Below are 288,358 nucleotides of genomic sequence, written 5' to 3'. Positions count from 1 at the left end.
ATGTATGGCATTGTTCGCTTATGGCAACAAATTATATAAAAACTATACGGTTTTTTGTTCACAACTCTTGCTGTTGGTCCTCAAACAATATTCCGTCGAAATATACAACGTTTATTTGCAATTATCTATATATATAAAAGAGCTCAGTGAGTGAGTGAGTGAGTGAGTGAGTGACTGACATATCATCGCCCAGACGAAACCGCTGAAGCTAGAAAGCTGAAATTTTGACTGCGGGTTGCTGTCGGTGTGTAGGGGTGAGATAAGGCTGGGTTTTTGGAAATTCGACCTAGAAGAGTACGAAAAGTACTAAAAGGTACTAAATATGGTACCCTTTGTATTAGGCAAACGGGAAGAGCTAGAATTCTGAAATTTGGAATGAGGGTAACTGATGGAGAGTTAGAAAGATGTACCAAAGGGTTTTTGAAAATTCGACCTATAAGTGTACGAAAAGTTACTAAATTTGGTACCAATTGTATATTTTGATCAGATATAGCTACAATCTTTATATTTGGTATGGGAATCAAGGTTGGGAAGTGGCGTTAATATAAGGAAATGATTTTGGTAGTTCGTACTTATGTGTACGAGTAATACTAAATGGTACTAAATTTGGTACAATTCGGATTTGGGTGACCGGATAGAGCTGAAAACCTGAAATTTGGAATTTAGATTACCGTTGAAGCGTGCGATTGAGATATGGGTATACTTTTGGAAATTCATACTTATGTGTACGAAAAGTACTAAATGGTACCAAATTTGGTACAATTTGGATTTAGATAGACATAGAAACCTGAAATTTGGAATTATGATTACTGATGGAGTGAAGGATTGAGGTAGTTTTGGAAATTCTTACTTATGGGTACGAAAAGTTGTAAACGGTACTAAATTTGGTACAAATTGGATTTGGGTGAACGGATAGAGCTGGAATCCTGAAATTTGGAATTTAATTACTTTTGGAGTGTAGGATTGAGTTAGTCTTAGAAATTTATACTTATGGGTACGGAAAGTACTAAATGGTACTAAATTTGGTACAATTTAAATTTAGTTGAACGGATAGAGTTGGAATCCTGAAATTTCGAATTAAGGTTACTGATGGAGTGTAGGATTGAGGTAGTTTTGGAAATTCATACTTATGTGTACGAAAAGTACTAAATGGTACCAAATTTGGTACGATTTGGATTTAGATAGACATGGAAACCGGAAATTTCGAATTAAGGTTACTGATGGAGTGTAGGATTGAGGTAGTTTTGGAAATTCATACTTATGGGAACGGAAAGTACTAAATGTACTAAATTTGGTACAATTTATATTTGGGTGAACGGATAGAGCTGGAATCCAGAAATTTCGAATTAAATTGAAATTTCCGAAAATACTAAATTTGGTATAAATTGCATTTGTATTGAGAGATATCCCTGTAATCCGGAAATTATAATAAATAGTAAATAATAAATAATAAATAATAAATAATAAATAATAAATAATAAATAATAAATAATAAATAATAAATAATAAATAATAAATAATAAATAATAAATAATAAATAATAAATAATAAATAATAAATAATAAATAATAAATAATAAATAATAAATAATAAATAATAAATAATAAATAATAAATAATAAATAATAAATAATAAATAATAAATAATAAATAATAAATAATAAATAATAAATAATAAATAATAAATAATAAATAATAAATAATAAATAATAAATAATAAATAATAAATAATAAATAATAAATAATAAATAATAAATAATAAATAATAAATAATAAATAATAAATAATAAATAATAAATAATAAATAATAAATAATAAATAATAAATAATAAATAATAAATAATAAACAATAAATAATAAATAATAAATAATAAATAATAAATAATAAATAATAAATAATAAATAATAAATAATAAATAATAGATAATAAATAATAAATAATAAATAATAAATAATAAATAATAAATAATAAATAATAAATAATAAATAATAAATAATAAATAATAAATAATAAATAATAAATAATAAATAATAAATAATAAATAATAAATAATAAATAATAAATAATAAATAATAAATAATAAATAATAAATAATAAATAATAAATAATAAATAATAAATAATAAATAATAAATAATAAATAATAAATAATAAATAATAAATAATAAATAATAAATAATAAATAATAAATAATAAATAATAAATAATAAATAATAAATAATAAATAATAAATAATAAATAATAAATAATAAATAATAAATAATAAATAATAAATAATAAATAATAAATAATAAATAATAAATAATAAATAATAAATAATAAATAATAAATAATAAATAATAAATAATAAATAATAAATAATAAATAATAAATAATAAATAATAAATAATAAATAATAAATAATAAATAATAAATAATAAATAATAAATAATAAATAATAAATAATAAATAATAAATAATAAATAATAAATAATAAATAATAAATAATAAATAATAAATAATAAATAATAAATAATAAATAATAAATAATAAATAATAAATAATAAATAATAAATAATAAATAATAAATAATAAATAATAAATAATAAATAATAAATAATAAATAATAAATAATAAATAATAAATAATAAATAATAAATAATAAATAATAAATAATAAATAATAAATAATAAATAATAAATAATAAATAATAAATAATAAATAATAAATAATAAATAATAAATAATAAATAATAAATAATAAATAATAAATAATAAATAATAAATAATAAATAATAAATAATAAATAATAAATAATAAATAATAAATAATAAATAATAAATAATAAATAATAAATAATAAATAATAAATAATAAATAATAAATAATAAATAATAAATAATAAATAATAAATAATAAATAATAAATAATAAATAATAAATAATAAATAATAAATAATAAATAATAAATAATAAATAATAAATAATAAATAATAAATAATAAATAATAAATAATAAATAATAAATAATAAATAATAAATAATAAATAATTAATAATAAATAATCTATATATATAAAATAGAAAAATGTTTGTATGTTTGTTTGTTTGAAATTTATAGACTCAAAAACAGCTGAACCGATCTTGCTGAAATTTTCAGGGTATATTACTACATCGCCTGAAAGTAACATAGGCTATAAAAAGTTTCGAAATTCCCCTCTGATCCGGAGATATAGCATCAGAATCGGAGGTACCTCCAAAAAATTTAAATTTTGTATGCAAATATCTATAGAACGGTTACAGATACAGACTCCAAATTTGAAATGTGTGATGGATTTTAGCCTAAAAATAAATGTGCCAAAATATATCGAAATCGGTCCAGATTTGGATATAGCTTCCATATATATTTTCGTCCGATTTCAAGTATTTGATGTACCAAACACGCTATATATGTCCGATTTCCATGAAATTTGGAATGCGTGACGGAACGTGGCTTATAACAAAATGTGCCAAACTATATCGAAATCGGTTCAGATTCGGATATAGATCCCATATATATTTTCGTCCGATTTCAAGTATTTGATATACCAAACACGCTACATATGTCCGATTTCAATGAAATTTGGAATGTGTGACTAAATTTGTTGCAGAAATGAGTATGCCAAATTATGTTGAAATCGGTTCAGATTTGGATATAGCTCCTATATATATTTTCGGCCGATTTCATGTATTTGATGCACCCAACCCACTATGTATGTCCAATTTCAATGAAATTTGTCCCGTATGGGATGTTGTGGGACAATGTTTTGTTTTGTAACTAAATTTGTTTTAGAAATGAGTATGCAAAATTATATTGAAATCGGTTCAGATTTGGATATAGCTCCTATATATATTTTCGGCCGATTTCATGTATTTGATGCACCCAACCCACTATGTATGTCCAATTTCAATGAAATTTGGAATGTGTGACAAAATTTGTTGTAGAAATGAGTATGCCGAATTATATTGAAATCGGTTCAGATTTGGATATAGCTCCTATATATATTTTCGGCCGATTTCATGTATTTGATGCACCCAACCCACTATGTATGTCCAATTTCAATGAAATTAGGAATGTGTGACTAAATTTTTTGTAGAAATGAGTATGCCGAATTATATTGAAATCGGTTCAGATTTGGATATAGCTCCTATATATATTTTCGACCGATTTCATGTATTTGATGCACCCAACCCACTATGTATGTCCAATTTCAATGAAATTTGTCCCGTATGGGATGTTGTGGGACAATGTTTTGTTTTGTAACTAAATTTGTTTTAGAAATGAGTATGCAAAATTATATTGAAATCGGTTCAGATTTGGATATAGCTCCTATATATATTTTCGGCCGATTTCATGTATTTGATGCCCCAAACACGCTATGTATGTCCAATGTGTAACTAAATTTGGTGTAGAAATAAGTATTGAAATCGGTGTTGATTTGGCTATAGCTCCCATATTTATTTCAATGAAATTTATGCGGTATCTACGAGTATATCTATAACGGAGGAAAATGTTTGTACGTTTGTTTGTTTTAAGGTTTATGGACTCAAAAACCGCTGAACCGATCTTCCTGAAACTTTCAGAGTATATTACCACATGGCCTGAAAGTGTCACAGGCTATATAAATCTTAAAAATTCCGCCCCGATCTGGAGATATAGCCTCAGGATCGGAAGTACCTCCAAAAACTGTAGAATTTGTATGCTGATATCTAACGAACGATTATCGATACAGTCTTCAAATTTGGTATGTGTGACGGAGTTTGGTCTAAAAATAAATTTGCAAAAGTAATTTGAAATCGGCTCAGATTTGGATATATATTTTCGGCCGATTTAATGCATTTGATGCATAAAACACGTTTTGTATGCCCAATTCCAATGAAATTTGGAATGTGTGACGGATTTTGTTGCAGAAATAAATGTTCCAAACTATTTTGAAATCGGTTCAGATTGGGATATAGCTCCCATATATATTTTCGGCCGATTTCATGTATTTTCTACACCAAACACGCCATGTATGTTCAATTTTGACGAAATTTGGAATCTTTGATGGAATTGATCCTAGAAATTAGTTTACCAAATTATATTGAAATCGGATCAGATTTGGATATACCTCCAATATATATTTTTGGCCGATTTCATGTATTTTATGCAATAAATACCTTATGTTTGTCCAATTTCAATGAAATGTGAAATATGTGGCAGAAATTGATCTACAAAAAAATTTGTCACATATGATATTGAAATCGGTTCAGATTTACATATAGCTCCCATATATATTTTCGGCCGATTTCATGTATTTGATGCACCAAACACGCTATGTAATTCCAATTTCAATGAAATTTGAAATATGTGGCGGGAATTGGTCTACAAAACAAATTGGTAAATTATATTGAAAGAATTTCCGTCAATAGAATTTCAGGAAATGTACGAACGTACAAATCCATTGATACTGTGGCAACTGAAGACGACGCGGTTAACTATCCAGTTGAATTCCTAAGTTCGTTGGATCTTCAGGCTTTCCACCACATAATTTAGTGCTAAAAGTTGGTGTTCCTATTATTTTATTAAGAAGCATAGACCCACCTCGCCTTTGCAATGGTACAAGGTTAACAGTAAAAAACTACATAGCTATTTAATTGAGGCAACGATTATTACTGGGAAGTATATAGGATCAGATGTACTTCTACCTCGAATCCCTCTTATAGCAACAGAAACGCCCTTCAATTTTAAAAGATTGCAGTTTCCTGTACGTTTGGCATTTGCAATGACTATAAATAAATCCCAAGGACAGACTCTTCGTGTATGCGGCCTAAATTTAGCATGTTCTTGCTTTTCTCATGGTCAGCCCTACGTTGCATGTTCACGTGTTGGTAGACCGGCCGATTTGTTTGTTTACGCTCCTGAAGGAAAAACAAAAAACATTGTATATCCTAAAGCATTACAATAAATACTTTACTTTAAATTTTTGAATTTGATTTCTTTCTGATTTCAAAAATCCGTAAAATTTCAAATGCATATCAATCTAAAGGGGTAGCGAAGCGCACCGGGTTCAGCTAGTAATAAATATTTGAAATAAATAAATAATAAACCAGCTATTACTTTAAAAAACATACAATTTATTGGCCTGTTCCCGTACTTTATAAAGTGGTAAAAGTCGTAAACGATTTTCATATAAATTTTGTGTACCGGAACGCAATATGTGTAAAAGTGGTAAAAATTGTAAAAACTTTTTAGTTCTGGAACAGACCTTATATGAGAGCTGTTCACCACTTTTACCATTTTTGCCACTGTTAAGGCCAGAACAGAATCAATCGTCGTTTGCTTTGCTTGCTTTCCAAATGCCACATTATAAAACTATGCCAGAGCCTCCTAAAGGGGAACGCAGGCGGATTTGCAAAGAGGCTCTGGCATTCCTTTATAATTTGACATTTGGGGAAGCAAGCAAAGCAAGCGACGATTGATTCTGTTCTAGGCGTTTACACCAGACAGTTTGTCTTCAAATACAACTCTGATTTACTAACACATACATACATTTGTCGGCTGTCTTCCAGCTGTCCATCATTTTTTCAGAGACAGTCGGGTTAACACATTTTTGTAAAAATAAATGAGATAATGATTGAAATTTGTTGAAAACAAAAGAACTTGAACAAAAACAAAATATGTGAACAAACAACGAAAAGAAATCGATGATTTTCATTACTACTTTTACAACTGTTTTTGCAGTTGTCAGGACGCCTACGTTACACAGGTAAGTTTTGGGCTTTTGACAATCAATACATGAACTCAATTGTCCTGTCATGTATAAACGCAGGGTTACATTAGGCGAGTTCACTTGCGGCACGTCTCAGTTTGTAGGAGAGACACGTAAGGTGTATGGAAGTGAAAAAAAAAAATTGCTCGTACCGGCAATTTTCAGGCAATTCCTTTTATATTTTTCGTTTTTGACATTATTTCCAATGTTTTGAAAACAAAACTTGCCGAAGCAGTATTGTTTGTATAAACACAAGAGGAAAGTTTAATAGAGAACGACAAAACTTGCCGAAAGTAAACTCGCCTAATGTAAATCGGGACTTCATTTTTAAAGAATGCCGAAATTCAGTCGCCGCCGACAAAATTTGGTTCGCGCGCCGCCGTCGGTCTTGAAGGGTTGAGCCGCCGCCGCCGACAAAATCGATTCGCTTTGTTGTCTGTGCCAGATCAAAAACAGCAATGACTCCGTCAATAATCATTGGCCCCCGCCTCTGTAGTCTTTCTTGAGGACAGAAAAAAATCGTAGTCGGTTGATAATCTGCTAAAGAAAGTAGAAAGTAATAAAATAAATAATATAATTAATAATAATGATAAAAAGTGCAAAGTGAGAACGGGAGAGATGTATGTAAAATAATTTCTTTAAAATAAAAAGAAAAATTAGCAGAAAAATATAGTTTAATAAAAAGAAAAAAAATAATCTTCGTTCGTGCATAAAAAGTGTGAGTGGAAAAAAAGAATGTTCATTGGTGTGCGTTGTATCAGCGACAAGGAAAATTTTTGTTCAAGAAAAAAAGTGAAATATGATTAACTACAACTATAAATTACACAGAAGAAAAGTTTAAACAAATAATAAAGAGGAAATACTTCAAAAAATCAATTCAACACTGCTGATTCGGAGCAAGCAAGAGTGTCAAAGACAGGCAGGTGAAAAAGGAACCAACAGCTGAAAGGTAAAAAGAAGAAAAAGTGCAGGAAAGTAAGACGAAAGAATGAACAAAAAACAGCCGTCCAAAGCCGATAAATAACCAAACAAAATGCATTTGTTTGTTAATTTTTTTATATTTTGTTTACAACATTTTATGAATTATGCTTTGAGTTTTCCCCCATAACGCTGAACAAGAGTTTTTCGTGTTATATTTCGTCTTCAAATTCTTATTGGATTGGATATTTTTTCTGGTCACTTCTCTTGTTCTCTCCTCGGTACTCTTGCATTGTGGTTTGTTCGTTCTTGCTGTTGCCTGATTGAACAGCTGTCATCTGTGTTTTCTTTATGCTGGAAATGGATGATTTCGTTTAACTTCAATTTGTGGATAATTACATTGTGGATGCGCTTAAATCGCAATAATATAAGTTGTTATTTAAAGAGTAAAATCAAAATGAATTAAGTGAGAAAGTCATGGTGTACAAATACCAAAAGAAGTGTCAGTGATTTGTTAGAAAAAAAGAAAGTTCCTTCATTGTAAAGTTCATAAAACTGTGTATCCTTGCTGTGAATGTTGGTTCGTGTTATCAAATCGTCTACGTGGAGTTGAATATTTTGCATGTTTGTGGAAATTATAAAATGGTTGAAGTGACCACCATTAAACAAAATTAAAAGATAGGGGAAACTAGATGCCGGACTGTAGTTGCTTGAACACTAAAGTAAAGATACTATTTTTTCAAACATTTACAAAAAAAAAAAAATAGCTTTGTAATGAACGGACACATGGACGGGAGCTTTTATCAGGCTTTTTAGGTACGAAATATTAGGTTAAAATCAAATATTAAGTTGGACAGACAGTTAATAATGTGCAGGACTTCGCTCGGTTCTGTACCCCATGCTGGACAGATGTTTTTCATGGTATATATCAACAATCCTTGCACCAACCAGAACGAAGGTGAGCCAAAACTCTTTGGTTTGTTGTTGTTGTAACAGTGATTATTTATTATATGTTTGTATATTCCGCTTAATCTAACTCTGGGTCAATCTACAGTTCCAGGAACGTGACTTCTTCGATGGGATGTAACCACAGACCCGCTGGAGTAAGTTGAGTTGGTCTGGCGGGGCAGTTGAAAAGATGACGTGTCATGTGCGGGACAGTGCCGTCGATGCTTGCCAATAGGAGTTTAGACGGACCGCATTCACACTATAGCTGCTTTAGGCATCTGCAACTGCGTCCGTACGAATGCTATTCACTCTCGCTTAATGCGCATGTTGATCTAGGGGTTCTCTCTTCTAACGCGGGACTTCTTCTTTTAGATCGTGAAGATTCTCCTTGATCTGGTGATTAGGATGGCTCTCACGGTAACATCCGATCAAATACTGCAACGAAAGCATCTCATTGAGTTACGGTACTGGGAGAATCTTTGTCTCCTCATGTAGATGGTCCACTGAAGACATGAGGAGGCACAATGTTGCAGTGCTCGGGGCGGTATTTTTCCATCGCGTTGCTCTTATATTCGGTGACCATACTTGCGCCACATAGCTTACCACAGACCTACCTATCGCATCCCAGCAAAATTTGAAGGAATGGGTTCTTTGCGATGACGTGATTTCATGACATCTTTTGCATTGGTTCAAAGGAAGTCGTGAAAGATCCGATCTTTTCATTAGAATTTTAACCAATGCAAAGGAAGTCGTGAAAGATCCGATCTTTTCATCAGCATTTGTACCCATTCCATCGATCCAATAGATATGATGTTTGTGTTTTTATTTACACACCTGTTTATTTTCATTTTGGTATGTTCCAGTACTGCAAAAATCTACTAATTTTTACTATTTTTTCCGATAACATAAAGGAAAAATTGTTATCGTAGTAAAAATTAGTAGATTCTTGCAGGTTCTGGAACAGACCAAATTTGTTAGAACTGTCGTCGTGATGTTGTCTTACATTTCCTGCATATCAGACAACTAAAACTTCTAAACAATTGGTATTGTATGAAGCTCGAAATGTCTGCAATAAAAATGAAGTCCCAATCATCGAGCTAAAAATAGAATCGGACTGCACACATTGCTATTTTAAAAGTTCCCTTGTCTGTTCTAAATCTGACATAGAACGAAATCAATCAAATCTCGCTTCTTGGAATTTGAAAAAAAAAGTCCGAAACGAAAGGGAACAAGAATCTGAAAATAAAGAAGAAACGACTTTTGGAAAGAAACAATTAAAAATAAATTAATTAAGCATAAATGGTATTTTCCAGAAAAAGTCTCTCCCTTGTTGTAGATCCCTACATATTTTTGTCACTAAACAAAGTAATTTACGAAACAAAAATACTTAAAGGAGTGCATTTGGAGTCCATGTCGAAATCTGAACTGGTGATGGGAAGATAATAGAAAAAACCTTTTGTAAGATGAAAGAATATCTGTTGCGGAGAACGGAGGAAGTAATCTTTTGCGTTGCAGCGGTGGTGATTACATTGCAATTTTGGATGTAAACTTTTTGCTGATCAATTAATTGCAGTTATTTCGTGAATTGGTTTGAAATAATAAAGAGTTTTGTTTGTCCATATTTCAATAGAGCATTTCCATTTTCCAAACAAGACATGAAAATGTCATGGCAAGGGGTTGGTGAAAATAACATGTCAAAGCATTGGTTAAAATGACATGTCAAAGAATGGGTTAAAATGACATGCCAAAGCATTGGTGAAAATGACATGTCAATGCATTGGTTAAAATGAAATGCTTAGGATCCAAAAAAGAACGTCATCTTTTGGGGGTCACGCTCATATAAAATTCATGAGTGAAAATGACAAAAAGATGACATGCCAGGTCACTTGCACCATGATTCAACTCATGATTTTTCATCGAAGATTTTACTGGGATTATACCTGGTCAACAAGGTTTATTTATCTGCACGTCAGGTGCTGCCGGCTAGTGACTTGAGGACCTTTTTGCTACTTTTCAGCTTGTTGCAGATAACTGCGGCATGCGCGGACGATGAGAACGTGCTGTCAAATATGCCCCCTAGAATTTTAGGGTGTTTGTGGTCGAAATTTTGTTGCCGTAGATTTAGTGGCCGATATCTGCACATTCCTCGGGGGGAAAATGTGGTAACATCGGTCAAATAGGAGTTCAGTCTTTCACAAATGACATCAGGGAAGGTACCTGACACCAAAATCGTACAATCATCCGCATATGTAACGATCTCAATAAAATTTGGAGGAGGTGGAATACAGGAGATTTAGAGGTTAAACAGTTCCGATGATAACTCACCCCACCTTGGGGAACTACCTGTTTCACTCTACGGGGTATGGACTTCGTTTCTGAATTCCACATACGACTGTCGTCCACACATATAATTGATTATCCAACGTTTCAAGCTTGGCCGGAGGGTTGTCTGCTCAATGTCCCCAAACAGCGTGGAGTGCTTGACAGTATCAAAGACTTTTGATACATCACGCGCCACAATAACTGTTCTATCACACGGATTACTCTGGTTGAGTCCTCGACATATATTTGTGGAGATTGCGAGCAGCCCCGTTGTCGTGCTGTGCTGCTGACAGAATCAATGCTGATGATCGGCAACTGGATAGTTATTTCTGACGCTGAGGAGGACTAAAGCCTCAAGGGCGTTTGCTACGGGCGACAAAATCGGTCTGTACGATTCACCTTTGCTGGCATCCTTGCCTGGCTTCAGTAGCGGGACCACCTTGCCCATTTTTCAGACTTGGGGAACTATGAAGTTGTCTAGCGACAGGTTAAGAAATTTAATGAAATGCTCCACTACCGTCACATCCAGCTGTTTCAGAATGACCAAAGAGATTCCATTAGGACCCAACGCTTTCGAGGATTAGTGTTCCTAATGACATTTGCAACATCATCCATTGTAAATTGTGGATGTTCATTATCGGCACGAAAAAAATCTGATGCGACGTACTAATCTTCTCTTCGCCCTGTCACTCCCGAGGTGCTTGACAAACTGTCGAATAAAATAACTTACCCACCTCTTCGGGTGACGTCGCCAAACGTGACTTAGGTCCTATCTTCCTTCTTTCCCGGTGTTCAAGAGTGACTTAACCGTTGCCCACAATTCACATATTTCAGCTCCAATGTTGCAACTCTTCAGATGATTTAACTTCCAGTGTCAGCTCCCTGACCCTGGGGTAACTGTGGTTGGTTTGACCAAGTTCAGCCCGCTCATTTGCTAATCCCGTCTCCTAAGTGTGGTTTCACTTCGGATATTCCACCAGCAGGAATATAGCGTGCGGCTGCAGCAGTGTCGGTGTCTCAAAACGTTCTTTACGCTACCCGAACATCAGAATAATTGGGCAGATTTCTGAAGCGGTGATTAGTGAACTCTCCGAAACTCGGCCAATCAGCTTTCCCATGACTGACGAAAGCGCAGCGTTCAGAGATTATGAAATCGGGCGTTCTGCTAATGGAGACAATTATGGGGAGATGGTCTGATCAAAGAGAAATGACGGGTTGCCAGGTAACGTCATTTGTCAGACCAGGTGACACGATGGTTATGTCCGACAAACTGTAACACTCTCCACTAATTCAGGTTGGGGCGTTATCATTGTCCGTGCAATACGTAGAGCAATCAATCTGTTCAGCCATCAATCCTAAACTACTCTGGTTTGTTGTTGCAGCATAGGTTTGATGCTGGGTTGGCAGCCGCTGTCCGAAACGCATTTGGTTTCCAAAAGTCGCCCTGCTTAAGGGGCGAGCTAAGTGCAGTTCTAATGAATGTGCTGAAGAGTGTCTGGTTGTATTATTCAAAACTTCTACCATTCGTCTTTATTAGCAATATAGATACACCTTAATATTTAATAATCAGCCCACATAATTATAGAACGACCCCAGTTTTAATTGTCATAAAATAACTGATCATATGATTACGCATTTTATCAGACTACAACAACAACAAGAAACAAATCATTTCCATTCATAATATGCCTTTTATAGGTTTTCTAACATCCGTCCGTTTTCTTTCGTTTTCGCTTTGCTTTCTTTTTAAAAGTTTGAAAACAAAAATCAAAAGCCCACCATTCACATTGAAAAAGTATTATCAACAAAAGAGTAAAGAAGTAGCCCCTAACCTCCCTCCCGCCTTTCCCCAAACACTCACACACACTCACATTCGCTTACCAACTACACTTATCATTCCAGAAGGTGTATTAAGTTCCGGTAACATCATTCCATACCGTGACATAGACGACAAAAACCCAACGACATTCAAAAAGTAATAACAAACAAACAAACAGAAACACAGTAATGACTGACTAGCAACCAACACCAATCTCTACCAGCCAACTACAGAAACAACAACAACTACAACACAACAGTTTTCAGTTGCATTTATACGCAGAAATATTGTTGTATGACGCTGCTGCCAACGCTAGCTTAATGTATGTACTTATATTTTTGTGTTTGAATGGGTTCTTTTTAAGCCGCAAAAACTCTTTTTTTCTTCTTCTTCTTGCTTTTCCACATACCCACTATCATCGTCGTCGTATAGAGTCATGCAGTCCATATGATAAACAATTCTATTCTTCAATTTCAAAGGCGTGTCTGATATATGGGGTTTTTCTTCCTCTTCTTCTTACTTCTGGCGCAGAGGGGGGCATGCACGAATAAACCAGTAACGTTTGATGAGTAAGAAATTAGATTATTTTCATTTGAGAAATCGGAATGGGGTGGGCGGTAATTGTAAAGCAATTAACTTGTAAATTATTTATTGGCTTTAAGCGTCTCACATAATAAATAAACATAAGGTGTATTGAAGAGATTTTGTTATCGAGGTGAAGGATGTCTGAAAGTGGCCTTTGTAGACGAAGAATGTATGACCGGAAAGGAGTCTTTAATATACGATTGGAAGATGAGTCTTTATAGAAGAGATAAAATGAGTCTTTATGGGTGAGCTGAAGGGAGTCTTTATAGACGACCAAAAAGGTTCTCTTTATAGATGTGCTGAAAGGAGTCTTTATAGACTACCAGAAGGGAGTCTTTATAGACGAGCTGAAGGCAGACTTTATAGACGAGGTGAAGGGAGTCTTTATAGGCGAGCTGATGGGAGTCTTTATAGAAGACCTGGAGGGGGAGTCTTTATAGACGACCTAAAGGTGGAGTCTTCTTTATAGAAGACCTTCAGAGAAGTCTTTATAGACGAGCTTAAGGGAGTCCTTATAGACGAGCTGAGTCTTTATAGACTACCAGAAGGGAGTATTTATAGACGACATAAAGGGAGTCTTTACAGACGAGCTGAAGGGAGTCTTTATAGACGACCAGAAAGGTTCTCTTTATAGATATGTGGAGTCTTTATAGACTACCAGAAGGGAGTCTTTATAGATGAGCTGAAGGGAGTCTTTATAGAATACCAGAAGGGAGTCTTTATAGACGAGCTGAAGGGAGTCTATAGACGTGCTGAAGGAAGTCTTTATAGACGAGCCGAAAGGGAGTCTATTGACGAGCTGAAGGGAGTCTTTATAGACGAACTGAAGGGTGTGTTTATAGAAGACCTGCAGGGAAGTCTTTTTAGACGAGCTAAAGGGAGTCCTTATAGACGACCAGAAAGGTTCTCTTTATAGATGTGCTGGAAGGAGTCTTTATAGACGAGGTGAAGGGAGTCTTTGTAGGCGAGCTGAAGGGAGTCTTTATAGAATACCAGAAGGGAGTCTTTATAGACGAGCTGAAGGGAGTGTATAGACTAGCTGAAGGAAGTCTTTATAGACGAGCCGAAAGGGAGTCTATTGACGATCTGACGGGAGTCTTTATAGACGAGCTGAAGGGAGTCTTTATAGACTAGCTGAAGGGGGTCTTTATGGACGAGCTGAAGGGAGTCTTTATAGACGAGCTGAAGCGTGTTTTTATAGACGAGCTGAAGGTAGCCTTTATAGGCGAGCTGATGGTAGTCTTTATAGAAGACCTCGAGTGGGAGTCTTTATAGACGTTATAGAGTCTTTATAGACGAGCTGAAGGGAGTCTTTAAAGGGAGTCCTTATAGACGACCAGAAAGGTTCTCTTTATAGATGTGCTGAAAGGAGTCTTTATAGACTACCAGAAGGGAGTCTTTATAGACGAGGTGAAGGGAGTCTTTATAGACGAGCTGAAGGCAGACTTTATAGACGAGGTGAAGGGAGTCTTTATAGGCGAGCTGAAGGGAGTCTTTATAGAATACCAGAAGGGAGTCTTTATATACGAGCTGAAGGGAGTCTATAGACTAGCTGAAGGAAGCCTTTATAGACGAGCCGAAAGGGAGTCTATTGACGAGCTGACGGGAGTCTTTATAGACGAGCTGAAGGGAGTCTTTATAGACTAGCTGAAGGGAGTCTTTATGGACGAGCTGAAGGGAGTCTTTATAGACGAGCTGAAGCGTGTTTTTATAGGCGAGCTGAAGGTAGCCTTTATAGGCGAGCTGATGGTAGTCTTTATAGAAGACCTCGAGTGGGAGTCTTTATAGACGTTATAGAGTCTTTATAGACGAGCTGAAGGGATTCTTTAAAGGTGAAGAACTTTATAGAATAACAGAAAAGAGCCTTATAAACGAACTGGTGCTAGTTTTTATAGACGACATGAATCTTCCCTGAGTTCAATCCCACGCGGAACCAAACAACACCCGTGTTTCGGCCAGCGGCTGCCACCTCAGTATACACATGCTTTTATTTTGTATCGTTTTTCTGTTTTGGGGGCAGCATATCTCGGAATGCGTGCTCCGCATATTTTGGTCAGTGCTGGGACGGAGGAAAACCCACGACCAATATGAATGTGTTTAGTTTGTCTCATCCGCATCTTCACCCACATCCAAGCTTCGGTGAGATGTAATATATGGCGGGAGTGGGTGCATCTCAGGGGTTCTTCTAGACTCTTCCATGTGGAACATTTAACACCAGCCGTTATTGTTTCAATCCCTGAAAATGCTTTCTTTCTGTCATGTATACATACCGCAGATACATAGCTGTACTCCATGTTATAAGCTCAACATTAGTCCGCTTTTGGAAGGTCATATGCGTCTGGTCTTGAGAGGCTTTAATGCACATCATGAGTTGTGGGATTCGGTCTTCGGAGGGGTATAATGATGGCTGAGAAGATAAATAGCTCTACATTTGCTCGGTCAATGGGTACGCCCTTACCAGAAGTAGCGGAGAGTGTCACAGTTCGCTAGACATGAACATTGTGTCGTTTGCTTATCTTGGATCACACCATCTCCCCATAATTGTCTTCATCACCAGATCGCCCGATTTCATCCCCTCTGAAAGCTGCTCTTTCATCAATCATGGGATATCTAATTGGCCTAGTTTCAGAAAGTTCACTAAACACCGCTTCAGGGATGTGCCCAACTCTTCTGATGATCGGGCAGCAGATATGACGTTCCGAGAATACCCGAAGTGAGACCAAATTCCCCAGCACAGGCAACGGGATTAGCAAATGAGCGTGATAAGCTTCGTCGTGCCAACCTCAGAATCTGGGAGCTAAAACTAGAAGTTAACATGTTGGTCGATAAGCATATGCGGAACAAGTGCTTAAATAATATGTAGAGTATCAAAATTGTTGCCGGAATAAGTGAATTTTGGGTAATAGTTAAATCACTCTCGAACCCTGGGAAAAAGGAAGATAGGAAAATAGTCACATTTGGCGACGATAAGCTGACTGATCCAAAGAAGTTATTTTAATAGACAGTCTTCTATTCTATAGAAGACCCCTAACGAGGTCTTCTATTCTGTAGAAGACCCCTAACCAGGTCTTCTTCTATCCTATAGAAGATCCCTAACGGGGTCTTCTATTCTATAGAAGACCCCTAACGAGGTCATCTATTCTATAGAAGACCCCTAACGAGGTCATCTATTCTATAGAAGATCCCTAACGGGGTCTTCTATTCTATAGAAGACCCCTAACGAGGTCATCTATTCTATAGAAGACCCCTAACGAGGTCATCTATTCTATAGAAGACCCCTAACGAGGTCATCTATTCTATAGAAGACCCCTAACGAGGTCATCTATTCTATAGAAGACCCCTAACGAGGTCATCTATTCTATAGAAGACCCCTAACGAGGTCATCTATTCTATAGAAGACCCCTAACGAGGTCATCTATTCTATAGAAGACCCCTAACGAGGTCATCTATTCTATAGAAGACCCCTAACGAGGTCATCTATTCTATAGAAGACCCCTAACGAGGTCATCTATTCTATAGAAGACCCCTAACGAGGTCATCTATTCTATAGAAGACCCCTAACGAGGTCATCTATTCTATAGAAGACCCCTAACGAGGTCATCTATTCTATAGAAGACCCCTAACGAGGTCATCTATTCTATAGAAGACCCCTAACGAGGTCATCTATTCTATAGAAGACCACTAACGAGGTCTTCTATTCTATAGAAGACCCCTAACGAGGTCTTATATTCTATAGAAGACCACTAACGAGGTCTTCTATTTTATAGAAGACCCCTGACGAGGTCTTCTATTCTATAGAAGACCCCTAACGAGGTCTTCTATTCTATAGAAGACCCCTAACGAGGTCTTCTATTCTATAGAAGACCCCTAACGAGGTCTTCTATTCTATAGAAGACCCCTAACGAGGTCTTCTATTCTATAGAAGACCCCTAACGAGGTCTTCTATTCTATAGAAGACCCCTAACGAGGTCTTCTATTCTATAGAAGACCCCTAACGAGGTCATCTATTCTATAGAAGACCCCTAACGAGGTCATCTATTCTATAGAAGACCCCTAACGAGGTCATCTATTCTATAGAAGACCCCTAACGAGGTCATCTATTCTATAGAAGACCCCTAACGAGGTCATCTATTCTATAGAAGACCCCTAACGAGGTCATCTATTCTATAGAAGACCCCTAACGAGGTCATCTATTCTATAGAAGACCCCTAACGAGGTCATCTATTCTATAGAAGACCCCTAACGAGGTCATCTATTCTATAGAAGACCCCTAACGAGGTCATCTATTCTATAGAAGACCCCTAACGAGGTCATCTATTCTATAGAAGACCCCTAACGAGGTCATCTATTCTATAGAAGACCCCTAACGAGGTCATCTATTCTATAGAAGACCCCTAACGAGGTCATCTATTCTATAGAAGACCCCTAACGAGGTCATCTATTCTATAGAAGACCCCTAACGAGGTCATCTATTCTATAGAAGACCCCTAACGAGGTCATCTATTCTATAGAAGACCCCTAACGAGGTCATCTATTCTATAGAAGACCCCTAACGAGGTCATCTATTCTATAGAAGACCCCTAACGAGGTCATCTATTCTATAGAAGACCCCTAACGAGGTCATCTATTCTATAGAAGACCCCTAACGAGGTCATCTATTCTATAGAAGACCCCTAACGAGGTCATCTATTCTATAGAAGACCCCTAACGAGGTCATCTATTCTATAGAAGACCCCTAACGAAGTCTTCTATTCTATAGAAGACCCCTAACGAAGTCTTCTATTCTATAGAAGACCCCTAACGAGGTCTTCTATTCTATAGAAGACCCTTACGAGGTCTTCTCTTCTATATAAGAACCCTAACGAGGTCTTCTCTTCTATATAAGACCCCTAACGAGGTCTTCTATTCTGTAGAAGACCCCTAACGAGGTCATCTATTCTATAGAAGACCCCTAACGAGGTCTTCTTCTATTCTATAGAAGACCCCTAACGAGGTCTTCTTCTATTCTATAGAAGACCCCTAACGAGGTCTTCTTCTATTCTATAGAAGACCCCTAACGAGGTCATCTATTCTATAGAAGACCCCTAACGAGGTCTTCTATTCTATAGAAGACCCCTAACGAGGTCTTCTATTCTATAGAAGACCCCTAACGAGGTCTTCTATTCTATAGAAGACCCCTAACGAGGTCTTCTATTCTATAGAAGACCCCTAACGAGGTCTTCTATTCTATAGAAGACCCCTAACGAGGTCTTCTATTCTATAGAAGACCCCTAACGAGGTCTTCTATTCTATAGAAGACCCCTAACGAGGTCTTCTATTCTATAGAAGACCCCTAACGAGGTCTTCTATTCTATAGAAGACCCCTAACGAGGTCTTCTATTCTATAGAAGACCCCTAACGAGGTCTTCTATTCTATAGAAGACCCCTAACGAGGTCTTCTATTCTATAGAAGACCCCTAACGAGGTCTTCTATTCTATAGAAGACCCCTAACGAGGTCTTCTATTCTATAGAAGACGCCTAACGAGGTCTTCTATTCTATAGAAGACCCCTAACGAGGTCTTCTATTCTATAGAAGACCCCTAACGAGGTCTTCTATTCTATAGAAGACCCCTAACGAGGTCTTCTATTCTATAGAAGACCCCTAACGAGATCTTCTATTCTATAGAAGACCCCTAACGAGGTCTTCTATTCTATAGAGGAACCCTAACAAGGTATTCTATTCTATACAAGACCCTTACGAGGTCTTCTATTCTAAATAAGACCCCTAACGAGGTCTTCTATTCTATAGAAGACACCTAACGAGGTCTTCTATTCTATAGAGGAACCCTAACAAGGTATTCTATTCTATACAAGACCCTTACGAGGTCTTCTATTCTATAGAAGACCCCTAACGAGGTCTTCTATTCTATAGAAGACCCCTAACGAGTTCTTCTATTCTATAGAAGACCCCAAACGAGGTCTCCTATTCTATAGAAGACCCCTAACGAGGACGCACCTGCCGCTCTTGTTATTTATTTATTATATTTTTTGTTTCAGTTACATTACCTGCAGTATTTGTATGGCTAGTGTGTTTCCGCTAACTATGCCACACGTTGCACAATTCGAAAACAAACATATGCCAGCATACACACATACACAGGCAAACGTGTGGTGCAATAACAGGCCCTTAAAAATTCCACAACAATTTAAAAAATATAAACCTTTAAGTAGGCTGCTGAACACTTTATTCATAACAACAACGACAACAAACAACATTGCAACAATGTTTATTGTTGTTGCCACTACTTCTACCACTGGGCAATGTTGTTTTTTGCTGTTGTTGTTTTCATTTTCCATTCATTGGGTCTTCTTCTTTTTCAACAAATAATGAAACATACATTTGAAATGCAGTAACAACAACAGAAACACAAAAACACAAACAAAGCATTTGACTGTCTGGTAAACATTTTGCCCGGTACCTACTCCACCGCCCGCACCACCCACTAATGATGTGGCTACTAGCAATGGTCTGGCCCGAAAAATTACACGTGTGTCTAGCAGCGAATAGTTTCCAATGTGTGTGACGACTATCTCTTTTTCCATTTTGGATTCAGTTTTGCCTTCTGTGCCTTATAGCCCTTCCTGCAAAAGAAATGTGAACGACAAAGAAATAATACCAACAAAAAAGAAACCAAAATGGCAAAGAAGTAGTCTTGGATAAGCTCTCGCTGCTGCCTGCTGCAACCATAATTTCCACACAAAAAATGTATGTATGGTGGTGGTGGGCAATTTGTTGTAGTTGTTATTTTTGTTTGTTGTTATTCTATTTTTAAAAATATATTTTAATTGTTTTTTCTTGTTGTATTTGTTGTTGCTGCTACCGCACTTGTGCCATCGTCATCATCATCATCGTCGCTATCATTGTCGTCATGTGGTGGCTCTACTCTTTTGGTGTCTCCTCACATTTGTTTTTGTCTTTTTTATGTTGTTGACTGCCTTTGGAAAAAGTTTCTTCATACAAAACACGTATCAACAACTAACACTTTGTCTGGATGGCTGGCTGGTAGGCTGGATGCCTCACTTGACTGAGTTTGTCTGCTTACAACTAACTCCCTAGCTTGAAAAGAAGAAGAACTTAAAGGCGACAACAATTGTTGTAACATTAGCCCAAAACATTCTTCCAGCATTGACAACAATATCCACATTCATTGCTGCGATGAATGTTGCTGTGCTCTGCGAGTCGCACACAACAAACAAAAAACCCAGAAGTCTAAAGTTTTTATTTTGTTGTTGGCGACAACAATTGTTTTACGTTCCACACATTTTATTGTTGGACCTTTTTTGTTTTATGTTCTGTGGCATTGTTTGGTCTAAGTGCAGCCAGAAACTATTCCTTTGTCGCTTCTAAATTTGGCCAAAAAAGTGTGGAAATAGATGAATTGAATATCTTGGATTTTGGCAGGAGATACTTTTAACCAACATGGAATTGCAAAGAGGCTTTAAAATGGTGATCTAAAGGACTCTTTCTCTAATAAAGGGAGTTCTATAGAACACTTTTTTAATGAAAGGCTGCTCTGTAGAAAACCTTTTTCTAAGAAAGCCTTAAAACCTTTCTCAATGAAAGGGGACTCTAACGGACCCTTTCTCTAAAAAGGGTATTTATAGTACAATTTCTCTATGGAAGAGTGCTCTAAAGGACTATTTCTTTAAGAAACAGTGCTCCAAAGGACCCTTTCTCTAAGAAAGGATGCTCTATAGGAACCTTTCTGTGAGAAATGGTGCTCTATAGGAACCTTTCTCTAACAAAAGGGTACTCTATAGGACCATTTCTCTAAGAAAGGATACTCTATAGGATCCTTTCTCTAAGAAGGGGTGTTCTATTCGACCCTTTCTCTATGAAAGGGTGCTCTATAGGACCCTTCCTCCAAGAAAGGGTGCTCCATAGGACCCTTTCTCTAAGAAAGGGTGCTCTATAGGACTCTTCCTCTAAGAAAGGGTGCTCTATACGACCCTTTCTCCAAGAAACGGTGCTCTATAGGACCCTTTCTCTAAGAAATTGTGCTCTATAGGACCCTTTTTCTAAAAAAGGGTGTTCTATAGGAAACTTTCTCTGAGACAGGGTGCTCCATAGGACCCTTTCTCTAACAAAAGGGTGCTCTATAGGACCCTTTCCCCAACAAAAGGGTACTCTACAGGAACATTTCTCTATGAAAGGATGCTCTATAGGATCCTTTCTCCAAGAAAGGGTTCTCTATAGGACCCTTTCTCCAAGAAAGGGTGCTCTATAGGAACTTTTCTGTGAGAAAGGGTGCTCTGTAAGACCCTTTCTCGAACAAAGGGTGTTCTATAGGACCCTTTCTCTAAGAAAGGGTAGGACCCTTTCTCGAAGAAAGGGTGTTCTATAGGACCCTTTCTCTAAGAAAGGGTGTTCTATAGGACCCTTTCTCTAAGAAAGGGTGTTCTATAGGACCCTTCCTCTAAGAAAGGGTGCTCTATAGGACCCTTCCTCTAAGAAAGGGTGCTCTATAGGACCCTTCCTCTAAGAAAGGGTGCTCTATAGGACCCTTTATCTGAGAAAGGGTGCTCCATAGGAATGAAAGAATGCTCTATAGTACCCTTTCTCTAAGAAAGAACGCTATATAGGACCCTGTCTCTAAGAAAGTGTGCTCTATAGGACCAATTCTCTAAGAAAGGGTGCTCTATAGGACCCCTTCTCTAAGAAAGTGTGCTCTATAGGAACCTTTCTCTATGAAAGAACCTATAGAACCGTTTCTCTAAAAAAGGATGCTCTATAGGACCTTTTCTATAAAAAAGGGTACTCTTTAGGACCCTTTCTATAAGAATGGATGCCCTATAGGACCCTTTCTCTAAGAAATTGTGCTCCATAGGACCCTTCCTCTAAGAAAGGGTGCTCTATAGGACCCTTCCTCTAAGAAAGTGTGCTCTATAGGACCCTTTCTCTAAAAAAGGGTGCTCTATAGGACCCTTTCTATAAGAAAGAGTGTTCTGTAAGAGCTTTTCTCTAAGAAAGGGTGTTCTATAGGACCCTTTCTCTAAGAAAGGGTGCTCTATAGGACCCTGTCTCTAAGAAGGTTTTTCTGTAGGACCCTCTCTGTAAGAAAGGTTGCTATATAGGACCCTTTCTCTAAGAAAGGGTGCTCTATAGGACCCCTTCTCTAAGAAAGGGTGCTCTATAGGAACCTTTCTCTATGAAAGAACCTATAGAACCGTTTCTCTAAAAAAGGATGCTCTATAGGACCTTTTCTATAAAAAAGGGTGCTCTATAGGACCCTTCCTCTAAGAAAGGTTGCTCTATAGGACCCTTCCTCTAAGAAAGTGTGCTCTATAGGACCCTTTCTCTTAGAAAGGGTGCTCTATAGGAACCTTTCTCTGAGATAGGGTGCTCTATAGGAGCCTTTCTCTAAGATAGGGAGCTCTATAGGACCCTTTCTCTAAAAAAGGGTGCTCTATAGGACCCTTTCTATAAGAAAGAGAGTTCTGTAAGAGCTTTTCTCTAAGAAAGGGTGTTCTATAGGACCCTTTCTCTAAGAAAGGGTAGGACCCTTTCTCTATGAAAGGGTTTTCTATAGGACCCTTCTTTCTCTAAGATAGGGAGCTCTATAGGAACCTTTCTCGAAGAAAGGGTGTTCTATAGGACCCTTTCTCTAAGAAAGGGTGCTCTATAGGAACTTTTCTGTGAGAAAGGGTGCTATGTAGGACCCTTTCTCGAAGAAAGGGTGTTCTATAGGACCCTTTCTCGAAGAAAGGGTGTTCTATAGGACCCTTTCTCGAAGAAAGGGTGTTCTATAGGACCCTTTCTCGAAGAAAGGGTGTTCTATAGGACCCTTTCTCTAAGAAAGGGTGTTCTATAGGACCCTTCCTCTAAGAAAGGGTGCTCTATAGGACCCTTTCTCTAAGAAAGGGTGCTCTATAGGAAACTTTCTCTGAGATGGGGTGCTCTGCAGGAAAGAGTGCTCTATAGAACCCTTTCTCTAAGAAAGTGTGCTCTATAGGATCCTTTCTCTAAGAAAGGGTGCTCTATACTACCTTTTCTCTAAGAAATGGTGCTCCAAAAGACCCTTTCTTTAAGAAAGGGTGCTCTATTGGAACCTTTCTCTAAAAAAGGGTGCTCTATAGGACCCTTTCTCAAAAAAAGGATGCTCTTTAGGACACTTTCTATAAGAAAGGGTGCTCTATAGGACCCTTTCTCAAAAAAGGGATGCTCTTTAGGACACTTTCTATAAGAAAGGGTGCTCTATAGGACCCTTTCTCTAAGGTAGGGTGCTCTGTAGGAAAGAGTGCTCTTTAGAACTCTTTCCATAATAATATTTGCTCTATTGGTGCTCTATAAGACTTCCTTGCCTATCCCTGTACTGCATTAATATTTTCAGATTTGTGAAATATAGAATTTCCTTAGGGATAAAAAAAATATTCTCCTTTTGCATTAAAAACTCAATGATTCTGTTCTTTATCAGGTGCCTTATCTACAACACCAGCATCCTGCACGAATTCAATATACCTTCCACAATAATTTTAACAACCAATCACAAAACTTTTATCTTAAAATAAAATTTTTTTATCTTTATTCTTTCTGCTGTAAAGCATTAAATTTAAATAGGCCTTAATTTCTGTTGAAACCACACATTCACATACACACAGAGGAATAACACTGCTGCTGTCTTTTGCATATCTATTTCACATTATATGCAACTCATTCACCTTTTTAATTCTCTCCCTACGTGAGCGCCACATTCATACTATTGCTGAAGAAAACTGCTGCTTTGTACTATTGTGCCACATTTCCACACAACATTCACCACCACCACCATCCACACAACCTCCAGTGTGTTCTTTACAGAATAGAAAAGACAAGCAAACTGCAGCAGGCATCAACAACGAAACACCAGAAGAAGAATAACAAGAACAAAAACATACTTGACTCGCACTCTTAATGGTGAATAAGTATCGCCGTGTGTTATATATTTTTTATAGCTTGATTGCCTTCTTCTGATTCTTTGCTCCATAATGCGCTGCCACAAAACCACCATCACCATCGTCATCATCGCCATAATCATCATCCACATCATCATAGTAATATACACGTTCTGCACGTAGCGTCGTAGTACTGAGAGAAGTATCTGTTGGTCGTATGGAGATGGTTGGTTGTTGTTTGGTTTGTGCCTCCTGCCGCAATAGACATACAAACATATACATAGATATATCAGTAAAATAGCACCACTTGTGTTAAGAAAACGAGGGAGGGTGTAGGAAGTTGATCGATCTATTGTGGGTGATCGATTGGACTCTTTACTATCCGGATATAGAAGAAAGCCAAGCTCAACAACTGCAGTTTACAAAGCTGTGGTGGGTTACAACGTACTGAGGAAGGGATTAGCTTTCCTATTACATTTCCATTACATTATTTCTCCTGAGCCTGGCTCTAATGACCCGTGCGTGGAATGTATGGACATATCAGTCAGGAGTGGAACTGTCGAGGTAGAGTTGCCTAACATATTAAATACAACTGAAACTCCAGGTTATAGACCCAACATTAGCACGCTTTTGGAAGGTCATAATCGTCTGGTCCTGCGGGACTTTAATGCCCATCATGAGATGTGGCTTTCGGCCCTCGGAAACGACCAGAGAGGTACAGCGCTGGCTGAGCAGACAGCTATGTCAGAGTGTCACAGCCCGCCAGACATGACCATCGTGTCACCCGGTCTGACAAATGACATTACCTGGCAACCCGTAATTTCCCTTGGATCAGACCATCTCCCCATAATTGTCTCCATTAGCAGACCAACCGATTTCATTACCTCTGAACGCCGCACATTCGTCAATCATAAGAAAGCTGATTGGCCGGGTTTCAGAGAGTTCACCAATCACCGCTTCAGAGAATTGGCCAATCCTTCTGATGTTCGGGAAGCGGAAAGGACGTTCCGAGACATCACTGCTGCAGCCGCTCGCCATATCCCTGTTGGTCGAATACCCGAAGTAAGACCAAATTTCCCAGCAGAGGCGACGGGATTAGCAAATGAGCGTGATGAGCTTCGCCGAACCAACCCCAATGACCCCAGACTCAGGGAGCTGACACTGGAAGTTAACAGGCTGGTCGGCGAGCATAAGCGCAACAAATGGTTAAATCATCTGAAGAGTTGCAATATTGGAGCCAGTATAGGTGAATTGTGGGCAACGGTTAAGTCACTCTCGAACCCTGTAAGAAGGGTAGATAGGACCTTAGTCACGTTTGGCGACGTTACGTTGACTGACCCGAAGAGGTGCGCAAGTTATTTCAATCGACAGTTTGTCGAGCACCCCGAGAGTGACAGGGTGAAGAGAAGAGTATTACGTCGCATCAGATCTCTTCCTACCGAGGAGGAACCACCACAGTTTACAATGGATGATGTTGCCAATGCCATCAGAAAGCTAAATCATCCAAAGCGTTGGGCCCTGACGGAATCTCCATGGTAATGCTGAAGCAGCTGAATGAGCCGGGAGTGGAGTATCTCAACTTGTCGCTATCCACCCTCTTTTTTCCCGAGGTGTGGAAAATGGGCAGGGTGGTCCCACTACGGAAGCCAGGCAAGGATGCCAGCAAAAGCGAATCGTACAGACCGATTTCGCTTTTGTCGCCCGTAGCAAAGACACTTGAGGCCTTGCTCCTCCCCAGTATCAGAAATAGCTATCAAGTTGCCGATCATCAGCATGGTTTCCGTAAGCAGCACAGCACGACAACTGCGCTGCACGCCATTACCACACATATTTGTCAAGGACGCAATCAGAGAAGGCCGTACGATTGAACAGTGATGGTGGCGCTTGACTTATCAAAAACCTTTGATACAGTCAGGCACTCCACGCTGTTTGAGGACATTGAGCAGACAAGCCTCCGGCCAAGCTTGAAACGTTGGATAGTCAATTATATGTGTGGACGCCAGTCGTACGTGGAATTCAGGAACAAGAAGTCCAAACCCCGTAGAGTGAAACAGGGAGTTCCCCAAGGTGGGGTGATATCTCCGGAACTGTTTAACCTCTACCTCTCCTGTATTCCGCCCCCTCCAGATTGCACGATCCTGGCGTCGGGTACCTATCCTGATAACATCTGTGAGAGACTGAACAACTATTTAACCGATCTTACCACCTTTTTCCATTCGAGGAATATGCAGATTTCCGCCACAAAATCTACAGCCACTCTGTTCACCACATGGACAGCGCAGTTTTTAAGAGAATTGAATGTCATGGTCGACGGTAGCAGAATTCCGACCACAAACTGCCCCAAAATTTTAGGGGTCACATTGGACACTACTTTCACGTCGTGCGCGCACTCCACGGCTATCTGCGACAAACTGAAAAGTAGGAGCAAGGTCCTCAAGTCCCTAGCCGGCAGCACTTGGGGTGCAGATAAAGAAACCTTGTTGACCACATATAACGCGATAGGTCGGTCTGTTGTAAGCTATGCGGCGCCAGTCTGGTCCCTGAGATTATGTGATACGAATTGGAAAAAGATTCAAACTTGCCAGAATGCCGCCCTGAGAACAGCAACAGGGTGCCTCCTCAAATCTTCAGTGGACCATCTACATGAGGAGGCAAAGATTCTTCCAGTAAAGCAACACAATGAGATGCTTTCGTACCTGCTTGGATGTTACCGTGTGAGCCATCCCAATCACCATCTTGTGGGTGGGCCCGACACATACAGGCAGATCAGGGGCCTAATTATGTCAGTCGATTTGATCGAGAAATTACTCGTGAATTTGTTTTCGACACGACAAAGAAACGGCATTATAAGTCTCGATCGAAAACGTTTAAGCATTGTTATCGATTTTTTCGATAGTAACCGGTAATCGAACTGTGAAAACCGGTAATCGAACTGTGAAAGCCTATATTTTCTTTAATTAACATAATTATAGGTAGATGCCGAAAAAGTATTTATTTTAAAACAAAAACGAAAAAAAGCATTATTATGAATGAAAAAATTTAAATTTTTGTGAAATTTTTTGAAAAATACTTTGAATAATAATTTCGTGGTAAGAAAATAAGAACGTTATTAATGTTTGGAAATCCTTTTTTAAATTGTTGTGACATATTGCTAATGCATCTACCTTAATAAACGTACGGTTGTTTTGGCAGAATTATTAGAAACATTGGCGCAATTTTTATAAGAAATGAACATATAATAATAAAATGGATCCATCTGTGTTATTCTTGTTATCTTCTTCTGACGAAGAAGATGACAACATTAATTTAATTCGTAAACAAATTCGTTCACACAGTGAACCTTCATCTTTACCGTAAGCTGCGTGTTTTAAAGTATAAATCATAAATTGATCAATTTAAAATGTATATTATATTTCTTCGCAGATTTCTACAAAGATTCAGGCTGACAAAAGAGGCTTTCCGTTATGTACTTTCTTGTTTGGAATTTTCGTGCCAAAGTTCAAAATCTGTGCCCCCAATTTTGCAGTTGGCAGCAACGTTGTCCCTTTTGGGAAGTGGCGGTTTCCAATATACTGTACGGAATGATTTCCTTTTAGGTCTGTGTCAGAGTGTTACATCAAAATTTGTTAAACAATATTGTATTCTTAATTGGGGGCCCCGCGGTATTTAATTTAGATACAAGTTGCTCCCATAAACGATTTGAATATACCCGAGCTTCTGGACAACTAAATTTTCCTTTGGCCAAAGATGGGTGTTGGGACATGAATTCTGCCATAATCGCTTTTTGTTTAAAATTTATTCTGTTTACTTTTGTAGTCCTAAAAAATAAAAACTTCAATTTTGTTTTCATTGTTTTTCGCAGAAATACTTACATGTTCCTCTTATTTCCTTAAACGACTGCAAACACAAATTTTCCTAAATTGAATACGAAAATTATTTTTGTTTCAGTTTTGCTATTATTTCTCAACACAATTTTTTATTCTTACTTTGTTCAGAAATCTTCACATTTATTAACTAATTTATCTGTTTTTTGCATAAACGAAAGCAAGATTCAATTTGCACATTACTTTTCTTGCATTTACTTTCCTTTTGCTTGTTTACGATTGGTAATGTAGCAACGAGAAATGTCTCGCCGAAAATTGATCGATAACTCGATAATTTTACTCGATACCGAATGTTATCATACCAACTATGGGTACTCTGTTCGAAAAAACTCGATATCGACTCACATAATTAGGCCCCAGGAAGGATATCCATGCTCTAGAGGGAGAGGTCCAACGATACAGGAGAGAACCCATAGATCAACAAGCGTATCAAGCAGATTTAAATAGTATTCACACGGATGCAGTTGCCAAGGCCTTAAGTAATTATAGTGTGAATAAAGTCCTCGAAATACATCCCCCATCTATCGCAGCTGAGGAGCGTCAGCTGCCACGACAAACCAGTGTAGTTTTGGCTCAACTATGCCCAGTATGCGGCATGGGCCCGCACGACACACAACACCTTTTTAACTGCCCCGCCAAACCTACCCATCTAACTCCAGTGGATCTGTGGCTACATCCCATCGAAGCAGCCACTTTTCTAGAACTGGAGATAGACCCAGAGCCAGATTGAACAGAGGAACGAACAAATAAACATAACAAAAACACTATTACAACAACAACAACAACAGGATGGTCAGTGGGCATAAGCGGAATAGTTGCAATTTTGGGGGCCGGAAACCTGGAAAGAAGGCAGATAGGACCTCAGTCAGGTTTGGCGACGTTATGTTGACTGACCCGAAGACGTGGGCAATAGGGTGGTTTTAAAATGCGATGCCGGACTTTTTTATGTGTTTAGCTTTGCTAGATTGCCAAAGTTTGAATACAATCGGAATATGTTAACACGTGCCACTGGGACCTCAAAGTTTCCGAAACCCTCAGCATCCATACTATCCATACTTTTTAAAGTGTTGGATTTGAATAAGGTGGTCCAGTTACTAAAGCGACACAACTGAAGAGTACCTTACCAAAGCCCTAAACGTATTTGAACTCTTTAAGGATCACAGTATAACAACAGCACCACTTAACGTCATTTCCACATATTTCAATCAGTGCCTCACAGTGGACTATATCAATCCATTCTTTTGGGCAACTCCCCAGTAAAATATCAAATATTTCGGATTAAGTGCAGTTTAAGGTCCAGAATTATTATGGAATTTTTTCAGAATGTAGTTCTAGTGGTCCTGATTGCAATGATACAATTTTTTTCCTGTTCAAGTCCTTACCTCCTGAGATAATGACCCAAAAGCCTTGTCCCCCTCCAGGAGAGGGGGGATATTCGTAGGAAATATTTTTTCTTCTTTATAAAATATTGCATAGCATGCCCCTCTTTCTTTCTTCCTGCGTTAATTTTATGTCTTATTCCTAACCACAACCTTAAAAGACATTGCAGTTCATAATAGCTTTTGTTGCTGCGCTGCTGCTGATACTGACACAACTGCCTCTGTTTCTGATATGCTTTGCCTTTGTGGATTTCTCTTAATTTGTTTATGTTTTCCTATTATTGTTTCCTTAAGTGTGTTTATGGTCTTTTCTGTGTGTGTTTTTTATTCCAAAGTGTGCCTTCTTTTCTTTATGTTCTATTTTATTGTTTTTGTTGTTAAACGTCAAAAGTATCTGTCCCAGCATCAACTTTTTCGTAGTCTCCTTCCTGACGCACAGGTATCATCGTCATCATCATCAGCACCATCAACGGCACACACATTAGTTTTCTTTTAGGCGAAACCAATGCTACCTTCAATATGCCTTCATGCCTTCTCTGCAATTGGAGTTGTTGTAGAATTTCTTTTTTTCTTCTTCTCATTTGGCATCTATAATTTGTTTTTCTTTTGAAACTATTCGAAAGGTATAACAACAACTACAAAAATAAAGAATTATATTTTTGTCGCCGGTTTGCGGTTTCCCCCACATTGTGATTTTTTGTTATTTATTGTTGCTGTTTTTTTTTATTAATTTGCTTTTATGATGATTCGAAGTGCCACCACCCACCCACTTTTTATGTTATGTCTGGTCTGATCTATATTTTAATGGACTTTTTTTGATTTTTTACGATCTTCTATTTTAAGTCAATTTACTTTTTAACAAAACCTGAGGGCCATGGATTATACAATGACTTGTGGATTACCGCTAGGGTGGGAACATCTCTTTGTACATATTTCGAATTTTTCGAATAATTCGTATGAGATAAAACTATCCTGCTTGGTCGTCAAATTTTCACAAGAATGCTAATCTTTCAGGTACGATTTCGAAAAAGTTTGAATTTATTGGTTATTTTATTGCGGCTTTATTGTCGAGAAATGAGGGGGATTTTATATGAAGATTTTTTCCAGAATTTGGCAATTGAAATTCTGACCTGTGGTAGATTTATCAGACCAAAATCCGAGTAGTAAGAATGTTGCCGCTGCTACCTCGACTTTAGTGGCCCATACACCGAGTGTATGGGACTAGCAGTCAAATGTGAACTGCCGTGGTCGGTTTGTAAGTTCATTCTTCTGCATAATCTGGCTCTGAATCTATCTCCAGTTCTAGGAATGTGGCTGCTTCGATGGATTGTAACCAAAGATCTACTGGAGTAAGTTGAGTAATTTTTTCAGAGCAGTTGCAGTGCGTAGTGCGGCACAGTGCCACATGCTAGACAGATGTTTTGCACGGCTTCATCGATTCTTGCCCTATAGGACTTCAGACGGCTACTTCATCCCGAACGTAGTTGAGCCAAAACTACTCTGGTTTGTCGTGGCAGCTGACGCTGCTCGGCTGCGATAGATGGGGATATTCTTCGAGCACCACATTGACACGATAGTTGGTTATGGCATCTGCGGTTGCAACCATGTGAATGCAATTTCAACCTGCTTGATACCCTTTCTGATCTAGGGGGTTTCTTGTAACGTTAGACCTCTCTTTCTGAAGATCCTTCCTAACATGCGTAATTAGTCGGAGCCTATTCACCATGTTTTTTTATTTATTTATTTATTCATGTGGTGATTAGGATGGCTCTTACGGTAACAACCGAACTAGTACTGCAACGAAAAGCATGCCATTGTGTTGCTGTACTGGAAGAATCTTTATCTGCTTATGTAGATGGTCCACTGAAGATGAGAAGGCACCCTGTTGCAGTTCTCAGGATGGTATTCTTAAAGGTTTCAATATCTTTCTATCGCGTTGCACTTATATTCGTGGAACATACTGAAATCGCTTTACTTACCACGGACCAACCTATCGCGTTATATGTGGTCAACAAGGTTTTTTTTTTATCAGCACCCCAAGTACAGCCAACTAGGAACTTGAGGACCTTGTTCCTACTTTTCAGTTTGCCGCAGATAGCTGTGGAGGGCGCGGAGTGCGCGCAGCCCACTAGGGACTTGAGGATCTTGTTCCTACATCTCAGCTTGTCGCATACAGCTGTGGCATGCGCGGAGGACGAGAACATACTGTGGAATGTGTCCCATAGAATCTTGGGGTATTTTGTGGTTCTCACTTCTGCCGTCCATGTGGTGAACAGAGTGGTAAGATCGGCCAAATAGAAGTTCAGCTTTCACAAATGTCATCAGGGAAGTTACCTGACGCCAACATCGTTCAAGCATCCGCATACGTTACGATCTCAATGCCGCCTGGAGGGGTTTGAATACAGGAGAGGTAGATGTTAAACAGTTTCGGAGATATACCTCAACTTTGGAGAACTCCCTGTTTCCTTCTACGAGGTTTGGTCTTGTTCCTGAATTCCACATACGACTGGCGTCCACACATATAATTGATTAGCCAACGTTTCAAACTTGTACGGAGGGGTATAGTCTGCTCGATCTCCTCAAGCACCCCACGCTTGACAGTATCAAAGGCTTTTGATAAGACGAGCGGCACCATCACAGTTCTGTCACAGGGCTTGCTCTGGTTGAATTCTCAACTAATATGTGTGGAGATGGCGTGCTGTGTTGTGCTGCTTACGGAACCCACGCTTATGATTGGCAACTGGATGGCTATTTCTGGTGCTGAAGAGAAGTAAAGCCACTAGAGGCTTGGCTTCTGTAGCAGGATCATCCTGCTCATTTTCTAGACTTCGGGAACGATGAGGGTGGCTAGCGACAAGTTGAGAACTTTAGTGAGATGTGTCGAGTATTCATTGAGCTGTTTCACCATTACCATGGAGATTCCATCAGGGCCCAACGCTTTGGGTTATTTAGCTTTTCTGATGGCATTCGTAATATCATCCATTGTAAACTGTGGTGGGGTTCATTCTGGGTAGGAAGGGATCTAATACGACGTAGTACGGTTCTCTTCGCTCTGTCACTCAAGGGTGAATGACTTAACCAGGGTTCGAGAATGACTTAACCGTTGCCCACAAATGATTTTGACATTGTTCCGCTTTTACTTACCGACCAACCTGATAACTTACAGTGTCAGCTCCCTGACTCTGGGGTCACTGCGGTTTTTACGACGAAGCTTAACACGCTCATTTGCTAATCCCGCCGCCTCTGCTGGGAAGTTTGGTCTCACATCGGGTATTCGATCAGCAGGTATATGGCGAGAGGCTGCAGTAGTGATGATGTCTCAAAACGCCCTCTCTGCCACCCGAACATCAGAAGGATTGGACAGATCTCGGAAGCGGTGATTAGTGAATTCTCTGAAACTAGGCCAATCAGCTTTCCCATAATTGAAAAGTGCGTCGTTCAGAGGTGATGAAATCGGGCGGTCTGCTAATGGAGACAATTATGGGGAGATGGTCTGATCAAAGAGAAACGCTGGGTTGCCAGGTGATGACGTCATTTGTCAGACCAGGTGACACGAGGGTTAGGGCAAACTGTGACACTCCCCGCTAGTTCTGGTAGGGGCGTCCTCATTGACCGTGCAAAACGTAGAGCTATCCATTTGTTCAGCTAGCACTATTCCCAACCCTCTGCTCGTTTCCAAGCACCGAATACCACAACTCATGATGAGCATTACAGTCCCCCAAGACCAGACGATTATGACCTTCCAAAGGGGGGGGCCAATTTTGAGTCTATATCCTGGAGTACAGCTATTTATCGGCGGAATGTATACGTTGAGCAACTCTATTTCGGCAGTTGCTACCTCCAAACAGTCCATGTACGGGTCATGAGAGAGATCAAGCGAGATAGGTCTGTATTGAACAGACTGGTGCAATAGGACAACTAAACCACCACCTTCATTTTTGGTGCGATGTTTCCTCAGTACGTTGTAAGCATCGCAACGCTGCAGTTGTTGTTGAACTTGGTTTTTTGTACCTGCACCACTATTTCCTCGATCTTACCTCGAAGTCCTATGCAATTAAATTGAAAAAATGCATTTTCAGGGATTGGAACAGCAACGGCTGGTGTTAAGTTCTGAGTGTGTGCGGCTGCGTTTTAGGGAATCTCGTATTCTGATGACGATGATTGTGGTGGGGGTTGTTATCACGCACGAACATAGTCCCTGTGGTAATTTATCACATGGTCGAGTCTAGAGCAACTTCTGATATGTACCCACTCCCGCCATTTATTGCATCTCATCGAAGTTTGAGTGTGGTGGATGAGGATATGGAAAACTGAGCAAATCTATATTGGTCCTGGTTTTTAGTCAGCCCCTGCATGCAACAAAAGAATCCGGAACAGGCATTACGAAATATGCTGCCTGCTCTCAACACAGAAAAACGATAAAAGCAAAATTAATAACTTGGAAACGAATGGAGATATCTTTCTGAAATTTTGCACAAACTCAGTCTGTGTCTGTGGGTAACAATGGACTAAATATGAACAACATCGGCTGATATTTTGGTATAGCCCCCATATAACGGTACCTCCTGATATTCGGTATTTAAGGATTAGGGTGGCTTAAATCCTTCCAAATTAGTGCAATTTGGTACTTAGGGTTTCTAGTGATCACTAAACCTTTCCACCAAAAATTGTTGACATGGATCCACGTTTGGGTATAGGCCCCTTTAAGGTACCTCCCGATTTTCAGTATTTTGGAGGTTTAAAGCTACATTTTCCGGCCAAATTAGGTGTAATATGGTATTTAAGGTTCCCAGTGTGGACACAAACATTCTCCACCAAAAATTGTGGACATAGGTCTACGTTTTGATATTGTCCCCATATAACGATACTTCCCAATATTCGGTATTGTTAGAATTTTGTCTACATTTTCAGACCAAATAAGCTGAATTTTGGCATAGGAGGTTCTCGTTGGTTGTACATATTCTCCACCAAAAATTGTGAGCATAGGCCTACATTTTGATATAACCCTTTTTAAATTTAACTTACACCCTCCCTATCAATAAAAAATAAACTTTTTTTAGTATTATTACGAATTTATTTAACAATTAAACAAATATGAAATCAGGTTTTTAGCAACAATTTTGTTAAAATCTGATGCATCCAAATTTCTTGCACTTGATACTGAATAACTGAGTGAATATTTACAACAGCAAAAATGTAACAACAAAATTTTAGTCAGCAGAGTGTCTGTAATCGATACAATGGAAAACATTTCGCAATTTTTTTATACTTTGATTTTTTGACTTTCGCGCCGCTAGATCAATGGTTTTGACCAGTGTGCTCTGACCGGAACGCTGATGTAACGATATCGAAGAACACTCCACGGTGGGATTGATTTCCAGGGGTTGGGATATTCGTTATCCGGGTCGTCTGTGGTTGAGACTGCAAAATGAGTCTTGTATTCCGATGACAACGGCTGCTATGTTTGCGGAGTATAAGGGCACATAGGCATCTCACCGAACTTTGTGTGTGCAGTCTATATTGGTCCAGGATCTTATGGAGGATCCAAATTCTTACGCGACCAGATTTCAAACTTGATTGATTTAGACAAAGTAATCAATGTAATATACAAAAATAACGCTCCAAGTCGTGTACTTGATTTTCAACCACAGACATTACACGTATGGACCATTACAAAATAGCTCACTCTAAATAACTTCGCTGCCATTCCCTCTTATTACCAAATACACACCACCAATAAAACAATTTCCTTTTCACTTAAAACTTGTCAAAAGTAAAAACCTTATCATTACCCCTCAAGCAGTAACATTTTTTCGCATTTCTCTCAAAAAAAGTGTTTCCCCCTTTTTTTGTTGTTATTGGTTTCTTGATAGACTTGCAGACAATTTTGCGATGAATCATCGACGACACAAGGCGCCCTTGTCGCCGTTTTTCTGTTGTTTTTCTTTTCTTGTTCTTTCCTTTGTCGTAATACATGTTTTATTTTATTTCTGTTGTTGTTATTATTGTAAAATCGTATGTTGCACGTTGTGCTGTCACAATGACGTCTTCAGTGGGAGCATTTCAAACGGGGTGGTAGTGGTGGCAATTGTGTGCTACTCTTCGCCCTATTGCCATTGAGCAGTTGGGTTTGTGTTTTATTGAATGAAAATTTATCTCTGAGAAAGATGCGTGCGTGCAACAGCATGTCATTGCTTGTAAATGAAGACAGAAATCGGCAACAACAACAACATCATCAAAAGTCGAGTACCACATGAACCCTGTTCAAGTCAAGTACTCAAACATCTCTTTATATTATTTTGTTCTTCTGCTGCTTCTTTTTCTCCTTCAACATATGAGAGTAAATTGTGACTAGAATTCAAAGGCATGCACAAACAAACACCCAGTGAGACAGACATACACATTTACCACGAGAATAATATCTGCTTATTAAATTCCAAAATATTTTTTTATTTTATTATTCTTTAACGAGAAAGGCTGTTGGTTGGTGCTGCTTCTACTGCTGATAACGTGCTGGGGTTTACTACAGTAGCAATGAAAAGAATCAAGAATGCGGAAATGGCCAGATATTGTGCAATACCATGATATTGTATTAGAGTGTCACAAAGATTAAGGGAAGTAATGCAAACTCAATTCAACTAAGGTTGAATTTGAGCACAAAATGACAAAATGCTTTCCTGTTTTCCTATGAAGCACTCGGAGAAGCAATATTGTTGTTATCAATATTGTGGCAATGACATTCAAATATTTTAGATGTTTTCCTTCAAATGCAATAATTTTGTTGCAAAAACAATGTGGATAACCGCTATGTTCATTGAAAAGCTTCAAATTCTTTGGAGATTACAGGTAACAATAGCTTTTTAGGGTTTTTAGAAGCGATGAAAGTATCACCGTGATGAAGTCTTGCACACAGAGTCATGTGTTGGAGCCCCCCTAACAAAACAACTTCAATAAATAGGTCTAAGTTGGACAAATAGGAACGACTATAGTGTGGTAAAAACTTCCGATTTGGACGAAATGTGTGTTTTCGAAAATGTTCGAAAAATTTGTCAATACGATAACTCCTGAAGGGAGTAACCGATTTGGTCCATGCTTTGCACATCGTAAAATTTCTACCAGACTTAGATTAGGTTCCAATATGGACTCAATCGGCCCACTCCTTCGGGTACCTCCCACACAAAATTTCGGAAAAGTTAAGTTTAGGACCAGTTCACGAATCGCGTTGGTTTCTGTTGTAACTACTTGTATTCACGGCCCCTCATACGACGGTACAAGTTTCATCAGGGGCGAGTACATACTTGCTGAGAAAATAGCCTTAAAGGTGCAAAAAAAACCTATGACACCGTGTGTAGTGGTTGGAGCGCAAGATAGCTCTCAAATGGATCTGCCGATGCGGTCCAAAATGTGGCCTTCATAATAGTTTGCCCAAACTTAGTTTAAGTTCGAAGATAAGCCATATCGGTCCACTCCTTCAGGTACCTCCCCCACAAAAGTTCAAAAAAGTTGTGTGCACGATAACTCTTGAAGGGAGTGACCGATTTGGTCCATACTTTGCACATCCTAAAATATGTACCAGATATAGATCAGGTTTGAATATGGACTATATTTTTCCACTCCTTCGGATACCTCCCACACAAAATTTCGGATAAATTCACTTTAAGACCTGCTCCCGAATCAATTTGATTTTTGTAGAAGCAACTTGCATTTGCTGCCTCAATTATGACAGTAAAGGTTTTTTCATGGGCAAGTCCATACTTCTTGAGAAAACAGCCCGAAACGTGTAAAAACCCCTATACCAGTGGCTGGAGGGCTCGAACCGAATACTGCGTTCGTCCACACTTTGGATATCGAAATATTTCTTCGAATATTATATGAAACTAGCGGACCCGGCGAACTTCGTCTCGCTATTAAGGAATAAAATTTCATACAAAAACTCAATTTTCGATTTTTCAAATTTTCCGACTTTTCCAGAAAGATTTTCCAAAATTTTCTTCCGTAAAGACCTTCTCCTCGAAAATACGAATAACTGACAAAAAATTTTACAGAAATTGGCCTAGCCGTTCTCATTTTATGAATTACTATACATTTTTTACACCATTTTTATATATATAGAAGATACGAAGGTGTTGCTTCGTGTCCACTCTTTTCGGTACCTCCCCCACAAAACTTCCAAAATATGTATTCGCTAAACTGGTACGCGCGATATCTCATAAACGCAGCAACCGATTTGGTCGTAACTTTGGATTTCTAAATATTTTGTCCAAACTTAGTTTGTGTTCAAATGTGGGCGCTATCGGTCCAATCCTTGGGGTACCACCCACACAAATGTTCAACATTTTTCTGTGGTTAAGGGTCTGTTCGAGGATCCTTTGGAAATTTTTACCGAAGGTTTTTTCGTAGAAAAGCCCTATCTATCGATATCCCCCGCAATTTTAGAGTTTTAATCCAATCCATATTTTTGTCAGTTCATACGCCCAACATTTTTGAAAGCCCAATAATTACATAAGTTTTTTTTTTTTTTTTTTTTTTGAAAAAGGTGTTTCACTCCACACAGGCTGAGGGCATATCTCTGATACTTTTTTTACTTGTTTTATTTTTTTTCTGCCTATAGTCTTTTTTTTTCGTGAGCAAATAATCCATACTTCAGCACACAATGGACCAAAGCTTTCAGCTTTGGTATCCTCTTTACACACGCCTGGTGTGAGGTGTTTGTCTTCGAGCCACCAGCCAGCCTGCTTAGAGGTTGAGTGTCCGTCTGTCACTTCATCCACTTGACTCCTAGCATCACCCTCTCCTCCTTCCAACTATACTTTCGCCTGAAGGCTATCTGCATATTCGAAGCTTGTGAACCTGTCACGTCCTGTTTTCCCTAGCAGTGACAGTTTAGCGACTGTCGGACTAGTCGCACTAGGTAAGACCTTGTGTGGCAGTTTGCCTTGTGCAGCTGTGCCAATGGTTACTACGACTTCGTAACGGGATGCACCGATCTGCCCAACTCTGCTGCTTGAAGCCACCGATTTTTGCTATTATCTTCAGTTCATCCATCTAAGGAATATGCAAATATCCGCCGTTAAATCCATTGCCACAATGTTCAACTCCTGGACGGCTGAAATGAGGCTTCCACTGAATATATTGGTCGATAGTGTCAAGATTAAGACCACTAACTACCCCCAAGATATCGGGTGTGACGTTTGACAGCATGTTTAAGTCGTCCGCGCAAGCCACATTTATTTGCGACAAGATGCTTGAAGCCACCGATTTTTGCTCTTATCTTCAGTTCATCCATCCAAGGAATATAAAAATATCCGCCGCTAAATCCACTGCCACACTGTTTACACCAGGACGGCTGCAATGAGGCTTCAATTGAATATATTGGTCGATATAAGACCACTAACTACGCCCAAGATATTGGGTATGACGTTTGACAGCATGTTTAAGTCGTCCGCGCAAGCCACATCTATTTGCGACAAGATCAGAAGTAGGAATCAGATTCTCAAGTCGCTGCCCGGCAGCTTATAAAGCAATAGAAGGTCGGAGCTAAACTATACGGCTCACAGTGGTTCAGAATGGTTTTTTTCTGGCCAAAACTTCGTAAAATCTATTCCTGAACCACTAAGCGGCGTCAATGTGGTATGCAAATGTTAGCGATACGCACTGAAAGAATTTTCAAACCATCCAGAATGCCGCCTTGAGAACTGCAACAGGGTATCTCCTCATGGCTCCATCACCCCGAGGAGACGAAGTTTTTATCTGTACGTCACCACAACAGATTTTGTCGATGGGGTACCTACATGGGTGAGCATCCCTGTCACAATTTAGTGGTCAGGCTTCCCCCACCAGAATCCTCGGGAGAGATCCTCATGATCTGCAGAGAGTGGTTTAAAGGTACAAATGAGAACATTTAGATCAACGCGTCAGACAGTCCACAGGTAAAGTGTAAATGCCGTACTCGGAATACAACCTGCCAAGCAAACGCGAGTGGCTTTAACCCAATTAAGGTGCTGACGATGCGGCCGCCTCAATTCGTATTATATATGTCCATTGGAACAACAAGATACGCTTCATTTGTTTAGCTGCCTAGCTAAATCCACTCACCTGTCTACTCATTTGTTATGAACGCAGCCAACCAGTCCAGGTTGCAGAATTTTTCAATCTGGACACAGGAAGCAGATAACTGAATAAAATTTACGCACAAACATATTAACGTTCCTACAACAACAACAACAAGTTTAAGCCGAGTGTCCCGAAATTCCGTTTGCGAAACAACGCTTGTAAACATGCTTATCCACCCTTCCCCTGATCTTTCTACTTTTAGTGGATAGGGATGTGTGGAAATGGTCCACCTTCTCGTCCACAACCACGTGGGTCTATCGACTACAACCGATGTTTTATTCACTAAGAGAGTTAAGCTCTGGGTGCCTAGGTTGGTCCTTCCTAGATCAACTGTTCGACTGAAATGGGATAGCCGTTGTATCCATTTAATCGTCTGACCGAGGTATGTCTTCCCAGATGCTCACGCCGGAACTTTCCCGACTCAGGCCTATCGACTAATATCTATATTTTATCCCCTAAGGGAGTTGAACTGTGTGCGCCTAGGTTGGTGCTTTATAGTTCAACTGTTTGATAGAGATGGGATAACCGTGGTATTCACCTTATCATCTGACAGACAGATGTCTTCCCAGTTGCTCACGACAGAACTTTTCCGACTCAGGCCGAGAGTTACACTCTCCTTCAAGTTATCGAGCACTTTCCTGCTCTGCCCGTGAATTGCGTGGCTAACAACGTCAATTGTCGAGGTAGAGCAGTCGTCCCCACTCAAAAGTTTGTCGGAGTTGATTGCCGTGGTCTTTATTTGGTTGCGGTGGGGGCTACTTTTTATTTTTTTATTAAGTCATTGAATAGCCCGATTAAGCCCGATGTTCGTTGATGTGTCCAGGAATCAACGAGGCTTCGATGTAATACAGTCGGTAATCTACTACAATTCTAAAACACCAATGGACACGTGTTCGCTTAACACCTCGACAATGGATCTCAAATTGAGAGGAGATCACTACCCAGCAAAATGTTCGATGACAGATCATGAGTTGAATCATAGGTGCAAGTGACTTGTCATAGGTGCAAATTTAGGTGAATCACCGATGAAATTTACAAGGGAGTGACACCTGATTTCACCTGTTCATTGTCATGGCATTTTGCACCAGTTCATTGTCATGACATTTTGCACCAGTTCATTGTCACGGCATTTTGCACCAGTTCATTGTCACGACATTTTACACCAGTTCATTGTCATGGCATTTTGCACCAGTTCATTGTCATGGCATTTTGCACCAGTTCATTGTCACGGCATTTTACACCAGTTCATTGTCATGGCATTTTGCACCAGTTCATTGTCATGGCATCTTGCACCGGTTCATTGTCATGGCTTCTTGCACCAGTTCATTGTCATGGCTTCTTGCACCAGTTCATCGTCATGGCTTCTTGCACCAATGCTTTGGATCCGGATTTTTGCCAATCAGAAATAAAATTCGCAATACAATTATGTAATTTGTTGAATTAATAAGAATACAATGCGCAGATGATTTGTATCGCCAGATGTTATTTTTCTTTATTTTGTATGTAATTTTCAAAATTATATATTATATTAATCTGCAATATCATATTTATCTCTTCCGATGGCTGCAAGATACTTCTTTCAACTTGGGGGTTCCGTTTTTCCAATATTCGATAAATTATGTGTCAATCTCTGAACCAAGCTCATCGTTTGGGAAATCTAGTATAAATTTGAATTCTGTTATTTTATTTCAAAAGAAAAAGCTTATCCTGTAATAGTTACCACGTTATGGTCTCTTTTATACTTATTTTACCGATCTCCTACTTTGCTTCTCTCACTTTGCATGCCATGCTTGTGATATCGTGATCTTTCCATTGGAGTTTTGTTCCCTCGGGTCGCATAACGTCAAATGGCTCGTATTCATATGCCGGTGGCATCTTTATCCATCCTGTTAACATGGCCCAACCAACCCAATAATTGCAGCTCGATATGTTTTACTATATCGGTGTTCGTCGGCTGGGGAAGCTCGTGGTTTATAGACCGGGTCTTTTTCATACTTCTTTTTAATATCCACAAAACGAAACAGGTTTCCAAACACAAAATATATTTTTCTTTTGTTTTATATCAATTTACATTGTATTTTTAATTAAAATATATAAATTTTGCCACTATCGACCACTTTCATCTGACTTTTATTTTCATTTTAACAATTACTTTTCCAAGTACACAATTATTCTGGTATATGAGTATTTGATAATTTATTGTGCGGTTACTTATCAATTTATTTAAACTCATGATAATATTGTGACAAAGATCGGATCTTTCACGACTTCAATTGCACTCATGAAAATTCGATGAAAAAAATCGGATCTTTCATGACTTCGATTGCACTCATGAAAATTCGATGAAAAAGATCGGACCTTTCACGACTTCAATTGCACTCATGAAAATTCGATGAAAAAGATGGGATCTTTCACGACTCCTTTCGCACTCATGCAAAAGAACCAGTGAAATCATGATTTCACATGGAATCACTTCCATTTAATTTTGCTGGGTACCGAATAACCTTTGGTTCAGCCACAATGGTCTCCATTCAACAAAAAGGTTGAGCAGGGAGAATTGTCAAGTGCCCGCATGGAGTCAAGATCGTCCATTCAACAAATAGTTTGAATAGATTGTCATGGCATAGTCCTCCACTGTCATGAAGACGAATGATTTCTAAGCCTGATTTTCGTTGAGGGCCCCATGTATCAACGAGGCTTCGTTCTAATAAAGATGAACAGACACATGTTCGCTTTAAACCACGGCCTTAGGGGATCTCTAATTGGGAGGAGAGCACTAACTGGATAACCATTGGTTCAACCGCAATGCTTTCCGTTCAAAAAATATGAATGAAAAAAATGTTCAATACCCGTATCGAATTAAGATTGTCATACCTGGCGGTTTTAACCCACCTGCTCATGTTGCATTTTTATTCTTCATTAGGCTTACATCCTTCATGGCCACATTCATCTTTGAACGATATAATTCAATACCATATTGGCAGATTGGTTTCGTCACATATTCGTTTTTATACCCTTAGCCTTTAGATACGACCAAAAATGTGCCTCATCGAAATATTGGTTTTTAGACCCCAAGTATGTTTGTACGATATCCGTTTCAGACAATTTTGAGTAGATCTAGCAATATCCGTCCGTCTGTCTGTCTGTCCGTCTGTCTGGCTGGCTGATGCGCACGATAACTCTCGAACGGATCAATCGATTCGGTTCAAATTTTTGGTATCGAAATATTTTGTCCAGATTCGATTTAAGTTCGAAGATGGGCCATATAGGTCCACTCCTTCAGGTACCTCCCCCACAAATGTTCAAAAATTGTCGCAAAACTTGTGCGCACGATAACTCTTTTAGGGAATAACTGATTTAGTCCATACTTTGCACATCGTGTAATTTCTACCAAACTTAGATGAGGTTCCAATATGGACTCAATCGGTCCACTCCTTCGGGTACCTCCCACACAAAATTTCGGAAAAGTTCAGTTTAGGACCTGGTCTCGAATCGCTTTGATTTTTGTTTAAGCAAGTTGTATTCGCTGTCCTCTATACGACGATGTAAGTTTCATTAGGGTCAAGTCCATACTTCCTGAGAAAATAGCCTGAAAGTTACAAAAAACCCTATGACACCGTGTGTAGTGGTTGGAGCGCAAGATAACTCTAGAACGGATATGCCGATTCGGTCCAAAATTTGGCTTTCGTAATATTTTGCCCAAACTTAGTTCAAGTTCAAAGATGGATTATATCGGTCCACTCCTTCCGGTACCTCCCCCACAAAAGTTCGAAAATGGTCGGAAAATTTTTGCATACGATAACTCTTGAAGGGAGTAACCGATTTGGTCCATACGTTGCACATTATGAAATTTCTACCAGACTTAGATGAGGTTCCAATATGGACTCAATCGGTAAATTCCTTCGAGTACCTCCCACACAAAATGTCGGAAAAGTTCAGTTTAGGACCTGCTCTCGAATCGCCTTGGTTTTTGTTGTAACATCTTGTATACACTGTCCCCTATACGAAGGTATAAGTTTCCTCAGGGGCAAGTCCATACTTCCTGAAAAAATAGCCTGAAAGTTGAAAAACAAACCCTATGACACCATGTTTATGGGTGGAAGTGCAAGATAATTCTCGAACGGAAATGCCGATTCGGGCCAAAATTTGGCCTTCGTAATATTGTTTCCAAACTTAGTTTAAGTTCGTAGATAAGCCATATCGGTCCACTCCTTTCGGTACCTACCCCACAAAAGTTCAAAAATATTCGGAGTGACCGATTTGGTCCATATTTTACACATTCTCATAATATCTACCCGATATAGATCAGGTTCGAATATGGACTATATTTGTACCTCCCACACAAAATTTTGGATAAGTTCACTTTAAGACCTGCTATTGAATCACTTTGATTTTTGTTGAAGCAACTTACATTCGCTGCCTCAATTACGATGGTAAAAGTTGTTTCAGGGGCAAGTCCATACTTCTTGAGAAAACAGCCCGAAGGGTGTAAAAACCCCCTATGCCACCCCCATGGTCTATGTCGGTCCATTCCTTTAAGTACCTTTTCCGCAAATCTTTTGAACTTTAATCCAAATCAACATTTTTGTCGGTTCATACGACCAAAATTAAACACCCTAAATACATAGGTATTTCGTGAAAAAAGTGTTACAATTAGCACAGGCTGAGGGTATATTTCTGTCGTCAAAGCCGACTGATACTTTTTTACTTGTTGATACTCAATCTTGTCCTATGCGATTTATATTTGTTTTTTTTTTCTTGATTTTCTATCTATAAAAGACCTGATTGTTCCGATAGTCTCCCACTATTTTTTTCATCTCAAATGGTCGATGATAAGTTTCATATTTCGAAAAAAGTAAATCACTGACTGTGTGTTTTAAAACTTTTAGTGAAATGGCGCAAAGCCGGCCGGCAGGCTGGCCTTTTTCAGTACTGATAACATAATAAAAAAATAAATAAATAAATATTGATATAAATAAACACACAAATATGAAGAGTACTTTTTTAAGAAATTGTATTTTTATTTCGTTTCGCAGCCACCAATGAATGACACAACCAACCATTGGTGGAAAGGAAAAACAAATAAAAAAGAAAAACAAGAAAATAAAAAAACAGATAAAGAAATTATATATTAGAAGTGATATTTTATTGAAGTACCTACTCATACGATTGTTGTTATTGTTATCGTTGTTGTTTTATATTTCATATTAATTTTAGTGTAAATTAAAGTATTTTCAATTCAATTATTATTACTCACAAAATTATTAATCACTTGTTTCTTTCTTTTTCTTCTTCTTCGTTTTTTTTTTATCATTTTAGCTTGACAAGTCATTGAGAGTGGAAGGATAGTCATTAAAGCCCCTGAAAAGAAAGCTGTTGGCTAGACACTGAAATTGAATTCTTTAAGAATTTAACCTAGTTATTATTACTGGTGACTGTTGTTGTTGTTTCTAATTAACTGTTGTTATTGTTGAGAGTGTGTGGCGGCTTGTTGTTTAAAGCAAAATGTCCAGTGAAGAAGATAAACCACCGGCTCCACCAGTACGTCTTACCAGCAATAGAGGCGGTGATCGTGTGGGAGGTTCCATTACAGGGAGTGGTGATGGACCACCAGTTGATATGAGACCCCTGCCAAAAGGTAAGTAACTTCATAACAATTATCACCTTTTACTGTTATTAATATTTATATATCTTGCATTTCTTACAGAACCCGATGATCCTGATCGCAAGAAAAAAACTTTAAAAAATAAAATCAAAGGCTCTAAGCCATCACATCAGGACTCAAAGCCCAACATTTCATATCCCACAAATTTCGAACATACAGTCCATGTGGGATTCGATGCGGTAACAGGAGAATTCACGGTAAGTTTCAGAATTAGCTGCACTCTGTAGTTTAGTAGGAAATATTATATACCCCCAAGATATCCCTCCTCATTTGCCGATGCAAATCAAAAATCATCAATATTGTTATCGCATTTTTTTGTATTTTGTGATAGTTTTTGTTTTTAAATAACAAATTATGTACAAACAACTTTTGTATATAAATTATGTCTTGTCTTTTTCACTACCTCGACGCCACCATATCTTTTTCACCACACAGTGTAAATTTTATACTTCTCATTTTCATTGCAATAATGATATTGCTGTCCTGCATTAAAGTTATGTTTTAAGGAGATTTTTTGATGCCCTAAAGGCTTGCGTACATAAGCTGCCTTGCCTGCTTACCTTGCTTACTTCTGATAAAAGAATAAAAAAGAAAAGGGCAACCCAGTTCGAAATTTCCTCGGCCTTCTTTATTCTTTTATTTTTATTATGTCAAAAACGAAGCAGGAAAGCAAGGCAATCAGGCAGGGCAGCTTATGTACGCAGGCCTTAAGTCTTAGGTCGACAAATTTATATACCCAGCAAAAATACTTATTACAAAACCCCCTACTAACCCATTATTTTAACAAGGAAATTCTCTCGAAATAGGTAGTTATTTTTGGCCACTTAAATATGTTGTTACTAAAAGTCGTGACTACTTATTTAAGATGCCAAAAATAACTATTTTTATCGCGCGACATGACATTGTTAATATAATGCGTGCCTAGGTTGGTCCTTCCTAGATCAACTGTTCCATTGAAATGGGATAACAGTGGAAATCAATCTTATCGTCTGACAGAGTGATGTCTTCCCAGCTGCTCGCGGGAGAATTTTTCTGGCTCATGCCGAGAGTTGCAATTTCCTGCTCTGCCTGTGGATTTAAGGGCTAACAACGTCATATGTCCAAGTAGAGTTGTTGTCCCCTCTCGAAATTGTGTCCGTTTTTGCACCAAGATCTTGTTGTTGTTTGTTGGCTTTATTTAATGTTATTCTCCTGAGGACTGACCCTCCACTATCATGAAAGGAACATGGCATTTAAGCCTGCATGTCCATATTTCGTGAGATAATGGACCAAAAGCTCTTAAAAACCTTGTGTCAACAACCGATAACCGTCGTAATATTTCTTCCCAACTTAAATATGTATGAGTTCAAGGGTGGTAGTATAACTCTTCACGAAAGGACGAACATTTTCTATTAAGTGCAGTTTAAGGGCTCTTGAGAATCTTTTTGAAATTTTTACAAAAGGTACACTTTGATGTCCTATTTACAGCGAAAAATGTTTTTCGTGAACAAGTCCATGTTTCCCGAATTAATGGTCTAAAATATCTAAAACATCCTACGGCGACCAACTAATATGGCAGATGTAGACCGCTGATGGACATAGTAATATTTTTCTCAAACTTAAATCATGTTCGAAGATGGCAATATCGGACAACTCCTCCGAGTAACTCCCCTACAAAAGTTGAAAGTTAAGTGCTGTATGTGGGCTGTTCGATGATCATTGTAAAATTTTTACCAAATGTGGTCATTAAGAGCAGCTAAATGCTGTTACAGAATCAATTTGGGATTTTGACCAAATTATATAATTCCTGACAAAAATTATATAATTTTTTTATATCGGACAATTCCTTCGGAGACCTCCCCAATAAAAGCTCAATTTTCACCAAAATATAATTGAGATCTGTTCGAGGATCATTTTTTAAATGCTTTTAATGGATAACTCCATATTTCCTAATATTATGGCCCGAAAGCTCTACAAAGTCCTACGGCGACCAACTAAAGTGACTGGTGGGCCCGATACCTATCGAATTATGAGAGATTATGTTGGCCCATTCCATCAGGTACAACCTCCACACTTCTCGTATCGTATTGAAATTTTAATACCAAGTACTCATTGCGATCATGACTACAACAGTATGTTTTCTTTTCTAGTACAAGCCAATGCTTCCCGAGATATGTTGACCGAAATTATGAAGGATTACGTAGTTTATTCGTATAGGCTGATTGGCTCTGTCATTGGAATTAGTGCCACAAAATGTTATTTCACTTTAAAATTTGCTAATTTCTTTTTCTCGTAGCTATGGACCTCCAACGTTTTGTAAAGCATAGCATTGTTATCTGACTTCGTGTTAAACTAGTTTCTGCAGTGTTGATCTTTCTACTATCCTTGATCGTGTCCGATTCATACGAAAAAGGGAATTGATGTTGTTGTTAAAGCAACGTTCGTTCGTGTTCGTTTGTATATCTTTGTCAGTTACCTGCCTCTGGTTCCTCTGTATCCAGACTTAAAAATTCTACAACCTGGACTAGTTGCGTCCATAAAGAATCAGGAGACAGGTGAGTGGGGTTTGGCTTGGCAGTTAAACAAATGCAGTGTGTCGTGTAGCGTGTCGTGTGATCCCAATCCACAAACCGGGAATGTGTTGTATATCGTGGCATCAATTCGGGCCCAATGCGAATTGACGCGGCTGCTTCTTCCGGATCTTAACTCGACTAAAACCGCTTGTATTTGCCTTGGCAGCTGGCGTCTTCTGCTCCGATGTATGGGTGTTGGTCTCCGAGTACAGCATTCACACTGTACCTTTGTACTGCCTTCGCAACTAAAGCTATTTACTCCTGCCAAGTAGACTCGTTTGTCTAGTCTTTGATCTGTCTATTTCTCTCTCTCCTGATCATGAAAATCTCTCCTGTCGTGTCTGGGTTTGGGAAGCCTGTAAGCGGTAACACACAAGCAGGTACTGCATAGACGTCTTGTTGTGTGTACCGGTAAAATCTTCGTCTCCTCATGTAGATGGTCCACTGGTGTCATCAGGAGGCACCCTGCTGTATCTTAATAGGGCTGCAAGTTCTATGGAAGGGCAGTAAGAGAGAGAGATGCAATCTCATGGGCAACAAACAGTCTCTGTTTTTTGTTCGTTTCATTTTCTTCATCTTCGTAGACTCTGCAGTACCACTTGTTTGTCATAGATCTTACACGACAAAAATGACCCATACAGAACCCCTATAACAATTCTGATCTCTGACTTGCTAAGTGAGAGTAGAGATGCATTTCTTCGTCCTAAGATTACCTGCCGGATTGACTTCGGTACTTTGCATCCAGGTCTGTCCTGTCAGGTCTTTACAGTAGTCTCAAATTATGACTATATGACAACTATCTGATTTCCCACACCATTGCAGAGTCCTTGGTGCCATAAGACATATACCGTGATTCCCCCTAACAGCTTTGGATAAACAATTCAAAAACTTCTGCCTGAACACTTCGAAGTTGTCGCTAAGTTTGTATAAGCGTCCAATGTACAGTCCTTCACAGTACACACCAGCTCCCGTTCCTTCTTACATCTTGTAAATACCTAGGCTATCCAGGATTGGCCTGTCCTGCACTCACTTATTCCTATCTAAGCCACTTTGCTCTATCTATCACTTAACCAAACGTGGCTACCTATTTGTTGAAGAACATTTGCATAACCAAGCCGTGAGCGCAATGCCATATATATATAACTCCCTGAGTCTTAAAGCACCTCTGGATACCTCATGCTGAACCTGGGAATGAGTAGTTAGTACAGCATTTAAGCTGCACAGTATATAGCTTGGACAGCTTCGAATTATTACACTGTTCTATACTGGCCTGAAACCCCAGCTATGCCTATAAAGTTCTAATAGGATCAATCAATACAGTTCTTTAACTTCTGCCCTGTTAATTATACCCTCAGCCTTAAGGCGAAAGAGGGTATATACACTTTCATACGGCCAAAATGTACCTCATCGAAAAAAATGGTTTTAGACTCCAAGTACGTTTGGACGATATCCGTTTCAGACAATTTGGAGTTGATTTAGCCATGTCCGTCAGTCTGTCTGTCTGGCTGACTGGAGCGCCCCATAATTCTCGAATGGATCAACCGATTCGGTTCAAAATTTGGCTTTCGTAATATTTTGTCCAAACTTAGTTCAAGTTCGAAGATGGGCCATATCGGTCCACTCTTTCCGGTACCTCCCCCACAAAAGTTTAAAAAAACTTTGGGAAAAATTGTGCGCACGATAACTCTTAAAGGGAGTGATCGATTTGGTCCATACTTTACACATCCTAATATATCTACCAGGTATATATCAGGTTCGAATATGGACTATATGTATCCACTTCTTCGGGTACCTCCCCCACAAATGTTCAAAACTTTTCGCTAAAATGGTCCTCACGATAACTCTCGAAGGCGGCAACCGATTTGGTCCATAATGTACACATAGTATTGTTTCTACGAGGCATAGATCAGGTCCAGACAAAATTTGGAATAAGTACAGTTTGAAATTTTTTGCAACAAGTTGTTCTTGTGGGTCATGTTACGACGGCGCAAGTTTTTCCGGAGGCAAGTCCACACTTCGTGAGATAATGACTCAAAAGTTCCAAACAAATTCTTCCGGTACTGACTAAACTGGGTACTACGTATGATAACACTCGATGTGGGAAACCATTGTACATCGTATTATTTCTTACAGACTCGGATTATGTCCGAACATTGTTCACATCGGACCCCTCTTTTGTAAACCTCCCTCACAAAGTTTGGAAAGAGTGCAGTTTATAAGGAATCGTCTGGGATCGTTTGTTAAGTTTTTGGCAATAAGTTGTGTATTCGGCCTTAGTTGCGGCGGTACAATTTTGTTCGGGGTAAGTCCATACTTCCTGAGAAATTGAGCCAAAAACTCAAAAAACCCCCCAGACGTCAGAAGCACTATTTTTACTTTTTATTTGGAAGCATTATTGAAGAATTTTAACAGAATTTAAATTATTTTATCATTTGTAAATTCCATGAACTTTGTTTAGATTCTAATCGGAAACAAAAATGATATTTAAAGGATTTTTACTATTTAATGGAGTGTAGTTTATCTTGGTCTAAGGTTAGAATCTTATACCTTGTCTTCTAATATTGTTGACCACTTACAACATGGTATGTAGATCTGTTTAAAGAGATGCTTCTGCTTGTGGTCTTGCTGTGACAGCAACCCAAAGCCTACGGCTTACTTTTCCAATTTTTACATTAAAACCTAGGACAATTTTACATTTCTTCCATTCTGCTGGAGCGTGGGTGCATATAGGAACAATTTAAATTTATCCTAATTGTCGCTAGTCTCCTATACACAGTTGTGGCTAACCACAAACCAACTGGCACACACTGCTTTCCATCTACGTCCATCATTAGTGTATCATATCTGTAACGAAATTTCAGGAAAAGGATTGCAGATCAAAAAATGTTATCGAAAACTATCTTCATTAGAATTGAAAATTTTTACTTTCATCCACTAAAAGAGTTTTCCAAAATATTGTTGCACATTGGTGGTCACTTTATCTTCATTTCAAAATAGCTATCACTTTCAACTATTCTTTTAATTTTGCAATACTTTTTTTTTTGCTGAAAGGATATTGTTGTTTTGTGCTTCCGTTGCAGGATTTACCACTGTATATATTATTTCTGGCTTTGTGTTTTGTTTATTTTTTTGTTCATTTGCTGCTGCTGTTCCACAAAAGAAACAAAAGGAAACTATCAACAAAAGACTTTTTTTCTGCAATAGATAAACTCACAAATACACACGTTCACACAAAAATTTACTTTTGTTTCATGTTTTTAGTTTTGTTTTTTTTTATGTTGATGTTATATTAAAAACATTTTGCATCTGATGACCGTATGAATGCAACAACAGCAGGGAAAAAATTCATAACAATTATGTGCAACAAGAGCAAAAATTTTGTTTCCTATTACTCCTCCTCTACCTTTTGTTTGCTCTCTCTCTCAACAAACAACCTCACAAAAATGGTTACTTCTTTGTTGTTACTTGTATATTATTTGTGTTTTTTTCGTTCTTTTTTCTTTTACAACTATTTTTCTCTACTACTTTTTTGTATCTTTCGAACAAACAAAATCAAAACCCAAATCTTTTTCTCTCAGCTGCCAATGAAAGTAAGTATTTGGTGCAAGTACAATCCACTACTTCTAAATTCTATCTTCAGAACCAAACTTCTTCTTTTTGTAACATTTTTCATAGTCCTCATTCATTTATGTTATGTTTTTGAATCCCATATAGGATTGCCATCTTAGGGCTGTTTCTCAATTTCAAACTAAAGCTTGTGTCCTTCATATTTAAATTTGGGCTTCATCTTACATTGAGAAACTTGCCGTTGTTAGTTGTCATTTATTTAATTCTGTGTTTAGTTTCAACAATAGTTTCATTACACTAGACTACAAACAACATATCGACAGTTACACCCCACTGTGTCAGAACAACACATATTCGACATATTATTCAGTATTCATTAATGGCTTTTAGTTGACGGCTTTATTATGTGTTCTTGCTTTTAAAATTGATCATATATACCATTCTTTATTCTATATTGATGTATATAAATGTTATATAATCAAATGAGTTCTTTTTGAATGTTTAATCATGTGTAGTCAAAAAGGATAACTGAGTAGAACTTTTATGTCAAAGTAGATTAGTTAAATATGTTTCATATATTAGATCATTATGCAAAGTACAAGCTTACTAGAAAGCTCTATTCAGCTTCGCTAAAATTCATAAGAAAACTCTATTCAACTTAACTGATGCAAGTTTTCTTTATGAATACTCAATTTAGCTTGGCTGAATGTAAGTTTACTATATGAAAAATCTATTCAGCTGAGCTGAAGGAAAGTTTTCCAATTGAAAACTGTATACAGCTGAGCTGGATGCAAGTTTTCCAATTGAAAACTCTATTCAGCTGAGCTGAATGAATTGAAACTCTATTAAGCTGAGCTGAATACAAGTTTTCTATACGAAAAATCTTTTCAGCTGAACTGAATACAAGTTTTCTACATGAAAACTCTATTCAGCTGAGCTAAATAAGAGTTTTCTATACGAAAACTCTATTCAGCTGAGCTGAATACAAGTTTTCTATACGAAAACTCTATTCAGCTGAGCTGAATACAAGTTTTCTATACGAAAACTCTATTCAGCTGAGCTGAATAAAAGTTTTCTATACGAAAACTCTATTCAGCTGAGCTGAATACAAGTTTTCTATACGAAAACTCTATTCAGCTGAGCTGAATACAAGTATTCTATATGAGTTTTCTTTATGAAAACTCTATTGTGCTGAGCTGAATACATGTTTTCTATTTGAAAACATTAATCAGCTTGACTGAATGTAAGTTTTCGATATGAAAACTTTATTCAGCTTGACTTTATGAAAGTTTTCTATATGAAAACTTTATTCAGCTTGACTTAATGAAAGTTTTCTATATGAAAACTTTATTCAGCGTGGCTGAGTGCAAGTTTTCATTACGAAAACTATATTCAACTGGAATGAATAAAAGATTTAGTTGCGAAATATCTATTCAGCACGGCTGAATAAATGTTTTCATTACGAAGTCTCTATTCAGCTGGAATGAATAAAAGATTAAGTAGCGAAATATCTATTCAGCTGGGCTGAATAAAAGTTTTCGTTACGAAAACTGTATTCAGCAGGGCTGAATAAAACTTTTCGTTACGAAAACTGTATTCGGCTGGGTTGAATACAAGTTTTCGTTACGAAACCTCTATTCTTTTCGTTACGAAACCTCTTTTCAGCTGTATTCAGCAGGGCTGAATAAAACTTTTCGTTATGAAAACTGTATTCAGCTGGGCTGAATAAAAGTTTTCGTTACGAAAACTCTATTCAGCTGGGCTGAATAAAAGTTTTCGTCACGAAAATTCTATTCAGTTGGGCTGAATAAAAGTTTTCGTCACGAAAATTCTATTCAGCTGGGCTGAATAAAAGTTTTCGTTACGAAAACTTTATTCAGCTGGGCTGAATATGGTGCGAAAACTCCATTCAGCCGTGCCGAATAAAAGATTTTGCTACGAATACTCTTTTTAGCGAGGCTGAATAAATACGAAAAGAACGAAAGAAGTCGAAGCCTCGTATAGTATAGCATGGTTTTCCTTACCAAGGTGGGATATCTCTGGAACTATCTAACGTTGCTATTTTTCACCACCTGGGCTGAATAAAAGTTTTCGTCACGAAAATTCTATTCAGCTGGGCTGAATAAAAGTTTTCGTCACGAAAATTCTATTCAGCTGGGCGGAATAAAAGTAATCGTAACGAAAACTCTATTCAGCGGGGCTGAATAAAAGTTTTCGTTACGAAACCTCTATTCAGCTGGGCTGAATATGGTGCGAAAAGATTTTGCTACGAATACTCTTTTTAGCGAGGCTGAATAAATACGAAAAGAACGAAAGAAATCGTAGCCTCGTATAGTATAGCATGGTTTTCCTTACTAAGGTGGAATATCTCTGGAACTATCTAACGTTGCTATTTTTCACCACCTCTAGACAGCATTGAGATCGTTATATATGGGGATGATTGTATGATCTAGGCGTCGGATATCTTCCCCAAAGCCATTTGCGATAAGCAGAACACCTATTTGATTGATCTTACCACCTTTATTTGCGTGAGGAATGTGCAAATGTCCGATAATAAGTCTACCGCCACTCAGTTCGTCACATGGACTGCAGAGATGAGCACAGAGTTAAATGTCCTGGCTGGGGGTAACAGAATTCCGACCACTAACTACGCCAAAATTCTTGGGGTCACATTCGACAGTATGTTCAGATTATTCCTGCATGTCATAGCAATCTGCGATAAGCTAAGATGTAAGAATAAGGTCCTCAAGAACTTGGGATGTAAACCCGATAGGTCGGACTGTGGTAAACTATGCGGAGCAACTGTGGTCCGCGAACAAAAGTGCAAAAGCACGCCACCCTGAAAACTACAACAGAGTGCCTCTTCTTACCATAAGCTGACCATCTCCCTGAGGACACGAAATTTTTTTCTGTACGGTAATACAATGGTATGCTCTCTTTGCAGAACTTGTTAGATAATGATATATATAGAAAGAGGTCCAACGTTGTACGAGAGAACCCATAGATTAACAAGCCTATCAAGCAGGTTTGAATATCATCCCTTCTATAGAAGACATTGTCGGATGGTCTTCTATCTATAAAAAACCCTTTTCAGAAGGCTTACTATCTATAAAAGACTTTGTCAGAAGGTCTTCTATCAATAGAAGAACTTGCCAGAAGGTCCTCCAACTATGAAAGACCTTGTCAGAAGGTCTTCTATCTATAAAATACCTTTTCAGTAGGCCCTCAATCTAAAAATACCTTGTCCGAAGGACTTCTATCAATAGAAGAACTTGTCAGAAGGTCTTCCAACGAGCACAGGACACCTTGTCAAAAGGTCTTCTATCTATATAAGCCTCTGTCAGAAGGCCTTCTTTCTATAGAAGATCTTGTCAAAAGGCCTTTTGTCTATAGAATACCTTGTCGGAAGGTCTTTTATGTATAGAAGACCTTGTCGGAATGTCCAAAACTGGAACTAAAAAGGAGAATAATGTCGATACATTAAGTTTTTTTGTTTTTTTTTTACATTTTATAGTCGTTCGTAAAAAGTTCGAATTTTGTAAGAAGTTGTTTATTGAGTCCTTGAGCACCTTTTTAAGTGGTTTGTTTCCTTGAAATTTGAACTGTTTGGTATCTGTGGACCAAAATCGTAAAAAAAGATAAAAAGTCTATTTTTAACCGTTCCTAGAAATGTTGTAGAAAGTGGTTTAAAGAGATTTTAGGGACATTTTTGTAATTGGTTGGTTGGTCGGTTTCGACGGTTTGCTAACTGTAAAGCTGAACTTTGTCTTAGAGAGTAAAGCAAAATATTGCTCGGTTTGCAAAATATAAGCCTGATAAAATGATCCCTTTTGGCATGGGGGACAAGTATCTTATTTTTTGGTTTTCTATCACGCTCTCTTCTCTTTTTATACCCTCCACCATAGTATCGAGGGGAGGGTATATTAAGTTTGTTTTTCTGTTTGTAACACATCGAACTAATCATTTGCGACCATATAAATTACATATATTCTTGATCAGGATAAAATTCTAAGACGATCTAGCCATGTCCGTATGTTGTAATCACTCTAGCGTTCGCAATAATTGAGCTAGAGCGCTGCATTTTTGCACCCGAGTGTCTTTTTTTCCATAGGCTGGTCAAGTTCGAAGATGGGCTATATCGGACCATTTTTTAGTATAGCCCCCATATAACGGTACCTCCCGATTTTCGGTATTTTTGTGATTTTAGCTACTTTTTTGACCGAACTGCCTGTAATTAGACAGTTGAGGTTCCTAGTGGTCACAAAACATCTCCACCAAAAATTGTCAACATAGGTCAATGTTTTGGTATAGCCCCCATATAGCGGTACCTCCCGATTTTCGGTATTTTTTGGGATTTTAGTTAAATTTGTTGACCGAACTGCCTGTAATTTGGCAGTTAAGGCTCCTAGTGGTCCAAAATATCTCCACCAACAATTGTCAAAATAGGTCCATGTTTTGGTATAGCCCCCATATAGCGGTACCTCCCGATTTTCGGTATTTTGAGGATTTTAGCAAACAATTTTAAATCGAACTGCTGTTCCTAGTGGTCACAAAATATCTCTACCAAAAGTTGTCAACATTGGTCCATGTTTTGGTATAGCCCCCATATAGCGGTACCTCCCGATTTTCGGTATTTTGATGAGTTTAGCAAAAATTTTACACCGAACTGCCTGTAATTTGACAGTTGAGGTTCCTAGTGGTCACAAAACATCTCCACCAAAAACTGTCAACATAGGTCCATGTTTTGGAACAGCCCTCATATAACGGTACCTTCCGATTTTCGGTATTTTGAGGATTGTAGCTACAATTTTCGACAGAACTATTTGTAAGTCGACATTTAAGGCTCCCAGTGGTCACACAACATCTCCACCAAAAACTGTCAACATATGTCCATATTTTTTTATAGCCCCCTATATAAATTGTAAACATAGGTCCATGTTTTGTATGGTCCCCTATATAAATTGTAAACATAGGTCCATGTTTTTGTATACCCCCGTAAAACGGTGCCTTCCCATTTTCGGTAATTTTGGCCGTTTTTTGGATTTTACCTACAGTATTTCATCCAAGTATCTGCAATTCAACATTTGAGGTTAACAGTGGTCACAGAACTTCTCCACCAAAAACGTAGGCCCACACTTTGATATAGCTCCATAAAAGGTTCTCGACCGATTGAATACATTTTTTGTATTTTTTACCTTATTTGGTATCAGTGGTCACAAAATATCTCCGTCTAAAATTGTGAACTGGAAAGAAAATAATTATTCCGCTTTAGTTTCGAATATTTTATGGTGGAGGGTATAAAAGGTTCGGCCCGGCCGAACTTAACGCTTTTTTACTTGTTTTCCGCTTATCTCCTTGAGGAGCGGGTTCTGAAACACTGTCTAAACATGAAGCGCTCCCTCCCAGACACGTGGAGTTTGCCGCAGTTGCGGGAGGATTTGGAATATGCCTGTGACCTCCTGGGAGATTAATATTTCTTTTGGTTATTTCTTTCATGTTTTAATGGCAAAATTCGTCATGATTTGTTCTTTGCTTTTGAGCAAAAGGAAGAGCTTAGAGAGCCTGGCACCCAAGAACGTCTAAGCACGAGCGTAAACCTCTTGGAAGCCTGTGGGCGCCACCGTTTACACATATGGGCTCATCGACTGCCATCTCTACTGCCTTGTCCGCCATAACGCAGATATCTGTAGACCCTATTCCCCAAGTACTTTGACTCTTACAAATATTTTTGGGTAGTGCTGCGGGTATTTCTTCCATGCAACGAGTTAAGGTTATACCGGTCGCCAAAGCCTCGTTTGCGCGAGCAGAGGACACCAACTCGCAAGTACACAATGGATGAGGTTGAAGTTTGACGAGGATTGGCTATGTGCACAAAGGTATTATTCGTATTCGCATCACTCTTCCTATTGCCCTACATCTATCAATCACTCTGCGTTGTCAGGTCCATATTACTTCATGAATACTGAACTTGACGTTCAGGGACTAAAAATAATTTGCTTTCAATTTTAGCTTTTAAATTTGCATGTCTTGTCAGGGAGCAATACATCTCCCACTTCGATCGGTGCCTGGTCACAGATGAGACCGGCGTTAAAGTATTTTTCTTTTACATCCAACACATAGCTTAGGTTAGGTTTGGGGATGTGTAGCACCATAGTGACTACGCCACTCGGAGACCTTTCGGTCCATTGTGATCATCCATAAATCAGAAAAAGAAGTTGAGAGGTACCTGAAAAGACAAAAAAGAAAGGAAAGAAAATAAAGAAAAAAGAGAGGGGGGTTGGGAAAATAATAATAAATAAATTATTAAGGAGGAAAATGACATGTAAGAAAAAAGGAAGGTGGTGTTATTGGTGATGGTTAGAAAACTGCCAGAGAAGTAGTTACGCTTATGGGTTGCGCCGTCCCAGCCAATTTAAATTTTTGATGTTATCTTCACAGAGCCTGCAATAGTCCACGCCATCATCCTGCCATTTGGTTGTAAATGCTCGGATGTTGCAATGACCGGTAATGACCCCCTTCAATACCCTAATTTCTGATTTGCTCAAATTTAAGAGTGAAGTTGTTCTCGTTCTTCAAAGAACGTTTTCACGCTCCGAAAAAAGTGACATATGGGTGGTTTGATAGAATCAGTGGTTGCTAGACTTGTCGATTACGATCCATGCCTTGCCAGTTCATCTGCATTCTCGTTTCCCATAATGTCACAGTGTCCCGGTACCCAGCAGAGTCGGACAGCGTTTGTGAGGTTCTCCAAAGCAGTTCTACACTCAAGCACGGCCTTAGACTTGATGTTGGAGGATTTGATGGCTTTAAGAGCCGGTTGACTATCAACGAAGATAGTCACCGGTTCAAAGGTTTCTGCATCCAGACTTTTTATCAACTCTGCAGCCAATCTGATCGCGAAGATTTTAGCTTGGAAAACGCTACAGTCACTGTTCAACCTGTAAGAGTGTTCGAGCAAAGCTTTTCGCAGTAGACGCCAGCTCCGGTACCTTCTTCCATCTTGGAACCGTCTGTGTAGAAAGCCAGACCGTCCAGAGGAGGGTTACTACGGATCCAGTCATCTCTACTTGGGATAACGACCTCAATATCTTCAAATCTTTGGACTGGTGATATATAGTCGCTGAATTTCCCCTGTGGATTTAAGCTAAGGTTTGGTCCTAGCTCCTGAAGAATGCATCCATGTCCATATGTGCTGTCGATTCCATTCATGTAGCCTTAGGGTACTACGTGCTGCTTGACCTTTGATCCTGAGTCTCATGGGCAAGAGGTTCAACATCGCATTTAGAGCCGCTTGCGGTGTACTTCTAAAAGCTCCAGTTATCAGGATCGAGGCTGCACCTTGTCTATGTTGCCGGAGTTCGATTTATGTCGAAGCGCGTACCACCAGACAAGGCATCCGTAGGATAAGATGGGTCTCACAACAGTATTATACAGCCAGTGTATAATAGCTGGATTCAACTCCCCAACTCTTCCCAATCGAATTCTTGAAGGGATAGAGTGGAATCATACCTCTCTTCACCGTTCCTCAATGTTTCTTTTCCATCTACATTGTGAATGCAGGATTGTACCTAGGTATTTAGCCTCAAGAGATAGATGTAATTGTACCCCATCCAGTGTTGACAACAAAACACATAGGTCGTGTCTAGTTTCAAAGAGCTTATTCAGGGCCGCCCCACTTCCTGTAATTGATTATTTTTGCACTTTTTAGGAACATTAAACCGTAGAAAAATTGCTATATATATAGCGTGCCCGTTCTAAATGGCAAAGTTTGTTTCGTACCGCTCTGTTTGACATATATTTTTTATTGTAGAGGGCGAGAGTAGTATGGAATTTGTAAGAACCCACATTGGTATTTTGGCAATTTTAGCAAAAATTAGATTTAAAATTTAAATTTCTGATTTCTCTTCATTTCCAATATACGCCCAATAATAGATGTGTTTTTGCAGAAAAATAAAAAAACAAAATAAATATTTTTGTCAAACCTAACCACAGTCTCATGTAATGTGTGTGTGCGTTTATTTCCTTCACTTCCCAATACCATTTTCGGCAGTAGAAAGTAGTAGTATGCAAAACAATCAATTGTTTGGCTAGCAGCGTAACTGAGCCACAATTGTGCGTATTGTGGCAGGCGACATGTTGTGAATTTAAAATCCCATTTACATTGATTGCTAAGCCATATATTCGTCACATTTTATGTAGATACTAGAGAATGGAGCTATTCATTGTTCTCTTCAAACGATCGATCATTCACTTAGCTGAGCTGTATTCTCTCATATCTGTAAACAGTTTTCGTTTTTATTTTTGTTTACTTTGAGAAATTGAAAAAAATACCCACGAACTTTACTCCAATGCTCACTCATCATTACCGTTGTCTTTACAATTTGCCGTTTAATTTTAGGGTATGCCGGAAGCCTGGGCACGTTTGCTTATGAATTCGAACATAAGCAAACAAGAACAAAAGAAAAATCCTCAAGCTGTATTAGATGTGCTCAAGTGGTTCGATAATACCACCAAACAGAGGCCAAGTTCCAAGTACATGACAAATGCCATAACCACACATTCGGGTATGTTGAAGTATTAGAATAAGAGTCACCATGATTATCTTTGAGATAACAATAACTTCCATTTCCATTTAGGATCTTCATTAAGTCGAGTTAGCAGCAGCAGTCCCAGCAGTACACCCACAGACAGTGAGCTGCATGGCTCAAACAGTGGTGGCAATTTAATTGGTGTCAACATTAGCAGTTTGAATATTGGCGGATCAAATTCCAGTGGCTTGATAACATCCATTGGCAATCATCATACACCCTCATCGCATCAGTATCATCAACAGCAGCAACAGTTGCAACATCATCATCAACAACAGCAGCCACCACCACATCATCTTCATCAGTCACCACAAAATGCATCATCGCACCATCATCATCAGCAACAACAGCAGGCTGTCACAGGCGGCCAACATGCTACAATTAGTCAATCACATTCATACAATTTTGGTGGCAATACAGCCTCCTCATCATCGCAGCACTCATCGGCGAATGAAGATGATATTTTGGGTACACCACAACCACCACCACCTCCTATCGCATCTCGGCCTGAACGTACGAAATCGATATATACACGACCCATAGAAGATGTTGTACCACAACCACCTGCTGTCACGCCCATATTACCACCGCCAACAGCGGCTCCTGCGACCACACCAACAACACCACAACATAATAATGTGGCCCAGCCACAATTTAAAACGCCAACACATGCAACCGCGGTTGCTGCCTCCTCAACATTGGATAAGAATAAAAATAATGCGAGTAAGTTTTCTTTGGTTGAGATTTTTTTGGAATGTTTTTTTTGTTTTATTATTTTTATTTTTTTGTGTTTTAAAACAAGAATCTGTTTTCGACTTATTTTTTGTTAACATTAAAGACATGTTCACAAATGCATATTAAAGTGTGGCAGGAGATTTTAAAGTTTTTTCAAAGAATTAACCTGAAGTTATCTAGACGTTATTCTTGAAAAACGTTTTGATAATTTTCAAGTTTTCCTAAAATAACCAACCATGCTGCCCCAAGGTATTCTATCTATAGAAGGCATTTTCAGAGGATCTTATATCTACAGAAGAATTTGTTCTGTCCATAGAAGGTTCTATCAGAAGGTCTTCAATGTATAGCAGAACTTGACAGAAGGTCCTCCAGAACTTGACAGAAGGACCAAAAGGCATTTTATCTATAGAAGACCTTATCAGCAGATCTTCTATCCATAGAAGGTTCTATCAGAAGGTCTTCAATGTACAGTAGAACTTGACAGAAGGTCTTCTATCTATAGAAGACCTTGTCAGAAGATCTCCTATCTATAGAAGACCTTGTTAGATAGCCGTGTGTAGGAATTCTTTATATTTAAGACATTGTCAGAAGGCCTTCTATCTATAGAAGACCTTGTCAGAAGGCCTTCCATCTATAAAATACATTTTCAGATCTTCTCTATAGAACACGACCTTGTCGACCTGTAGTATGTCTTCAAATTATAAAAGACCTTCTCAGAAAATCTTCCAACTACAGAAGACCTTGCCAGAAGTTCTTTTATCTATAGAAGACCTTGTCAAAAAATATCCTATCTATAGAAAACTTTGTTAGATAGCCTTATGTCTATAGAAGAACTTCTCGGTAGGTATTCGTTCTATTTAAGACATTGTCAGAAGGCTTACTATATATAGAAGACTTTGTCAGAAGGCCTTCTATCTAAAGAAGACCTTGTCAGAAGATCTTCTATCTATAGAAGACATTATCAGGTCTTCTCTACAGAAGAGCTTGTCGCAAAGTATTCATTCTTTCTATAGAAGATCTTGTCAGGAAGTCTTTTATCTATTGAAGACCTTGTCAAAAGACCTTTCAGGAGACCTTCAGTGTATAGGAAACCTTGTCAGAAGCTTCTATCTATAAAAGTCTTTGCCAAAACGTCTTCTATATACATATCTCTATCTATAGAAGACTTTGTCGTTTATATATAGAAGACCTTGTCAAAAAATATCCTATCTATAGAAAACTTTGTTAGATAGCCTTCTGTCTATAGAAGAACTTCTCGGTAGGTATTCGTTCTATTTAAGACATTGTCAGAAGGCTAACTATATATAGAAGACTTTGTCAGAAGGTCTTCTATCTAAAGAAGACCTTGTCAAAAGGCCTTCTATCTATAGAAGACATTATCAGGTCTTCTATCTACAGAAGTGCTTGTCGCAAGGTATTCATTCTTTCTATAGAAGATCTTGTCAGGAAGTCTTTCTGATAATTTTCAAGTTTTCCTAAAAACCCACCATGCTGTCCCAAGGTCTTCTATCTATAGAAGGCATTTTCAGAAGATCTTATATCTACAGAAGAACTTGTCCCAAGGTGTTCTATCCATAGAAGGTTCTATCAGAAGGTCTTCAATGTATAGCAGAGCTTGTCAGAAGGTCCTCCACAACTTGACAGAAGGTCCTTGAAGACCAGAAGGCATTTTATCTATAGAAGACCTTGTCAGAATATCTTCAATCCATAGAAGGTTCTATCAGAAGGTCTTCAATGTACAGTAGAACTTGACAGAAGGACTTCTATCTATAGAAGACCTTGTCAGAAGATCTCCTATCTATAGAAGACCTTGTTAGATAGCCGTCTTTCTATAAAAGAGCTTGTCAGAAGGCCTTCCATCTATAAAATACATTTTCAGATCTTCTCTCTATAGAAGACGACCTTGTCGGAAGGTCTTCTATGTATAGAAGACCCTGTAGCATGTCTTCAAATTATAGAAGACCTTATAAGAAAATCTTCCAACTACAGAAGACCTTGCCAGAAGTTATTTTATCTATAGACGACCTTGTCAGAAAATATCCTATCTATAGAAAACTTTGTTAGATAGCCTTCTGTCTATAGAAGAGCTTGTCGGTAGGTATTCATTCTATTTAAGACATTGTCAGAAGGCTTACTATATATAGAAGACTTTGTCAGAAGGCCTTCTATCTAAAGAAGACCTTGTCAGAAGATCTTCTATCTATAGAAGACATTATCAGGTCTTCTCTACAGAAGAGCTTGTCGCAAAGTATTCATTCTTTCTATAGAAGATCTTGTCAGGAAGTCTTTTATCTATTGAAGACCTTGTCAAAAGACCTTTCAGGAGACCTTCAGTGTATAGGAAACCTTGTCAGAAGCTTCTATCTATAAAAGTCTTTGCCAAAACGTCTTCTATATACATATCTCTATCTATAGAAGACTTTGTCGTTTATATATAGAAGAACTTGACAGAAGGTCTTCCAACTATATAGGACCTTGTCAGAAGACCTTCTATCTATTTAAGACATTGTCAGAAGGACTTCTATCTATAGAAGACCTTGTGAGAAGGCCTTCCATCTGTAAGATACACTTTCAGATCTTCTCTCTATAGAAGACGACCTTGTCGGAAGGTCTTCTATCTATAGAAGACCCTGTAGCATGTCTTCAAATTATAGAAGACCTTATAAGAAAATCTTCCAACTACAGAAGACCTTGCCAGAAGTTCTTTTATCTATAGACGACCTTGTCAGAAAATATCCTATCTATAGAAAACTTTGTTAGATTGCCTTCTGTCTATAGAAGAGCTTGTCGGTAGGTATTCATTCTATTTAAGACATTGTAAGAAGGCTTACTATATATAGAAGACTTTGTCAGAAGGCCTTCTATCTAAAGAAAACCTCGTCAGATGGACTTCTATCTATAGAAGACATTATCAGGTCTTCTATCTACAGAAGAGCTTGTCGCAAGGTATTCATTCTTTCTATAGAAGATCTTGTCAGAAAGTCTTTTATCTATTGAAGACCTTTCAGGAGACCATCAGTGTATAGCAAACCTTGTCAGAAGCTTTTATCTATAAAAGTCTTTGCTAGAACGTCTCCTATATACATATCTCTATCTATAGAAGACTTAGATAGTCGTTTATATATAGAAGAACTTGACAGAAGGTCTTCCAACTATATAAGACCTTGTCAGAAGACCTTCTATCTATAGAAGACCTTATCAGAAGGCCTTCTATCTATAGAATGTTCTATGAGACGGTCTTCAATGTGTAGCAGAACTTCACAGAAGGTCTCCCAACTATATAAGACCTTGTCAGAGGGTTTATATCTATAGATTACCTTGGCAGAAAGTCTTTTATCTATTGAAGACCTTGTCAGAAGGTATTCTATCTATAGTAGACCTTTTCGGAAGGTCTTCTATCTATAGAAGACCTTGTCAGCATGTCTTCCAATCATAGAGACTTTAACCGTTCTTCCAAACACAGAAGACTCTGCCAGAAGGTCTTTTATCTATAGAAGACTTTGTCAGAAGGTCTTCAATCCATTGAAGGTTCTATCAGAAGGTTTTCAATGTATAGCAGAACTTCACAGAAGGTCTTCCAACCATGAAGACCCTGTCAGAAGGTCTTATATCTACAGAAGACCTTGTCAGAAGGTTTTTTTTATAGAAACCTTGTTCGCAAGTCTTCCAATTATTGAAGGTATTCCAATTACAGATGATCTCGTAGAAGTTCTATCCATAGAAGGATCTATCAAAAGGTCTTCCAACTATATAATGCCTTTTCAGAAAGTCTTATATCTGCAGAAGAACATGTCAGAAGGCATTTTATCTATAGAAACCTTTTTAGCAGGTTGGTATTCCACCAGCAGAAGTCCTTGTCACAAGGTCTTCTATCTTTAGAAGACGTTTTCAGAAGGCCTTGTCTATAGAAGACCTTGTCAGAACACCTTATATCTAAAGAAGACCTTGTCAGAAGGCATTTTATATAAAGAAGACCTTGTCAAAATACCTTCTATATAGAAGACCTTGTCAGCAGTTCTTCCAATTATAGAAGACCTTATCAGAACGTTTTCAACTACAGAAGACCTTGCCATAAGGTCTTCAATGTATAGCAGAACTTGTCAGAAGGTCTTCCAACTAAGAAGACCTTGTCAGAAGGTCTTCCAACTATAGAAAACCTTTACAGAAGTTCTTATATTTACAGAAGACCTTGTCAGAAGGCCTTTTATCTATAGAAACACTTTCATACTGGCAAAATGTGCCTCATCGAAATAATGGTTTTAGACCCCAAGTATGTTTAGACGTGTTTCAGACAATTTGGAGTCGATTGGGCAATGTCCGTCCGTCTGTCTGTCTGGCTGGAGCGCACGATAACTCTCGAACGGATAAACCGATTCGGTTCAAATTTTGGCTTTCGTAATATTTTGCCCAAACTTAGTTTAAGTTCGAAGATGGGCTATATCGGTCCACTCCTTCCGGTACCTCCCCCACAAAAGTTCGAAAATGTTCGGAAAAATTGTGTGATTGATAACTCTTGAAGAGAGTAACCGATTTGGTCCATACTTTGCCCATCGTAAAATGTGTACCAGACTTAGATGAGCTTTCAATATGGACTCAATCGGTCCACTCCTTCGGGTACGTCCCACACAAAATTTCGGAAAAGTTCAGTTTAGGGTCATCTCTCGTATCGCTTTGATTTTTGTTTTAGCAACTTGTATTTACTGCCCTCCATACGACGGTACAAGTTTCATCAGGGGCAAGTCCATACTTCCTGAGAAAATAGCCTGAAAGTTTCAAAAAACCCCTATGACACCGTGTGAGGTGGTTGGAGCGCAAGATAACTCCCGAACGGATCTGCCGATTCGGTCCAAAATTTGGCCTTAGTAAAATTTTGTCCAAACATAGTTTAAGTTTGAAGATAAGCCATATCGGTCCACTCCTTCAGGTACCTCCCCCACAAAAGTTCAAAAATTTTCGGAAAATTTTTTCGTACGGTAACTCTTGAAGGGAGTGGCCGAATTGGTCTATACTTTACACATCCTAATATACCTACCAGATATAGATCAGGGTCAAATAAGGATTATATTTATCCACTCCATCCGGTACCTCCCACACAAAATTTCGGATAAGTTCACTTTAAGACCTGATATCGAATCACTTTAATTTTTGTTGAAGCAACTTGCATTCGCTGCCTCAATTACGATGGTAAGTTTTTTTTAGGGGCAAGTCCATACTTCTTGAGCCCGAAGAGTGTAAAAACCCCCTATGGCACCATATGTTGTGGCTGGAGATCCACTTCCATAACGCTCAATGTCGATCCATTCCTTTTAGTATCTCCTCCGCAAAACGTTTGGTTTTTAATCCTAATCAACATTTTTGTCGGTTCAAACGCCCAAAATTTTTAAAACCCCCTAAATATATACATACGTATTTTGGGAAAAAATTGTTTCAATATACACAGGCTGAGGGTATATCTCTGTCGGCAAAGCCGACTGATACTTTTTTACTTGTTCACTTATAGAATACCTTGTCAGAAGGTCTTTTATCTTGTCACAAGGCCTTCTATCTATAGAAGTCCTTATCAGAAGGCATTCTATCTATAGTAGACCTAGTCAAAATGTCTTATATCTATAGAAGAAAGTCTTCCCTCTAGAGAAGACCTTGTCAGGTGGTCTTCAAACTATAGAAGACCCCGTCATAAGTATTTCTATATTTAGAAGACATTGTAAAAAGGCGTTCTATATTTTGAAGACCTCGTAAAGAGGCCTTCTATCTATGGAAGACCTTGTCAGAAAGTTTTCTATACTTAGGTGGCACTGTTATAAGGTCTTCGATCTATAGGAGACCCTGTCAAAAGGCCTTATATCTTTGGAAGACATTGTCAGAAGGTCTTCCTACTATAGACGTGCTACAATGTGCAGAGAAAATAATAAATCCTTGGCTAGTATACATCTATAGTAGATGTATATCCCTTAACTACGTTGCAACGAGTTGGAGACAAGTAAAGGTTGTCTTCATACCCAAAGCAGGAAAACGTAGTCACGAAAATGCTAAAGACTTCAGACCAATAAGCCTTTCATCATTTCTACTTAAGACGCTCGAAAGACTCATCGACGTGTTCGAATATACAATATACAAGATGGACAACTCAAACATCATATCTTCTAGCCAACATGCTTATATTAAAGGGCGCTCGACGGATACAGCCCTACACGAAGTCGTTAGGACTATAGAGAAGTCCTTAGAGCACAAACAATTTACTTTAGCTGCTTTCCTAGACATAGAAGGTACCTTTAACAACGTCAGTACATCAGCTATAAAACAAGCACTTGATAACTTCGGCGTGGAACCACTCATCAGTAGTTGGATTACCACCATGCTGCAAAGCAGAGTTATTAATGCCACACTGGAAAACAGTACACTGTCAAAGCACGTGAACAGAGTAACTCCACAGGGAGGAGTTATCTCGCCATTACTTTGGCTCCTTGTCATCAATGAAATTCTCAATAAACTTGACCACATGGGGATTAAGGTGGTTGCCTATGCGGACGATGTGGTAATACTCGTCTCTGGTTTGTTTCCGACCGTAATAAGGGACATTATGAGCGGAGCCCTGAGATCGCTAGATACTTGGGCCACAAGATGTGGTCTAGGAGTGAATCCAGGGAAAACTGAGATGGTGCTATTCACCACAAAGACCAAATATGCAATACCTAATCTACGAAGACTACGAGGTCAGGTAATACCCCTATCAGATCATGCCAAGTACCTAGGAATCATCCTAGATTCAAAGCTGTCATGGAAACGTAACGTGGAGCACCGTGCTCACAAAGCAACTGTTGCATATTACGCATGTCGCAAATTGTTTGGAAGCCGTTGGGGCCTCAAACCTAAAATGGTGTTATGAATGTACACCAGCATAATCAGACCAATTCTCTCCTAGTATGGTGGCCAGCAGTGGATAAGAAAACAACACAGAAAAAACTATACAGCATACAAAGATCTGCATGCATCGGGGCAACCCTCAATATAATGATGCACATTTTGCCAATTGATTTACACATCAAAGCAACAGCAACATGTAATGCGGTAAGACTCCGAGCTCTAGGAATGTGGAGAGACGGAGCTTACGGACATGCGTGCATGCTTCAAAAACTTCCGAAAGAAATAACAACCACTGCTGATTACTGCGTACCTATAATGGATTTTGATCAGCCTTTTGCAATCAAATTTCCAAGCAGAAGAAAATGGAGTAATGGATCACCATTGATAGCATATGACACTAAGGTATACACGGACGGCTCCAAGATGAAATGTGGAGTCGGATCCGGTGTGTTTTCGGAAGAAGCAAACATATACACATCTACAAAGCTACCTGAGTACTGTAGTGTCTTTCAAGCGGAGATACTGGCAATAAAGGAGGCATGTACTGAACTTTTACAGCATCACACAGCAAACTCAATAGGAATCTTCGTCGACAGTCAAGCGGCGCTCCTTGCACTAAAATCCAAAGCTGTCACATCAAAGCTTGTGAAAGATTGTAAAGAAGAACTTGCCAAACTAGGGCGTCTGTCAAGAGTAGTTCTCACTTGGATCCCGGGCCACAAGGGCCTTGCTGGAAACGAAAAAGCAGACGAGTTAGCTAGAGCAGGATCCGCCTCTAACGAACTCCCAAAGGCGTCAGTCGCAATTCCAATGGGAGTAGTTAAAGGGGATATCTTCAAACACTATCACTGGCTGAAAGTAGATGCGACAAAACGGCAACATGCAAGATATCAAAATCAACGTGGCCTCAACACAACGCCAAACGAACTAAGTTCCTAATCAATCAAACGCGACGGAACCTTGCAAGACTTATTGCAGTGTTAACCGGTCACTGGGCAATTGGTAACCATGCAAAACATTTAAATCTGAAGAAGAAGAGGAGGAAACTGTTGAGCACCTCCTCTGTTCCTGCCCTGAACAAATGCAACGAAGATTTAAAGCTCTAGGACAACCGTTCCTTCGTGATATCACAGAGATAACAGAAGTAGGTCTGGGAGACCTTCTGCGATTCCTTAACTCATCAGGCTGGATTTAACTGCCAACATGCAACAAGGAAATAGCAATCTCTGAACGAGTGGTGTGGTTTTTCAAAACGGTATCTCTTACATACTAATTGAGGCTATAAAGTATAGCCACCACGTGAACCAACCAACCAACCATAGACGTGTTTGTCAAGAGATCTTGCATCTTTTACAAGATGTTTCAGTTAATAGGAAGTCCTGTGCATAAATAGAATACGTTCTGTCTGTTCTGCAAACATAATAAATAGTCCGAAGGTCTTCTCTCTACAAACGTCCTTAACAGATAGTCTTTTATTTACCAGCGTAAGATCTTGGTAGAAGATTTTGGACCAACATAAGTACTTGTCAGAAGGTCTTCCATACTTTTCAGATAATCTTCTATAAGACCATCGAATGGTGGACTGGATATTATAGGACTCAAGCACGTTCCAGATAGTGTAGTCACTTCGATTTTTATTGGTCAGCCATACATTTCCCTTATATTCAATCTGGTGAGAGTGGTTAATTTGGTTTCCGGAGATCATCTTATCTGTTGAGATTTACATGATCTTCCGAAACATTTCAATCTTTGGCTGATCAAGGTATTCGAACAAATACGTTTTTTCCTATACCGGCTGGGAGCTTTGCTTCCGTTGATTATTTTTGGGAAAAAGGTCTTCTTATCTGTTGATAGGTACATGATCCTTTGAAGCATTTAAATCTGTTTGCATAAAAAGATTTAAATGCTTCAAATCTCCGCATCAAAGGTCGATTAATATTTGATATGCATTTGGTGGAACATGTCTTTTATAGGTATTTTAATTCGCACAAGTTTATTTCCCTCGAATCACCCACTATAATAGTTTAACAACAAAATAAACATACTTTAACATAACCTCAAAAAGAAAGTAATTTTTTACATTTTTAAATTTATTTACTACTAATTTTCTTGTGTTTATCTGTGTGAATTAAATGCAAACAAATAAACAAAATCAAACAAATAAAACTCATTAACTAACCAAATCCATCCTGCAACTGCTACCAAACAAGCAGCTGGATATGACGCTACCACTACTACTTCTACTACTAATCTTCTACTAACGACTGCTACTACTTCCAATGCCAATGAGGCAGTAGTAGAGGCTCTTAATGCTACACCTAGTACTAGTAATCAATTGCAATTTATTGATTGTAATGCTACAACGACAACAACAACAAGAACAACAACTAATCATGACTCTTCTGCTTCCTCCTTTTCATCATTTCCTTCGTATCATGATGATATGATGATGACCACATTACCACCCATATATTGTCCCTCAACATCATCGTCGTACATTGATTCGATTGCAATGCCGACACCGCCTTTACCCACGCCTACAACAACAACATCTACTTTACCGCCTCAATCCGTGGATGTTGCTGATGCAACAACAACAACCGCTATTGTTGCTGCTACGGCATCTACAATAACAAAAATAAAACCGGCAACACCGGATGCTGGCACATGTCATCATGATCCCCATGTTACCCTTATTGCACCTGCTCCAACACCTACCGTTACCATTACAGATTTGTATGCCAATGATGCAAATACCAATAATCTAACAGCAGCATCTGCTGCAGCGGCCACAGGCACTCCAGCTGTTGGACAACCAGCGACGGGTACCACCACAGCAACCACGGGTGGTACGACAACAACAACCACACAACAACGATCTGGAGCAGCGAAAAAGAAGAAAATGTCCGATGAAGAAATTCTCGAGAAACTCCGTACGATTGTTTCGGTGGGCGATCCGAATCGCAAATACACCAAAATGGAAAAAATCGGTCAAGGTGCCTCGGGCACCGTCTATACCGCCATTGAATCTTCCACTGGCATGGAAGTGGCCATTAAACAAATGAATCTATCACAACAACCGAAAAAAGAACTGATCATCAATGAAATTCTTGTTATGCGAGAAAATAAACATCCCAATGTTGTCAATTATTTGGACAGTTATTTGGTCTCGGAAGAGTTGTGGGTTGTTATGGAATATCTGCCAGGTGGTTCACTGACCGATGTTGTAACCGAAACATGCATGGATGAGGGACAAATTGCCGCTGTGTGTCGTGAAGTATTGCAGGCATTGGAATTTTTACACTCCAATCAGGTTATACATCGTGACATTAAGAGTGATAACATCCTGTTGGGTTTGGATGGTTCGGTCAAATTGACCGATTTTGGTTTTTGTGCACAAATCTCACCGGAACAATCGAAACGTACAACAATGGTGGGAACGCCATACTGGATGGCACCGGAGGTAGTGACACGAAAACAATATGGACCTAAGGTGAGTAGTGTGGGAATTTTTCTATGATTTTCTTTGACGGATTACTTTTGTTGGTTGATTACTTTAACGTCGTTGGTGGATAAATTATCAATGCTGTTGGATTTATCCACCATAATGGGTAATTTATCCACGATGATGGATAATCTATAATATGGATAATTAACCCATGATGGTTGATAATTTATCCGCCATTGTGAATAATTTATTCCACGATGGTGGAACATTTATCCACGATGGTGAATAACTTTCCACCATGTTGGATAATTTATCAACAATGGTGGATAATTTATCCACTATGGTGAAAACTTTATACGCAATGGTGAATAATTTGTCCACGATGGTGGATAATTTATCCACGATAATGGATGATTTATCCACGAAGACGTATAACTTTTCCACAATGGTGGATAATTTATCCACGGTGGTGAATAATTTATCCGTGGTTGTGAATAGTTTATCCACCACAATGGTGGATAATTGATCCGCAATGGTGAATAATTGATCCGCAATGGTGAATAATATGATCCGTAATGGTGAATAATTTATCCACGATGGTGGATAACTTATACACGATTGTGGATAATTTATCCACGAGGGTGGATTCTTATCCACGATGGCGGTATTTTATCCACGATGGTGGATAATTGATCCGCAATGGTGAATAATTTATCCACGATGTTGGATAACTTATTCACGATTGTGGATAAATTATCCACGAGGGTGGATAACTTATACACGATTATGGATAATTTATCCACGGTGGTGAATAATTTATCCGTGGCGGTGAATAGTTTACCCACGATGGTGGATAATTGATCCGCAATGGTGAATAATTTATCCACGAGGGTGTATAACTTATACACGATTGTGGATAATTTATCCACGATGGTGGATGTTTTATCCACAATGGCGGATATTTTATCCACGATGGTGGATAATTGATCCGCAATGGTAGATAATTTATCCCGTGGTGGAAAACTTATCCACAATGGTGGAAAATTTATCTATGATGGTAGATAATTTATCCACGAAGGTGAATTATTTATCCACGGTGGTGGATAATTTATCCACTGTGGTGAGTAGTTTATCCACGATGGTGGATAATTTGTCCACTATAGTAGATAATTTATCCACAGTTGTGGAAATTTATCCACGATGGTGGATAACTTATACACGATTGTGGATAATTTATTCACGATATTGGAGGTTTTATCCACGATATTTTAACCACGATGGTGGATAATTTATCCACAATGGATAATTTGTCCACGGTTGTGGATTATTGATCCACGATGGTAGATAATTTATCCACAATGATAGATAATTTATCCACAGTTTTGGAAAATTTATCCACTGTGATAATTTATCTGCGATGGTGGAAAATTTATCCACGATGGTAGGCAATTTATCCACAATGGTCGATAATTTATACACTATAATAGATAATTTATCCACGATGGTGGACAATTAATCCGTAGTGGTGGATAATCTATCCACGATGGTTGAAAATTTATCCACGATGGTAGATAAATTATCCATGATGGTGGATAGTTTATCCGCGATGGTGAATAATTTTTCCAAGGTTGTGGATAATTTATACACATGGTGGATACACGTTGGTGGATGATTTGTGGAGTTTATCGACGGTGGTGGATAACTTATGTAGGATGTTGGACAATTTATCAACTGTGGTGATAAAACATCCTTTTAATGGATAATTTTTCCGTGACGGTGCATAATTTATACACCGTACTGAATAGTTTAGCCACGATGGTGGATAATTTATCCACGATATTGGAAAATTTATCCGCGATGGTGAATAATTTATCCACGATTGTGGATCATTTATCTATGACTGTGGATAATTTATCTATGATGGTGAATAATTTATTCACGATGGTGGATAATTTATCAACGAAGGTGGATAATTTTCCGCAATGATTGATAATTTATTCACCATGGAAAATAATTTATCCACGATCGTGGATAATTGATGTTCGATAGCGGACAATTGTCCAAACTTATGAATAGTGATATAAAGTTTATTCTTAAATATATATTCTCTTTCTTTATCAGGTGGATTTATGGTCTTTGGGTATTATGGCCATCGAAATGGTAGAGGGTGAACCACCCTATCTAAATGAAAATCCATTGAAAGCCTTGTACCTCATTGCTACAAATGGCAAGCCTGAAATTAAAGAAAAGGAGAAACTATCAGCAGTATTTCAAGATTTCCTCGATCAATGTCTAGAGGTGGAAGTAGATCGTCGTGCCAGTGCAATGGAACTGCTAAAGGTGAGTCAACACAATGCAATCTCATATCTTTTGTTACCTTCTTAACATTTTTTATTAAAATTCTATACAGCATCCATTCTTAAAATTGGCCCGTCCCTTGGCCAGTTTGACACCATTGATTATGGCCGCCAAGGAGGCCACTAAGGGTAACTGATTAAAGCAGCAACACTGATTTCTGTTGAAACTTATTTCTTAAAAAATTATATATTTGAAAGAAGAGAAGAATTGTTTTATTTCAGTATAAATTCATTCAACATTATTATTATTACTATGATTATTTAAAACAGACATATAAAAAGATTAAAAAAGCAAAATAATATTATTATTTGCTAACTAAAACAAGTGATCCCATAGAGACAAGTTAAACGGAGATAATTACAATGGGAATACTTAAAAAAACAAACAACAACTTATATAAATATTTATATATACAAAACAAAACAAAAATAGATATTATTTCAAAATATAAGAAAAATGAAAATATAGAAACGAAAATAAAACAATACTACTTAAATTTAGAATTTCCAAATAACAGCAAAAAAGAAAAGAAAACCCCATTAACAATAAAACCCGAATACAACTATTCTATATAAAGAAAACAAAAAGAAGTAAGAAACAAAACAGAGTAATTAAAAGAAAACAACAAAAACCAACTAAAACATTTATTAACTATTATTATACATAGACAACAACAACCACGAAGAGCTAAGAAAACAAAAAATCGACGAGAAATTTAATGCAAACAAAAGAAAAAAACAACAACAATTAATAACAATTACTTTAATTTATATTTATAGTTATTATATATAATTATTATTATATACATATAAAAAGAAACCATTATTAATTATTAACAACAAAGCAAAAAGGCGTTAAACACCATTGTATTTAAAGTAAACAACAACAACAAAAACACATTAAACATTTATAAAAACAAATCATCATGTAACTCATATTTCTAAACTATTATACTTAACGATTCAACCACAACTACCTAACCACTATATACTTTTTTTGTTTTCTATTTTCTATTTAAATATCTTCTCCTTTTTTTCTCATACTTTAAGGCGAACAAATATTTCAGGACTTTAACTACGCGGTTTATTATGAAATATGTTGACGAGATCACAGCTTATACTAGAGGTTACTCAAAATCCAATCTTAACTGTTCAAAGACTTCTCTAAGAAGTTAGGGCTATTGCAACCTTTTTTATAGTCAAGAGATTAGATTATTTGCATTAAAAAAAAAAAATGTTTTCACAAACGATTTGATAAGGTTTTGTTGCGCTAGTATTTGTGTGGCCACCCTGATGAATATTTTGCAAGTTTTGTCCTGAAGTTTAGTTTTCTTCTTTTAAAAATAAAATGGAAGCTAAAATTTTTCAAAAGTATATTTTTTATGTTTTTTATATTACATATTTTTCGGAAAAATGTTAAATCATTGTAAAAGTTAACCATTTCTTTTCGTTTAATTTTTTTAAAGTTTGTAAACAAAATTTAACGGTGTTCTAAATGCCGTCCTTTATTTGTGTGTGTAGAATTTGTAATTGATTATCGATGACAATTATATATTTTTATTATTACTATTATTAATGTTTAGTTTTTTTACTTTTAGTTTCTTATTATGATTACTGTAACTATTAAAATTTTTTGAGACTAATTTTTAATAAAAATAAAAATTAATTAATCATAATTAACAATATTTTTTCATGACTTTTGTTATATCACCGTGTTGGTAATATTTGCGTCTTGACTTTAAGGATAGAAATTGGTTTCCTCTATAAAAGTTTCTAAGTGGAACATAGGGGCACAACAAAACAAATTGTTATTTCAAAGAAAGATTTAGATGTCACAAAGTATGTATAAATGGTTTCAGAACCCAACTATGTTTGGACCATATTCGATTCAGACAATATGAAGTCGATTTAGCCATATCCCGTCAATCTGTCTGGCTGGCGTTGGTACGATAACTCTCGAACGGATCAACCGATTCGGTTCAAAAGTTGGCCTTGGTAATATTTTGTCCAAACTTAGTTTAGGGTCGAAGATGGGGACGGCCATTCTGGTCTAATCTTTCGGGTACCACCTCTGCACAAAAGTTCAAAAGTTTTCACTAAAATGATGCGCACGTTAATTCTCGAAGGCAGTTACCGATTTGGTCCATACTTTGCACAGCGCACTTTTCACTTCTCGACCCTATCACAAATGACAAGGGAGGAGCAAAAAAGTGAACAAGGTTTTACAACTTTGGAAATATAATAAAAATAAATAATGCCGCTAATTGTGAAACCTTCAAACTATGGGGTCGATTATCGATAGCAATTATCGTTGAGTGGTGTTGCCAGTTGTTAAAATTACTTTATGTGTAGCAACCTTCAACTGAAGTTGGGAATCTCAGTTGACAAATCGGCTATTTTTCAGCAACCCGTTATTTTCAGTTGCAGTGAATATTTTCGAAGAAACAAGAAGTCAAATTGAAAGGAAAAAAACATTTTCTTAAAAATTGTTGATTATTTGCATGATTAAACAATAAAACAACAGTTTGAAATATTAATTGATAAATTGAGTGCAAATCCAATGTGCACATGGGTTCCATCTACACAGCCGACAACACAACACCACCAGGGAATTTCGTTTTTGAATAAAAATGATTTTTGCTTTGTGTTTTTTCCTCCTCCTTCCTTCAATACGTTCGACAATATAGATTGAGCCATGCAATAGTTGTAATCTTTGCTATGGGACTTTTGGAAACTTCTCTCTGCAAAAAATCTCAACGCAGCGCACACTTTTAAAAGTGGGGGTATTGCTGTTAATCTGTAACTTCCCAGCAAACCAATCGTACCGACATCGTAACGAAATCGAAACAAAATTCGGACGATACGTCCGATATCTGATCCGAAATCGTAATGATATCTTAACGAAAGTTGTATGAAGTGGTTGACATAATTTCGGAACGAAATGTTGGAGCGACATCGGATCGATTTCGGTCCGATTTCGTAACGAAATCTGAAGAAAATCCTTGGGAAATTAGGAAAGGAAATTATTTTTTGACATTCGTTCCGAAATCCGAACGAAATCGGTACGAAATCTAAACTATTTCCTCTCCGAAAAATCGTTTAGAAATCGGAAAGAAATCTGAACGACTTTGCTTCCGAAATTGTTCAGACATGTCGGACATCAGACATTTGGTTTGCTGGGTTACTTTGAAGTCATACAGGTATGTGATGAAAACCAAATTGACTCGATTTGCAGAATCGAAATGGTATATAATCGGAGTGCATTTGATGATATAGATGGTTTTGCTCAGCAAATGTCCCTTATTTGAATAATATTTTTAATATCCATTTTCAATTTTATTAAAATATTCACCAAAGTTAGAGATATACGATTTCGATTTATGGCAAAACGAGTCGAATCGTTTTCCATCACATGCCTGATACTTTAACATTTCCACAATGCAAACTACGGCATCCGTTTCAATCGAAAATACGCCTTAAACCTAAAATAATTTACTGATTATACAGATCTTTCCAACATGAGCTTAAACTTACAGTGCAGATGGACATTTCCAATGGATTCGGCTTGTCCCTCAAATTTCTTCTAATAGATGCCATATCCTGTACATTTTCTTAACCCAGATATGCCGAGTGTACTACATGTAGTACACCTATTATTTGTAGGCTTCTTTGCTTATTTTAAGTTAAATTTTCTAATAAACTTGCTGAGGAGCTACAGAACATAACGGTGAACAAAGCGTACTTTGATAAGTTTTGTCTAAAGTAATTGCTTGTGCGTAATATTTATGATCAAAGATTTCAGTTTTGTGAAATTTGGAAAAGTGTGAAGGTGCCAAGCAATCGGTGCGAAAAAAATTTATATGCTTATTTTATTTTTGTTGGTTTTCAATGTTTTTCTAATTTTAACAGTTGTAAGAATCAATACGTAGCAAAAATATACATATGTATGTCAAAAAATTAATTATATGTGATTTTACTTGACATATTTCCTTGCGTACTACATGTAGTACGTCCGGCACTTGTGTGTAAAATATAAAAATATTATTTCTACAGATTTTTATCATTACATGAGATAATAAAAACCTTAGAAGAAATATTTAAACAGTTTTTGCACGATTTTAATGGCATCGCAATTGCACCCGCCGAAGATTAGAATACGAGGGCTACTAGATGAGTTTCTGGCCTAGGCAATATCGCTCAAAAACGGCCGTTGTGCCAGAAAACATTGATGTCGTACAAGAACTAATAATGCAAAATTGTCGTGTGAGATAGAGGCAGCCTTGGGCATTTTTGCACCAGCATACATTGGATATTGCATGAACATTTGTCCGTAAAAAAGGTTTGTTATCGTTGGAACCTCCACAATTTGACAATCGCTCAAAAAAGACTCGTGTCGATTGGTGCAAAGAAATGTTGAAAAAATACGATAGCGGTGCTTCACAAGACGTTCATACCATCGTCACAGGTGACGAATGATCGATATATGCGTATGAGCCCGAAACAAAACAGCAATCGACCATGGGGTTTTCGAACACCAGCCAAATCCATCTAAAGTTGTTTATTTAAGAAGAACTTCGAAACAAATGGTCGTCTGTTTCTGCGGCTAAACTGATCATATGGCGACTATATGGCATGAAAAACGTACGACGATAAATTCTGAGTGGTACACCACAATTTGTTTGATGTCTGATGTTTTCGGAAACGAACAAGAAAAGTCGTGCACCATGACAATGAGAGCTCTTACATATCGATTCAAACCAAAGCATTTTTGACCGGAATTGATGGGTTATCCGCCGTACAGCCCTGACTTGGAACCCAATGTCTTCATTTGATTCCTGCACATAAAGAAAAAAGGTGTGGTCAACGATTTTCGTCGCCAGAAGATGCTGTTGAAGCGTTCAAAAACCATGTTTTGGAAATGTCTCATCCGGAGTGGAAAAAGCGCTTGAACAATTGGTTTGAGTGCAGCCAAAAGTGTATAAATTATGATGGAAAATACTTTAGAAAACAACAAAACTATTTTTGTTGATAAATATTTGCGCTTTCATTATTAGGCCAGAAACTTTTATAGAAGCCCTCCTAATAACATTATAGATGGAGATCCTGGAGCAGATGAAGCGAATTTTAAAAATTTATCTCCTCCATTATTAAATGTTGAAGCTGGGGGGTTACTCTCTATTGCGATGCGTTAGAAAAATGCTATGCGTAAGGAAATTAAATGCGTCTGTTATACGTTTTAGTATCTCCTTTCGCCATTATTTTTGTTCCTTTTTTCCTTTCTAGCACCACCGCAATCTGTAATACAAAAACATATGTCAATATCGTGTGTTAACGCAAATATCTTGCGTTAACAAAATACCAAACGCAAACGCATCGCAATACAGAGTAACCCCCCTGATTTTTTTCGAAATCTTTATTCCACTGTTTCAGATAGCGATGACGATATTACACTTGCGTTATTGTAACAGATCTTGCTTTTTTCTTCTCACTGACGGCTTGATACGTCAATGAAAAGAGCGAATCAAAATCTGGAAGACATCGATGCTATTATTTCAGAATGTGATCAGGAAATTTTACCTAAAACCCTGGAATTGTTTAAAAAAAAAAATTTATGGTGATTTGGTGCAAGTTATTACTCAATTCTCCAATGACTATGCCCCAAACATAATCAGCCTTATTCTGAATATTCGCCAATGAAAAATTTCACTAGTGACAAATTTTTTCGCTTTCACTTACACTATTTTAATGGAAGAAGGAAAAGCAATTCGAATTTTCTAATTTTCGTAAATGGAAATGAAATGCTGCCATATTTTAATTTAAGTTTTATTGTATGTTGCCCCATTGTAATTGAAGATCTGTTCCTTTACGGGCAAGAATCTTCAAGTTTTACCACTTTTTACTCGAAAAGCGTTCCTTTACTTCTGACACCATACAACTCATATGGAAACAGTTTACAACTTTTACTACTTTTGCCGGTTTTACCATTTTCAAGAGTAAAGGAACAGACCATCTTATAATGCTTTGCATAACTTTATTTAATGTTTATTTTCCAAAAAAAAAAAAAAAAATACTTGTGTTTTATTATTTTAAAACATTCCTACCAATAGAAATGTGAAATAACAGCAATTCATTGTTAAATGCTTCGTAATTAAAACGAAATAAGCGAATGTTCTAATATAGTTAAGCTAAGTGCGGCGTTGCGTTTTTTTTTTTTTTTTTTTTTTGCTGAAGGAAGTTACCAAAAAGGCGTTGGAGACATTGTTCAGACGTTTGAATAGATCAATCTAGTTTAAGCAAAGTATTGACCGAAGTTATAAATATTAAATATTTTCGAGTAACTTACTTTTATGTCACTAAACTTATTAAAATATATAAAAAAATTCACAGATTATCGGGTATGTGATGGAAAACGATTCGACTCGTTTTGCCATAAATCGAAATCGCATATCTCTAATTTTTGTGAATATTTTAATGAAATTGAAAATGAATGGAAAATTGCGAAGCAAAATTATATATATCATCAACGGCACTCCGATTATATACCATTTCGATTCTGCAAATCGAGTCGATTCGGTTTTCATCACATACCCGTATTTTATTACAGTTTACTTCTCTAAAATTTCCCTATTTTAACTCCTCCAATTGATTGATATATTGATCGACTCGCTGTCAAATTACTGGCGAAAATTTTCTCACAAATTGTGAAAATTTTCCGCTTTCGAACATCGTTTGGAATAAGGTGCAAGACGGAATGCGAATAAATTCACTGTGAAATGTTGTCTAGAAAAAGGCGAAAGGGGAAAGCGAAAAAATTCACGGGGAATTTTCGTTCAGAATAAGGCCGAATAAAACTACATTTGTCTTTTGCATACGTACTAGTACATGTAGTACGGTCTTAAAATCCAAGTTAGAAAATATTTTTTCTTCAGTTTTGTAATATTATGTATCAGAATAACACTATTTTCGAAAATTGCTGCATTAGTTTGCCCGTCGGCATATCCGGGTTAAGATCTGAAAACCATTTGGATCTTTTGGGGTTCATGGTCTTATAAAAATAATGGGTGAAGGAGCTAAAAAGATGACATGTCAAATCACTTGCACTCATGCTTGAATAGCATCTTTGAATATTTTGCTAGGAACCTTAGCGAACAGAGAACAATTCGAAGGCACTTAAACGATAAAATGAGGACATTTGTCAAATACTAAATTACGGGTTCATCCAGTTGACACAGCATTAATATTGAGATTCCTTATGGGCCAAACGCTTTGGAAGATGTCGCGTTAAAGATGACATCGCTTATCGTAAATTGTGGTAATTCCGTTTCATCTGAAAAGGTTTTTACACGGTGTAGCACATCTGTTAAAATAACACACACATCTCTTCGGATCTATCACCGCCAGCCGTTGAAAGTAACAGCCGTTCTACCATCCTTCCTACTCGAATTCCCGCCGCCTCTGCTGAAAAATTTGGTCTAATTTCGGTTATTCGACCAGAAGCTATGTAGCGAGCGGCTTCAGCTGTGATGATGCCAAGGAATTTTTTTTAACTACCCAAGGATATGAATAACTGTGCAACTCTAGGGGTTCAGAAAAGTACAGCGGTCGTAGGTTATGAAGTTTGATGGTGGTCTAAGTCAAGCGATATGACGGGTGCCAGCTATGGTCTGTCAGCAAAGCGCTATTTTATATTTTTAATTAATTTCTCGTTGGAATCAAGCTTGATGATGACCCACACACCCACCACTATGTGACATGCATGTTTCATCTTAGGTAAAGGCTCTTCAGACATATCGGATGTGGAGCGGCTTCGCTGTCCTTGAACTTTTCTTCTTTCAAATGATTTTGTTTTGTTTTACAACAATAATGGGGACTTTCCTTGTGCTTTCATGACAAACGCTTAGCGCTGCCTTTGAAAGTAATGAGTTTGGCTCTGAACGCTAACACGCCATGACAACACTTTTTTTTGTGTTTTCAAGGACGTGGGTTCAAACCCCAGCCTGGCTCAGCTGATTTTTATTTGAAAATTTTGCCTTTTAGGCGAAGATCATTTTTAGAATTATTTTTTTAATTAATTTCTCGTTGGAACCGAGCTTGATGATCAATAATGCAATTTTATTTAGTGCTGTTACCATGGAATATGGTTCGCTGATATTTTTTATATGTAACTATTTTGAATCTCTTGATACAATGTTCTGCTGCTATTAGCTTTTTACAAATTGCAGACAATTCTTGCACATGTTTTATTCATTTTTAGGACATATGAAATTAAACACATATTTTTAATTCCTGTGTATTAGAATTTAAATAGCTAAATACTTTTAAAACTTTGAGACGTTTCTTAATCCTATCTAATTTTTATCAACTCCCCTTTGTTTATTTTTTTTCCTTTAACGTTTCGTTTCTTTGCTCATCTCCTACATCTTGAAAAAAAACATTTAATTCTAAACCAAAAAAACTGAGCGTATATATCTCCCGATCCATAAATTTAACTTAACTATAAATAGATTTTTACAATAAGCAACAACAAGAAAATTAAACAACAATAAGAAATGTCTTCTTCGCAACAACAAAAATAATAAAAAAATAAAACATTTAAATAAAATTAAAAATAGTATTTATAGAAAAGAATAAAAAATTATTAAAAATAGGTGATGATAGTATGTAGTCCTATTATATAACAACAACAATAAAAACAACAACAAGAACCATACACATAACTAGAATACAAGAAGAAAAAAACAAACAACCAAAACAAAAATGAATCTATAAATCTAAGTAACTAATTAATTAAATCAATTAATAAACGAAATGTGAATGAAGAGAACAACAATAACAACAACAGCAACAACATCAGAAAAGTAACAAACAAATAGTTTATAGAACTACATAGTAGAGCAACAGAGAACAGAATTATCAAAAACAAGTTTATAAAAGTTGAGCTATGCCCAGCAGGGTATTTATTGGCAACCCGAGTAGTGAGACTTTAAAGACGGGCGGAAGTCGTTGTAGGCAAGCTGAAAGGACGAGCTGAAGGGAGTCTTTATAGACGTGATAAAAGGGCGTATCTATAGACGAGCTGAAGGTTTATAAACAACCTCAAGGGCGTCTTTATAGACGACCTCAAGGCCGTCTTTATGGACGACCCCAAAGGAGACTTTATAGACGACCCCAAGGGCTTCTTTATGGACGACCTCAAGGGCATCTTTATAGACGACCTCAAGGGCGACTTTATAGACGACCTCAAGCCTGTATTTATAGACGACCTCAAGGGCGTCTTTATGGACGACCCCAAGGGCGTCTTTATAGACGACCTCAAGGGCGTTTTTATATAAGACCCCAAGGGCGTCTTTATAGGCGACCTCAAGGGCGTCTTTATAGACTACCTCAAGTGCGTCTTTATAGACGACCTCAAGGGCGTCTTTATAGACGACCTCAAGGGCGTCTTTATAGACGACCTCCAGGGCGTCTTTATAGACGACTTCAAGGGCGTCTTTATAGACGACTCAAGGACGTCTTTATAGACGACTCAAGTACGTCTTTATAGACGACCTCAAGGACGTCTTTTTAGACGACCTCAAGAGCGTCTTTATAGTCGACCACAAGGACGTATTTATAGTCGACCTCAAGGGCGGGCGTCTTTATAGACTACCTCAAGGGTGTCTTTATAGACTACCTCAAGTGCGTCTTTATAGACGACCTCAAGGGCGTCTTAATAGACGACCTCAAGGGCGTCTTTATAGACGACCTCAAGGGCGTCTTTATAGACGACCTCAAGGGCGTCTTAATAGACGACCTCAAGGGCGTCTTAATAGACGACCTCAAGGGCGTCTTAATAGACGACCTCAAGGGCGTCTTAATAGACGACCTCAAGGGCGTCTTAATAGACGACCTCAAGGGCGTCTTAATAGACGACCTCAAGGGCGTCTTAATAGACGACCTCAAGGGCGTCTTTATAGACGACCTTAAGGGCGTATTTATGGACGACCCCAAGGGCGTCTTTATAAACGACCTCAAGGGCGTCTTTATAGACGACGGCGTCTTTGTAGACCACCTCAAGGGCGTCTTAATAGACGACCCCAAGGGCGTCTTTACAGACGACCTCAAGGGCGTCTTTATAGACAACATCAAGGGCGTCTTTATAGACGACCTCAAGGGCGTCTTTATAGACGACCTCAAGGGTGTCTTTATAGACGACCTCAAGGGTGTCTTTATAGACGACCTCAAGGGTGTCTTTATAGACGACCTCAAGGGCGTCTTTATAGACGACCTCAAGGGCGTCTTTATAGACGACCTCAAGGGCGTCTTTATAGACGACCTCAAGGCGTCTTTATAGACGACCTCAAGGGTGTCTTTATAGACGACCTCAAGGGTGTCTTTATAGACGACCTCAAGGGTGTCTTTATAGACGACCTCAAGGGTGTCTTTATAGACGACCTCAAGGGTGTCTTCATAGACGACCTCAAGGGCGTCTTTATGGACGACCTCAAGGACGTTTTTATAAACGACCTCAAGGGCGTTTTTATAGACGACCTCAAGGGCGTCTTTATAGACGACCTCAAGGGCGTCTTTATAGACGACCTCAAGGGCGTCTTTATAGACAACCTCAAGGGCGTCTTTATAGACGATCTCAAGGGCGTCTTTATAGACGATCTCAAGGGCGTCTTTATACACGACCTCAAGAGCGTCTTTATAGACGACCTCAAGGACGTCTTTATAGACGACCTCAAGAGCGTCTTTATAGGCGACCTCAAGGGCGTCTTTATAAACGACCTCAAGGGCTTCTTTATAGACGACCTCAAGGACGTCTTTGTAGACGACCTCAAGGGCGTCTTTATAGACGACCTCAAGGGCGTCTTTGTAGACGACCTCAAGGGCGTCTTTATAGACGACCTCAAGGGCGTTGTTATAGACGACCTCAAGGACGTCTTTATAGACGACCTCAAGGGCGTCTTTATAGACGACCTCAAGGGCGTCTTTATAGACGACCTCAAGGGCGTCTTTATAGACGACCTCAAGGGCATCTTTATATACGAACTCAAGGGCGTCTTTGTAGACGACCTCAAGGACAAACCGAAGGTCTTTTATATAGACAAAATGAGGTCGTCTTTATAGAAAAACTGAAGGTCGTCTAGAGTCTATAAGGCGGTCTTTTTAGGAGACCAGAAGGGCATCTTGAGAAAGTCTTTACGAGCATATCCGCATGACTCAACTTTTATATAACGACATAGTGGCAAAAGAATAGAAACGCAGTAAAATAAAATTGAAATGTATTTTAGTAGAAAGAAAAATAAATAAAAATAGAAAACATACGTTGTGCCTAAGCATCAATCAATACAATTAAAAATGAAAAGAAGAAAATACAAAAACAAATATAAAAAAGAGAAAAGCTCATGAATGATAGGTCGTAATAATAAAGGCAGATTTATATAGAAATGGTTTAAATATTTAACAAAAACACAACATAAAAATTAAAACTTTAACGATAGAGGGATGAGACTGGTGGCGTTTATAATACAAAATAAAAAAACAATAGCCCTCCCTCTCTGGATATACATTCGATCGATAAATTTAGGAAATAACTTTTTTATGTATGCAATTCCACTTAAGTTTACTTCTTATTTTTTCAAACTTCCACGTGAATTTTTTATGTTTAACACTAGCCCTTAAGTTCCTAAACACAAAAGAACAACAACAACAAATTTAGAATTTCTTTAAGAATTTGTAAGAATTGTTTTCATTGATTAAAAAACGATAACAGAAATGCTGAAAATTATTAAGGTATATAATTTAAAATTTATTATAAAATATTTCTTATTATTACAAAAAAAAAAAATTAATTAATAAATAAAACAAAATTAAATTAAACAATGTAATACGTATTTGTTTATTTACAAACAATCAACAATTGAACAGCAACAACTAATTGGCAAAGATTAAGTAATGAATATTTGTATGCCGTTATTTACAAAAAATGGCATCAACCACAAATTAATTAAAATAACAACAAGAACAAAAGTAATTGTATAAAAAATGAAATAAATAAAAGGAATAAATATGAAAAACAGAAAATTGTTTATTTTGAAACAAAAATTGGATTTCAGGACACTGGAGCATTAAATATTTTTGTTAATGAAGCGAGAAAACCATCCTTTATAATTGGACTCAAAGGAATTTATTGTGAATAGCTTAAATCGGTGGATAATTAATTCTCCCTTGTTGATCAATCCTCTACCACTCACTATATTTTCCATACCCCCCAAAAATCAAAACAAAATTTTTATATTATTATTTTATGCAAAATGCCTTGTTCTTTTATAATTTATTTATTTAAAATTAGAAAATTAAAACATTCTCATAAAATGTTAATACAATTCGAAATTAAAATTAATATTACATAGACGTAATAATTTCATTAGAATAATTTTTTATTTTAGTCTTGATTAATCAAAAAATATAAGCTATCATTAATCAATAATGTTGTTACAACACAAAAAAAAAATTGGTTGGTTAGGAAAGAGGGGGTGTTGGTTAGGGGGACAATTCCTAATGAAATTCAGATCATCAGCATGGAACTCCTTAAGAAATCAAAACGAAAATAAACTATTGTTTCACATTTATTTAACACGACGAGAGGCATCCGAAGCTGTCGGCGGAGGTGGCGGACCACGTTTGTGTAATTCTTCTAAATAGTTTACCACAATGGTGGTACGTTCCTCAGCAATGTGTTCCAATATCAGATACCTTTAAAAACAAACAAATTAATTAGGAAGTGGTAACAAAAAAAGTCTTATCTCTTACCTCTTATCCATTTTCAATATATCCAAAATCTCCTTAAGATGATTTGGATTCTCCTGCACCAATTCGTGGCTCTTGTGTGTTATCAGTTTACATTCTTTTAAAAGTTCTTTGAGGGCAACTTTAGCTGCCATTTGTTTGTCAACCAAATAGTCACGGAATTCTCTTTCACACTTCTCGGAATTGTTATATTTTAAATAGCGGGGATCATCTTTAATAAGTTTCTTTACATCTTTCCAACTGCTGGTCAGTTCAAGAGTTGTAATTTCATCAAGCATTTCACGGAATTTCTCACGTTTCTTTTTCATAAGACCATCAATGTGCTCATTGAAAATTCTAAAAAGAAAAAAAATGTGCATTAGAGTAAAGAGGAAATAAAAAGGAAGGGGAACAAAAGTGGATATATTCGATGAACTAATGAGAACCTTTACATACACGAGCCAATATATGCGAGCCGAAGTCCGTCACTATAGACGAGCCGAAGTCTGTCTTTATAGACGACTGAAAGCTGACTTTAAAAAGCAGTTGAAGGTCGTCTTTATAGACGAGCTGTGAAGGTCGTCTTTATAGACGAGCTGTGAAGGTCGTCTTTATAGACGAGCTGTGAAGGTCGTCTTTATAGACGAGCTGTGAAGGTCGTCTTTATAGACGAGCTGTAAAGGTCGTCTTTATAGACGAGCTGTGAAGGTCGTCTTTATAGACGAGCTGTGAAGGTCGTCTTTATAGACGAGCTGTGAAGGTCGTCTTTATAGACGAGCTGTGAAGGTCGTCTTTATAGACGAGCTGTGAAGGTCGTCTTTATAGACGAGCTGTGAAGGTCGTCTTTATAGACGAGCTGTGAAGGTCGTCTTTATAGACGAGCTGTGAAGGTCGTCTTTATAGACGAGCTGTGAAGGTCGTCTTTATAGACGAGCTGTGAAGGTCGTCTTTATAGACGAGCTGTGAAGGTCGTCTTTATAGACGAGCTGTGAAGGTCGTCTTTATAGACGAGCTGTGAAGGTCGTCTTTATAGACGAGCTGTGAAGGTCGTCTTTATAGACGAGCTGTGAAGGTCGTCTTTATAGACGAGCTGTGAAGGTCGTCTTTATAGACGAGCTGTAAAGGTCGTCTTTATAGACGAGCTGTGAAGGTCGTCTTTATAGACGAGCTGTGAAGGTCGTCTTTATAGACGAGCTGTGAAGGTCGTCTTTATAGACGAGCTGTGAAGGTCGTCTTTATAGACGAGCTGTGAAGGTCGTCTTTATAGACGAGCTGTGAAGGTCGTCTTTATAGACGAGCTGTGAAGGTCGTCTTTATAGACGAGCTGTGATGGTCGTCTTTATAGACGAGCTGTGAAGGTCGTCTTTATAGACGAGCTGTGAAGGTCGTCTTTATAGACGAGCTGTGAAGGTCGTCTTTATAGACGAGCTGTAAAGGTCGTCTTTATAGACGAGCTGTGAAGGTCGTCTTTATAGACGAGCTGTGAAGGTCGTCTTTATAGACGAGCTGTGAAGGTCGTCTTTATAGACGAGCTGTGAAGGTCGTCTTTATAGACGAGCTGTGAAGGTCGTCTTTATAGACGAGCTGTGAAGGTCGTCTTTATAGACGAGCTGTGAAGGTCGTCTTTATAGACGAGCTGTGAAGGTCGTCTTTATAGACGAGCTGTGAAGGTCGTCTTTATAGACGAGCTGTGAAGGTCGTCTTTATAGACGATCTGAAGGTCGTCTTTATAGACGATCTGAAGGTCCGTCTTTATAGACGAGCTGTGAAGGTCGTCTTTATAGACAAGCTGAAGTTTTATAGACGAGCTGAAGGTCCGTCTTTATAGACGAGTTGAAGGTCGTCTCTATAGACGAGCTGAAGGTCCTCTCTATAGACGAGCTGAAGGTCCTCTCTATAGACGAGCTGAAGGTCCTCTCTATAGACGAGCTGAAGGTCGTCTCTATAGACGAGCTGAAGGTCGTCTCTATAGACGAGCTGAAGGTCGTCTCTATAGACGAGCTGAAGGTCGTCTCTATAGACGAGCTGAAGGTCGTCTCTATAGACGAGCTGAAGGTCGTCTCTATAGACGAGCTGAAGGTCGTCTCTATAGACGAGCTGAAGGTCGTCTCTATAGACGAGCTGAAGGTCGTCTCTATAGACGAGCTGAAGGTCGTCTCTATAGACGAGCTGATGGTCGTCTTTATAGACGAGCTGATGGTCGTCTTTATAGACGAGCTGATGGTCGTCTTTATAGACGAGCTGATGGTCGTCTTTATAGACGAGCTGATGGTCGTCTTTATAGACGAGCTGATGGTCGTCTTTATAGACGAGCTGATGGTCGTCTTTATAGACGAGCTGAAGGTCGTCTTTATAGACGAGCTGAAAAGGTCGTCTTTATAGACGAGCTGAAAAGGTCGTCTTTATAGACGAGCTGAAGGTCGTTTTTATAGACGAGCTGAAAAGGTCGTCTTTATAGACGAGCTGAAGGTCGTCTGAAGGTCTTTATAGACGAGCTGAAGGTCTTTATAGACGAGCTGAAGGTCGTCTGAAGGTCTTTATAGACGAGCTGAAGACGTACCAAGGGCTGTCTTTATAGACCTGCAGAAGTTTGTCTTTATAGAGCTGAAGGCCGTTTTTATAGACGAGCTGAAGGTCCGTCTTTATAGACGAGCTGATGGTCGCCTTTATAGACGAAGATCTTTATAGACGAAAGTCTTTATAGACGAGCTGAAGACGTACCAAGGGCTGTCTTTATAGACCTGCCGAAGTTTGTCTTTATAGACGAGTTGAAGACACAATTTATAGACGGGCTGAAGGCAGACTTTACGGACGAGACGACCCTCGCCAGGGGTAACAATCTTGACGCGATGTGAGGGCTTAAGGTCACAATCCCCCCCACCCAATCTTCTGGAAGCTTGGGCCGAGGAGATTGTGGTCGACCAAAGGTTACCCACGTAGTGATCTCCTACGTAACAGAGATCCCCTAACGCCGGGGTGTCAGGCGAATCCGTGCCTATCGGTGTTCCAAGGTTTGCAGTTAGGGTACCAACTGTATTAGAACGGAGCCTCATTGAACACCTGGGCGCATCAATGTAGTACAGACTTAGTTGACGAGTCCTTGCCATGGTACAGGAGGGCTATGCCATGGTCGACCTCCATTCCCCCATTAATCAATGACACATGGATCCGAACAATTTTAAAAACAAAAACAAAACAAAAACCCCCCAAAATCCAAAACCCAATGATGACGACAAAACCGCAACGCTCATGGACTATGATACTACCACGACCATATCTGACGAGTTTCAACCTACGGTTGATAGGAAAAGATCTTCGGGAGGGGACGGACTAGTTCTACTCGTTGAGGACAGTCTTGCCGAGCAAAGTAGGCAGCTCCTGGCCATGCTGGAGCGGATGGTTTCCCCGAGCCCTAGTCGGAGATGTGTTTCTGACGAGGCCGAGGACAGTTTATCCGACGACGAACTCAACAACACAGTTGTTCCAGCAGCTGCAGTTGCGGATAAACTGTCCTCGAACTCAGCAGAAACTACAAAACCTGCGGACACGGGATCACCACTAACCCGGGGCATCGGTACATCGGCCGTAGCCGATAGGCCAAACCTGCAGAGACAGATTGCCACTGTGGAGGAAACCACGACCAAAACCTTGGACGACAAAGTTCCCTCCACCTCAAGCACAACTGCAGATCGGTTGGCAAAAGACAAGGGGGGCTACCGAAGGTCCTTGCACTACCTCAAGAAGTGCATCGGCAGGGAACCTTCGACTATCTCGGTGAGGGATTGCAAATTAATCAAAATCAATCTCAAGGCGGTGAGTAAATACGAGAAAAAGTATCCTCACCTGCCCAAGAGAAATCCTGAGATTGATAGGCTCTCCCTCATCCAGATGGTCGATAGGATCTTGCTGTCGTCAGAGCCATCATCTACTCCCACTACCTGTAAAGGTCAAACAACGAGGGATGGTGACCTGACCCAGCTCCCAGAGAAGCCATCATCGTCTGGTAAGAGACCCCAAAACTCAGAGGAGGGGAGAACTGGGATGCCTGTACCGGCTACGGTCCCTACACTTGGGTGCGTGGCACCTTCCAACCCCTCTTCAGCGAAGAACCCGGTGAAGAGGGTTAGATCCACGGAGGAACCACACCCCAAGGCCAAGAGACCCATCCCGAGACAGGACTCAAAGCCATCCACCTCCTCTGCCCGCTGCAAAACGAACGAGAGCGAGAAGTCAACCGCTACTAAGGCAGCCTCCCAGGCCGACTTAAGTCACAAGGTGACTCCTCGCTCTCCTCCCAAGAGTAGCGGGAGGGGAAAAAAGAAGACGGACAGACCGTTGGTGCCTGATGAACTGCGCATAGCGGTCATCGACAAGTCTGATCCCGAAGGCAAGATCAGTGACAAACACTGGCAGCTGATTGAAAATCAACTGCGGGAGATAGTGTTTGCAGGTGAAGGGGAACCTCCCAAACATACTCACTTCGGCAGTGCAGCTCCTTTCAGAGGCATCAAGATCATCTGCTGTGAGAACAAGGAATCTTTAAACTTCCTTGTTAGCACAATAGATGGACTTGGTGAACTCTGGGAGGGCTGCCAATTGGCGGCTGTGGGTGTAAATGAGATTCCCAGCAGAAGAGTATTGTCGGCATGGGTGCCACCGCCCGCGGTTGACCCAACAAGGATACTGACAATACTCGGTAGACAGAACCCTAACCTCCAGACTAGCTCATGGAAGCTCGTCAGCCACAGTCCGGAGGGGGAGGGTATGGCTATAAGGGTGTCAATTGACATACAAGGGCAGGAATACCTGCGGGCTCGTGAGGGTAAACTGCACTTTGGCCTAGGATGGATAAGGTTCCGTCTAGGTCAAAGACAGTAAAGGAACGACAGCAGCAGCCGCTTCGCATTATGCAGATCAATCTGCATCACTGCAAAGCGGCTGCTGCTGAACTTCTACTCTCCCTCTCGAAGTCTGAAGTTGATATCGCTCTAGTCCAGGAACCTTATTTATATAAAAAAATAAAGTTGCTGGGCTAAGCGATAGCAACTATACCATCTTTGCCACATCCAGCGATGACAAGGTAAGAACCTGTATAGTTGCCAAGAAGAATTTAAATCTAATGTATCTCTCCAATTTCAGCTCGGGAGATATAACGGCTGTAAAAATGCAAGATAGGTCACAAAAATCTACCATCTTTGCGTCAATTTACATGCCATATGAGAGCCCTGACCCACCTGGCCAACACGTAGTGAGACTCGTTGAAGAGATGGGCAGCACCTGCCTCATCATCCTGGGGTGCGATGCCAACGCCCATCACTTCCACTGGGGAAGCAGTGACACGAATGCCCGGGGTGAGTCCGTTTTCGAATTTATACTAAAATATAATATGAGAATATGCAATAGGGGAAATGAAAGTACTTTTAAAAACAGCATCAGGGAGGAAGTTATCGACATAACCCTCATTAATAAAGACGAATCCCATATCACTGACTGGAAGGTATCCGAAGAGTGCTCCTTTTCCGACCACCGGAAGATACTCTTCAAGGTCTCTGTTGAAGGAATTCGGCAACCACCACACAGGAATCCACGGAAGGCCGACTGGTGCAAGTTTACTGAATTAACAACCTCAATGCTGGGGGTTCCTTACTATCCCACAACAGCCGAAGAGGTCGATAATGCAGTGAAACATGTAACAGAGGTTATGGTGGATAGCTACGAGGCCTCCTGCCCACTAACCCACCCTGGCAGGAGAAGCCAACCGGTCTGGTGGTCGAAAGATCTCGCCAATCTAAGAAAGATTAGCAGAAGGCTTTACAATAAAGCCAACAAATCAAAGTTGTCAAGCGATTGGGAGAACTACAAAGTATCTTTCAATAAATACAACAGTGAGATTAAGAAGGCTAAGCGCAAATCCTGGATTTGCTTTAGTGAAACGATTGAAGGAGTAAAGGACGTGGCCAGATTCCGTAGGGTACTATCAAAGGACCCGAAAACCATTGGTAGTATCAAACGGGCCGACGGCACATGGACTAACTCCGGCCTAGAGACTCTTGATCTCCTTGCTAATACTCACTTCCCTAATTGTGTGGATGTATCAGAACACCCTGATGTTCCAAGGATACACGACCACACCACCGTAGATGCGAGTGTTATAGAGGAAATCATTAGTCAACCAAAAATAAAATGGGCCATAAACACATTCAAGCCCTTTAAGTCACCTGGACCAGATAGAATCATACCTGCAATGCTACACAACGCACTGGAGTCACTGATTCCACACCTGGAACTTATTTTTAGGGCTTGTCTATGCTTATCATACATACCGGCTCTTTGGAGGGAAGTAACTGTGGTATACATCCCTAAAGCGGGGAAGTCAAGTCACACACTTCCAAAAGACTACAGGCCAATTAGTCTCTCCTCCTTTTTATTGAAAACTTTAGAAAGGCTGCTGGATCTTGGCATCAGAGCCAAGCTTTCAGCCACAGACCTAAGTTCCGCCCAACATGCCTACCAAAAAGGCAAATCGGTAGAAACAGCGTTAAACGAGGTAGTAGGATATATTGAGAGAAATATGGAGGGCTCGGACTATACGCTAGCTGCATTCCTTGATATAGAGGGTGCCTTTAATAACGTTAGGCTCGAGTCCATACATAAGTCTCTGATAAACCTAGGTGTCTCGTCCACGCTGGTCGATTGGATTGACAATATGCTTAGCAGTCGTATAATCAATTCAAGTATCGGTGGAAGTTCCATCCGGAAGCATGTCACCAGAGGCACACCCCAAGGTGGTGTTATATCACCACTACTGTGGCTTCTGGTGATAAATGAGATACTTAAGGATTTTGATAGGCTGCGTATAAAGACAATCGCATATGCTGATGACGTTGTCATCATGTTTAGCGGGAAGTTTCCGCAGACACTATCAGAACTTATGCAAGGAGCTCTGGTCAAGTTATCAAGATGGGCACTCAACAATGGCCTCGGAGTGAACCCATCAAAGACTGAGCTAGTTTTATTTACAAACAAAAGGAAGGTCAGACCATTTACCCTACCAGTGCTGGACGGAGTTATTCTTGAACTCTCTTCGGAAGCCAAATACCTCGGCATTATCCTAGACCAGCAACTCTCGTGGAAAAGGAATGTCGAGGAGCGCACCAAGAAAGGTCTAATAGCTCTATACTCCTGCAAAAATTCCATTGGCAAGAGCTGGGGTCTGAGACCAACGGTAATCCACTGGATATATACGACCATTGTACGCCCAATTCTTACATATGGCTCTCTGGTATGGTGGAATGCTCTAAATAAGACGACATATTTAAACAAAATGAACAGCGTCCAAAGAGCGGCATCAGTCCTAATAACTGGTGCCATGAGGAGCACTCCACAAGCTGCCCTGAATGTGCTACTGGATCTACATCCGCTAGACCTAGTAGTACAGGAACTGGCAGCAATGAGTGCACTTCGTCTTAAGGAGCTAGGTTCATGGCGCAGTTCCGAACACGGAAGAACAGCAATTCTACGCCGATTCGGACTATCAACGGCCTCGGGGAACATCAGTGATTATATATCACCACAAATGTGCTTCGAGGCAACGAAGGTGCACATACCCCACAGGGATGAATGGACACACAGTAGCCAACCTCTAGACGGTATAGAGATCTATACTGATGGCTCTAAGATGGAAACAGGCACAGGGGCAGGTGTCTACAGCAAATCCCTTGGTCTACGACAATCATACAAGCTGAACGAATATTGTAGTGTCTTCCAAGCCGAAGTTTTTGCGATAAGAAAGGCCGCGGAACTGATAAACAACTTGAGAGGGGAAATAGTTGGACCGGTGACTATCTACGTTGATAGTCAAGCGGCCCTAAAATCACTCAAATCCCAATACATCAAGTCCGCGGCTGTTCTAGACTGCAAACACGCTTTGGAGCCACTAAAATCAACCGTCACCTTGTGTTGGGTCCCAGGGCATTGCAACATCGAAGGTAACGAGGCAGCCGACGAACTGGCACGCTGTGGATCGGAGTCACAAACCATTGAAATCGACTACTCCATCAAGCCACCACTGTGCCATTTCAGGAAAATAATAGAGAAAAAATGTCGAGAGAAATTCTGCCAACAATGGCAAAACACGCCAAACTGCAGCATATCAAGGGCAATCTGGCCAATCCCGTCCAAGTCGAGAACCGCCTCACTGCTCTCAATGAGGAAATCAGACCTCAAACTAGCAGTGGGGATCATCACGGGTCACTGTAGAATAGGATCCATGATGAGCAAATGGGAAGCAGACCACACGGCTGACTACTGCAGGCTATGCAAGGATGAGGAAGAAACAGAAACGATCGAGCACCTTTTATGTCGCTGTCCTATGCTCCTTTCTAGAAGACAACGCACCATGGGTGTGCACACCATCCATGCTCTTACAGCATTCTGCCAAGCAGAGCCGGCGGATCTTTTACACATGGCAAAAGGCCTAAAATGGCTCCAAAGAGCTGAGAACAGGACAAGCGCTATCCCTACATAGTAGCATTGTCAACCACGCCCGAGCTACAAACTACTTCTATTAACAAAACTACAACTTCACTACTTCTATATTTTTAACCTCCATATCTACACTCTCATCCACAATCTCTTTCTACTCCTATAGTTGCATCCGAAATTCACACCCAATCTGCAGACATCGCCTACACACCACTACATCTCACCCGTCATCACCTTCAATACCATCACCACCACACCTGAACTATTGGATTCTACGCCTTTACAATCCACATCACTCGCAAGCTCCGTCTACCCACAGCTACTATCACACATCCACATCTCCCATATACATCACAATCACAACCACAATCCGTTTCAACCTTCAGGATGATCACAATGGACCCCAAGGTCTCCGAGTGGAGTGGCTGCTATCACAGCAGCTACGCATCCTAAAACCTAACCTAACCTAACGGACGAGACGAAGGGAGTTTTTAAAGACGAATCGAAGGCTGTTTTTATAGACCAGCCGAAGGCTTATTAAACTATTAAATCAGCTTAGTTTCTTTCCAACTCACCTTTCACGATCATCACGATCCAAAAATTCCACCAATTCCCAACGATGATCTTTGCGCAATTGCCGCTTAACCTCCTTCCATGTGAAATCGGGATTGCGTACCAAATCCGTTAGCAACGCATTAAAGTGACCAACGGCTTCTTCACGTTTGTGTAATTCACGTTCCTTATCGCGATCACGCAAATGACCGGCTAATGTGCGTTGGACCTCCTTCTCACGTTCCCGTATACTTTGTTCGGCTCTCAGCTGACGATCACGTTCTTTTTGTAGGCGTTCGGCTTCCTCCTCCTCTTCGTGATCAGTGGTGGCAGAGTGTTCTTCCTCCTCGGATTGGTGCTCACCCTCCTCCTGTAAATTAATAAAAGAATAACAGAAAATGTATTATTAAAAATAGTTTTTTTTTGAAATATTGTTAGAGGTACTTACATAATCTTTGTTCCTCTTCTTCTCATCCCTATCCTTATCCTTGTCGGATTTGTCTTTACGGTCCTTATCCTTGTCACGGCTGCTGCGACCACGCTCCTTATCATCGCGATCACCACGATCTTTGGTGCGGCTGCGACTTCTCTCCCGCCTATCCTTATCCCTGCGATCACTCTTACCCGATTTACGTTCACGTTCTCTATCACGTTCACGCTGCTCACGTTCCTTTTCACGTTCTCGCTCCCGCCGCCTCTTCTCCTCCTTCATTATGCGTAGGAAATCATGGAAATACTCCTCACGATACATGGAATTTTCCACAGCACGATAACGGGAATCCATTTCGAATTTCTTTTTAATGTCATGCCAACGACAATGACGATCAATGGAATCACCACGTTCACGCAACATTTCTATGAAATCTTTGCGTATCTATATCACCAACCAACCACAACAATCAAAGCAGCACGAATAAAGAAATAGAAAACGAAAATGAAATGTTAGATTTTTTCAAGGAATTTGCATGTGGGCGGGTTGTGGTTTATATGGTATCCTTAATGACTAGAAAAATCTTATAGACTAACTTAGATTGGTTTTACATATAATAATAATCTTATAGACTAATTATACTTGAGATTTAACGTTCTTTCCTCGGGGCTGAAACAAAATTTTATGGATTAGTGCTGTGGAAAGAGGAGGTCTTAAAAAATTTATATATTTTCTGTTCTAAAACTAGACTGTATGAAATAAATTATATAAGGTATACTAAGTTTAAGAATGTATGTTGTGTGTACGCCTTTGGGAAAAGGTGGGGAACTTTGAATTCTTGTGCAAAAACGGATGGACGGACAAACAGAGACGTACACATGAAGTAGGTATATGAATATAGAAAAACCGGTTTATGTGGGTAAACAATATTTAATAGTGACTTCTTAGGGAGGTCATCTGTAAATAGAAGGGTTTTTAGATGTCTTCTAAAGATCGGGATTCTCTCTTCTATAGAGGATTGATTTAGCTTGAAAAGGACTTTTAACTGTATAGAACGTCTTTAGTATATAGAACACCATTGGAAGGTCTTCTGTATATAAAAGACCTTTAGAAATATAGGAGATCTTTAGAAGTTTTTCTGTATATAAGAGAGCTTTAGAGTGGTTTCTGTATATAGGAGACCTTTAGAAGGTCTTCTATATATAGGAGACCTTTAAAATGTCCTCTATATATAGAAGACATTTAAAAGGTCTTATGTATATAGAAGACCTTTAAAAGGTCTTGTGTATATAGAAGACCTTTAGAAGGTCTTATGTATATAGAAGACTTTTAGAAGGTCTTCTGTATATTAGGTGAACTTTGGAAAGTCTTCTGCATATAGGAGGCCTTTAGAAGGTCTTCTGTATATAGGAGACCTTTAGAAGGTGTACTGTATATTAGGAGACCTTTAGAAGGTCTTCTGTGTATTAGGAGACCTTTCAAAGGTCTTTGTATATAGGAGACTTTCAGATGGTCTTCTGTATATAGGAGACCTTTAGAAGGTTTTCTGTATATTAGGAGATCTTTCGAAGGTCTTTATATAGGAGATCTTTAGAAGGTGATCAGTATACAGGAGACCTTTAGAAGGTGATCAGTATACAGGAGACCTTTAGAAGGTCTTCTGTATATAGGAAATCTTTAAAAAGGTCTCCTGCAAATGGGAAACCTTTAGAAGGTCTTCTGTATATAGAAGATCTTTAGAAGGTCTTCTGTACATATATAGGAGGCCTTTAGAAGGTTTTCTGTATTTAAGAGACCTTTAGAAAGCCTTCTGTATATTAGGAGACCTTTCGAAGGTCTTTATATAGGAGATCTTTAGAAGGTCTTCAGTTTATAGGAGACCTTCAGAAGGTCCTCAGTATACAGGAGACCTTTAGATGGTCTTCTGTATATAGGAAATCTTTAAAAGGGTCTTCTGCAAATAGGAGACCTTTAGAAGGTCTTCTGTATATAGGAGACCATTAGAAGGTCTTCTGAACATAGAAGACCTTCAGGTCATCAGCACATAGAAGACCTTTAAAAGGTCTTATGTACATAGAAGTAAGGCCTTCTTAAGGTTTCCTATATACAGAACAATTTTTAAAGGTTTTCCAAGTACAGAAGAAAACGATCTTTCCATCTAAAAAAGACTATATATTCCAATAAAATATTCCAAAACTTTTAAAATTTCAATTTCTTATTATGAACTTATTAAATATTGTTTACACCACATACATACATCCAAATGCTGAAAAGATAAATTTAGTATTAAAATAAAAACAAAAAAATCAAAATAGGAAAAAAATCAAAACATAAATAAGTATTATGTTTTCATACTGTTTTAAACAAAAGTGGAATGATGTTCTCACACATCCAACAGCAAATGTCTGTCTGGTTTGAGATGATCGGGGTGGTGGTATCGCCTGCACAACAAATCACACGCAAGTAAGTAAAGATGAGTTGGGGAAATTACGTTTGTTAACTCTCTTATTGACAGGATACAAAAGTAGATATTTTTTGCAGCAGCACAAACAGCAAGCAAGCAACCAATATATCCATCCATCCATCGGACCATCCATGGGCCTAACAGAAGGATGCAAAAAGGCACCAACGATAAAAGTCAGCAAATTTGGTATATTTTGGACGTAATTTTTTTTTTTTTTAATGATTTGATTTTTATTTGTTCAACATTCAACTGATTCTGTTAGAAAAGGGATGTTTTGTTTTTTGTTTGGATAACTCACCACACAAAGGTTGTGGAAAAATATTATGTATGTTTGTAAGCTAGCTTTGTTCTCAAATGCAGGCCAATTAACTCGTGCACATTCATTCGTCCATTTCAATGGGGGGAGCAAGTGATCCGTAATCCTACAGCATTTACACGCCCCTCAGAGACTCCCACACACCTTCATACGGGGGTTGAGATGTAAGCTTGGTTGTCATTGATCTCTTTAGTTGAGGTTGTTTAATGATTGTGAATTATTTTCGTTCGGTTTGTTGGAAAATGTTTGGGTAACAAAAAAAGGTTTTTTGCTAAACAATATTTTTTGAACAAATTTGCTAATATCAAGCGATTAAGACGCACTTACTCTACTCCTGCTGTTCTAGGTTCTCAATATACCTTCATCATCTTCCATTCTCCCTTCTCACATAATAAATTTTTGCAACCACCATCTGAATATTTGAGGGTATCTCTAGCATTTTTATCCATAAATAAATGTTTTTTCGATAAAAACACAAAAATTACAACACACACATTAACAGACTGCGTTAGCTTTGCAGTAGTAGAAGTAGTAAAAACTGTATGCTGAAATCTTTTAAAATGTTTGATTTTATGTGATTTTTTTCATGTTAGGACAAGGAGTGCTATGAGACTTTATAAGATAACAGGTTTATATGGATAATATTAATACATAAGTAAGTAATGCTAAGAATATATATAATAAATAAGTTTACAAAATTTCACCATAAAAAACAAGAAGCATATCAACCAACAGGTATGGATGGATAATTTGAATTTTCGTTCGGTTATCTATTTTTTTCGTTTTTTGGAAAGGAAGAGATAACCTCTTTTGAAACATTCAAATTTCAATCTTTCAAAGGTAAAGGTAAGGACAAAAACATGTGATTTACATACCTGTTCTTTCTTCATTTGTTTGTCCTCTTTCTCACGACGCCTTACATCCAAGAGGAATTCATTGAAAAGACTCTCGCGTTCACGTGGTTTCTCAATGGCCTTGTATCGCTCATCTTTGCCATAGCGTTGGCAAAAATCACTAAATGACGATCTGAAATGTAAAAATATTGATAAAATTAAGGCAATTTACGAATGCTAATATAAGCTGTATATAGGAGAAGTAAGAACAAATCATATGAGCTACTCACTTTCCATGTAGTTTACATTCTTCCAAAAGATTGCGGAATTCTTCACGTTTCTGTCTCATTTTATTGCGTTTTTCCTTGCGTTCCTCTTCAGCACGATCTTTGACATATTTCTCAAATACCTGCTTACGTTCCTTGGATGTTAGCAGCAAATATCTAGGATCAAAGACGATTTTATGCAATTCCTTTTCCCATGTGCTAAAGGCAGATACCTAAAATGTAATGTTTGGCAAAAATTACATGTATGTAAATATTTTTTTTACAAATCAGTTGAAAATAATTCCAAAACAAATACTCACATCTTTTTCCCTTAACATTTCTTTGAATTGTTTAACTCTGGTTTCCAAGGGTACCAAGGCTCTTTCCTTGGCAGCTCTTACTTCAGCCTCAGCAGCAGCTTCGCTGGCATCGGCCTTTTTCGTTTTGTCTGAAAACATAACCATTAACATTGTTAAAAATAGTTGTTCATCTTAAGAAAAAAAAAACAAACTAAACACTTACTTATACGTAATTTTTTGGTGGGTACTTCTTCAACATCCGAATCGGATTCAGTTTTAATTTTTATAATACCATCATCTTCCTCTTCTTGTTGATTATCCACAGCGACATGGTGGATTTTTGCCAAATTATTGTTGACACTCGCCGCATGATTTGGTGCTTCCCTTTCTCTTTCTTCTTCGTGTTCTTCCTTGGCTGCATTTGTTTTGTTGGCATTGACCAAACTTTTTAACTGTTCCGGTGGATTGTTAATTGCCTTATCGACTTCTTCCCTTTCCAACAACTCTTCGGGTCTTTCCCATACTGAGGTTCGCGTTGAGGGATTGTAGAAGAAGACACGAGCATCACCAGTCCAAACAACACACCATGGTGTTCCCGGTATTGGCGTACTAGATATGGGTCTACTTTTATCAACAGGCTTTGCTGTAGCATTGGCTTTCTTTTGTTCTTCTTCGGCTTTTTTACGTTTCTCTTCGGCATATTTTTTAGCCTCTTTTTCAAGTGTCGCTGTTTGGGAAACTTTTGCATTTTCGGCCGCTTTGGCTGCAGAATGATCAGCAAAGGCGGCAGCAGCGGCGGCGGCTGCATGATTTGCTGGTTGCATATGCATTAGAGGTATCAAGTGCGGTGGTATACCTGGGATCAATGCGGGATTGTGAACGGGTGGTGGGGCAGCAACTTGTGGCGCACCATGGGCAGCCATGCGTGCCGCTTCCATGTCACGTAGTGCCTGAGGCTTTTCCCAAACACTTTCTCCCCGACCAGCATGATAATAGTATGGCCTACCATCGGGAGCTCTATGCTCTGACCATTCGGCTGCTCGCGCTATAACGGCTGGATCAATGACTCCAGGTTTAATGATGAGATTTTTGGCAGGTTTGTCTTGTGGCGGAACTTGATGCATATGATTCCAAGGCATACCCCAAGGAGCGGCAGGACCACCTGCTCCGGGAAATCCAGCTGCATATCCTGGTGGAGGCATTCCAAAGGGAGGATGTTGGCCAAAATTTGGTGGATGAACACCTGGCGGAAAGAATGGTGGTGGTTGTTGATGCATGCCAGGTGGAGGTTGTGTTACTTGTGGATGGCCAGGCATGCCAGCTGCAGCGACATTTGGTGGAGGTTGTGACATTGCTTGATGTGGTGGTGCATGTTGCTGGGGTGCCGCTTGTTGTTGAGTGTTTGGAGGTGGTTGCGATAGCAACCCAGGAGGAGGTTGTGATGTTAAAACACTGGTTGTTACTGGTGGTTTATCGACAACTGTCGGTGTTTCTGTTTTCTCCTTATTCTCAATACCATTTGGCTGATTTTGATTTGGTTGTTGTTGCTGCTGCTGTTGTTGTTGCTGCATCATTTGTTGTTTTTTATTCATTTCTTCAATTTCAGCTTGGGTCATTACTTTTATATTTGGTCCCTCCGGTTTGGTCCAAGTAGTTTCCCTTGTCAAGGCATGATAATAATATGATTTACCATCTTCTGTTTTTGTCTCTACCCACAATTCCAATTGCGGTGGTGCTCCTCCCTGTGGTGGACCACTGGGGGCATTATTCCAATTTGGATCGAAAGGGCGGTTACCAAAATTACCGCCACCACCTCTACCCCCACCCCTAGGAAAATGCATAGTTACACTACCTCCCCTACCAGCAGCGCCACCACCACGAAAACTTGGTGGTGCTGTCATTATGGGTGTCTTTTGGGGTTGAGCATGTATCCTAAACAGATAATAGGATGATTTTGTAAACAAATATAGAGCTTTTGCAAAATAATTTTCACACTTACCATTCTTTTTCATTTTTCTCTGATGCCTCAGCAGCATTTTCTTGGTTCTGTGTTACACCTTGCCCAGCAGTCATGCCAACGCCATTTACAGTTGTGATTTGCTGATTATCGTTGTTTTCTTGCACTTCATTTTTACCACTAACATCTTCATTGGAATTTATTTCGGCCATTGGCTCCATGCTACAGTTTTAAACTATATTTTTTTATATTTTTGCTTGTATTTCTTGAATTTTTCCCTAAAGAATAAACTTTTTTATTTTTTCACGAGTGAGCTTGCTTCTTCTGTATACTTAGCTAGAGATCTGTAGATCGATGTATAGAGGGTAACTGAATAAAAGTAGAGTTGTATAGTTCATGAACGAACTAGTTCAACTGAACAATTCATTGAAGCAGCGTATGAAGAGCGCCGACCGAAAGATCCACGAACGAACGTAATTTGTACAAACTTTTACATAATGCTGTCTGATAACAAACTTGTTCAATAAAAGAGAAATGAGAAGTAGTTGCAAGAACTTGCAAATACTTTTTACTTGCGAAGTTATCGAACAGGCCTATAGAGAAATTTCAATGCATCAAATGGTATGTTCCAGAACTGCAAGAGTCTACTAATTTTTACTATTTTTTCGATAACATAAAGGAAAAAGTTTTATCGTAGTAAAAATTAGTAGCTTCTTGCATGTTCTGGAACTGATATAAAGTGATATGGCAATGCACTGTACAACAAAAAGAAAACAGCAGAAAACGAATAAAAAATGAAATTGTGTGGTGAAGAAGGAATTACATATGGGCGAAAAAAAGTGACAGATGGGCTGACTTCCGCATCGTCAGTTGCTTTACAAATGACAAATTATATATCATGTATTATGTTTCTTTACAACTACGAAGCTACGTGTTTCTAAACGTCAAAAACAGATATTTTTAATGCAGATAAAACGCAAACAAGCATCACTTTGTTTTCTGATACATTCGCATGTGATTTCAGGCCAGAACAGAATCAATCGTCGCTTTTCATATGTGTTGTCACTTTGCGTATACATTTTGTATATAAAAAGTGACAACCCATATGTAAAATACATATCGTGTAAAGTACCTATAAAGGAGATCGCAGGTGGATTTGCAAAGAGGCTCTGACATTCCTTTATAATTTGACATTTGGGGAAGCAAGCAAAGCAAGCGACGATTGATTCTGTTCTGGCCTTTAGGGATACGTATTAAGCGCTCGAACATACGGTGCGTTGTGCGTCGCGGATTAAAGCACTCGGCACATACGATCCTTTTAGTGACACGTTGGGACACGCGTTGTCCCAAAAAAAAGTTAAATTATGTTTAACTTTAATGCGCCAGCCACATTGTTGTTTTTCAAAAAACTTGGCATCACTTACACTTTTTTCATGTGGTTGTTGTAGCGCGACGCTCAACGCACCCTATGTGCCGAGCGCTTAAGTCGAGCGTATACTTTTTGTAAGTTGAACAAACTCAACTTTGACAGAACCATGGCGAAACATTATTGTGCCATGGACAGAAGGTTATTGTTTGTATGTGTGTGTGTTTTGTATTTTAGAAACAAAAGCCCAACAAAACATGAAATACAATTCATTGCAAAGGAAAATTATTTGTTTTACGAATGAAAACATTTAAGTAATGCTAAGTTTATATTTACGAAATCCTCTCGATTTCTACTGTCAGTTTCATAGCTCAAACGTCAAATGAAATCTCATCTGGATTTCATTTGAAGTTTAACCTATGGATTTGACAGTTGAAATCGAGTGGATTTCATAAATGTAAACCAAGCATAAGTTTCGGTCGCGGATTTTGTGTTTTAAATGTGATTTGGGACTCAACTTATTTGGGTAAACGGACGCTCAGAGAGCGTTGTTGTGGTAGAAAGGTGAAATATTTGTGTGCGTCCCGTCGTTATTTAGGTTTAGCAGTTCCCAAGCAAAAGGCGACTTTTCGATTTTTGGTTAAAACTTAAAATCGATCTTTTGATTCTTAAGTGGGGTACACACGATCAGTTTTGCTCAAATAATCGGTAGTATAGCCGTTCATTTTTGTCAGTCATCAGGCAACCACAAAATATTTTGTGGTTGCTGGACAGTTTGACATTTATCTATATTTACAAAAAATTGACAGTCAAAACAGATCGTGTGTACCCCGCTTTACTCAGAACTCAAAAATCGATCTTTCGATTCTTACTTAGAACTCACTTAAGCCCTAAACACGTCCAACGTTTGAGTAAAGTTTTGTGCCATTTCTCGTAGATGAATAAAGGAAAAAGTGCTGCCAAGTATTCTTCTACCAGAAATGACACCAAACTTTACTCAAACGTTGGATGTGTTTACAGTTTTAAGGCCGCTGCACATACGGCGCGTTAAGCGTTACGTTACAACAACCACATGAAAACTTCAAGAACAAACTTGGCATCACTTACACATTTTCATGTGGTTGTTGTTTTCAACGCGCAACGCGTCGCACAACGGACCGTATGTATTTCGCCCATTAAAGCTGAAAGCACATCCAACGTTTGAGTAAAGTTTTGTGTCATTTCTGGTAGATGAATAAAAGACAAAGTGCTGCCAAGTTTCAATTTTTCTTTATTCTTCTACCAGAAATGACTCTAAACTTTACTCAACAGTTGGATGTGTTTCCAGCTTTAAGTTGCAACGGCAGAGACAAAACTCACTGGATGTCTACATTCATGATCGAGCTGACATACTTCCTGGCCCAAAAAGCTTTAAACCCCCTTTTTGGCACAAAATAAAAATGACTGAGAAGCACGATAACTTTTGAATCGAGTATCCAATTTAGCTGAAATCGTTATTGGTCTGTTCCTTTACTTTTAAAAATGGTAAAACCGGCAAAAGTAGTAAAATTTGTAAACTGCTCCCATATGAATTGTATGTTGTCTAAAGTAAAGTAACGCTTTTCGAGTAAAAAGCTTATAATTCTTCCAAATGTGCGTACATGGGGTGACCAAAATGCTTGGGGCGTGAAGTGAGAGGTGAAGTGTGTCTTAGACCATACCCGTTTACTTCTCTCAGGGATGAGAATTCGATTGACTGAAGAAAATGTTGGCGGTTATTCTGAACAAAAATGGTCTGTTCCAGAACTGCAAGAATCTACGAATTTTTACTATTTTCTTCGATAACATAAAGGGAAATATGTTATCGTAGTAAAAAATAGTAGCTTCTTGCAGGTTCTGGAACAGAGCGACAATTCCCCGTAAATTTTGGGGTCGATCATCGATAACAATTATCGTTGAGTGGCGTTGCCAGTTGTCAAAATTGATCCACGTATGGCAACTCTCAACTGAAGTTGCGAATCTCAGTTGACGAAGCGGCTGTTTTTCAGCAACCACCAATTTTCAGTTGCAGTGAACATTTTCGAAGAAACAAGAAGTAAAATAGAAGGAAAAAATAAACATTTTGTTAACAATTATTGATTCTTTGCATCATTAATTAATTTTGTGTATCAATATGGTAAAAATAACGACAAAGCAGCAGTTCGAAATATTAATTGATAAACTGAGTGAAAATCCAAACTTAGCCCGAGGAGTTCGGGAAGCGTGGAGGTCCATTTCGGGCAGTTTAAACAGCCATGAACCTCCAACACGAACACCTGAAGAGTGGCAGAGTCTGGATTCACTTTAAAGCAAAGTTGAAAAAGAAAACGCCTCAAAATAAAATAAACTTCAACGACACTGGTGGTGGTTCATCGCAATAAGTGAATTTATCGCCTTTGGAGCGGACAGCAGCAAATCTTTTGCAAATGAATTTGGTGACAAATACAGTAGGTTCAGTATAAGTACAAATGACGAACATCCTCAATCTATATAGCCAACTACACCAGGGAATTTCGTTTTTGAATAAAAATGGTTTTTATTTTGCCTTTTTTCCTCCTCTGTCAACTTCGAAACGATCCAATTTTGGCATAATTTGTCCTCTTTCAAATGGACAACTTCCTTCAATACTCTCGACAATGTAGATTGAGCCATGCAATTGTTGAAATCATTGCCATGGGACTTTTGGAAACTTCCGTCCTCCAAGAAACGCAACGCTGCGCACTCTTTTAAAAGTGGGGGTATTGCTGTTGATCTGTAACTTACTTTGAAGTCATCCTTTAACGTTTCCACAACGTAAACTACGGCATCCTTTGGCAATCGAAAATACGCCTTAAACCTGAAATAATTTACTGATTGTACAGATCTTTCCACATGATCATCAGCTTACAGTGCAGATGGCAATTCCAATGGATTCGACTTGTCCCTCAAATTTCTTCTAATAGATGCAATGTCCTGTACATTTTCTTCATCATCAAAAAATAATTCCACCGAACTTATCATTTTTTGGGACAGCAAATAAAACTTGACGATCCGAAGATTCAGTGGACAGGTTATATTCCAATCTTGGTTTGTTTTCCAAATTTGCTCGACAGCCAAAATATTAAAATATTGTCCAGAATACACAAGAGTTATCCAAAGCGCAATTATTTTTAAAATGTTTTTTTTTTTTTTTTTTTTTTTTGGCGAATAGAGTTCATAAGTTTAAAAAAACACTGATCGATAACATGTTTATCGACCACCCAGTTGAGTTGACATTAATGGTACAACATTTCGTCTCAGTCGCGCTGACAACGCAACTCAAGTTTAGTGGCAATACAAGATAGACCTATTTGCCTTTCCGTCGTTTAAACTAAAAGGAGAAAGTGAAGAATAGCCCGTGTTAAGAACATAAGAAAGGGGTTTTTTAGAAAATAATAAGAAATATTATTTATTATAACAAAAGTAAATACAAATAACGCATTTGTCAATTGCGACAGCTTCGTTCTGTGCCAACAAACAACAATTGTAATGCCCTTTAACATAAATCATGGCTTTTTCGATTGTATAACAAGTGGCAAAGATTTGACCATAAATTCCCGGAAAACTTTTAAAGTAAATTCACTAATGCCTTTGGTTGTATTGTGGTTGAGTTGTATTGGGTCTTGAACGACCATAGGTTTGCTTGAGGCAAGTTCCAAATCTTTGGCATTGGCAACAAACTTCATATACCTAGAATAAAGTGAAAAGTAACGATTAATGTGTATTATAAATGAAAACGTTTGCAACCAACCTTTCTGGCATACAATTATTCAGCTCACTTTTAGCAACAACTTCACCTTTGTATGGACAAATGATGTGATTGGCATAATCAAATTGTATGTAATATTTGAAGAATCCTTCAACTAGTTGAAACAATATTTCGGGAGCAAGAAATTTTATTTTTAAATCTTGAAGATTAGGGGAAACAAAGGTGCCACACCAAGCTGCAAAGATATATATTTTATTAACAACTAGGTTTTCTGTAGATATCATCGGGCATACTTACGTCCCACCATGAGTGCTGTTGATGTGTCAACACTGTCAAATAATTTCGAAAAAGCTGGTAAATAGTTTAGAGTTTGTAAATAAAATACAGCCATCAAAATCAAGGTGTACGTATTGAATTCATTTTTCATTCCTATTAGGTTTAGCCACTTTTTAATATAAATACAAAAAACACGAACTGTAAGGAAAATAACAACACTGTAGAATAACATATGAGCAATTATTTATTTCCATTACTCACCAGTTGGTTGCAAACCATAAATGTATTCCATAAGTTTGGTATTTATGTGACCTAAACTATTGGAGAAATTTATGTCACATTCAATGCTCGTGGATGCATGTAGAACTTTTAAGATCGGAACTCGAGCACCTTTCACAGCCACTACACTTTTCCATGATTTTTTGTGATTTTTAAGAGCTTTGTCTACTCTATTCAGTTTTGCTAAAGTTGAATCCGTGGCACGATTTTGATAGGTTTTAAATGTGTCACCAATATCTATGAACAAGTCTAGATCCGAATCACGTGTACCAATTCCTGACATTCGGGAACCGAATTTATAGATTCTTATTGATTCATTGGGGAACATTGGCTTCAACAATTCCAATAGATCATTTTCAATCTCTTTGTATTCGGGTATACACTTCAGTTTATCGCCAATTTGTACAGCGACACTAAGCTGTTCAAACGAGCTAATTGCGTCCATGGAGAGGAATAAACGGGCCTCTGGAGTAAAAAGAAATAAAAATCGCATGTTATATATAAACGAACCCACTTACTCTTCTTCAAGACTACAGCTTGTGCCAAACGTTTTTGCTTAATTTTTTCTTTTTGCTCTTTACGTTCTGCCTTCTTCTCTTTGCGTTGTTCAATGGTCAATGGTTTCTTTGTAATTTTTTTGCTACAATCATCGGACAAATGTAATACAACATTGCTTGGTTTTGCTCCTAAATCCGATCGACAGGCTTTACATCTGAAGGATCGTTGTATAAAATTGATTCTTTCAGCATCAATAAATTGTGTATTCTCTGTTTGCACAACTTCAGTGTTCGCCTTTTCCAGGAAATCATTAATTGTGGCCATAACATTTTCAAAAGCCTCCGCTAATTGGGCATCGAGAATGCAAAGTTCCGGATTGTTACTTATCTTGTTGATAGTATTGACAAATACCTTTGCCTCAACTGTTAATGGATGCATCTGCGAAAAAGATACAAATTTGAGATTATTAATAACAACTAAAAATGCAAACATCAGCATGTCAACAAATGGCGTTTGTGTGAAGATATCCTAATATGTATTTCAATACAATCTTACACAAGTTATTTTAAACAACCGGGAATGGTTGGTGCTAGTTTTGACGATGTAGTCAAATGACAGGAAAGCATCCAAAAAACATAACCGAGGGGAGTAATAATATAATTGTTCCACAAACATCCCACAACTCATATCTATGATGCACTCCGATCCGATTCATATTAGTACAACGATATGCACCTATTTTGAAAATTATTAACAGTTATATTCTTTTTTCTTGGAAAGCTATCCACATTTTTACTTGTAAGAAGCCAAGAATTTTGAAAAGACCATGCAACATTTTGAAGTAATGCCGTCTTAAGAACTCTGAATGATCACAAAATTACTTACATAGTTTAGTACTTCCCCCATATTGAAGCAGATCCGGTATTATACGAATATTTTCCGACAAAAATTAATTTTTCTTGGCCTGTTGCTTTTTGCCTAGCTCGGGATTTCTTTCTCTTTGTTTAATTAGAGATCTATAAATTGTTTTCAAAAAGGTGTCTAAAATTTGATTATGTTTGAACAAGGGATCTATAAATTGTTTTGTTGATTGATCCGACAACACTTCACTTGCCAATAAGTCGATCGGTTAAGGGGAGAACACAATGGATTTTTGCTGCTTATTTTTTCGGCCCCGCTTCAAAGCGGGAAAGTGAAATTGGTCTATTTTCAATAGGACAGACCACAACGAAGCGAGGCTTCAGGCCACAAAGATGAATATTGTTGAACTTTTGAACTCCTCGCCTGGCTTCATTTTTGACATTTCGTTTCGACATTCAATTTAGCTTTGTTCCTTTACTTTTTTAATGGTAAGAGTGGTAAAAGGGAAAAGTGTCAAAATTGCTCTCTCATGATCATTTTTACCAGAAAAGTAAAGGAACGGAAAAATGGTAGATATGGCAGCAATGTCAAAAAGAAACATAAAAAAACAATTTTCGTCTTTTATTTCTCAGTTTTTAATTTAGTTTTGTCAGGGTTCGACTTTTTCTTCTGTTTTTTTTTCGTCGATTATCTTCTTCATTGTGAAATAATCGACAAACAAAAGTCGAAAAATCAATTCTGCCATTTTTTACCTGCAGAAATTTGTCTGGTATCCTGTGGTAGAAGAGAAAGCCATTTTCGCTCTCTCTCCCCTCTCACTCTCTTAAAAATTGCTACCTGTTTTGCCACTTTTCGGGGTTAAGGAACGCTTTGCAGGTTAAAAATGGTAACAAATGGTAAAAATGCTAACCTCAGGTAAGTAAAGGAACACAGCTTTTGATATAAACACGTGTTCAATCTGAAAAATAGAATTTGGCTGTAATTTTTATGTTCGGTACTATTTATTTACGAACAATTCATATTAAAAAACTTAGTTTTATTTGATATATTGAAAAAAATATGTTTATAGCGCCCATGAATTTTACGCTTCGATGTGTGATACCAAGAAATAAGCGGCCTAGTGAAGAAATAAGAGCTGACTGTGTTCTCACCTTTAAAGGCCTCGGCACATACGGCGCGTTGAGTTTTGCGATGCGTTACGCGCTGATATGTCACACGCGTTAGATTTTGCTAACGCACATGAGACGCGCCACCAACACACCACTAAAAAACATATGTTTTCTGAATGCAATAGTATGTGTATGTGTGCCGCGCTCACAATTAGAAATTTGTTTGAAAACAAAATCTGGAAAATTATTTATCTTGATGGATATTTTAACAATACGCTATTATGCAAATATTGCCTACGGGTTATATGAGGCTTTGAAATGTTTACCAAGACCAAGAAGGTTTTGGGTGAGGCCTCTCTTTGAACGTAGGGATGAGGACGGCTTCTTTGCTCTGGACTTCGAAAGACTATATAATACTGACTTGGAACAATTCCAACTTTTGGTAAGAATGACGCCCGCAGTATTTGATGTCCTCTTCCATATATTGGAATCTGAATTAACCAAAAATTCAAATAGACCCACAATTTCTGCAAAGTGTCGTTTGTTTTTAACGCTAATGTAAGTTAGTAAAATAATTTTAGTGTTTTTAGGATAACTATATGTACTTACTTTTCCAGATATCTGGCAAATGGGGATAGTGTAAGCTATTTATCCGTGACATTCAAGATTGGAGCCTCAACAGTGAGATATATTATAAAAGATACGTGCCAAAAGATTTGGGAAAAACTCTCGACTCAGTACCTAGAAACTCCATTGACAGCAGACTGGTCGAAAATGGCGGAAAGGTTTGAAGAAGTATGGAATTTTCCACATTGTGTAGGAGCCATTGATGGAAAACATGTATATATAAAATCCCCACACAATTCAGGATCAATGTACTACAATTATAAAGGTATTTGCCTAAATCCAAACTTGGAAGAAGAAACTAACTTTTATTTTTTTGTTAAGGTACATATTCCATAGTTTTAATGGCGGTTTGCGACGCAGACTACAGGTTTACAGTTGTGGATATAGGGGCATATGGATCACAAAGTGATGGTGGCGTGCTAAGAAACTCTGAGTTTGGAAAATGTCTTCTAAACAACGAGCTAAATCTACCCCCAGATGCTCCAATAGAAGTCGATGGGGAAAATGTGCCCTATTTTCTCGTGGGAGATGCAGCTTTTCCGCTAAGAAACAATCTAATGCGTCCCTATCCAGGAATACTTCTCCCTGCAGACAGAGAAATGTACAATATGAGACTTTCCAGAGCAAGGAGGACTATCGAGAATGCCTTTGGGATATTAACGGCTAGGTGGAGGATATTACTTGGTCCATTATATGTTAGCCCACATGTTGCTGAAAATATTGTGAAAGCAACTATTGTCCTTCACAACTTTCTGAAGGATAATGATGAGAAGTACTGCCCTAAGAACTTTGCGGGCGATAAGGACGGTAGAAAGGGTTTGTGGAGAGACGAGATAAAAAACCAGAAAAATCTAACAAAACTTAAAAAAAATAATTCTAATAATGCTTCGAAAAGAGCATTTGAAATAAGAGATATACTGAAAGGCTACATATCTAGGAATACGTATCCTTAATACGGGATATTCACAAACCTATGATCTCTACTTTTTATTTTATTTATTTAATATCACAGTAAAAAAGTAAAGTAAAACATTCTTTAAATATGCCAAGCAATAAGTACCAAATTTCATTCTGTTTGACTTAGGTCCTTCTTGTATACAATATATGTATGTATATAGATTTCTTTTAATCGAAATGAAACAATTTTAATATGAATTCAAAATATTTATTTCAAATAAAATGGAAAAATTATTTACTCTAAGGGCCACTATTATGTCTTCTTTTACTTTTGGATGGATTTTAAAACGCAAAATGAACCAATTTGCAGTCATCACAAATATATTTTACACATTAAAGTTAATGACAAGAATGTCCTCCATGAAATTTAACGATCACATTTACCTTTAAATAACCGGAACTCTATAAATCTGTTCGGAAAATCCAAACGTTAACAAAAGAAGACATATAGTAATGGGGGTAGGTAAGACTAGAAACACTTATGACGATATACATTTTTTATAAAGTTCAATACATGATATGTATTTAAATAAAAGGTAAAACAAACAGAAAATCGACCAATTCTAGTAAAAAAAAAATCATTGCTCAAATTTGTCTGTTTTTAGGAGGGGATGATGGTGTCCTAAAAACTGACAATTGGAATAATGTATTATTGGTTTACTTAGGTTTTAGAGAAACAGTCATCTAGGCAATAAATATTTACTTAAAAGATATAAAAAGTAACTTAAAAAAACATTATATATAGTCAGTCCATAAGTATATAAAAGGTACAAGTTCAATTCAAATGATATGTTTTATACTAAGTCTATTAAATATATAAAATATTTACTCTTTCTGCAACAAGATTTATTATTTCAACTTCTATTAGCCTTCTAGATTTGTCATCCATCGTTTTTAACATGGAATCAATATACTTATAAAATCCATTATTTGTTAATTCTCCTTCCATGTTCACTTTGACTGCGCTATTAAGGTTTCCCATTACTTCGCAAAATTTCTCGTGGGCTTCATCGGTTTTACGCTTCTTATTTTTTGGAAGATCAGTAGGAGAGGTTTCTGGAGTTGCCTGCGGCAACACTTCAAATGAAGTTTCATAAGAACTTTCAAAGTCCTCTGTTAAATACTCTTCTCCTTGATAGGAATCGAAATTGCTTGTTGTTCTAGAAATACATATAAAAATATTACATTTCAAAAATATAGAAAACATTGTAAATACTTGCATTTAGGTAGTAAAAAATCATTTAATAATTCATATACAAAGGATTTGGGAAGGATATAGTCGACGATGCCGACTACGTTGACATTGAACTGAAGTTAACATATCCATTATTTAATTTATTTCAATTCAGGTTAGGTTCAAATCATGGCAGAACTACTAGGTAGTGCATTACACCAGCTGATCGAATATGAAAAGTCAAATCCCTTTATAAAAAAATATTTTTGTTGTAATTTCCCCAACAACATAAAGAAAGTTTTGACATAACATATTCAAAATTTTACGATGCCATACCTGGGTAATTGTGCCATGGTTCAAATGCAAACATTCAAAATTGTAACCTTTACCTCTCCTGTGTTCAACCCCCCTCCAGAATTGAGATCGTAACGTATGCGTACGTACGATTGTACGATCTTGATATCATTTGTGAAATGCTGAATTCCTATTTGACTGATCTTACCATCTTTTTCCACGCGCGGAATATGCAAATACCCACCACTAACCACATGGACGACAGAGGTGAGAACAGAGTTGAATGTCACGGTCGATGATAGCAGAATTCCGACCACAAACTATCCCAATATTCTAGGGGTCACATCCGACAGCATGTTCCCGTCGTCCGTGCATAACACGACTATCTGTGACAAGCCAACGATACAAGAGAGAATCCCTAGATCACAATGGAAAAATATTCAAAGCTGTCACAACTACAACAGGGTGCCTCCTCATGTCTGCCCTGGACCATCTACATAGGGAGACAAAGATTCTTCCTGTATACAACGAAAGCATACCATTGTGATGGTCGGGCGTTACCGTGAAAGCCATCCTAATCACCGCATGGTTGATAAAACACGCTACGTTTGGCTCAATTACGATCTGGATGGTGCAGACGTCTTAGTATTGGATTGCTGACACCGTACAAAACATCTGCTCAGCATGCGGAAGATGCCCGCGCGTTACTCTCCACCTTTTCAACTGCCTTACCAAACCTACTCAACTATCACCTGTGGAATTGAGTCACAACTCATCATTGTTTTCAAAATTTCACATCTGAGGAATGTTGGGAAATGGATTCAAAAACCTCCTACATACACATGTATTCAATTTTGGACATCAGATAAATTCTCCAATTGTTTTAAAACTGTTTCCAGCAGTTTTTCTCCAATATGATAATGGATTGTGAATGTAATAAATTGTAACGATCCTCTTTGGTATAATAATCATTCTTCCATATTGTATTTCATTAATTGGCCTATTGGCTTTGTAATACATGTTAAATTGAATAAATAAATAGTACAGATACAGGGCAAAAAATTGACGGGACTTCTCAATTACAATTTGTAAGTTCCGAAATATCACCCACAGGTAACTGCTAAAGCTGCAGCTTTTCTCACAATGGTAGCAACTTCAATGGGTGAAAGTGTTAGATCATCAACAAATTTCATTAAGGCATACATAAACTCTTTTGTTTGACGTGTAACATCGTCTGGTACCATGCTAGAAAACGTAAACTTTTTGGGAAAGGGGGCATTTTCCAATTGTTCTGAATGGAAGAGAAAACGTTCAATTATTGCTTCAAATTCTTAAATGTTTTCTACAACCATGAGCAGAGTTTTTCCTTGTCGAGCATGTCACGGAAAACATGGACCAAACGTTGTAGAATTGGGAACATTCCAACATTTTTTAAATATACATCCAAGTCCATATTTACATTAGGCAATTTTCCTTGCGGCAATTGTCATTTTGTCGGCGTGAGAGGGTGTTGAGAGGCAAAGGGTTAACATATACCACACATCTCAAACTGACAATTGCCGCAAGGAAAATTACCTACTATCGCTTCAGTTACACATGCCAGTGAATTGGTGCCAATTGAGTTCATGTATTATACTCGAAAATGCCGAAAAAGTGTTCGACTGGCATGCAGTTTTCTTGTGTGTTTACACATGCCAGTGCAAGTTCAATTTCAAAATTATTTTAAGCCGCATTAACACACAAAAGTGCATTATATTTCAGATTTAAAACACAATTCACAACATATTTCATTACTTTTTATTTTATTTCGCTTTAAAAAGATTGTTTTCAATCATAAACATAATGAATCTGGTATTGCCGCCTTTTCAATATTGTATAATCCCAGAGGGGAAATTATTTGTCAACATATATTTTCATAAAAAACATCAAAATTATGTCTTTATTTACCACTAATATATTTATAATATATTTATTATTATTTGTGTTTCCTAATCTTTTTGAAAATATGCATTAAATCTTTGCATTCTTAAAAGAAACAAAAATGTACATGGATTAAAAAATAGTCTCGGCAACTCTTTTTTCATTTTCGACATATCACTGGCAGCCAGCTCAAAATTTTGCTGGCATGAAAAATCTAGTGCCAGTGGAGTCGACAATTCAAAAAATGTAATTGTGGTAGTAAAAAATTGTGTATGTATTGAATTTTTCGAACTGTCACTGGCATGTGTAAAGGTTGGGTTAAAAGATGATACAATAAGAAGGTAGCATTATCAGTCCAGCTGATGAATCTTGAATTTATGTCAAATTTTGACATCTTATGTTACCAAAAACGGCCGTTGCTGCTACCTTCTCATTGTATCATGAATATAAATATGGACTATTTTTTTTTAAATATTCACCTCATTATAGTTATCTCTCATATTTTACAATTCCCACAAAACATTCGCCGTATAACCATAGCACTTAAATGTGCTAATTGAAAGCATAATCATAATTCTCAGCAAAATGTTCGGATCGGTCCATGACGACGAGCTCATACCTACATATTTCATTGACAGATTTTGTCAGCGATGTTGACCACAAATCCTCCAAATAGCTAGTGGTCACAACATCACCAGCCTTACATAATATTCGAGCACAAAGAAACCCGCAATGTAACAAATGTACAATTTATAGGCATCCAAATTATCATGCATTCCTGGAGGTGGCTGCAATACTAGCTTTGCTTGATAACTTCGCTGTTACATTAGTGAAAATCAATTCAATCTTGGGTACTTAATTTTAATCATCTGCTGTCGCAGTGTCAGCAGCACGTTTCTTCGTCGAGTTCTTGTGATCTTCGATTATGGTATTGATATCACAACTTTTTGGTATGTTCGATTGCTTCTTTCCAGAAGCTCTCTAAAATCAGCTTCCGATGAATCACTTATATTGTCCTTAATCACCGTTATAGCATGACGCAAATTTATAACTTTGCAATTTAGGTAAATGTGGCATTTCCAAAGTTTTCAGTGCACGCAGATATTGATAATACTGCTTTTTGGAAGCCTGCTGGAAAAAAATATTTAGTATTCTAAGGAGAGCAGACATTATTGGAGAGTATCTATGGCCGAGGCTAGATTTGACTCAACTTGTCTTGCCTTAACAAATTCATTGCCTTGTTGTATGATCTGTTGTAATGATTTATCCATGTTTGCTCTTCCACGGCCAGCAGATAGACTTGTGTTCTCACTTGCAACAGCTCTTTAATGGAATCGATGAAACCCTGATATGAAAGATTACAAATTCTTTCGATTTCTTTAACCTTCTTTAACTTAACATTTGACATATTTTCCTATTACACAAAATTTGTAAACATCTGCGTAATTTCGGAACGAACAGTTCAAATTAATTATTCCCAAGAAAAAATTATTGGAACTAAATTTGGCTCATTCGTTCCTCTAGTTCCTTCAATCTCGGAACCAAGGTCTGTACAAGGGCGCACCCACCTTTAGTCGAATCATTAATTTAATCCTTGAGTTTCCGACAAAAATCGATAACATTAAACGCAAGATGCACAAAATTCCAAAAAGCTGTAATATAAGCTTTGTTCCTTTACGTGCAAGAATCTTCAAGTTTTGCCACTTTTTACTCGAAAAGCGTTCCTTTACTTTTGACACCATGCAATTCATATTGGGGGCAGTTTACAACTTTTACTACTTTTGCCGGTTTTACCATTTTCAAAAGTAAAGGAACAGACCAATAAACAGTTGCTCTGTTCCAGAACCTGCAAGAAGCTACTATTTTTTACTACGATAACATTTTTTCCTTTATGTTATCGGAAAAAATAGTAAAAATTAGTAGATTCTTGCAGTACTGGAACATACCAAGTGTGTGTGTGTTCGTTTAATCAAAATTTGTATAAATTGTTACTGGATGTTGTTCGTTTGTTTACAAGAAGTTACTGGACATGTATAAATTATTGATTAATGGTATGTTCCTTTACTTTTGAAAGTGGTAAAACCGGCAAAAGTAGCAAAAGTTGTAATCTGCTTCCATATGAATTGTATGGTGTCTGAAGTAAAGGAACGATTTTCGAGTAAAAAGTTGTAAAACTTGAAGATTCTTGCACGTAAAGGAACAGAGCTTAAACGACACACCTATTGTCTGCCAAGTCATCGCGAAGTGTGGTACGTGTGAAATCAATCGGTTCATCTTTTCAAGGTCTAGTGAGTTATCACTCACTCACTATGCCAAGTGATCCAAAATAAATGGCCAAGAATCTGCGTAATTCTAGGACAGTGAAATGTAATTCAAGTGACGGCAATAAGTTGGACAGAAAACAATATTACTTTGTTCTATATATCTTCTATAGAAGCACTCATTCTTTGAGAAAGGTTCTATAGTAGCACCCTTTCTTTTAGAAAGTGGGCCTAGGGCGAATATTTCGCGCTGTCACGTACATACATCGGCAAAACAAACTTATATTACAATTTCTATTGAGGAGTAGGATTATTATTAATAAAATTAACTTACGGTCTCGGCTGCAGATGATCGCGTAGGAAGGACATCGAGGCGGAAAACTTCCAGTCCATATATTCGGGAGCTTCACTCCCCGAAGCCAGCTTCAACTCTTCCTTCACAAACCGGTCCCTCAGACTCTTCCACCTTGTCTGGCACTGTTTTACTGTGAAAATAAACAAAAATAATAGAACAAATTTTAATAAATTTTGGTTTCTCCTTACCTGGTTTACCGACAGCATTTGCCACAGCGTCCCATGCCTTTTCCTTCGAGAATTTATTTCTATACGACTTTGAGGATTTGTCGTATATGCATGTATGTTGCTGGACGGCATTTATCAGGGCTTCTTCCATTTTCAATTATATTATTTTTTATTTTTCCTTAAAAATGCAAGCGAAACGCAGAAAATGAAATGAACAATAACTACAACAATTTCCAATTTACGCCATTTTGATTTGTAACATATGATCACAAAATGTAAACAAACAAATGTCAAAAGCGAACGCGCGTCGTAACGCATGGAGTTAAAAAAATTTTAACTTCCGTGCGTTTCAAATTGCGTTGATCAGTGCAACCATATGGATTTCCATATTGTTTAAAATGCCGTGCGTTAACGCGTGACATGAAATAACGCTGACGGACCGTATGTGCCGAGGGCTTAAGGCCTGCGTACATAAGCTGCCTTGCCTGATTGCCTTGCTTTCCTGCTTCATTTCTGACATAATAAAAATAAAAGAATAAAGGGAGCCGAGCAAATTTCGAACTGGGTTGCCCTTTTCTTTTTATTCTTTTATCAGAAGCAAGCAAGGTAAGCAGGCAAGGCAGCTTATGTACTCACCCCTTTATGCTCAATAGAAATGCTTGGTATACATTTACGAAATCCACTCGATTTCAACTGTCAATTCCTTTGCGTATACCTCAAATGAAAACTCATCTGAAATCCAATTGGATTTGAGTTGACGTTTAAGCAAAGGAATTGACAGTTGAAATCGAGTGGATTTCGTAAATGTAAACCAAGCATTAAAGGCCTGGGTACATAAGCTGCCTCGCCTGCTTGCATTGCTTCCCTGCTTCATTTCTGGCATAACAAAAATAAAAGAATAAAGAAGGCCGAGCCAATTTCGAACTAGGTCGCCCTTTTCTTTTTTATTCTTTTATCAGTAGCAATCAAGGCAAGAAGGCATGGTAGAATAAGAAAAGGTAGCAGCAATACACAGCTGACTGAACTCGGTTGTAACGTTAGTGTCAAATTTCATATGACATTTTATACATTTATTTCTATTTCGATGTACATTAGGGACATATATTTTTTGAGAAAAAAAAAAAATATATCATTCAGAAAAAACCATTTCCCAGAAAGACTTCTTCATATCAATGATATGTAACCTCCTCCAAGTTCGAACGATAAGCCGCGCAGTAAATCCCCGCTTGTAGAGGCGATACAACGTTTGTTAATATGTGAGGTATTTTGTTAAAATTAAAAAAAAAATAAAGCCCTAATAAACATGTGCTTCTTTGATTTCTAAAACAAAACATTGAAACAGCTTCTCCTTTTTCTATGAATTTCCAGCGACCCCAAACTTTTCTGCGAGAATTTATGCATTTAGTGGAATGATGTGGAAACATAAAAATTGAAAATGTAACGAATTTTCATTCATGTTTTCCAAAATATTCACCCAAATGTGAAAAATTATTAGTTTTTTAAATTCCAATAATTTATAGACATTTCCTTGTTTTGTTTACAAATACAACTGGCAGTAACGTTACAAACAAAAACAAATTCCTTTGTGGTTGTTGTTCGAGTTGTATTTGTTGTAGTATTTACTTTACCTTATATTTGTTCTACCATGGCTTTCGACATGGACTCCAACTCCACTCCATAAAAAACTCCCGTCTCGTGAATTACAGCAAAAATGTTCGCAAGTTTAGTGTTTATTTCTTTATTTTATAAACAATTCTTAGAAATTTATACACTATTTTTCGTTTTTGGAAAAAATGATTTCGCCAGCGGCGGGTAGGTATTAACAAACTGGTTTGTTTTGTAGGGATCATTAAGCATGTGCATAAAATGTATCCAACGGAGTGTTTTTTTTTTCATAACTCCGTGCGTGTGGACTGCATCGAAGGATGTAGTGAAATCATAACTCCACATGCACAACTTCCAATTTTTTTTTGCTGGGTATGAATTCACTTATGAATTTTACAAGAGAGCGCGCTGCTAGGATGCCCTCCATTTTGCTTTCACAGCACACAGCTAGGATGCACTCCATTTTCGATCCAAATCACGGCATTTGATGCAAACTTGTATCAAACGGAGTTCTTTTTTCATGACTCCGTGTGGATGCATCGAAAGGTCCTGGGTTCCCTTAAAATTTTCATTTAGTTGCCAGTGTAAATTAGATTTAAATCAAAAGTAAAACATATTTTTTTCACTTTTCGTATTTATTTCATCTATTTTTTTTAGATTTAGTTTTTTTTTTTTTAATTTTTGTATATTATTAATAAGTAAATATGTAGTGTTGTTGTATTGTTGATAGTATACATTTATAATTCACATAAAATATTATTACTATTGTTTGTTCGTTATAATAATACGATTGCCTTTTTTATGTACAGTGTAAATGAAAGTTGTGCAAAGTGTAATTGTTTTTTTTTTCATTTTTTTCTATTTAATATTAAAGTATCTCTTTAAATATAAATTACAGTGGTGGTTGATTTAGTTTCGGATAATATAGATTTTTCCAGTTATTTATTTTGATTGCATTTTATGCATTATATAGGAAACTTCTAGTGTATATATGTTTGTGTTTCATTATACAAAGTTTTAGGTTACGTTAGTTAGATATTGTAAATGTTAAAAATAAAGAAAATAAAATAATAAAAGTATGTATATATTTAGTATGTATAAATTCTAACAACATTTCTAAATAATACCAGCCCAGTTTTTGAGATTATTTAGAATGTTCGTCGTTTTTTCTAAGAACTAAAGGTAATTTTGTATTAAATATATATAGTCCGTTTATTGTTGTTATTTGTGTTTGTTATAATGATAAGAATTGTTATAATAAATATTATGTTTTCAGGTTGTTGTTGTTGCTGCACGTTATAATTATTGTGGAGGCCAAACATACATAAATACACAAAAATCAATAATTTCCCTTTTAAAAAGTTATCGTTTATTTTTCCTTAGTTGCTTTTAGTTATCCCCTCCTTCTGGTTTAGTTGGTCGTAAACATATCATCTGAAAATATAAAGTAAAACATTTTTTGAGTGTGTTTTAATAATGCAAATCAATGTTTGGACCCTACTTAATATTATAATAGTACGTTTACATTTACGAAATCGAGTGGGTTTCAACTGTCAATTCCTTTGAAAACTCATCGGAAATCCATTGAACTTCGTTTAAGTATTGGAATTGACAGTTGAAATCGAGGGGATTTCCTAAATATAAACGTACTATTAGACACATAAAACTAAATTTGTCCCGTCTCACACTAATGTAATTTCATGGAAGAAATGTCATGAAATTATAGGATTATGGATCAAGTTTCACACTACATCAAATTGGCCTAGTCTGGAACTCGAACCAGTAGTGCGATTCTCTAAAACATTTTTTGAGTTACCGACAAAAATCAGTAAAATTAAAACGCAAAGTTATGAATGAAAAATTCAAATAAAAGTTGACAACACTCTTGCTATCGGTAGAACCTTGCGACTCCTTTTTATTCGTCGCTAACTTACCGAAAAACATCGGTAATTACAGAAATTATAAGCATTTTAATTTTACCGACAATTGTCGGTAACTCCAAAAATGAGTTAAGGCCAGCCTCCTAAGTCCATATTTACATTAGGCAATTTTCCTTGCGGCAATTGTCAGTTTGTAAGTCCCAATTTACATTAGGCGAGTTTACTTGCGGCAATTGTCAGTTTGTAGGTAAGAGAGGGTGCTGAGAGGCAAAGGGTTACCATATGCCTCACCTCTCTCTCCTACAAAATGACAATTGCCGCAAGTAAACTCGCCCAATGTATGTTGGGACTATGTGAGAGAGGGTATTGAGAGGCAAAGGGTTACCATATGCCTCACCTCTCTCTGCATCAAACTAACAATTGCCGCAAGGAAAATGGCCTAATGTAAATTGGGACTAAAGGAGAACGCAGGCGGATTTGGCATTCCTTTATAATTTGACGTTTGGGGAAGCAAGCAAAGCAAGCGACGACTGATTCTGTTCTGACTTTTAGAGAATCGCACTACTGGAGTACGAAATCCACTCGATTTCAACTGTCAATTCCAATGCTTATACCCCGTTTGCACTTAACCGGATTTAATAAACCCACTGGATTTCAATTCCATAGAGCAAACGGCAAAAAAATCCAACGCAAACGCCGTTTTGAACGTCAATGAATTCTAATGGATGTGATTTCAATTTATTTTTATTTCATTTTACGTAAACGCAAAGAAATTGACAGTTGAAAACCACTCGATTTCGTAAATGTAAACGTACTACAACGTTTCAGTAAAGTTGGGCGCATGACACAATTACCAAGGTAGTGGTGTCACACCAGCTGTTCGAATATGAAATGTCAAATCCCTTTATACAAAATATTTTTCTTGTAATTTCCCCAACAATATAAAGAAAATTTTGACATAACATATTCAAAATTTTACGATACCACTACCTGGTTAATTGTGCCATGGTTGGGCGTTATTTCTTATAAAAGAGAAAGGGTAATATAGATCGAAAGTTTCTTTATTATTTTTTCAAATGACGCCCAACTTTTCTGAAACTTTGAATGTGTTTACGGCTTCAGCCATGATAAGATTATAATGCTTGGTTTACATTTATGAAATCCACTCGATTTCAACTGTCAATTCCTTTGCTTATGCGTCAAATGAAAACTCATCCGAAATCCATTGGATTTCATTTGACGTTTAAGCAATGGAATTGACAGTTGAAATCGAGTGGATTTCGTAAATGTAAATCAAGCATAAAGTGACGTAAAATGGCGTGGTGGTTGTTTTCAATTTTTCAAATTTGTTGTTATTGTGAATAAATTGTATGAAAATATAAACAAACCTTTTGACATCTTGTAGAGCTGTTGTTGTACTAGTTACGTGACCTTGTAAATAGATCTTGAACTCACCTGTATTTGATGGCCGTTTTCCACGCATACCGACAAATCCATTGGGTGCCCGCTTGCCAGTGTTGCCGTACATTAAACGCAATGCCGAGCCATCATTCGTCACTACACCACCACCATTCGTCCTGAGAGCTGTTGTCATGGGTGCCAACACTGGCGAATACCACCATCGAATGTTATGACCAAGATTTTCCCCTTCATAGCTGTTATCATCTCCAACATCGCCCAATGAACTTTTCTTGCCTCTGACCGCAACAAATTTATTACCAAAATCAAGAAATCTTTGACGTTTACCACCAGGACCTGAGTTAGGTGCAGACTTTTTCCAAAAATCAAAAAAATAACGCTACAATTTAATATGATTATCATTAACATATGATATCGATGATTATGTGTTTTGTGAACACTTTTTACATACCTCTGAACCTCCGCCCAAGGGGGAACGTTTAAAGGCTTGATGTGATACATCTTTTTTACCACGTACACCAACAAAAGTGTTGCTCAAGCCTCGTTTACCAACCAATTCCATTGACATATCATTAGATCCGGCCTCAGTTAGCTCCGGACGTTTGCCACGCAGACCAGTAAATCCTGTTGGTGCACGTTTTGACATTTCACTTTGTTGTTGTACTGCAAGATCATCGTGCGCAGGACGCTCATTTACCAAACGATCCATAAAATCATCAACAATCATGTGGCGTACATTATCTTCATCTAATTTTTGTAGAAATTGTTGCCAACGATAATTATCTCCTCCAGGATTGATGCCACCACCAAGAGTAAATTTTTTACCACGCACACCGAAGAAGGCTGTTGGAGCCTTTTTATAGCGGCGAGCATTTGCCGATTGAACATAGTCCTCCCAATTCATGGTATTCTCATCGAAATCTGGCAACTCTTGCCATGGAAATGCCAAACTGCTAAAACCTTCTGCGAGATCTTCTTCGCTTTCTTCATTTCCATGATTATTGGGAGTGTCCTTTTTACCACGCATTCCCACAAAACCACCTGGTGCTCTCTTAACCATATTGAGGTTACGCAGAGGATAGCTAATACCATTTCCTCTCAGGTCCATATCATCGTCATCTTCCAAAATGTCACCATTCTGCGGAACCGAAATTGACTTTTGCTGTGAGAGAAAGAGATGAAAGTAATAAAGGAGGATTATACTGGGGAACTTTCTAATTTTATTTAACAAACGAAGTAATTGAAGGCCTCGGTACATAAGCAGCATGCTACTCATGCTTAAATAATTTCTGAAAAATTAATAAAGGCATCTACCTTGGTAATTGTGCCATGCATTTACGAATTCAGATATAACTTAATTTAATTGACAGGTATTCAATGGAATTGACAACTTAAACGACGCGTTGAAATCGAGTGATTTCGTAAATGTAAACTTACTATTAATGACACAGACTGACGAAAATCCAATATCTCATTTTTCACAGTTGAACATTGGTCCTTCGAGCAGGATCAATGACCGAAACCAACAATGCTGGAAAGTTGAGAATTTGTTTCAATAGAGAGAATATTCGGTCAACAAGAAGAAGCAGTGGTGGATTTTATGGTTGGTTTACATTTACGAAATCCACAATCCAAGATTTTAACTGTCAATTCCTGTGCGTATACGTCAAATGAAAACTCATCCGAAATCCATTGGATTTCATTTGACGTTTAAGCAATGGAATTGACTGTTGAAATCGAGTGGATTTCGTAAATGTAAACCAAGCTTTACCAACTATTACCCAAGCGTGGATATTGTAACAAAGGGAAAGAATATGCACAATGCTGTGTCAGAATGAGACGACAGAAAGAATTGAGGATAAAGTAGACAAACTTCTTAAGCTGAAAACACATCCAGAGTTTTAGTAAAGTTTTGCGTCATTTCAGGTAGAATAATAAAAGACATAATCCTGCCAAGTTTCAGTTTTTTATTCTTCTACCAGAAATGACACAAAACTTTACTCAAACGTTGGATGTGTTTTAATCTTAAAGGCCTGATAAAAGAATAAAAAAGAAAAGGGAAACCTAGTTCGAAAATTGGCTGGGCCTTTTTTATTCTTTTATCAGAAGCAAGCAAGGCAAGCACGCGAGGCAGCTTAAACGGCGTTTACACTAGAGCTTTTTGCCGGGTTAACCTTCTTTATGAGGATTTATTTGACGTATACGTTATGCGATTGACATTTGAAACCCAAACCCACTGGGTTAATCCGGTTAGGTGCAAACGGGGTATTATGTACCCAGGCCTTTAGTATTTTTTTTAAATTTCTGTAGTAAAGAACTCGATCTAAGAACACCTAATTTCATGAAATTATTTCATTTGAATTTATGGGCAATACAACGTTTACATTTACGAAATCGAGTGGATTTCAACTGCCAATTCCTTTGCGTATACGTCAAATGAAAATTCATTTGAATTCCATTGGATGTCATGTGACGTTTAAGCAATTGAATTGTCAGTTGAAGTAGTGGAGGACTCGATCTAAGAACGCCTAATTTCATGAAATTATTTCATTGAAATCACGCTAGGGTGGAATGGGACTAGCGACCAAACAAAGGGGCAGAACGCAAGGTCAAGGCTATTAAGGTAGAAATAATCGAATTGAATTAAGATTTGGCTACCATAGAGAGCACGTCCTTCAGCTGAAACGGAGCGTGATGAATTGGTTGGAAAGCTAGTGACCAATAAGAATGCAGCGATTAAAGTTAATATCTTGGAGAAAACCATGGAACTAGCGTGGTTGAGTGTCTTGTCCCAAGCGATTTAGGTTAGCGATTTAGAAAATAAAACCAGACCATGGATCTCCACATGTCATCATCAGAGAGATGTAAAGGATGTAGGAAATGGGTGAACTTTCGCTGCTCTGATCATAGCAGACTCCAGGACTACTGCGATAGGAGTTTTTTTGCTGCTTGCAACGCCATAATATATTCCAGCATGTTTCCAACAGCGTCGTCGTGGGAATACGTTAGTGATTTATAACAACAAGAAACTCAGCATCTTACACCCCATGTTGTTGTTCAATGCCTTGGAAATGCACCATTCCTGCAATGATAAGATGAGAATGCCAAAGCACGTCTGACATCACCATTGTGGCATCCGGTTCGCCAACCCGTATTTTACCTGGCTCAGGCCAACTCATCTCCGTTAATAGCTCAAATAATTTTCCGGGACATCATCATAGCTGCAGACCAACGTTATATACCTGCTGGTCAAATACCCCAAAATTAGACCAAATTTCCCAGCCCTCTAAAGAAGACCACAAGACGTCTTCTGCTGTACATTAATGACCTAAATAGGTCTTCCTTTAACACGAGAAGACTCCATGAGGTATCCTGTTGTCCAGAGAAGACCTTAAGAGGATTCCTAGTGACCTCAGAAAACCGTAATAGGGGTTCTGTCCATGGAACACCCTCAGAAAATCGCAATAAGGGTTCTACAGTCCATAAACCACCTTAAAGGTTTTCTGTTGTCCATCGAAATCCGTTTAAGGTTTTTGGTTACTTCAAAAGACCCCGAAAGATCTTCTACTGTCTCTAGATGACCTCAAAAGGTCATCTTTTGTCCACAGAAGACCTGCTGTCTTCAGAATACATCGGGAGGTCTTCGGGTGACCTCAGAAGACTGACTCCAAGAGGTCTTCTGCCTTCTAAAGAAGACCACAAGACGTATTCTGCTGTACATAGAAGACCTAAAGAGGTCTTTCTTTAAACCTAGAAGACTCCAAGAGGTATCCTGTTGTCCAGAGACGAATTTAAGAGGATTTCTAGTGACATCAGAAAACTGCAATAGGGGTTTTACTGTCCAGAGAACACCTTAAAGGTTTTCTGTTATCCATAGAAATCCGTATAAGGTTTTTTGGTGACTTCAAAAGAACCGGAAATGTCTTCTACTGTCTCTAGATGACCTCAAAAGGTCATCTTTTGTCCATGGAAGACCTTAAGAGGTGACCTCAGAAGACACCAAGAGTTCTTCTGCTCTCCATAGAAAATCTCAAAAGGTATTCTGCTGTCCTTAGAAAACCTTAAGTGGTCTTCTGATGACCTCACAAGGATTTACCGCTGTTTCACCACGATCTTGAGGACAGGCTTCCTCCACGCAAGCATTCTAGTGACATCAAAAGAATAAAGGAGGTTTGTACTATCCATATATGAACTCAAAGGTTTTCTGTTGTCCATATAAGGCCTTATAAGGTCTTTTGGTGACCTGAAAAGGCCCCAATAGGTCTTCTACTATCCCTAGAAGACCTCAAAAGGTCATCTGTTGTCCACGGAAGACCTTAAGAGGTCTTCTACTGTCGATGGAAGGCCTCTAGAGGTATGCTGCTGTCCTCAGAATACATCAGGAGGTCTTCTGGTGACCTCAGAAGACCCCAAGAGGTCTTCTGCTCTCTAAAGAAGACCAAAAGACGTCATCTGTTGCCCATGAAAGGTCTTAAGATGTCTTCTACTGTCCATAGAAGACCTCAAGAGATATGCTGCTGTCCTCAGAATACATCAGAGGTCTTTTGGTGACCTTAGAAGACCCCTAAGAGGTCTTTTACTGTCTCTAGATGACCACAAAGGGTCATTTTATGTCCATAGAAGACCTCAAGAGGTATGCTGCTGTCTTCCGAATACATCAGGAGGTCTTCTGGTGACCTCAGAACACTCCAAGAGGTCTTCTGCTCTCTAAAGAAGACCACAAGACGTCTTCTGCTGTACATAGAAGACCTAAAGAGGTTTTCCTTTAACCCTAGAAGACTCTTAGAGGTATCCTGTTGTCCTGAGACGACCTTAAGAGGATTTCTAGTGACATCAGAAAACTGCAATAGGGGTTCTACTGTCCATAGAACACCTTAAAGGTTTTCTGTTGTCCATAGAAACACGTCTAAGGTTTTTGGTGACTTTAAGAGACCGTGAGGACCACAAGACGTCTTCTGCTGTACATTGAAGACCTAAATAGGTCTTCCTTTAACCTTAGAAGACTCCAAGAGGTATCCTGTTGTCCAGAGACGACCTAAAGAGGATATGTAGTGACATCAGAAAATCGCAATAAGGGTTCTACAGTCCATAAACCACCTTAAAGGTTTTCTGTTGTCCATCGAAATCCGTCTAAGGTTTTTGGTGACTTCAAAAGACCCCGGAAGGCCTTCTACTGTCTCTAGATACCCTCAAAAGGTCATCTTTTGTCCATAGAAGACCTCAAGAAATATGCTGCTGTCCTCAGAATACATCCGAGGTCTTTCGGTGACCTTAGAAGATCCCAAGAGGTTTTCTGTTCTCTAAAGAGGACCACAAGACGCATTCTGCTGTACATAGAAGATCTAAAGAGGTCTTCCTTTAACCCTAGAAGACTCCAAGAGGTATCCTGTTGTCCAGAGACGAATTTAAGAGGATTTCTAGTGACATCAGAAAACTGCAATAGGGGTTTTACTGTCCAGAGAACACCATAAAGGTTTTCTGTTATCCATAGAAATCCGTATAAGGTTTTTTGGTGACTTCAAAAGAACCGGAAATGTCTTCTACTGTCTCTAGATGACCTCAAAAGGTCATCTTTTGTCCATAGAAGACCTCAAGAGGTATGCTGTCCTCAGAATACATCAGGAGGTCTTCTGGTGATCTCAGAACACCTCAAGAGGTCTTCTTCTCTCTAGAGAAGACCACAAGACGTCTTCTGCTGTACATAGATGACCTAAATGGGTCTTTCTTTAACCCTAGAATACTCCAAGAGGTATCCTGTTGTTCAGAGAATACCGTAAGAGGATTTTTAGTCACCGAAATAGGGGTTCTACTGTCCATGGAACACCTTAAAGATCTTCTGTTGTCCATATCAATTCGTCCAAGGTTTTTTGTGACTTCAAAAGACCCCAAGAGGTCTTCTGCTCTCTGTAGATGCTGACTCCACAGGTCTTCCTCTGTCCACAGAAGGCCTCAAAAGGTTTTATATAGTCCCAAGAGTTCGTCGGCTGTTCTTAGAAGACATCAGGAGGTCGTCTTGTGACCTCAGAAGACCCCAAGAGTTTTTCTGCTCTCCATAGAAAACCTTAAAAGGTCTTCTGCTGTCCTTAGAAAATCTAAAGTGATCTTCTGATGACCTAACAAGAATTTAACGCTGTATCAGCCAACAAGGTGTTATCACCGTGAGTATCCCTGCCACAATCTGGTTTACAGACATACCCCATCCAGTTACATCAGGAGAAATATTCATGATCAAGATGAGAGAGATGCCTCAAGGTACAAACGGGAACTTCTACATAAACGAGGGTTGGCATTCACACTGATACAGTTGCCCTGTCAGTTCAAAGATACATATATTGTGAGAATGCCGTACTCGGAGACCAATCCCATCCATGGTAGCAGAAGGACCCCAGCTGCCAAGGCAAACACGAACCATTTTGCACATCGTGACATTTCTACCAGGCTTAGATGAAGTTCAAATATGGACTCAATCAGTTCACTTCACAACTTGTATTCAACGCCCCCACATACAACGGTACAAGTTTCATCTGGTTGACACCGGTCCGCACCGGTCTGGCGTGGAATTGCAGTAACGTAGAGGCTAAACAGTTCCGGAGATATCACCCCTCCTTTGGTCAGGCGAACTGTAGCAGACCTCTCTAATCTTGGTCGGTGCGTCCTTGTTCGCAGTGCAGAATGTGGAGCTATCTATTTGCTCAACCAGATCTGTACATCTCTGGTCATTCCCCAGGACTGAATGCCATACCTCATGATGCGCATTAAAATCCCCTAGGACCAGCCGGTTATCACCCCGGAACAGAGATCTGATGTTAGGCGAATAACGCGGGGCACAGCTATTGACCGGCGGAATATGCACATTTAGCAGTTCTATCTCGGCAGTTCCACACCTTACCGCTACCCCCTTACACTCCAAGTATGGGTCCCTAGAGTCTAGCTCAGGCGAGATAGGTCTGTACTGGACAGACTGATGCAGTAGAAATGCAAGCCCACCACCCCACTTCTCGTACAATCCTGGCGAAGAACGTTGTATCCATCACAACTCCGAAGACTGCTGTTGGTGTTCAGCTACGTTTCCTGAAACGTTTATTTCTTCGACTCATAAAATTCACTATCTCATTGATCTTGGTTCGAAGACCATCGCAGTTAAACTGCAAGAATGTCACATCCTCAGGAACTGGAACAGCAATACATGGTGTTAACAGCTGGGGCTTATACTGCTGTTGGGGAGATTGCGGGGGAGTTTCATAATCCGATGAAGATGATAATGATGAAGACTCACTGGGGATCATGTTGGCGCACTACGAAGCAATATAAACCCTGTCGTAATACTCCTTCAGGTAGGTCAGGCCTGAGCAGTTCCTGAAATGCACCCATCTTTGGCACCCGTTGCATCACAGTGACACCGACCTATTGGATGAGACGCTGACAAACGGAGCAAAACCATGGTCCGGGGTTACTCTCTATCCCAACAAGTAGTTTGCTGAGGTGACGGCCCCTGACCGAGAAGATGTTTCTCGATTCAATCCGGTACATAGAACCGGACGTCGTGGGATTGATTGAACTCTGGTGGGGGAAGTACCCGAAGGAGTAGACTGATATGGTCCATCTTCGAACTTAATAAAGTTAGGACAACATATTATGAGGTTCAAAGTTTAGGACAAATTGGTTGATTCGTTTGAGAGTTATCGTGTGCACCAGCCTTCCTTACTGGAATATAAGGAATGATTGATTTTAGGTCTTAAGTATGGAGACTCTGAGTTTCTATTGTAGAAAATTCTGAGATGATTTTATATATGACGCTAAGAATTTCTAATGGAAGAACTACGAAATAGTCTCACGAACTATGTTTGTCCCGGTCCACACAAGCGTGATTTCATTAAACAAATTTATGAAAGTAGGCGTTCTTATATCTAGTTCCATAGTAGAGTAATATCATGAACTTTTATGTAGTGGGGAACTCGATCTAAGAACTCTAAATTTCATGAAATGTTTTAAATGAAATCAAGCTAATATGCCATTTAGATATGACTTCATTAGCCGGATTTACCGTATTATCAGATTTTATTTGCTAAATCCGGCCATAATTTACCAGACTTCCCATACAAATATAAATCCTCGTATTGAGTGGATTTGTTTTTAATCCGGCATAAATCATCGTATACAACTCTGTTTTTTGCTACATGTTGCTAGGAAATACAAATACGTGCAAGCTGGCACAAGAAACAAGGTAGATGCATGGGTGAATTGCTACAATAAATATAATTTAAAATGTCAAAATTTGTAAACAAGGCGGAAAAATTAAATTTGCTTTGATATATGTATATTTGTAATTGATATAAATTTGTAATTTGCCGTGTGTGTTTTTGAGACTAATTCAATTTACAACAACTTATTTTGATAATCAAATGGGCTGATGTATCTACCTTGGTAATTGTGCTATGAACAAAAATCAGCTGACTGTCATTTAAATCGACCAAAGGTATATCTAAATGCAATGAAATTTGTACTGGATTTATTAAATCCAGTTGAGGATTTATGGCTAGTCTAAATGAGGTATAATGTAAATCGGGACTTTGTCGTAAATAAAAGCGAAAATTTCTGCATTCCTCTTTGCTTTTGTTTACTTCCAATTAATCTTGTAAATAGATTATTCCAGCTACTTTATTGTTCTAATCCCATTAACAATAAAACAGCAACAACAACTACAACAAAGACCATCTACCACAACCTGATCTAATTTATCTAATTTACATAAAATATTTACTTACCATAACATAATTGAGTTCCTCATCACCAACATCACCCTCGCCATCAACATCGTTTTGATTATCACCGCCGACATTGTTGTCGTGTTTAAGTTGCTTTTCTGTTGCCACCATTTCATTCCCAGTCATTTCTTGTTGTAGTCGCTGTTGTTGTTGCAACTGATTTCCGTTTCCGTTGTTGTTTAGAGCTTCAACGACACCTGCACTAGCCGCCACCGCCGTCAATTGGGTTGAAAGTACCGCCATCATCATCAGCAATGTTGCAATATTCCATGGTGTCCAAAAATTGTGGTGACATTGTTGCTGAATTCCCTTTCTATAAGAATGGTGGTTTGAAGGTTTGAATTGTTGTTGTTGTTGGCGTTTATTTTGTCCTTTTGCCATTAGTTTTGTCTGCCACTTGCGGCGGCTACTAGAAATTGTTGATATGGTGAATGGTTCTTTGTTTTGGTGTGTGTGTTTTACAGCTTTTACTTTGGCGTTGCAGTGTGCTGAACAGTTAGCGTTTTTTTTGTTGTCTTGTGAGATATTCCGAATCGTCTTTAGTTACTTATGGCCCAAGGCATTCCTTTCTTTGTGATGATAAAGATTACCTGGATGTTAGCTGGAATAAGATAGGTAATATTATTATTAGTGGTAGGGAAGGGGAGAAAAAGTGAATTTGGTTATGGTTATATGCATTTTTAATTTGGCGGAGTGTGTTATAGATTGAACTGAATGATCTAAAAGTAAACTTAAAAAAAAATTCTTAAAAAGGAATCTCTTAAAGATTCTAAGGACAGCAGAATACCTTTTGAGCTATTCTATGGAGAGCAAAACACCTTTTGTAATATTCTATTGAAAGCATAAGACGTTTTGTGTTCTTCTGAGGTCACCACCAGAAGTCCACCTGATGTCAGTAGAAAAACCTCTGATGTCAGTAGAAAACCTCGTGGGACAGCATTAAACCTTTTGAGGTCTTCTATGAACAGTAGACGAATCTTGGGGCCATTTGTAAGGCCTTCTATGGACAATAGAAAAACTTTGAGGTCATCTATGGGTATTGGAAGACCTCTTGGCGACTTCGGAAGTCACTAGTAGACCTCTTAAAGTCTTCTTTGGACAACAGAATACCTCCTGATGTCAGTAAAAATCACATAGTCGGCCCCGACCCGACTATAGCCTTGGCTCACTTGTTTTATTTTCAATTTGGGGTGTTATTTCATGGGGCCTTCTTTCTGTACGCCTAAAACTTAAACTGCTGTCTGATGTGGATGAACATTTAATTTCATATTGTAAATTGTGAATTACTCTCTGATGTAAATGTGCTCTTATCCCCCGCATATATTTTATTAAAAAAACATAAACTTTAGCTAATCAATTTATTCCACTCAATGCACTTTATTCTATTTTAATTTTATTTGTTTTTGTTGCAAATTTCATTTCCTCCATTATTTGCCATTCGTCTCGAATGTTGTTTTTGTCGATTTTTAATCATTTAATTATATTTATATTTACATTAGAAGTTTACCAACTAAAAGGTGTTTTAAAAATAATTGTGCAACTGTAATAACACACATATGCAAATATAGGAGACACCCACATGCATACATACAGTACACATTACACACATACACAAGTAAAATGTTTAACTTAAGGATTGCTTTTTGGTCAAATCGAGAAATAGTGTTATTGTTTCAAAAAAGTTTTAGATGTTTTTAATGGCAATTTAGTTTAGAAAACTAAAATGTAAATGACCTTTGGACACACGTAAAGAGATGTTAGAATAAGGAAGCATACAAATTAAGGATGTTCAACCTTAACGAACTGAAGGAAATGTAAAGATTCAATAGTAAAAATAGTGAACTACTCTCATATCAATTATGATGTTTCTTGGTGTAAGTGATAATTTTTCAAGTAAAAGTCGAAGTCCACAGTAGAACAGTTTCATGAAACAAATGTCATGAAATTATGTGTCCTTAGATTGAGTTATAGTATGTTTACATTAAAGTTTTTTTTATGAGAATTTATTATATATTGGACTTGTATTGTATTGGAGAATGTTAACGTACTATAAATGGTCTATCCATGGAGTTTTAAGTATATTTTATGAAGATCTGCTAGAGTTAGCCCCATTATTTTTATTAGAGCTTCCTAATTCATTAAAAAATCTTTATTTCAGCATCGGCAGAGCTAAGTTTAATGACATCATTGTTTGCCATTCCTGATATGTATTATGTAGGACAATTAAAAAGTCTAAAGAAGAAGAAAAGGCTGCAAAAGTAAATCTTAAAAGCCTAAAAAAGTAAAAGTCGAAGTTTTAACATAAGGTTTTATAGCCTAAAGTTATGCAACAACACAAACAAGACGGTAATAGTCAGCATGGAAGTCAAGTATGTATTTCTGGGGGGATGTTGCTAAAGCACAGAAGATTTATTCAAGTGTGTGGGTTAATGGCACACACTCAAACCCCACATAATGGGGTTTGACATTTATGGCTAGGCTTATTGGTTACCGATGTAACTTTAAATAAAACCCAGTGAGCATTGTCGATTGCGAAAAGTCTTGTGAGTAATTTTTCTATACACGACATTCTGACAAGGATAATAACTTTCTGATGAGGTATTCTATAGACAAAAGACCATCTGACGTGGGTTTCCAAAGATCGAAGACAGGAAGTCTTGTGATTTTTCGATAGACAAGGTCTTTTTCTTAAGAGGCCTTCTACAAAAAAGATTTTCTGGTGAAGTCTTCTATAGATAGCACAGTTTCTAATGAGATATACTATAGACAAAAGACCTGACGGAATAGCCTTATACCCTAGACAGACGGCAGCGTTAATTTGCATTAAGAGCAGCATTTAATTTTACCCTGACAGACGACAGTTTCTGCGTTTACGAAACAGCTGATTGCTGGCCAAAAACTGCAAAGATGTAAATATTCTAAGATGGAAAAAGTCAATTGTGAAAAATTAACTATAGGTGGAGTTAACCTCTGTTATTACGATATCATAACATTCTGTTAAACGAAAACTGTTATTCATTGGAATATTGACAAGAAACAAATTTATACTCAAATTTGACGGCATTCACTTTGGTTTTTATTAAATAAAAAAAAAAACAAATACAAGTAAAGAAACAAATTTTAGCCTCAAAACATGACGTTTATGTTTTCTATGGCGACAAATGGGAAACAAAGGCGATTAACATTGCTGTTATCTATTCCAGTAAATTGTTTAGCCATCTGTAACCAAAATATGGAACTATTATCATATGTTTTTGGAAAATGCATTTGCAACTGTTTTGTTGTTGTTTGCAATGTAAATTGGGTCTCAGAGCATGAATATGCTCTCTCTCCCTCTCGCTTACATGAATACGGGGTCTCTTTAACTGTATTGCCATATTGAAATACCTAAATTCAGTTTAAATTCAGTTTGATTTTGTGCATTAAGAATGTGGATAATGCACGAATTAATTTGAATTAAGTCAATTAATTCAAATTAACGCTGCCGTCTGTCTAGGGTATTATACGGGGTATTCTATTTATATACGACTTTCTTAGGAGGTATTTTATAGATAGCGGACCTTCTTATTAGGTCTTCTATAGATAGTAGATGTCCTTACGAGAATTTTAATAAGATGAAAGACCTCCTGACGAGGTCTTCTACAGATGCAAGGCCTTCTGATGAGGTCTTATAAAGATGGAAAATCTTCTGATTGGGTCTTTTGTGGATAGGAACAGATCGAACACTTCTTGACTAGGTCTTCTATAGATAGAAAACCTTCTGACGATAACACTTTCCGAATGACATCCTATCATTAGTAGGTCCTCTGAAGAGGCATTCTATATATAGAAGACTTTCTGAAGAGATCTTTATCAGATAGAAGACCTTCTGACCTATCTATAGAATACCTTCTGATGAGCTCTTCTATAGACGGAAAACCTTCTTAAAGTTCATTTATAGATAAGAGACCTCCGAACAGATCTTCTGTAGATGGCAGACCTTCTGATGAAGTCTTCTGGAGATGAAATACTTTCTGACAAGGTCTTCTTTAAATGGAAGACCTTCTGATGAGGTATTCTGTAGATAGAAACCTTCTGACAAAATCTTCTGTATATTAAAACAATATTTTTTGTAGACAGAAGATCTTCTGACGAGCTCTTCTTTAGATGCACGGCCTTCTTCTATAGATAGAAGACCATCTAAGGGGGTCTTCTATCGAAAAATTAGCTTCTTAGAAGGTATTCTATATATAGAAGGCTATCTATGGGGTCTTCTATAAAAAAATGACCTTCTGGCGAGGGCTTCTATAGATAGAAGATTTTCTGAAAAGGTCGCCTGTAGATAGAAAATTTTCTGAAAAGGTCATCTGTAGATAGAAGATCTTCTGACGAGGTCTTCTGTAAATAAAATATATTCTAATAAGATCTTCTGTAGATAAAAGACCTTCCAACGAGATCTTCTATAGATAGAAGACATTCTGACAAGGTCTTCTACCGATAGAAGACATTCTGACGAGGCCTTATGAAGACTTTTTGATGAGGTTCTCTGTTGACAGAATACATTCTAACGAGGTCTTCTATCGATAGAAGACTTTCAGACGTCAGACCATCTGACGTGGTCTTCCAAAATGGAATTTGTTCTGACGATGTCTTCTATATATGGAAGACATTCTGACTAAGATTTTCTATAGATACAAGACCATCTTACGAGGTCTCCGAAAGATAGAAGACTTTCTTTCGAGATCTTCTATATATAGAGGACTTTCTTAAGAAAATTTCTGTAGATATAAGACTTTCGTACGAGGTCTTTCAGCACAACTTCTTATGAGGTCTTCTATAGATGGAAGACTTTTTGACGAGGAATTCTATAGATGTAAGACCTGCTATTGAGGCCTTCGATAAAAAGAAGGCCTAATTTCGAGGTCTTCTGTAGATAGAAGATCTTCTGACGAGGTTTTCTATAGATCTAAGAGCTACTGGTGAGGTCTTCTATGGATAAAAGGCCTTCTGACGAGGTATCTGTATATAGAAAACCTTTTGCGAGGTCGTTTATATGATCTATAGATGGATACCTTTTGACGTGGTCTTCTGTAGATTAAAGGCCTTCTGATGAGGTGTTTTGGAGATGAAAGATTGAAGAGCCACTGATGATGTCTTCTAATGATAGAACCCCTTTTAACGAGGTCTCTGTATATAGAAAACCTTTTGCGAGGTCGTTTATATGACCAAGTTTCCCATAGAAATGGATGACCTTTTGACGAGGTCTTCTGTAGATTAAAAACCTTCTGATGAGGTGTTTTGGAGATGGAAGACCTTCTGATGAGGTATTCTGTAGATAGAAACCTTCTGACAAAATCTTTTGTAGATGGAAACATGTTGACAATATCTTCTGTAGATAGAAGATCTTCTGACGAGGTCTTTTATAGATGGAGTACCTTCTGACGAGCTATTCTATAGATAGCAGACCTTCTGATGATGATATAGAAGACCTACTAATGGCGTTCTCTATAGAAAGATGACCTTCTGACGAGGTCTTCTATAGATAGAAGACTTCCTGACGAGGTCTTCTCTAGATAGAAGCCCTTCTGAGGAGGTCTTCTGTGATAGAAATCCTTCTGACAAGATCTTCTTTAGACAAAAGACTTTCTGACTAGGTCTTCTATAGATGGAAGGACATCTGAAAAGGCGTCTGTACATAGAATATCTTCTGATAAGGTCTTCTGTAGATAAAAGACCTCCTGACGAGGTCTTCTTTGGATAGTAGACATTTTGACGAGGTCTACTATTAATAGAAGACCTTCTGACGAGGCTTTCTGTGGACAGAAGACATTCTGAGGAGGTCTTCTATGGATAGGATACCTTAAGACGAGGTGTTTTGTAGAAGGAAGACCTTCTGACGTGGTTTTCTAAGGTAGAATATGTTCTGACAAGGTCTTCTATATATAGAAGACCATCCTACTAGGTCTCCGAAAGATATACGACTTTCTTTCGAGATGTTCTATAGATAGAGGACCTTCTTACTAGGACTTCTGTAGATATAATACCTTCGTACGAGGTCTTCTATATATAGTACAACTTCTTATGAAGTATTCTATATATGAAAGACATTTTGACCAGGTTTTCGATAGATCTTCTGCAGATAGAGAACCTTCTTAAGAGCACCTCTTTAGTTAGAAGAGCTTCTTAGAGATCTTTTACAAATAGAAGAACTTCATACGAGGCCTTCTATAGATTGAAGGCCGTCTTACGAATTCTTCGATAGATGGAAGATGTTACTTTGATGTCCTCTACAGATAGAATACCTCCTTAAGAGGTCTTCTGTAGATAGAAGAACTTCTTACGAGTTTTTTTTTAAAGATTGAACAACTTCTTATGAGGTATTCTATTAATGAAAGACCTTCTGACGAGGTCATCTATAGACAGAAGACCTTTTGGCGAGGTGTTTTTTTTTAAGTAGAAGAACTATTGACGAGGTCTTCTATAGCTACAAACCCTTCCGACGAGCTTTTCTCTATACACAAGAACTGCTGACGAGGTATTCTATAGATATATGTTTTGCCTCATGGTACACTAACTTACAGGTAGAATCATTCTCATATAATACTAGTGTCAAACTCCAAAAGACATTTTTATTCTTATTGCTATTTCCTATGTACATTGGGGGATATATATTTTTTGAGAGCAAAATATCATTCAGAATAAAAACTATTTCTCACCAATATCTCCGAAGATAAAACGGGAGGACTTCCCTCATATCAATGAAAGATTCTTCGAGTCTGAACGAACTGCCTCACATATTATGACGACACATATGGGGACGTTTCTTCGGAACAATTTCGTGAGGGATTTTAGCCACCGCGAAGTTGGCTCCCAAGACGGACTACACAATAATATACCCAATACCGATCTTTACACTGCGATCTTGCATATTATGAACATATTTGCACAACTTAAGAGAATATGATTTTGCAGAACAGGGGCTGGATTCTTTGCCTATGAAAATTTGAAATGAAAAATATTCCCTTTATAATTTTTTTCATTTGACAGTTTTCTCCTTTATAAAAGTTTTCATTTCATATTTTCATAGAAACAGAATTGAGCACCAGGGCTTCTCTCTGTCGTTTGTCTGACCATATATCAATCCATAGGTAGCATATATTGACCGAATTTGCTCTGGACTACATTTACATCGATGTTTATGGATAATCAACCTAGTGTCAATTTAAGATAATGTTTGCAATATGTGATGCCGTTCAGAACAGACAATACTTAAATTCTTTCGATGCGAAAACTTTTTTCGCGGTGGAGAGAAGGTGGCCCAAAATGTGCGTTATTTTGTAAAAATTAAAAAAAAAATTAAAGCCCTAATAAACATAAGTTTTTTGATTTCAAAAAACAAAAGTTTGAAGCAGCCTTTCATGTTTCATTAAATTTTTAGCGTCCCCAAAAGTTTTTCTAACAAATATCCTTCCTGCTTGCAATTAACCATTTAGAGGAATGGGTTGGAAACATTAGAAGACCATTTGTCCAGGTCTACTATAGAATATAAAGACTCCCTTCCACTTGTCTAAACTGACCCCATACAGCTCGCTTATAAGCTGGTTTTTGCCTACAAAAAACCCTTCAACACGTCCACAACGGCCCTTTTCGATTTCCCTTTTAAAACTATTAAAATAACTTTTTGAAGTTTACATAATTTTGTTTAATTGGTTCACTGGGTTATGCACCCACACTTACCATTCAGTACAGACAAATATAACGTTCCTAATGTTTTTTTTTGTTTTCATATGTTTGCATAAAAAAGTAAGAACAGTCAATTATAAATGTGGGATAGATATTAAAGGAGCACGGGGACACAGACATTGACAATATGGTAAGTTTGATTTGATATTCATATGTGTCTCGGTGTGTATGTGTGTTTGTGGGTTTTGTAAATAGCCGGAAACAATGTTGGGGTACAATTATAAAAAAGGCCATTCACAGTTTTTGTCTGAGAAGTAAATCATAACATATCTGCCGGGCAAATATCTCGACAATCAAGGTTTCTTGACCACTTGGCAAAAACAAAAACAAAAAAGGTTTACTCCATTTAAATGTTTACCTAGCAACATTTTACTGCAACGTAGGGTTTGCTCGTCGGTATGATGGGGTGCTCATATTCCAAACAATAACCTCTACGTGTTGGCATCAGTTTTGTTTTTCTTTGCAAGGATTGAAAATTGAATCAACCAATTGTCATGTGGGCCATATAGACAAGCAAGGATATGCATTTGTGGAATGTGTATGTGTGTGTCTCTTATTCTGTCACTGGATTGATAACAGCATGTTGTATTCATGTCGTATTTGCTTAACATTTGTTTATATATCCGCACTTCTGGTGTTTGGGTATTGTTTTTTTTGTTTTGTTTTCTAGGCTTTTTGTTCATCGTGCCTCAACTTTTTCGATTAATTTAAATTTTTGATTTCTTTTACTTTGTGTTTTCAAATGCCATTAGAGTTAAAAAAAGGTGATGCAGGGGGGAGTGATGTGATTTTGAAAACTAACATGAAATGTTAAAATAGGGACTTTAAAGACGATCCGAAGGGAGTCTTTATAGACGAGTGGAAGGGAGTCTTTATAGATGACCGAAATGGAGTCTTTATAGAGGTCGAGCTCAAGGCGATCTTTATAGAAGAGCTGAAGGGAGCCTTTTTAGGCGAGCTGAAGGCCATCCCTATGGAGGAGCTAAAGGGAGCATTTACAGATGAGCTGAACCGCGTCTATATAGATGAGCTGATGGACACTTTATAAACGAGCTTAAGGGAATCTTTACTGGTGTTATAAAAGGTTCCTTATAGGCGACCTGATGAGAACCTTTACAGACGTCCAGAAGAATGTCTTTTTAGGCGAGCTAAAGAAGAGTTTAAAGACGGCCAGAGTTAAAGGGAGTCTTTACAAACAACCTTAAGGCAGTCTTTAAGACGGACTAAAGGGGTACGTAGGGACGAGCTGAACTGAGCCTTCACAACGAGCTGAGGCGAATCTTTATAGCTGAAGGGGTATTTATAGACGAGGGGAAGGGAGCCTTTATTCACCACATGTAAGGAGACCTGCTATAGGTACCCTTCATAGACTATCTGAAGTGAGTCGTTATAAATGTCCTAACTTTCTGAAGAGGTCTTCTACAGATAGAAGACCTTCGGACGAAGGTTTTTATAGATAGACGTCGTTGTCTATGCATAGAGGATCTACTGACTTTGTCTCCAATAGATAACGAGGTCTTCTATTGAGAGAAGGCCTTCTGAGGAGGAGGTCTTTTACACATAAAGAAGATATCTTCTGTAAATAGCGGACCTTCTGAAGAGATTTCCTATAGAAGGAAGAACACCAGAATATGTTTTCTATAGATCGGGTAACCCTTGACGAAGTCTGCTATAGAAGGAGGACTGACTGAAGATGTCTTCTGTAGATAGAGGACCTTCTGACGAGGTCTGCTATGTATTCTATAGATGGAGGACCTTCTGAAGAGGAAGGAAGATCCTATGAAGACATCTTCAATAGATCAATAGATAGGGGGATAGAGACACTTCTGAAGACGTCCTTTAGAAGGAAGACCATCTGACGATGTCTTCTGAAGAGATATCCTATTGATAGATAAACTTCTGAAGAAGTCTCCTATAGATAGAGGACCTTCTTAAGAGATCGCCCATCGAATGTAGACCCTTTTGTATATATCTTTTATCCATCTGAAGACAGAATTCTTTCTGACGAGGTCTTTTATGGAAAAAATACTTTCGGCGAGGTCTTCTACAGACCTTATGACGAGGTCTTTTATAGACAAAAGACCTTCTGATGAGTTCTTTTACAAATGGAGTAATTTCTGGCATGCATAGAAGTACTCGTTACGTGGTCTTCCAAACACAAGGTCTTCTATCTGACGAGGTTTACTTCAGATAAAAGACCTTTCGACGAGGCCTTCTTCAGATAGAAGAGCTTCTGACGATGTATTCTACAGATCGTTTTATGAGGTCTTCTGCAGAAGAAGAATATCTAACGAAGTCTTTTCCTCTGAGGGCAGAATACCTTTTGACGAGATCTTTTATGGAGAGAAGACATTCTGGGAAGGTCTTTTTAAATGCGTGGTCCTGTACCGACAAAATACCTTCCTCCGTCGTATTCTAAGGTTAGAATCTTTTCTGACGAAGTTTTCTATAAATAGAAGACCTTCTGATAAGCTCTTCTATAGATGGAAGACCTTTTAGCGATGTCTTTCTACAGACAGAAGACCTTTTGACGAGGTTTCCTAAAGACAGCCAACACTGGCAAAACACGCCAAACTGCAGCACATCAAGGGCAATCTGGCCAATCCCGTCCAAGTCAAGAAACGCCTCACTGCTCTCAATGAGGAAATCAGACCTGAAACTAGCAGTGGGCATCATCACGGGTCACTGCAGAATAGGATCCATGACGAGCAAATGGGAAGAAGACGACACGACTGACTACTGTAGGCTGTGCAAGGATGAGAAAGAAATGGAGACGATCGAGCACCTATTATGTCGCTGTCCTATGCTCTTGTCTAGAAGACAGTGCACCATAGGTGTGCACACCATCCAATCTTTAACAGCATTCTGCCACACAGAGCCGTCGGATCTATTTCACATGGCAAAAGGCTTGAAATGGCTCCAACGTACTGAGAACATGACAAGCACCACCTCTATACAGTAGCATCGTCAACCACGTTCCAGCTAAAACTAATCACAATCTTCACAACTACAATCTTCACTACATCTATATCTATATAACTACCACATCTACAGTCTCATCTACAACCTCTTTCTACTCTTACAGTTACATCAAAAAATGACGTCTAATCTGCAGACATCACCTTTACATCACTACATCTCACCCGCAACCATCACTTTCACATCACCACCACATCTGAACCATCGGAATCTACCCATCTACATCCACATCACTCACAATCTTCATCTATCCATAACTATCATCACACATCTACATCTCCCTCATATCATAACCACATCTATAATCCGTTCCAACATTCAGGATGATCACAATGGACCTCAAGGTCTCCGAGTGGAGTGGCTGCCATCACAGCAGCTACGCATCCTAACCTTCCTAAAGACTGAAGTCCTTTTGACGAGATCTTCTGTAGGCAGAAGGCCTTCTGATGGGGTCTTCTGCAGATAGAAAACCTTCTGGCGAGATCTTCTGCAGATAAAAGACTTTCTGGCGAGGTATTTTTCTGATAGAAGACCTTCTGGCGATGTCTTCTGCAGATAGAAGTTCTTCTGAGGAGGTCTTATGCATGTAGAAGTTCCTCTGAAGTGAACTTTTATAGATAGAATGATTTTTAACGAGATCTTCTACAGATTGAAGACCTTCTTACGAGATCTTCCATGCATAAAAGCCATTCTGACAAGGTCTTCTGGAGATAGAAGACCTTAAGACGGGCTCTTCTGCAGGTAGAAGTTTTTCTGACGTGGATTCCTATAGATAGAATGTCTTTACACATAGACCTTTTCTATAGATAGAATACATCCTGACAAGGTCATTTATGGACAGAAGAGTTTCTGACGGGGTATTTTATAGATAGAGTTCCTACTAACGAGGTCTTCTACAGATATAAGAAGTTCTGACGAAGTCTTTTTTTGAGAGAAGACCTTCTGACAAGGTATATTATAGGTCCCTTCTACAGATAGAAGACTTACTAACGAGTTCTTTTATATAGATAATGGCTTTTTTAGATAGATGTGCTTCTGACGAGGTCTTCTATAGAAAGAAGACCTTCTGAAGAGGTCTTCTATAGAAAGAAGACCTTCTGAAGAGGTTTTCTACAGCTGGAAGACATTCTGACGAGGTCTTCTACAAATGGACGAGATCTAATACAGGGGGAAGTTCTTCCGGCGTGGACTTCTATAGATAGAATGCTTTTTGAGGAGGTATTCTAAAGATATAAGACCTTCTTCCGAGATCTTCTATAGATAAAATACCTTTTGACGAGGTCTTCTGCGGATAGAAGTTATTCTGACGTGGAATCCTATAGATAGAATGTCTTTTGATTAGGTCTTCTTCAGACGGAAGATCTTCTTACGAGGTCTTCTTCAGATAGAAGACCTTCTGACGTGATCATCTCTGCATAAGGAATTTTCTTAAATAGGTCTCCTCTAGATAGAGAACCTTCTGAAGAGGTTTTCTGTAAATAATTGACCATTTTACGAGTTTTTTTTTATAGAAGGAGGGCTTTCTGACGTCGTATCCGAAGATAGAGGACCTTCTAATATGCTACGTATAAAGTGAAGACCTTATGACGAGTTTTATAGGACTATCATCTAGAGGAGACCTCTTCAGAAGGTCCTCTATACCTTCTGAAGAGGTCTCCTCTAGATGATAGTCCTATAAAGGGTCCTCTATACCTTCTGAAGAGGTCTCCTCTAGATGATAGTCCTATAAAGATCTTTTGACGAGGTCTTCATTAGGTAGAGTACCTGCTTACAAGGTCTGCTATAGATATAGAATTTTCTGATGAGGTCTCCTACAGATAGAGAACCTTCTGATGAGGCCTCCTGTAGGTAGAGGACCTTCTAACAGGGTCTTCTATACATAGCGGACCTTCTGACAAGGTCTCTTATAGATATATGACCTTCTGAGGAGGTCTCCTATAGATAGAGAATGTTCTGACAATGTCTCCTGTAGATAGAGGACTTTTGAAGAGGTTTTCTATAAATATACTCCCTTCTGAAGAGCTCTCCTATAGATATATGACCTTCCGACGAGGTCTTCTATAGGTAGAGGACCATCTGACAAAGTTTTCTACAGATAAATAACCTTCCAACGAGGTCTCCATTAGATAGAGGATCTTCTGACGAGGTCTCCTGTAATTAGAGGACCTTCTAGCGGAGTCTCCTGTAGCTAGACGACCTTGTGATGAAGACTCCTGCAGATAGAGGACTTTCTTACGAGCTATCCTATTCATTAGGTAGGGGACCTGCTTACAAGGTCTGCTATAGATATACAATTTTCTGGTGAGGTCTCCTACGGACAAAAGGTCTTCTGTCGAAGGACCGTCTTAAGAGGTCTCCTATAAATATACGCCCTTCTGAAGAGCTCTCCTATAGATATATGACCTTCCGACGAGGTATTCAATAGGTAGAGGACCATCTGACAAAGTCTTCTACAGATAAATAAACTTCTAACGAGGCCTCCGTTAGGTAGAGGATCTTCTGACGAGGTCTCCTATAGATTGAGAAACTTCTGACGAAGTCTCCTACAGATTGAGCACCTTCTGACGAGGTCTCCTTAAGATAAATGCGCTCCTGACGAGGTCTCCTATAAATAGAGGACATTCTGATGCGGTCTCTATTAGATAAATGAGCTCCTGACGAGGTTTCCTGTAACTAGAGGACCTTCTAGCGGAGTCTCCTGTAGATAGACGACCTTCTGATTAAGACTCCAGTAGATAGAGGACCTTCTTACGAGCTATCCTATTCATTAGGTAGAGGAACTGCTAACAAGGTCTGCTATAGATATAGAATTTTCTGGTGAGGTCTCCTATGGACAAAAGGTCTTTAGTCGAAGGAACTTCTTAAGAGGTCTCCTATAGAGGTCTTGGCGAGGTATCCATTAGGTAGAGTACCTGCTTACAAGGTCTGCTATAGATAAAGGATTTTCTGATGAGGTCTTCTGTAGGTAGAGGACCTTCTGACAGGATCTTCTATAGATAGCGGACATTCTGACAAGGTCTCTTATAGATATATGGCCTTCTGAGGAGGTCTTATATAGATAGAGAATATTCTGACGATGTCTCCTGTAGATAGAGGACTTTTGACGGGGTCCCTATAAATATACGTCCTTCTGAAGAGCTCTCCTACAGATATATTACCTTCCGACGAGTTCTTCTATAGGTAGAGGACCATCTGACAAAGTTTTCTACAGATAAATAACCTTCTAACGAGTTCTCCATTAGATAGAGGACCTTCCGAGATATCCTATAGATTGAGAAACTTCTGATGAAGTCTCCTACAGATTGAGCACCTTCTTCACTTTAGATAAATGAGCTCCTGATGAGGTCTCCATTAGATAAATTAACTCCTGATGGGGTCTCCTACAAATAGAGGATCTTCTAGCGGAGTCTCCTGTAGATCGACGACCTTTTGACGAAGACTCCTGTAGATAGAGGACCTTCTTACGAGCTATCCTATTCATTAGGTAGACGAACTGCTTACAAGGTCTGCTAAAGATATAGAATTTTCTGGTGAGGTCTCCTATGGACAAATAGTCTTCAGTCGAAGGACCTTCTTAAGAGGTCTCCTATAGAAGGAGAACGTTCTGTAGAGGTCTTCTATAGGTAGAGAACGATCTGACAAGTTCTCGTATATGTAGAGAATCTTCGGCAGATATCATCTATATATAGAGGGCTATAGGGATCTTCTATCGAAGAAGACCCTGTCAGTAGAAATATCCTCCGAAGGACGTCTCCTATATAGAGGTCCTTCCGGCGAGGTCTTCTATGGACATAATCGGGGTGGTTATGAATGTAAACTCCCCGTGAGTTTTTTCTTTCAGCCGATTCAACTTAAGGTGAGAAAACTCACGGGGAGTTGATATTCATAATTGGGCTGAATACATTCTGAAAATGCCTCCTATAAGAAGACTACTTTCAGATGAGATCTGGATATGAAGCGTTATGGCAAAGCATTTAGCTTTTGTTGGCCGTAAGTTTTCTATCACGCCTAATACATACGTACACTATATACTTCCTAAAGGCAATCATTTTGACAAATAAACAAATGGCAGATAACTGTTGGAAAGAGTAAATGAATCCTTGGCATAATGCAAACCAGCCTTGTGACATTCCGATCACATATCACATGTTGGATAAATATGAATTAAAAAGGAAAAACAAAAAAAAAAAACAAGAAAAAGGCCAAAGTAAAAGCAAATCGTTCCACATTCGTGAATCTATTATGAGATTCATGGTGACACTGAAAGTGCGAATAAAAAAAGAAAAACTGAATGAATAGTTGCAGCAAAGTAGCTGATGGTTTGTAGCTATAGAAGTAGGTTATTCATATGTCTTATACAAAGGATTTATTTATGGTGTATTGTTTTCTCTTTAAGCTGACTAACCACACACGACGCGTTACACAGTTTCACTAAAGCGGCTATAAGGCCTTATTTGAATGTACTATTATTAAAACCGTGGTTCAATTTCTTTGCGGCAATTGTCGGTTTGATGAAGATGGAGGTAAGGTTATATGGGGACCCTTTACTTCTTAAAACCCTCTCTCACCGATAAACTATTAATTACTGTAAATTTGAACTAATAGTACGTTTTCATTCTTCCCATACAAATGTAAACACGCTATAAGAACGTTTGTCCAATTTTATTAATTTGTTAATATTTGTTTAACATTAAACAAAATACTGTACCCATTCATGTGAATATTCCGCTGTGACAAAAAACAGGGAATATAAAATCAAACAGATAAAGATAACGTCTATCTCCCTCTCTCTCTGTATACATCCACTTATTCCCTCCCCTCTCCATGACACACCAAACATTGTCATCATAAATATAAAAAGTTGTAATATAAAATATTAGAACAGGAAATGCCATCATGATTTTTGCTTCAATGCAATAATAAATACAACAACAGCGACACAAACTTGGCTATTTACAAGAAACCAAACAAAATGCACAAAATTTGCTTCAAGGGAGAGTAGAGCAAAGAATTTGTAGCTGCAAAACGTGTCTTGTTATTTATGACAAATAGCGCGTTTAAAAAAGTAGGTTGTTTGTTAGCTTTTTAAGAGAACATCAACAGAACGGAACGGAATACAGCACAACAGAACAGAGATAGAGGAATTAAAGTTGTCATCTTAACTGTGGTCGCAATACATATAAACACTAAATATTTAAAAGGGTATCAGGAGAAGTACAAGAGATTATTCGGCCTAAAGGAAGGACGTTAATATTAGATGTCTCCTAGAGAGAGGACCTTCTAATGAGGTCTCCTAAAGGAAGGTCGATAATATTCGATGTCTCCTAGAGAGAGGACCTTCTAACGAGGTCTCCTGTAGACAGATGACTTACTGACAAGGTCTTTTATAGGTAGATGATTTTTGACGAGGTCTTCTATAGCTAGAGGAACTTCTGAGGGGGAGGAACTTCTGACGAGTTCTCCTATAGATAGAGGCGAGGTCTTCTATAGATAGATGACCTTATGATGAGGTCTACTGTAGGCCTCTGACTATATATCCTATAGATAGAGGACCTTCTGACGTGGTTTCCTATAGAAAAATTGTCTTTCTGACGATGTCTTCTATAGATAGAGGACATTCAGACGAGATAGAGGACCTTCTAACGAGGCTTCCTACATACAGAGGATCTTTTGACGATGTCTCCTGTAGATAGAGAACCTTCTGACGAGGACTCCTACAGATAGAGGACCTTCTGACTAGGTCTCCTTTAGATAGATGACCTCAGATGATGTCTTCTATGAATAGTGGATCTTCTGACAAGGTCATCTATAGAGAGGGGACCTTCTGACGAAGTCTCCTATAGTTAGTGCATTTTCTAACGAGGTCTCCTATAAATATAGAACCTTCTGACGAGATCTCCTACAGATAGATGTCCTTCTAACGAGGTCTCCTTTGGATAAGGTTACTTTCTAACGAGGTCTCCTGTAGTTAGGTTACTTTCACGATATCTGCTATAGATAGAGGAACTTCCTGCGAGGTCTCCTATTTGTAGGAACCTTCTGACGAGATAGGTCTCTGACGATATTTCCTATAGCTAGAGGATCCTCTGACGAGGACTTTTATAGAAAGAGGACTTTCAGACGAGGTATCCTATAGATAGAGATCCTTCTGACGAAGTCTTCTATAGATAGGAACCTTCTGGCGACGTCTCTTATAAGGTGTACGAGGTCTTCTTCTATTTGACCTTCTGTCGAGGTATCCTATAGATAGATGACCTTCTGACGAGGTCTTCCATATATAGCAATCTTGCTGCCGAGGTCACCTGCAGACAGATAACATTTTGACGACATCTCCTGTAGATGGAGGATCTTCTGACGAGGTCTCCTATAAATAAAGAACCTTTTGACAATATATCCGTCCGAAGATGTGTTCCCTACAAAAAGGTTATCGTCTACTGAGGTCTTCTGTAGATAGCTAGAGGAACTTCTGTCGGGGTGTCCCATAGATAGAGGAACTTCTGAGGGGGAGGAACTTTTGACGAGTTCTCCTATAGATAGAGGCGAGGTCTTCTAAAGATAGATGACCTTATGACAAGGTCTACTGTAGGTCTCTGACGATATATCCTATAGATAGAGGACCTTCTGACGTGGTTTCCTATAGAAAGATGACTTTCTGACGACGTCTTCTATAGATAGAGGACTTTCAGGCGAGATAGAGGACTTTCAGGCGAGATAGAGGACTTTCTAACGGGTTTCCTAAATACAGAGGATCTTCTGATGAGGTATACTGTAGATATAGAACCTTCTGACGAGGACTCATACAGATAGATGACCTTCTGATGAGGTCTCCTTTAGATAGATGACCTTCCGACAAAGTCTTCTATGAATAGTGGATCTTCTGACAAGGTCATCTATAGAGAGGGGACCTTCTGACGAAGCCTCCTATAGGTAGTGCATTTTCTGACGAGGTCTCCTACAAATATAGAACCTTCTGACGAGGTCTCCTACAGATAGATGTCCCTCTGACGAGGTCTCCTTTGGATAAGATTACTTTCTAATGAGGTCTCCTCTAGTTAGGTTATTATCTTACGATATCTGCTCCAGATAGAGGACCTTCTTACGAGGTCTCCTATATGTAGGAACCTTCTGACGAGGTCTCCTATATCTGGAGGATCCTCTGACGAGGCCTTTTATAGAAAGAAGACTTTCAGACGAGGTAGCCTATAGATAGAGGTCCTTCTGACCAGGTCTTCTATAGATAGGAACCTTCCGGCGACGTCTCTTATAAAGTGTACGAGGTCTCCTTCTGTTTGACCTTCTGTCGAGTTATCCTATAGATAGGTGGCCTTCTGACGAGGTCTTCTACATAGGGATGATCGTCAGATAAGGCCTACTATAGATAGCAGTCTTGCTGCCGAGGTCACCTGCAGACAGATAACTTTTTGACGACATCTCCTGTAGATGGAGGATCTTCTGACGAGGTCTCCTATAAATAAAGAATCTTTTGACAATATATCCGTCCGAAGATGTTTCCTACAAAAAGACGATCGTCTACTGAGGTATCCTGTAGATAGAGGAACTTCTGGCGAGGTTTACTATATATAGATGACCTTCTATCGGGGTCTTCTATAGATGGAGAACCTTCTGCCGAGTGCTCCTATAGATAGGAGACCTTTGATGATGTCTCCTATAGATGAATCCTCTATCTATAGGACGAGGTTTCATATAGATAGGGGACCTCCTATAGATACAGGACTTTCTGAGGAGGTCTCCTGTAAATAGATGAACTAGTGACGAGGTCTCCTACTGATAGAGGATTTTCTAACAGGGTCTTCTATAGATAGAGAACCATCTGATGAAGTATCTTATAGATAGAGGACTTTCTGACGGAGTCTCCTATAGATAGGGGACCCTCTGCCGAGGTTTCCTATAGTTAGACGACTTTTGTACGAAGTCTCCTATAGATATACGAGCTTCTGACGAGGTCTTCTGCAGATAGAATACCTTCTAGTGAGGTCGTCTACAGATAGAAAACCTTTTTATGAGGTCTTCTATAGATAGAAGAGCTTCCGACGAGGACCTCCTAACGAGGTCTCCTATAGATAGAGGAACTTCTGAGGGGGACTCCTATAGGTAGATGAGCTTCTGCACAAGTCTTTTACATATAGAGGACCTTTTTAAGAGATCTTCTAGCATTCGATGACGGATAAAACCCTTATGACGAGACCTTCTAAATATAGAAACCTTTTGATGAGGACTTCTACCGATAGAGGTCCTTCTTAAGAGGTCTCCTATAGATAGAGGAATTTCTGACATGATCTCCATAGACATAGACTCATCTGAAGAGGTCTCCTATATATAGGGGACTTTCTTAAGATATAGTCTGTAGATGGAGGACCTTCTGACCTTCTGGTCTCCTATAAAAGGAAGATGACGAGGTCTCCTTATTACGAGTTATCCTGTAGATAGAGGACTTCTGGCGAGGTCTTCTATAGATGGAAGACCTTCTGACGAGGTCTTCTATAGATAGAAGACCTTCTGACGAGGTATCCTATGGAAGAAGGGCCTTCTAAAAATGTCTTTTATATATAGAGGATCATCTTACGAGGTATTCTTTAGACAGAGGACCACATGACAAGGTCTCCTGTATAAAGATGACCTTCTGACAATGTCTCTTATATATGGAGGACATTCTGACGAGATATCTTATTGATAGATGGCCTTCTAACGAGGTCACCTATGTACAGAGGATCTTCTGACTGACCTTCTATAGATAGAGGGCCTTCGGAAGATGCCTCCTATAGATAGAGGATCTTCTGACGAGGTCTGAGATCTCCTATTTATAGAGGACCTTATGACGAGGTCTGCTATAGATGGAGAAACTTCTGACGATGTCTCCTATAGATACAGGACCTTCTGGCGAGGTCATCTACATATGGAGGATCTTCTGACGAGGTCTCATATGGATAGAAGACCATCTAACGAGGTCTTCTGTAGACGGAGGACTTCTTGACAAGGTCTCCTATAGAAAGAGGACCTTCCGACGAGATCTGAGTTCTTTATGACGAGGTCTGCTAAAAATAGAGAAACTTCTGACAAAGTCTCCTATAGATAGAGGACCTTCTGACGAGGTCTCCTTTGGATAAATTAACCCCTGTCGAGGTCTCGTATAAATAGAGGAATCTCTGACAAGTTATCCTATAGATAGTGGACCTTCTGACAAGTTATTCTATAGATAGAGGACCTTCTGACTAGGTGTCCTATATATAGATGACCTTCTGACGAGGTCTCCTATAGCGAGATGACCATCTGATGAGGTCTCCTTTAAATAGGGGGCCTTCTGACGAAGTCTCCTTCTGACGATGTCTCCTATAGATTGAGGACCTTCTGACGAGGTCTTCTATAGATGTAGTACCTTCTGACGAGATCTCCTGTAGATAGAGGATTTTCTCACCTGGTCTCCTATAAATAGAGGAACTTCTGACTGGGTTTCATACAGATAGTGGATCATTTTGCGAGGTCTCCTATAGATAGATGACCTTCTGGCGAGGTTTCCTATATATAGAGGAACTTCTGACGGGGTCTCTTACAAAAAGATGACATTCCGACGAGGTCTCCTAAAAATATATGATCTTCATACGAAGTCTCCTGTATAAAGAGCACCTTCTGGCGAGGTCTCGTACAAATGGAGTGACTTCTAACGAGGTCTCCTATAGATGGAGGACCTTCTGGCGAGGTAATCTACATATAGATGGAGGACCTTTTGACCTTCTGACGAGGTCTCCTAAAAATATATGATCTTCATACGAAGTCTCCTGTATAAAGAGGACCTTCTGTCGAGGTCTCTTACAAATGGAGTGACATCTGACGAGGTCTCCTATAGTTAGAGGAACTTCTGACGAGGTCTCCTATAGACGCAGGACTTTCTGGGGTGGTCATCTACATATAGAGAATCTTCTGACGAGGTCTCCAATAGATGGAGGACCTTTTGACAAGATCTCCTGTAGATAGAGGACCTTCTGATGAGGTTTCATGTAGATAGAGGACCTTCCGACAAGTTTCCTATGGGTAGAAGCTCTTCCGACGAGGTCTCATATAGATAGATGACTTTCGGAAGAGGTCTCCTATAGAAGGAAGACACTCTGAAGATGTCTCCTGTAGATAGAGGACTTTCTGACGAGGTCTCCTGTGGCTGTTCGGGCGAGGTCTCCTATTTATAGAGGAACTTCTGACGAAGTCTACTATAGACGGATAAACTTTTCACGAGGGCTCCTCCTAATACCGTCTGAACATGCCTTTTATAGATAGACGAGCTTCTGACGAGGTCTTCTGCAGATAGAATACCTTCTAGTGAGGTCGTCTACAGATAGAAAACCTTTTTATGAGGTCTTCTATAGATAGAAGAGCTTCCGACGAGGACCTCCTAACGAGGTCTCCTATAGATAGAGGAACTTCTGAGGGGGACTCCTATAGGTAGATGAGCTTCTGCACAAGTCTTTTACATATAGAGGACCTTTTTAAGAGATCTTCTAGCATTCGATGACGGATAAAACCCTTATGACGAGACCTTCTAAATATAGAAACCTTTTGATGAGGACTTCTACCGATAGAGGTCCTTCTTAAGAGGTCTCCTATAGATAGAGGAATTTCTGACATGATCTCCATAGACATAGACTCATCTGAAGAGGTCTCCTATATATAGGGGACTTTCTTAAGATATAGTCTGTAGATGGAGGACCTTCTGACCTTCTGGTCTCCTATAAAAGGAAGATGACGAGGTCTCCTTATTACGAGTTATCCTGTAGATAGAGGACTTCTGGCGAGGTCTTCTATAGATGGAAGACCTTCTGACGAGGTCTTCTATAGATAGAAGACCTTCTGACGAGGTATCCTATGGAAGAAGGGCCTTCTAAAAATGTCTTTTATATATAGAGGATCATCTTACGAGGTATTCTTTAGACAGAGGACCACATGACAAGGTCTCCTATATAAAGATGACCTTCTGACAATGTCTCTTATATATGGAGGACATTCTGACGAGATATCTTATTGATAGATGGCCTTCTAACGAGGTCACCTATGTACAGAGGATCTTCTGACTGACCTTCTATAGATAGAGGGCCTTCGGAAGATGCCTCCTATAGATAGAGGATCTTCTGACGAGGTCTGAGATCTCCTATTTATAGAGGACCTTATGACGAGGTCTGCTATAGATGGAGAAACTTCTGACGATGTCTCCTATAGATACAGGACCTTCTGGCGAGGTCATCTACATATGGAGGATCTTCTGACGAGGTCTCATATGGATAGAAGACCATCTAACGAGGTCTTCTGTAGACGGAGGACCTCTTGACAAGGTCTCCTATAGAAAGAGGACCTTCCGACGAGATCTGAGTTCTTTATGACGAGGTCTGCTAAAAATAGAGAAACTTCTGACAAAGTCTCCTATAGATAGAGGACCTTCTGACGAGGTCTCCTTTGGATAAATTAACCCCTGTCGAGGTCTCGTATAAATAGAGGAATCTCTGACAAGTTATCCTATAGATAGTGGACCTTCTGACAAGTTATTCTATAGATAGAGGACCTTCTGACTAGGTGTCCTATATATAGATGACCTTCTGACGAGGTCTCCTATAGCGAGATGACCATCTGATGAGGTCTCCTTTAAATAGGGGGCCTTCTGACGAAGTCTCCTTCTGACGATGTCTCCTATAGATTGAGGACCTTCTGACGAGGTCTTCTATAGATGTAGTACCTTCTGACGAGATCTCCTGTAGATAGAGGATTTTCTCACCTGGTCTCCTATAAATAGAGGAACTTCTGACTGGGTTTCATACAGATAGTGGATCATTTTGCGAGGTCTCCTATAGATAGATGACCTTCTGGCGAGGTTTCCTATATATAGAGGAACTTCTGACGGGGTCTCTTACAAAAAGATGACATTCCGACGAGGTCTCCTAAAAATATATGATCTTCATACGAAGTCTCCTGTATAAAGAGCACCTTCTGGCGAGGTCTCGTACAAATGGAGTGACTTCTAACGAGGTCTCCTATAGATGGAGGACCTTCTGGCGAGGTAATCTACATATAGATGGAGGACCTTTTGACCTTCTGACGAGGTCTCCTAAAAATATATGATCTTCATACGAAGTCTCCTGTATAAAGAGGACCTTCTGTCGAGGTCTCTTACAAATGGAGTGACATCTGACGAGGTCTCCTATAGTTAGAGGAACTTCTGACGAGGTCTCCTATAGACGCAGGACTTTCTGGGGTGGTCATCTACATATAGAGAATCTTCTGACGAGGTCTCCAATAGATGGAGGACCTTTTGACAAGATCTCCTGTAGATAGAGGACCTTCTGATGAGGTTTCATGTAGATAGAGGACCTTCCGACAAGTTTCCTATGGGTAGAAGCTCTTCCGACGAGGTCTCATATAGATAGATGACTTTCGGAAGAGGTCTCCTATAGAAGGAAGACACTCTGAAGATGTCTCCTGTAGATAGAGGACTTTCTGACGAGGTCTCCTGTGGCTGTTCGGGCGAGGTCTCCTATTTATAGAGGAACTTCTGACGAAGTCTACTATAGACGGATAAACTTTTCACGAGGGCTCCTCCTAATACCGTCTGAACATGCCTTTTATAGATAGACGAGCTTCTGACGAGGTCTTCTGCAGATAGAATACCTTCTAGTGAGGTCGTCTACAGATAGAAAACCTTTTTATGAGGTCTTCTATAGATAGAAGAGCTTCCGACGAGGACCTCCTAACGAGGTCTCCTATAGATAGAGGAACTTCTGAGGGGGACTCCTATAGGTAGATGAGCTTCTGCACAAGTCTTTTACATATAGAGGACCTTTTTAAGAGATCTTCTAGCATTCGATGACGGATAAAACCCTTATGACGAGACCTTCTAAATATAGAAACCTTTTGATGAGGACTTCTACCGATAGAGGTCCTTCTTAAGAGGTCTCCTATAGATAGAGGAATTTCTGACATGATCTCCATAGACATAGACTCATCTGAAGAGGTCTCCTATATATAGGGGACTTTCTTAAGATATAGTCTGTAGATGGAGGACCTTCTGACCTTCTGGTCTCCTATAAAAGGAAGATGACGAGGTCTCCTTATTACGAGTTATCCTGTAGATAGAGGACTTCTGGCGAGGTCTTCTATAGATGGAAGACCTTCTGACGAGGTCTTCTATAGATAGAAGACCTTCTGACGAGGTATCCTATGGAAGAAGGGCCTTCTAAAAATGTCTTTTATATATAGAGGATCATCTTACGAGGTATTCTTTAGACAGAGGACCACATGACAAGGTCTCCTATATAAAGATGACCTTCTGACAATGTCTCTTATATATGGAGGACATTCTGACGAGATATCTTATTGATAGATGGCCTTCTAACGAGGTCACCTATGTACAGAGGATCTTCTGACTGACCTTCTATAGATAGAGGGCCTTCGGAAGATGCCTCCTATAGATAGAGGATCTTCTGACGAGGTCTGAGATCTCCTATTTATAGAGGACCTTATGACGAGGTCTGCTATAGATGGAGAAACTTCTGACGATGTCTCCTATAGATACAGGACCTTCTGGCGAGGTCATCTACATATGGAGGATCTTCTGACGAGGTCTCATATGGATAGAAGACCATCTAACGAGGTCTTCTGTAGACGGAGGACCTCTTGACAAGGTCTCCTATAGAAAGAGGACCTTCCGACGAGATCTGAGTTCTTTATGACGAGGTCTGCTAAAAATAGAGAAACTTCTGACAAAGTCTCCTATAGATAGAGGACCTTCTGACGAGGTCTCCTTTGGATAAATTAACCCCTGTCGAGGTCTCGTATAAATAGAGGAATCTCTGACAAGTTATCCTATAGATAGTGGACCTTCTGACAAGTTATTCTATAGATAGAGGACCTTCTGACTAGGTGTCCTATATATAGATGACCTTCTGACGAGGTCTCCTATAGCGAGATGACCATCTGATGAGGTCTCCTTTAAATAGGGGGCCTTCTGACGAAGTCTCCTTCTGACGATGTCTCCTATAGATTGAGGACCTTCTGACGAGGTCTTCTATAGATGTAGTACCTTCTGACGAGATCTCCTGTAGATAGAGGATTTTCTCACCTGGTCTCCTATAAATAGAGGAACTTCTGACTGGGTTTCATACAGATAGTGGATCATTTTGCGAGGTCTCCTATAGATAGATGACCTTCTGGCGAGGTTTCCTATATATAGAGGAACTTCTGACGGGGTCTCTTACAAAAAGATGACATTCCGACGAGGTCTCCTAAAAATATATGATCTTCATACGAAGTCTCCTGTATAAAGAGCACCTTCTGGCGAGGTCTCGTACAAATGGAGTGACTTCTAACGAGGTCTCCTATAGATGGAGGACCTTCTGGCGAGGTAATCTACATATAGATGGAGGACCTTTTGACCTTCTGACGAGGTCTCCTAAAAATATATGATCTTCATACGAAGTCTCCTGTATAAAGAGGACCTTCTGTCGAGGTCTCTTACAAATGGAGTGACATCTGACGAGGTCTCCTATAGTTAGAGGAACTTCTGACGAGGTCTCCTATAGACGCAGGACTTTCTGGGGTGGTCATCTACATATAGAGAATCTTCTGACGAGGTCTCCAATAGATGGAGGACCTTTTGACAAGATCTCCTGTAGATAGAGGACCTTCTGATGAGGTTTCATGTAGATAGAGGACCTTCCGACAAGTTTCCTATGGGTAGAAGCTCTTCCGACGAGGTCTCATATAGATAGATGACTTTCGGAAGAGGTCTCCTATAGAAGGAAGACACTCTGAAGATGTCTCCTGTAGATAGAGGACTTTCTGACGAGGTCTCCTGTGGCTGTTCGGGCGAGGTCTCCTATTTATAGAGGAACTTCTGACGAAGTCTACTATAGACGGATAAACTTTTCACGAGGGCTCCTCCTAATACCGTCTGAACATGCCTTTTATAGATAGAGGACCTTCGGAAGAGGTCTCCTATAGATAGAGGACCTCTGAAGAGGTCGATCAAAATGTGCCTCTTCGAAATAATGGATTTGGACCCATGTATGTTTGGACTAAATGCGTAACACACAATCTGGAGTGGATTTAACCCTGTCTCGAACGGATCAAGTGATTTGGTTCAGACTTCTTCGGATCCCTCTCACACAAAATTTCCATAAATTCAGAGTTTAAGATCATCTTTCAGAATGTTTTGAAATTTTTGCAGATAGGTATTCCTCGATGTCCATATTATGATGGTTCAATATAAGTCGGGATTACGTACTCACTTCCTTAGATAATGGTCTCAAGCTGTAAAAAACCCTTCCTGTACCAACTAAAATGATTTGATTTGACCGAAACTTGGCGCATTATAATATTTTCTTGAGACATAGATCAGGTTCGAATATGGACTATAACAGTGCACTCCTTCGGGCATCTTCCACACAACATGTCAACAATTTTCTTAAAAAAAGTACAATTTAAGATCAGCTCTCGGATTGTTTTAACATTTTTTGTAGCAGATTTTCCTTCCGTTCTCTGCTACGACGATATAGTTTTCAGAGGGGAGGTCCATACTTCCTGAAAAATGTCCTAAAAGTTAGAAAAAACTCTGCCTCGAGAATCAATTTGAAATGGTAATCGAAGGAGAAGTCCTGTTGGTCCCGTTTACAGCTTTATAATGTATTTCGTCGTCAAGTCAATTCTTCCGGACGAAATTGTTCAAAACCTCTAAACACCCTACAGCGACCAAATATAATAACTAATGAGCACGACGATACGAACTGTACATTGTATAATTTCTTTCAACAGTACATCAAGTTCCAAGAAGGTCTATGATGGATAAAACCTTCGGGTAAGTTCCTCACAAAACTTAAAAATGTTTGCTTAAGTACCGTTGTTTATGTTAATCCATTCCTTCAGGGGCCTCCTTCGTAAAAGTTTAACAATTTCGCGGTTTAATACAGTTTAGGGTCACTTCTAGAATCGAGTAAGAACGTTAATAGCTGGTAGTTTTTTGTAACCATAAACATATAAACCTGCCATCAACAAATACTCTCCCGTTATTTTAACGAGAGGCATGTCTCACCAATAAGTAGTTATTCTATGACCTCTATACCACTTGTAAAATTAGCTCAATTTATTTTCTCCGCACTGCATATTTTTATTTTGTACATTGGAAGTTCTAATTTGTAGGTAAACACCCTGTGCGACATTTCTTCCTGTACGAGAAAATGCGGCGACCATCAATGTTTTAGTTTATCAAAATGTCCTCTAAAACACCCTTTACTATGTAGAAAACAAACCCACGCTGCTGCCATTATCCACATTAACACAAATGGAAACTATAACTATCTGTTAAATTACAAACATTGACAGACTGGCGTGGCGTGGTGCATTGGCACCTGCAACCATAAACATACAAATTGAAATTGATTTATCGATGCAACAAGCATCAACCGCCTTGCTTCTCCCGCTAGGGTATTTCAGGCAGACTCAAAATGGTAACGCATGCTAAGACTTTATTGAGTACTTAAGAGGAGGAAAAAAAGAGAACATAAAGGCGCAAATGTTTGAAGTTTTATATTTTTTATTAAGAGTGCCCTACATAACCCCTAATACACGCACATACAAACAAACACCCCACACCACCCCACCATACATATGTATATCAATCAGTCAGTCAACGAGTCATTCTGCAAGTCATCCATCCATCCATCCATGCCCCAATATAAGTATTTGCCATTTCATTGCGGTGCCAATCTACATAAAGTTTGCCAATTGAAAAAATTGACGTGGCGACAATTCAATTCAATTTGAATCAATAATCAACAGGTTGTTGTCGTCGTCGTCGATCTTCTTTTGTTTATCATCCCAAGACAATGTTCTAAAAAGAGCGTTTTGTTGGTCAATACAACGGAATATGTTTTAAAGTCGGGGTAAATATTTATGTCTGCGAGTATTTATTATTATTAATTAATAAGTTAATTTATGCATCGTAGTGAACACAAAAGAGGTCTTCTGTTGCCTATAGAAGATCTCAAGAGACCTATTGTTGCCTATAGAAGACCTCAAGAGGTCTTCTGTTGCCTCTAAAAGACCTCAAGAGGTCTTCTGTTGCCTCTAGAAAACCTCAAGAGGTCTTCTGTTGCCTATAGAAGACCTCAAGATGTCTTCTGGTGTCTATAGAAGTCCACAAGAGTTGTTTTGTTGCCTATAGAAGTCTTCAAGAGGTCTTCTATTCCCTATAGAAAACTTCAAGAGGTCGTCTGTTGCCTATAGAAGACCTCAAGAGGTCTTCTATTGAGTATAGAAGACCTCAAGAGGTCTTCTGTTGCCTAACGAAGACCTCAGGAAGTTTTCTATTCCCTATAGAAGACCTCAAGAGGTCTTCTGTTGCCTATAGAAGACCTCAAGAGGTCTTCTGTTGCCTATAGAAGACCTCAAGAGGTCTTCTGTTGCCTATAGAAGACCTCAAGAGGTCTTCTGTTGCCTATAGAAGACCTCAAGAGGTCTTCTGTTGCCTATAGAAGACCTCAAGAGGTCTTCTGTTGCCTATAGAAGACCTCAAGACCTATTCCCTATCAAGAGGTCTTCTGTTGCCTATATAACACTTCAAGAGGTTTTATGTTGCATAAAGAAAACCTCAACAGGTCTTCTGTTGCACTATAGAAGACCTCAAGAGGCCTTCTGTTGCCTATATAACACTTCAAGAGGTCTTCTATTGCCTTTAGAAGATCTCAAGAGGCCTTTTGTTGCCTATAGAAGACCTCAAGAGATCTTCTGTTGCCTATAGAAGACCTCAAGAGGTCTTCTGTTGCCTAAAGAAAACCCCAAGAGGTCTTCTGTTGCCTATAGAAGACCTCAAGAGGTCTTCTGTTGCCTATAGAAGACCTCAAGAGGTATTTTGTTGCCTATAAGAGACCTCAAGAGGTCTTCTGTTGCATATAGAAAACCTAAAGAGGTCTTCTGACCTCAAGAGGTCTTCTGTTGCCCATAGAAGACCTCAAAAGGTCTTCTGTTGCCCATAGAAGACCTCAAAAGTTCTTCTGTTGAGTATAAAAAATCCCAAGACGTCGTCTTCTATTGCCTTTAGAAGATCTCAAGAGGCCTTTTGTTGCCTATAGAAGACCTCAAGAGATCTTCTGTTGCCTATAGAAGACCTCAAGAGGTCTTCTGTTGCCTAAAGAAAACCCCAAGAGGTCTTCTGTTGCCTATAGAAGACCTCAAGAGGCCCTCTGTTGCCTATAGAAGTCCTCAAGAGGTCTTCTATTGTTGCCTATAGAAGACCTCAAGAGGGCTTCTGTTGCCTATAGAAGACCTCAAGAGGGCTTCTGTTGCCTATATAAGACCTCCAGAGGTCTTCTATTGCCTATAGAGACCTCCAGAGGTCTACTTTTTCCTATAGAACACTTTAAGAGTTCTTATGTTGTCTATAGAAGACCCCAAGAGGTCTTCGGTTGCCTATAGAACACTTCAAGAGGTCTTCTGTTGCCTATAGAAAACCTCAACAGGTCTTCTGTTGCCTATAAAAGTCCTCAAGAAGTCTTCTGTCGCCTATAGAAGACCTCAAGAAACCTTCTGTTGCCCATAGAAGACCTCACTCAAGAGGTTGTCTGTTGCCAATAGTAGACCTCAAGAGATTATCTGTTTCCCACAGAAGACTTCTAGAAGTTTTATGTTGCTTGTGGAAGATAACAAGGGATCATCTGTTGCCCATAGAGGATCTCAAGAATTTTCTGTTGCATATAAATGACCTCAAAGAATCTTCGGTTGCCCTTAAATCAATAAAACATCTAGAGGTTTAATGTTGCCTATAGAAGACCTCATAAGATCTTTTTTGCCTTTAGGAGAGCTGCAGAGGTCTTCTGTTGTCTGTAGGAGACCTCAAGAAGTCATCTGTTGTCTAAAGAAGACCTCAAGAAATCTTCTATTATCCATAGAAGACCTCAAGATATCTTCTGTTGCCCAGAGAAGACCTCAAAAGTCTTCTTTTGCCTATAGAAGACGTCATGATGTTATCTGTAGACCTCAAGAGGTCTTCTGTTGCAGAGGAGAGACCTCAAGAATTTTCTGTTGCATATAAATGATATCAAATAGTCTTCGGTTGGCGTTAGAAGATCTCAGGCGGTCTTCACAGAAGACATCTTTAGGTCGTATGTTGCCTATAGAAGCCCGCACGAAGTCTTCTGTTGTCTATAGGAGACCTCAAGAAGTCATCTGTTTTCTAAAGAAGACCTCGAGAAGTCTTCCGTTACCTACAGAAGACCTTATTTTTTTCTTTTGGCTATAGGAGACATCAAGAAGTTATCTTTAGGCCATAGAAGACCGCAAGAGGTCTTCTGTTGCCCATAGAGGACTTCCTGAAGACCTCAACCAACAATAGATTACCTTCTAACGACGTGTTCTATAGATAAAGGACCTCTGACGAGGTCTCCTATAGATAGAGGACCTTCTGACGAGGTCTCCTATAGATAAATGACCTTCTAACTAGGTCTTCTCTAGACAGATTACCTTCTAGCGATGTTTCCTTTAGGCAGAGGACCTTGTGACGGGGACTCCTATAGATAAATGACCTTCTGACTAGGTCTTCTCTAGGCATATTACCTTCTAACGATGTGTCCTGTAGACAGAGGACCTTCTCACGAGGTCTCCTATAGATAGAGGACTTTCTGACGAGGACTCCTTTAGATAAATACGCTTCTTACTTGGTCTTCTCTAGATAGATTACCTTCTAACTATGTGCCCTGTAGACAGAGGTCCTTCTGACGAGTTCTCCTATAGATAAAAGACCTTCTGACGAGATCTCCTACACATAAATGGCCTTCTGACGAGGTTTCATATAAATTGTGGACCTTCTGCCGAAGTCTTCTATAGATAGAGGAAGGTCATAACCGTCTGGCCTTGGAGGACTTTAATGCTCATCGGAAATGACCAGAGGGCTATTGTGCAGTTAGCAGATTGATAGATCTACGTTTTGCACGGTCAACAAGGACGCCGTTACAAGAATTAGAGGGGACCATCGTCTCACCTGCTCTGACAAATGATGTCACCTGGCAACCCGTTGTTTTTCTTGGATCGAACAATCTCCCCATAATGGTCTTTATCAGCAGACCGGTCGGTTTCATCACCTCTGAACGCCGCATTTTCATCAATCATGGCAAGGTTAATTGGCTGAGTTTCAGAGAGATCACAAATCATGCTTCAGTTATCTGCCCAACCCTTCTGATGTTCGGGTAGCAGAAAGGACATTCCGAGGCATCATTACTGCTGCAGCCGCTCGCCATACACCAGCCGATAGAATAGCCGATGTGAGATCAAACTCCCCTTGATGAATTTCGTCCTACCAACCCCAGTGTCAGGAAGCTCACAAGCTCGAGTATCTCACTAAAGTTCTCATCGTTTCCGAAGTGTGGAAAATGGAAGGGGCTACTGAAGCCAGACAGCAAAGGTGAATCGTACACAGCGATTTCGCTTCTGTCGCCCGTAGCAAAGACCCATGAGGTTTTATTCCTCCTCAGCGTCATTAATAGCTTTCCAGTTTCGATCATCAGCATGGTTTCCGTAAGCAGCGCAGCACTACAACAGCGCTGCACGCCAGCTCCACACATATTAGTCGAGGACTTAAGCAGAGCAAGCCGTGTGAAAGAACGCTTTAGTTATCCGAATCTTTTCATACTGTCAAGAACTCCACGCTGTTTCAGGACATCGAGCAGACAACCCTCCGGCTAAGTTTGCAACGTTGGATAATTAATTATATGTGTGGACGCCAGTCGTATGTGGAATTCAGCAATAAAAAGTACAAGCCCCATAGAGTGAAACAGGAAGTTTCCGAAGGTGGGGTGATATCTCTAAAAATATTTAACCTCTACCTCTCTCTGCAAATGATTGTACGATTTTGACTTCAGAGGTACCTTCCTTAATGTCATTTGTGAAAGGCTGAACTCCTATTTGACTATGTAAATATCCGCCACTAAATCTACGGCCACTCAGTTCACCACATGGGTGGCAGAGGTGAGAACAGAGTTGAATGCCATGGTTGATGGTAGCAGAATTCGGACCACAAACTACGTCAAACTACATATAACGCGATAGGTCGGCCTGTGGTAAGATTAGCGGCGCCAGTTTGGTCCGCGAATATAAGTGCAACACAATGGAAAATTATTCAAACCTGTGAGAATGCCGCCCTGAGAACTGCAAGATAGTGCCTCCTCATGTCTTCAGTGGACCCTCTACATGGGAGACAAAGATTTTTTCAGTACAGCAACACAATGACATGCTTTCGTTGCAGTACTTCCTCGGGTCCTATTGTGAGAGCCATCCTAATCACCATATGGTGGATAGGGCACTTTTTGCTGGGTAGTGTTGCCCAGCCGTTTAAGGGTTAATCGAAAGAAATGTTGTAAAACTAACCGCTCTAGACATTGAGATATATAATATTGTGTGTACAGAACATTCAGCTGTATTTGGTATAGAGCATCTGTCAGAACGGTTAAATTGAAATTAGCCCTTTAATATTGAGATTAATTACACGAGTAAGTAGACTACATGGATTTGAATAAGAAGATAAATACCCATTGATAGCCTCTTTGTTGGCAAACTTCAAAAATGTCACTTTATCTTCGGCAGATTTTGTTATTTATTCTATAAACAGATAAATCTTCTTTGATTCCCCACCCGAAACCTAGCAAAAAAAAAGTTTTAAAATAAAATAAAGAAATTCACTCATAAGGCCCATCTGAGGTCTACAAACATACATATCTATATATGTAGTACATCTGCTACATAACATTTTCCCACGCAGTATTCTTTGCTGTTGTGTAACTGTTGTAATTTTATTCCGAATTTCCTCTTCTTGTCATTTGTCACTGGCCATTCATGCCGCTTTGAAGTTTAATCACACAAATTAACCAAACATATGGATTGCCTGTGATAAGCTGTTGTATGAGTGGCTCATCATATTGTATTTCATTCTATAGCCTATTTTCAAACAATCAATACTCAGCTAATTAAGTATCATCATCATGCTCATCATCATCATTGGTGTCCAAATGGGAAACAATTTAAAGACAAAAGTAAATTGAACAAATTTTCTTTTTTTCTCTCTCTCTCCCAATTTTGAGGCATGGAAATTAAAATTGGATTCAATTAAAATGTCGGCCAACATGGAAGACTTTGTAACACATATTTGTGGGTAAAAACAAAAACGAGATGACAGAAAATTGTAATGTTTATTTGTTTGAAGTGCATTAGGTTGGAACGAAGTGTTAATTAAAAAAAAAAAAACAGTTTTTTTATTAAACGAAAAAAGAAGTTCTGGCGGTTTCCAGCGAAAAATGTTAGGCATTTACAACCTCATATCTCTGTATCATAGCGCGTTGAGTTTCTATATAAGATTACATAAAATCTTAATTAAAAGGTGATTCCGTGGAAAAACCTCACGCACAAAATGATTTTAAAATTTGAATTAATCAGAAATATGGGCAATTTTATGAAGTCACTGTAAGCACATATATAATTGAAAATAAACTATAGAGCCACATGAGATAACTAAACTTACATAACATTTGTTTCTCACCAATTTTCTTTAATCTGAGAATCATAAAAATGTCGTAAACGTTTTTTTAATTATACATTCAAAATTTTTTCAAAGTGCTTAGTGCATGGCCTTTTTCAATATTTGAATAGAATTAACGTAATTCTAGTTTTTAGCATGCTGAAGATTATTCATTCGTTCAACAAGAAAAATTTTTTTTTGAATTTTTTTTACTTTCATAAATTTTTTCAGAAAAATATTTTTTTAATCGATTTGTGCGTGAGGACAATTCATTCGTCCAACAAAAAAAAATTTTTTTGAATTTTTTTTTCATTTCATGCATTTTTTCAAAAAAATAATTTTTTTTAAATCGATTCGTGCGTGAACTTTTTGTACAATTCAATGGAATGAACGTTAGTCTAGTGATTAATTGGCAAAAGTTCATTCATCCGCGCTACAGGAAATCATTTTTTAGAAACAAAATGTCGAAAAGTCATAACCCTAGTACATATGTTAATGAGCTTCATTATTTCAGTGACAGGTCCAATCAACCCAATCTACACCAGAAAAACGAGAATTCTACCTACATTACAAGAACACCAATTGGACGGGATTCTGGAACTTTTGGTGTAACAATGGATAATAAAATTATAGCCTTCAAATTTACTTAACTGCACTTTTGTAGTCAAGATCACAAAGTTTAGCCGATTTAAAATGTAAACATGATCTGAAAAGTGGCAGTCTAATAAGATTTCCACACGATCTGAGAAAACCACCAGAAGTCTTCTGTTCATGTTAGAGGACCTCAGAAGGTCTTCCGTTGATCTTAGAAGACCTCAAAAGATATTCTGTTGACCATCGAATACCTCACAAGGGATTATGTTGATCTTAGAACTCTCCAAGACTTCTTCTGTTGTCCTTACAAAACCTCAAGAGGTCTTCCGTTGACTTTAGAATACCTCAAAGGACTTCTGTTGAAAATATAAGACCATGAGAGTTCTTCTGCTTACCATAGAAGATCTCAAGAGATCTTTTGTTGACCCTTGAAGATCTCAAAAGTCTTTTGTTGACTCAAAAATATCTCAATGAGGCTCCTGTTGATCATAGAACACTTCAAATGGTCTTCTGTTGACTATATGAGTCCTCGTGAGGTCTTATTTTGACACTAGGGTACATCAAGAGATATTCTGTTGACCTCAGAAATTCTATTGGCCCAACAGGGTCTCAATTTGTCTTTGTTGGCCTTAAAAGACCTCAAAAGGTCTTCTGCTGGCCCCTGAAGACTTCAAAAGATCTTCTCTTGACCCTAGCTGACGTTAAGAGGTGTTGTACCCCAATAGGTCTTCTGTTGGCCCTTGAAGCTCTTTCTTCTTTTGACTATAGAAGTCCTCTAGAGGTATACTGTCAAAAAGTCTTCCTCTGACACTAGAATACCTCAAGAGATATTCTGTTGACCTTATAAGATCCCAAGTTGTCTTCTGCTGACATTAGAAGACCCCAAGTGGTCTTTTGTTGGCCTTACAGTACCCAAATGTGTCTTTTGTTGTCCTTAGAAGACATCAAGAGGTCTTCTGCTGACCCTGGAAGACCTTAAAAGATCTTTTGTTGACCCTAGGAGAGGTATTGTGTTTACTTTAGAAGACCACAATAGGGTTTCTGTTGGCTCTAGAAGTCCTCAAGAGTTTTTCTGTTGGCCTTAGATGACGTCAAGAGGTCTTCTATTGATCTTATAACACTTCAGGAGGAATTCTGTTGACTATAGAAGTCCTCTAGAGGTCTTCTGTTTACCCTGGAAGAAATCAAAAGGGTTTCTTTTGACACTAGAATATCTTCAGAGATATTATGTTGACCATAGAAGTTCCAAGAGGTCTTCTGTTGACCTTATAAGAATGAAGAGGTCTCAGGAGTTTTTTAAACCCTAGAAAACCCCAAGAGAAATCCTCTAGAGGTATTGTGTTTACCCTAGACATATTCTTATGTAGTCATTACAAGACCTCAAGTGGTCTTCTTTTGGCAAAATCCACATTTATATTTTGTTGTCTTTAGAAAAAACAAGGCATTCTGTTGATATTGGAATACCTCAAGAGAACTTCTGTTGACCATAGAAAACCTCAGAAGGGTTTTTAATAACCCCAAGATGTGTTCTGCTGACCTTAGAAGAGCCGAATCCGCCAAGATCCTCTAATAAAATTTCATCACGAGCCGAGAAGTGGTCTTTATCAGGATTTATGCCAACAGGTATTCATCTTTTGACACTAGAATATCTTCAGAGGTATTTTGTTGACCTTAGAAGATCCAAGAGGTCTTTTGTTGGCTTTAGAATAACCAAGTGGTCTTTTTTGGCCTTGGAACACCCTAATTAGTCATTTGATGTCCTTAGAAGTCCTCAAGATGTCTTCTGCTGACCCTGAAAGAACTGAAGAGGTCTTCTGTTGACCCTTGAAATCCTAAAGAAGTATTCTGTTGACCCTAGAAGACCTCAATAAATCGTTTGTTGATCTCAGAAACCCTCAGGAGGTCTTCTATTGTCCTAAAAAGACCTAAGAAGGTATTATTTTGATCGTAGAAGATATCTAAAGGGGTTCTGTTGACCGAAGAAGATCTCAACGTTTTTTTTCTGGCCTTAGAAGACCTCAGAAAGTTTTCCGTTGACATTAGATGGCCTCTACAGAAAAGTCTCCCTGTCAGCCCAATCCGTTGAGATCCCCTAAAAAAATTGCATCACGTTCCGAGAAGTGGACTTGATCTGGATTTACTCCAAATAGATCTTCTGTTGACCTTAAAATACCTCAGAAGGTCTTCTTTCGTTCTGAGCAGATCTCAGAAGATTGTCGGTTGACCTTATGTTTATCCTAGAAGTCCTAAAGAGGTTTTCTGTTGACCCTTAAAGTCCTCTAGAAATCTTAGAACACCTAAGGAGCTTAAGATGACCTCATTGTCTGTCTGTTGACATTAGACGGCTTCAAAAGAGCTTATAGAAGACCTGGACTTCTGTTGACCTTAGAAGACCGCAAGAGGTCTACCATTGATCTTAGAACACCTCAGAAGGTATTCTGTTGACCATAGAAAATCACAGAAAGATTTCTCTTGACCTATGAAACCTAAAGAGGTCTTCTGCTGGCCTAAGAGGTATTCTGCTGGCCTTAGAAGACCTCAAAAGGCATTCTGTTGATATTGGAAGATCTCAAGAGAACTTCTGTTGACCTTAGAAAACCTCAGAATGTGTTTTGATTTCCTGAGAGAACCTCAAGATGTCTTCTGCTGACCTTAGAAGAGGCGAATCCGCCAAGATCCTCTAATAAAATTTCATCACGAGCCGAAAAGTGGTCTTTATCAGGATTTATGTCAATAGGTATTCTTGTTGACCTTAGAAGGCCTTGTTTTGTCCTGAGCAGATCTCAGAAGATTGTCGGTTGCCTTAGAACATCTTGAGAGGTCTCTTAGAACACTTCAAAGGTTTTCTGTTGATCATAGAAGTCCTCAAGCGATATTCTGTTACCTTAGAGAGGTCTTATTTGATCTTAGAACAGGTCTCTTGAAGTCCCCAAGATGTCTTCTGTTGGTCAAAGAAGACCCCAAATATCTACTGTTGATCTTAGAGCACATCAAATCCTCAAAATGACTTCTGTTGACCTTAGTAAACCTCAGAAGGTCTCCCACGTTAGAAAACCTCAAGAGACCTTATGTTTAACCTAGCAGACTTTAAGAGGTCTTCTGCTAATCTTAGAACAACTCCGGAAGTTTTCTGTTGACCATAGGAGATCTCAAGATGTTTTCTGTTAATCTTATTACACCTAAGGACGTCTTTCGTTGAGTTTAGAAGGTATTCTGTTGGCCGCAGAAGACTTCAGAAGGATTTCCGTTGACCTAAGTATGTAGATCCCAAGAGGTCTTCTGTTGTACTTAGACGGACTTTTGCTGATCTTACAACACCCTAGGAGGTTTTCTGTTGACCTTAGAAGACCTGGAAGGGTCTTCTTTTGTGCTGAAAAGATTTCAGAAGTTCGTCGGTTCACTTTGGAACACCTTAAGAGGGGTTCTATTGATATCTTGATCATCGAAGACCTCAAGGGGTCTTCTTTTGACACTTGAAGTCCTCAAGAGGTTTTCTGCTGGCCAAAGAAGACCCCAAGTGTCTACTGTTGATCTTAGAGCACATCAAGATGTCTTCTCTTGACCCTCGAAGACCCCATGAGATCTTCAGTTAGCCCTTGAAGTCCTCAAAATGACTTATGCTGACCTTACTAAACCTCTGACGGTTTTCCTTTGACGTTAGAAAACCTAAAGAGGCCTTATGGTGAGCCTAGAAGACTTCAAGAGGTCTTCTGTTAATTTTAGTGCAACTCAGGAAGTTTTCTGTTGACCTAAGTAGATCCCAAGAGGTCTTCTGTTGGACTTGGAAGACCTCGAAAGGTCTTTTGCTGATCTTACAACACCTTAGGACGTTTTCTGTTGACCTTAGGAGACCTCAAAAGGTCTTCTTTTGTCCTGCAAAGATCTCAGAATTTAACCGGTTCACTTTGGAACACCTTAAGAAGTCTTCTATTGATATCTTGATCATCAAAGACCTCAAGGAGTCTTTTTTCACACTGTGGATCATCGAACACCTCTTGAAGTCCCCAAGAGGTCTTCTGTTGGCCAAAGAAGACCCCATATGTCTACTGTTGATCTTAGAGCACATCAAGGGATCTTCTGTTGACCTTCGAAGACCCGATGGGTCTTCTGTTAGCACTTGAAGTCCTCAAAATGACTTCTGTTGACCTTAGTAAACCTCAGAAGGTCTTCCTTCGACGTTAGAAAACCCCAGAGACCTTATGTTGAACCTAGAAGACTTCAAGAGGTCTTCAGTTGATCTTAGAACAACTCAGGACGTTTTCTGTTGAACATAGGAGATCTCAAGAGGTCTTTTGTTGATCTTATTACACTTAAGGACATCTTCTGTTGAGTTCAAAAGGTATTCTGTTGGCCGTAGAAGACTTCAGAAGGATTTCCGTTGACCTTAGTAGATTTCATGAGGTCTTCTGTTGTACTTAGAAGATCTCGAAAGGTCTTCTGCTGATCTTACAACACCTCAGGAGGTTTTCTGTTGACCTTAGAAAGCCTCAAAGGGTCTTCTTTTGTCCTAAAAATATCTCAGAAGGATGCCGGTTCACTTTGGAACACCTTATGATCACCGAAGGAGGTCTTTTTTCACACTGTGGATCATCGAACACCTCTTGAAGTTCCCAAGAAGTTTAAGAGGGCTTCTGTTAATCTTAGAACAACTCAGGAAGTTTTCTATTGACCATAGGAGATCTCAAGAGGCCTTCTGTTGATCTTAATACACCAAAGGGCATTTTCTGTTGAGTTTAGAAGGTATTCTGTTGGCCGTAGAAGACTTCAGAAGGATTTCCGTTGACTTAAGTAGATCCCAAGAGGTCTTCTGTTGGACTTAGAAGACCTTCAAAAGTCTTTTGCTGATCTTACAACACCTCAGGAGGTTTTCTGTTGACCTTAGAAGACCTCAAAGGGTCTTCCTTTGTACTGAAAAGATCTCGGAAGTTCGCCGGTTCTTCTATTGATATCTTTATCATCGAAGACCTCAAGAGATCTTTTTTGACACTGTGGATCATCGAACACCTCTTGAAGTCCCCAAGAGGTCTTCTGTTGGCCAAATAAGACCCCAGATGTCTACTGTTGATCTTACAGCACATCAAGAGGTCTTCTGTTGACCTTCGAAGACCCCAAGAGGTCTTCTTGAAGTCCTCAAAATGACTTCTGTTGACCTTAGTAAACCTCAGACGGTCTTCCTTTGACGTTAGAAAACCTCAAGAGGCCTTATGTTGCACCTAGAAGACTTCAAAAGGTCTTCTGTTAATCTTAGAACAACTCAGGAAGTTTTCTATTGACCATAGGAGATCTCAAGAGGTCTTCCGTTGATCTGTTACACCTAAGGACGTCTTCTGTTGAGTTTAGAAGATATTCTGTTGTACTTAGAAGACCTCGAAAGGTATTCTGCTGATCTTACAACACCTCAGGATGTTTTCTGTTGACTTAGAAGACCCCAGAAGGTTCTTTTTTTGCCCTGGAAAGATTTCAGAAGGTCGTCGGTTAACTTTGGAACACCTTAAGAGGTCTTCTATTGATATCTTGATCATCGAAGACCTCAAGAGGTCTTTTTTTGACACTGTGGATCATCGAAGACCCTAGATGTCTACTGTTGATCTTAGAGCACATCAAGAGGTCTTCTGTTAGCCCTTGAAGTCCTCAAAATGACTTCTGTTGACCTTAGTAAACCTCAGAAGGTCTTCCTTTGACGTTAGAAAACCTCAAGATGCCTTATGTTGAACCTAGAAGACTTTAAGAGGTCTTCTGTTGATCTTAGAACAACTCAGGAAGTTTTCTATTGACCATAGGAGATTTTAAGAGGCCTTCTGTTGGTCTTAATACACCTAAGGACATCTTCTGTTGAGTTTAGAAGGTATTCTGTTGGCCGTAGAAGACTTCAGAAAGATTTCCATTGACCTAAGTAGATGCCATGAAGTCTTCTGTTGATCTTACAACACCTAAGGAGGTTTTCTGTTGGCCTTAAAAGACCTCAAAGGGTCTTCTTTTGTCCTGAAAAGATTTCAGAAGGTCGTCGGTTTTCTTTGGAACACCTTAAGAGGTCTTCTATTGATATCTTGATCATCGAAGACCTCAAGAGGTCTTTTTTTGACAGTGTGGATCATCGAACACCTCTTTAAGTCTCCAAGAGGTTCACTTTTTAACACCTTAAGAGGTCTTCTATTGATATCTTGATCATCGAAGACCTCAAGAGGTCTTTTTTTTGACACTGTGGATCATCGAACACCTCTAGAAGTCCCCCAGATGTCTTCTGTTGGCCAAAGAAGACCCCAGATGTCTACTGTTGATCTTAGAGCACATCAAGAGGTCCTCTCGACCCCAAGAGGTCTTCAGTTAGTCCTTGAAGTCCTCAAAATGACTTCTGTTGACCTTAGTAAACCCCAGAAGGTCTTCCTTTGACGTTAGAAAACCCCAAGAGGCCTTATGTTGAACCTAGAAGACTTTAAGAGGTCTTCTGTTGATCTTAGAACAACTCAGGAAGTTTTCTATTGACCATAGGAGATCTCAAGGGGCCTTCTGTTGATATTTATACACCTAAGAACGCCTTCTGTTGAGTTTAGAAGATATTCTGTTGGCCGTTGAAGACTTCAGAAGGATTTCCGTTGACCTAAGTAGATCCCATGAGGTCTTCTGTTATACTTAGAAGACCTCGAAAGGTCTTCTGCTGATCTTACAACACCTCTGGAAGTTTTCTGTTGGCTTTAGAAGACCTCAAAAGGTCTTCTTTTGTTCTGAAAAGATTTCAGAAGATCGTCGGTTCACTTTGGAATACTTTAAGAGGTCTTCTATTGATATCTTGATCATCGAGGACCTCAAGAGGTCTTCTTTGGACACTAGAATACCTCACTGGTTGTTTTAGACAATTTGGAACATTATCTCAGGAAATAAGAACATGTCCAGGAAAAAAATTATACCATTGTTATAAGATCCTCCATGGCTATCTTCCGTGAAAATTTCAAAGAATTCTGAACAGCCCTAAAACTTCCATTAATCAATAATGTATGAACTTTTGTTGGGGAGATAACCAAAGCCGTGAGCCAATATAGTTAATCTCTGTATTGTGTGTACATATATCAAATCGGTTACCCCTATCGAGGGGATGCATTTGTTTATAACATATGTGGGATCTAATAATTTAGCTACAACGAGACATATTTTTCTCGTTTTAAAATAGGATATAAAACATTGGGCGCCACCATGGTGTTATGGTAACACACACTACACACTGACCGGGTAAGATTTCCAGGCCAGGCGACATCACATTTTCAACGCTGCCAAAAAAAACCCCGCTGTAGTGTGGGCGACATTTCCTCTCTTCAAGAGGCCTTGCTGATATGAAATTGGTTCCATATCATTGAGCAAATATGAATTGGGGTAAACTCCATGATATGAGTGAAGTCTTCCTTGTTCCTTGGGGGATGTTTGTGGGAACATATGTATGTATGTACGTAAAATGTCAAGAAGAACGTTAGGTTGTTAGTATAGAGGTTCATAAGAGTACCATAAAAGTCGACAAATAAATGATGATTTGTGAAGTAAACTTCTAAACACAGTCTATGGACTGCATGTCATTTCCACCTGGCAAACAATAAAACAGATGTGTAAGATTACAAATATAACAAATATTGAAAGTGAAACCAAAATATTATCTAATAAATTCCCGTCACAACTTATCAACAAAACAACAACTAACATCCATCCCAAACAAACAAAGCAAAACGTCACTTAAAACCTAAGCGCAAACTTCTATTACTTAGTGTAAGACAGAACCCCAGAGCACCATATTTAAGTTTGGAAATTGTATGAGAAGTAAATTTACAGTTTGTTGTTTTTGCTGACATTATTCTTGTTGTTGTTATTGTCTCTGTTTGTATAATTAAAGCCATGGTGGCATGTTCTCAAATTTCTGTCCATCAAATCGGGTTGAGACTATGAAGCGCCGGTAAAATGTAAACATTTTTATGAATTTAACCGCAGTTACGATCGAACTGTCCGATCGTACGGTTCTTGTATCGAGTTTTTTGTTTTTCTGCGGTATTACACAGAGTTTCAAGGCATTCGGTTTGTTTTTTTTTTATTGTTCTTGTGGTTCTAAATAGACACGTTCTTCGTCTTGCAAATAAACAATTACCGGGCTTTGGCTGGCAAAGAAAGAAACGGGTTGCAGTGCAACGATAGATACAAGCTGCAAATAAAAAGAAAATAAAGCCACTTCTATCCAGTTAAACGACAATTGTGATAGTTTGAAACTATTGTTCTGAACTATTTTTCATATTCATCCCAATAACCCCCTTTAAACAAATTTTATCGTTATAAAGAAAGGGAAGGTTTTGTTATGAGTGAATTCGTGTTTTAACTGAATTTTGAAAGGGAAATTTGTTTTAAGTGACCAAGTGTTTAATGGATTAATTGACTGAAATACGATTCTTTTAAAAAATTCGTCAACGTTTACTTTTATTTTCCATATTCTGTGTCATTTGCCTTATTTGGAATTTCAAAGCCGAATTTGGAGTTGTGGAGATACGTGCTATTTCCTTGATAATCTAAAGTAGACAACAACAGGTTGCGGTGCCATTACATTGACAAGATTAAAAGAAAGTGATTGTCACGAACTCTACGGTGCTGGTGAGTTTGAAAAATAATAAGCCTGCAATTGCACTCAGTTCGTTATGCAAATAGTGAAACCAACTTTTTTCTTTATATTATAAAAAATATTATTATTAAAAGCATCAATGAGTTAAGGAAAAAAAAATAATCGGAAAGGCTATGAGATTTCTTTATGGAAGATATGAAAGTCTTCTTAAAACAAGTAAAAAAGTATCAGGCGGCTTTGCCGACAGAGATATACCCTCAGTAGAGTGGGGCGATTTGAACACCATCACGGGTGCCTCGAGTTTCTGATTCTTGGGATTGTACTGAGCAAAAAAGTCAACTAGACCATATGTCTGCGGTGAAAATCGAGCCCGGATTTTGACTTGAAGTTTTTTTTTCAAGGATTTTTGGATATTTTGGCATATAACAACCAAACCACTGAGATTTTCGATCCAACACAAAGACAACAATTGTAGCCAAAAAAATAGTTAAGAACACCTAGCACAAAAGCATTGGAACGCTCCTTCAGGTAGTTATGGCCTCGAGAAGGTGCACATTTTTCGGAAAATATCGATAAATGACACTGTGCTACAAAATGGGACTTAAAGTCAGTGGGTGGAAAATTCCTTGTGGAGAAGAAAGCCCTTAGTGAGTTTACTAAGAACCCAAAAGGAAATTTTAACCATAGGTAAAGTTTCCGAGATATCGCCTGATTAATGGTTTAATTTTGGCCCCTTAATTTGTAAGAAAATATCTTTACATCTCTGTTTAGCGGTATTGTAGCTTCATTTTGAGAGGGTCTGAGGGTCCCTCAGCCTGAGTGAATTGAAACACTTCTTTTTCAAAAAAAAAAAAAAAAAATAGAACGTATGTATTTCGGGGGTTTTCTGAATTTTGAGCGTATGAACTTGCCGGCAAAAATATGGATTTGGATTAAATCTAAAAATTTTTGCGGGTGACGTACCTAAAGGAATAGACCGACATAGTCCATTTAGGTAGTGGGTCTTATTTTGGTAGTCATTTCTCTCTATAAATATTGCGCCCTCCAGTCATCTCAGTTGGTCATCGTATAATTTCGACCCACGAAAAATATATTATGGCTGTAAACAGGGACACTAGAAGTACCTTTGGCAAAAATTTCCAAGGGGTCCTCGAACAGACCTTTTAACAAAAATGTTGAACATTTGTGTGGGTGGTACCCCAAGTAGTGGACCGATACATTTTAGAACTTTTGTGGGGTAGGTACCTAAAGGAGTGGACCGATATGGCTTATCTTGGAACTTAAACTAATTTTGGGCAAAATATTACGAAGGCCCAATTTTGGACCGAATCGGCAGATCCCTTTTCGAGAATTAACTTGCGCTCCAACCACTACTCACGGTGTCGTAGGGGTTTTTTGCATCTTTCAGGCTAATTTCTCAGGAAGTATTGTCTTGCCCCTGATGAAACTTATACCGTCGCATGGGGGGCAGTGAATACAAGTTGCTACAACAAAATGCAAAGGGATTCGAGAGCAGGTCCTAAACTGAACTTTTCCTAAATTTTGTGTGGGAGGTACCCGAAGGAGTAGACCGATTGAGTCCATATTAGAACCTCATATTACTTACTTACTTAGCTGGCCCAATACAGAACATTTGTTCCATAGACCGAACTAAGAAAAGATCTCCAATTCTCTCTGTTTCGTGCTTCGCTTTTTGGAATACCGCGCCTTGTCATCTCTTCATCCACTTGTTTGCGCCATATATTCTTTGGCCTGCCAATTCTGCGTGCACTGCCATGTGGCTCCAATTTATACGCCTTTTTAGCGCGTTCATCATCTCTCATTCTTATTGTATGGCCTAGCCAACGCAATCGCTGCATCTCGATACGTTTAACTATATTGATGTCGTGGTTCATACGACGTCGATATTCACCATCAACGCAGATTTGTCCTTAGATCTTTCTAAGAATTTTTCTCTCAAACACGCCAAGCACTGCCTTATCTGCTTGCGCAAGTACCCAGGCTTCGGAATGATACATCAGCACGGGTAGTATCAGTGTTTTGTAAAGCGTTATCTTTGTTTGACGAGTTGTGGCTTTGTTTTTGAAGTGCTTACTTAAGCCAAAGTAGCATCTGTTGGCCAATACAATTCTTCTTTTAATTTCACTACTGTTGTGTTTACGGCGGTGCCGAGGTATACGAAGTCTTTTACTACCTCAAAATTATAGGAACCAACTTCAACAGCTGGTCCGAGCTCAATGGACGCATTTCGCGTCGACACCATCAGTTTGGTCTTCTCGCCGTTTACCGCCAGACCCACATTAGCAGATTCTTCTTCGACTTTCATAAAGGTATCGGTTACTTCTTTTACTGATCGTCCCATGATGTCTATATCATCAGCAAAAGCCAGTAACATGTGGCTATTGGTGTAGATTGTGCCACTTCTTTCGACGTTTGCCCCTCGAATAACCTTTTCTAGCAGGATGTTAAAAAGATCACACGAAAGGCTGTCTCCTTGCCTGAAACCTCTTTTGGGTACAAAACTCTTCGGAGAGATTCTTTCCTATTTTAACTGAAGATCTTGTGTCAGTTAGAGTCATTTTACAAAGCCGAATGGCTTGGAATACCTTTGAACGAAGCGGGCTGTCGAAGGCTGCTTTATAATCGACAAAAAGGTGGTAGGTGTCGATCTGCATCTCTTGGGTCTTCTCCAGGATTTGCCGCAGGGTAAATATCTGGTCAATGGTGGACTTGCAGGTCTAAAGCCGCATTGGTGTGGTCCAATTTTCGTTGATCCAAATCTCGTTGACCATGGGCTTTAGTCGTTCGCACAATATCCCTGACACTATCTTGTAGGCAATAGGGAGAAGACTTATGCCCCTATAGTTATAGCATAAAGTCTTATTTCTATTCTTATGGACGGGACACAGGATGCTCAGGTTCCAATCGACGGGTACGCGTTATTCCTGCCAGATGAAGGTAACCAGCTGATGCATACACCTTATCAGCGTATCGCCTCCTCTTTTGGTACAAAACTCTTCGGAGAGGTTCTTTCCTATTTTAACTGAACATCTTGTGTCAATTAGAGTCATTTTACAAAGCCGAATGGCTTGGAATATCTTTGAACGTAGCGGGCTGTCGAAGGCTGCTTTATAATCGACAAAAAGGTGGTAGGTGTCGATCTGTATATCTTGGGTCTTCTCCAGGATTTGCCGCAGGGTAAATATCTGGTCAATGGTGGACTTGCCAGGTCTAAAGCCGCATTGGTGTGGTCCAATTATTTCGTTGACCATGGGCTTTAGTCGTTCGCACAATATCCTTGACACTATCTTGTAGGCGATAGGGAGAAGACTTATGCCCCTATAGTTGGAGCATAAAGTCTTATTTCTTTTCTTATGGACGGGACACAGGATGCTCAGGATCCAATCGTCGGGTACGCGTTCTTCCTGCCAGATGGAGCTAACTAGCTGATGCATACACCTTATCAGCGTGTCGACTCCGGTTTTAAACAGCTCGGCTGGTAGGCCATCAGTTCCTGCTGCCTTATAATTCTTCAGCCGGTTTATTGCTGTCTTTACCTCATCTTGGCCGGGTGGTATACATTCAATACCATCTTCTAGGATTGAATCTGTGGTATCTTCGTCGACTACGCTACTATTGGATACCAACAGTTTGGAAAAATGCTCTTTCCATATCCTTAGCACACTATCTGTATCAGTTACCAGATTACCTTGCTGGTCTCTACAGGAGGATGTGCCAGTACCAAAGCCATCAGTTTGATGTTTCACTCTTTGGTAGTATTTTCGGACTTCATTCTGTCTCCTGTACATCTCGATTTGTTCACACTCCCGCTTTCCCATATCTGTCTTTTTCCTGCGGAAAAGACGTTTCTCCTCTCTCCTTTTCTCCCGTTACCTCTCTCGTGCGCTACGCGTTGCTACTGATTGTAAAGTAGCCCTATATGCCGCATTTTTCTCTTCGGTAGCAGCACGACACTCCTGGTCATACCATGGATTTCTTGGTGGAGGTCTCTGGTATCCAAGTACTGATTTTGCGGCTGTTTGCATGAAGTGGGCAATGTTTTACCATTGTCCTGATATGTTATCGGGACGAGGAGTGTTTTGATTAAGCAGTTGGGCTAGTTGAGTGGAATATGCTGTGGCTATATGTTGTGATTGCAGCTTACCGATGTCCAACTTCCTTCATATAAGCCTGGTATAAATTTCACGATGTGCAAAGTATGGACCAAAACGATTACTCCCTTCAACAGTTATCGTGGGCACAAATTTTCCAAACATGTTCGAACTTTTGTGGGTGAGGTACAGGAAGGAGTGGACCTATTTAACACATCATCGAACTTAAACTAAGTTTAGACAAAACATTACGAAAGCCAAATTTTGGACCGAATCGGTTGATCCGTTCGAGAGTTATCGTGCGGTCCAGCCAGACAGACAGACGGACGGACATACCTAAATCAACTCCAAATTGTATGAAACGGATTTCGTCCAAACATATTTGGGGGTCTAAAATCATTATTTCGATAAAGCACATTTTGCCTGTAGGAAAGTGTATATACCCTCGTTAGCATAAATGCTGAGGGTATAAAAACAAACTTTAACTGAACTTTTCCAAGATTTTGTGTTGGAAGTACACGAAGGAGTGGACCGATATAGTCCATATTTGAACCTGATCTATGTCTCGTAGAAATATTACGATGTGAAAGCATGGACCAAATCGGTTACTGAATTCGGGAGTTATTGTGAACACCATATTAGCGAAAAGTTTTGTTGTAGTTGTTGTAACAGTGTTTTTATTATATGTTTTGTAAGTTCGTTTCCTGCTTAATCTAACTCTGGGTCAATCTACAGTTCCAGGAATGTAACTGTTTCGATGGGTTGTAACCACAAAGCTAACGGAATTACCTAAGTAGGTTTAACAGGGCAGTTAAAAAGGTGCAGTGTGTCGTGCGGTCCTCTTCCGCATGCTAGACAGGTTGTTTATGGCATCTGCTACTGAATCTGTGTGAATTTTTTTCAAACCTTCCTGATATGCTAATTCAGAGCTTTCACTTGTAACATTAAACTTCTCTTCTACATCATGAAAATCCCTTCTGATATGCCTGGGTAGAGGGGTCCTATCCACCATATGGTTATTAGGATGGCTCTCACTGCAAGTACTACAACGAAAGCATGCCATGATCTACTGAAGACATGCACCCTGTTACATTTCTCAGGCTACATTCTAACAGATTTGAACATTTTTCCATGACGGTGCACTTTTATTCGCCGATCATTCTGGCTCCTCATAGCTTAGCACAGATCATATCGCGTTATATGTGGTCAACAAGGTTTTTTTTTATCTGTACACCAAGTACAGGCGGCTAGGGACCTGAGGAACTTGTTCCTATATCTCAACTTGTTGCAGATAGCTTAGGCATGCGCGAACAACATGAACATGCTGTCGAATGCTAGCTCAAGAATCTTGAGGCAGTTAGTAGACGGAATTCTGCTTCCATCAATCATGACATTCTTCTTAGTGCTCACCGCCGCAGTCCATGTGGTGAACAGAGTGGCTATAGATTTAGTTGCGGATATTTGCATATTCCTCTCACGAAAAAAGGTGGTAAGATCAGTCAAATATGAGTTCAGCCTTTCACCTGGAGGGGGTGGAATACAGGAGATGTAAAGATTAAAAAGTTCCGGAGATATCACCTCACCTTGGGGAACTTCCTGTCCCAATCTACGGGTCTGGGTATTCATGTCACTGAATTTCGCATACAACTGGCGTCCACGCATTTTATTGATTATCCAACATTTTACACTTGATCGGAGTGTAGTCTGCTCAGTTTCCTCAAACAGCGTGGAGTGTCTGAGAGTATCATAGGCTTTTTATAAGTCGAGCACCACCAATACTGTCTTCTCGCACGGCTTGTTCTGGTTGAATACTCGACTAATAAGTGTGGAGATGGCGTATAGCGCTGTTTATTATGGTGCTGCTTACGGAAACCATGATGATGCATGATTGGAAACTGAATATTTATTTCTGACGCTGGGGAGGAGTAAAGCCGCCAGAGTCTTTGCTACGGTCAACAAAATTGAAATCGGTATGTACGTGTCACATTTGCTCACATCCTTGCCAGGTTTCAGTAGTCGGGCCTTCCAGCCTATTCTCCAGACTTCGGGCAAGATGTGGGTGGCTAGCGACAGGTTTAGAACTTTGGTGAGCTACTGAACTCAACCGGCTCATCCAACAGTTTCAGTACCTGAAGTAGCTATTACATATATAGCTTCGGGAACTATAACTTTGCGATTTGCTAATTTTTTTTCCAAACCAGATACTCAATTCATAAGTTATTTTGCTCTTACTGTAATGGAAGAAGTCTTTCCCTTTCTCCTTAAAAGGATGTTTGTGGGAAATAGTTTTTGTTTAAATGTCCGAGTGCCTATGATCCCTGGGTTGACAGTGCGTGTCATTGGTTCTCTCTGAACACTCAATATCACGTTCACCTAAGAAGTCATGGGTTAAGTTATTGTGGGTTAATCTAACTAAACGGAATGTAAAGTCGAATGAACCGCCTTATAGTTGACTCCTGCCTTGGGTGTGCAGTCTATCACAGGCGGATGTACTTGAAAATTACAAATCTGGCTTTATCACCTTACAGGACATGCGGAGAAAAGGCAAACATATACATATAACAACATATGAAGTTCTTGCTCTGTATTATAGCCTCCTTGAAGCTAGACATGAGGCTGTGAGTTTGAAGTTTTTTTTTATTTTAGTTGTTTCACTTACATACATAATAAATAAGATAAGTTTATCACTCCGAAGGGAGTTTCTAGCAACATCACTTAACTAACAATTTATTTACAAATTATCGACAAAACCTTCTCCTGTCTTGTACCATACCAAGGGTCTGAGCTGTAGCCACGTGAGACCTTTGCGTCTAAATTCTTCTTCTACTGATCTTCGCCAGGTAATCTTTGGTCGTCCACTGCTTCTATGTCCCTGTGGATTCCATTGAAAGCCAGCTTTGGCGATGTTAGTGTCCTCTTGTCTGAGAATGTGGCCTATCCATTTCCATTTCCTTCGTCTGATTTCAATGTCTATGGGAAGCATGTTGCATCCCTGCAAAAGATCTTGATTGCTGATGCGTGTTGGCCAGAAGTTTTTAATTGATTTTTTCTCAGACATTTATTTACAAAGACCTGCAGTTTATTTGTCCTTACCGACAACTAATTACGCTCAGCTCATGACTAAACAAAAAACCTAACAGGAGTGGTGAAACTAAATTTTCGTAGGTGACAAAAAAAGTTATGGGTTCCAGCGCAATTTTTTAAGTGTTTGCTATCTGAACCGTACGGATCTAAAAGCGTAAGATATTTTTTCTCTGCGTGTTTTCAATTCAAAAATGTTTTTAAAAATTTAGCTTTGAGTGTGTGATCGAAAAAAAGTTTTAATGTTAACAAAAAATTAGAACACAATCTCAGCTTGTGGACGAACAATCGCTTCATATACGATAATTTTGTTCTAAAACACCAACCACCTCTTTTCTTGCCCACCTGCTGAGCAAGAAAAGAAGAACACAAAAAAAAAAAACAATGATTTTAGGAATCACCTACTGTGTCCCAATTTTAATTTTTGGCATTTTTTTGTTGCATTTGACACACTCCGGGTGTTTAGCGGAATATCTATTTTAATTACCCATTTAATTCGTGAATTATTTTACCGATTTAGGTCAAAGAATTTTTGACTTTTTTTATCAAACCCATTTCTTTCGATTCGCTCATGAGTGTGCACAAAAACTGATAAATAATTTGTGGTTAATTATTTTTTTTCGGTGTCTATAATTAATGAAATCATAGACTCCAAATGGAAATGAAACCTGTCCAATTCTGTTTAATGACGAGTTCGTACAACGAATATTTTTAAAAGAATATTTTTTTCAAGCACCAACAGAACTTCCAACGTGGATTTTTAAAAGGATATTTTTCAAGCTCCAAAAGAACTCTGAACGTAGATTTTTAAAATTATATTTTTTCAAGCACCAACAGACCTCCTAACGTGGAATATTTTTCAAGCACCCATAGACCACCGAACGTGAATTATAAAGAGATTTTTTTCAAGCACCAGCACCAACAGACCTCCCAATGTGGATTTTTAAAGAATATTTTTTCAAGCACCTGCGGATCTCTGAACGTGGATTTTTACAAGAATATTTTTCAAGCCCCAACAGACCTCTGAACGTGGGTTTTTAAAAGAATATTTGTCTAGCACCAACAGACCTCAGAAAGTAGATTTTTAAAGAATATTTTTCACGCCCCAACAGACCTCCGAACGTGGATTTTTCAAAAGAATATTTTACCATCCCCAACAGACCTCCGAACGTGGATTTTTCAAGCACCAACAGCCCTCAGAAAGTAGATTTTTAAAGAATATTTTTCACGCCCCAAGAGACCTCCGAACGTGGATTTTTCAAAAGAATATTTTACCATCCCCAACAGACCTCCGAACGTGGATTTTTCAAGCACCAACAGCCCTCCGAACGTGGATTTTTAAAAGAACATTCTTCAAGCAACCAACAGCCTCCGAAAGTGGAGTTTTAAAAGAATATTTTTCAAGCAACTAAGAGACCTTCGAACGTGGATTTTTAAAAGAATATTTTTCAAGCACCAGCTGACCTCTGAACGTGGATTTTTAAAAGAATATTTTTCAAGCACCAACAGACCTCCAAACGTGGATTTTTAAAAGAATATTTTTCAAGCACAAAAGACCTCCAAACGTGGATTTTTAAAGGAATATTTTTCAAGCACCAACAGACCTCCAAACGTGGATTTTTAAAAGAATATTTTTCAAGCACCCACAGACCTCAGAACGTGGATTTTTAAAAGAATATTTTTCAAGCACCAACAGACCTCCAAACGTGGATTTTTAAAAGAATATTTTTCAAGCACCAACAGACCTCAGAACGTGGATTTTTAAAAGAATATTTTTCAAGCACCAACAGACCTCCAAACGTGGATTTTTAAAAGAATATTTTTCAAGCACCAACAGACCTCAGAACGTGGATTTTTAAAAGAATATTTTTCAAGCACCAACAGACCTCCAAACGTGGATTTTTAAAAGAATATTTTTCAAGCACCAACAGACCTCCAAACGTGGATTTTTAAAAGAATATTTTTTTAAGCACCAACAGACCTACGAACGTGGATTTTTAAAAGAATATTTTTCAAGCACCAACAGACCTCCAAACGTGGATTTTTAAAAGAATATTTTTCAAGCACCAACAGACCTCCAAACGTGGATTTTTAAAAGAATATTTTTCAAGCACCAACAGACCTCCAAACGTGGATTTTTAAAAGAATAGTTTTCAAGCACCAACAGACCTCCAAACGTGGATTTTTAAAAGAATATTTTTCAAGCACCAACAGACCTCCAAACTTTGATTTTTAAAAGAATATTTTTTTAAGCACCAACAGACCTACGAACGTGGATTTTTAAAAGAATATTTTTTTAAGCACCAACAGACTTACGAACGTGGATTTTTAAAAGAATATTTTTCAAGCACCAACAGACCTCCAAACGTGGATTTTTAAAAGAATATTTTACAATCCCCAACAGACCTCCGAACGTGACTTTTTGGAGAATATTTTTAAGTACCGAAAGACCTCCGAATTTGGATTTTTAAAAGAATATTTTTCAAGCTCCAACATACCTCCAAACGTGGATTTTTAAAAGAATATTTTTCAAGCTCCAACAGACCTCTAAACGTGGATTTTTAAAAGAATAAGAGAACCTTCGAAAGTAAATTTTTAAAAGAATATTTTTCAAGCAGATCTGCGAACGTGGATTTTTAAAAGAATATTTTTCAAGCACCAACATTCCTCCGAACGTGGATTTTTTCAAGAACCAACAGTCCTCCGAACGTGGATTTTTAAAAGAATATTTTTCAAGCACCAACATTCCTCCGAACGTGGATTTTTTCAAGAACCAACAGTCCTCCGAATGTGGATTTTAAAAGCACCAACAGACCAACGAACGTGGATTTTTAAAAGAAAAATATTCAAGCGCCAGTAGACCTTCAAACGTTTTGGAATGTTTCACCCACTGTGTCGCACATTCTATATATAATTCATTCATGTGTTTTGACAATTGGTCATGAACTTGACATATTGCAAAGCCGGCAACCCATAATCAGCATTGTTTACCCACCATTGTATGACGATGATGATAGGCTGCGCTTTATACCCGCACACTCGCAACGCTTGTCTGTCTGTCAATTTAATTGTGCGGATTCTAAGCAATTGAAATAATCCGATCTACAAACGCGACACGAGAATAAGTGTTAGAATTTGTTTTTAAATTGTTTAAATTGATGTGATAAACAAAAACCGCACCGCACACAAACAGAACAGAACAGCTCACACAAAAGCTCTAAGAAAAGAATTTCCAAACCGAAAAAAGCCACGACAATTTCGGTCGGCTGGCTACATAAAGAAGTCACAATTTATGGACATATCAAAGTGAACACTTTTCTTTTGAAACGATAGACAGACAGAAATGGACAGATTATTGTTTGTTTCCAACTTCCGTATCCGCATTTCAGAAAAAAACAGAATTTCTTTGACTCTGCATAAATGAGCGCCAAGCATAAATATTACTCAGCGACCGCAGGTTAAATATATTTTCATTTGTTCTTTCTTTGTATAAAAATAGGCAACATTTTTGCAATTTATTTTAGTTGTGACTTATCAGCCAAGTGTGTAATATCGGAATTTCTCGTGACAACTTATTAACGTTTCCCACACGTTGTGTTATTTCTTTCAGGATACCAAAGTGGATTAAAATGCATTCGCACCTGGCACCTGGTTGGAGGTTAGGCGTATTGATTGCCGTTGCATTGATACTGCTACACAATGAGGTGGCAGCTAAACGCACTTTCGAAGTGGACTGGGCCAATGATCGTTTTCTAAAAGATGGCAAACCCTTCCGTTTCATTGCCGGTTCATTTCATTATTTCCGCTCTCATCCGGATACGTGGCAAAGGAAATTGCGTACAATGCGTGCAGCTGGTTTAAATGCCGTCACAACGTAAGTTCAAGGGCTTAAAAGACAAAGTAATCCTTTTAGAAGTGGGGGAGGAAAAAGAGACATATATATGCACATACAAAATACACATGTAAACAAGTGGCCACTTGGAAAGGGTACTAGAAAAGCAAACAGCAGTCCATAACATCTGGATTTTTTGAAGAATTTTTTAGCATGGATTTTTAAAGAATTTTTTTCTTAGCATCAACAGAGGCTTTAGGCGTGGATTTTTAAAGAATTTTTTCTTAGCATCAACAGAGGTTTTTGGGCGTAGATTTTTAAAGAATTTTGTCTTAGCAACCACAGAGGCTTTAGGCGTGGATTTTTAAAGAATTTTGTCTTAGCAACCACAGAGGCTTTAGGCGTGGATTTTTAAAGAATTTTGTCTTAGCAACCACAGAGGCTTTAGGCGTGGATTTTTAAAGAATTTTGTCTTAGCAACCACAGAGGCTTTAGGCGTGGATTTTTAAGGAATTTTGTCTTAGCAACCACAGAGGCTTTAGGCGTGGATTTTTAAAGAATTTTTTCTTAGCATCAACAGAGGCTTTAGGGCGTGGATTTTTAAAGAATTTTTTCTTAGCATCAACAGAGGCTTTAGGCGTGGATTTTTAAAGAATTTTTTCTTAGCATCAACAGAGGCTTTAGGGCGTGGATTTTTAAAGAATTTTTTCTTAGCATCAACAGAGGCTTTAGGGCGTGGATTTTTAAAGAATTTTGTCTTAGCATCAACAGAGGCTTTAGGCGTGGATTTTTAAAGAATTTTTCTTAGCATCAACAGAGGCTTTAGGCGTGGATTTTTAAAGAATTTTTTCTTAGCATCAACAGAGGCTTTAGGCGTGGATTTTTAAAGAATTTTTTCTTAGCATCAACAGAGGCTTTAGGCGTGGATTTTTAAAGAATTTTTTCTTAGCATCAACAGAGGCTTTAGGCGTGGATTTTTAAAGAATTTTTTCTTAGCATCAACAGAGGCTTTAGGCGTGGATTTTTAAAGTATTTTTTCTTAGCATCAACAGAGGCTTTAGGCGTGGATTTTTAAAGAATTTTGTCTTAGCAACCACAGAGGCTTTAGGCGTGGATTTTTAAAGAATTTTTTCTTATCAACCACAGAGGCTTTAGGCGTGGATTTTTAAAGAATTTTTTCTTAGCATCAACAGAGGCTTTAGGCGTGGATTTTTAAAGAATTTTGTCTTAGCAACCACAGAGGCTTTAGGCGTGGATTTTTAAAGAATTTTTTCTTAGCATCAGCAGAGGCTTTTGGCGTGGATTTTTAAAGAATTTTTTCTTAGCATCAACAGAGGCTTTAGGCGTGGATTTTTAAAGAATTTTGTCTTAGCAACCACAGAGGCTTTAGGCGTGGATTTTTAAAGAATTTTGTCTTAGCAACCACAGAGGCTTTAGGCGTGGATTTTTAAGAATTTTGTCTTAGCAACCACAGAGGCTTTAGGCGTGGATTTTTAAAGAATTTTTTCTTAGCATCAACAGAGGCTTTAGGCGTGGATTTTTAAAGAATTTTTTCTTAGCATCAACAGAGGCTTTAGGCGTGGATTTTTAAAGATTTTTTTCTTAGCATCAACAGAGGCTTTAGGGCGTGGATTTTTAAAGAATTTTTTCTTAGCATCAACAGAGGCTTTATGCGTGGATTTTTAAAGAATTTTTTCTTAGCATCAACAGAGGATTTTTAAAGAATTTAATTTAGGCGTGGATTTTTAAAGAATTTTGTCTTAGCAACCACAGAGGCTTTAGGCGTGGATTTTTAAAGAATTTGGTCTTAGCAACCACAGAGGCTTTAGGCGTGGATTTTTAAGAATTTTGTCTTAGCAACCACAGAGGCTTCAGGCGTGGATTTTTAAAGAATTTTTTCTTAGCATCAACAGAGGCTTTAGGCGTGGATTTTTAAAGAATTTTGTCTTAGCAACCACAGAGGCTTTAGGCGTGGATTTTTAAAGAATTTTGTCTTAGCAACCACAGAGGCTTTAGGCGTGGATTTTTAAAGAATTTTTTCTTAGCAACCACAGAGGCTTTAGGCGTGGATTTTTAAAGAATTTTTTCTTAGCAACCACAGAGGCTTTAGGCGTGGATTTTTAAAGAATTTTGTCTTAGCAACCACAGAGGCTTCAGGCGTGGATTTTTAAGAATTTTGTCTTAGCAACCACAGAGGCTTTAGGCGTGGATTTTTAAGAATTTTGTCTTAGCAACCACAGAGGCTTTAGGCGTGGATTTTTAAGAATTTTGTCTTAGCAACCACAGAGGCTTTAGGCGTGGATTTTTAAGAATTGTGTCTTAGCAACCACAGAGGCTTTAGGCGTGGATTTTTAAGAATTGTGTCTTAGCAATCACAGAGGCTTTAGGCGTGGATTTTTAAAGTATTTTTTCTTAGCATCAACAGAGGCTTTAGGCGTGGATTTTTAAAGAATTTTGTCTTAGCAACCACAGAGGCTTTAGGCGTGGATTTTTAAAGAATTTTTTCTTATCAACCACAGAGGCTTTAGGCGTGGATTTTTAAAGAATTTTTTCTTAGCATCAACAGAGGCTTTAGGCGTGGATTTTTAAAGAATTTTGTCTTAGCAACCACAGAGGCTTTAGGCGTGGATTTTTAAAGAATTTTTTCTTAGCATCAGCAGAGGCTTTTGGCGTGGATTTTTAAAGAATTTTTTCTTAGCATCAACAGAGGCTTTAGGCGTGGATTTTTAAAGAATTTTGTCTTAGCAACCACAGAGGCTTTAGGCGTGGATTTTTAAAGAATTTTGTCTTAGCAACCACAGAGGCTTTAGGCGTGGATTTTTAAGAATTTTGTCTTAGCAACCACAGAGGCTTTAGGCGTGGATTTTTAAAGAATTTTTTCTTAGCATCAACAGAGGCTTTAGGCGTGGATTTTTAAAGAATTTTTTCTTAGCATCAACAGAGGCTTTAGGCGTGGATTTTTAAAGATTTTTTTCTTAGCATCAACAGAGGCTTTAGGGCGTGGATTTTTAAAGAATTTTTTCTTAGCATCAACAGAGGCTTTAGGCGTGGATTTTTAAAGAATTTTTTCTTAGCATCAACAGAGGCTTTAGGCGTGGATTTTTAAAGAATTTTTTCTTAGCATCAACAGAGGCTTTAGGCGTGGATTTTTAAAGAATTTTTTCTTAGCATCAACAGAGGCTTTAGGCGTGGATTTTTAAAGAATTTTTTCTTAGCATCAACAGAGGCTTTAGGCGTGGATTTTTAAAGAATTTTGTCTTAGCAACCACAGAGGCTTTAGGCGTGGATTTTTAAAGAATTTTGTCTTAGCAACCACAGAGGCTTTAGGCGTGGATTTTTAAAGAATTTTGTCTTAGCATCAACAGAGGCTTTAGGCGTGGATTTTTAAAGAATTTTGTCTTAGCAACCACAGAGGCTTTAGGCGTGGATTTTTAAAGAATTTTTTCTTAGCATCAGCAGAGGCTTTTGGCGTGGATTTTTAAAGAATTTTGTCTTAGCAACCACAGAGGCTTTAGGCGTGGATTTTTAAAGAATTTTGTCTTAGCAACCACAGAGGCTTTAGGCGTGGATTTTTAAAGAATTTTGTCTTAGCAACCACAGAGGCTTTAGGCGTGGATTTTTAAAGAATTTTGTCTTAGCAACCACAGAGGCTTTAGGCGTGGATTTTTAAAGAATTTTGTCTTAGCAACCACAGAGGCTTTAGGCGTGGATTTTTAAAGAATTTTTCTTAGCATCAACAGAGGCTTTAGGCGTGGATTTTTAAAGAATTTTTTCTTAGCATCAACAGAGGCTTTAGGCGTGGATTTTTAAAGAATTTTTTCTTAGCATCAACAGAGGCTTTAGGCGTGGATTTTTAAAGAATTTTTTCTTAGCATCAACAGAGGCTTTAGGCGTGGATTTTTAAAGAATTTTTTCTTAGCATCAACAGAGGCTTTAGGCGTGGATTTTTAAAGAATTTTTTCTTAGCATCAACAGAGGCTTTAGGCGTGGATTTTTAAAGAATTTTTTCTTAGCATCAACAGAGGCTTTAGGCGTGGATTTTTAAAGAATTTTTTCTTAGCATCAACAGAGGCTTTAGGCGTGGATTTTTAAAGAATTTTTTCTTAGCATCAACAGAGGCTTTAGGCGTGGATTTTTAAAGAATTTTTTCTTAGCATCAACAGAGGCTTTAGGCGTGGATTTTTAAAGAATTTTTTCTTAGCATCAACAGAGGCTTTAGGCGTGGATTTTTAAAGAATTTTTTCTTAGCATCAACAGAGGCTTTAGGCGTGGATTTTTAAAGAATTTTTTCTTAGCATCAACAGAGGCTTTAGGCGTGGATTTTTAAAGAATTTTTTCTTAGCATCAACAGAGGCTTTAGGCGTGGATTTTTAAAGAATTTTTTCTTAGCATCAACAGAGGCTTTAGGCGTGGATTTTTAAAGAATTTTTTCTTAGCATCAACAGAGGCTTTAGGCGTGGATTTTTAAAGAATTTTTTCTTAGCATCAACAGAGGCTTTAGGCGTGGATTTTTAAAGAATTTTTTCTTAGCATCAACAGAGGCTTTAGGCGTGGATTTTTAAAGAATTTTTTCTTAGCATCAACAGAGGCTTTAGGCGTGGATTTTTAAAGAATTTTTTCTTAGCATCAACAGAGGCTTTAGGCGTGGATTTTTAAAGAATTTTTTCTTAGCATCAACAGAGGCTTTAGGCGTGGATTTTTAAAGAATTTTTTCTTAGCATCAACAGAGGCTTTAGGCGTGGATTTTTAAAGAATTTTTTCTTAGCATCAACAGAGGCTTTAGGCGTGGATTTTTAAAGAATTTTTTCTTAGCATCAACAGAGGCTTTAGGCGTGGATTTTTAAAGAATTTTGTCTTAGCAACCACAGAGGCTTTAGGCGTGGATTTTTAAAGAATTTTTTCTTAGCATCAGCAGAGGCTTTTGGCGTGGATTTTTAAAGAATTTTGTCTTAGCAACCACAGAGGCTTTAGGCGTGGATTTTTAAAGAATTTTGTCTTAGCAACCACAGAGGCTTTAGGCGTGGATTTTTAAAGAATTTTGTCTTAGCAACCACAGAGGCTTTAGGCGTGGATTTTTAAAGAATTTTGTCTTAGCAACCACAGAGGCTTTAGGCGTGGATTTTTAAAGAATTTTGTCTTAGCAACCACAGAGGCTTTAGGCGTGGATTTTTAAAGAATTTTTCTTAGCATCAACAGAGGCTTTAGGCGTGGATTTTTAAAGAATTTTTTCTTAGCATCAACAGAGGCTTTAGGCGTGGATTTTTAAAGAATTTTTTCTTAGCATCAACAGAGGCTTTAGGCGTGGATTTTTAAAGAATTTTTTCTTAGCATCAACAGAGGCTTTAGGCGTGGATTTTTAAAGAATTTTTTCTTAGCATCAACAGAGGCTTTAGGCGTGGATTTTTAAAGAATTTTTTCTTAGCATCAACCGAGGCTTTAGGCGTGGATTTTTAAAGAATTTTTTCTTAGCATCAACAGAGGCTTTAGGCGTGGATTTTTAAAGAATTTTTTCTTAGCATCAACAGAGGCTTTAGGCGTGGATTTTTAAAGAATTTTTTCTTAGCATCAACCGAGGCTTTAGGCGTGGATTTTTAAAGAATTTTTTCTTAGCATCAACAGAGGCTTTAGGCGTGGATTTTTAAAGAATTTTTTCTTAGCATCAACAGAGGCTTTAGGCGTGGATTTTTAAAGAATTTTTTCTTAGCATCAACAGAGGCTTTAGGCGTGGATTTTTAAAGAATTTTTTCTTAGCATCAACAGAGGCTTTAGGCGTGGATTTTTAAAGAATTTTTTCTTAGCATCAACAGAGGCTTTAGGCGTGGATTTTTAAAGAATTTTTTCTTAGCATCAACAGAGGCTTTAGGCGTGGATTTTTAAAGAATTTTTTCTTAGCATCAACAGAGGCTTTAGGCGTGGATTTTTAAAGAATTTTTTCTTAGCATCAGCAGAGGCTTTAGGCGTGGATTTTTAAAGAATTTTTTCTTAGCATCAACAGAGGCTTTAGGCGTGGATTTTTAAAGAATTTTTTCTTAGCATCAACAGAGGCTTTAGGCGTGGATTTTTAAAGAATTTTTTCTTAGCATCAACAGAGGCTTTAGGCGTGGATTTTTAAAGAATTTTTTCTTAGCATCAACAGAGGCTTTAGGCGTGGATTTTTAAAGAATTTTTTCTTAGCATCAACAGAGGCTTTAGGCGTGGATTTTTAAAGAATTTTTTCTTAGCATCAACAGAGGCTTTAGGCGTGGATTTTTAAAGAATTTTTTCTTAGCATCAACAGAGGCTTTAGGCGTGGATTTTTAAAGAATTTTTTCTTAGCATCAACAGAGGCTTTAGGCGTGGATTTTTAAAGAATTTTTTCTTAGCATCAACAGAGGCTTTAGGCGTGGATTTTTAAAGAATTTTTTCTTAGCATCAACAGAGGCTTTAGGCGTGGATTTTTAAAGAATTTTTTCTTAGCATCAACAGAGGCTTTAGGCGTGGATTTTTAAAGAATTTTTTCTTAGCATCAACAGAGGCTTTAGGCGTGGATTTTTAAAGAATTTTTTCTTAGCATCAACAGAGGCTTTAGGCGTGGATTTTTAAAGAATTTTTTCTTAGCATCAACAGAGGCTTTAGGCGTGGATTTTTAAAGAATTTTTTCTTAGCATCAACAGAGGCTTTAGGCGTGGATTTTTAAAGAATTTTTTCTTAGCATCAACAGAGGCTTTAGGCGTGGATTTTTAAAGAATTTTTTCTTAGCATCAACAGAGGCTTTAGGCGTGGATTTTTAAAGAATTTTTTCTTAGCATCAACAGAGGCTTTAGGCGTGGATTTTTAAAGAATTTTTTCTTAGCATCAACAGAGGCTTTAGGCGTGGATTTTTAAAGAATTTTTTCTTAGCATCAACAGAGGCTTTAGGCGTGGATTTTTAAAGAATTTTTTCTTAGCATCAACAGAGGCTTTAGGCGTGGATTTTTAAAGAATTTTTTCTTAGCATCAACAGAGGCTTTAGGCGTGGATTTTTAAAGAATTTTTTCTTAGCATCAACAGAGGCTTTAGGCGTGGATTTTTAAAGAATTTTTTCTTAGCATCAACAGAGGCTTTAGGCGTGGATTTTTAAAGAATTTTTTCTTAGCATCAACAGAGGCTTTAGGCGTGGATTTTTAAAGAATTTTTTCTTAGCATCAACAGAGGCTTTAGGCGTGGATTTTTAAAGAATTTTTTCTTAGCATCAACAGAGGCTTTAGGCGTGGATTTTTAAAGAATTTTTTCTTAGCATCAACAGAGGCTTTAGGCGTGGATTTTTAAAGAATTTTTTCTTAGCATCAACAGAGGCTTTAGGCGTGGATTTTTAAAGAATTTTTTCTTAGCATCAACAGAGGCTTTAGGCGTGGATTTTTAAAGAATTTTTTCTTAGCATCAACAGAGGCTTTAGGCGTGGATTTTTAAAGAATTTTTTCTTAGCATCAACAGAGGCTTTAGGCGTGGATTTTTAAAGAATTTTTTCTTAGCATCGGTAGCAAATGAACGGTAGTACCATGTGGACACCCACCACTTCCCTAGTTTACAAACATATGTAGGCTATATCCTAGATTTAATTGTAGGCTTAACTTGTATGTTATTGTGGGTGGTTGTGTATATGTTCGTGTTCTCCTTTGTTTACCTTTAATTATGTGTCACTTATCCACTAATATTTGTAACTCCTTTTGACAATGAGCCAACCAGCAATTCATTTGATTTTCTTTTGTTTGCAGCTATGTGGAATGGTCTTTACATAATCCCAAAGATGGTGTCTATGTCTGGGATGGCATTGCCAATTTGGAGCGTTTCATTAAATATGCCATAGATGAGGATTTGTTGGTCATCTTAAGACCGGGGCCATATATTTGTGCCGAAAGAGATTTTGTAAGTATGATTTATTTGTGAATGGTTGCTGCATGCGAAGGTGTGGAATCGGGTTGTTCAATTGAACACTTAAATAAAAAAGTTTGTTCCCTAATTCGCTAATATAGATATCCGCCCATTAAAAATTTTATTTTTTTTTATTTTCAGGGCGGCCTGCCGTATTGGTTGTTATCAAAATATCCCAATATAAAATTAAGAACTTCGGATATAAGTAAGTTTGGCATATACTCTTCAACTCTTCTATAGACAATACATCTTTTAAAGTCTTCTATGGACAACAGAAGACCTTTTGATGTCTGCTATAGACAACAGAAGACCTCTTAAGGTCTTCTGAGGGTACTAGCAGATCTTTTATGGTCTTCTAACGTCATTAGATGGCTCCTTAGGTTATCCTATGCACAGTAAGATATTTATTGGAGTCTTTTTAGGAAAACAGTAGATGCTTTGAGGACTTCTATGGACAGTATGAGACCTCCTAGGGAATTCTATGGACAGCAGGAAACCTCTTGGGTTCTTCCAAGGTCAAAAAAAAAAAACTTAATAAAAAACAACAGAAGACCTATAGGGCCTCTTAAGGTCACATGAGATCACCAGAATACATCTTATAATCTTCTGACGTCACCAGAAGTCCTCCTAAGGTCTTATGACGTCAGCAGAATTCTTATTAAGGTCTTCTGAAGACACCAGAAGACCTCTTAGGGTCTTCTATAGATAGCAGGATATATCTCGAAGTCTTTTTAGGACAACAGAAAACCTTTGAGGAGATCTATGAACAGCTGTAGAAGTCTTGAGGTCTTGGGAGGTCACCATAAAACATATTAGCCCTATAGTAGCCTCTTAATGTCTTCTAAGGGCTATATCCTAAGACCTTAAAGACATCTTCGACCTTAAAGACATCTTCGCTGTGGGCAGCGGGAGGCCTCTTGGGGTCATCCGAGGTCACCAAAAAACCTAATAAAGTCTCTTAAGAACAACAGAAGATCTATAGGGCTTCTTAAGGTTACATGAGATCACCTGAAGACCTCTTATGATCTTCTGACGTCACCAGAAGACCTCTTGGGGTCTTATAACGTCAGCACAATTCCTATTAAGGTCTTCTGAAGACACCAGAAAATCTTTTAGGGTCTTCTATAGATAGCAGGATATATCTAGAAGTCTTTTTAGGACAAGATAAACCTTTGAGGAGGTCTAAGAACAGCAGGAGACGTTTTGATTTCTTGGGAGGTCACCATAAAACATATTAAGGTCTACTAAGACCAACGGAAGCCCTATAGTAGCCTCTTAAGGTCTTCTAAGGGCAACAGAATACCATTTCTTCTATAGGCAGTAGACTTGTCAGACTTGTAAACACTTTTTGATGTCTTCTCTGGACTGTAGAATGCCTCTTGAGTTTTTCTGAGGTCAACAGAAGACCTGTTCAAGTCATCCATGGACAGAAGAAGACATTTTCATCTTCTATGGACTGCAGAAACCCGTTTGGGGTCTTCCATGGTCAGTAGAAGACTTCTAGGGTCTTTTGAGGAGTTCTATGGACAGCAGAAGCCCTCTTGGAATCTTCTGAGGTCACCAGAGAACTTATTAAAGTCTTCTAAAAACAACAGAAGACCTTTTGAAGTGTTCTAATGACAACAGAAGAAATTTTGAGGTCTTATGACGTCAGCAGATGTCCTATGAAGGTCTTCTGAAGTCACCGGAAGATCTCTTAGGGTCTTCTATAGAAAACAGGATATATCTTGGAGTATTTTTAGAACAATATAAAATCTTTGAGGAGGTCTGTGGACAGCAGGAGACCACCTGGGGGGCCTTATGATGTCAGCGGAAGACCTCTTAGGGTCTTCTGAAGTCATCAGAAGAACTTTTAGGATCTTCTGAAGTCACCAAAAGACTTATATTGACCTTCTTAGGACAACAGAAAACTTTATAAGATCTTCTTAGGACTTCTGTGGACAGCTGGAGACCTCTCAGGGTCTTCCGAGGTCACCAATTAAAGTCGTCTAAAAACAACAGAAGACATTTTGAAGTCTTCTTAGGAGTATTTTAAGAACAATAGAAAACCTTTGAGGAGGTCTGTGGATAGCAGGAGACTACTTGGGGTCTTATGACGTCAGCGGAAGACCTCTTAGGGTCTTCTGAAGTCATCAGAAGAACTTTTTAGGATCTTCTGAAGTCACCAAAAGACTTATATTGGACTTCTTAGGACAACAGAAAACTTCATAAGATCTTCTTAGGACTTCTGTGGACAGCTGGAGACATCTAAGGGTCTTCCGAGGTCACCATTTTAAGTCTTCTAAAAACAACAGAAGACCTTTTGAAGTCTTCTAAGAAGAACAGAAGACCTGTTGAGGTCTTCTATAGATAATAGGAGAACTCTTAGGGTCTTCCGAGGACACAGAAAACCAATTAAAGTCCTCTAAGAACAAAAGAAGACTCTTTGAAATCTTCTATAGACAACAGAAGGCTTCTTGGGATCACCAGAAGACCTATACACAGCAGAAGACCTCTTGGGGTCTGGTGACGTCAGCAGAAGTCCTATTAAGGTGTTCTGAAGTCACCAGAAGACCGCTTAGATTCTTCTATGGATAGCAGGATGTATCTTGAAGTCTTTTTAGGACAATAGAAAACCTTGCAAGGAGGTCTATGGACAGCAGGAGACCTCTTGTGGTCTTAGGAGGTCACCAGAAAACATATTAAAGTCTTCTAAGACCAACGGAAGGCCTATAGTAGCCTCTCAAGGTCTTCTAAGAACAACAGAATACCATACCATTTTTGGAAAAGGAACTATTTAAGAGAAAGATTCGTTGAACTTGGTCTCGAAACTATTTGGAACTATGGAACTATAGTAAGGAACTAGTTCCTCTTTGGAAAAGGAACTACTTCGGTCTCGGAACTACTTGGAACGAAAAGAACGATGAAAGAGAAAGATTCGTTGAACTATATCGGTCTCGGAACTATTTGGAACTATGGAACTAGTTCCTTTTTGGAAAAGGAACTAGAAAGATCGATCCGCTCCGGGAACAAGATTGCCCAACTCTAATGGTCAGTGGAAGACTTCTAGGGTCAGCAGAATACCTCTTCAGGTCATCAATGGACAGTAGAATTCCTCTTGGTGTTCTTTGAGGTCAGCAGAAGACCTCTTCAGGTCCTTCATTGACAGTAGGGATCCTCTTGGTGCCTTCTGTCTTCTGTCTTCTCACAAGAACAATACAATACCTTTTGAGGTCTTCTATGGACAGCTGAAGACCTCTTGCGTTCTTTTGAGGTGATCAGAAGACTTAGAAGGTCTTCCGAGGCAGACCATTTGATGACTTCTTAGACAACAGAAAACTTCTCTTAAGATCTTCTGAAGACATCAGAATACCTTTGGGGGTCTACTAAGATCACCAGGAGATGTTTAATGTCTTCTATTGAAGACACCAGAAGACCTTCTGAGGTCTTATATGGACAGCAGAATACCTCAAGGGGTCTCCTGTGGACAGCAGAATACCTTTTGATGTCTCCCAGGGGCAGTAGAGGTCCTCTTGGGTCTTCTGAATTCCCCAAACAACAATAACAGAAGATCTCTTAGGACCAAAAAAAAAAACCTTTTCAGGTCTTTTATGGACAGCTGAAGTCTTCTATGGACAGTAGAACACCTATTGTGGTATTCTGAGGTCACCAGAATACCTCTTAAGGTCTTCTATGGACAGCAGAATATTCTTCTGTGGGCAGAAGAAAATTTTTTGGTGTGTTCTTAGGTCACTAGTAGACCTTTTGAGTCTTCTAAGGACAAAGATGACCTTTTGAAGTCTTCTATGGACAGTAGAAGACTCCATGGGGTCTGCTAAGAACAACATAAAACCTCTGGTGGGATTCATAGGACAGCGTAAGACCTTTTAAGGCCCTCTATGGACATCAGAAGACCTTTTGCAGTTTTCTAAGTTCAGCAGAGTACCTCTTTAGATATTCTTTAGGAAAAAGATTTAATAGTTTCTTCCCTGGATAACAGAATACCTATTGAGCTCTTCCTAGGACAACAGGCGACCTCTTAGTGTCTTCTTAGGTAAAAAAAAGAAGACATCGTGAGGTAATCTTTGTACAAAAGAGGACCTTTTAAGATATGCTATCGATAAGAGATAACATTTGAGTCTTCTTAGGACACCAAAAAACCTCATAGGATATTGTAGGAACAACATGTGGCCTTTGAGGTCTTCTATGGACAGTTTGACTAGTTCGTTCGTGAACGATACCTTTCTAAATCCTTGTTCTAATAGCTCTCTTTTTCACTTTTCAGATTATCTCTACGAAGTTCGCATTTGGTATTCGCAGCTTTTTGCAAAAATGGACACCTATCTGTATGGCAATGGTGGACCAATAATAATGGTGCAGGTGGAAAATGAATATGGTTCGTATTATGCATGTGATAAGAAATATCGGGCCTGGTTGCGTGATGAAACATTGGGTCATGTCAAGGATAATGCGGTGCTGTTTACAAATGATGGACCCAGTGTGCTGCATTGTGGCCACATAGATGGTGTGGTATCGGCCATGGATTTTGGTGCCACAAATAATTTAACAGATTTATGGAATAAATTGAGGAGGGTGCAACCGCGAGGACCATTGGTAAATGCTGAATATTATCCTGGTTGGTTGACTCACTGGGGTGAGAGTATGGCCCGGGTCAATACCAAATCGATTACAAATACTTTTGTGTAAGTTTTTTAGGGAGAATTCAAATTCTTTTCAATTATTAATTTGTTTTAACTTTCCAGGGAAATGTTAAATGATGGAGCCAGTGTCAACTTCTACATGTTTTATGGCGGCACCAATTTTGGTTTCACCGCTGGGGCCAATGATGGCGGCCCTGGACGTTATATGGCCGATATTACCTCCTATGATTATGATGCACCCATGACCGAGGCCGGTGATCCCACATCTAAATATTATGCTCTGCGTGAAATTATTTCCCGTTATTTACCCATGCCAAATATTTCCGTACCCGATCCAGTTCCCAAGAAGCATTATGGCACCATAAAACTACAGACCTGTTGCTCACTGCTATCAAAGGCTGGACGCCAACAATTGGCCACGGGGGTGATAATATCAAATAAACCCAAAACCTTTGAGGCCTTGGGTCAATTCTCCGGTCTGGTATTATATGAAACCCTCTTACCCAATACCAGACATGATCCGGGTGTATTGCACATTCCCGGTTTGCGCGATCGTGCCTTGATTTATGTGGAAAATGATTTTGTGGGCATATTGTCGAGGGAGTCAGCAATTTATGATCTGCCCATACCCCTGAGATCGGGCAAAACGTTACAAATACTTGTGGAAAATCAAGGACGTATCAACTATGGGCCCACCACAGATGCCAAGGGCATAATTGGTGATGTGGCATTCGATAAGAAAGTGCTGACCAATTGGAATATTACCAAATTTCCGCTGGAATCCTATGAAGACATTGAGCGGCTCATACAAAAGGAGGGATCCCGTTTGAACGAAATCGACTCGTTTAAAATGTTGGACGATGGTCCCACAATATTCTATGGTTCTTTTGAGATCAAAGACTTACACACCGCCGACACATATTTGGATACAACGGGGTGGAGTAAAGGCATTGTTTTTGTAAATGGTGAAAACTTGGGTCGCTATTGGCCCATGGTTGGACCTCAGGTTACCCTGTATGTGCCATCTGAAGTACTTAAAGTGGGCGTTAATAATGTTGTACTTATCGAATATCAAAGTGCTGCATCCACAGCTGAAATCACCTTCACCGACAAACCAAACTTAGATGGTCTTCGGAAATGAAGTCAAGGGAGGAGGAGCGGGACGACGACGATTGGGGTTAGAAAAAAATTATATTTTTATTATATAATTATGTTTTTTAATATATTGATAATAATTTTATGTGTTTTAATAAAAATGTGTTTTTAATTAAAAAAATGTTGCGTGTGGACGAAAGTTTTTTTTTTTAAGGGAAGTCAAGGTCGGAGAAGGGGAAAACAGGTCTGAAAATATGGGAAACCGCAAAAGAGATGACATTTTGAGATCTTCTACAGACAGAAGAAGGCCTCTTGGGGTCTTCTGAGATCACCAAAAAGACCTAATGGGGTCTTCCGTGGTCACCAGAAGACCTCTTATGGACAGCAGAAGACCTTTTGGGGTCTTGTGAGATCACCAAAAGATCTCTTGTGGTCTTCTGAGGTCAACAGAAGATTTCTTAATATCTTCAATGGGGTCTGCTAAGAACAACATAAAACCTCTGTTGGTATTCTTAGGACAGCGTAAGACCTTTTAAGGCCTTCTCTGGATATCAGAGGACCTTTTACAGATTTCTATGTTCAGCAGAGTACCTCTTTAGATATTCTTTAGAAAAAAAAAACACTTAATGGGTTCTTCCCTGGATAACAGAATACCTCTTGAGCTCTTTCTAGGACAACAGGCGACCTTTTAGGGTCTTCTTAGGTAAAAAATGATACTTCGTGAGGTAATCTTTATACAACAGAGGACCTTTTGAGATATGTTATCGATAAGAGATAACATTTTGAGTCTTCTTACGACAACAAAAATACTTTTAGGATCGTGTCGACGGAAGTTTTTTTGTTTTTAAGGGAAGTCAAGGTCGAAGAAGGGGAAAACAGGTCTGAAAATATGGGAAACCGCACAAGAGATGACATTTTGAGATCTTTTATAGACAGAAGAAGGCCTCCTGGGGTCTTCTGAGGTCATCAGAAGACATCAAGGGTAGCAGAAGACCTTTTGAGGTTTTCTTTGAACAGCAGAAGAACTTTTGGGGTTTCCTATAGGCAACAGACGAATTTTGAGGTCTTCTGAGGTCACCAGAAAAAGAGAAGACCTTTTGACGGCTTCTATAGACAGCAGATGGCACATTGGGGTCTTCTGAGGTCATCAGAAGACATCTTAAGGTCTTCCATGAACAAAAGAAACATTTTGGTGTCTTCTATAGACAGCAAAAGACATGTGGAACTCTTTTAAGGTTTTTTTTATGGACAGCAGAAGACCTTTGGGGGTCTTTTGCGATCACCAAAAGCCCTCTTGGGTTTTCTATGGGTAACAGACGACTTCTTGGAGGTCTTCTGAGGTCACCAGAATACCTCTTAAAGTCTTCTATGGACAAGAGAAGACCTTTTGAGGTCTTCTATAGACAAGAGAAGGCCTCTTGGAGTCTTCTCAGGTCATCAGAAGACCTCTTAAGGTCTTCCATGGACCAATGAAGACCTCTCAAGGTCTTCTATGGACAAGAGAAGACCTTTTAAGGTCTTCTGTAGGCAGCAGAAGTCCTCTTGGGGGTCTTCTTGGGTTATCAGAAGACCTGTTAATGACTTCCATGGACAAAAATAGCTTGAGGATTTCTATGGATAACAGTCAACAGAAGAACCTTCGACCAAAAGACCTACTATGGACAACAGACTACTTCTTGATGTGTCTTTTAAGGTCAACAGAAGACCTCTTGGTGGTATTTTGTAGCCAAATAAGGCCATGGACAGTCTAAGAAAAAGAAAAAAACTTTTTGAGGTGTTCTGTAGACGGCAGAAGGGCATTTGAGGGTCTTACATGAACAACAGAAGACCTTTTGAGGTCTTCTATGGACAACAGAAGACCTCTTGGGATTAATTATGAACAACAGAAGACCTTTTAAGGTCTGAACTGTAGACGAGGTCTTCTGAGGTCAGTTCTTCCAACAGAAGACCTTTTGAGCTGCAGAAGACCTTTTGAGGTCTTCTATAGACAGCAAAAGACCTTTTGAGGTCTTCCAAATACAGCAGAAGACCTCTTGTGGTCTTCTGAGATCATCAGAAAACCCCGTAAGTTCTTCCATGGACAGCAGAAGACTTTTGTGGTATTTTATAGACAGCATGATGTCATGAGAATTCCTCTTAAAGTCTTTAATGGATAACGGAAGACTTTTTGAGGTCTTCTACACCCAACAGAAGACTTTTTGAGGTATTTAATGGACAGCAAAAGACCTCTTTCTATGGCAACAACCTTTTGAGGTCTTCTATGGACAGAAGAAGACCTTTTGAGCTCCTCTACAGCCAAGAGAGCGCCTTTTTGAGGGTTTCTTTGGACAGCAGAAGACCTTTTGAGGTCTTCTTAAATCACCAAAAGACTCTTAGGGTCTTTTTCTGAAATCTTCAGAAAACCTCTTAAGGTCTTCCATGGACATGAAAATACATGTGGAGGTCTTCTGAGGTCATTAGAAAACCACTTAATGTGTTCTCTTGACTACAGTAGTGCGATTCTCTAAGTTATTTTTTGAGTTACCGACAAACATCGCTAACATTAAAACGCAAAATTATGAATGAAAAGTTTAAATAAAAGTTGACAACACTGTTACTATCGCAGAACTTTATGACTACTTTTTTTCGTCGGTAACTTACCCAAATATTAGCGAATTTAGAAGCATTTCAATTTTACCGATTTTTGTCGGTAACTTAAAAAAATTAGTTAGAGGATCGCACTGCAGGAAGACCCTTGGTGGTCTTTTGTAGACAACATAAGACCTTTTAAAGTTATTTTCTTGCTTTAAACAGGACCACAAAGAGCACATTCGGTAAAAATTTCAAAACGATCCTTGAACAGCAAAAGTATTGAACTTTTGTGAGGCAGGTATCCGAAGATGTTGTCTGATATAGTACATCTTCAACATTGATTTGAGTTTGAGAGAAATAATACGATTGAATTCCGCGACGTCCGATATGTACAGGATTGGCACGAGAAAACATCGTCTCAGCTCCAGATTATTCTGATCCGTTCCTGGAGAGAGAGTAACCCCGGACAGTGGTTCTGCTCCGTTTGTCACCGACTCATCCACCATAGGTCGGTTTCGACTAAAATCTACGGTTGCCGTGAAAGGGTAAATTTCTGGAATTCGTTTAGGCCTGACCTTCATGAGGGACTATAGCTATAGTCCCATTGGTAAAATGCTCTGTCACCACATTCATGTGATATTGACTTCCTAATGAGGACATCATAATCTCTTTGTAGAAAATATTTGAAACGCCTGAACTTCTTCCTAAATTAAATACAAATGTATTCGTACAAAACCCCATACATTGTTCTTCCTTAGAACCACTTCCTTAAATTATCCTTATTCTATGAAAAAAAAACTTTTCAATGCAAGCCCAAAATAGTGAATATCTTCAAACAAAAATCTCCCAGTTATCCCATTTTCATTTAATTAACACATCCTCAGGTGTTAGCTATTCGTGTGTTTTTCTCCACCTATTTTTTTCATTTGCACTTCTTCTTGTAGGTCTTCATTAAGCCAACCAATTACAAATGATTAAGCCTTTATTGTTGCAGTGACACATTCGAGGTTTTCTACGTGATATTGTTTCTTTATAACCCGCAACGAGAACAACAACAAAAAGTTTGTTGCGGATATTTTTAGCATATGTAGAATGTACCTAAAAGTATGCAACCGTTTTTTAATGTTTCTTAAATTTACTAACACACACTCCATATTTGAATGAATGGCGCGGAACAAAGGTTAGTCCTTTTTATTGTTTTAAAACAAGGATTAAAACTAAATATAGTGTAGTAGTATTTTAAATAATTCCCTTAGAGGGTATCAAAGAAGAAACCCATAAAAATGGTGTCTATTTTTAGGGAAAGTATGTGAAAAAGAAATACATTAAAATCGTTGCGTATGTTTAAGGTGAATAGTTGGAAAATCTTGTAGCAAGATCCGTGTCAGCTTAATAGAAATATAACCATTATACGTATAAAAGTCATGCCGATACCTATGGAAGATAGGTAGACTATTTTAAAGAACTTCAAAGAAGGAAGAAACATACTTTAGAACAGATGTCTATTTTTAGGCTAAAAAAGCTTTGCCTACATTTAGGTGAATACTTCAAAAATATATTTTCGTAAAATTCGTGCCCGATTGGTAAAATAATTATTCGTACTAAGTCAAGCCGAAGACTACGTAAGAAAAAGATGAGGAAGCATATCATCGCTGCTTTACGCATGCCATGAAATTAAACTAGGAAATCCATGTATGTATGTTTTAAATATATTATCTCAATGAATTATTTTATTAACTACATCTGGTGTATTTTTTAAGAGCACTCCCAGATTTCTTTCATACAGAAAATCCCCCATCTGATACTACGAGTTTACAATATTTTTTTATATAATAACAAAGAAGTATAATTTTAAACCTCCAACCCCTCTGTAGCTCTGTACAAATAGTCTCATAAATGGCCAACGAATTCTTGTAAGCCTCAGGCTATTTGGAAAGGAAAATATGTTGACTCTGAATGACCAAAACGACGATTACGATGACGGCGACCTACCAACATGACGACAATATGCCAAGGCCAAAATGTCAAATGTTTTTTTCTTTTCTTTCAAGAGAAGACAAAAACTACAATACTCGTAGCAATAGCATCTACACATTATGAATTAGTTAAAAGTGAAATTGTTAAATGTTGTTTTTGAAATTTACAATCACATACTACATTCACATGTTTAAAATGCAGTAAAAACAGCGATTATGACAAAAAAACTAAATCAATGCAATAACCTAAAAGAAAATAAATAAATAAAACAATATAAACCGAATTAATATAAATTCGGAAATTTGGAATTAATTTGCAGTTAATTGTGATAGCTTAAAAACACAATATTAAGGCACAAAAGATTGAATTACAAATATTGCGATTTTTTGGGGGAGGATTATATTACCCTTAAAATATGACAGGTGAATTTGATATTTTAAAGTAGGCGGCGATAACATGAAATGAACTTACAAATGAACTGTAAATATGTATGTAAAATGTAAAAAACCATGGCACAATAACCAAGGTAGTGGTATCACACCAGCTGTTCGAATATGAAATGTCAAATCCCTTTATAAAAAAAATTATTTTTGTTGTAATTTCTCCAACAACATAAATAAAATTTTGAAATAACATATTACAAATATGTCGATGCCACTATCTGGTCGATATGCCTTGTAAAAAACGTAAAAAACTGGAACATACATATGTATGTCAACGTCGGCATACCAGCCAATTAGAAGCCGGCAACCATGTTACTATATTTTACACGCTCAGATTTGTCGTGTAAATGTAGGTCTGTCCGCTTACTTTCTCATTAAGAATTGTCCAAAAAGAACTTTCTCGGAGGGTAAGAAGTTTTTATTCTCTTTTCCTAGAAAAATGCAAAAACTTGCAAGCAATCAGCTGATTTACCAAAACACAGCAATTTATGGTCAATAAAAGAAACAAAGCAAGCAAAAATGTTCTATTTTATTAAAAATAAGAAAAAGAAAATGAACCAAAAAAAAAAACGAATTTTGCAACTTTGTTCTCCAAAAGGCAAAACAATTAGGCTTGATATTTCTGCAATAAAATTGTTTTCAATTTGCACAAACATAAATCGCCGAATATTTAAAAACAGCTGATTTATTGGAAGAAGAAGAATTGCAAGTGCTTGCTAGAAGAAATTTGTCCAGCAAGAATTTGCAAACTCTCTGTAAAAGAACTGTCAAAATGTCTCTCTCGAATAGTTCTCTTTTGCTGGACTTTTGTGTTAACATACGACTTCCAGCAACAATTCGTACAAATTTTAGGGTAACCACCCAGCAAAATGTTCGATGCCAAAAATGCCATTCAATCATGGGTGCAAGTGAGCTGGCATGTCATCTTTTTAGCATCTTCATCGATGAATTTTATATGAGCTTGGACCCCAAAAGATGCTATTCATTTTTGGATCCAAAGCATGTCATTTAAACCAATGCTTTGACATGTCATTTTCACCATTGCTTTGGCATGTCATTTCCACCAATGCTTTGGCATGTCATTTTCACCAACCCTTTGCAATGACATTATCATTATGACAAGAGTTTTGACAACGTTGGTTGTGATATCGAGCCTCTGACAACATCAAGCCTATTGTAAATAATTAATCTTATATATTTAGAAAAAATTGTATAAATAAAAACACAAAATTCATCTCTATTGGATCGATGGAATGGGTTCAAATGCTAATGAAAAGATCGGATCTTTCACGACTTCGTTTGAACCAATGCAAAAGATGCCATGAAATCACGTCATCGCATGGAACCCCTTCTTTCAAATATTGCTGGGCAGACAAACCTAGTTTTAAAAGAGAGCGTCACGCAGCTCCATTTTTCTTTAAAGAGAAGTGAACATTTTACAACTTGTTTGTGCAAGGGAACGGTTTTTGTGGTAAAATGTGTAAAAATTGTATAAATTGTAAAAACTTTTTAGTTCTGGAACAAATCTAACCTTATATCAAACATAACTTTGCACACAGCTTGTGCAATTTATTCAACAATGAGAAATTCGAATCCATCCAACTAGAATCCATCCATGGGGAGTGTTTTGTAAGGAAGTTAGTCACCAGAGGCACCCCACAGTGAGGGGGTTTTCAGCTTCGTTGTGGCTTGTGGTAGTAAACGGGGTAATCACGGAATTTGACAGACTAGGAACTAAGATTACTTAGCCGTAAGAAGAGTGCGAAAAACTTCCACCAAAGAACACATCCCTGTAGGAAATGGCAATTGTGAATCTATACTGACATACTACTGACATTGTTAACAGTACTACTGACAAACTGTAGACAACTTATGTAATTTCCTATAGAGTCCTGTTTACAACGATATTATTTTTTTCTAGACAAGTTTATGCTTCCTCATATATTGGTACAAAAGCTGTAAATTATACGTTGACCAGCAGAAATGACCAACTGAATAACTCCCAAAGCTTTCATCCAAATCCATATTTATTTGGCATATTCATAGTCCAAAATTTTGCAAATCCCCTAAATTGATAATTTTTAGGGAAAAAAGGGGTTCAATTCACAGAGGCTGAGGGTATAACTTTGTCGGTAAAGCCGATTGATATTTTTTACTTATTTCAATAGAATCTCCTTTCTCGATCTGACTTAATTCTGTCCGAATTTTGTTCAATTGCCTGAAGAAAAGAAATCTTTAAAAACTTGTTGTTTTTAAAAATTTGGTCTGTTCCAGAACTGCAAGAATCTAATAATTTTTACTATTTTTTCCAATAACATAAAGGAAAAAATGTTATCGTAGTAAAAAATAGTAACTTCTTCTTCTTGAAAACAACAAATTTGTGATTAAGCTGCCATGTAGGAAATGTCAATAGTGAATCGATACTGACTTACTACTGACATTGTCAACAGTACTACTGACAAACTGTAGACAACTCATGTATTTTCCTATAGACATTTTGTATGAACGTGTCATTCGAAAGTCAGTAGTGACATTGGGACTAGTATGCCAGTAGTAAGTCAGTAGTTGCTGAGGGACCACGTATTGACATTGGAGATAGTGAGTCACTAGAGACATTGGAAGTAGTGAGTTAATAGAGACATTGGAGGTAGTGAGGCAATAGTTCATAAAGATCATATGGAGACATTGGTACGAGATTTTCATTACTAATTTTTTGCCTATTTGCAACTTTTTATAGATTAAAATCTATATAGTTCGTTTAATAAGACGACGAACTTACACATTTGTTAAAATAGAATATTTTATTCAAGAAAAAAAAAACATATAATATTAAAAATTCTAAAAAAGTACAAAAGTGCTAAGCCCATGATTCCACATTGCCTATTACTGACGTAAAAACATTGGAATAATCTCGCAATCGATTTTTGGCAAATAATCCTTCAACATTATATGTAACATGTTATTATGTGGTGTCCAAATATCAGATGTAAGTTGTTTTCAGCATTTCCAACGAGACGGTACAATATATTCGTCAGGCTCCACAATCTCCTCTAAAGGTTCCCCAAAAATGTCCAATTGTCGAAGTTTCACCACAAATGTTGCCAGCCGACGCAGAATTTCATTTTGATATAGAATTGTCTATTTTTTCACTTGTCTCTTATAATTTCTTTTGCTCATATTTGTTGTTTTTTAAAATTATATACCTTAAGTTTAATCAATCGTTAAATTCTCGATATTTTATTGATTTTTACGAATCTCCAAAATTATTTTGCACCAAACAATTAAGAAAACAAGGAGATGCTTCGTTGGGCAGTCAATAGAAACAATGCTTCTTCTTATTAAGGTAAACGTATCAATTTTTGACAACATGTTGACAAAGTGTTGACTTTGTCAGCATAATAGTAGACTGTTGGGAATTTTCCGAGAAAGAACACACACGCAGTTTAATAAAAGAAAAATACCAAACACGTCTTTATTGAACAAGGCAAAACACAGCGAATGAAAAAATATTTAAAAAATTATACAAAACAATTTCCAGAAAAAAATGAACACATAAAGTCAAAGCCTACTTATTATAATACAAATTATTTTGACTTTAAAAATACAGTTTAATTACCAAGTATTTTCAACACCACCCCTTAATGAAAACGTATTTTATTTTAAACCCATTTTCTCAGACAACTGCTTGTTTTTGATCTTCGCTAAGGACTTTGTCAAAATATCAGCAGGATTCTCGTTCGAAGGTACATACTTCAAATCTAGCTTTCCTTCCTTGTAGACATTCCTTACATGATGCACTCGAATGTCGATATGCTTGCTCCTAGAGTGATATACTGGGTTTTTTACAAGCTGTTGGGATCCAAGATTGTCGCCATACAATGTAGTAGCGTTTCTCACAAGTCTTCCAAAACCAATTTCAGTTAGCAAATTTCGAATATAAATTATCTCTTTCGTCGCTGCAGATAACGCCATATATTCGGCTTCGGTGCTACTCAACGCCACCGTTGGTTGTTTTTTAGATTCGTACATTATTGCAGCTCCAGCCAATATAAATACAAATCCTGTGAAAGATTTCCTATCGTCTGAGCCACTCGCCCAGTCGGCATCTGCGAATCCATACAACTGTTTTCCAGTACATTTGTATTCCAGACTTTGGTTAATGCTTGAATTTAGATATCTGAGGATATGATGAGCTGCATTCATGTGTTCAATATGCGGGTCGTTGTTAAATTGAGCTAATTTTGTAACGGCATGTAGGATATCCGGTCTTGTACATAATCCAATGTACATTAAAGAACCAATTAAAGATTGATACCTTTTTATATCCACTTTTTTACAATCTACACAACCATCCGTACATTTCTTAAATGTTTGACCAGGATCTAATGGAGTTGCAACTTTTCTTGTATTCTCCATTCCATTTTCCGTTAATAATTCCAAAATCATATTCTTTTGTGAAAGCTGTATAGGTCCCGTTGACGTATTTCTCTTAATCTCCATCCCCAGAAAATAGTCCACGGGTCCTTTATCGTGAATTTCTAAGTACGATCCAATTTTATACTTGATCTGTTTTAAATAATCTTCATTGGAACTAACTAATAGAATATCATCTACGTACACAACGAGAATAATGATATCCTTTCCCGTGTTCATAGTGTACACACATGGATCAATCACACATTGTTTAAATCCAATTTTCTTCAAGATTTCGTCCAGTTTTTCATTCCACTTTCTACCGGACTGTTTGAGACCATAAATTGCTTTTTGTAGCTTACATACTTTATCTGGTTTTTCGGTATTCTCAAACATCTGTGGTTGGGCCATATAAATTTCTGCATCAATTTCTCCATTCAGATACGCGGTAGTAACGTCTATTTGATGTACGTATAATTTTAATTCTGCGGCCAACGCTAATATCGTGCGTACGGTAGAATATCTGGTAACTGGTGAAAATGTTTCGGTGTAGTTCACGCCGTACTTTTGACTACAGCCTTTCGCGACTAATCTTGATTTGTAGCGTTCTACTTGGCCTTCTTTATCGTGTTTCTTTGTGAACACCCACTTACTCTTTATAACAGGCACACCATCTGGCTTATCCACCAGTTTCCACGTTCCTTTATCCACCAAGGATTGATATTCGGCTTTCATCGATTAAATCCACATATCCCGATCATTTCTTGATAACGCCTCCTCCACAGTTTTTGGATCTTGCGTGTTATCGTTTATTATGAGATTGTTCATAATTCTCTTCCCAGATCGCAATACCTTGAAATGCAAATCATCATATTGAGGCGATTCCTCGAACTGGGTTACAGTTTCTTCAACTAATTGATGTGGTTCCCTCGGGGACTCTCCGATCGGCGTTACAGTTTCTTCAACTAATTGACTTGGTTCCCTCATATGTTCATGTGACACACCAGTTGTTTCCTCCGAAGAAACATTTATTGTACCATCTACAAGCAAGGTTGCATCGAATTCTTCCATATTTTGAATTTCTTCCTTTTGATAGTTTCGTTCGCCAAATATATCATATTTGCTTATAGTATTGTTTGATGACGTTTCTATAAACTTTACATCTCGGCTTTTGTATAAAACCCTCCTTTTTGTGTCATATAATCGATAAGCCTTTGATTCGGTACAATAACCTGTTAGGACACATTCTATTCCCCGCGCCTGGAACTTTGACTTACCGGGACGTTTGTCTAACTTTATTGCTTTGCACCCAAACGTCTTCAAGTGAGCAACAGTCGGCTTTCTTCCACTCCAAAGTTCTATCGGTGTCACAGCTTCTACTGCTGCAGTTGGGCAACGATTTCTCAAGTATACTGCAGTACCTATGGCTTCACCCCATAATGACTCGTGCAAACCAGATCCGATCAACATGCTACGTGCCATTTCGACAATGGTCCTATTGGCTCTTTCAGCCACTCCATTTTGCTGCGGCGTATACTCCACTGTTAGCTGCCTCTGGATTCCAAGTTTTTCCAGACATATAGAATATTTTGTGCTTAAATATTCTCGGCCATTGTCACTTCGCAGGACTTTCAACTTTTTGCCAGTTTGCCGTTCAGCCATCGCGATAAATTTTACAAACGCATTATATATCTCCCCTTTGTTCTTCAAGAAATACACAAAAATCATCCTTGAGTAGTCATCAATGAACAGAGCGAAATATCGTGATCCGCCACATGAATCTACGCGCATTGGCCCACATATATCAGTATGTACCAATTCTAAGACCTCTTTGGTACACTGAGTAGCTTTCTTTGGAAATGGTTCAGCATGGATTTTTGCCTTGTAGCAAACTTCACAGTCTAATTTTGGTGGAGTGGTTTTGATATTCAAACCACGAACCATGTTTTGTTTTGCCATTTCTCCCATAGCTTGTACATTCAGGTGACCAAGTCGATTATGCCAAAGCATAATTTCGTCATTCGATTTCGCTGCGTTCAGTTGATGTAGTTGTTCATTGGGTTTGTAAAAATATAGCTGCGAACGCTTTTTTCCATCCAAAATCTCCTCGTCCCCATTTCGGACATAGACATTTTCGTTTTCAAAAATCACGGACAAATTTTCGTCAGCCAGTTTTGATATGGAAATAAAGTTATACTTTAGTTTCGGCACGTATAGTACATCACACAATCGTACATTTTTATTGTTATATTTCAGATATACTTGCCCAATTCCTTCGGAAAATATGGTAAAATCTGCTGCCAGTTCAATTTTCTCTTTGTGTTTCCGAAATTGGTGAAACATGTTCTTGTCACAACACATGTGACTCGTTGATCCGCTGTCGAAGACCCATGCGTTTCTCCCAAAACCGCTACTAGTGATTCCGTTTAACATTGCATTTGCTACAGATCTTCCAGACTTACATTCTCGTGCCATGTGCCCCTTCTTACCACATTTATAGCACTTGATATCGGTCTTCTTCTTACAGGATTTTTTATCTTTTGATTTTGACATGAAGGCTTGATGTTGATGCTCTTCCACCGATGACTTGCTCGCTCGTCTTTCATATTCTTCCATAAGCTTATTTTTCAGGACTTCCAATGTTGGTAAAGCGTCTCTGGATTCCATTGCGATGACAAAGTTTTCGAAGTCTTCAGATAAGCTATCCAACAATATAATGGCCAACAGCTCTTCAGGTATATTTACCTCGACTTCGGAAAGCTTCTCAACGACATCGTTAAAATTGGTCTGATGTTCTGACATTGATTGATTTTGTGCCATCTTTGTTGACAATAACTTACGGAACAAATATATTTTACGAGCAGGACCTTTCGGTTGAAATTTCTTCTCCAGCGTCAGCCAAGCACTTTTGGATGTAGTACAATGTTTTATTATGTTCAGCTGTGATCTTTTCATACTAAGAAGTATTGAAGATAAAGCTTTTTGATCTTTATTTTCCCAAATTGCACGACCAGCATCATCGGAAGGCATCGGCAATGCTCCGCTCACATAATCCCACAAATCAGCATGAATTAACACGGAACGCATGTGAATCTTCCAGCCATCATAATTTGTCTCCTCCAATTTTTCAATTTGAAATATTGACGACATTTTGAACTTCTTTATATTCGACGGCACACAATTTTATTATTCAGTTTATTCGCGGCACAACTATTTTCTTTTATTCCTCGATCTCTGGGCCCATAACCTTTGTTGGGAATTTTCCGAGAAAGAACACACACGCAGTTTAATAAAAGAAAAATACCAAACACGTCTTTATTGAACAAGGCAAAACACAGCGAATGAAAAAATATTTAAAAAATTATACAAAACAATTTCCAGAAAAAAATGAACACATAAAGTCAAAGCCTACTTATTATAATACAAATTATTTTGACTTTAAAAATACAGTTTAATTACCAAGTATTTTCAACATAGACAAAGTGGTGACATGTCGACACATGACCCCATACTTCCTACAGGGATGATACGATGAAGAATTTCGTGCTGCTACTAAAGAAAATAATGCGGCACAAAGAGCTACTTTACAACAGACCTACTCACAGAGTTCAAGATACAATTTAAGAGAAATTAGGAAAAAAACGATTTTTGAAAGTTTCTTTCGATGTTTCATTCATTTTTGAACTTTATTGTCATCAAAAAAGATTCCCTAGATTAAACAATTAAGAAAAATTAGAATAAGAATTAAAAATATTCACTTATTTGTGTTTCAACAAAATCCGAAAGAGACTTGATGGGAAAAATTTCCCCGTTCTGAGCAGGGCTGCTTCACAATCAGAGAGAAATAAAAACGGTGAATTTGAAGAAATCCAAAGGTACAATAGTCAAAGTGAGTGAAAAATTTAATTTGGCAACAGATACACAAAGCGTACTCAAGATATGGATAGAACATTTTTTAGCTACGTATATGTAAGAAACAGCAGCAATGATGATGAGGTGACAGCACCATAGACTAATGAATCGTATAGACAAAGATTTGCTCTCAGCATTTCTCTTCGAATTTTCGAAAATTGGTAGATGGTGTTAGTAGTTTTATTCATAGTTACTATAGATTTTAAATTATTTATTCTGATAAAAAAACAACATGTGGATAATCTTTGGCCAGATCTACATCCTCATATAAACAAATTCAACAAAACATTACAATTTACCCAAAACATTGTGCAATTGAGTAAAAAGATTAAGCACTTTCCGTAAGGGCGATACCTACAAAAAAGAAGGACACTACAATCTCTTTGTCTGTACGATTCATTAGTATATGACAGCACCTCCATTTCTGTTGCGATCCTTTTTGTATCCACACACAACCAGACCTACATCGCTTGAGCCTGACACCAATGCCGTACTTCATATGTGTGGGGGTAGCAGTCGGGTGTGGAACTGCTGAGATAGAGTTGATGAACGTATACATCCCCCCGATAAATAGCTACATTCCAGGTTATAGATCCAACATTAGCACGCTTTTAGAATATCATAACCATCTGGTCTTGAGTTGTAGCGTTCGGACCTCGGAAACGCCCATAGGGGTGTAGGGCTGGCTGAACAAATTGATAGTTCAACGTTGTGCACAGTCAATGAGAACGCCCCCACCAGAAATAGCGAAGAGTGTCTAAGTTCGCCAGAAATAACCATCGTGTCACCTCTTCTGATAAATGACATCACCTAGCAACCCGTCGTTTCTATTGGATTAGACCATCTCCCCATAATTGTCTCTCTCAGGAGACCGCCCGATTTCATCAACTCTGAACGCTGCACTTTCATCAATCATGGGAAAACTAATTGTCCGAGTTTCACAGAATTCACTAAGCACTGCTTTAGAGATCTACCCAACCCTTTTGATGTTTGTGCAGCAGAAAGGACTTTCGGAGACATCATAATTGCTACAGCCGCTCGCCGTATACTTGCTTGTCGAATACGAGAAGCAGCTGCGACAAGATTAGCAAATGAATGTAATGAGGTCGTCGTGCCAACCCTACTGTCTGGGAGCTGACACTGGATGTTAATAGGTTGATCGGTAAAGATAAGTGGTCAAATCATCTGAGGAGTTGCAACATTGTCACTCTCGAACCCTGGAAAGAAGGAAGATATGATCTCAATCACGTTTGGGGACGATACGCTTACTGATCCGAATAGTTTGTCGTATCAGATCTCTTCCAGCCGAGAATGAACCGCCACAGTTTACAATGGATGATATTGCGAATGCCATCAGGAACGGTGAATTATTCAAAGCGTTTGGCCCTGATGGAATCTCCATTGTAGTGCTGAAACAGATGGATGAGCCGAGAATGGAGTATCTCACTAAAGTTCTCAACCTGTCGCTAGCCACCCTCATTGTTCCCGAAGTCTGGAAAATGGGCAGGTTGGTCCCGCTACAGAAGCCAGGCAAGGATGTCAGCAAAAGTGAATCGTACAGGCCTTAGTCCTCCCCAGCGACAAGAAATAGGTATCCAGTAGCCGATCATCAGCATGGATTCCGTAAGCAGCACAGCACAACAACAGCGCTGCACGCCATATCCACATATATTCGAGGACTCAACCAAGTTATGCCGTGTGAGAGAACAGTGATGATGGCGCTTGAGTTATCAAAAGCCATTGATACCGTCAAGCACTCCACGCTGTTTGAGAACATTGAGTAGACAATCCTCCGGTCAAGCTTGAAACGTTGGATAATCAATTATATGGGTGGACGCCAGTCGTACGTGAAATTCAGCACCAAGAAGTCCATGCCACGTATAGTGAAACAGGGAGTTCACCAAGGTAATGTGATATCTCCGGAAATGTTTAACCTATATCTCTCCTGTATTCCGCCCCTCCAGATGACATTGAGATCGTAACGTATGCGGATAATTTTAGGACCTTGTCTGATGTCGTTTCTGAAAGGTTGGCTCCTATTTAACTGATCTTACAACCACCTGTTCACCACATGGTCGGCAGAGGTGAGAACAGAGTTGAATGTCATGGTCGATGATAGCATAAATCCAAAAACAAATTACTCTAAAATTCTCGAGGTCACAGTCGACAGTATGTTTATATCGTCCGCGCCTACCACAGCTATCTGCTGAGATGTGGGACAAGGTCCTTAAGTCCCTAGCCGACAGACATATTACATTACATATGTATAACGCGCAGTGTTTGAATTTGCTGCTAGTTTTTCACAGCACAGCACAAGGTCTATGCTGGCGCTGTGAAAGTGACGCAGCATAGCACATAGTCACAGCATCAAAAATAAAAACGAGTGCTATTGCTATGCTGTGCTGTTTTCAAAAACAAAATCGAAAACTGTTGCTGTGCTATGCTGCGAACATAAACGTAGCATAGCACAAGGTCTATGCTGTGCTTCTGAAATCTTCACAGCACATAGCATAGCATAGTCATCAAAATCAAAAACGAATGCTGTTGCTATGCTGTGCTGCGAACATAAAAGAAGCATAGCACATGGTCTATGCTGCGCTTCTGAAATCTTCACAGCACATAGCATAGTCATCAAAATCAAAAACGAATGCTATTGCTATGCTGTGCTGTTTTCAAAAACAAAAACGAAAACTGTTGCTGTGCTATGCTACGAACATAAAAGTAGCATAGCACATAGCATAGCCATGAAATCGAAAAACGATTGCTGTGCTCTGCTGTGCCGTAAACATTTCTACATAGCATAGCATAATTAATGTTAACCCAGCAAACTCACTAACCCCAATTATTATAAATAAGCTTTCTTTGGTTATAGTTTGGATTTTTCGATCAGATTTTTTAGCGTTTCGGTTAAAATAATATTAAAATGTGAAAATTACAATTTTAATGTCTTCAAATTCGTTTATTTTGCGTTTTCAAATACATCCAATAGTAAAAGAAAACTTATAATAATGGCCCTATGAGTTGTTCAGTGCTGTTTATTGCTTACAATTTACATACATGGTACTTTTTTGATCGATTGGATAATAAATGTGGTCTATAGAGTGATTTTCTGAAAATTCGCCTTTGGCCCTATAAAATGGGGACCAATTATAGTTTTAATTTGTATTGGCGAATTTTCACTTTACAGATCACATTTATTGTCCAATCGATGAAAACAGTTTACAAGTTGCTAAACAAGTAATCCCACAAAAAATTTTGAAAATCGGGTCAGATTTTAATTTTGGCTATATAAAGGGCCCATGGAAACTTTGAGGAACCAGTGGCACGTGTTAACATACTCCGATTGAGCTCAAACTCTGTCAATCTTAATTTTTAACAAAACTAAACGTTTTAGGAGGGTGCCGCATAAAAATTGGACATCGATTTTTAAAACCACTCTAGTACATATATTAAAACAGGTACAAGTGGCAATAAGAAGTTGGCAACACTATGCCTGAGTAGCACGCGTTTTTTGTTTGGCTGATCGAACTCTTGTTAATTATACATTATTTGATAAAGTTTTGGATAATTATTGTTGCAAATTTTGGAATTATTGATTTATAACTACGATTTCTACGGATGATATAAAAATTTTCAAGTTCTAAGGTGTTTTACTTGAATTTAATTGTTGATCTTCGATTGCTGCTCTGTTGTTTGCACTTGTTGTTGTTTACACGAACGATTGTTTATTATAACCTAATCGACAATGCCGTCAGCAGCCAAGTGCTCTGTTTGTTCTGGTAATATTTGCAAATCGAAGGGAGGAGTTCAATGTTGCCGCTGTAACCTTTGGGTGCATCCAGCATGTGTTGGGTTATCTAATGAACTACTGGACGCCTTGTCTACCAATAAGTCGCTTTCGTACACTTGTCCTACCTGTGTGAATAACAGCCCAGATGCTTCTAGCACGTCGTCGTTGCGGAGTGATTTTAACCGGCTTAATGAAAAAATTGACAGTTTGCTGCGAGTGCATTGCGAAGAAAGGAGTGAGGTTAAAAAGGCATTGGACGCTGTTGTGCAAATGAAGAATGATATGTCTATGTTCTTTAAGAATGTTGAATCTCAAATTTTGGAATGCCACAATGTAATCAAAAAAGTTGATTCTAATACTGATGCAAAATTGTGTCAACTTCGACATGAGAACAATCTTTTGCATAGGAAAATAAATAGAGCTGACATTATCATCAGTGGTTTGTCAGAAGGATTAGATAATTTTATAGAGCCTGTTGTCAAGCTTGGAGAGTTTTATGACATACCAATTATTCGTCATGATATTAATTATGCGTGCTACATCAATCGAAAGAAATCTGTTTTAATAAAATTCAACGATGTCTTTATACGTGATAACCTCATGAGGAAGTACTTTAGTGGTCTTAAAACAAGAACCCCAATTGTATCCGATCTTGTAAATACTGGTTTGCCTGCTGAAGTTTCTGTTAACAAAAGGATTTATCTCAACGATCACTTTTCGCCGGCTCTTAGTAAATTGCATGCTGACTGCAGAAAGCTTCTTAGGTACAAGATTATTACAAGGTTTAAGGTCACTAATTCTGATAAACTCATTGCGGAACTTACAATGTCTGATGGAACTAAGATTACCAAGGATGCTGCTGGTTGTGAAGAATTACTTAATGGAACTCATTCCGGTGTATCAGTTCTATAGTATTTGTTACAATTTGTGGTTTGAGTCCGTTTTATAAGTACTGCCCTTGTCTGTCCGACTATGAACTGTCCATTTGCCTCCTAATAATAGTATAGGCCGTATTTTTAATGCGTACAATTTCGGTTTAACTATATTGGTTCCTCATTTTGTATATAGAATTGAAATTCTCTAAATTGCTTTTTCCTTTCACCATTTTTAATTTGGTTATTATTTTGTACGTATACACTTATGCATAATGTTGTACATTACTTACTGGCTTTAAGTTTAAGTTTATTTTTGGTCTATTATGATCCAAATTCTTTCTCAATTATAGACTGCTGTGTTTATTACTGTTTTTGATCTCATTAACGTTCGATTAGCCAACATATTTGATGAAGATTGTTATTCGATATGATTTTTGAAATGAGATTTAGTATTATTTTTTTATGTATCTCACTATACTTTTTGGTCCCCGCCATATTCTCTTTATCATTATTCTTTGATGTCTTTAAACTCTAATCTTGGTCATATTGTCAGTGATAGTTCTTACTTCAAATCTGTATTACATCCTTACCAATCCCAATTCAAAATTGCGCATCTTAACTGCAGAAGTATAAAGCCACCAACAAAACTGGATGAGCTTAGAAGCATACTCAGAGATAGGGATTTTGATTTGTTTGCTGTTTGTGAAACATGGTTGTCTGATGACATTTCTGATCGTGCTGTAAACATACCGGGCTACAAATTTGTACGCAATGATCGAATCACTGCTGGTAGGGGCGGAGGAGTAGGAATATATGTTTTGAACGGGATAAAATATAAATCTGTCTTTAAAACTTCTGAAGTAGGTTGTGAATCAATTTTTCTGGAGATTACTTATGGTGATATTACTTTTTTATTCGGTACTGTTTACCTTCCTAGGGGTGATTTGCGGATATTTGAAAACCATCATGGTGAACTTCTTGCTAGATATACCAATATTTTAATTTCTGGTGACTTCAACTGCAATCTTTTTAACTCTAGTAAGGCTAACTTGGTACGTTCACTTTGTGCAAGACTTGATTTGTCAGTAAGTCATAATTGTCGGCCAACACATTTCGATTTATCTTCGCGGTCAACATCTCTTATTGACTTTTGGCTTGTCAGTGATTTTAATTTGCTTTGCGTTATGGACCAGGTTCAGTGCCCTTCTATATCTGACCATGTCATGATTTTTGCTTGCTTGAGGTTTAATTCTTGTAGACTGCCTGAATATGTTGAATACCATGACTTCCATAATATCGATTGGAGCGGATTGCATACGTTCATGTATGAATTTGACCAGCGTTCTTTTTTCCAAGCTGTAGATATTGACACTAAATGTGCTGCACTTGATCGTCTTTTTAAAAGTTTATTCACTTTTGTTCCTATTGTTAGGAAGTGTATCTCTTACTGTAATGACCCTTGGATGAAATGTAGGAAAGTTGTATTTTATAGATCGTTAAGGGACCAGGCATATTCTGCGTATTTATCTAACCAATCTACCGAAAACTGGAATTCTTACTGCAGAATTCGTAACAAAGCAAAAAGCAGAATACGTAAAGAGAGAAGAATACATTTCACTAAACTGTTTTCTAGATTAAATTCGACAGGTTTGTGGAAGGTCATTAATGCTTCTGGTTGTATGAATTCTGATGATGTTTGTTTTGATGAAGATGTAAATGCTATCAATGAATCTTTTGCCATTTCTACGCAGAATGATGAGACTATTGATTTTGATGAAATTTTTGATTCTGATCATTCTTGGTCTTTTAGGTGCATTGATGAACAGGAATTATTAGAGGCTGTTTTTAAGGTCAAATCCAGTTCCATCGGTATTGATGGAATCCCTATTCACTTCATTAAGCAAATTTTTCCCTTCATTGCGTCATTTGTACTAGATTTGGTGAATTCTATTTAAACGTCATCTACTTTCCCTAAAATCTGGAAAACTGCTCGAGTTGTACCCATACCCAAAACTAAAGTCATTCGTGGACCTGATGACCTTCGTCCTATCCCAATCTTACCCGCCTTGTCTAAACACGTAATCAAAAAGCAATTGCTAGAGTTCACTAGTCCAATGATATTTCATTCTCAGTATGCTTTCCGATATGGACATAACACTTCTTCCCTACTCCTACATCTTACTGATTCTATCCGTTTAAATATGAACTATAACAAGGTTAATGTTTTGGTATCGCTTGATATGTCTAAGGCTTTCAACAGCATTTGTTATAAAACTATGATAGCAAAACTTAATAGGGATTATTGCTTTTCTAGGTCTGCTTGTAGGCTCATATATTCCTATCTAGTTGGAAGAACGCAATTTGTTGTTTGGAATGGAGTAGAGTCAAATTTTATTGAATTGTTTTCTGGGGTCCCACAAGGATCAGTACTTGGGCCGTTGCTGTTTATTCTTTATATTAATGACCTTCCAAACATATTTAACCCTCGTACATGCGCCACCTTCCTTTTTGCTGACGATGTATTTCTATTATTTTCTGGTACTACGACTAGTGTTGACATTTTGGAAAGTTCGATAAACTCCTATTTGGATCGCCTTTTGAACTGGACCTCCTTGAATTCTTTAAAGGTCAATGCCTCCAAAACGAAAGCCATGATTTTTTGCCCTTCCAATCGTTCGTTGGTGAATTTGAATCTGTTTCTTGGTAGTGATCAACTGGAATGTGTTGATAGACATAAATGTCTGGGTGTAGTTCTAGACACCAAATTAAATTTTAAATCCCATATTGATGGTATCGCTGGTAGAGTCTGGGGCGTTTTGCGAAGAATAAGATCCACTAATATGTTCTTACCGCTTCGTGTTAGAAACATCATAGCTCACTCGCTTTTGATGTCCCAAGTTTTATATGGCTTAGAGGTTGTTTCGGGCACATGTTGGAATAATATTCTGAAGTTGAGGCGCGTAGTAAATACTATAGTACGGTTTGTTTACAACATACCTAGAAGAAACCACATATCTAGTCATGTACAAAGGTTTCTGGGTTGTTCATTCAAAAATTTTCTGAAATATCGTAATTTAATTTTGTTCTACAATGTTGCGAAGACTGGTAGGCCTATTGCCTTGCGTTCTATGTTTATGTTTTCTAGATCCACCAGAAATCCTCAAGTTTTCATAAATCGTGTTGCTAGGTCCGTGTATGCTAGATCTTTTGTTGTTAGGATAGCTCGCATGTGGAATGGTTTACCGTATGACTTGAGAATTTTTTCCCACTCTAACAACGTATTTCGACTTAAATTGATGTCGTTTCTTAACCAACCTCTTGTCCCTTGATTTGAGTTTTGGCAATATCTATCACTGGCACGACTTGTAATATTTTCTGTAGTTTTCACATTCTTTTCTTTATATGGCTGGGGAGCCAACATGTATTTTGAGATCATTTTTGTTCTGTATTTAATGAATATGAATATATTATTATATAAGTATCAGGCGTATTTTACCTTTGTAATATATTATTGGCCACCTAGGCTTCTTTATTACTGAATAAATAAATGAAATGAAATGAAATGAACATGCATTTAGAAACTCGAAGTTCGCTTCCATAAGCCATAGACGCCAATAGCGAGAATTTTATTAAATTTCATGAAATTAGGCGTTCTTAGATCGAATTCTCCACTACATCAATTTCACGATTTTACACTACTGTGGAACTTGATCTAGAAACACAAAATGTTATTAAGTTGTTTAATTAAATTCATGCTAGTGTGGTTACCGACTAAATAAATTAGTTTCAAGAAACTATTGTTACTATATTTATACCCCCAGCCTTTAGGCTAAAGAGGGTATTTACACTTTGATACTAAATAATGGTTTTAGACCCCAAGTATGTTTGTATGATATCCGTTTCAGACAATTTTGAGTAGATCTAGCAATGTCCGTCCGTCTGTCGGTCTGTCTGGCTGGTGCGCACGATAAGTCTCGAACGGATCAATCGATTCGGTTTAAATTTTGGGTATCGATATATTTTGTCCAGATTTGATTTAAGTTCGAAGATGGGCCATATAGGTCCACTCCTTCAGGTACCTCCCCCACAAATGTTCAAAAATTGCCGCAAAATTTGTGCGCACGATAGGGAGTAACTCGAAGGGAGTAACCGAATTGAACCAAATTTTGCATATGGTAATACTACCTCTAAGCATACATCAGGTTCGAATATGGATTATATCGGGCCACTCCTTCAGGTACCTCCCACACAAAATTTGAAATAAGTGCAGTTTAGTGACACCTCACGAATCGTTATGAAATTTTTTGTAACAGGATGTTCGTGCGGCCTCTTTTACGTCATTGTAATTTTTTTCGAGGGCAAGTCCATAGTTCCCGAGATAATGGCGCATAACCTCAAAAAAACGCTGCACTATGTCGCGAGTTCAAATAAACGGTGGCCAAATATAAAAGGAGTTGGCGTTGTCAGATGAATTTTGGCATAAATACTTATAGTTCACTGACAATGTTGAGACTCAATCGGTCCACTCCTTCGGGTACTTCCCACACAAAATTTCGGTAAAGTTCAGTTTAGGGCCTGTTCAAGAATCGCTTTGATTTTTGTTGTAGCAACTTGCATCCACTGCCCCTCATATAACGGTATAATCTTCATCAGGGCCAAGTCCATACTTCCTGAGAAAAGTCCACAATTTGGTCTTTGTAATATTTTGTGCAAACTTAGTTTAAGTTCGAAGATAAGTCATATCGTTTCACTCCTTCATGTACCTCCCCCACGAAATTTAAAAAATGTTCGGAAAAATTGTGCACACGATAACTTTTGATGGGAGTGACCGATTTGGTTCATACTTTACACATCCTAAAATATCTACCAGATATAGATCAGGTTCGAATATGGACTATATTTGTCCACCCATTCGTGTACCTCCCACACAAAATTTTGGATAAATTCACTTTAAGACCTGCTCTCGAATCACTTTGATTTTTAATTAAAAGACAATAAAAAGACAATAATAAATAAACACTTTGATTTTTGTTGAAACAACTTGCATTACCTGTTTCAATAACGACAGTAAAAGTTTTTTCAGGGGCAAGTCCATACTTCTTGAGAAAAGAGCCCGTAAGTTGTAAAAAACCTCTATAGCACCATATGTAGTGCCTGGAAGGCTCGAACCGAATATATTACCGAATATAGCTATATTATGTTTTTCGCAGGCTAGTGTGATAATCCTATCCATACTTTTGTCGGTGCATACGGCCAACATTTTGAAACCCCCCCTAAATACATAAGTTTTTTTTTTTTTTTGGGAAAAAAGTATTTCTATCCATACAGGATGAGGGTATATCTCTGTCGGCAAGGCCGACTGATACTTTTTTACTTGTTTTATAATATTTTGTGTCAAATTTGTTATATTTTAGCGGTCTATCGAAATGTTTTTATATTTGTCCTAAGAATAGTTTTAGAACGATCAATTATTCAATATTTTCTATGAAATTTTGTTATCTATAACAACAATTATTTAGTTGCAGAACATACAGGAATGTTTGGGCTTTTTACAGTAGACCAATAATAATAATCAGCAAATAGTCATGGGGTTTCTTTCCTTATTTTTCAAATTTTTCATTCAGGTAAAGAGATTCGTAACAATTTGACATAAGAGATTTTTTGGTACTTTAACTTTACTGTTTTGTCAATTAACAGACTTAGTAGTGTGTTAAAAATATCGAAATGTGCATTTAGTCATGGTTTCACAGGTCAATAGCAAATTCTGTTACATTTGAAATACATACATACTTCTTTGCCATCAAACATTTTCTGGGTTATGTTTGATGCTATGCTGTTCACTTTGTTCATAGCACAGTACAGCAATAGTTTTCGTTTTTGTTTTCTTGACTGCGGCTGTTTACTATGCTGTTAAAATGTCTGCAGCACAGCATAGCAACAGCATTCGTTTTTGATTTTGATGACTATGCTATGCTATGTGCTGTGAAGATTTCAGAAGCACAGCATAGACCATGTGCTGTGCTACTTATATGTTCGCAGCACAGCATAGCAACAGCATTCGTTTTTGATTTTGATGACTATGCTATGTGCTGTGAAAATTTCAAAAGCACAGCATAGACCATGTGCTGTGCTACTTTTATGTTCGCAGCATAGCCCAGCAACAGTTTTCGATTTTGTTTTTGAAAACAGCACAGCATAGCAATAGCATATTTTTAGTGATTTCAGTGCTGTGCTGGTAGCAAATTCAAACACTGTACCGCGATAGCTGAGTCTGTGGTAAGCTATTCGGCGCGAATATAAGTGCAACGCAATGGAAAAATATTTAAACCTGTCAGAAAGCCGCTGCAACAGGTTGCCTCCTTATGTCCTCTGCAGTCCAATTGCATGCTTTCGCTGCAGTACTTGCTCGGGTTTAACCGTGAGAGCCATCTTAATGACCATATGCTCGATAGTGCGCTCCCCCCAACATTACAAGAGAGAATCCCTAGATCAACAAGCATATAAGTAGATTTAAATAGTATTCAGACGGATGCATTCGGATATGCCGTAACAAACTAACGTGTGAATGCGGTCCTCGGAGAACATCCCCCATATATAGCAACTACTTTCTGGAAGGTGCAGACGTCTGAATTCGTATAGGGCAAGGATTCATGACACCGTGAAAAACATCTGCCCCAACTAGGAATAGGTAAGTCGATTTTCGATTAATCGATTAGTCGACTTTTTGCAGTCAAGAGTCTAAAATTCGAAGTCGATTTCTGACTGGAGGGAAATCGCATAATCGATTATGTTGTGATCGATTTTCCATTTTGTCCATAGATTTTAGCTTTGTTCCTTTACTTTTTTAATAGTAGAAGTAGCAAAAGAGAGAACTGTCAAACTTGCTCTCAATTTACAAAGTAAAGCAACGGAAAAATAGTAGATCTTGCAGCAATGTCAAAAAAACAAACATGTCTGTTAAAAAAATAACATCAAACTAAATAAATTTCACTATTTTTTTATTCTCAGGTTTAAATTCTTTATTACTTATGTATATTTATTTAATTATTGCTCTGTTCCAGAACCTGCAAGAATCTACTAATTTATACTACGATAACAATTTTCCCTTTATGTTATCGAAGAAAATAGTAAAGTACAGTACACAATGTCAGTTTTGAATAACGATTTTTTGCAATTATCGATAACTGTCCAACCGTCCGGCAACAACAAAGCTGTCATTCAAAACTGACAATGTGTACCCAGCTTAAGAATTAGTGGATTCTTGCAGTTCTGGAACAGACCATTTATTTCTTTTTATTTTGCTCTGTTGTTTTCTTTTTTCTTTTGCCTTAATTGTCAAATCAGCAGTTTGACAGATTTTCCTTTTTTTCACTACGATATTTGTTGAGTAGAAAGTAGTAAAAGAGAAGGCCATTTTGACATGCTCTCTCTCTTAAATTTTGCTTCAAGTTTTACTACTTTTTGGTGTTAAGGAACGCTTTCCGAGTTAAAAATGGTGAAAGTGGTAAAACTTTAAGAAACTTTAACGTAAAGGAACAAAGCTTTTATTTGACTTTGGCGGTTCTACAGTTTTCTGACAACTACAAAATCATCTGTGCAAAGGATCAAAAGAAAACTCGAAAATCGACTAATAGTCGATTTTCTGCGGTTATCAGAAAGTCGAAAGTCGAGTTTTAGGATAATTGAAATGATCGCCAGACTGAGAATTCAAATTGTTAGTTCAATACATGGCACAATAATACAGGTAAAGCGGCAAAAACAGCTGGTTATCACACTAGTTGTCATAATTCATTATTGTGAATAAAAACACATACAAAATGTAAACAAGCAATTCACAGTAATACATTATTGTGAGCAAATTTGACGTTTGGCATGATTTGATGTAACATCTTCTTATTCCACCATGGTTCAATACCAATATCGAAAAGTCGAAAAATCGACTATTTGTTTTCATTACATATCCCTATGCGCAACATGCAGCACTGGTACGCACGACTCACTGTAGATCTGAGTTTACATCCCATTAAAGAACTGGAGATAGACCCAGAGGTCTATCGTGAGAAATAGTTTTTTTTTGAAGATTTGACCAAACATGTTCTTTAATGGGTTATAAACCAAATCTATATGTATAACAAATCCAAATGTATAAAAAATTCTTTATACATGTAAGGTGTATGTATGTATGTGTATTCTGATCTGTGAACTTAGGCAATTCATTGTCATACAAAATGTTTATCAGTACATATATATGAATGTCAACAACATCATTGCAAGTAGCCTCTGGTCATTTACATTATTATTAGCAGCGGCAGAGACTAGGCTCCCACATACATACATATGTATTTAAGGTTGAACATGCATACATATGTTAGATGGACTGTCGATTTGTCTTAGAACCTTAACAGATGTTGTTGTTTGGTTTATCATTTTATAGTTTTTTTTTTATTATACCCTCAGCCTTTAGGCTATGAAGGGTATATACACTTTCATACGGGCAAAATGTGCCTCATCGAAATAATGGTTATAGACCCCAAGTATGTTTGGACGAAATGTGTTTCAGACAATTTGGAGTCGATTGAGCAATGTCCGTCCGTCTGTCTGTCTGTCTGTCTGGCTGGCTGGAGCGCACGATAACTCTCGAACGGATGAACCGATTCGGTTCAAATTTTGGCTTTCGTAATATTTTGCCCAAACTTAGTTTAAGTTCGAAGATGAGCTATATCGGTCCACTCCTTCCGGTACCTCCCCCACAAAAGTTCGAAAATGTTCGGAAAATTTGTGCGCACGATAACTCTTGAAGGGAGTAACCGATATGGTCCATACTTTGCCCATCGTGGAGCGTGTACCAGACTTAGATCAGGTTTTAATATGGACTCAATTGGTCCACTCCGTCGGGTACCTCCCACACAAAAATTTGGAAAAGTTCAGTTTAGGACCATCTCTCGAATCGCTTTGATTTTTGCTTTAGCAACTTGTATTCACTGCCCTCCATACGACGGTATAAGTTTCATCAGGGGCAAGTCCATACTTCCTGAGAAAATAGCCTGAAAGTTGCAAAAAACCCCTATGACACCGTGTGTAGTGGTTGGAGCGCAAGATCACTATCGAACAGGTCTGCCGCTTCGGTCCAAAGTTTGGTCTTAGTAATATTTTGTCCAAACATAGTTTAAGTTCGAAGATAAGCCATATCGGTCCACTCCTTCAGGTACCTCCCCCACAAAAGTTCAAAAATGTTCGGTAAAATTGTGCGTACGATAACTCTTGAAGAGAGTGGCCGAATTGGACCATACTTTACACATCCTAATATATCTACCAGATATAGATCAGGTTCAAATATGGACTATATTTGTCCACTCCATCCGGTACCTCCCACACAAAATTTCGGATACATGTTCACTTTAAGACCTGCTTTCGAATCACTTTGATTTTTGTTGAAGCAACTTGCATTCGCTGCCTCAATTGCGATGGTAAAAGTTGTTTCAGGGGCAAGTCCATACTTCTTGAGCAAACATCCCTGAAGTTGTAAAAAACCCCTATGGTACCATATGTAGTGGCTGGAGATCCATTGTTTTTAGTATCTCCTCCGCAAAACTTTTGATCTCTAATCCTAATCAACATTTTTGTCAGTTCAAACGCCCAAAATTCCCTAAATACATGCGTTTTTTTGGGAAACAATTGTTTCAATATACACAGGCTGAGGGTATATCTCTGTCGGCCAAGCCGACTGAAACTTTTTTACTTGTTAATGGAGAATCATGTCAAATTCAAAAAATGCCTTTATTCAGAAATGAAATATTTTTAAAGACTTTTCAGCGTCCACCACTACCAACATTACAATAGCTCAATGTTAATAACTTTCATTGACAAGGGGTATTGTACCCTTCAACGTTTTAAGATGGTATGGGCTTATTTGGGTGCAACATTTCGTAAGGCATGGACATATGTATGTATGTATCTCCTTACAGCCAAACCATAACAAATGCCGTCCTCTTAACTTCTTTCTAATCACCAACAATTTTCGATTATGCTCTTTGGCAACATAAGAGTTTTTTGATCCCATGTCATATCTATTTGTTATTTTTATTTGTATTAATAAAAAATAATTTAAATTTTTTGTGTGTCTGAAAAGAACAACTCCTAATACCAACTCTTGAGAATTAAGAAAATCAGTTTTGAATCGGATGTAATTTGTACGCCATCATAATTAACAAAATTCTCCAGGGTTAAATGATGGGAACACATATCTTTAAGTTAAGCAAAAAATGTGGCAAAGAAATACCAATAAACCCACACATTAACAAACAACAACTCACACCAACATACATTTAGAGGGCATAACCGCAGCTGTAAGTGTAATAAGATTTCTATGATTTTTACATTTGAATCTAATCCTTAATGAAGTTTTAATATTTTAAACAAAGAATTAAGCTCCAGAGTTCATTCCGTGGCTTGCACGCTATAAGCAAGAAAGAATGTATGTAGAAAGGCAGTCAGTCATCCAGCAGCCACATATTAACACATTCGCATTAATTGTTGCTGCTGTTGTTATTGTTACTGTTTATTATGCCATTGCGGCGACATTTTGCCGCTGGTTAAGAGGCTGTTTTCAACAAAACACCCATTCGAGAAATACCCACACAACAAACACTCAAATATATCCAACAACATCCGTATCCTGTATGACTGACTATCTATTTATCTAGTATCTGTCATAAGTCATACTAGTCTGCCTTATACCATAAATAGCCAGCGCAGAAGAAACGAAGAGGAAGCATCATATATGTTATGTGTGATTCGACCGACCTGCCTACAAAGAAAATCTTTTTATAAGTGAATTTAATGCCGGAATTAATCCCAGCTGATTAATGGTGCCATACTTTGTTCATACTTTGTCGTGTGAACGGTGGTGCTGGGTGGTTAAAACAAAGCCCTGTTGCTGGTTAATGACGTTGTTGACGTTATTGTTGTTGTAAGGACTAAAAGAAGACACCAAGAAGGAGTTAAGGGCTTTATTAAAAAAATTTTAATGTTACGGACGTGCGAAAAAATCCTGATGACATTTAGCTAAGGACTTATTAGGTGAAAAAATTAAAATTATAAATGGAAGTCCGGGAGGTATGTGATATTATTAGATGTTTTAATGTTAACATTGGGTAACATGTTCCCTACGAGGAACAAAAATGGGTGGAGTTGTTAATTAGGATCATTGAGAATATTTCTTTCGTCAAAAGTTGGTACATTGCCCCGCCTTTTTTAATAAGATTCAGAAGAAGATTATAACTTTTTATGTGTGTTTCGAACTATTTAACTCTTTTTTTACGCACACCTAAATAACTTCAACCTATGGACAAAAACAATACCGTGTCCCCAATTTAAAAAATAGCATTTTCTTAGCTGACAAGAGAAGTTTTAGAAGTTTACAGCGTAAAATTTTGGAGCGTGTGAGGTACATAGGTATCATAAACAGTGGGCCTAATTATTCCACTAAGAGTTTAGACAAACAAAATCTGTATATTGCAAGAAAACCGCCCTTAGCGGTGTTATTGGAACATTAGTGTTATTATCGAGGAACGTATGCAGAATAAAATAATACCGTTGTACTACAAATCGGGTGCCACCGTGGTGCAATGGTATGCACACCCGCCTTGCACACATAAGGTCGTGGGTTCGATTCCCCGGCCAGGCAACATCAAAACACTTTTCAACGGTGGCAAAATACCCCTCAGTAATGTTAGCGACATTTCCTGAGTATTTCAGCCATGTAAAACTTCTCTACAAAAGTGGTGTCTTAGACACGCCGTTCGGACTCGGCAATAAACTGTAGGTCCCATATCATTGAGCTAATATGAATCGGGGTGCACTCATTGATATGAGAGATGTCTCCGTTGTCCCTTATGGGATGTTTGTGGAACAATTATAATTATATTGTACTACAAATCACAAAGAATGACTGCATTAAAAACCTGGACTTAACCCATTTCGTACATGGTGTTCGATGTTTCGAACAGTAAAATCACTTTTTTCCAACAATGAAAAAGGTAAAATTGTAAACAGTTTGGTATATACATAAGGTGTGCTAAATACGTGTCCAGTGAATTTAGGACATTTTTTACATTTTTGGAGGTTATTCAAATTGACAGTTATGTTTCAGTTTCTGTATTGCGTTGTATTCTTTAAGCATAGTACTGAGAATATATTAGTGCAAATACTTTATTAAATACAACTACTTTTGACGGTATTTTTAGGCAAAATAAAAGTTGGTAGTGGGGTGTGCTAATTGTATGACCAACACTGTATATTGAGTCTGATCTGTCAGCAAATAAAAAAATTCTCTTGAAAACGCCCCTCCTCCTCGATTTGAAACCTATATTTGTAGAGACTTTTTAAATTAATTAAAAAAAAATATATAAAAAAATAATTTAAAAAAGTCATCATGGGGAATTATTGTCAATATACATATGTAACCGTTTCGCAAATATAAAGTACATGATTTACATGCGAAAGCGCCACTTTACATATGTGCAAAGTTGACTGTTCGAAATTTCGAACACTGGCTCTTATCCAATATGTCAGTGGCTATATCGTGGAAATCTACTGACAAATTACACGCAGAGAAAAAATATGATTTATGCCACCATATTTTGAATGAAAAATATACAGTGACTGTCACTGAAAATGATGCAACCTAAAATACAAAATGTAAACGTTGATAACTTTGAAACGAGTTGAGATTTTTTAACAATTCAAAAAACAATTTTGTTGGCTAAAGAGTTGTCTTTAAGATGGTATACAGTACCGTTATACTAAAATTTTACCGGAAAACAAAAAATTGGCATTTTTAAAATGAGCATCAAAAATGATGCACCACTACAATCGCGTTAGTGTCCCTTTGTAGGCAATGTGGCTAGAAATTTCTAGTTTTTGAAGTTATTTAAAAAAATAACTATGAAAAATCATTAAGGGTTATTTCCAGAGTACGTACAAACAATCTAATGATATATGGAAAGTCCTGTATTAGCCAGGCCTATAATATACTAGTCTTTACCGGCGTTGCCCTGATAGAGGTAAAATCAGGACATAGAACAAAATGCTTTGCACTTTTCTCTGGAAATAGTTTCTAGTGGTCTTAAATGGAAAATTTAAAACCAATGTTTATACTCTTCGATTTTCTTTAAATTTCTTTTGTATTAAACTACGATTAATTACCTATTTGGTAGTGTTATTACCAAGCTAGCATTTGGATTTTTTTTCAAACATCACATTGCGGAGTCTTTTTAGAGTCCTTTTGGTGATCAAAAACTGATTAAGTCGCTTGTATGATCAGAAAGGGACGCGAAATTGAATCCCTCTAATGATTAAAAAGAGTTCAGTTAAAATACAACAACACATGTTTAGCAATCAAAAATAAATCATTGAGGCGTTTAAAAAGGAAATTTTTTTTTTATTTATTGTCACATTTTGATCATCCGAAGATTGAAAAATGCTTAATCAAAAAGGGTCTTGCAGGTGTTTGAGAAGTGACTAGAATTATGTATCTTCTGATCATATTTTGAACAGCTAGGTGATTAAACACTGATTGTTTTGTTTTATAATAGCTGTGTCTGGTTACCCTAAAATGTGTAACAATTTGTACCAATTGTTGCTGGAAGTCGTCTGTTAACACAAAAAACCAGCAAAAGAGAGCGATTCGAGAGAGACATTTTGACAGTTCTTTCACTGAGAGCTTGCAAATTCTTGCTGGACAAATTTCTTCTAGCAAGCACTTGCAAGCTCTTCTTCTTCCTGAAAACAATCAATCAGCTGTTTTTAGTTTTTTGTTGATTTATGTTTGTGAACATTAAAAACAATTTTATTGTGGAAATAACATAGTCTAATTGTATTGTTTTATGGAGAACAAATTTGTAAAGTGGAAAAATACTTTTTTGTTTCATTTTCTTTTTTATTTTTAATAAAATACAACGTGTTTGCTTCCTTTGTTGGCGGACAAATTGTTCTGTTTTGGCAAGTCAGCTGATTGCTTGCTGGTTTTTTCTGGGAAGGTGTCTGTTTACTTTTTAAAATTTTCGAGCAAAAGAGAATAAAAACCCCTTATTCTCTGAGAAAGTTCTTGCTGGACAATTCTTGCTGGGAAAGTAACCAGGCAGACTTAATATTATGAATATTGACAAGGAAACACATGTCCAGGTTTTGCCAAGTGAAATGAAGAAAGTGAATGAAGAAACAGTAAACTAAAGGGATAATTGAAAGTCATAACTAAACAGAAAAGAAGACAAAACAACGAAAAGAAAAGAAACAAAAAACAAAGAAGAAAAAAAGAGAATTTTTTAATGTTTTCGTCTGATAAAAACACTCATAAATGACTCACTAAAGACTCATAAACGATTATAAACATGACTCAAAAAAGACTCGAAAAAGAGTAACAAATTAATTAATCAACAAATCACCAATAAAAGATTAAAATACGACTCGAAAAAACGTTATATACCATCACAAAATGGGCAAAAAATACTCGAAACTAATGCAGAGGTTGACTTATTTGTGATTTGTTTAGAAGAGTCGCCTGAGGTTACGCTTTCCTCACGACAAAGGAGTCATTTATGATCAGAAAATGAGCTCATATTCCAGCTTTTTAATCGTGCAGTCGGATAAAAAAAGGCTCAACTTGTATTCACTGCCCCCCATATAACGGTATAAGTTTCATCAGGGGAAAGTCTATACTTCCTGAGAAAATAGCCTAAAAGGTACAAAAAAGCCCTATGACACCTTGTGTATTGGTTGGAGCGCCAGATAACTCTGGCACGGATCTGCCGATTCGGTCCACAATTTGGTCTTCGTAATATTTTGCGCAAACTTAGTTTAAGTTCGAAGATAACCCTACTCGGTCCACTTCTTCAGGTACCTCCCCCACAAAAGTTCAAAAATGTTCGGAAAAATTTTGCGCACGATAACTCTTGATGGGAGTAACCGATTTGGTCCACACTTTACACATCCTATCCACCAGATATAGGTCATGTTCTAATATGGACTCTCTCGATCCACTCCTTCGGGTACCTCCAACACAAAATTTTGGATAAATTCACTTTAAGACCTGCTCTCGAATCACTTTGATTTTTGTTGAAGGAACTTGCATTCGATGCCTCAATTACGACGGTAAAAGTTTTTTCAGGGGCAAGTCCATACTTCTTGAGAAAACAGCCCGAAAGTTGTAAAAAACCCCTATGGCCCCATATGTAGTGGCTGGAGAGCTCGAACCGAATACTGCACATTCTGCTGTTTACAGCGATATTATGTTTTTCGTAGGCTAGAATGGTAAAAAAGCCCTATCTATCGATACCCCCTCCTAAATACATGTTTTTGTTTTTGGAAAAAATATTTCAATCCACACAGGCTGAGGGTATATCTCTGCCGGCAAAGCCGACTGATACTTTTTTACTTGTTTTGTATACTTTTTAAATTAATTTTAAAAAATTATAAAAAAATAATTTAAAAAAGTCATCATGGGGAATTACAAAATATAAAAAACATGATTTACATGCGCAAGCGCGACTTAACATATCGTCGGTGTCATGCTTAAGTGTTCCATACGCCATTTGCCTGATTCGAGAAAAACTCAAGTTAATGTTTAAGGCCATACAGGATAAAAATGGTGCAATAATCCAATACTTTAAGAGCTCAGTTCTACTTAACTAAACTCATAGAATATTTCAGTAGTTTATTTTAGTCAGATATCTGTGATAGTCTAGAAGTTATGGCAAATTTTTATAATTGCAAAAAGTTGCTGAATTATTCCATGGAATCTTTTTTTCATGTTTTTGGCAGTTTGTGTCACTTGGAACACGTTCTGTCACATTTCATCCAAAACACTTTTTATCAAACGTGTTCCACCTCCCTTATATAAAGTGCTACTGTGGAGTTTAAAAATCAGGACTTTAAATGAAACATTTATTTTTATCATATAAATGCAATAAGGACCATTATTATAGGTTTCCTTAACATTTATTTAAGGGATTTCCTCCACTTATCACTATTTTTTTGTGGTAAAAATTTCGATCGGACAAAACGGATTGATATTTTGCATTTCTAAGGTAACATAAAACATTTAAACGCGATTTTCTTATAATACCATTTTTGTAGTCGGTTAGCTTCAAGTCGAATGGACGTTTTTGCGTATATTTTTGTGGACTTACATCAACATTTTGTCTTTAAACTATGGATTTGATACATTCTCGTTTTCATATAACAATACAATATTCAACAATATTTGGATTTAGAAACTATTCTTCTTCAGTTTTTAAACCAAGTCCCTTAAAACAATTTGTTCCATAAGCCACACTTTTCGGTAACTTGGCAAAAAATTGCAGTTTTTTGTTCCAAACGCCATCATTTTTGGTGCGGAACAATTCGTTTTTGTCTATTTTTGTTCCATACGCCAAACGACATGGATATGGAACTAAAAAGTTCAAAGTTGTTTTGTTCCATACGCCAGGCTTTATGGATATGGAACAAAACGACAAGATTTTTTGGGTCACAAAGCGGATATAGAACATACTGGCATCTGAATATCTCAGAAACTAAAAGAGATAGAGAAAAACCGACCAAAGAATCTAAAAGAGCATGGTTCAAAACCTTCTAAGGTACCTTTATCTCAAAATGTCAAAAATGGCGTATGGAACACTTAAGCATGACACCGACGATATCGCTCATTTACTCAAAGAGTGACACATCTCAAAAATCTACTTTCGAGAAAAACGGGTTTTAAGTTGGCGTTTGAATTTTGACTTCCCAACTTAAAAAGATTATTACTAAAATAACTACATGTACCATATTTTGTAAACAGCTAGCCAGATATCAGCGCTAAATTTCTGTGCAAAATCAAGCATGATTTGGAGTGTTTTAGTGCTTCATAAACTCAAAAAACTTTTGTGTTGAATTATTCAAAACTCGTAGTAAATAAGCTGTAACTCGTTGAGTTTTAGAGATATCAGCATGAAAATTTGACACAAGATAAAGTAGAAGTCGTAGAAAAAATAGAAATTGCTAACTCAGAAAATGCATTTTTTGAGTTATGCCACTCTTTGAGTAAATGAGCGATATGTGCAAAGTTGACTGTTCGAAATTCCGAACACTGGTACTTATCTGATATGCCGGTGGCTATATCAAAACGTGCAAATGTACTGTCAAATTGGGGGGAAAAGTTATTATAGCCCCATAGAGTGGTGCAATGGTATGCACACCCGCCTTGTACGCTGCAGGTCGTGGGATCAATTCCCCGGCCAGGCAACATAAAAAATTTCTCAACGTGGCAAAATATCCCTCAGTAATGTTCAGTATCACCAATGAAGGACGTATTTTTAAATAATTGATGTCCGTACTTGTTGATTTTTTTCAAGGTAAATTTTCACAATAAATGATGAAAATAATTGTAAGATCGAGTTGGGCTGTGTACCTTATCATTTCAAAAAAAGGGAAAACTTTTTTTACCAATTTCCATCGAAACATTCTGCACATATTTGTACTTTTCGTTTTTATGTGATATTTTGTCTTGCAGATATATACATACATATTTTCGTTGATTTAGAATGTCGGAATATAGTATAGGGCAACTTCCTGGCGTTTTGGAAAAATTTAGAGTTTTGATGTATTTTAGGGCCTGTAATAAAATTGTATGGCGAACAAATTCCTACAATATTTTGATCTGATACGATCGCATTTTATAGGAGATTTTAAACATTTGTGGAAAAAGGGACCAAAAATACCGCTTTTATGACTCGCACGAGGGTTATTTTTTTAAGAAAAAATTACTCTCATTCTTGTCACTAAAGTGGTCAAAGACACCATATACCTAAAGTGCAAGGATTCCATGTAATCTTAACTGAAATATTTCCAAAACTGCAGAAATGCTAGAAGCTTGCACTCCTATTTTAGTTTTTTGGTTTTTTTTTCCTTGGTATGTAATGCAAATATAGATTTCATTTCTCTGGTGACTTGTAGTGAAATTTAGCAAAGAACATTTTTGTCTTTGACGCCATTCTTCTAAAATAATGTTTTGTATGATAATTTTTCCAAAACTCACAAAAAGTACGATCTTAACCCTAAAATATGTTTTTATAGAGTTTTGGTGTACTCTAGGACCTATAGTAATTGATGGCGAACTAATTTATAGAATATTTTGATCTGATACGATCACATTTTATAGGATAAGGGACTAATAAGACAACTTTAATAACCGTCTGAGGATTAAAAAATATTAAAAACAAGTAAAAAATTGTAAGTCGGCTTTGCCGACAGAGGTATACCCTCAGCCAATGTGAATTGAAACATTCATCTACGGAGAAATAGAATGTATTTAGCGTCTCTTCAGAATTTTGTGGCCCTTTTTCAACATTTGAACTTGCCAACAAAAATGTGTACATATTAGGAATTAACACAAATGTTAAACTTTTGTGGGGGAGGTACCCTTAGGGAGGACCGATATGGGCCATTTTAGAAGTTAACTAAATTTTGACAAAATATTAGGAGATCCAAAGTTTAGACCAAATTGGTTGCACCATTCAAGTAATATCGTCCTAACATTTTAGTGACATTTTTTAAATATTGGGGAGAAGTACCGGAAGTTGGGAACCGGTATTGCCCCATGAAACTAAGTTTGGATAAAATATGACGAAGACCAAATGTTGTACCAAATCGGTAGAACAGTTCGAGAGCCACATATGGTGACATAGGGCTTTTTACACCTTTCGGGATGTTTTCCCAAGAAGTATGGACCTGCTCCTGAAAAAACTTTTACCGTCGTAATGGAGGTAGCGAATGAAAATAGCTTCAACAAAAATCAAAGTGATTCGAGAGCAGGTCTTAAAGTGAACTTATCCGAAATTTTGTGTGGGAGGTACCTAAAGGAGTGCAGAAATATAGTCCATATTCGAACCTGATCTATATCTGGTAGATATATTAGGATGTGCAAAGTATGGATTACAGCGGTCACTTCCTTCAAGAGTTATCGTGCGCACAATTTTTTCCGAACATTTTTGAACTTTTGTGGGGGAGGTACCGGAAGGAGTGGATATGGTTTATCTTCGAATTTTAACTATGCTTGGACAAAATATTACAAGGGCCAAATTTTGGACCGAATCGGCAGATCCGTTCGAGAGTTATCTTGCGCTCCATCCGCTACACACGGTGTTATAGGGGCTTTTTGCATCTTTCAGGTTATTTTCTCAAGGAGTATGGACTTGCCCCTGATGGAACTTTTACCGTCGTATGGAGGACAGTGAATACAAGCTGCTAAAACAAAAATCAAAGCGATTCGAGAGATGGCCCTAAACTGAACTTTTCCGAAATTTTGTGTGGGAGGTACCCGAAGGCGTGGACCGATTGAGTCCATATTGGATCCTCATCTAAGTTTGGTAGAGATTTCACGATGGGCAAAGTATGGACCAAGTCGGTTACTCCCTTCATGAGTTATCGTGCGCACAATTTTCCGAACATTTTTGAGCTTTTGTGGGGGACGTACCTGAAGGAGTGGATCGATCTCATCTTAGAACTTAAATTAAGTTTGCACAAAATATTACGAAGGCATTTTGGACCAAATCGGTTCATCCGGTCGAGAGTTAACGTGCGCACCAGCCAGCGACACAGACATACGGACGGACATTGCTAAATTGACTCGAAATTGTCTGAAACGGATTTCGTCCAAACATACTTGCGGTCTAAAACCATTATTTCGATCAGGCACATTTTGTCCGTATGAAAGTGTATATACCCTCATTAGCATAAATGCTGAGGGTATAGAAATTTATAGAATATTTTGATCTGATACCATCACATTTTATAGGAGGAGGGACTAAAAAGATCCCTTAAATGACCGTTTGAGGGTTAAGAATGAAACCGACCCGAAAAACATAAAACCCAAGGTTAGGTCCAAATTCATTCATTTTTAGAGTTTTGGCCAGGTTTTTCGTAAAATTGGCCACTGTGCATTGGTGTAAAGAAAAAATTGTATTGACAAATTTAAAAAAAAAATGAGAAAAATTGGTAATCATTTAAATCCCACTACCAAATGGTACTTAACATTTTTATAATTAATCATGGTTTAATACAAAATAAAATTGATTTTAAATTTTAAATCGCGAAAATTCCATCCAAGACCACTGTGTAAAATGTTTTTCTATTTTTTATTAGATAGTTGATAAAAACAATATTAAAGAATTTTTCCTCCGCAGGATTCTTAGAAAAAAAAAACAAAACTATATCCTTGTAATCAGAATCTTAAGGACTAACTTAGATGAAAATTTCAAAATAATATTCGAACAAACCATAAAGTGCACATAACACATGAAACATCAATGTTCATAGATGAGAAAAATTCCAAAACGAGAAAAAATCGCCGGAGCGCTTTTTAAATAAATCGCGGCCAACGTTCCCATCTTCAGGTTTTTTTTAGGTTTTCACGATTTTGCTGGGAAACCGCAAGCCCTACCAAAATGGAACTAAAGAAAAGGTTGTAGCGCTGAAAATTCTCTATAAGAGATATAGAAGTTCAGGTCACATTTTTAGATTTTTGTTTTGTTAGGCTTTCACGACGATTTGCTTGAAAACGGGACTAGAGAAAATCTTATAGCTGTGAAAATTCTCTACATGATTGGCTTTCGTAATTTTTTCCTAGGTTGTACCATTTTTGAGATGTATAACTTTAGGTTGGGAAATTGCAGTCATGCCATTATTTAATAAGGAAACGATACAGTCAGTGAATTGTCCCAATTTCAACGTCTTTATCTCAAAAATGGTAAAATCTACGAAAATATCGTAAAGGCCAATCTTGTGGAGAATTTTCACAGCTACAAAATTTTCTTTAAACGAAAATGATTCTGAACCAAACAGTGGCCGGGATTTTTACGATTTACGATTTTTTATTCAATGCAAAATGAATAAGGAATACCAAGAACAATTATAAAGCGGCTTAAAATTATCTTTCCAAGTGATATGAAGGCTCCTCCGTTGGCAGAGTTTAGTACATCCGTAAATTTCCTTTTCAATTTTGTGGATAAAATCCGAGAAATATATCATCACAAATAAACAATTAGTGAACAAGGTTTTACCATATTTTCAAATTCTCAAAAGCAGTTAATATGTCCTACATTTTAAAATAAATGCTATTTAAAATAATTTAAATATTTTTTCGTACATAAATTAATTTCACATCACTTTAAAAATGTATTAAATTTTTTAACAATTTTTTTATTTAATTCTTTTAAATTACTTTAAAATTAAGTCAATCATATGGTCTCCATGAATAATACAAAATGCATTTAATATTTGATTATGTCCTCCTAAAAGTATGCACTAATTTAAAAACAACATACCTTTTAGATAAAATAATAACGCTTTGTTTATTATTGTTGCTATTTGGGGTGGGGAAGGGAACACAAAAAAATTAATAATTCAATGTATTAAAAATTAAAACAATAATAATATTATTATTGTTTTTATAGTTTAATTTAGTTAGCGTTTTAACCACATACGAACATTCAACACTCAACAAAAAAACTGAGCAATTAAAAACCACTACCGGTATGATATTTTATTTTATTAACAGTTTTTTATGGTCACAATTATATTTCCTTATAACGGTTTTTTTTTTTGTTTTAAAATACTTTTTCTCTTCGGTTCTTTTTGTGGGATATGTTAACACGCCAAAAGATATGCAACAACTGAATTGAAGATCAACCACAACACGATGTTAAATACAAAACGGTACAGAGGACGACCATTGGACACCAATGCATACACAAACACACACGAACAGGATTGGCAATGTATGTGTGTTGTAACAGTTTACTCCCACAATGTCAGAGTGGGCAAAAGTAAAAGATAAACAACACATGAGGACACACGCACACACACACAGAATCACAGAGGCTGTTATTTGCAACATTTGCCATTCAAATGTAGAAGCAACAATTGGCTGTTAGCTTTTTTGTTGATGTGTTGTCTCTATGAAAGGGAAATTTTAGAAATTCAAACATTCACACACACACACACACACACACACACATCCATACATACATTGGCTAAACATAACAAATTGTATGGAATCTCAAAACTACCTGAAAGAGCCTAAAAGTATGCACATGGAAAATGTAAAAGATATCATCAGTCAGTGAGTGTTTGGTTCCTTCATTCAATGGCGGCACTGACATGATTTGTCAATGTGTTTGTGGCCAACTGAGAAATGAGGAAAACAAGAGAAACACAAGAGAATTTCCAAAAACACAGTAGCGTGGGTCGCCTAAAATTGTGCTTGTGATTTCAATGAATGATACTGGATTATTTGAAACGTCTTCTACCTAACGGTCATGCGTAATGGTTTTCTGTGTGTGTTTCAAACAAATTCGTGCTTGAGTGTTTAGTTGCAGCACGGCTGTTGTGTTTTGCCAAAAGTAAATGCCATAAAGCGACTCATTCATTTAGCATTGGCATATGAGTACGTGTGCATTGTTCTAGGCATCATTTTAAAGCTGAAGAAAAAAAGTATAACAAAAATAACAACAATACAAATTTCATTCATATTCATAAAAGCAATTCTTAACACACACTTAACATTGCCATTGTAATTCTTAACAGCAACAAAACATCATCATCATCATCACAATCGCAATCATCATCAGCAACATCATTGTTATACTTTTTGCCTTTTTTCCTTGCTTTGCTTCTTCTACCTCTATTTCACATTATCATATTGTCCATTTGGGGCTCTGCATATGTACGTCATCATATTTAAAACATATTCATAATGCAAAAATATAGAAATATGTATGTCTCAAAATAGCAAAACGTTTTTAATTTAAATCCTTTGCTTAATTTAAACGTAAAGATGATGATGTTGCTGATGAAAATGTTTTCTTAGAGGACAAGCTATGGCTTACATTTTATTATTTCCATGTTGGCGGGTTAATTTTTGAAATGTCACAACATTAGATGATTTAGAAAAGTTTTTATTCACGTACTTGTGTGGTTATGTTGGTCGCAATCACGAACCCAACTATTTGTTGTGGGACGGATTTATTGGTTTGTCTTAGAAGGATTCTTTGTTTTGTTGTGGGTTTAGGCGTACGTTTAAATTGGGGACCGAGACACATTATCAAGGTACTAATCATCATCAAATGTATCAAATATTTACATTGTTTCTACCATGTTGCGTAAGGAATAAAAAATGACAAAGAAAGGTCCTTACAGGTTTAACATCTTGCCCCACCAGGGATAACAATCTTTTCGTAATGCAGGGGCCGCAATTTCCTTCACTCAGTATCCTGGAAATTTTGAGAGTGGGGAATTTTGACCGACAATAGGTTGTGATTTCCTACAAGTTAGACATCCCTTAATACTAGGGAGACAGGCGAATTAGAATGCATTAGAATGGAACCTTGGTGATATATCAACGTAGTATAGATTTATTTGTCCTTACCATGGTAATGGAGATCAGTGCCACGATAGACCTCTTTACGCCCATCTACGCAATGACACATTGATACCAATAACACTGTGAACACAAATTTTGGGGCAGAGATAATTCCTTTTGGAGATGAAAGCCCTCGGTGAGTAGAATTCTAAAGGACAGATCCGCCGTGAGTCGAACTTCCGCGTTATGGCGTGATGAAGTTTTTGCTAGAGGCGCTGTAAGGCATCAGGAATTAGCGTTATATCTTTGTTATGACATGTCTTTAGTCAAATCGAATGAAGATTATTTTCGTAGAACATTTCGACCTTCTGACTCGCTTCCTTCAATGTCCTTTTCGTCCTTTATTTTAAGAGCCGCTATAAAAGTACCCCAACATGACGTTTTTCAGCTTCGAAATGTTCTGCAAAAATGTCGCTCAGAAAATTTTAGGTATGGCTCTCATTGACAACTAATCGTGTTTTTCGCGTTTTCGTGGTCGTTTTGTCCATTTACCCTGTTTTTGTTCAAAAAACACTATATTTTGTTTTTTGTATATTCGTTATGGGCACTTTACACGATATGTTTTTTACATATGAGTTGTCACTTTTTATATACAAATTGTATATTCAATGTGACAGCACATATGTAAAAAAAAAAAAAACATTGTTCCACAACATCCCATACGGGACAAGGGAGACTTCTCTCATATCAATGAGTGCACCCCGATTCATATTTAGCTCAATGATATGGGACCTACTGTTTATCGCCGAGTCCGAACGGCGTGTCTTAAGACACCACTTATGGAGAGGTTTTTCATGGCTGAAATACTCAGGAAATGTCGCCAACATTACTGAGGGGTATTTTGCCACCGTTGAAAAAAATGTTTGATGTTGCTTGGCCGGGGAACCGAACCCCGGGCCTTCTGCGTGCAAGGCGGGCGTGCATACCATCGCACCACGGTGGCATCCATATGTAAAATAACACATCGTGTAAAGTACCCATTACAGAACATACAAACAGGGGTAAATGTCAAAAATGACTATAAAAACGCGACAAAATCGATTAGTTGTCAATGAGAGCCGTACCTAAAATTTTCTGAGCGACATTTTTGCAGAACATTTCGAAGCTGAAAAACATCATCTTGTGGTACTTTCATAGCGGCTCTTAAAATAAAGCACCAAAAGGACATTGAAAGAAGCGAGTTAGAAGTTCGAAGTGCTCTATGAAAATAATCCTCATTGTATTCGACTGACGACATGTAATCTCAAAAATAAGCTAAAGCAATAGTGAACAAAGCAAAAACTTCATCACGCCATAACGCGGAAGTTCGACTCACGGCGGATCTGTCCTTCGGGGTTCTTAATATACTCACTAAGGCCTTTCTTTCACCTCCATTTTGGTGCACAGTGTAATCAATTAAAAACAAGAACAACATCCAACCAGGTCTGGAGAGATCCAGTATATGGTTATGGGGTACCCAATCTCTGGCTGAGCAGACAATTGCTAGCCATTCGGAAGTAAATGTTGGCTCTGAGTCTCAGTACAGTTAGTGTTTCTGTTTGCTTCGGCTTCAGTAGAAATAGCAAACTGATGGACATCCCAAGCCGATAAAACCAGCTGTCCGAGACAAGACACAATTGACTTTGACTTTGGAATTGGTTGAGACTGTTTCCAACGCCTCAACTAGTTTGTAAATCGGTTGGCAATTTGATCAGGATCAATCTCTAGGTTGTGAGCAAATTTGAGAGAAGGCAAATCCTGATCTTAACAAGCTCTCTTTCTTCTTGAAGTTCGCAGAGGCTATGCCGTGTTCAACGTCAAAATCAACCCCAATAACTCACAAAGACCACATCGCTATCGTTGGCGTTTTGGCTCAATGACCCATGAGAGGCTCTGCCACCAGACCGCCCGGACACCGGTCAAAACTGAAGGATGTGAAGTCAAAGGAGATGAATCAGCCCCAACGACTGACTCAGTACCGGCCTCTATAGCGATACGTGTGGTTTCAAACCAACAGGAGTCAGGACTTTAAAAACAACAGGAGTTAGGACTCCAAATATTCTCCCTCATCTGCTGGAAAGCCGAAAAGATACCACTTCAAAGGTAGTGACAAAAGATAATCAAAGACACAAGGAATCTTTTGGAACCCTTCTGAAAAGAGCACCAAAACACCAATGGTTTAAGGCCAACTTCGAGTGGAGGTTATCGATAAAGCTAATCCTGATGGAAAATTCGATAATAAATGATTGCTTATCGGCTGCGAGAAAACATGTTGTTGTAACAGTGTATTTTATTATATGTTTGTATATTCGTTCTTCTGCTTAATCTAGCTCTGGGTCAATGTTCAGTTGTAGGAATGTGGCTACTTCAATGGGATGTAACCACTGGAGTAAATTGAGTTGGTTTGGCGGGGCAGTTGAAAAGGTGGTGTGTTGTGCGGGCCTGTGCCGCACGTTGGGCAGATGTTTTACACAGAGTCGTCGACCTTTACCCTACAAGAGTTTAGACGGCTGCACCATCCCAAGCGTAGTTGAACCTAAACTACTCCCGTTTGTCGTGGCACGCTCCTCAGCTGCGACAGATGGAGGATGTGCTCCAAGGACCTCATTCAAACGATAGTTGCTTATGGCATCTGCAACTGCGTTCGTATGAATGCTATTCAAAACCGCTTAATATGCTTGTTGATCTAGGGGTTCTCACTTGGAACGTTGGACCTCTTCTACTGCAATGAAGCATGTGATTGTGTTGCTTTACTAAAATAATCTGTGCTTGCTCATGTAGATGGTCCACTGGAAACATGCGGGGCACACTATTGCTGTTCTCAGAGCGGCATTCCGATAAGTTTGAACATTTTAACATCGCGTGCCACTTAGATTCTCTGACCAAACTGGCGCCGCAAAGCTTACCACAGACCGACCAAACAACACGGTTTTTTATATGCACCCCAATTGTTGCCGCCTAGGGACTTGAGCACCTTGTTCCTGCTTGTCGCAGATAGCTGCGGCATGCGTGGACGACAAGAACGTGCTGTCGAATGTGACCCCCAGAATTTTGGGGTAGTTTGTGGTCGGAATTCTGCTACCATCGACCATGGCATTCAACTCTCTTCTCATCTGCGACGTCAATGTGGCGAACAGAGTGGCCGGATATTTGCATATTACTCACGTGGAAAAAGGTGGTAAAATTGGTTAAATAGCAGTTCAGCATTTCACAAATGTTATCAGGGAAGGAAACTGATGCCATGATCGTACAATCGTTCGTATACGTTACGATCTCAATGCCGTCTGGAGGGGGCGGAATACAGGAGAGGTAGAGATTAAACAGTTCCGGAGATATCACCCCACCCTGCTGAACTCCTTGTTTCACTCTACGGGGCTTGACCTTTTTATTCCTGAATCGCACACTCTGCTGCGAGACATTGGTTCCTCTGGCGACGGGAATTTTTCCAAACATACTAATTTCGATAGTGCTGCCCCATGTATGAAGGTCAAGGTTATCTGCTATGAGAACAAGGAATCATTAGAGTTTCTTTTAAGTGTGAAAGAAATATTACGATGTCCAAAGGTTAAACCAATGCCTTTTACGTCGTTCGATAGTTATCGTGCCAATTAGGTATTTTTGTTGGTCACCATGGATTTTTTTTTACAGCTCGTGGACCAGTGTGTCAGGAGGCATGAACTTCCCCATGAAAAACATTATAGCGTTGTAGTAAACAGGACCACAAGGAGTATTTTCGGTAAACAATTGCAAACGATCTCGAACATCCCTTAAACTGCACTTTATCCAAAAATTTTTAACTTTTGTGTGGGAGGTACCCGAAGATGTTTCTGATATAGATCTCCATTAGGGATGTCGAACGGGATAGGTTTTCAAAAATCCCGGTATTCGGGTTTTTGAAATTCCTTACCGCTATAGGAGTATTTTGTAAAGTAAAAAATTAAATTTTTATTGAAAAATTAAATAAATTCATCCAATTAAATAGGAAAATAGTATTTGAATTAAGAAAATAAAGTAATAATCTATATATATAAAAGAGCTTAGTGAGTGAGTGAGTGAGTGAGTGACTGACATATCATCGCCCAGACGAAACCGCTGAAGCTAGAAAGCTGAAATTTTGACTGTGGGTTGCTGTCGGTGTGTAGGCGAGAGATAAGGCTGGGTTTTTGGAAATTCGACCTAGAAGGGTACGAAAAGTACTTAAAGGTACTAAATATGGTACCCTTTGTATTAGGCAAATGGGAAGAGCTAGAATTCTGAAATTTGGAAAGTGGGTAACTGATGGAGAGTTAGAAAGATGTACCAAGGGGTTTTTGGAAATTCGACCTCTAAGTGTACGAAAAGTACTAAAAGATACAAAAATTAGTACCAGTTGTATATTTTGAACGGATTTAGCTAGAAACTTGGAATTTGGTATGTAAATGAAGGTTGGAAAGTGGTGTTTATAAAAGGAAATGGTTTAGGAAATTCGTACTCATGTGTACGAAAAGCAGTAAATGGTACTAAATTTAGTACAATTTATATTTGGGGGAAAGGATAGAGATGGAAACCTGAAATTTGGAATTAAGACTACTGACGGAGTATAGGATTGAGATATGGGGGTAGTTTTGGAAATTGGTACTTAAGTGTACAAAAAGTACTAAATGGTACTAAATTTAGTACATCTTGTATTTGGGTGACCGGATAGACCTGGAAACCTGAAATTTTGGAAATAGATTACTGATGGAGTGAAGAATTGAGGAAGTTTTGGAAATTCGTAGTGTTCGAAAAGTACTAAATGGTACTAAATTTGGTACAAATTGGATTAGAACGGATAGAGCTGGAATCCTGAAATTTGGAATTTAGATTGCCGTTGAAGTGTAAAATTGAGATATTAGGGTAGTTTTGGAAATTCTTACTTATGAGTACGAAAAGTACAAAATGGTACTAAATTTGGTACAATTTGGATTTGGGTGACCGGATAGAGCTGGAATCCTGAAATTTGTAATTAAATTACTTTTGGAGTGTAGTATTGAGATAGTTTTGGAAATTAGTACTTATAGGTACGGAAATTACTAAATGGTACTAAATTTGGCACAATTTAGATTTGGTTGAACGGATAAGGCTGAAATCCTGAAAAATGGAATCCAGATTACTGTTCGAGTATAGGATTGAGGAAGTTTTGGAAATTCGTACCCATAAGTACGTAAAGTACTAAATATACTCAATTTGGTAGAATTTGGATTTGGTGAACAGATAGAATTGGAATATGACATTTGAAGTTATGTTTACTTTTGAATTGTAAGATTGAGGTAGTTTTGGAAATTCGTACTTATAAGTACGGAAAGTACTAAATTTGGTACAAATTGGATTTGGGTGAACGGATAGAGCTGGAATCCTGAAATTTGGATTTAAGATTACTGATGGAGTTAGGGATTGCGGAAGTTTAAGAAATTCGTACTTATGGGTACGGAAAGTACTAAATTTGGTACAAATTGGATTTGGGTGAACGGATAGAGCTGGAATCCTAAAATTTGGAATTTAGATTGCCGTTGAAGTGTAGGATTGAGATATGGGGGTAGTTTTGGAAATTCATACTTATGAGTACGAAAATTACTAAATGGTACTAAATTTAGCACAATTTGGATTTGACCGGATAGAGCTGGAATCCTGAAATTTGGAATTTAGATTGCCGTTGAAGTGTAAAATTGAGATATGGGGGTAGTTTTGGAAATTCTTACTTATGAGTACGAAAAGTACAAAATGGTACTAAATTTGGTACATTTTGGATTTTGTTGACCGGATAGAGCTGCAATCCTGAAATTTGTAATTAAATTACTTTTGGAGTGTAGTATTGAGATAGTTTTGGAAATTCATACTTATGGGTACGTAAAGTACTAAATTTGGTACAATTTGGATTTGGTGAACAGATAGAATTGGAATCCTGAAATTTGAAATTAAATTTACTTTTGAAATGTAAGATTGAGGTAGTTTTGGAAATTCGTACTTATAAGTACGGAAAGTACTAAATTTGGTACAAATTGGATTTGGATGAACGGATAGAGCTGGAATCCTGAAGTTTGGATTTACGATTGCTGTTGGAGTTAGGGATTTAGGAAGTTTTGGAAATTCGTACTTATGGGTACGGAAAGTACTAAATTTGGTACAAATTGGATTTGGGTGAACGGATGGAGCTGGAATTCTGAAACTTGGATTTAATATTACTGATGGAGTTAGAGTTTGATGAAGTTTTGGAAATTCGTACTTATGGGTACGGAAAGTACTAAATAGTACTAAATTTAGTACAATTTGGATTTGGGTAATCGAATAGGGCTGGAATCCTAAAAGTGGAATTAAGATTACTGTTTGAGTGTAATATTGAGGAAGTTTTGGAAATTCGTACTTATGGGTACGTAAAGTACTAAATTTGGTACAATTTGGATTTAGGTGAACAGATAGAGTTGAAATCCTGAAATTTGGAATTAACTTTACTATTGGTGTGCAGGATTGAGGTAGTTTTGGAAATTCGTACTTATGGGTACGGAAAGTACTAAATGGTACTAAATTTGGTACAATTTGGATTTGGGTGAACAGATAGAGCTGGAATACTGAAATTTGGAATTAAGATAACTTATGGAGTGTAGGATTGAGGTAGTTTTGGAAATTCGTACTTATGGGTACGAAAAGTACTAAATAGTGCTATATTTGGTTCAAATTAGGTTTGGCTGAACGGATAGAGCTGGAATCCTGATATTTGAAATTAAGATTACTGTTGGAGTGTAGGATGTATACGAAAAATACTAAATCGCGGTTTGGATACAAGGAAGTAATTTTTGAAACTGATACATATCATAAGTACTAAATTTGGTACCAGTTTGGTGTTGCATGAATGGATAAAGGTGAAATTTCGAATTGTATTATAAGGGTATGTTTTGGGGTTTAGATAAGGACTTTTTGAAATGCATAGACATTCTGAAATTGGGCTGAGGGCTGGCTGATTTATTGAGAAATAGGAAATGTACCAAACGGTATTAAATTTGACGTTGGGTGTAGCATTGTAGCTGGAATTGTATAATTAGTGTGTGAAAAAGATGCAATAAGTTTGTTGTTGGTTCATTGTTAGAGGTGGTCGTGCAATAAGTGTACTAGAAGTATTAAATAATACGAAATAATGAAGCACTGGTATTGTGTGAATCGATAAATGAAATTTGTTATGAGAATCACAGTTGAGATCAGAGGATCAGGATCAGAAGGTTTATTTAAATCCACCTTTAAATGTATGAAAGGTTCCTACATGTAATACCATTGGCATTGGGTGAACAAGTGGAGTTAAAACTGTGAAATTTGACAAAGGTCCTAAATTTTTAAAAAAAATGTTCGGGATGGTGTACTATTGTTTTTATGTTAACACGAATTCGTTTTCTAAATAAAGTACTGAACAAGTCAACAAGTCAAACGTATCTTTTCAACAAAATTGTGTTTATTTTTGTTGTCTATTCTGAACTTTATAGTAAGATCATTTGAAAAAGGAAAATCTATGCGGCTAATGTTTCACAAGAAGGTTTTTACACCCTGAGAACAAAAAGTCCTAAAATAAAATGTCTCAAAAATTAACTGTTATATAGGGTAACGTCTTTTGAATAAAGGTTTTCTACATTTTGATATCACAAATTCCAAAATTCGGTTGGAAAATGTGGATAAAATTTTCAAAATACACATACCGTTCTAATAAAACATGGACTGGAATTTAAAATGTTGGCCGCTGTTGAAATTTAGAGGTATTTTTCGAAATTCGAACAAAACGTGTACGAACAGTACTTAAATGAAATTAAATATTAATTCAAATAAATATTAGTACATCAAAATTTTCACTATTCATCATATTATATATTGTTTACTTGTATATTATTCCTTTTCCGCATACGAAGTAGCGGGCATTTTGCTAGTATGAAATATAAAGCTGTAGTTAACTAACTTTGAGAAATTACTCCCTTACCAAAAAAGCTAATTCGTAGGATGTTCTTTTTTTTACACTAAGACCTTTGTGTTATTTAATTACCCGTGTTAGTACCCATTTTCACTGTGCGTCGTTAGATTTCCGATGTTCCTTGTAGAAACTTTGTCTCGTTTCACTTTGAGTCGCAGTTTTTTGGAACCTATTAACGACGCGAAATGAGTTTTAGGGGTATAACTTGGATAGCTTCCGTATGGTATTTCCAATGACCTGCATTAGTGGATGTCTTAGATGCGAATGTCTTTGAAGTATTTATTAAAAAAGGTCACGCACAAACCACTTTCAATTTATATGATATATGTAGGGTTTTGGGTAGGGAAATCCCGCACCGGGATTTCCCGGGAATTCTCGGTTTTTTGATTACGGGATTTTCCCGGGAAACAAAATCATATTTCCCGGGAATAAACTCTGCCTGTAACTTTTATACCATAGAATTAGAATTCTATTAGATTTTAGAGAATCAATAAATTACAAAATATTTGGAAATATCTTTAATCTACAAAAGTGTTTTCAGGGAAAAGGTTATAAGAGCCGCACCAAAAACATGGACTATAACGACGGATTTTTATTTTGTTTTATTTAAGTGCGAAAGAATATTTTCTATTTTAAATCCCGGATTCCCGGGAATGGCGATTTTTTGATTCCCGTTTCCCGGGAATGATAAAAACCGGGAAAACCCAAAACCCTAGATATATGTAATAAAGTTATGTATGATATTAAATGATATTATTGAAAATTTAACATAGTTGAAACCAAGGTTTACCCTTCTATAACTCGCGAATTGTGGTTGTATTATTAATTAAATTAAATGCTTTTGGATAAAATTAAATGTTTTTAGACTTGGCAAACAATATTGGCTTTATAAATCAATTTGCGTGGAAGCTGTGGCTATATTTATGTTAAACAAGTAAAAAAGTGTCAGTCGGCTTTGCCGACAGAGATATACCATCAGCTAATGTGAATTGAAACTTTCATCTACGGACAGATCGAATGTATTTAGGGTCTCTTCAGAATAGTGTGGTCCTTTTTTAACATTTGAACTTGCCGGCAAACATGTGGATTAGGAATTAACACAAATGTTGAACCGTTTGGGGGGGAGGTACCCTTAAGAAAGGCCGATATGGGCCACTTTAGAAGTTAAACTAAATTTTGGCAAAATATTAGGAGATCCAAAGTTTGGACCAAATTGGTGCACCATTCAAGTGATATCGCCTAAAATTCTAGTGAAATTTTTTAAATATTGGCGAGAAGTACCGGGTTTTTACACCTTTCGAGATGTTTTCCCATGAAATATGGACTTGCCCCTGAAAAAACTTTTACCGTCGTAATGGAGGTAGCGAATTCAAATCGCTTCAACAAAAATCAAAGTGATTAATTAATTAATTGGATTAATCGAGCTAACTTGGCCTAAGGAGTTTTGTATTGAAAAATGAATTCTAGCGAAATACCACACACTCAACCATTACGCTACGATCGTTTCGCCTGGTGGTTTAAGCAAGGCTCATCAGGCGTATTTGAATGCTAATGGCTAGAAGACTAAGGCTGATTTTGAGTGAGTGATTCGAGAGCGGGTCTTAAAGTGAACTTATCCGAAATTTTGTGTGGGAGGTACCAGAAGGAGTAGACAAATATAGTACATATTCGAACCTGATTTATATCTGGTAGATATATTAGGATGTGCAGAGTATGGATTACATCGGTCACTCCCTTCAAAAGTTATCGTGCGCATAATTTTTCCGAACATTTTTGAACTTTTGTGAGGGAGGTACCTGAAGGAGTGGACCGATATGGTTTATCTTCGAACTTAAAATATGTTCGGACAAAATATTACGAAGACCAAATTTTGGACCGAATTGGCAGATCCGTTCGAGAGTTATCTTGCGCTCCAACCACTACACAATGTGTCAAAGGGTTTTTTTTCACCTTTCAGGCTATTTTCTCACGAAGTATGGACTTGCCCCTTATGAAACTTGTACCATCGTATGAGGGACAGCGAATACAAATTGGTACAACAAAAATCAAAGCGATTCGAGAACAGGTCCTAAACTGAACTTTTCTGAAATTTTGTGTGGGAGGTACCCGAAGGAGTGGACCGATTGAGTCCATATTGGAACCTCATCTAAGTCTGGTAGAACTTTCACGATGTACAAGAGTTATCGTGCGCACAAATTTTCCGAATATTTTCGAACTTTTGTGGGGGAGGTACCGGAAGGAGTGGATCGATATAACCCATCTTCGAACTTAAACTAAGTTTGGGCAAAATATTACGAAAGCCAAATTTTGGACCGAATCGGTTGCTCCGTTCGAGAGTTATCGCGCGCACCAACCAGCCAGACAGACAGACGGACGGACATGGCTAAATAAACTCCAAATTGTCTGAAACACATTTCGTCAAACATACTTGGGGTCTAAAACCATTATTTCGATGAGGCACATTTTGCCCGTATGAAAGTGTATACAACTCGCGATTCTGAGTTATTTGATTGGAAGCTGTGGCTATATTTATGTTAAACAAGTAAAAAAGTGTCAGTCGGCTTTGCCGACAGAGATATACCATCAGCTAATGTGAATTGAAACTTTCATCTACGGACAGATCGAATGTATTTAGGGTCTCTTCAGAATAGTGTGGTCCTTTTTTAACATTTGAACTTGCCGGCAAACATGTGGATTAGGAATTAACACAAATGTTGAACCGTTTGGGGGGGAGGTACCCTTAAGAAAGGCCGATATGGGCCACTTTAGCTAAATAAACTCCAAATTGTCTGAAACACATTTCGTCAAACATACTTGGGGTCTAAAACCATTATTTCGATGAGGCACATTTTGCCCGTATGAAAGTGTATACAACTCGCGATTCTGAGTTATTTGATAAATAAATAAATAAATAAATAAATAAATAAATAAATAAATAAATAAATAAATAAATAAATAAATAAATAAATAAATAAATAAATAAATAAATAAATAAATAAATAAATAAATAAATAAATAAATAAATAAATAAATAAATAAATAAATAAATAAATAAATAAATAAATAAATAAATAAATAAATAAATAAATAAATAAATAAATAATTAATTAATTAATTAATTAATTATTTAATTAATTAATTAATTAATTAATTAATTAATTAAATAAATAAATAAAAAATTAACATATGTGTCGTGAATGTAGTCTACACAGCTTCACAGGAATCTGTATTCAAATACGAAAATTTTGTGCGAACATTTTTCTAAAAATCCTATTTTTCGGGCCTAACTTTTACAATTGTCATTCGATTTCCTCGTATTTGATTGCAAACTTTACATTTTTACGTTGCGTATCTAACAAATCGTTACTCGTAAAAATCCATCTAGTAAAACGCGAGATACGAGAAATTCCAAGGTAGGAAAATCACCTAAAATTGTTCTTGAAAATATAGCGCATTTTATCGAGTTTTATGGGAGTCGTGTCCACTGCAATGAAAGAACTGGTACATCATCTTCGTTTTTGCGGAAACACAGATTTAAAAAGGGAAACCTTCTATGTGAATGTAGATAAAGCAAAATCCGCATATTTTCTTAAGAGCTTCAAGAAAAATAAATAAAAATGTGATAAAATTGGTGAGAAACAAAAACTTATGTCATTTTGGTTATGTCGTGTGGTTTTCAAAAAAGCTCATATATGAAAACTTTGAAAGCTTTTTGTGAGTGAGCTTTTTTTGTCTAATCAACTTATTATTAATATTTTATCTAATCTTAGGCAAAAGTTCATCAAAATATGATACAGGGATATGAGGTTGTAAAAAAGTCATAACCCTAATACCCACCATATTTTGGAATAATGATATTTAAATACAGAGGAGAGGATATATTTTCTTATTTCGGTTGTGTAGTCGGCCATCCAAATAATGCCCGTTTTTACCAGCCTTATTGTTATAATATATAATTTTTCCACAAACATCCTGGAAGGGACAAGGGAGACTTCTCCAGCCTTATTGTTTGGGTATAATAAATAGAAAATATTTCACAATTTATGCAAATCGTTGCCACATTTTTTGTCGATAAGAATACCATTGTTCTCAGTCGTTTATACACCATTTGAAACAATTTTTATAATCCAATAATATTTGTCGGGTACCATGCAATTGAAATATTAATTAATTACATTGTTAGTATATCTATATCTATCAAAGTGTTCAGATGACAATTGAAAAGGTTGTAATCTACACAGTGCAACAAATATAATTGCACTTTTAATTTTATAATATAAATTCTATTATTTTAATATAAATTAAATTATTTTAAGATTCTATTATTTTAGCTATAATTCAGAATCGTTGTGGCTGTATTGTTTTGCTTTTACAATATTTTCGTAGCCCTGTGTTATTTATGGAAAACTAACAACAGTTATAGGCTATGCATTTATGCATTCATATTAACAATTAGAACAACACTTTCCCTTATCACAATTATTTGTATGCGTATCTCCGTATTTGAATAATTATTTCAATTATAGCCAATATTGGCTAATAGAAGAGATAATAAACAATTTTTGGGTGGGTATTTGTCAAGCTAATACAAATATTTGCGCTAAAATAAAAGATAATTTATTAATTATCCTTTGTGTAGGCATTTCACCCATTTCGAAAGTGGCAATAGATTAACATATGTATGCAGTCAACGATTTGTGTGAAAATTTACCAGAACTTAAGTTAGCTCTAATACTATCACGGTCAACTATTTATGACAAACATCGTGCGATTATATTACAGTGAGCAATAAACTAATTATGATATTTTATCGTGTTATTTATCTGTTGGATAAATAATTAACAATTGTAATTGTATTTATTTATCGATAATAATAATAATAATAAAGTTCTGATAAATAGATATTAACTAGGTATATCTTTCGTAGGCAGATAAATACCTTATTTAAAGATTTTTAAAATACAGACAATTCAATACATATAAGGTAAAATTTGTAAGAAAAAATTTAATATTTTAATATTTAAAATTAAAAAAAGATAACTAACTCTTACTTACAAATTTCAAGCCTTTCCATTTTGCATTCATTTAAATATGTATATCTGTCAGTATGTTTGCACATCGTCTCAGAATCACAGAATAGCTGATGTTTTTTGTCCTTCTTTCGCATAGCGCCCTTAGGTGTTGTGAAAGTACTTTTGCTTGTTTCCATTTAGTCAACAAAAAAACAAACAAAACAATCGTCAAGCAACAATTTAGAAATAAATGTAAAAAGGCTGAAAATATGGCAATCAATAAATGCCATATATTTCTGAAAAAAAGACAAAAACATAAACAAAATCAAATTTTAGTTTGATTGTTTAAAAAGAATCTTAAAAAGGCTAACGGATATGTTGTTGCCGGTTTTCTTGTTGACAGTTCTTAACCTTTTGCCATTAAATAATGTAAATACATAAATATGCAAAACCATTGGCCATATGGAACATACATGCATAACATATACGAATGTCTGATGTAATTTATCAGGTGATTTGTTAACTGTTTGATTTACATCTTCTATAAAAATTGTAACGCTATTTCGCCGTTTCCTTCCTACCTTTGTTGATAGACTAAACATATTTGTTTTAAATAAGAATAGGGTTTGTTATTTAAAATCAAGAAAATTAATTCCAGGAATTTTGTTCTGTGTAAACCCAGTTAAAGGTGTTCAAGAAAAGAGGCAATATTTTCATAACAAAATTTATTACCAAGAAACCTTGGCACCCAAAACCGAGTACGACAAGTGATTATATGAGAAAATGCTTAAGAATGTACTAGATGGGATGACGATCGTTGCATGAGAAACACAATTCATAAGTTAATGGAAAAAAAAATATTCTCTGTCAGTTACACACTAACCTAAGGTAGGATAAGCAATATTATCATACTTAGTTCATTAGGAATAATTATAAATTAAATAAATTAGCATCTCATAATCTGTCATAGTTCTCGGTTATCCTCGCGTTGACAAGAAAACATTTAAACATAAAAACGGATTCACATAACGAATGGCAATGTTCAGATTCGTGCATATTATGAACGTTTTTCCTAAAGCGAAAAATACTTTTTTATGTAGGGTGGATTTCATCTCCGATACACTCAGCTTTTAGGTTAACATTGGTATATACATATGTACATAAGTAGTGGTTTAATATTCATACCCTCAGCATTTATGCTAACGAGGGTATTTACACTTTCATACGGGCAAAATGTGCCTCATCGAAATAAAGGTTTTAGACCCCAAGTATGTTTGGACGAAATCCGTTTCAGACAATTTGGAGTCGATTTAGCAATTTCCGTCAGTCTGTCTGGCTGGTTGGTGCGCACGACAACTCTCGAACGGATGTCCAAACTTAGTTTAAGTTCGAAGATGGTCCATATCGGTCCATTGCTTCAAGTACCACCACCACAAAAGTTTGAAAATGTTCAGAAAATTTGTGCGCACAATCACTCTTGAAGGGAGTAACCAATTTGTTCCACACTTTGCACATCGTAACATTTCTACCAGACTTAGATGAGGTTCCCATATGGACTCTATCGGTCCATTCCTTCGGGTAACTTCCACACAAATTTTCTGAAAAGTTCAGTTTAGGAACAGCTCTCGAATCGCTTTGATTTTGTTGTAACAACTTGTATTCACTGCCCTCCATCCGATCGAACGGATCTGCCGATTTGGTCAAAAATATGGCCTTCGTAATATTTTGTCCATTGGTGCCACCGTTGGGCAATGGTATGCACACCCGCCTTGCACGCTAAAAGCCGTGTGTTCGATTCCCCGGCCAAGCAACATCAAATTTTCAACGGTGGCAGAATACCCCTCAGTAATGTTGGCGACATTTCCTGAGTATTTCAGCCATGTAAAACTTCTCTACAAGTGGTGTCTTAAGACACGCCGTTCGGACTCGGCCATAAACTGTAGGTCACATATCATTGAGCTAATATGAATCGGGGTGCACTCACTGATATGAGAAAAGTCCCCCTTGTCCCATCTGGGATGTTTGTGGAACAATTATATATTAATATTTTGTCCAAACTTAGTTTAAGTTCGAAGATGAGCTGCTGTTTACAGCGATACTATGTTTTCCGTGGACATGTCCATGCTGTTCAAAAATATGGACTATGTCGGTCCATTTCTTTAAGTACCTCCTCCGCAACACTTTTGAACTTTATTCCTAATCCACATTTTTGTCGGTTCATACAACCATAATTTTGAAAATCCCCTAAATACAATTTTGTCCAAACTTTGCAATATCTCTTCCAGACATATTTCAGGTTCGGCTTTCTTCTTCGTGTACCGGACGCACGTCCATATTTCCTAAAATAATTACCCAAAAGTTTTAATAAACTATGTCGGCACCAACTAAAATAACTGATGAGCACAATAACTTACGAATTGAGTATACGATTTAACCGAAAGTTTGCACATCATAAAATTTCTTTCAAATATTCATCAAGTTTCAAGATGGTCTATATCGGCCACCACCCTCACAAAGATTCACAATTGTCTCTTAAGTAATGCTTATAGGCTATCGCAGTATGGGTTGGGTCCATGTTCTACAAAAAATCCACAGTGACAAATAAAACCTTTTTGACATTTCCATCGAAGGTAGTCCTGGTGATTCTGATTACAATTCTGACCGAAATAGTCATACAGCATATCACATATCATCGACAATTGGGCCTGATACCATAATCGTCCAATCAATCATCCGCATATGACACGATTTTATACCGTTCAGTGCTTGTGGAAGTCGAAGTAGGTAGATATTGAAAAGGTTCCGTAAATATCTCCCCTTCTTGAGGAACTCTCTGTTTCACTCTACGGGGATTTAACTTCGCATTCCTGAATTCTACACAAAATCGAATCGAATGCCCTTAAGGAGGATGATGTGGTTGGCCCTCTGGATTCTTTTGGTCCGTGCCGGGAAGGATGAAAACCCAGGAACATATACATTCTGCCTGTGAATAGCTCTACTTCAGGTTATAGAACAAAATTAACCAGCTTTGGAAAGTCTTGGGGGACTTTAGTGTACATCATGAGTTGTGGCATTCGATCCTCGAAAACGACCAGTGGGTATAGCGCTGGCTGAGCACATTGATAGCTCCACGTTTTGCACGGTCAATGAGGATGCCCTACCAGAATTAGCGGAGAATGCCACAGATCGCCAGACCATCGTGTCGCCTGGTCTGACAAATGATGACCTGACAACCGGTCGTTTCTCTTGGTACTGTCAAGCACTCCGGCAAGGTCTGAAACGTTGGATAACACTGTGCAACATTTTTAAGGTGATCTTGTGCAAACAATTCGAACTGAAGATTTTTTGAAAGTACAGACCCAAACGCCAAGAAACCCTAGTTGGGTTTTGTTGTGTCAGATCCAGCTCGGATTTTATGGCCCCATCTAAACATGGTTAAATATTGAGTTTTTAAAGAAATTCGGGGCTATATCTCTGAAACCAATGCGAATCTTCTTCTGGCCTCTGAAGCAAATTTGTAGATAAGGACAAGAAAACAATATTTGGAGAAATAATGAACTCGAAAAACTACATTTATTGCCTCAAATTTCAAAATATATGCAAAAATACCACATTTTTTATACATTTCGCACCGTATCTCCAAAACCGTTCATTTTTTCTGAATATTTTCTTTTGGAAAAATATTCCCTGGAATCAGGGACGTAGCCAGGATTTCATTTCGGGGGGGGGGCCCACCTGACCAAAATTTTGAAAGTTCATGTTAGCGAAAATTTCTTATTTAGCAATGAAGTAAACCTTATTTTAGAGTTATATTACTGATGAAATATGTAATTTTCATTACTATTTTTAATTAAAATGACGTACGAATTCTTTGCCAATTTTCAGAACTTTTTGACAATATATCAGAATTAATATATGTTCAAAACAATAGATATATTAATAATCACATACAGTGTTGTGCATATCAAAAGCAACAAATCCAGGATTATGAATTAAATCAATTTTTGGGTCCGTTAAAATTTTTTAAAATGTAATATTATGTGTCCAGTGGTTCTTTGTTATGTACAGAGAGATTTCAACAAGTTGTTTCTGCACTTTGTAGTTGGACAGGATAACAACAACAACAATATTCACTGATCCTCGAGAATTGGGATTGCAAAACAAAAGCAACAATAGAATATTATTAAAAAATTGTATGTTATTTGTTTCTATTAGCTGTACTTTTGACTTAAATTTGTCTTTTGGGGCATGGTAGTGTCATTTTAAAAAGAATTTGCATTTGTTATCCTAACAGGGTTGCCACTTTTTACCACTTTTCCCATGGTCTGGGGAAAATATCATAATACCCTCAAATCACAATTTTTTCCCTCCATATACAAATTAAAATTTGAAAATATTCATTCGAAAAGTAGATTAATTTCAACCGTTCGTTTGTTTGCCGTATAATAAAAAAGTTAATCAACCGAATATTGGTAAACACAATACATCCTGGCGTAAACACCTTGAGGCCATCCGCGCATTGTTGCCAAAAACGTTGGAGAAACTTTAAAAAAATTGCGAATATGAACTCCCAAGAATTAGTTGGGGCTCTTATTTCCGTTATATGGTTTAGATTACTTCGCAGAAGAAGTTTCGAAAACAATTTGAAATGTTATACAGCTCCTAACTCAAACAACACAACGGTCAAGAACCCATTGTTTCAACCAACAGTGGGTAAAATATTGTCATATGGCTACATTATTCAGGTTTTTCATATTTTTTGTTATCAAATCTTATTTTTAATATAATCTATTGAAAATAAAATAAAAAGAAATTATATTGGGTCGTTTAAACCATATAACATTGAATTTTCTACCAGTGTTTCACAAATTGTGTTCCTTTGGGTATGACAATGGTTTCTTGGCCAGTGTATAACTTTTCAAATTAATTTCAAAACTTCTTCTGCGAAGTAATCTAAGCCATATATCGGAAATAAGAGCCCTAACTAATTCTTCGAAGTTCCTATTCACATTATTTTTAATGTTTCCCCGACGTTTTTAGCCACAATGTGCGATGGCCTCAAGGGGTTTACACCAGGATGCATTGTTTTTGCCAATATTCGGTTGTTTAACTTTTTTATTATACGGCAAACAAAAGAACGGTTGAAATTAATCTACTTTTCGAATGAATATTTTAAAATTTAAGTTTCTATATCAGAGGAAAAAAATTGTGATTTGAGGGTATTATGATATTTTCCCTAGACCATGGGAAAAGTGGTAAAAAGTGGCAACCCTGTTAGGATAACAAATGCAAATTCTTTTTAAAATGATACTACCATGCCCCAAAAGACAAATTTAAGTCAAAAGTACAGCTAATAGAAACAAATAACATAACAGTTTTTAATAATATTCTATTGTTGCTTTTGTTTTGCAATCTCCATTCTCGAGGATCAGTCAATATTGTTGTTGTTGTTATCCTATCCAACTATCAAGTGCAGAAACAACTTGCTGAAATCTCTCTGTACATAACAAAGAACCACTGGACACATAATATTACATTTTAAAAAATTTTAACGGACCCAAAAATTGATTTAATTCATAATCCTTGATTTGTTGCTTTTGATATGCACAACACTGTATATGTTTGGGTGTATCATTTATCAAATAACTCACAACTACAGTGAATGTTGTGTAATTCGGTTATATTACTTCGGTAAATCCAAAAGAAAGAATATACAATCGGAAAACCATAGAAAATGCATAACATTTAATTTTTTTGTTTACATGGAATGTTGAGGACCTTTCCTTTGTTTCCAACTTCACAAAAGTTCAAAATCAAGGCTTCAATTTTCCACTCCAATTTTATTTAGTAATTTATGGAAGAAAAAACCTAGTATCTGAATGGCACTTCTATATCAATTCTACGCGTTTTCATAGTCATTTTTTACATTTACCCTGTGTTTTTGGATGTTCTGTAACGAATATACAAAAAACAAAACATACCCCCATTATTATAAGTATTCTTTTGTTATAGTTTGGATTTACCGAACAGATTTATAGCGTTCCGGTTAACTTAAAGATAAAAGTGATGATTGAATTTCAAGGAGGAGCTTCAAGTCATTAACTTTCAATGTGAAAATTATATTTTTAATGCCTCCAAATTAGTTTATTTTGCATTTTCAAGTCCATCAAATAGTAAAAGAACACATGTAATAATGGCCCATAGTCTTTTTTTGAACAAAAACAGGGTAAATGCACAAAACGACCACGAAAACGCGACAAAATCGAATAGTTGTCAATGAGCGCCGTACCTAAAATATTCTGAGCGACATTTTTGAAGAACATTTCGAAGCTGAAAAACGTAATCTTGTGGTACTTTAATAGCGGCTCTTAAAATAAAAGACGAAAAGGACATTGAAGGAAGCGAGTTAGAAGGTCGAAGTGCTCTACGAAAATAATCCTCATTGAATATATTTTGGTGCCCAACCGTAGATCTTGTAGTATGTCACCAACACATTATGCTGCCATACATTTAGATGTTCGATATTTTGTTTTGTTATGCTGATCGAGCGCCACAACGAGTTCATTGCTTTGTTTTTCTTTTTGTTTCGCAGCGCCACAGCGAGTTCATTACTCACTCATATGTAGGGCAATGGTTTAGAGTTCCAATTGGAATTCAAGACTATTGTAATGAGTCAGTTGGCCAATGGGATTGAAGAATATCCCAATAGTAGATTCATTGAGTAAAGTTCTAAAATATGAATAAGAGTGAAAGACTCAAATGTATGACAACATATATGGGATATTACATATACACATACATATGTAATTGTAACGATATTGAACTCTTTTCCTATTGGTTGGGAGTTGTTCAATATCGAGTATTTTTGTAAATATTAGAAAATAAGAACTCAATGTTAGATTTAAGAATTGTATATAAATAGCGGAAGAAAAAATAAAGAAGGCAGACCTGTTCTGAACTTGCACTTTGCTCTATCAGCAAAGTTAGAGAAAAACCCTCTGAGTTTTCTTTACATAGTACAATCTAATCACAAAGAATTTCTGAAGGCGATAGTGATTTTCTTGAGAGAGAACTAATGCTGAGCAATAGTGCGTCTATCCATCATGAAATTCTAGCACCAAATGGCGGGTATGTAAATGACTAATTCTGTCACCCAATCGTGCATCTGTCAATAGACTAATTTTGGCGTCCAATCGTCGGACTTCTCTTAACCCTTTCGGGGATTCTATGCCATATGGCATAACCAGTTTTTGAAGCCCGTTTTAAGGCAAAATACTTATGGGCACTCTTTTTTTAATAATTTTGTATTTTTCCCTGAAGTGTTATCTAAAAATAATTCGACAAAAATTTTTGTTTGGTGGACCCTATACACTCATATGTCTCAAAGAGCAAGCGCTCCTCGTTCGATTTAAAATTTGCATGAAAATACCATCTTATAATTTTATATATTTTATTAACAAAAATATATTTTTTGTTAACTTTTTGTATTTAATTTAGTAGATAATCATTGCCTTAATAATTAAAACGAAAAAAAGATCCGAAATATAGTTCAATGGAGCTGCCAGATTTTTTATATTTCATACTATGCCATATGGCATAGATTTTTCCCAACGGAAATGTTTCACTTTGTTTGACTCCCAGATCTTCTATTGTAAAACCCCTAGATCTTCTAAAAGAAGACCTCCAGATCTTGTATAAATAGACCTCCAGTTCTTCTAAAGGAAGACCTCCAGATCTTATATAAGTAGACCTCCAGGTCTTCTATACGAAGACTTCCAGGTCTTCTATAAGGAAACCTCCAGATCCACCATAGGAAAACTTCCAGATGATGTATAACAATTCTTGCAGATTTTCTAAAATAACTCCTCCAGATATTATATAGGATGACATTCAGGTGTTCTATAAGAAGTCCTTAAGATCTGCTATATGAAGACATTCAGGTCTTCTATAAGAAGTCCTCCAGTTTTTCTATAAGAAGGCCTCAAATCTTCCATAAGAAGACCCTAGGTTTTCTATAAGAAGACCCTAGCTTTTCTATAAGAAGACCCTAGGTTTTCTATAAGAAGACCCTAGGTCTTCTATAAGACGCTTTAAATGTTCTAAAAGAAGACCTCCAGATATTCTATAAGAAGACCTTCTATGTGAAGACCTCCAAATCTTCTAATAGTAGACCTCCAGATATTCTATGAAAAACCTTCATGTCTTCTATAAGTAGACCTCCTGGTCTTCAATGAGAAGATCTTATGCTTTTCTATAAGAAGGGCCCCTGCTCTTCTATGAGAAGACCATCTGGTTTTTTATAAGAAGGTCTCCTGCTCTTTTATGAGAAGACGTCCTGCTCTTCTATGAGCAGACCTCCTGCTCTTATATAAGAAGACCTCCTTCTCTTCTATAAGAATACCTCCTGCCCTTCTATATGCAAACGTCCTGCTCTTATATGAAAAGACGTCCTGCTCTTCTATCAGAAGACGTCCTGCCCTTCTATATGCAAACGTCCTGCTCTTCTACGAGAAGACGTCCTGCTCTTCTATGAGCAGACCTCTTGCTCTTGTATAAGAAGACCTCCTTCTCTTCTATAAAAATACCTCCCGCCTTCTATATGCAAACGTCCTGCACTTCTATGAAAAGACGTCCTGCTCTTCTATGAGCAGACCTCCTGCTCTTATATAAGAAGACCTCCTTCTCTTCTATAAGAATACCTCCTGCCCTTCTATATGCAAACGTCCTTCTCTTCTACCAGAAGACGCCCTGCTCTTCTATGAGCAGACCTCCTGCTCTTGTACAAGAAGTCCTCCTTCTCTTCTATAAGAAGACCTCCTGCCCTTCTATATGCAAACGTCCTGCTCTTATATGGAAAGACGTCCTGCTCTTCTATCAAAAGACGTCCTGCCCTTCTATATGCAAACGTCCTGCTCTTCTATGAAAATACGTCCTGCTCTTCAAGAAGAGAACCTCCTGCTCTTCAAGGAGAGGACCTCCTGCTCTTCTATAAGGAGACCTCTTGACCTACTATAAGATGACCTCCTGCTCTTTTATATGAAGACCTCCAGCCCTTCTATATGCAAACGTCCTGCTCTTCTATGTGAAAACATCCTGTCTTTCTATGAGACGACCTTTTGCTCTTCCAGGAGAAGACATCCTGCCCTTTCTATGAGAGGACCTTCTGCTCTTTTATGAGAAGACGTCCTGCTCTTCTATATGAAGACCTCTTCCTCTTCTATAAGGCCTCCTGTAGTGGGATTCTCAAACTCATTTTTTGAGTTACCGACAAAAATCGGTAACTTTAAAACGCAAAATTATGAATGAAACGTTCAAATAAAAGTTGACAACACTGTTGCTATCGGTAGAACTTTACGACTACTTTTTATTGGTCGTTAACTTACCGAATAATATTGCTAATTACCGAAATTAAAAGCATTTTAGTTTTAACGATTTTTGTCGGTAACTCAAAAAATGTGTTACAGAATTCCACTACTGGTCTTCTATAAGATGAAATTTAATTAAAAACTTGAATATTTTAGTTTTGTTTTTTTTTTCCTTTAAATACATTCTATGCCATATGGCATAGTGTCCAAAAACCACTTTTCCAAACAAAATGTTAAAAAGTTAGTTTTGATTATTCATATAGTGGGCTTAAGTATATATATAATTGGAAAAATATATTTTTCAGATCAAAAACAAAAAAGAAGCACCGAAAGGGTTAAAGAAAATCTGGTTTTCTATCGTGGATCTTCTAATAAATTGATCAGGAACAAGGAAAAATCTGACAACTAGTATTTAATTCTTTTTAAAATGAAAGTCTGGCGCCCAATTCAAGGTCCATATATGTATGCATTCTTTTAGCAAAAATCTATAAACACACTTTTTCCCAATCTATCAAAATGTGCCTCATCGAAATAATAGTCTAGGGACCAAAGTGTGTTTGGAAGAAATCTCTTTCAGAAAGCCTGGAGTCGACCAAACTATTTCCGTTCGTCTGGGTGGCTGCCTGGAGAGCACGGTAGCTCTCGAATAGATCTACTGATTCTGTCCAAAATTTTTTTGGGGCATATCGATCCACTCTTTCGGTAACCTTCCACAGAGTATTTCAAAAATTTTGAGAGATGCGCAGTTTAAGACCCCTCTGTATAATTAGTAATTATACCAGTGTAAGCCTATGACCTCAGTAGTCATGGCTTCACTTCCCTTATGATAAAAATTTAGTTAAGTAAAAAATATGAAATAAATAAATTAATAAATAAAAAGACCTCTCTGGAAACACGTTGCTTTTTTGCAACAAGTGTTCTCGGGACGCCTATTACTACAGTATAAGTTTTTTCAGAGGCAAGTACATTCTTCCAGAGAAAATGGCCAGAAAGCTGTAAAGAACACCTACGCCACCATGTGTAGTGACTGATGAGCACGAAAACTTTCGAACCGAATACTGCATTGCTCCAAACTTTGTATATCGCAATATTTCTGCGAGCCTTATATAAAGTTCGAAGATGGTGCTTTTCGGTCTACTCTTTTTGGTATTTCCCCCCAAATTTCGAGAATTTTGTCTAAAGTGGTATGCGCAATTTTTCATGAACGGAGCAACAGATTTGGCCCAAACATTGCAAGTCCATATTCCCTGACATAATTATCCATAATCTGAAAATTTACTGTGACGAACTGAAATATCTTTTAAAAGCAATGACTCCCAAAATAAGATCTACTTCCAAAATGAACCATGTCGGTCCGGTCCATTTCTTCAGGTACTTCCTCCGCAACACTTGTGATCAATGATACAAATCCATATGTGGTTGGCAAGATCATACGTCCGAAAATGGCTATAAAATTCTGAAAAACTCATAATATATAGTTTTTGGGTTAAAGGATTAAAATTGTTGAGATTTTTACAAAGAAGAATCTGGTTCCGACCAGTTTTTTGATTTCGTTTGTCGTCACAAAGTGCTTTGCCGAAGAAGGAAAATGTAATATTCCTAGAAATGTGCATCCATTAAAAGCACTTCACAATATACAATTATTGTGGGTTTCTATGACGTTTTCTTCTGGGTTTATTGAAATCCCTGAAGATGAAGTTCAATGTAATTTCGAAATATTGGAAATAATATGCAATAAATAAAATGCAAACATTGACCTCAATCTCAATAATCTTGATTTTATTAACATTCGAAAGGTCGAAAAAATAAAAATACGACAGAATTTTTTTTTGTCCCATAGACATTTACTAATTTGTAGCAAGAGATCAGTTTCGAATAATCTCAACGGACGAAACTGCTGGAACAGAAATTATGTCATAACAATGGTTGATATAGTTTTTTTTTGTAAATCTCAACCATAATATAGAATTTGTAGTTGTTATGATGTTCAAAATAGTTCTTACTAAAACGTGTTATAGAAAATATACAAAAATTTAAAACCACAAAGATTAAGCAACGTTTTTATCTTTTATTGTTGAATAGCTTTTATAATAAATTTCAAAAACAAAAGATCGCAAGAATGTTTTTCTAGATGTCGTTTATAAGCCAAAGTATTGGACATAATATGCTACAAACGTAACTCAGTAACACGTTAAACGCTTAATAACACATTAAATCTTAACAATAACTATGCAGAAAATTCCTCAAAAAGTCAACTTGTTCATTATTTTTATATTTTCAAATATGTTGGACAATAAGTATACCAATGTAGTAAAATAATTCTCTGTAATACTTCCTCCAAATACTTTACATATTTCTTGAAAAATTTAAAACAGTTTAAAATTTTACTCAAAAATTAAAAAAATGTGTAACATTAGCTAATATCCTATGAGAACGAAAATCATTTCGGGGGGGGCCGGGGCCCCCCGGGCCCCCCCCCCTGGCTACGTCGGTGCCTGGAATGTAGTACACAACTCTTCAGAACATGTCATTGTTGTAAAATGCCTTTATCCCGTTGTTTTCAGTACATTTCTCAACGAAGATTTAATAAAAATGTCAATAATTTGGTGAAATCCGATATGCGAGAATAAACTGTTGGTGTGAACTGTGTTTAAAATACTTGCTGTAAAAGATATGATGCAAAATACCGCTGAAACAACATGAAGTAAGCATTTTAGAGTTTCAGAATGTTCTAAAGAATTGTTGAGAACTTTATTTGGAAGATTTTTGCAAAAGGTTACTTGGTTCAACTCCCAATAGTTTAGCCGATACTGACCAGAATTTCAGCAATTATGTACAATTTTCTATATTTTATAGATTTTGATGCGCTAGATGGAGTTTTTCTTATGTGGTTTCTTCAAAAGATAAGTTCTACTGGTTTATGGCTACAATATTGCTAAAGACAGCAAGGCCAAATTCCTATTCGTTTCTGAGATAAAGGCCTGATAAATGCAAAAAAGTGTAGATTTAGCCCGGTTTAGATGAGGCCATAAAATCCGAACTGGATCTGACAGGACAAAACCCAACTAGGGTTTTTGTAGTCTAAATATGTACTTTCAAAAAATTAATACTAGAAGTTGTTTGCATTTTCAGTGTTGCATAGTGTAATCAAAGATATGTGTGGACGGACGCCAGTTGCACGTGTAATTCAGAAACAATAAGTCCAAACCCCGTAGAGTGAAACAGGGAGTTCCCCAAGGTGGGGAGATATCTCCGGAACTGCATAACCTAGGCGGAATGCAGCCCCTCCAGACGGCATCGAGATCGTAACGTATGCGGATGATTGTACGATCTTGGCGTCTGGTACCTCTCCTGATGTTAAGGCTAAACTCCTATTTGACTGAAGTTACCACCATTTTCCACGCAACTTTTAGTCAAATGTCCACCACTAAATCGACGGCCACACTGTTCACTACATAGACGGCAGAGTTGAGTACTGAGTTAAAAGTCATGGTCGATGACAGAAGAATTCCGACTACCTCAAGATTCTAAAGATCACATTCGACAGTATGTTCACTTCGTCCGCGCATGCCAAAGCTATCTGCGACATTGAGATGCAGGAACAAGCTCCTCAAGTCCATAGCCGGTAGCGTTGTGGTGCAGATAAAGAAACCTTGTTGACCACATATAAAGTGATAGGTAAGCTATGCGGCGCCCATGTGGTCCGCGAATATAGGTACAACGAGATGGAAAAATATGCAAATCTAACAGAATGCCGCCCTAAGAACTACAACAGGGTGCCACCTTATGTCTTCAGTGGGCCCTCTACATGAGGAAACAAAGATTATTCCATTAGAGCAGCATAATAGGAAGCTTTCGTTGCAATACTTGCTCGGGTGTTACTGTGAGAGCCATCCTAATCACCATATGGTGGATAGGACCCCCACACCCTGGCATGTCAGGAGGTATCTTCATGATCTAGGAAGATATGCCCAACGGTGTCCCCATCAACAGATCGCCTGATCACCTCTGAGCGACGCATTTTTACCAATCATCGGAAAGGTAATTTACCTAGATTCAGAGAGTTCACTAATCACCAATTCAGAGATCTGCATGTCGGGAGGAATCTTTATGATATAGAAACACTTTTTGTAACACTTCGAGTTCTAACTGCAAATGACAGTTTCCCAGCCACTTGTTTCTTTTGTCCTTGTCTTTGTCAATAGGTTGTTAACTAATGACCTTGAGCGTCAGTTCCTTGAATCTGAGATCAACAGAGTTAAACATGTTGCACATTTTTGCTCGCTCAAATTTGTCGTGTAAAAAGTTTCTAAAGAGAAAGCTATTCAGCGCCATTTTTTGTTCAAAGAGAAGTGAACATTTTACAACTTTTTTGGTGTACGGGAACGTATTTCGGGGGAAAATGTGCAAAATGTGTAAAAACTTTTTAGTTCTGGAACGAAGCTAATATTTTATGACTCTTGTAGAGATTCCCTGTTAAGGACATATCCCATTTGAACTCTATACCAGCAATTACAGAAACGCCATTCAAACTTTTTTTCGTGTGATATTTAAAATGATTTTCATTTTCCATTTAAGCGGCTGTGTTAAATTCTCAACAATCCACAAAATAAGTTATTGCGAATATAAATAAATGTAATCGAGTTAATTTAATTAAACAAATACAATTGCATATGGATATCCTTCATTCGTGGTGCACATGCATGTAGGCATGTGCACTCCACATAGGCATAACCCAATCGTATTTCAATTAAATTTTTATTGCAACAGTTTTCAGCAGGCAAACAACAAATAGACGACACGAAGTATACGAAGTTTGTCAGACAAAAATAATTCAGTCGGATACACTAGTTAACAGAAAATAAAAATAAACTGGAGCAGGAAGGAAGTCGAAGATGATAGGCATGTTTGAATGAATATGTGTTGAAAAGATAAGAAGAACAAATTATTCAGTAATAAAATGATTTATTTTAAAGGAAAAGTTGAATGCCACCTCTGAGGATACAAATGAATTATTCACTTATGTAAGTGTAGAAAGGATTTAAACAATTGCTTAACCTGATTTACACTGATAACTAGAACAAGTGTTGTGGCAAGATTATTGTTGTAGCAGCATAGGTTTGATGCTGGATCGAAAAACGTTTGGTTTCGGGTCACTCCGGATATTCAATAAAATTACAAAATGCCTAAGAATTGCTTAACCAAATGAAGGATAAACCTATTTTGACAACATAAATGTGGGGTTTTTAGTATCGTTTCTGTAATGAAATGTAATTTAAGTATTTTTAAGATCAATATCGGGTCACTGCTGTAGCAAAGAAATGAGCCTCCTAAGTAAAAAAAGCTTCTAATTAATTAATTATTTCTATTTTTAATAAAAATAAAAAAATACCTATTTACACATTGGCAAAAAGTATTCCACAAAGCGTACACCATGTAGAAGCACGTCATTCACTTTCAATATTTTGCTTTAAGCGGAGTACACACGATCAGTTTTGACTGTCGATTTTTCGGAAATATCGATAAATGTCAAACTGTCCAGCACCACAATATATTTTGTGGTTGCCTGATGACTGACAAAAATGAACGGCCACACTGGCAAGCAACCGATAGCAAAACTGACAGTCAAAACTGATCGTGTGTACCCCACTTTAAAATTGTAATTGAAACAGATGAGCTATGTTGTTTACATATCGCCATCACACAGATTCATACTCCGCGTCATGATGACATGTGTTTGCAGGTTGTTTTATATTTCCACCCACTCTAGATGTACATACCTGGGTAGTCAGATGCAACAGATAGCTGCACACATATTCCTCCATTGTTTACAAATAAATGGCGAAAAAAGTTTTCAGAAAAAAGCGGGATAATTGTATTTGTTTTGGGAAAAATTGTTCATTGTTTTCAATCATGTTTCGTTTGGTGTTCATTTAATAGGCTTAAACATTGATTAACCTACATACATACATATGTATATCCATAGACAAGCATATTGCATTGGAATGTTGCTACGAGAATAAGGTTAAAGAAGTGTATTAAATTTGATTTCAATAAAACTCGGTAACTAAAGAATAAAATGTATACCTTCAGTTGGCTGTAACCATAAATCGTTTTGATTTATATTCGTGGGTGCGGACGGGTAGTTGAAAAGATGTTGGGTATCATGAGGGCTTTTAGTTATGCCAGTATGGAAAGAGTTTGACTTGGAAGCGGCCTCTTCCAAGTCATTATCCGAAATCGCTGGCGGATGTTATGCTCGCTGTTTTGAGAGTTCGCTTGACGTCTGATGTAATGACGTCTTCCGAAGTAATTATCAAATAGCAAATGGGCGTGATGAGCTTTGTCGTGCCAACCCCGGTGATCCCAGAGTAAGGGAGCTGACATTGGATGTTATCAGGTTGGTAGGTGAGCATAAGCGGAACAAGTGGTTAAATCATCTGAAGAGCCGGAATACTTCAATCTATCGAACCCTGTAAAGAAGGAAGATAGGACCTCAGTCACGTTTTTCGACATCACATCGACTGATCCGAAGAGATGCACAAGTTATGTTGGGCACCCCGGAAGCGACATGGCGAAGAGAATAGTACTACGACGCATTAGATCTCTTCCTGCCGAGGATGAACTCCACAATTTACAATGGATGCTGTTGCGAATGTCATCAGGATAGCTAAATCATCCAAAGTTTTGGGCACGGGTGGGCTCTTCATGGTAATGCTGAAACAGTAGTCGAGTATCTCACTAAAGTCCTCAACCTGTCGCTAGTCGCCAATATCGTTCCCGAAGTCTGGAAAATGGGAAATGAGTGGTCGTGCTACTGAAGCCAGGCAAGGATGCCAGACAGCAAAGGTGAATTGTAGAGGCCGATTTCGCTTTTGGCTTCCGTAACAAAGACCCTTGAGGCTTTAATCCTCGCCAGCGTCACAAACAGCTATCCAGCTGCCGATCATTAGCATGGGTTTCGTAAGCAGCACATAACAGTGATGGTGGCGCTTGATTTATCAATAGCCTTTGATACTGTCAAGCACTCCATGGGGTTGGGGACATCGAGCAGTGTGGATAATCAATTATATGTGCGGACGCCAATTATAATTAGAATTCAGGAAGTCAAAACCCCGTATATTGAAACATGAGTTACCCACGGTTGGGTGAAATCTCCGGAACTGTTTAACCTCAACCTCTCCTTTATTCCGCCCATCAAGACGGCATTGAGGTGCTAACGTATGCATTCTTGCCGTCAGGTACCTTCCGTTATGTCATTTCCCCGCGAGGAATATGCAAATATCCGCCACTAAATCACCACACGGGCGGCATAGGTGAGAACAGAGTTGAATGTCAAGGTATCAGCATTCAGACCACCAACTACCCGAAAATTCACATTCAAAGCATGTTCATGTCGTCCGCGCATCCCACAGCTATCTGCGACAAGCTGAGATGTAGGAACAAGGTTGTCAAGCCGGCAGCACATGGGGTGCAGATAAAGAAACCTTTTTGACCACATATAAGGCAATAGGTCGGTTTGTGGTAAGGTATGCGGCGCCAGTTTGGTCCGCGCATAAAAGTCCAACGCGATGGAAAAATATTCAAACCTATCAGAATACCGCTCTGAGAGCCGACCATCTACATGAGAAGACATGTATCAGGATGTAATCTACGCAGAAGCATAGGTTTGATGCTGGGTTGGCAGCCACTGGCCGAAGCACAATGGTTTCGGGTCAATCCGGTACGAAAGAACCCACTGCCGTGGGATTGCAAGCTTTCGTCATCCTAATCACCATATGGTGTATAGGACCCCCACCCAGGCATGTCAGGAGTGATCTTAAGAAAAATAGGTCCAACGTTGCGATAGAATCCCTAGACCAACAAGCCTATCAAGCTGGATTAAATTGGCATTGACACGGATGCAGTTGCAGATGTCATAAACAACTATCGTGTGAATTCGGTCATCGGAGAACATCCCACATCTATCGCAGTTGAGGAGTGCCAGGAATGGTGCAGCCGTCTGGATTCCTGTACGGCAAGGGTCGATGACACCGAGCAAAACATCTGCCCAGCATGCGGCACAGGCCAGCACTACACCTTTTCAACTGTCCTGCCACACCTACCGAGCATGTGTTGGGTATCGTGGCATCAATTCGGGTACAATACCAAATGAGGCTGCTGCATCGGCCAGATCTTAACTGGGCTAAAACCAATCGTGCTTGCCTTGGCAGCTGGCGTTCTTCTGCTGTGATGGATGGGGGGGTGATCCCCAATTACGCCATTCACACTGTATCTCTGACCATGGGTCCTTGAAAAAATTTATTTAAAAAATCCACGTTTTGTGGTCTATGGGTGCTTGAAAAAATTTATTTAAAAAATCCACGTTTTGTGGTCTATGGGTGCTTGAAAAAATTTATTTAAAAAATCCACGTTTTGTGGTCTATGGGTGCTTGAAAAAATTTATTTAAAAAATCCACGTTTTGTGGTCTATGGGTGCTTGAAAAAATTTATTTAAAAAATCCACGTTTTGTGGTCTATGGGTGCTTGAAAATTTTTATTTAAAAAATCCACGTTTTGTGGTCTATGGGTGCTTGAAAAAAATTATTTAAAAAATCCACGTTTTGTGGTCTATGGGTGCTTGAAAAATTGTATTTAAAAAATCCACGTTTTGTGGTCTATGGGTGCTTGAAAATTTTTATTTAAAAAATCCACGTTTTGTGGTCTATGGGTGCTTGAAAAAAATTATTTAAAAAATCCACGTTTTGTGGTCTATGGGTGCTTGAAAAATTGTATTTAAAAAATCCACGTTTTGTGGTCTATGGGTGCTTGAAAAATTGTATTTAAAAAATCCACGTTTTGTGGTCTATGGGTGCCTGAAAAATTGTATTTAAAAAATCCACGTTTTGTGGTCTATGGGTGCTTGAAAAATTGTATTTAAAAAATCCACGTTTTGTGGTCTATGGGCGCTTGAAAAATTGTATTTAAAAAATCCACGTTTTGTGGTCTATGGGTGCTTGAAAAATTCTATTTAAAAAATCCACGTTTTGTGGTCTATGGGTTCTTAAAAAATTGTATTTAAAAAATCCACGTTTTGTGGTCTATGGGTGCTTAAAAAATTGTATTTAAAAAATCCACGTTTTGTGGTCTATGGGCGCTTGAAAAATTGTATTTAAAAAATCCACGTTTTGTGGTCTATGGGTGCTTGAAAAATTGTATTTAAAAAATCCACGTTTTGTGGTCTATGGGCGCTTGAAAAATTGTATTTAAAAAATCCACGTTTTGTGGTCTATGGGCGCTTGAAAAATTGTATTTAAAAAATCCACGTTTTGTGGTCTATGGGCGCTTGAAAAATTGTATTTAAAAAATCCACGTTTTGTGGTCTATGGGTGCTTGAAAAATTGTATTTAAAAAATCCACGTTTTGTGGTCTATGGGTGCTTAAAAAATTGTATTTAAAAACTCCACGTTTTGTGGTCTATGGGTGCTTGAAAAATTGTATTTAAAAAATCCACGTTTTGTGGTCTATGGGTGCTTGAAAAATTGTATTTAAAAAATCCACGTTTTGTGGTCTATGGGTGCTTGAAAATTTTTATTTAAAAAATCCACGTTTTGTGGTCTATGGGTGCTTGAAAAATTGTATTTAAAAAATCCACGTTTTGTGGTCTATGGGTGCTTAAAAAATTGTATTTAAAAACTCCACGTTTTGTGGTCTATGGGTGCTTGAAAAATTGTATTTAAAAAATCCACGTTTTGTGGTCTATGGGTGCTTAAAAAATTGTATTTAAAAACTCCACGTTTTGTGGTCTATGGGTGCTTAAAAAATTGTATATAAAAACTCCACGTTTTGTGGTCTATGGGTGCTTGAAAAATTGTATTTAAAAAATCCACGTTTTGTGGTCTAAGGGTGCTTGAAAAATTGTATTTAAAAAATCCACGTTTTGTGGTCTATGGGTGCTTGAAAAATTGTATTTAAAAAATCCACGTTTTGTGGTCTATGGGTGCTTAAAAAATTGTATTTAAAAACTCCACGTTTTGTGGTCTATGGGTGCTTAAAAAATTGTATATAAAAACTCCACGTTTTGTGGTCTATGGGTGCTTGAAAAATTGTATTTAAAAAATCCACGTTTTGTGGTCTATGGGCGCTTGAAAAATTGTATTTAAAAAATCCACGTTTTGTGGTCTATGGGTGCTTGAAAAATTCTATTTAAAAAATCCACGTTTTGTGGTCTATGGGTTCTTAAAAAATTGTATTTAAAAAATCCACGTTTTGTGGTCTATGGGCGCTTGAAAAATTGTATTTAAAAAATCCACGTTTTGTGGTCTATGGGTGCTTGAAAAATTCTATTTAAAAAATCCACGTTTTGTGGTCTATGGGTGCTTAAAAAATTGTATTTAAAAAATCCACGTTTTGTGGTCTATGGGTGCTTGAAAAATTGTATTTAAAAAATCCACGTTTTGTGGTCTATGGGTGCTTAAAAAATTGTATTTAAAAACTCCACGTTTTGTGGTCTATGGGTGCTTGAAAAATTGTATTTAAAAAATCCACGTTTTGTGGTCTATGGGTGCTTGAAAAATTGTATTTAAAAAATCCACGTTTTGTGGTCTATGGGTGCTTGAAAATTTTTATTTAAAAAATCCACGTTTTGTGGTCTATGGGTGCTTGAAAAATTGTATTTAAAAAATCCACGTTTTGTGGTCTATGGGTGCTTAAAAAATTGTATTTAAAAACTCCACGTTTTGTGGTCTATGGGTGCTTGAAAAATTGTATTTAAAAAATCCACGTTTTGTGGTCTATGGGTGCTTAAAAAATTGTATTTAAAAACTCCACGTTTTGTGGTCTATGGGTGCTTAAAAAATTGTATATAAAAACTCCACGTTTTGTGGTCTATGGGTGCTTGAAAAATTGTATTTAAAAAATCCACGTTTTGTGGTCTAAGGGTGCTTGAAAAATTGTATTTAAAAAATCCACGTTTTGTGGTCTATGGGTGCTTGAAAAATTGTATTTAAAAAATCCACGTTTTGTGGTCTATGGGTGCTTAAAAAATTGTATTTAAAAACTCCACGTTTTGTGGTCTATGGGTGCTTAAAAAATTGTATATAAAAACTCCACGTTTTGTGGTCTATGGGTGCTTGAAAAATTGTATTTAAAAAATCCACGTTTTGTGGTCTAAGGGTGCTTGAAAAATTGTATTTAAAAAATCCACGTTTTGTGGTCTATGGGTGCTTGAAAAATTGTATTTAAAAAATCCACGTTTTGTGGTCTATGGGTGCTTAAAAAATTGTATTTAAAAACTCCACGTTTTGTGGTCTATGGGTGCTTGAAAAATTGTATTTAAAAAATCCACGTTTTGTGGTCTATGGGTGCTTGAAAAATTGTATTTAAAAAATCCACGTTTTGTGGTCTATGGGTGCTTGAAAATTTTTATTTAAAAAAATCCATGTTTTGTGGTCTATGGGTCCTTGAAAAATTGTATTTAAAAAATCCACGTTTTGTGGTCTATGGGTGCTTGAAAAATTTTATTTAAAAAATCCACGTTTTGTGGCCTATGGGTCCTTGAAAAATGTTATTTAAAAAATCCACGTTTTGTGGTCTATGGGTGCTTGAAAAATTGTATTTAAAAAATCCACGTTTTGTGGTCTATGGGCGCTTGAAAAATTGTATTTAAAAAATCCACGTTTTGTGGTCTATGGGTGCTTAAAAAATTGTATTTAAAAACTCCACGTTTTGTGGTCTATGGGTGCTTGAAAAATTGTATTTAAAAAATCCACGTTTTGTGGTCTATGGGTGCTTGAAAAATTGTATTTAAAAAATCCACGTTTTGTGGTCTATGGGTGCTTGAAAATTTTTATTTAAAAAAATCCATGTTTTGTGGTCTATGGGTCCTTGAAAAATTGTATTTAAAAAATCCACGTTTTGTGGTCTATGGGTGCTTGAAAAATTGTATTTAAAAAATCCACGTTTTGTGGTCTATGGGTGCTTAAAAAATTGTATTTAAAAACTCCACGTTTTGTGGTCTATGGGTGCTTAAAAAATTGTATTTAAAAACTCCACGTTTTGTGGTCTATGGGTGCTTGAAAAATTGTATTTAAAAAATCCACGTTTTGTGGTCTATGGGTGCTTGAAAAATTGTATTTAAAAAATCCACGTTTTGTGGTCTATGGGTGCTTGAAAATTTTTATTTAAAAAATCCATGTTTTGTGGTCTATGGGTCCTTGAAAAATTGTATTTAAAAAATCCACGTTTTGTGGTCTATGGGTGCTTAAAAAATTGTATTTAAAAACTCCACGTTTTGTGGTCTATGGGTGCTTAAAAAATTGTATATAAAAACTCCACGTTTTGTGGTCTATGGGTGCTTGAAAAATTGTATTTAAAAAATCCACGTTTTGTGGTCTAAGGGTGCTTGAAAAATTGTATTTAAAAAATCCACGTTTTGTGGTCTATGGGTGCTTGAAAAATTGTATTTAAAAAATCCACGTTTTGTGGTCTATGGGTGCTTAAAAAATTGTATTTAAAAACTCCACGTTTTGTGGTCTATGGGTGCTTGAAAAATTGTATTTAAAAAATCCACGTTTTGTGGTCTATGGGTGCTTGAAAAATTGTATTTAAAAAATCCACGTTTTGTGGTCTATGGGTGCTTGAAAATTTTTATTTAAAAAAATCCATGTTTTGTGGTCTATGGGTCCTTGAAAAATTGTATTTAAAAAATCCACGTTTTGTGGTCTATGGGTGCTTGAAAAATTTTATTTAAAAAATCCACGTTTTGTGGCCTATGGGTCCTTGAAAAATGTTATTTAAAAAATCCACGTTTTGTGGTCTATGGGTGCTTGAAAAATTGTATTTAAAAAATCCACGTTTTGTGGTCTATGGGTGCTTGAAAAATTGTATTTAAAAAATCCACGTTTTGTGGTCTATGGGTGCTTGAAAATTTTTATTTAAAAAAATCCATGTTTTGTGGTCTATGGGTCCTTGAAAAATTGTATTTAAAAAATCCACGTTTTGTGGTCTATGGGTGCTTAAAAAATTGTATTTAAAAACTCCACGTTTTGTGGTCTATGGGTGCTTAAAAAATTGTATTTAAAAACTCCACGTTTTGTGGTCTATGGGTGCTTGAAAAATTGTATTTAAAAAATCCACGTTTTGTGGTCTATGGGTGCTTGAAAAATTGTATTTAAAAAATCCACGTTTTGTGGTCTATGGGTGCTTGAAAAATGTTATTTAAAAAATCCACGTTTTGTGGCCTATGGGTCCTTGAAAAATGTTATTTAAAAAATCCACGTTTTGTGGCCTATGGGTCCTTGAAAAATGTTATTTAAAAAATCCACGTTTTGTGGTCTATGGGTGCTTGAAAAATGTTATTTAAAAAATCCACGTTTTGTGGCCTATGGGTCCTTGAAAAATGTTATTTAAAAAATCCACGTTTTGTGGCCTATGGGTCCTTGAAAAATGTTATTTAAAAAATCCACGTTTTGTGGTCTATGGGTGCTTGAAAAATTGTATTTAAAAAATCCACGTTTTGTGGTCTATGGGCGCTTGAAAAATTGTATTTAAAAAATCCACGTTTTGTGGTCTATGGGCGCTTGAAAAATTGTATTTAAAAAATCCACGTTTTGTGGTCTATGGGCGCTTGAAAAATTGTATTTAAAAAATCCACGTTTTGTGGTCTATGGGTGCTTAAAAAATTGTATTTAAAAACTCCACGTTTTGTGGTCTATGGGTGCTTAAAAAATTGTATTTAAAAACTCCACGTTTTGTGGTCTATGGGTGCTTGAAAAATTGTATTTAAAAAATCCACGTTTTGTGGTCTATGGGTGCTTGAAAAATTGTATTTAAAAAATCCACGTTTTGTGGTCTATGGGTGCTTAAAAAATTGTATTTAAAAACTCCACGTTTTGTGGTCTATGGGTGCTTAAAAAATTGTATTTAAAAACTCCACGTTTTGTGGTCTATGGGTGCTTAAAAAATTGTATTTAAAAACTCCACGTTTTGTGGTCTATGGGTGCTTAAAAAATTGTATTTAAAAACTCCACGTTTTGTGGTCTATGGGAGCTTGAAAAATTGTATTTAAAAAATCCACGTTTTGTGGTCTATGGGTGCTTAAAAAATTGTATTTAAAAACTCCACGTTTTGTGGTCTATGGGTGCTTAAAAAATTGTATTTAAAAAATCCACGTTTTGTGGTCTATGTGTGCTTAAAAAATTGTATTTAAAAACTCCACGTTTTGTGGTCTATGGGTGCTTGAAAAATTGTATTTAAAAAAATCCACGTTTTGTGGTCTATGGGTGCTTGAAAATTTTTATTTAAAAAATCCATGTTTTGTGGTCTATGGGTCCTTGAAAAATTGTATTTAAAAAATCCACGTTTTGTGGTCTATGGGTGCTTAAAAAATTGTATTTAAAAACTCCACGTTTTGTGGTCTATGGGTGCTTAAAAAATTGTATTTAAAAACTCCACGTTTTGTGGTCTATGGGTGCTTGAAAAATTGTATTTAAAAAATCCACGTTTTGTGGTCTATGGGTGCTTGAAAAATTGTATTTAAAAAATCCACGTTTTGTGGTCTATGGGTGCTTGAAAAATTGTATTTAAAAAATCCACGTTTTGTGGTCTATGGGTGCTTGAAAAATTGTATTTAAAAAATCCACGTTTTGTGGTCTATGGGTGCTTAAAAAATTGTATTTAAAAACTCCACGTTTTGTGGTCTATGGGTGCTTGAAAATTTTTATTTAAAAAATCCATGTTTTGTGGTCTATGGGTCCTTGAAAAATGTAATTTAAAAAATCCACGTTTTGTGGCCTATGGGTCCTTGAAAAAATTTATTTAAAAAATCCACGTTTTGTGGTCTATGGGTGCTTGAAAAAATTTATTTAAAAAATCCACGTTTTGTGGTCTATGGGTGCTTGAAAAACTTTATTTAAAAAATCCACGTTTTGTGGTCTATGGGTGCTTGAAAAATTTTATTTAAAAAAGCCACGTTTTGTGGTCTATGGGTGCTTGAAAAATTTTATTTAAAAAAGCCACGTTTTGTGGTCTATGGGTGCTTGAAAAATTGTATTTAAAAAATCCACGTTTTGTGGTCTATGTGTGCTTGAAAAATTGTATTTAAAAAATCCACGTTTTGTGGTCTATGGGTGCTTAAAAAATTGTATTTAAAAACTCCACGTTTTGTGGTCTATGGGTGCTTGAAAAATTGTATTTAAAAAATCCACGTTTTGTGGTCTATGGGTGCTTGAAAAAATTTATTTAAAAAATCCACGTTTTGTGGTCTTGAGGGCTTGAAAATTTTTATTTATGGTCTATGGGGGCTTGACGATTCGTGATCTATGGGTCCTTAAAATTTTTTTATTTAAAAATTCCAGGGTTTGTGGTCTATGGATGCTTGCAAATTTTTATTTAAAAAGTTTATTTAAAAAATCTATGGGCCATTATTACATGTGTTCTTTTACTATCTGATGGATTTGAAAACGCAAAATAGACCAATTTGGAGGTATTAAAAATATATTTTTTACATTGAAAGTTAATGCCAAGAAGCTCCTCCTTGAAATTCAATCATCAGTTTTAACTTTAAGTTAAACGGAACGCTATTAATCTGTTCGGTAAATCCAAACTATAACAAAAGAATACTTATAATAATGGGGGTATGACTGATTCTTTTTTGCTTGTTCAAATATGTGTTGTTTTTGCTTTGGTATAAAAATGTATGTACAAACGTTCATTTGTGTGTGTTTAGCAAATAAAAATAATTGAATTGAGATAATAAATTATTTGCTAAATACGGCTAAAAATCAACAATCAGAGGTATTGTATATGTATATTATAATTCACTGTAAATGCAAATATAATTTTCTAATGAAAAACAAAAAAAACACATGAAATCTAAACGAACAATCAAATGTTTATCCGCAGATGCAGAGAACAATTTATTTACAAAAGTTAAGTGGTTAATGACATTTGTTGTTCGAATACGTTGCATTTGGAAATATGGAGAGGTTCTTAATAAAGCACTGATTGCTACCAGCAATTTGGGTTGGTTGGTCACCAAGGATTTTAGAGGTTTTGTTATTATGATAGGACGCATGGGCTTGCCCTTGGAAAAAATTATATTGTTGTAATCAGAATCGAAAGAATTTCCTTTGGTGGAAATTTCAAACCAATTCTCAAACAGTTCTCAAACTCTACATAAGTGGAAATTTCGAAAATTACATACACACACGTGTTTTTAATTAATTCAAGCAATATTTATGTGAGGAAACATGTGGATTTTTTTTCCCTAAAAACTTCCTTTAGACCTTATAAATAACAACAGCAACAACAAACGCCCACATTCTCCACTTATGTGGGACCAAATCTTTTAAACAAACAATTTGTAGGTATTTTTTATTTATTTTCTTTACTTGTTTTCCTTTCTTCGGTTGTTAAATAAAAGTAGCAATTTAAGAGTAGTAGTTGGCGCAGCAGTATAACCCGAAGGCATTTTGGTAGTTAAAATGTTTTAATGGGACATAACGTCCCAGCTTTAATAGAGATACACCAAAACACTGACTAACTGGCTAACAGACTTAACTATGTTACGGCCAGGCCAGTAGGGGTAAACGAGACAATGGACAATGAGTGAATGTATGACAATATAAAGCAGTGTTTTAAGTGTTTTCATCTTCAAAAACTCCCGCATAATATAAATGCAAATGAAGTAAGAAGAAAAGCAAATCTTGAGATAAGAAAAGATTTTTCCTCAATGGAAGAAGAAGGACAGGCAACGTGCCAGGCAGCAGGCGCCAACAACGTGCATTTTCTAATAACAAAAAAACTGAAAATAAATTCATAATTTCCCAAACCTTAGAGCAAGTCGAATAGGTATCATAACTACGTGTCGTTGTGTGGGAAGTAATGTGGGTGAAATGAAAACAAAACGGGACATTAGAAAGTGTTAAAGGAAAGTGTGGCCACCTCCCCCCGAAAAGTGTATGTTGCTCTAAACACTTTTGATAATTGCAGCACAGTACCCATAGCATGGTTTTACTTTTTCGATACAACGCTAGACTGTCGCTACTGTGTTGGTTGCAGCATGTTATTGTTCCTCGTTCGCATTTCATTCATGTTCTACAAATTGTAGTTCCAAAGTCTGTGTCATTTTGAAGGTAACCATGAGATTGTGGTGGTGGGCAAGCAACAATGGCATACAACTGAGACACTTGGCGGCATCCCACCATCTTCATTGTAGCCTTGAATGCTTTGCACAGCTAACACGAGCGAAGTACACACATATACACACCGTAAACACATACTCGTGGTTGTTTCCGTTTCCGGCTTTTGTTGTCCAAGTGTTGTTAAACGAACGCTCACACACACGCACACACCCAATCGGCAGAAATCATCGTATTTGAATCGCCACATTCCTATCAGAAACGAAGGAATATTTTGCAACACACAATTATCAACATCGGAAAAATGTGGGGGGTATGGGAATCTGGTTGCTCGTATTGGCAAACGATAAACGATACTTTGGGCAGGCTGGTGGTAGTAACACATTTAAAATACTTCTTAGGATGAGGCACAGCAAGCGTAAGTGGAAGGATATGCACAGAATCTGAAAGAAATGTAAAAATATAAATATTTGTGTACATGTCTAAGAGATATTCTAATCATACTTACTTGGATTTTTTTATGTGTATTTATTGTATCATCAGCAGAACTTCAAATGTATTTTTTTGGAAGAGATTGGTTTTTGGTTTTTCAAATGTAGATTTTAGAACAAGTGAGCTTGAGTTGTTACCATAGATAGAAAGAAGTCGGTGTTATTCTTACAATCTATACAGTTATTGTGAGTTTTGTTGAGAATCCAACACATGGGGAAATACATAGTTGGTTTCTCAACACTGTGCAAAGTCAATTAAATAAAATTTGAATTTTGCATCATTTAAGTACCAAACTGGATTGCAGTCTTAAAATAGACATGCATATAAAAGTTGGAATATTTCAGAGCTGAATGTTAATTTTTATATTCCCACTTTAACTCGAGCATCTTTAGGAAAAACAGTAGGAATCTTCATTGACAGGAAATGTAATGTGTTACAACAAAAACAACAAATTGGTTGATGTAATTAAAAAAATTGAAATGGATTAAAAGAAGAGCAGGACATTCAACCAGAATTATTATTTTTTTTAATATTTTTCAGAATTCCAATTGTGGATTTTTTAAAATATATATTTTTTCCAAATTTTAAACATGGATTTTTTAAAAAATTAATTTCCACAACTCCCTAACTGGATTTGTTAGAAAGTGTTTTTTAGTCCTAACTTTGATTTTTTGAAAATATTTTTCCACAACTCCAAAAATGGTTTCTTTAAAAATAATTTTCCTCAACTCCAAACAAGGATTTTTTAAACAATAAATTTCTAAATATATTTTCAATACTTCAAAAAAGTAGTTTTTAAAAAATACATTTTCGAATAATTTGTCCACAACTTCAAAAAATAAACTATTTAAACAATTTTTTCACAACTTCAAACGTGGATTTTTAAAAAATATGTTTTAAAAATTTATTCCTCAGACCAAAAAGTAGATTTTTTTAAAAAGTAATTTTCTAAATAATTTTTCAACAACTCCAAACGTAGATTTTTTAAAAAATAAGTTTTTAAATAATTTTTACACAACTCCAAGCGTGGATTTTTTAAAAAGATAAATTTTTTAATAATTTTTACAACACTCCAAACGTGGATTTAAAAAAAAATAAATTTTTAAATAATTTTTTTCACAAATCCAAACGTGAATTATTTTAAAATAAATACACTTCAAATAAATTATTTAAAAAATAATTTTTCCACAACCCCAAAAGTGGATTTTTTTCAACAATGAATTTTTAAATAATTTGTCCACTACTTCTAAAGGGGATTTATTAAAAAATAAATTTTTAAATCATTTTCCACAACTTCAAACGTGGATTTTTTAAAAATACATTTTTAAATAATTTGTCCAAAACTTGAATTAAAAAATAAAAAAATAAAATAATTTTCCACAACTCCAAACGGCGATTTAAAAAAAAAATTGCAGAACTTCCAACGCGGAATTTAAAAAAAAATAATAATTTTACCAACAATCCAAACCTGGATGATTTAAAAATAAATGATTTAAAAAAAATTCTACAACTCCAAACGTGGATTTTTAAAAAATAATTTTTCCACAACTCCAAAAATGGATTTTTTAAACAATACATTTTTAAGTATTTTTTCCACAACTTCAAACGTGGATTTAAAAAAAATACATTTATAAATAAATAAATAATTTCTCCACACCTTCAAACGTGGATTTAAAAAAAAAATAAATTTATAAATAATTTTTCCACAACTAGAATTTAAAGACTTGAATTAAAAAAATAATAAAAATAAAATAATTTTAAACAACTTCAAAGAGTGAACTTTTAATAAATATTTTATAAATAATTATTCCTCAGACCAAAAAGTAGATTTTTTAAAAAGTATTTTTCTAAATAATTTTTCAACAACTCCAAACGTAGATTTTTTAAAAAATAAGTTTTTAAATAATTTTTACACAACTTCAAGCGTGGATTTTTTAAAAAATAATTTTAAATTTTAAATAATTTTTTCACAAAATCCAAACGTGGATTATTTTAAAATATATACACTTTAAATAAATTAGTTTAAAAATAATTTATCCACAACTCCAAATGTGGGTTTAAAAAAACAATAATTTTTCCACAACCCCAAATGTGGATTTTTTTAAACAATGAATTTTTAAAAAAAATTTCCACAACTTCTAAAGGGGATTTATTAAAAAATACATTTTTAAATCATTTTCCACAACTTCAAACGTGGATTTTTTAAAAATACATTTTTAAATAATTTATCCACAACTTGAATTAAAAAAAACAAGTAAAAAAGCGTTAAAATCCATAAAATATTCTGAACTAAAATGGAATAATTAGTTTTCATTCCTGTCCCCAACTTTAAGTGGGTACGTTAAAATGTCAGATAATGTACATAAAATGCTTCATTCGGGAGGCCCTTTTTTATGGTGCCTATATCTAACTATGTATGTTGACAATTTTTGGTGGGCTAGCAATTGGGAGGTACCGTTATATAGGGGTTATAATAAAACATGGACCTACATATGTTGACAGTTTTTGATGGGAGCCTTTAATGTCAAATATCTCCTAATTCGGTTAAAACTTGTAGGTAAAATGCTCAAAATACCGAAAATCGGGAGGTACCGTTATATGGGGCTATACCAGAACATGGACCTATGTTCATATTTTTTCGAATATAATTTTTTGGTCACTAAGAACCCTAAATATCGAATTATAGCTAATTCGGTCTAGAAATGTGACTTAAAACGTCAAAATACCTGAAATCGGGCGGTAACGTTATATGGCGGATATTCCAAAACATGGACCTATGTCCACTAGTTTTGCTATATAAGTTTATTGACACTTAAGAACCCTAAATGTCAATTTATAGCTAAATCGGTCTGAATATGTAGCTAAAAACGTCAAAATACCGTAAATCGGGGGGTACCGTTATATGGGGGCTATACCAAAACGTGGACCGATATACCCCATCATCGAACTTGACTGCAAAACAAAAGACGCATTTTACCAAAATTTCAGCGTCCTATCTCCATTTTTGTGGATGCTAGAGTGATTACCACAGACGGACGGACGGACATGCACAGATCGACTCAGAATTTTACCATGATCAAGAATATATGTATATACTTTATAGGGTCGCAAATGAGTATTTCAATGCGTTACAAACGGAAAAAAAACTTAATATACCCTCCATACTGTGGTGGAGTGTATAAGAATAATAAAATAAAATAATTTTCCACAACTGCAAACTGTGATTTTTTAAAAAATTATTTTGCAGAACTTCAAACGGGAATTAAAAAAAATAATTTTTCCACAATTTTCAAATTTCTACAAACGCAGATTTTTTAAATTATTTTTCCACAACTCTAAACGTGGATTTTTTTTTTTAAATTATGTTTCCACAACTCCACTACAAACGTGGATTAAAAAAAAAATAATTTAAACACCACCCCAAACGTGGATTAAAAAAAATTTTTTTCCACAACTCCAAACGTGGATTTAAAAATACTTTTTTTCACAACTCCACACGTGGATTTAAAAAAAAATAGCCCAGATCCAAGAAACTCTTTACTTGGAGCTTACATAAAGAAGCTACATAAAGTTGGCACCTCAGCGACTACACCGCGGTTGATGTCGTTGCTGCCATTTTCAAGTCTAGAACCTATAAAGCTCTTGGCGCAAACGGCATCTCAATGGTTATGCTGAAGAAATAGGGAAATATAACAGTGAAATATCTCATGAGTGACCACCGAGATCTAGAAAACACCGAGAATAGTTTCTCTTCTTAAACCAAACTCATTTCTCTGTTATCACCTGGTCCCTAACACCGTGTGAACGGATCTGCCGATTCGGTCCAAAATTTGGCCTTCGTAATATTTTGTCCAAACATAGTTTAAATTCGAAGATTAGCCATATCGGTCCACTCCTTCAGGTACCTCCCCCACAAAAGTTCAAAAATGTTCGCAAAAATTGTGAGCACGATAACTCTTGAAGCGAGTGACCGACATAATCCATACTTTGCACATCCTAATATATCTACCAGATATAGATCAGGTTCGACTATGGATTATATTTATCTACTCCTTCTGGTACCTCTCACACACAATTTCGGATGAGTTCACTTTGAGACCTGCTCTCGAATCACTTTGATTTTTGTTTAAGCCATTTGCATTCACTACCTCCATTACGACGGTAAAAGTTTTTTCCGGGGCAAGTCCATATTTCTTAGAAAAACAGCCCGAAAGGTGGAAAAAATCCCTATGTCACCATATGTGGCTGTCGGAGAGCAATATAACTCTCGAACTGTTCAACCGATTTGGTCCAACATTTGGTCTTCGTCATATTATATCCAAACTTAGACCGGTATTGCCCGGTCCACAACTTCCGGTACTTCTCCCCAATATTTAAAAAATGTCACTAAAATGCTTGGACGATATCACTTGAATGGGGCAACCATTTGGTCCAAACTTTGGATCTCCTAATATTTTGTAAAAATTTAGTTTAACTTCTAAAATGGCCCATATCGGTCCTTCCTAAGGGTACCTCCCCCACAAAGGTTCAACATTTGTGTCTTAGTGCAGTTAATTCCTAATCCACATTTTTGTCGGCAAGTTCAAATGTCCAAAAAGGGCCAACAAATTCTGAAGATACCTTAAATACATTCGATCTGTCCATAGGTGAAAGTTTCACTTCACATTGTCTGAGGGTATATATCTGTCGGCAAAGCCGACTGACACTTTTTTACTTGCTTGAAAATATTTTTCCACAACTCCAAACGTGGATTCTTTAAAAAATAATTTTTCTCAACTCCAAACGCGGATTTTTTAAACAAAAATTTTTTAAAAAATTTTTCCACTACTTCAAACGGGGATTTTTTAAAAAAATACATTTTTAAATAATTTGTTCACAACTTCAAATGTGGATTTGTTAAAAAATAAATTATTTTAAAAAAAAATCAAATTGTTAAATATTTTTTCCACAAATCCAAACGCGGATTTTTTATAAACGCATTTTCAAATATTTTTTCCATAAAACCAAGCATGGATTTAAATAAATACATTCTTTAATAATGTTTCCGCAAATCCAAACGTGGATTTTTATACCCTCAGCCTTTAGGCTAAAGAGGGTATTTACACTTTGATACGGCCAAAAATGTGCCTCATCGAAATAGTGGTTTTAGACCCCAAGTATGTTTGTACGATATCCGTTTCAGACAATTTTGAGTCGATCTAGCAATGTCCGTCCGTCTGTCTGTCTGGCTGGCTGGTGCGCACGATAACTTTCGAACGGATCAATCGATACGGTTCAAATTTTGGGTATCGAAATATTTTGTCCAGATTTGATCTAAGTTCGAAGATGGGCCATATCGGTCCACTCCTTCAGGTACCTCCCCACAAAAGTTCAAAAATTTTCGGAAAAATTGTCCGCACGATAACTCTTGAAGGGAGTAACCGAATTAGTCCATACTTTGCACATCGTGACATTTCTACCAGACATAGATGATGTTCCAATATGGACCCTATTGGTTCACTCTTTCGCGTGCATCCCACACAAAATTTTGCTTAAGTGCAGTTTAAGGCCTGCTCTCGAATCGCTTTGATTTTTGTTGCAGCCACTTGTATGTACTACCCCATTACGACGATATAATTTTTTTCAGGAGCAAGTCCATATATCCTCAGAAATCAGCACGAAAACTGCAAACAACCCATATAATACCATGTGTCGTAGTTGGAGTGCACGATAACTCTCGAACGGATCAACATATTTGGTTAAAAATTTGGGTATTTCAATATTTTGTCCAAACTTAGTTTAAATTCGAAGATAGACCATATCGGTCCACTCTTTCCGGTACCTCCCCCACAAAGGTTCAAAATTGTTCGCTAAGATTGTGGGCATGAGGGAATAACCGAATTGAGCCAAACTTTGCTATTGGTAATATTACTTTCAGACATAGATCGAGTTCTAATATGGACTATATCGGTCCACTCATTTGAGTACCTCCCACACAAAATTTGGAAAAAGTATAGTTTAACAACTCCTCTCTGATCTTATTAATTTGTGACGCAGCAGGTTGCATTTGCGGCCCCTGTTACGACGTTGTAATTTTTTTTCGTGGGAAAGTCCATACTTCCTGAGATAATGACCCAAAAAGGTCCAGAAAATCCTACCTACTGATACTTTCTTACTTGTTTTGAAATAACTTTTCCACAAATCCAAACGAGAATTTTTAAAAAAATATTTTTTTTAAATAATTTTTCCACAACTCCAAACGTAGATGTTTTTAAAAAATAATTTTCTAAATAATTTTTCCACAACTTCAAACGTGGATTTTTTAAAAAAATACATTTTTAAATAATTCCACAACTTGAATTAAAAAAATAAAATAATTTTCCACAATTCCAAACGGCGATTTTTTAAAAAAATAATTTGCAGAACCTTAAACTGGGAATTTTAGAAAAAAACATAATTTTTCCACCACTCCAAACGTGGATTTGTTTAAAAATAAATTTTTAAGTACTTTTACCACAAATCCAAACGTGGATTATTTAAAAATAAATGATTTAAAAAATTTTACAACTCCAAACGTGGATTTAGAAAAAAATCATTTTTCCACAACTACAAACTTGGATTTTTAAACAATACATTTTTAAGTAATTTTTCCACAACTTCATATGTGGATTTATTAAAAAATTAATTTTTAAATATTTTTTCCACAAGTTCAAACGGGGATTTATTAAAAAATAAGTTTTTAAATAATTTTTCCACACCTTCAAACGTTGATTTTAAAAAAAAAAATAAATTTTTAAATAATTTTTCTATAACTTGAATTTAAAAACTTAAATTAAAAAATAATAAAAATAAAACAATTTTCCACAACTGCCAACAGTGACTTTTTAAAAAATAATTTTACGGGAATTTAAACTATAACTGACTTTACTTCATGGATAAACTTACCTTATCGTATTGCGGCCCATACTGTAATAGTATTAGTAAATTTTGAAGTTTTTGTCAATGTATTTGGGAGTAGTTTTGGCAGGATTGAAATCAAAATAGTTTTGATTTTGTAAATGAACCCCTTTCAATCCGATGAATTTTGTTTATTTTCCAAATAACCAACAAATAATTTTTGAAAACAACAAATATTATTTGTGAGGAAATTAAAAATTTGGAAAACTTCAACCCAAATCGAGTTCTGGAGGAAATTTCATCATTTTTGCAATATGGATTGAAGGAATGCCACACACTATTCAATCACATACGAACACAAGGGTTCATCGGTTGCTGTCCTGCAGGCCCATAGTGTATGCCCGGCATTAACTCTCTACGTCCCAATTTACATTAGGCGAGTTTACTTGCGGCAATTGTCAGTTTGATGGAGAGAGAGGTGAGGCATATGGTAACACTTTGCCTCTCAGTCCCCTCTCTCACCTACAAACTGACAATTGCCGCAAGTAAACTCGCCTAATGTATATTGGGACTAAGAGACAAATACATCCGGTTTGTCTTGGACACAGATGATCTGTAGTTGAAGATGGTTGGTCTCTGAACGAATTTTAGAACTTTCGCTTTTGTTCAACTTCAAAACTCAACTACTGTCAAAACATCATAGAAATCTTCAGAAATGGTACCTTTAATCTGCCGAGTCCGCCAATGAGACAGTCCATTGTGTTCATCCGCTGATCCAGGGGGTAATAAAGGATGCTGAATGTTTAAGAGATAAGACAGTTAATGGTCTGTTCCTTTACTTTTAAAAATGGTAACAGTGGCAGAAAATGGTAAAAGTGGTAAACTGCCATCACATGAATTGTATGCTATTAAAAGTAAGGGAACACATTACAGGTTAAAAATGGTAAGAAATGGTAACCTCAGGCAAGTAAAGGAACAGAGCATAAGTGTGTAACACTTATGATTGGAGTTCTTACCTTTTCATATAATATGGAGTAGCCAACACAACTGTAGTTTCATCATAATGATAGAGACGCGACCATGCAATGACCAGAGTGATTTTCATCCATGGATTTTTTACGAAGGTAGGGAACTGTTGCAAAATGTAAATCACCAATCAGATTAGCCTGAATATTCTACACTTTGAATAAAATAACCATTTGACATTCATCGATGGTTAGATTGATACGCTTAAATTCCTTTACCGACCCACAGCAGAAAATTATAAAAAAAAATACCGCAGATGGTGCTTTTCATCCCGATTCCAACGGTGTATTTCTTTTGTTTCGGAAATGTATACTTCCCGAGATATAGGCCTCCGATTTCCGAAAATTCCCTTGTTACACTTGGAAAAAAAAAACGATTATAAAAAAAATTTAGTTCGCGTAGCTGAAATTTGCTCCTGTTCACAGGAGAAAGTCTTAATCCCCAGCCGAAGGCCGGTTTCTTAAGAAAACTTGCGACCTAAAGGAAATTTTTGTATTCTTTTCTGCCAAGTGTCGGCAAATGAAATTTGTTCCTAAGTTTATAATGATTTGATTACTCTCAATTCAAAGGATGCAATCCATTTCCTCTTATCCGGATTTATGTATTTTATGACGCCTAATGCTTTTTTGTAGACAAGAGTGTCCACTTTCTTTTTCCC

At 37.5% G+C, this 288,358-nt stretch overlaps 6 protein-coding genes and 2 long non-coding RNA genes across 30 annotated transcripts; 2 read left to right on the top strand and 6 right to left on the bottom strand.

Moving 5' to 3' along the window:
• Positions 1-7,036: 7,036 nt before the first annotated feature.
• Positions 7,037-73,955, top strand: Pak (serine/threonine-protein kinase PAK 3-like protein). Of its 3 annotated transcripts, none has more exons than XM_073974851.1 (8): positions 7,037-7,713; positions 44,964-45,282; positions 45,352-45,506; positions 59,827-59,992; positions 60,065-60,739; positions 70,348-71,108; positions 73,185-73,403; positions 73,474-73,955. In XM_073974851.1, exons 2-8 carry the CDS (start codon positions 45,150-45,152, stop codon positions 73,555-73,557), a joined length of 2,193 nt encoding a protein of 730 aa, XP_073830952.1. In that variant the 5' UTR covers positions 7,037-7,713; positions 44,964-45,149; the 3' UTR covers positions 73,558-73,955. The 3 variants fall into 3 exon arrangements, with proteins under 3 accessions (XP_073830952.1, XP_073830943.1, XP_073830933.1); XM_073974842.1 differs by having other exon boundaries at positions 7,207-7,713; positions 69,829-71,108; XM_073974832.1 differs by having other exon boundaries at positions 7,207-7,713; positions 69,826-71,108.
• LOC141390548 (uncharacterized) lies at positions 27,788-28,388 on the bottom strand. The gene is made up of 3 exons (XR_012409401.1): positions 28,255-28,388; positions 28,141-28,183; positions 27,788-28,086 (listed from the first exon to the last, which is right to left on the bottom strand). It is a non-coding gene; the product is annotated as an uncharacterized lncRNA (long non-coding RNA).
• On the bottom strand, positions 41,111-42,127 carry LOC141390547 (uncharacterized). The gene is made up of 2 exons (XR_012409400.1): positions 41,365-42,127; positions 41,111-41,301 (listed from the first exon to the last, which is right to left on the bottom strand). It is a non-coding gene; the product is annotated as an uncharacterized lncRNA (long non-coding RNA).
• Positions 73,956-85,694: 11,739 nt separating the features above from the next.
• LOC141397901 (uncharacterized) lies at positions 85,695-102,170 on the bottom strand. 6 transcript variants are annotated; one of them, XR_012411563.1, is made up of 12 exons: positions 101,838-102,170; positions 100,062-101,770; positions 99,860-99,987; positions 99,564-99,772; positions 99,316-99,466; positions 98,768-98,992; positions 98,423-98,711; positions 97,047-98,261; positions 95,679-96,871; positions 95,254-95,600; positions 86,219-86,551; positions 85,695-86,161 (listed from the first exon to the last, which is right to left on the bottom strand). XR_012411563.1 is itself a non-coding variant. In XM_073974779.1 (9 exons), the coding sequence occupies exons 1-9, from the start codon at positions 102,014-102,016 to the stop codon at positions 86,035-86,037; spliced, it is 3,609 nt and encodes a 1,202-aa protein (XP_073830880.1). In that variant the 5' UTR covers positions 102,017-102,170; the 3' UTR covers positions 85,695-86,034. The 6 variants fall into 6 exon arrangements, 1 of the variants encoding a protein (XP_073830880.1); XR_012411564.1 differs by having other exon boundaries at positions 98,423-98,627; XR_012411565.1 differs by having other exon boundaries at positions 95,679-97,248; positions 97,457-98,261; positions 98,423-98,627.
• Positions 102,171-106,578: 4,408 nt separating this feature from the next.
• On the bottom strand, positions 106,579-109,002 carry Tailor (tailor). The gene is made up of 6 exons (XM_073974737.1): positions 108,845-109,002; positions 107,980-108,397; positions 107,444-107,926; positions 107,204-107,380; positions 106,949-107,141; positions 106,579-106,887 (listed from the first exon to the last, which is right to left on the bottom strand). The coding sequence occupies exons 1-6, from the start codon at positions 108,863-108,865 to the stop codon at positions 106,704-106,706; spliced, it is 1,476 nt and encodes a 491-aa protein (XP_073830838.1). The 5' UTR covers positions 108,866-109,002; the 3' UTR covers positions 106,579-106,703.
• A 2,705-nt stretch (positions 109,003-111,707) lies between these two features.
• On the bottom strand, positions 111,708-117,943 carry LOC141397892 (uncharacterized). 2 transcript variants are annotated; one of them, XM_073974755.1, is made up of 3 exons: positions 117,706-117,943; positions 117,497-117,647; positions 111,708-112,673 (listed from the first exon to the last, which is right to left on the bottom strand). In XM_073974755.1, exons 1-3 carry the CDS (start codon positions 117,833-117,835, stop codon positions 112,322-112,324), a joined length of 633 nt encoding a protein of 210 aa, XP_073830856.1. In that variant the 5' UTR covers positions 117,836-117,943; the 3' UTR covers positions 111,708-112,321. The 2 variants fall into 2 exon arrangements, with proteins under 2 accessions (XP_073830856.1, XP_073830864.1); XM_073974763.1 differs by lacking the exons at positions 117,497-117,647; positions 117,706-117,943 and adding an exon at positions 116,122-116,428.
• A 1,962-nt stretch (positions 117,944-119,905) lies between these two features.
• On the bottom strand, positions 119,906-238,126 carry Tk (Tachykinin). Of its 12 annotated transcripts, none has more exons than XM_073963491.1 (6): positions 237,927-238,126; positions 237,772-237,810; positions 131,354-131,954; positions 123,040-123,750; positions 122,625-122,967; positions 119,906-120,723 (listed from the first exon to the last, which is right to left on the bottom strand). In XM_073963491.1, exons 3-6 carry the CDS (start codon positions 131,732-131,734, stop codon positions 120,701-120,703), a joined length of 1,458 nt encoding a protein of 485 aa, XP_073819592.1. In that variant the 5' UTR covers positions 131,735-131,954; positions 237,772-237,810; positions 237,927-238,126; the 3' UTR covers positions 119,906-120,700. The 12 variants fall into 12 exon arrangements, with proteins under 12 accessions (XP_073819592.1, XP_073819601.1, XP_073819602.1 ...); XM_073963500.1 differs by having other exon boundaries at positions 122,625-122,940; XM_073963501.1 differs by having other exon boundaries at positions 122,625-122,940; positions 237,931-238,126.
• Positions 173,155-198,612, top strand: Ect3 (Ectoderm-expressed 3). Of its 4 annotated transcripts, XM_073974703.1 has the most exons (7): positions 173,198-173,249; positions 173,689-173,813; positions 184,585-184,848; positions 192,540-192,690; positions 192,838-192,901; positions 196,961-197,378; positions 197,439-198,612. In XM_073974703.1, exons 3-7 carry the CDS (start codon positions 184,604-184,606, stop codon positions 198,475-198,477), a joined length of 1,917 nt encoding a protein of 638 aa, XP_073830804.1. In that variant the 5' UTR covers positions 173,198-173,249; positions 173,689-173,813; positions 184,585-184,603; the 3' UTR covers positions 198,478-198,612. The 4 variants fall into 4 exon arrangements, with proteins under 4 accessions (XP_073830813.1, XP_073830796.1, XP_073830804.1 ...); XM_073974712.1 differs by lacking the exon at positions 173,689-173,813 and having other exon boundaries at positions 173,155-173,249; XM_073974695.1 differs by having other exon boundaries at positions 173,162-173,813.
• Positions 238,127-288,358: the final 50,232 nt, after the last annotated feature.

Source organism: Musca autumnalis, unplaced genomic scaffold, assembly GCF_047663935.1.
Source record: "Musca autumnalis isolate F117 unplaced genomic scaffold, ASM4766393v1 scaffold_1, whole genome shotgun sequence".
NCBI lineage: Eukaryota > Metazoa > Arthropoda > Insecta > Diptera > Muscidae > Musca > Musca autumnalis.
The sequence above is the reverse complement of the archived record's forward strand: the minus strand, read 5'-3'. Positions and strand labels throughout refer to the sequence as shown.

Coding starts and splice junctions, on each gene's coding strand:
- Pak (XM_073974832.1), top strand. CDS start 45,150: ATGTCCAGTGAAGAAGATAAACCACCGGCTCCACCAGTACGTCTTACC. Junction 59,993..60,064: donor TGCCATAACCACACATTCGG/GTATGTTGAAGT, acceptor ATTTCCATTTAG/GATCTTCATTAAGTCGAGTT. Junction 60,740..69,825: donor TAAGAATAAAAATAATGCGA/GTAAGTTTTCTT, acceptor CTACCAAACAAG/CAGCTGGATATGACGCTACC.
- LOC141397901 (XM_073974779.1), bottom strand. CDS start 102,016: ATGGAGCCAATGGCCGAAATAAATTCCAATGAAGATGTTAGTGGTAAA. Junction 99,773..99,859: donor AAATGTTAAGGGAAAAAGAT/GTGAGTATTTGT, acceptor ATTACATTTTAG/GTATCTGCCTTTAGCACATG. Junction 99,467..99,563: donor GAATGTAAACTACATGGAAA/GTGAGTAGCTCA, acceptor TTTACATTTCAG/ATCGTCATTTAGTGATTTTT.
- Tailor (XM_073974737.1), bottom strand. CDS start 108,865: ATGGGGGAAGTACTAAACTAT. Junction 108,398..108,844: donor TGGGGGAAGTACTAAACTAT/GTAAGTAATTTT, acceptor TCTTTTTCGCAG/ATGCATCCATTAACAGTTGA. Junction 107,927..107,979: donor AGCTGTAGTCTTGAAGAAGA/GTAAGTGGGTTC, acceptor TTTTTACTCCAG/AGGCCCGTTTATTCCTCTCC.
- LOC141397892 (XM_073974755.1), bottom strand. CDS start 117,835: ATGGAAGAAGCCCTGATAAATGCCGTCCAGCAACATACATGCATATAC. Junction 117,648..117,705: donor AAATGCTGTCGGTAAACCAG/GTAAGGAGAAAC, acceptor TTATTTTCACAG/TAAAACAGTGCCAGACAAGG. Junction 112,674..117,496: donor GATCATCTGCAGCCGAGACC/GTAAGTTAATTT, acceptor ATGTATTTCTAG/AACAACAAGCAATTTCGATT.
- Tk (XM_073963491.1), bottom strand. CDS start 131,734: ATGGCAAAAGGACAAAATAAACGCCAACAACAACAACAATTCAAACCT. Junction 122,968..123,039: donor CCTTGGGCGGAGGTTCAGAG/GTATGTAAAAAG, acceptor ATTAAATTGTAG/CGTTATTTTTTTGATTTTTG. Junction 120,724..122,624: donor AAAACGGCCATCAAATACAG/GTGAGTTCAAGA, acceptor TTATATTTTCAG/ATGATATGTTTACGACCAAC.
- Ect3 (XM_073974712.1), top strand. CDS start 184,604: ATGCATTCGCACCTGGCACCTGGTTGGAGGTTAGGCGTATTGATTGCC. Junction 192,902..196,960: donor ATTAAGAACTTCGGATATAA/GTAAGTTTGGCA, acceptor TTCACTTTTCAG/ATTATCTCTACGAAGTTCGC. Junction 197,379..197,438: donor TCGATTACAAATACTTTTGT/GTAAGTTTTTTA, acceptor TTAACTTTCCAG/GGAAATGTTAAATGATGGAG.